Genomic DNA, 269,761 nt, shown 5'->3' with positions numbered 1-269,761 from the left:
CTATATATTTTTTAACAAGAAGTTTGATATGTTTTAGATTTTAAAACAATCAATATTCTGTACTGTTCAAAATTAATTAAAAAAAAGTCATGGGTCATTCTATAAGTAGTGGTAGGCTACATTTGGCATGGCATTTAATAGTGAGAAGAACAGAAAAGCAAATGTTTCCCCTAAAAACACAAATATGATCTTACATAGCAAACTTAAAATTCCAATCAAGCAGACGGCAGGTGGTTAGAATGGGCAGCAACATCTCCTCATCACTGACCCTCAATACTGGAGCCCCACAGGGCTGTGTTCTCAGCCCACTCCTGTATTCCCTGTACACACATGACTGTGTGGCAACACATAGCTCCAATGCCATCATTAAGTTTGCTGATGACATGACGGTGGTAGGTCTGATCACTGACAATGATGAAACAGCCTACAGAGAGGAGGTGCACACTCTGACACACTGGTGTCAGGAGCACAACCGCTCCCTCAACGTCAGTAAGACAAAGGAGCTTGTGGTGGACTTCAGAAGAAAAGACAGAGAACACAGTCGCATCACCATCAATGGAGCACCAGTGGAGAGAGTCAGCAGCTTCAAGTTCCTGGGTGTCCACATCACTGAGGAACTCACATGGTCCGTCCACACTGAGGCCGTTGTGAAGAAGACTCATCAGCGCTTCTTCTTCCTGAGACGGCTGAGGAAGTTTGGAATGAACCGCCACATCCTCACATGGTTCTACACCTGCACTGTGGAGAGCATCCTGACTGGCTGCATCTCCGCCTGGTACGGCAATAGCACAGCCCACAACCGCAAAGCACTGCAAAGGGTGGTGCGAACTGCCAGACACATCATCGGAGGTGAGCTTCCCTCCCTCCAGGACATCTATACCAGGCGGTGTGTGAATAAAGCTCGGAGGATCATCAGAGACTCCAGCCACCCGAGCCATGGGCTGTTCTCACTGCTACCATCAGGTAGGCGGTATTGCAGCATCAGGACCCGCACCAGCCGACTCCATGATAGCTTCTTTCCCCAAGCAATCAGACTTTTGAACTCTTGCTCTCCCACGATCAATACATCAGCACTGTACTTTATTACTCTTATATCTCACACCGGACTGTCATAAATTATATTATTATTATATTATATTCTCTCTTAACAACACACTGGCAACTGACTATCAACCGACAGCCTGAATGTCAATACAGTACATTACAACCTACTGTATATTTTATATATACTATATATACTTTTTTATTGTATAATGTGTATTCTATATTGTGTGTATTGTATACTGTACATTGTATGTTATTATTTGTATATTGTGTTATGTGTAATTATGAGTATATTAGATTTTAAATTGTGTTGTGTTAATCTGATGTTTATGTAAATTAGTATATGTCTCATCACTGTCACGACTACTATGTTGCTCGGAACTGCACCCAAGAATTTCACACACTATTGCACTTGTGTATATGGTTGTGTGACAATAAAAGTGATTTGATTTGATTTATATTTGAAATTCAATAGGCTATATTTTCTAGAAGCCAAACTCAGGGTAGTCTCGTTTTGTGTGTGTATATATTAAATTATATTCATATATATATATATATATATATATATATATCAGTATATACACACACATTTAGTATATATACAGGGTTGGGGAGTAACGGAATACATGTAACGGGATTACGTATTTAAAATACAAAATATAAGTAACTGTATTCCATTACAGTTACAATTTAAATAATTGATAATTAGAATACAGTTACATTCAAAATTTGAATGTAACGTTAATCACTGAAGAGATTATTTTGCATTTTATTGTCATTTGTTTCATTTAATATTTAGTCCTTTCAGATGGAAAACATTTATACATATAAATGATGCAATCCAAAGTGCATTTGAACAGCGGTGAAACACTTTCTTATGATGTGTTACATTCATATGAGTAGACAGAGAAGTAAGTTTGAAGTTAGAAGCAGAAGAAATAGAAATAAACCTTGTGTAAATTGTCAGCTTTACGCTAAGCTAAAATGCTATTTCTAGCCATTTTACATGCACACGTTACCAGGCACGATCATATTTTTTTAATCAAGAAAATTCACGTTAGATCCTTTTCTGCATATCGCGACGCCATTTTGCAGCCCTCTTTAGCCAGTCGCGGTACGTTCGGCATAATGCGGCAGCCCATTTCAGCTTATCGCCGCCTGTTCGGCCCCGTTTCGTAGCGGCCCACCGGGAAAAGTCCCAGTTCTCCCTATGGCCAGTCCGCCCCTGATACAATGTATGTAAATGGGTGCAACCAGGCTGCTGGCTGTCTGAAGGTCCAAAAGGCATGTTTAGGCAACATAAAAGTAATCCACACTCCAGTTGATCAATTAATGTCTTCTGAAGCAAATCGATAAGTTTGTGTAAAAAATAAATTGATCATTTAAACTTTATTAACTTTAAAAAAAAAAATCGCTTCCTGCCAGCAGTCGACGACGCATCAGTGACGTAAGCACGAATTCACGCGAGAAGTCGGAAGCGTGCGCTCTGTATACAACAGAGGAATGAACGTCACACGAGAGTTAGTTAATTTCAAACAGCAATACAGTGCTGGTCGGAAGCAACAATTTAAAGTTAAAAACGTTTTAATTATGGTACAGAAGATATTAATTGATCGACTGGAGTCATGTGGAATACTTTTATGCTGCCTAAACTTGCCTTTTGGACCGTCAAACAGCCAGCAGCCTGATGGCACCCATTTACATGCATTGTATGGACAAACTGAGATGAAATCTGCTTATAAAAATCTTCACTTCGGTTCTGCTGTAGAAGGAAAGTCATACACATCTGGGATGGCTTAAAGGTAAGTAAACAATGACTGAATTTTCATTTTGGGGTGAACTATCCTTTTTAAATACATGATTGACATACACATACACAACACTGGGGAATTATACATTAGTCCAGCACCAATAAATGTAAAAATGGGAACATAAAACATACGTTAATGGCCAAAAAACAAACTAGACAAAAATAATCACATTAAGGACGCATACATAAATATGCATAATAAATACATAGTTTTGTGATACCATATCAATAAAATAAAATAAAATAAAAATACATTAACAAATTAAAAATTACTTTTGGAGTCCCTTTACTCTTCCCTTACTCCCCTTACACACTTTCGATTGGCATTCGTCCAAAATTTCCCAGATCACCGGAACTACTGAGCTCTATCTAATGTTCCACTCGTACCCCTTTAAGCGACGGACCGGGACCCCGAAACATGCCATAAGCAAGTGAAGAAAGAACGGTGAGGGCAAACGTACTAAAACTTATTGTACGAAAAGTATGCGTACATAACTCAGAAACGCAAGTTAAAATAAACTATTAAAAACAGAATCCATGTTGTTTGGAATTACTGCAATTAATATGAAAGTGCATGTTAATGTGTGTTGACATTCAAACATCCGTCACAAAAACACGGAAGTGAAAGATCTCTAGAACTAAACTTTCCTCAAAGTCGCAAGCACATTTTGAATAGAAGATAGGCATACGTTTAAATAGTCTATTGACTTAGTTGAGATGAAAGTAAGGATTTTTTCCTGATGAATTGTCTCCCTTTCCACCTCTGTTGGCCACCACCACTACAGTTCAGTGAACGAAACTTCCTCCTGCCCGTGTGGAATTCAGCTACTGTGTGCGCATAATACTTGTTGCACTGTTTCTACCTCAAGTGGTTAGACTGGTTGTGCAGCAGTATGGCAGAATCATGTGTTTCTTTGCTCAGGACCAGTTCATCTGTTCAATCTGCCTGGATCTTTTGAAGGATCCAGTGACTGTATGAGCTGTATTACAGACTGCTGGGATCAGGATGACCAGAAGAGAGTCTCAGACCTTCACTACAAGACCTGCTTTAGGTAAATCACCATGCTGGCTGTAGTAGTGGAGAAACTGAAGAAGAAGAAACTTCAAGCTGCTCATCCTACTCAATGTAAAGGTGAAACTGCAGATGTGAAGTGTGACGTCTGTACTGGGAGAAAATGTAAAGCTATCAGTTCTTGTCTGGTGTGTCTGAACTCTTACTGTCAAAATCACCTTGAACAACATGAGAATTTCTTCAAAAGTAAGAGACACAATCTGATGGATGCCATTAGACGACTGCAGGAGATGATCTGCCCTCAACATGATAAACTGCTGGAGGTTTACTGTCGTACTGATCAGCAGTGTATTTGTTATCCATCCATGCATGATCGATGAACATAAAAACCATGAGACTGTATCAGCTGCAGAAGAAAGAACTGAGAAATAGGTACGAACTGAAATTAGGACTCCAATGCACATATTAATGTAAATAAATATGAACAAACATTTATGTAAAAATATTTTAAAGTTATGGATCCATGGACACATGTACTGACCAGTAAACTCAATGATCAGACACAGTTGGAGGAGAGACAGAAAAGAAACTGGCAGTGAATCCAGCAGAGAGAGAAGGAGCTTCAGGATCTGAGAGAGGCTGTGGATTTTCACAAGGTGAGTTGAGCAGAAGAACAACTGCTGGCTGCTGGAAGAGCTGTTTCACACTCAGGACTCTCCTCCATAGTGAGGAGCCCAGTGCTGGAGCACTTTCCAGTCCCACTGAACCCCACTGTGGGTAACAGGCGTGTGAGGTACCAGTAAGAGCTGATGGTCCTCTCTCTGTGTGTCCTAACAGCGCTCTGCACAGTCAGCAGTGGAGGACAGTGAGAGGATCTTTACTGAACTGATACGCTCCATTGAGAGAAGCCGCTCTGAGGTGACACAGCTGATCAGAGATCAGGAAAAGGCTGCAGTGAGTCGAGCTGAAGGACTCTTGGGGCAACTGGAGCAGGAGATTGCTGATCTGCAATTACCCAACTTCATTGTCGGTTCCCTCACTTTTGATTATGTAGGAAAATCTGTCACTCTTTTGAAAGAGAAAGTTGAGGAATTGTGCAGAGAGAAGATGGAAAAGTTATTTGTCAGAGGTAAAGCACCAGATACATAGATCCTAATTCATTTACTCTTAAAAAAAACAATAAGCATGACCAAAAATACTGGCACCCATGCATTTTTCAAAGACATTTCCTCCATTACATTTCCTCCAGAACATGATGAAATTAAAACACGATCTATGTATGTATTACTTTCGTTTGATTTGCAGTGGACCAAAACACAAAAGCTGAAAACATATTGAGTCTTAGTTTATTAAAAACAAAAATACTAAAATGGTATGAACAATATTATATGTGGTAGACATTATAAACCTAATTAAGTGCTTCCTAGCCATTAATAAGATTCCTAAGCCCCACTATGTTTGATGTTTGTCCAGTCTAGGCCATTTTAGTATTTAATTTTTATTTTTGTACAAAAAGCCAAGATACCAAAAGGTGTTTCCCCATGTTCTGGGAAAAAAAAAGAAAAAAGGCAAGGGTGCCAATAAGTGGCGGGTGAATGCTCAGTTTTATAAAATGTTATATACAGAAGGGCTGCAACTAACGATTATTTTGATAATCGACTAATCTAACGATTATTAGAACGATTATTCGACTATTTGGGCGATTATTGCAACGATTAATCATTAACTCTTAACCGACTATTCAGCTTGTGCCCCGACTTAAAAGGTTGTATTAAACGTGCTTGCTAACAATAAAGAGGACAAAATCATTTTTGAAAAATACCTCTAAATGACATTCACTGAATTAAAGGGAAAAAATACGTTTTATTATGTTTAATTCAGTAAAAATTTCACTACACAAAAATCCTATTTTTATCAATTGTATTTGTCTTTTTTTCCATTTAAAATAGTCTAAAAATCCTTAAAACAAGATCCATTTACTTGAGAAGTAACATATAAGATATTTAGACTTGCTTTAAGAGAATATAACAATATAAGTGTATTTTGTATATAAGTGTACTTTTTCACTTGATTATACTTCTGCGAGTGCAGTAAAGACAAAATATACTTATATTCAAGATCTATTATCTAAAAGCAAGTCTAAACATCTTATATGCTGCTTCTCAGGTGAATGCATCTTTTTTAAAGGATTTTTAGATATTTTAAAATATTTGTATTTTAATATTATATTCAACAACATTCTCAGATAAAAAATAAAATAAAAAAATAATTCTGCAGTATAGCTGCTAAAGTAAATGTACATTGTTTTAAAGGAGTTTTAGATATTTATATGGGAAAACTAAGCCAAATCAAAAACAAATAAAAAAATTATTTATTTGCAGTGTATAATGGGTCTATGTATAATAGACTACCCTCTCTCACCTTTTTGTTCACTTCATCTTCAACTCACAAAAAAACAAACTCTCTTATTAATAAAGCTGCGTTTTGCCAATTTTCTTCACGATAAGAAATGCACAGTGACATATATTATGATTCAATAAGTTGCCATAGCGTTATAATCTAGCTGCATTAAGCGCGCGCACTCGAGGAATGAGCGTCCCCGCAACAGAGTGTACCTCAGCCGGGTGCAGTTTCAATCTCTCCCCCTTAGATCGGGACACTTCGTGCAACTCATAGAAGAGGCGCTGACCGCACAGAGAAATGCCAGTTTCCTTATTATTTGAACTTTAATAAAGCTATAACGCATTAAATAGAACTACATTAAAGATGTAACGCCGGGGTGTTTCCTTTAAAGACGCTCGACACGCAAGTTTTGCTTAAGCTGAGCGTGAGCTCCGGCTCTGCTTATTCCACAACAAGAGTGCTTCTGTATTTACTTATTTTGTATTTTTGCATTATAATTCCCTCATTCTTTGCGATCTACATCATCTGAAGCTGTTTGGAAAGTTTAGAGTGCGTCTGGACTGTGAGAAGTGTTTTCTTCCTCTCCTCAGTCAGGCGCGAGCTGCAGTGCTGCTCTTGTGTGCAATCATTAGAGTTTCATATGATCTTATGTTACGTTAAGATCAAACGACTATTCGACAACGAAAAGTTTTGTCGAGAACGTCGACTAATCGTTTCAGCCCTAATATACAGTATATACACCGATCAGCAACAATATTAAAACCACCTGCCTAATATTGTGTAGGTCCCCCTCATGCCGCCAAAACAGCACAAACCCACATCTCATAATAGCATTCAGCAGTCTCAACAGTCTCTTGAGTGTATAAAGAATGGTGCGAAAAACAAAAAACAAACAATGTGCAGCAGTTCTGTGGACGAAAATGCCTTGTTGATGAGAGAGGTCAATGGAGAATGGCCAGATGGGTTTGAGCTGATGTGAGTTACTACACAAACAGTCACACACTCACAAACACACGTTTTTCTGTCATGGTTAAACATTTTTAGATTTTACATTGCATTATGTTTAGTAAGGTGTTTTCCTCATAGGGACCATTGAAAAGTTCCCACAAGGTAATTTGAGGTTTTACTATATTTACAATGTAGAAAACCATAACCATCACACACAAATGTCTTCACAAATAGATATAGAACTTCATGATTTGTTTTAATATTTTATTTGTTCCAATTCTTATTAAACCATAACCAAATAAGATCCAGCTGCTGTTATATGTTTGTCTCAGATTTCTTATTAAAGAAATACTCCGATCAAGATCAGTCGACAGTATTTGTGACATTATGTTGATTACCACAAAAATTAATTTTGTCTCGTCCCTCCTTTTCTTTAAAAAAACAAAACAAAACAGAAATCTGTGTTCTAGTGAGGCACTTGAATGGGGGCCAATCCATAAACATTAAAAAATACTCACTGTTTCAAAGGTATAGCCACAAGACATAAAGGATATGTGTGTAAACATGATTTTAGTGTGATACAATCGCTTATTAACCTTTCTGTGTGAAGTTATAGCCAGTTTTACAACTTCATTACCATGACGATGTAATGTCAACAAACCCTAAACAACATTACAGCTCAAATAATACACAAGATTTAACAAAAGAATTAATGTAAGTGATTTTATAAAATTAAAAGCTTCAAATTTCTGTTTAAACCCTCCAAAAATTGGCCACATTCACTTTTATCATGCCCATTCACTTCCATTTTAAGGGCCTCACTGTAACCTTGATTATTTTCTTTTTTATTTCTTTTTTTTTTTAAGAAAAGGAGGTACGAGTTGAAATGAATTTGTGTGGTAATCAACATTATGCCTCAAATGCTGTCGATTGAGCTTAACTTGTATTGAACCCAGAACGTTCCTTTAAGATGCGATTGATGCGTTTTGTCTCCATCAGATTTCTGCCGTTTCACTCTGGATTCAAACACGGCAAATGGCAACTTGTGTCTGTCAGAGGAGAACAGAGTGGTTACTTACACTGACACAGTCCAAGCCTATCCTGATCATCCAGATAGATTTGATTAATATGCTCAGGTGCTGTGTAGAGAGAGTGTGAGTGGACGCTGTTACTGGGAGGTTGAGTGGCGTGAGAGTGATGGAATGGAAATTTCAGTGTCGTATAAGAGCATCAGCAGAAAAGGAAATGGTGATGAGTGTGTGTTTGGATATAATGATCAGTCCTGGAGTTTGTCCTGGCATGATTTGAGTTACTTATTCTGGCACAATCGCTTGGAGACTATAATCTCTGTAGACTCTACATCGTTTAGAATAGGAGTCTTTGTGGATCACTGTGCAGGAATTCTGCCCTTCTGCAGCGTCTCTGACACAGTGACTCTCATCAACAGAGTCCACACAACATTCACTCAGCCTCTCTATCCTGGGTTTGGACTAGTTGAAGACTCAACAATGAAACTGTGTAATCTAACACTATAGATGAAACTGAGATTGTATAAATCATTTTGTCATGTCACAGGTTTGAGCCACATGAAAAATTGTTACAGTAATATGATAGGAGTGACTTGTTTTCTAATCAATAAATCTACTGTACAGCTCAGTGCCTGTGAAGGTGAAGGTGTCCTGTGGTCTCTGGCACCAAGACATTAGCAGCAGATTCTTCAAGTGCTGTAAATTCCGAGGTGGAGCCGCTGTGGATCGGACTTGTTTGTCCAGCACATCCCAGAGATGCTCAATCGGATTGAAATCTGGGAAATTTGGAGGCCAGTGCAACACCTTGAACACTTCATCATGTCCCTCAAACCATTCCCGAACAATGTGTGCAGTTTGGCAGGGCGAATTATCCTGCTGTAAGAGGCCACTGCCATCAGGGAATACCATTGCCATGAAGGGGTGTACCTGGTCTGCAACGATGTTTAGATAGATGGCACATGTCAAATTGACATCAACATGAACGGTTGGACTCAGGGTTTCCCAGCAGAACATTGCCCAGAGCATCACACTCCCTCCACCGGCTTGTCGTCTTCCCACAGTGCACAGTTTCCACAGAAAGGTCAAAGTGAACACCCTAGCAACTGCCTTCTGTCCAGAAGTTCAGAGAAGAAAGACAAACGTGAGCACCAGGAAAGCTCTGCCCCATCGCCTGATGTCATCATTGAAGAGACTCGGCAGGAGAGCAGTGAAATGGCAGTGCCCCACATTGCTACCGCATTACCTGCCAGCTCTGAAATGACACTATCCTGCAGCCCAAGGAAGTGCCCTCTCCTCACATGAAGAATCAAATCTTGGACATCACTTTGGACAGGACAAGTGATGGCATTCCATCAGATCCTGGGCAGGTGGCACCAGACACAAGTGAACGGTCCTCTCCTGACATGAAAAATCAGATCCTGGACATCACTTTGAACAGAACAAGTGATGCCATTTCATCAGATCCTGAGCAGGTGCCACCAGACACAAGCGAGCAGTCATCCGTGTGGGGAGGCAGGCTCAGAAGTTCTTTGAGATCTGTAATGGCCAGCCCCATAACTGGTTCATCATCGCCTGTGGGGCTGGTCTTCGGGCCCTAGAGCGGATGAAGCTGTTAAGGTGGCACAAATATGTTGAAACAACAACAAAATTTGGTGCAAGAAAAGAAAAGCTGTATCCGTGTTGTCTGGGTTCTTAAGTCCCAGATGCAGCAGGGCAAAAAAAGAAAAAAGAAAGAAACTTGTGTCCAAAACTATTTATATTTTGTGTGCACATTTTTTTTTTTTTGGGCTGTATCCTTGTATCTCAGATGCAGCAGTGCAAAAACCAAAATTGCAAATAAAAATTAGTTTTGTGTATTTTTTATTTTTTATAAAATATGTGGTCACACATTAAATTAAATTGTTATAACATATTTAATATTTACTAAAAATTCACTTCGTAATATATTTGAAAACATAAAGTGACAGCTGTCAATAAACTTTAGGACTGAGTGATACAAGGGCGTCAACACTTAAGGTAAGAAGGCACGGTGATTGGCCAAAGCCAATAGTCTCATTTCAGAATGTTAATAATACTGGTAAGACTTTACAAAAAGAGTATATTTGTTAATATTAGTAAATGCATTAGGTATCATGAATTAACTAATGAACAATGTCAACTCTCCTACATCCAGAAGGTGTTCCTGCATATTTTCAGCAAAATATAAGCTATATTGTATTATAACTCAATAATAATACTAATAATAATATTAAATATTACATTACAAAAATATATATTTAAGTTGACTGGGTTATAAAAGATTATGATGATGAATATTGGGGTCAGACCCTATCACAAAGTGGACAAAAACAGGTTCACAGTGGACAGGTACAAGGTGAATACGAAACCAGTGTTTTTTCTCTCTTTCTTTGTTTCACTGTTTTATTTAGTTAATTGTTTATTTTGGATGAAGTGAAAAAGGTCTGAGTTGGTTCATTTTAAGGCGACTGAAGTGTGAACCCTTAAAGAGTCTTTTTATTGGCAGTAGAGCATGGACAAAACAATCTAATCTAATAAAGTGCAAGCCATGCCACTTTGTTTGATAGTCTACAATGTAATTTCACTTTGCTACTAGTTTTCTTGTTTATTATACTGCACTTCAAATCGCAATATGTTTCAAAATAATCGGTATATGTGTTTTTTTGTACAAGTCATGCAGCCCCAGTAACTGAATATCAGCATGGCTGTGATTACCAGCCTCATGCCTACTGCCCCATCACAGCCATGCTGATACTTAGTACAGCACTCTTGCGATATTGCTAAATTGTTTCTGTTCATTTATTTGATATAGTGCCTTGAAAAAGTACTCAGCCCCAGGTGCATTTTTCGCTATTTTTTGATCAGATTCCAAATTTAGAATATATTAAAATATGACTTGTTTCCCCCAGCTGGTAAACAGTTTTGGATATCATGACAAATGTCCAAAACCTCTTAAAAAATAAAATAACCTAGAAATAAATTAGAGGATAAAAATGTATTCATACCCTTTGTAATTACTAGGTTAACCTTGTTCTGGTGCAAGATATGGTCTTATAAACATTCAGTTTGATTCTCTAGTCTCCACTAGTGTTGGAAATGACTGGATCAGCTGCTTTCAATTATAAATCTGTGGAAGAAATATGGAATTACAGTTCCCTCCCTGTTATATCTACAATATTCTCAGCGAGTCCACTGTGGCTGTTTCTCAGTGTGCGTTCTTATGTTCTCGTGGACTCGTTCTACGTCATCATCCACTGCCGAAGTTCAATTCCATTCCTCAAGAACGCAAGTACCAAGAACACAGGAAATAACCTGGATGTGTCCTTGAAATCGAGGATGCATCGGATGGTGACTTGTGGGCAAGAAGTCGCTACAACAGTGGCATACGAAGGACATTTGTTGTTTTGTGTTTTCCTCAAGAGTTTCCCGCTGCAAGCTCATGAAAGTCTGACGGCTCATGAGAGTCGTTATACTCCGTGAACATTTGTTGTTTTTTTTTGGGTATAATTTTAATACAGTAATAAACATGGAGAAAACTGGTGTTTACAGACTTTATTCTTTTAACTTGTCACTAGTCCTGCAAAACCTCACTGGTGTGATACTGCCAGAAGATCTCTCACTGGATTCAAATGTGCTGTGACGGTTAATTGCACAACAGAAGATTGCAACACATCTCAAAGCTCGCAATAGATGCGATCTACATCCTACTGTCCTTCCGAGTTTGTTCTTCCAAGGTAGCTTGGCAAGACTGGTCTTCATAAGAACACAAGTCCGTTCTCTGCATTTTTAGAATTGAGAAACACCCAATGTGTGCAGTTATTGGTTATCCTAATAATCAAGCGAAACTAAAGTTGTATCTAAAACAGCAATGATATCCAAAGCAAACCGCTCCAGTCCTAGAAGCTGCTTCTTCCATCAGCTGCCTACAGAAGGATTGACTTAGGAACTTCTGTTTGAAAAAGCTTGGAATAATTTGTTTGAGTGCTCTTTTCAATTACTGACAAGAAGTCAACAGGGTGAATTACTTATATTATCCACCGTTATGGTCCGCCTACGATAGACGTCCAGAAACAGCGCAATGAGTTACTTATAAACGGTGTGTGTACATGTGCTGATAGTTCATTAGAAATTTTAATGGGTTCATTTCTAGATTATATATGTAAACGAACAATTATAAAGCTAGACTGAGCTTACTACACATTCATCTTCCGCAGAATAATTGTATTTTATCCGGAAAACGGCAACATAACAGTCTCATCGCCTGAGTCCTGTAATACACGAGCATCCTGCTGTCTGGACCTCTCCTGTATCTGCAGTAAGTACATAATCTCGGTACAACAAACTCTTCAGGTTCTGACTACACTCAATATATGTTTTAAAATAAACATAATTATCTACAGTTCTCAAAACATGTCCAACTTTACAGCTGTGAAGGTGCTAATAGGCTACATAGCTTTTCAGGTTAGTTTGCTCAGGTTCTTCCATTAGTGGATAAAGACTCAAAAGCCATTCACACCAAACGTGTTATTGTGTCCATCCATACTGTTTTTCAGTTGCTTTTCTACATAAACATGCCAACTGGATAACGTCTTTAATCGTTGCACCATGTATTGCTGTGTTTTCAGCATCTCGTGCAGGAGTGCCACAATTTTAATGTTCTTTTAAAGTTCAAAAGAAAATCAACTGTTAAAAATGAGTCATGAGACACCTGTGTTCTGTTCTACTCTATTTGTTGCACTGTGTTCATCTGAACAACCTCTAAGTCTTTTGAAAATGGTTACATGAATGCTACACATACTGAAGAAAATGTAAAAATACTTCTCTCAGTGTCATCAGAATTGAATGGTTTGGTGTTGTCATAGTTAATACATTCATGTTAGGTTTTTAGGCCCATTTTAGCTAACTAATTGTTGCATTTTAATGCATGACAATGAACGAACACCATTTAGCCAGGTAGCTGCCTGACATCCATTTCTTACCAGTGATCTGACTGCGTTTCTCCTCTTTTTCTTTTCCCCACTGCATATTTGTTGGTGCGCTTCATGATGAGTTTTACATCCAGCTTTTAATATATTTAAAAATAAAAATAAAAAAAGACCTTGCTTTGCGGGGGCCCCTCATGTCTTGGGGGCCCTAAGCAGCTGCTTATACCACTTATAGCTAGAAACGATACTACACATAGGCACTTTGCAACTTTTTTATTTTACTAACATGTTGTTAACACTGACATGTCATAATCAAGCACATGCAGAGGGGGTGGCTCTAGAGACTCCAGCCTCTGCCCTTTTGCTGAGGTGCCCCTTAAATATCACACAAAATGAAAGCTTGCACACCCAAATTAAATACATTTTTTAAGCATAATAATAGTGTTTAGTTATAATAGGCAATAATTGAAGTGACTGCCCCTCAAAATGTCTGTGCACTTCCCTGGTCGTAATTGTAATTCAATTGTGTTTACTTAACCTAGGATGTGGCATTTATATCATTTTCTCACTGGTAAAATTGTATAACACAACATAAGCTTAAATAAATGAGGTATATTTGATAAATGAGCTTAGAGTCAATAGTTGTTTAAATTGTACATTTAATACATTTATAAACAGTCTTGTCTCAGACTTTGCCATTTCTGGTCTCGGTCTCGACTTGGCCCTCTCCGGGCTTGGTCTTGACTCGAACTCGACCTACTCTGGTCTCGGACTGGAATTGGACTTGGATGAGCTGGACTCGACTACAACTCTGGAAAAACATACACTGAGAAAATGATAGCTTCACGTGGTCTAAATTAAATGGGTTGATTCAAGTAACAAATATTATTTAACATAACTGAATTAACCTGACTACATTAGGTTACACTAATAAAACAAATTTTAAGGGTTAGATCAAGTAAAAATAGCTTCTTAAAGTGATCATTACAGGTTAAGCCCTTTTTTTTCAGTGTACATACTTCACCTTTAAGAACAACTTGTCACTTTGTTTATTTAAATAAATAAAAACATAATTAAAATACTTTATATATGCAAATATTTTATTTCATATGACCAAAGTGAAAATTAATCTGCCTTTATGCACTGAAAAAAGTGTTAACCTGGGATTGTTACCTCAAGGAACTATTTCTGCTTGATCTAACCTATAAAAATTACTTTTGTTGGTGTAACCTAAATCTTATGTCATTTTACAGAGATATCAACCAGATTTGCCAAAGTTTTTATTCAGGTTGTTTTGTACATTCACTTATCTATCTTGTAATAAACATCACTGTAAAATGTGTGTTCTTAGAACTACAGCTTCATACTTTTATCTGATAATGTTTGTGAGTTTTCTATTTAATAAAACTAGTTGCTTTGCTATAAGCAGAAACATTACTGCCCAACACTGTTTGTCATACAAATGTATGAAACAATAACATGTAAATAAATGAAGAAATGGTGATAACTTGTGATGTTGAGCCTTCTGCACAGTTGTCGCTGTTGCCCAGAACATGTACCCCGTATCTATCTGTGCATCTCTTTCCTCCCTATCACACTTGATATAAGAAACACAACATAATGCAACACATTTGTTTTAAAACATTTTATTTTACAGTGCCTGTTACACATATCAGGGCCTTCATGTCACTATAATTTGATTACATGGTGATTACTTAGAGATAACATTAACAATATGTATAATTACAAGCAGACGTGTCACGAAATAATTAAGTACATGTATGTACACTGAAAAAACAAAGTGGTAAACTTGGCTTTAATTGTTAATTGAACCTTTAAAATGACTTTTGTTACAACCAAGGTTGATTCAGTGATAATAAATAATATGTCTGACTTGAATAAAACCAGTTTATTTAGATTTTGCCAAACGAATCACATTTTTAAACATTTTCTGTATAGGTATAAATCAGTACTAATGTACATAAATGTACACTCTGTAACGTAAAAATTATTATTATGTAAAGTAATGTATTTGCATAATGTATTTGTTTAATCTTTATGGTTTAAACCATACATTTTGTAATACATTTGCCTTTAGTGTCAAAGAAAAAGTCACATTATCTCTTCTATAACAAAATGCTTTGTCAGGTAAATTACAAAGATTAATCTGACTTAACATGACAATATAGTTTGCACCAACTAAATGAATTTTTATGGATATCTAGAAATAGATAATTGAAGTAGCATTTGCAGGTTATCACAGTGGTAATCACAGCAGTGCTGATGTAGGGCCATATAGCACAATTGCGAGTGTGACACTGCATATATGCAACAGTTCAATAAACGTAAATTTTATGAGGCAAAACTAAGCACGGTCACAAAAACACATTTGTGCAAAACACCTTCTTACGCGACAGATCAGAATCTGCCTTTGCTAGTTCACACCTGCTGTCACACCTGCTTAAACTGCTGTCCCGTGACATGAAGGGACCCCACAAAGCAAGGTCTTTTTTATTTTTGAATATACTAAAAGCTGGATGTAAAACTCATCATGAAGCGCACCTACAAATATGCAGTGGGAAAAAGAAAGAGAAGGAGAAATGCAGTCAGATCACTGGTAAGATATTGATGTCAGGCAGCTACCTGGCTAGATGGTGTTCGTTCATTGTTATGCATTAAAATGCAACAATTAGTTCGCTAAAATGGCCTAAATGTATATATACATATATACATATATATATATACAGTGGTATGAAAAAGTGTTTGCCCCCTTCCTGATTTCTTATTTTTTTGCATGTTTGTCACACTTAAATGTTTCAGATCATCAAACAAGTTTAAATATTAGTCAAAGATAACACAAGTAAACACAAAATGCAGTTTTTAAATGAAGGTTGTTATTATTAAGGGAAAACAAAATCCAAACCTACATGGCCCTGTGTGAAAAAGTGTTTGCCCCACCTGTTAAAACATAACTTAATTGTGGTTTATCACACCTGAGTTCAATTTCTCTAGCCACACCCAGGCCTGATTACTGCCACACCTGTTCTCAATCAAGAAATCACTTAAATAGGACCTGCCTGACAAAGTGAAGTAGACCAAAAGATCTTCAAAAACTAGACATCATGCCGAGATCCAAAGAAATTCAGGAACAAATGAGAAAGAAAGTGATTGAGATCTATCAGTCTGGAAAAGGTTATAAAGCCATTTCTAAAGCTTTGGGACTCCAGAGAACCACAGTGAGAGCCATTATCCACAAATGGCAAAAACATGCAACAGTGGTGAACCTTCCCAGGAGTGGCCGGCTGACCAAAATTACCCCAAGAGCGCAGCAACGACTCATCCAAGAGGTCACAAAAGACCCCACAACAACATCCAAAGAACTGCAGGCCTCACTTGCCTCAGTTAAGGTCAGTGTTCATGACTCCACCATAAGAAAGAGACTGGGCAAAAATGACCTGCATGGCAGAGTTCCAAGATGAAAACCACTGCTGAGCAAAAAGAACATTAAGGCTCATCTCATTTTTGCCAGGAAACATCTTTATGATCCCCAAGACTTTTGGGAAAATACTCTGTGGACTGACGAGACAAAAAATGAACTTTTTGGAAGGTGTGTGTCCCATTACATCTGGTGTAAAAGTAACACCGCATTTCAGAAAAAGAACATCATACCAACAGTAAAATATGGTGGTGGTAGTGTGATGGTCTGGGGCTGTTTTGCTGCTTCAGGACCTGGAAGACTTGCTGTGATAAATGGAACCATGAATTCTGCTGTCTACCAAAAATCCTGAAGAAGAATGTCCGGCCATCTGTTCGTGACCTCAAGCTGAAGCGAACTTGGGTTCTGCAGCAGGACAATGATCCAAAACACACCAGCAAGTCCACCTCTGAATGGCTGAAGAAAAACAAAATGAAGACTTTGGAGTGGCCTAGTCAAAGTCCTGACCTGAATCCTATTGAGATGCTGTGGCATGACCTTAAAAAGGCAGTTCATGCTCGAAAACCCTCCAATGTGGCTGAATTACAACAATTCTGCAAAGATGAGTGGGCCAAAATTCCTCCACAGCGCTGTAAAAGACTCATTGCAAGTTATCGCAAATGCTTGATTGCAGTTGTTGCTGCTAAGGGTGGCCCAACCAGTTATTAGGTTTAGGGGGCAATCACTTTTTCACACAGGGCCATATAGGTTTGGATTTTGTTTTCCCTTAATAATAACAACCTTCATTTAAAAACTGCATTTTGTGTTTACTTGTGTTATCTTTGACTAATATTTAAACTTGTTTGATGATCTGAAACATTTAAGTGTGACAAACATGCAAAAAAATAAGAAATCAGGAAGGGGGCAAACACTTTTTCATACCACTGTATATGTATTTTGTGTAGTCAATATATTCAAATTTTTGGTTAATATATTCAAATACAAACTACCAGCATCTGTATACTATTATATTCCATTCAAGACAAGTAAATATTTCTGCTATAAAAATACAGTATTACTGTGCTATAACTAAAATGGGCCTAAAAACCTAACAGAAATGCATGAAATATGACAACACCAAACCATTCAATTCTGATGACACTGAGAGAAGTATTTTTACATTTTCTTCAGTATGTATAATCAGTATAGCTGATTTTCAAAGACTCAGTGTGACGAGACAGGAGAGGAATGAGGATCTAAATGCAGCCTTTTTTAATAAAACAAAAGTAAACCAGGTAACTCAGAACATAATGAAACAAAACACAGAACAAAGCACAGCATGATACAGATGAAGACTGACAAAAAAACCAGGGGAAAACAAGGGCTTAAATACACAAGGGAACACCTGAGGAAACAATCGGGAAAACCAATCATGAAAAGAAACTACAAAAGGTACTACAACACTAACAGGAAACAGGAACAGGGAACTAAACCAGAATTTCAACATAAGTCAATACAAGCAACAAGGAATTTGTGACAGAGCCCCCCTTTTAAGGAGCGGATTCCAGTCGCTCCAAAAAAAGCAAAACTAAAACAAACTGTTCATTGGGGGGGGGGCACAAGGGGCAAGGGGAGCAGAGGAACAAGGCAAAGTCAGGGAGGTTTGAAACCAAGGTGGAGCCTGAGGGATGAGAGCCAGAGCGATGCTGCAGGCTCGGAGGACCAAGTAGACCAGAGCAGATCAGGCGGACAGCCAGGAGACCAGGGAGACCAGAGCAGATCAGCAGACGGCCAGGAGACCAGAGCAGACCAAGCGGGCGGCCAGGAGACCAGAGCAGACCAGGCGGGCGGCCAGGAGACCAAGGAGATGACCTCAAGGTGGGGACTGCATCAGGAGTCCTGGGAGGCGGCCGCAGGGCCTGTACAGGAGGCCAGGGAGGTCTCTGGGGGAGCAGGTGGAGCCGCAGGAAAAATAGTCTCGGGGGAAGGGCGGTGCCGTGGAAGGCTCTGGGGGTGGAGCTGTGGAAGGCTCGAGACAAAGAGCCCTGGATGATTCGTGGGCATGGGCGGAGACACGGGAACGACCTCCATGGTAGTGGGCATGGGCGGAGATTCAGAAACGACCTCCATGGTCGTGGGCATGGGCGGAGACTCGGAAACGACCTCCGTGGTCGTGGGCATGGGAGGAGACTTGGGACCGTAAACTTTTCTTCTCTTCCTCCTCCTCTGGATGGCCAAAGTTAGCAACGCTGGCTCTGGGAAGGACGAGGCTGGCAACTCGTTGGCTGAGGCAGGCTTCGAGACAGGGGCTGTGGGAGGCTTCGAGACAGGGGGAACCGCTGTTGGGCCTCATGTATTCAGATAGAAGACAAAGGCAGGCCTAACACAAGTCATAAAACCTAACTCAGCCCCCACACACCATGTCGTAAATCTTACTGATAAAAATTGCGCCAAAATCAAACAAAGGGAGTCCAAAACAGACTACAAATCCATGAAGCCTTGCTCACTAAAGGATCGAACTCTCAACTCCTATTGGATGAGGCACACAACAGAATGTCCCTCAAACATGACATCATCAGGAGTTGAAATACCTCTGAAATGTTTCGTGAGTTGCTTCCAGCGACTTTGTTCACCAAATAGACGTAGGTTTTTTTTTGCTGCTCTCCGGTGCAACCTCGTGGCACAAGGAAGTAATGTCCGACTTGAAACTGTAGCCATACAATCTCCATCTAACTGGACGAGTTGAGATTACTCTGTGTTCAACCAAACACTCTAACGGATCCGAAGGAGACCGCCGAGCAATTCGCATCTTCATCCGTTTGCCTACAGAAGAGATTAAAGATTTCTCTTCCATCTTCAGTCAAGTCAACATTTCTGAGTTCTCCGCCAGCCCGCCGAGAATCAACAGCCGTACCGCCCGCTGACAATCAACAGCCGTACCGCCCGCCGACAGAGCGAGGAAATGGCCTCCCGTCATCACCCGAGCCTCAAGGAACCGGGTCAAAGTTAAAGGACGGAGGAAAACACATTCTACCTGTGTCCTCATGCGATTCAAGTAAGAGGATACGTCTGGGCAGAGATAGAATATTATAGCGTGTTATTCTTGTGTTTCAAGATTTTTGCTTGTACAGTTTACGGACCGCCATGTCCGCTCATTATTAATACTCAGGGTATTAATTATCACAAATTTATTTTGCTGTATTGTGGTCCAACCAAATTGGATTGTGCAATTTCACCATCGTGGGTGAGACAGAAACTGAGTTCATCCATTAAAGAGTCAAATAACGCAGGACTTTTACGAGCCCCGCTCGTAAAACCGCGTCTCTGAGTGATGAACACAGCTGCTTTCTCTCCCACTATCGCGAAATCAGCTTTAGGGCTGTCACTTAATCTTCTCTCTCTCTCTCTCTCTCTCTCTTACTAATCAAACACACACACACTGTCACACACACACACCTCATGTGTTATAGGATTATTTTGATTTCCATATCTAATCATATCACTGTTTAGTTTGTAGTTGTAAGTCGGAAGTTTATTGACTGCATTGTATTAATTATTAATTGATATTACTGCATAAATAAACTTTGTTTATATTACAAAGAGAAGTGTTTTGGTTTGTTTTGCATACGCCTGTGTCATGCTGACGGGATGTCAGTGCTCGGATTCAAACCTTCATTCATTGTTTTTTTTCCCCGAAAATCGATATTCTTCGGATGTCGATTTTCCTAAGAAAACAGTCTAATATTGAGACTGTTTTACTATTTGGTTATTTGTCCCTGATTCCAGGGTGGTGCCCCATCAATGTTAATCCTTATTAATATTCTATTGATTTTTGATAATTGATAATTATCTTTGATGATTGAAGTTGAATGATCAATAAGCTAGTGTTAATTTTAATTAATGTTTCATCGATGTTAACAATTAACGATTATCTTTGATAATTGTTGATTTAAAGGATTTTAAAAAGCTAACATTGATTCTCGTCAATGTTCTATTGATTTTAATAATTAATAATTATCTTTAATAATTATTAATTATTGCTAATAACCAAACTTGCTCCTAAACGTAGTGCACTACATTTACTGGAGCCCCATATGAGGTTTTAATTAGTTAGATTCAATTAATTAATTTAAATATTAATTAATAACTACAAAAATAATTATTAATTATTTCTGATAGTAACACTGATCTAAACAACCAGTAAAGCCCTACACCGCTAAGTTCCAGAGCCTTCTCCACATAATCGCAGAGCGTCCAGTGAGGATCAGCCGGAGGCATGAGTTCCCTCAGTGCACTATTCAGACCAGCCCGGAAGAAAACCACCAGAGAGCGGTCTGGATAGTGCACTTCATTTGCCAGCTCTAAAAACTCAGGGACGCGATCCTCAACTGGACTGTCCCCTTGATTAAGGAGTAGAATCCTGACGGCCGCTAGATCCATTTCTTGGTCAGTCTTTCTGTGACGAGACAGGAGAGGAATGCAGCCTTTTTTAATAAAACAAAAGTAAACCAGGTAACTCAGAACATAATGAAACAAAACACAGGGAACAAAGCACAGAATGATACAGATGAAGACTGACAAAAAAATAAATAAAAACAGGGGAAAACAAGGGCTAAAATACACAAGGGAACAAGGAACACCTGGGGAAACAATCAGGGGAAAACCAATCGTGAAAAGAAACTACAAAAGGACTACAAATCTAACAGGAAACAGGAACAGGGAACTAAAACCAGAATTTCAACATAAAAGTCAATATAAACAACAAGGAATATGTGACACTTAGAGGTTGTTCAGATGAACACAGTGCAACAAATAGAGTAGAACAGAGCACAGGTGTCTCATGACTCGTTTTTAACAGTTGATGTTCTTTTGAACTTGACAAAATAACTTAAAAATTGTGGCGCTCCTCCACGAGACGCTGAAAACACAGCAATACATGGAGCAACGATTAAAGACATTGTCCAACTGGCACGTTTACATAGAAAAGCAGCTGAAAAACAGTATGGATGGACACAATAACACGTTTGGTGAATGGCCCTTATTATCATGACACAGCACCAATGGACGTTTCTCAAAGTTACAATTATATCAATAATTTTTATATAATTAATGATTTTTACCTCTACTAAATATCTTTTCTATTTCATCTTTGCAAAAATACTCTCAGACAAGACACAGATTTTTCAAATTCTAAATCAAGTCTGTCCTTTTCTCCCTCTGTTAGCCACTCCTACCTTTATTTCAGTAAAAGTGAAACTTATCCCTACTTCCTGCTCAGTGCTCATTCTGGGCGTGGGACTCAGCTGCTTTGTGTCTCGCCTTCTTCGTGTTTTACTGTTTTTATCTTCTGGGGTCAGACTTTTGGTGTGCTGCTGTTCGTGTGTGCAGTAATATGGCAGAATCCAATGTTTCTTTGTGTCAGAATCAGTTCAGCTGTTCAATCTGTCTAGATCTACTGAAGGATCCAGTGACCATTCCCTGTGGACACAGTTACTGTATGAGCTGTATTACAGACTGCTGGGATCAGGATGATCAGAAGAGAGTCTACAGTTGCCCTCAGTGCAGACAGACCTTCACTCCAAGACCTGTTTTAGGTAAAAACACCATGCTGGCTGAAGTGGTGGAGAAACTGAAGAAGACAAAACTTCAAGTTGCTCGTCCTGATCAGTGTAATGGTGAACCTGCAGATGTGGAGTGTGACGTCTGTACTGAGATGAAACAGAAAGCTGTCAAGTCCTGTCTGGTGTGTCTGAACTCTTACTGTCAAAATCACCTTGAACAACATGAGAATCTCTTCAAAGGTAAGAGACACAATCTGATGGATGCCACTGGACAACTGCAGGAGATGATCTGCCCTCAACATAATAAACTGCTGGAAATTTTCTGTCGTACTGATCAACAATGTATATGTTATCCGTGCATGATGGATGAACATAAAAACCATGAGACTGTATTAGCTGTAGAAGAGAGGACTGAGAAACAAGTATGAACTGATGTGATATTAATATTATAATAATATTAATGTCAATTACAATATTATACAATGTGAATATATTTTGTTTTTAAAAACAATCATGTTATCTTATGATTGCAAATGCATTGAAAATATATTATCTTAAAAGGGTTTTCTTGTGCATGATGTGGCATGTTTGATGTATGCCTGTTTTTGTATATGAACTTCTTGACACCTTGACTAACTTTTCAAGCCAAACTCCGATGTGGTATTTTTGAGTCTACAAATTTGCTAATCCTTTTGGCCCCTAAAAGGTGAATAAGAAGTTCTTAAATTGGCATATCAGATTAGGGGAATCAAACATTTTATGAAATTATGAATGCTGAGAATATAGAACAAATGTGAAAGTTATGAATCCACTGATACACACAAAGTAAAATGCACCTAAACGTTCTCAACAGACACAGTTGGAGGAGACACAGAAACACTTCCAGCTGAGAATCCAGCAGAGAGAGGAGGAGCTTCAGGAGCTGAGAGAGACTGTGGAGTCTCACAAGGTGAGTTTTGAGCAGAAGAACAACTGCTGGCAGCTGGAAGAGCTGTTTCACACTCAGTTAGGACACTCCTCCAATCAGTCAGTGAGGAGCGCAGTGCTGGAGCACTTTCCAGTCCCACTGAACCCCACTGTGGGTAACAGGCTGTGTGAGGTACAAATAAAAGCTGATTCTAATGGTCCTCCCTCTGTGTGTCCTAACAGCGCTCTGCACAGTCAGCAGTGGAGGAGAGTGAGAGAATCTTTACTGAGCTGATCCGCTCCATTGAGAGAAGCCGCTCTGAGGTGACACAGCTGATCAGAGATCAGGAAAAGGCTGCAGTGAGTCGAGCTGAAGGACTCTTGGAGCAACTGGAGCAGGAGATTGCTGATCTGAGGAGGAGAGACGCTGAGCTGGAGCAGCTTTCACACACAGAGGATCACATCCATTTCCTCCAGGTAACAGAGATCTGACTAACAGGATAGTAGCCTTTTCTGTGACCTTGTTCTTTCAGTTTAACCAATTTTTGTGTCTCTTTTAGGAGTCAATATTGTTGATTGTGTTTTCGATTAAACATTTCTCAGTGTGTATTTTATGTTGTTTCACTGTGTAGGGTTTCCAGTCTCTCCGTGTCTTTGGATCTTCGTTCTCATTCCGACTTGCTCTCAATTGTTCCATCTCATTTGATGATGTAGGAAAATGTGTCTCTCATCTGAGAGAGAAACTGGAGCACTTTTGCAAAGCAGAGATACAAAAGTTATCTGAGACAGGTAAAAATCCTTCATGTTTTCTCAGTTACTAATCAAGAATTATCATGTAAAAAATCTAAATATTAAAGAACATAAAATAGATGTTTATAATGTAATTTTAAGTTATTCAAGATGTCTGTTGATTTCAGTATCACACATCAAGATCATTCCCAACATTGAACCTGATATCAGACCAGAGTTCCTACAATGTAAGCAGTGAAACACGCACACATGCATGCACACATTTGCTCAGCTATCTAAATAACTATAATTACATTAAACTAACCCTAACACACACCCTAAACCTAACAGATTTTGTTTTACATCATTAGAATAAAAATAAAAAAAACATTATTTAATATATGCATATGTTTTTGTTTTTTTTAACAAATGAGGACATCCCAAAATTGCCCCAAAGGGAGGTTTTGTCCAATTTAGCTCAATTCTGGGTATAAATGCATCCCCAAACTATAGCTCAGCAAGTACACATATCCTCACTAATACACACTCACAAAAACACACACATAATTTTCTTCACATGCAGTTGTTGAACTACCAGATTTTTTTCCCAGTGGTAATCTCACCATCTGATGACAATAAGTCAGACGCTCACATGAAGTTAAATCTTTTCCAATATCTCTAATACTTTTAATGTTCATTAAAGGTAAAACATCTTTTTTTATGTTTATATGTTTAAAATTACAGTTTTTATCTTGACGCAGATTGTGTGTTTTGTCTTCATTAGATTCTCGTCAGTTGACTTTGGATAAAAACACAGTGAATACAAACCTCCGTCTGTCTGAGGGGAACAAAGTGATCACTTACACTGACCAAGTTCAGCCGTATCCTGATCATCCAGATAGATTTGATTATTATTTTCAGGTGCTGTGTAGAGAAAGTGTGAGTGGACGCTGTTACTGGGAGGTTGAGTGGAGTGGTAGTGAAGGGGTGGATATATCAGTGTCCTATAAAAGCATCAGCAGGAAGGGACAGGGTGATGATTGTGCATTTGGATACAATGATCAGTCCTGGAGTTTGTACTGCACTGAGTCCAGTTGCTCATTTTGGTACAATCACATAGAGACTGAACTCCCTGTAGTCTCCAGCTCCTCTAGAATCGGAGTGTATGTGGATCACAGTGCAGGAACTCTTTCCTTCTACAGTGTGTCTGACACAATGACCCTCATCCACAGAGTCCACACCACATTCACTCAGCCTCTCTATCCTGGGTTTTGGATACAAGACGGATCAGAATTAAAACTGTGTGATCCAACACAATAGAAGATACAGATGTTTTACAAATGTCTGTGTTCCATGATAAACCAGTAACAATGATGGTTATGAAGAGTCTTATTTTTATCAATAAATCAATAATACATCTGAAACATGTCATATATAATATTCTCATTAGATATTAGTAAGAATGAAAGTGGAGAAATCATGATTGACACCAACAACACAAAAAAATTTCATAATGTAAATGTTCCGTATTTACTGAAATGCTAATAAAACAAATAGGAAGCATGAGATGCATTGTGTTGCTTTGTTCATTCATAAAATAATAATATATACTGTATATTTATTAATTTACTTGTATAAATGGTTTCATTGCACATTTGCATGACATACTTAAAACTGAGCAAACATTCGGTAGATTTAGAGGTTGTTAATTCTCTTAAATTAAAAATTGAATTAACAACAGTGATGTTAGTGGTGACATACCTCAGAGAAAGCTTTGCCCATGAATGCATAAGAACTAAAAGGATGTCTTTGTGATGGGGAAAATGCAGGTCTTGATGTGTCTGGGAAACAGCAAGTGCAGAGGATGCAGACAAAGAGTTTGTCATCTCTGTGGACACTATACCAGGACCTAAGACACTTCCTGCAAGGGAACTGAGCAGTCCTCATATCATCATATTTTACTCAGGAATTGGTTAGTAGTACGTGTAAATAAATCTCATTATTGACAGTCATTAAATTAGATTTAATTAGATTTCTCTGTGGTATCTGTGTAAAAGGTAGGTCTGAGAGCATTCAAATTTGACCTAAAATCAAGAGATTAAATTAATGCTGCAGAATCAGATACATACAGAACGTTTATTTGAGGCAGAGATGTTTAACAGTCACTGCATATTAAAGTCCAACAGATGGCAGCAGAGTATAAGACTAATAAAACACTTTAACATGAACGATCTCCAGAACTAAAATGTATAAAAACACATTTAGAATAGAACAGAGTTTATATGTGCTATTGACATAGTTAAAAGTCAACAACAACCTTTTTATTTTATTTTATTTTTTTATTTTTTTATGAATTCTCTTTCTCTCTGTAAACCACTCCTACCCTCAAAACTTCAGCTTCATGTCCCGCTTCATTTGTCCTTACTGTATCTCAAGAAGTTAGACTGTTTGTGCAGCAATATGGCAGAATCATATGTTTCTTTGTCTCAGGACCAGTTCAGCTGAACAATCTGTCTGGACCTTTTGAAAGCTCCAGTGACCATTCCATGTGGACATAGTTACTGGATGAGCCAACGGACTCTCACAGCGAAATCGTCAGGATTCCTACGACTTTTCTAAACTTGGCTAATTCGTATGATATCATGCAACTGCACTCGTTTGAACTCCTACGACTTTAACTACAGCCAATGATGTCGCTGGACATCGTTTCCATCTAATACCCGACAATTACTTGCTTCTCTCACACACAACAGCTTCGTATCATGTTTACACACTCCACTGTAGTTCTGTGTTTGTTTTTATGTTGTTTTTATGTTGTTTTATGAAGCACCATGGTCCTGGAGGAAAGTTTTTTCGTTTCACTGTGTACTGTACTAGCTGTATATGGTTGAAATGACAATAAAAGCCACTTGACTTGACAATTTATCATCACTAGATCTAAACTTTTGTCATTGAAATAACACTTGTCAAATAGCATGATTAAAATATTCTCAGATTATTCTCTTAATGATTGTAGTGTAAGAGAAAAATGAATGTAAATCTGTGTGTCACTGAAACCAAAAACACAATATTCTTGTCACCCAGTATTTTAAATTAAATGAATTTAAAGCACTAGAGGCTTGATGTTGTGTTTTCTTCCATCATGTTTGATACAGAAGACTGAGCATGAGTAAATGTAATGTATTATTTTGGTGCTGCATTTATCGAAAGTGGTATTAATTGAGGGAGAGAGAGAAAGAATCTGTTTAATGGGAATGACAATACTGGGTCATTGGGTAATCTGGTTATCTGCACATGTCTAAAATCTGAAGATGAAAAACTTGACATTTTAGAATTTGCTCTTATTCATATTACACCTGATGCCACATAAAAGAGAGGTTTTATAAACCAATGTGTTATATTTGGCTTTGGTAAGGCATCGAACAGAATGCTGACTGATAGTTTTTTTTTATTATTAGTATTATTCATTTCTGATATTATACAATCAAACATGATGATCATGCAGTGTTCAGCAAAATGATTATTTTCATTTGACATGTTTTTGTTGAAGGAGACAGGAAATGCTGCTCAAAGAACAGCAATAAGAGACAGTAGAACTGAACAGAGGTATCCCCTCACGGAAAAACATGCTCTATAAACGTTGGGGACTCAAAGGAATAGATGCACCATACCATCCAATTAAATTCTGAGTAATCAGCACATCAAATTGGCCTGATTCCTTGACTGTACTAACAGACACTTATTATGGCCAAATGAGGATATTCATAGGCATTAACAGGGAATTAGTCTTCCCATTGCAGCTACCACTCTTCTAGAAAGGTTGTTGAGCGATAATGTTGGGCGATAGGGCCTGGTTCACAATCGGCGTTCCAATTCTTGGGTGTGCTTTGTGCTGGCCAGTCAAGTAAATAATAACTTTAAGGACCTCACTTTGTGCACAGGGGCATTGTCATGCTGTAACAGAAAAGGTATTATATGCCCCATTCTACTGGAAATATTAGTCTAAAAAGGGATTGAAAAGGGATTACATGGCTGTTTGCTTGATTTTCACCTGTTAGTAAATGGTGTAGTTGAAATAGGCAGACCTGGTAATTAGAAGAGGGTGTTTACATATTATAAAAGACCACTGTTGCACATTTGTTGATCTCACATGGTTGAGCTGCAAATCAACCTCTACTTTGTCCCTCTCTCTTTCTCTTTTTTTCACTCTGCACAGTCTGTTGCCACTCCCACCTTCAGTTCGTTGAAAACAAAACCTATCTCTACTTCCTGATTAGTTGGGATGTGAGATTCTACTAGTTGCTGTCAATTTCTTTCTGTTTACTGTTCTGTTTCTACACTTACGTAAGTAAACATCACTGTTGTTGAACTAGTGTATGTGTCAGTGTATGCAGTGAAATGGCAAAAGTCAGTATTTCAGTGGATCAGGACCAGTTCAGCTGTTCAATCTGTCTGGATCTACTGAAGGATCCAGTGGCCATTCCCTGTGGACACAGTTACTGTATGAGTTGCATTACAGCCTACTGGGATCAGGATGATCAGAAGGGAGTCTATAGCTGCCCTCAGTGCAGACAGACCTTCACTCCAAGACCTGTTTTAGGTAAAAACACCATGCTGGCTAAAGTGGTGGGAAAACTTAAGAAGATGGAACTCCAAGCTGCACAACCTACTGAATGTTATGCTGGACCTGAAGATGTGAAGTGTGACATCTGTACTGGGAGAAAATGTAAAGCTGTCAAGTCCTGTTTGGTGTGTCTGAACTCTTACTGTCAAAATCACCTTGAACAACATGAGAATCTCTTCAAAGGTAAGAGACACAGTTTGATGGATGCCACTGGACGACTGCAGGAGATGATCTGCCCTAAACATGATAAACTACTGGAAATTTTCTGTCGTACTGATCAACAATGTATATGCTATCCATGTACAATGGATGAACATAAAAACCATGACACTGTATCAGCTGCAGCAGAAAGGACTGAGAAACAGGTACAAATTGATATTAGGACTCAAATATGCAAATACTGCATATTTGCAGTAATACAAGTAATAATGTAAATCATAATTTTATACATTTGAACAAATATTATCATAAAGGGTTTTTGTTTTATCATCCTGTGCCATGTGTTGTCTTGAAATTCTCTGGAACTATGATGTTTAATTTACGTATAAATAATAGCAGGTGAACATCTGAAAAACAGTGAGACTAAACTGAGAATATACAATTTATCTCCATTCAGGTGCTTTCTCATTGAAACATTAAAACTGACCCCATCAACTTTGTAGTACATGTCATTATGTAGCAATAATCAAATGCATCCTTGTCACTGCACAAACAAGGTAATAAATGTGTGTAACAAACATTCTTAAAATGTAAGATTAAAAATAAAAATTGGGATGAACGTTTTTGGAAATATATTTGAAAGTTGAAAGTTACAGATCCACTTATACATATACTGAGCAGTAAACTTTGTGTTATAACATGATCTATTAAATTACTGTAATTAAACATAATATACATGATGCTGAATCGTCTAGACAAAAAAAAAAAATAAAAAATTAATTACATTTTGTAAATACTTTTAAATGTTGGTGAATCAATGTCCAGCAATACACAAGCACTGAACAGTTAACTTTCCCAACAGAGACAGTTTGAGGGAACTCAGAGAAAAATCAGACTGAGAATCCAGCAGAGAGAGAAGGAGCTTCAGGAGCTGAGAGAGACTGTGGAGTCTCACAAGGTGAGTTTTGAGCAGAAGAACAACTGCTGGCTGCTGGAAGAGCTGTTTCACACTCAGTTAGGATTCTCCTCCAATCAGTCAGTGAGGAGCCCAGTGCTGGAGCACTTTCCAGTCCCACTGAACCCCACTGTGGGTAACAGGCTGTGTGAGGTACCAGTAAGAGCTGATGATCCTCTCTCTGTGTGTCCTAACAGCGCTCTGCACAGTCAGCAGTGGAGGAGAGTGAGAGAATCTTTACTGAGCTGATCCGCTCCATTGAGAGAAGCCGCTCTGAGGTGACACAGCTGATCAGAGATCAGGAAAAGGCTGCAGTGAGTCGAGCTGAAGGACTCTTGGAGCAACTGGAGCAGGAGATTGCTGATCTGAGGAGGAGAAACGCTGAGCTGGAGCAGCTTTCACACACAGAGGATCACATACATTTCCTCCAGGTTTAACCTTTTAGCTCTTAAGGGTGGTGTAGTGTGGTGTAGTGGTTAAGGCTCAGGGCTGGTTGTCTGAACACTCAAGGTTAGAAACACACCAGGAGCAAGGCATGTGCTTTCACTGTTGAGCCTTGAGCAAGATATTTAAGATTTCTATTGTATTTTAAATAATTCTGTTTTTATCTTATGTTTTTGTTGTTGCTTTTGTGTCTGTGAAGACTTTCCAGTATCTCTCTGACCCTCCTGCATCTACAGACTTACCCAGCATCACTGTCAGTTCTGTTGTTTCTTTTGATAACGTAGGAGAATCTGTCTCGCATCTTAGAGACAAACTGGAGCATTTCTGCAAAGAGGAAATAGAAAAGATAACTGATAGAGGTAAAATACTGGTCATTCATTTAATCTCAGAAATAAGTCATGCATCATGTGTAAAATGTATTAATATTGAACAGATGTACATGCAAAGATCTTTTCACTATATTACACTGAAAATGTCTGTTGATTTTTTTAGTAAAATATTTTGAGATAATTCCCACCCCTGAATACAAGACCAGAGAAGAGTTCCTTCAATGTAAGTAACAATGCAAACAATAACATTCACAAACACATCCGTCTGTTTTCTATCATGGAGAAAAAATTTTGTACTTTTTTATTTTAATTAAAAAATTATTTAGTATGTTTATTATGTTTTTTCCCCTCATATGAACTGTTGGTTGCTTCCCACAATGTAGGTGATTTCAGGTTTTACTATCCTATTTGGGACATTTGGCCCACAATGTTGGCGAATCCTGAAGCACATACACAAATACATGTCTTCACATTGAGATATAGAACTTAAGTATTTTATTTATAAAGATTCAGCAGTTATTATAATTTAACGTGTGTTTTAACATGTTTTGCGCTCATGTGTTTTGTCTCAGATTTTTGCAGGTTCACCCTGGATTCAAACACGGCACATAAAAGCCTTTGTCTGTCTCAGGGGAAAAGAGGGGTTACCTACAGTGATGAATACCAACAGTATACTAATCATCGAGACAGATTTAATTATTATGCTCAGGTGCTGTGTAGAGAGAGTGTGAGTGGACGCTGTTACTGGGAGGTTGAGTGGAGTGGAAGTGATGGGATGGAAATTTCAGTGTCATATAAGAGCATCAGCAGAAAAGGAAATGGTGATGAGTGTGGATTTGGATACAATGATCAGTCCTGGAGTTTGTTCTGCCATGATTCCAGTTTCTCATTCTGGCACAATCACATAGAGACTGAACTCCCTGTAGTCTCCAGCTCCTCTAGAATAGGAGTGTATGTGGATCACGGTGCAGGAATTCTGTCCTTCTACAGCATCTCTGACACAATGACCCTCATTCACAGAGTCCACACCATATTCACTCAGCCTCTCTATCCTGGGTTTGAACTAGCTGATGGTTCAGTTAAATTGTGTGGCTTAACTGATTAATGAGTAACGATGATTGTCTTAAAGATTATCTTATTTCTTAATAAAAATATCTAAAACATGTCAGATATAATATTCTCATCATACTAATCTAAAATGGATGTAGTGTAAAAATGAATGAAAAATAAATGTGGAGAAATTTGCATTGACACCTACACGACAAACAATTTCACAATGTAGGCTAAATTTTTTAACAAAAATGTAAATAAAACAAAATGAAAGCATGAGATGCATTGTGTTGTGATGTTCTTCCATCAAACAATAAAATATACTGTATATTTATTAATTCACTTATTGAAATGATTTAGACTCATAACTGAGCAAACATTCAATAGATTTAGGGGCTTTTCCATTCTCTTAAATTAACATCGAATTAATAACAGCGGTGACACACCTTGAAGAGACTTTTAATTTAATAGAAATACAAATTAAAAGCGAGAATCATGTCCATGAAGAACAGAAAAAGATACTATGTATTCTTGGTGTCGGGGAACATGAAGGTTTTGCTGTGTCAGTGAAGAGGATGCAGACAAAGAGGTCCTCATCTCTGTGGACACCAGGCCATGACACCAAACCTGGATCTAAGACACTTGATGCAAGGGGACTGCGTAGTCATCATATCATCATATTTTACTCAAAGGAATTGGTTAGTAAGTATGAATCTCATTAGTCATCCTAATAAAATGAGCTTAAATAAATGTGATATCTGTGTAATTTCCTAGGTTGCATTTCAAATTGACCTGTAATCAAGAGGTTAAATTAATGCTGCAGATACAGTACATACAGAAATATTATATCAGTAACCTGCTTCGATATGAAAGTTTGAAATCTAGTCACTGAATTAAAAAAAGGCATGTAGGAGATTTCACAATCACTGCATATTAAAGCATAATAGAGGGCAGCAGAGTGTTAAATAATACGTATACATGAATGATCTCTAGAACAAAAATGTGCACATTTAGAACAAAACAGGTGAAGTTTATATCTGCTATTGAGCTAAAAGTCTTCAACTTCTTTTCCCCTTTTAAATTCCACTCCCCCTCTCCTTTTGTTAGACACTCCTACCTTTAGTGAAGCTTCCTTCCTTCCAACGTCCCGCTCATTCTGGGTGTGGGATACTGCTGCTTCTTGTCCCGCTTCATTTGTCTTTTACTGTTTCTATCTTTAGTGGTTAGTATTGGTGTGTTGCTGTTCATTTGTGCAGCAGTATGGCAGAATGCAGAGTTTCTTTGTCTCAGGAACAGTTCAGCTGTTCAATCTCTCTGGATCTTCTGAAAAATCCAGTGGCCATTCCCTGTGGATACAGTAACTGTATGAGCTGTATTACAGACTATTGGGATCAGGATGATCAGAAGAGAGTCTACAGTTACCCTCGGTGCAGACAGACCTTCACTCCAAGACCTATTTAAGGTAAAAATGCCATGCTGGCTGAAGTGGTGGAGAAACTCAAGAAGACAAAACTTCAAGCTGCTCGTCCTGATCAATGTAATTGTGAACCTGCAGATGTGGAGTGTGATGTAAGTACTGAGACAAAAAACAAAGATGTCAAGTCCTGTCTGGTGTGTCTGAACTCTTACTGTCAAAATCACCTTGAACAACATGAGAAGCTCTTCAAAGGTAAGAAACACAGTCTGATGGATGCCACTAGACGACTGCAGGAGATGATCTGCCCTCAGCATGATAAACTGCTGGAGGTTTACTGTCGTACTGATCAGCAATATATACACTATATGGCCAAAAGTTTGTGGACACCATATGTGCTTGATGAACATTTGATTTCAAAACCTTCATCTGCATCAGTTTCCCCCTTTGCTGTAATAACAGCTTCCACTCTTTTGGGAAGGTTTCCCACTATACTGTATGTAGTAACATGGTTGCAGGGATTTGCTCTCATTCAGACACAAGGCTATCAGTGAGGTCAGGAACTGATGTTGGTCAATGGGGCCTGACTTACAGTTGCTGTTCCAGTTCACCCCAAAAGGGATCAGTGGGGTTCAGGTCTGGGCTTTGTGCAGGCCAGTCAGTTTCTTCCACACCAGACACAGTAAACCATTTCTTTATGGACCTCACTTTGTTCACAGGGGCATTGTCATGCTAGAACAGAAAAGGGCTATACCCAAACAGCTGCCACAAATTTGGAAGCACACAAAGCTGAAGCCATTACATAAAGAAACATTAAGATTTTTCTTTACTGGATTTAATGGAGTAACCAAATTCGTTAATTAGAAGGGGGTGTCCACAAATTTTGGCCATATAGTGTATCATTATGATGGATGAACATAAAAACCATGAAACTGTATCAGCTGCAGAAGAGAGGACTGAGAAACAGGTATGAGCAGAAATGAGGACCCCAATGCACATATTAATGTAAATCACAATGTCACAAATTAGAAAATGATCAGATTTTAGAAATGTGTGGAACAAACTTAAATTGTTATTAACACAATCAAACTTAAAGCTACACTCTGTAACTTTTGGCCCTCTAGTGGCTGAAGCATAAAACTGCAAGTTACTTGCGGAGGAACACTTTACGTCAGTTGTCATTCGGCACTACTCTTGTGGAAGATGAATCTCATGGTTTGATGACTCTGAGATTACCTTCAGAGTGGAGTCATGATGAGCTATTTTCATGTTGATATGTTATTCGCTTAAACATTTATAACTGGGGGCCTGGGTAGCTCAGCGATTATTGACGCTGACTACCAGCCCTGGAGTCCTGAGTTCGAATCCAGGGCATGCTGAGTGACTCCAGCCAGGTCAACCAAATTGGCCCGGGTTCTAGGGAGGGTAGAGTCACATAGGGTAACCTCCTCGTGGTCGCTATAATGTGTGGTTCTCGGTGGGGCGCATGGTGAGTTGTGTGTGGATGCCACAGAGAATAGCATGAAGCCTCCACACATGCTATGTCTCTGCGGTAAAATGCTCAGCAAGCCAAGTGATGAGATGCGTGGACTGACTGTCTCAGACGCGTAGGCAACTGAGATTCGTCCTCTGTCACCCGGATTGAGGCGAGTCACTATGCCACCACAAGGACTTAGATCGCATTGGGAATAGGGCATTCCAAATTGGGGAGAAAAAAAAAAAAAACATTTATAACCGATATATTACTTACTTTGAGGAAGATAAACAACACTCTAGGGTACAACGGGGCTAAAGGCTCCGTGGGGTAATAGGCTCCATTTATTTTATTTTCTCCCAAAACACTTAATAGCAACAAAAACTACCACAGCACTTTCCTAAACACCTGTTTTTCACTATACACTGGAAAATGTTCCTGTTCCATGAGATCTTTGTGTGTGGTGTCTACAGTATAGGTTGATTTTGAGGCAATTTGATCTAATAATTATTATTTGTTAAAATGTTGCAAAATTATGTAGCTAATGAAAATCCCTGAAATTAATACATTTATTTGAGACAAAATACTTATTTATCATTTTCAGTTTGGTTTAAGGTCATTAAATCAAACAATTTTCAATAACTTTCCAAAAAGTGAAAGGATAGCATTTGGGGTAAAAAAAAAAGCCCCCCTGTTGCAGGGGCAAAAAGCTCCTATAGATTTGTTACGAAGAATGTTCAAAGTGGGCTCACATTGACTCATCCAATCATAATAGAGATTAGTTTGTTTATAGAATACTTGAGATGTAATATAATGCCAAATGTGTTTGAAATTAACAGGAAATGGTTGACTTTTTTGAAGTAGTTACTGTATTTTGAGCAAGCATCATCTTAATTTGTTACTCAAAAAAAGCATCTTTCTGTCTCAATTTTATTTGCATTAGTTGACAAACTGTGCCCTATAACTATTGCCCCGGTATCTACACAATATAATTTTAAACCCCCTATAGGGGCCTTTTGCCCCAAGTGAGGGAGACTTTTACACCAAGTGTGTGAATTTTTCTGCAATAATGACAATGAAAAGTTACAATAATTTGTGCATTTTTGTGACTGAGGTAAAAAAATAAAAAAATAAATAGCCCACGACAACAGCGGCACACATGCTTAGAGACACACAATTTGGAAATCTCGAAACAGCTGCAATGTTATAAAATACTCAGAAGTCATGAATATTAGTAAACATGTAACAGAAATTTCACTGGTGAAAAAAAACGAAACTTATAAACACATTGCGATCAGTAGACATGAGTAATATTCGATTCATAAAAGCATGACAACCAATATAAGCTTCAACAACCCTACCAGAAAGCATTAAAGCAGGTTAACAACTTCGCCAAACAGTTAAAAACAGTTAATTCATTAGGGGAGTGATTTCACTCTGCTGCTGTCTTGACTCTTGAAACCTTAACTCAGACTGAGCAATGAACAGGTCTCGCACTTGATTCACACGCCACAGCCGGACTTTCTTTCTGAGTTTACGGGCATGACGTAAACACGCAAGTACGAATGATATATGCCTGCGATTTCACTCCAAATCCGTCCCGACAGCTTTAAATATTCATTGTAGACTTACCGTAGTGAATTCGGAGTAAGGCAAGGACAGGGTTTTGAACATGGATTTTGTATGTAATCACTCGTGCAGCATTAATATGAATAAACATTAATGAAACTATATTTGAAATAGAGGTCGAACAATATATAGGTTTTATACCTATATATTGGTAGACTCAATATATGAGACTACACTCTGCATGGAGCGGAACACTTCAGATGCGGATTTAAAACATCAACAACGAAAAGGTATGTATACAGTACACAACAGTACACGCTGTCATATCATTATAAAGTAATTTGTTGACTAGATGCTGCATTAGTAGAGAACAGCAGTATGTTTGCCGACAAGGCTGAGAGCAGAGGATGCTAACATTAAAGCTAACCTCAAGCGGTTAGAACAATGTGACAAAAATACACGCAAGTCCTACCCAAATGTTTAAATGTCACGAATGTTACCATCTATTTGCATCTATTTGCATTAGTTTATATCCAGCTGGACATGTTTAAGCATTCGTTAGCCAGCTAAGTTGCATATTTAAAGCTAGTGACATTAGAAAGCAAATTAATATCATCATGCAGCCGAGAGAAACGTATAAACAAATCAGAAACGCATCTGATTTCAGTTCAGTTTTTTTATCCTTACTGAAATACGATGACTTCAGATCGATAACATTCTTGTGCTAAAAAAGGCTAGACACAGTGCAACAAATACAATTTAACAGAAAGCAGATGTCTCAATATGCTTTTAAATTTCTTTTTAATTAGACACATCATCTAAACAAACAGCACTCCTGCACGAGACGCTGAATAAACAAAAACTAAGGGATACAAAGACATTCGTCTAGCATGCGTTTACATAGAAAATCAATGGATTGTTGAAAAAGCGTTCGGTGTGAACAGCGCCTTACAGTTGGTGGAGGTCTTTGGTCGTTGCATCTTGCTCTCTTATAAGCGTTTCTCAGATTAAGCTATGAGTTGTTTAAATGCTTTGTCAAGGAAGATGTTCAACTTGGAAATGTGTGTCTCGAGATTCTCGCGTTCGGTTCCAATCTGTTGTGTTGTGTCTGTTTGAACAGCCCCTGGCCTGGGCTCATAGTCTGAGCCACTTCACCACCGAGTTCAGCCGAATACTACTGCTATCTGTGAATATTGCTACTCTATATACAATTGTACTGAATAAAAAACAATGTGGTATCTCGCTGTTATTATGAAGCTTAAGTCTGGAGTAGTAGGAATCAGTGCAAGTGTAACACCATGTGAACTGTCTATTGAAGCGTTTCCCCCCTCATTTTATTTTTACTTAACATTTGAGAATATGGACCAACTAAAACTTTTTATTTATTTATTTTATGCATATTAGTTGAAAATGAAATGCTCTTTTTTTAACAGCCAGGATAGGAATGTTCTATGCAATAATATAGCAGTGCTGAATGAATCAGCTGACATTTTAAAATTAGAATATTAGTATATAGAATATAACATATATATTAATATTTATTATTATTGGAGGCCTAGGTAGCTCAGTGAGTATTGATGCTGACTACCACCCCTGGAGTCATGAGTTCGAATCCAGGGCGTGCTGAGTGACTCCAGCCAGGTCTCCTACACAACCAAATTGGCCCGGTTGCTAGGGAGGGTAGAGTCACATGGGGTAACCTCTTCGGGGTCACGATTAGGGGTTCTCGCTCTCAGTGGGGCGTGTGGTAAGTTGTGCGTGGATCGCGGAGAGTAGCATGAGCTTCCACATGCTGGGATTCTCCGTGGTGTCATTGTTTTAAAAAATTATTATTATATTATAATTATAATAAATATATTATTACATTTATTTCATTTAAAAAACTACAATACATTTTCATGGCTCAATCAGTACTGTTTATTTTTGTAATACATTTCAGCACTATTTTACTTTGAGTGTTATTTTTTCATTCAGTATCAATTTTAAAAACTATCTGTTGATTAATCGGTTATCGGCAGGTACTGCCCAACTTAGTTATCGGTATCGGTAAAATCCACTATCGGTCGACCTCTAATTTGAAAGTTATGGATCCATGAACACATTTACTAAACAGTAAACTTTTTCTACAGACACAATTGGAGGTGACACAGAAAACAAACCAGCAGAGAATCCAGCAGAGAGAGGAGGAGCTTCAGGAGCTGAGAGAGACTGTGGAGTTTCACAAGGAGAGTTTTGAACAGAAGAACAACTGCTGGCTGCTGGAAGAGCTGTTTCACACTCAGTTAGGACTCTCCTCCAATCAGTCAGTGAGGAGCGCAGTGCTGGAGCACTTTCCAGTCCCACTGAACCCCACTGTGGGTAACAGGCTGTGTGAGGTACCAGTGAGAGCTGATGATCCTCTCTCTGTGTGTCCTAACAGCGCTCTGCACTGTCAGCAGTGGAGGACAGTGAGAGGATCTTTACTGAGCTGATCCGCTCCATTGAGAGAAGCTGCTCTGAGGTGACACAGCTGATCAGAGATCAGGAAAAGGCTGCAGTGAGTCAAGCTGAAGGATTCTTGGAGCAACTGGAGCAGGAGATTGCTGATCTGAGGAGGAGAGACATTGAGCTGGAACAGCTTTCATACACAGAGGATCACATCCATTTCCTCCAGGTAACAGAGATGAAAATTATGACAGTATTTTTAAATTTTTTTAATTTTTTTTAGGAAGGAGTTCTACTTATTCAAATGGCTGTTTGAGCAGTTAATATTCAGATTTTTTTTTTTTTCTGCAGAATACCTCTGTGCTTTCTTTAATTTTGTTTTAATTTTAATTTTTGTCATGCACCTATTTATTTTGAGGGGACACCAAGATCTGCCACCGCAACCCCGGTATAAATCACGGGACACATTATCACCCTTTTAATATAACAATTACATTTACAACTGTTTTTCAATAAATGTGTATCAGTGATGATGCATTTGGATACATTTTATGAGGTGGACTGCGTGTCCATCAGGAGCTGAGAGACGAGCCATAGTTCAGCCTTTATTTAAAAATCTTATCTAGACCCGCTCTGTATAATAATTTTAGATCTATCTCCAAAATGCATTTTATCTCTAAGGTTCTGAAGAAAACTGTTCTTTCCCAGCTCCTCTCCCATCTTGATAAGTACAACTTTTTAGACAAATTCCAATCAGGTTTTAGAACAATGTACAGTAATGAGTCAGCATTGCTGAAAGTCAATAATGACATTTTATTGTCCCTTGACTCTGGGTCATGTGTTATCTTGGTATTTTTGGATCTAAGTGCAGCCTTTGACGCTATTAATCATGATATTCTTTTACAACGCCTTGAGCTTATGGTTGGCATTCAGGGCCTGGCTTTACAGTAGTTTGCATCTTATATAAAGGGCAGGACATTTTCGGTGAAGATTGGGTCATCTTCATTTGCAGCCATATTGTGTGCCGTTCCTTAGGGTTCCATCCTAGGGCCTCTGTTGTTTTCTGTCTATATCCTTCCTCTTAGTTCCATTTTTCAAAAATATAATTTCGTATCACTGTTATGCTGACGACTCCCAACTTTACCTCCCTATCAGTTCAGAGAATACTTGCTAAATTGACAATCTATCAACATGCCTAGCTGAAATCAAGAGTTGGATGTCTAACAACTTCCTACAGTTAAATGAAAAGAAAACTAAGGTAATTTTGCTAGGATCTCATTCCTCTACCAGTACCTTCAGAAATCATTTAGGCATCTTAGGAGACAACTTGAAAAATCATGCAAAGAAATCTTGGTGTCATTTTCTATCCCCTCCTGCAATTTGACAAGCGAATAAATGCTGTTGTTAAGAACAGTTTTTTATACCTCAGATCGGTATCAAAAAGGAAACATTTTCTTTCCCGTAAGGATCTTGAAATTGTGATCCATGCACTCATCTCATCCTATCTGGACTATTTTAACCCCCTGTATGTCGGCCTGTCTCAGTCTACTCTATCGCGTTTGCAGATTGTCCAAAATGCGGCAGCCAGATTGTTAACTGGAACTAAGAAAAGGGATCACATCTCTCCAGTACTTGCTTCATTGCATTGGCTTCCAGTTAAATTTAGAATTGATTTTAAGATTCTGCTTTTTCTCGGGAATTGGGCATTCCAAAAATCAAATAAAAAAATAAAAAATAAGATTCTGCTCTTTGCATACAAGGCCTTGCACAGACTGGCACCTGACTATATCTGTGACCTTCTTCAGCCGTACTCTGCCCCCAGGATGCCTAGATCAAATAATCAACTACTTTTATCTGTCCCTCACTCAAAATGTAAGTCTAAGGGTAATGAAGCCTTTTCTGAAGCTGCCTCTAAGCTATGGAACAATCTAACGTTGCACATCAGGGCCTCACAGTCGATAGTTGTTTTTAAATCTAGCCTAAAGGCCTATTTTTATTAATTAGCATTTGAAATGTTTTAAAGTTTCTTTGATTTTCCAAGTCATCTGATCATGCATTTTTTGATTGTATTAATCTATTTAATAATCTATTATGATTATTTTGTTAAAATGTTCCTTTTTATTTTTTCTCAAGGTTACTATGTTTCTTACAATACAGCACTTTGGCTCAACTCCTGCTGTTTTTAAATGTGCTCTATAAATACATTTTGACTTGACTTGATCTTCAGGCGGTTATACATCACTTTTTTTTTTTTTTTTGTGATCTTGCCACCTCTTGTGCAGGCATTTTGCATACATGACACAAGGGGTGGTGCAAAAGGCGCCAGCACAAATGCAACAATGCCATCAAATGCTTCATCAGAGTGATTGTATTCTGAGTTTAGTGTAAGTGATATCAAAAACCAAAAAAACCCCTTAAAAAATGTAATTTATAAAATGGTTCTCATTTCTCCAAGAGTTAGCTATTTCTCCATAAGATAGTTTAACCATGAATAGAATTAGTTTACTATATTCTATAGTGATCGCCACACAATGCAAATAGAAAATACGGAGCAATCACTGATATATTATTGATCAGTGGGAGCGATTGAGTAGATCAGACTGTGCTTAAGGGAACTGAATAAATAAAAGCTAAATTCCAACTGAATAAATCTGTGTGAGATGGTCAATGACAGTGTGTGCTGTAAGCAGTGACAAAGTCTCGTGAACACAAGCACTGCTGCTTCGATCCGTTTAGCCGCCCGTTGCTTTTCTCCCATGGAAAATATGGAACAGTGATCAGACAGAGTTGGCAAATGTTAACTGTACTGAAGTTGATACAAATAATTCGTTTTTATTACCATAACACCACGCTTTCCCTTGGTGCTCGACCTTCCCCGTGAGCACGATCTCCGAAACAGCCACATGACACAGCGTATAGCGGAATGTGATTCGATTGGATTTGGACTGACAAAATGTAGATATAATAAAGATTTCTGCCACATACATTGTGTAGTACATGCAGTAATCACTTAATTAAGGTACAAATAAATTTGTGGAAGTTTAAATAATCCATTCAAAATCCTCTTGGCTCAAAAATCTAAGGGGGCACATGCTCCGTCAGTTTGAATGGGCATGACGCCTCTGCTCAGACACAAATTTTCACTCATAAATACTCTCACAAAAACACATTTCTTCACACAAATTTTCCCCATGGATAATCTCACCATCTCAGATCAGTAATGCAAACATAAAGTCAAACCTTTTCCAACATCTTTATTATTGCTTATTAAACATTAAATGAATATAGTTCACCCAATAATAAAAATTCTGTCATAATTTACTCACTCTAATATTCATCCTTTCTTTCTTCTGTGGAACACAAAAGGAACAAATGGAAAAATCCATATAATGAATGTGAATGATGACTAAATGCTGTCAAGCTCAAAACATCTTTTAATTGTAAGATCCAAATGCTGTTTTATATTAAGGTTTATGATGCAGATTATTTGTTTTATCTCCATTAGATTTCCATCAGTTCACTCTGGATAGAAACACTTTGAAGAAACATCTCTGTCTGTCTGAGAACAGAGTAATTACTTTGACTGACAGTCCAGCCGTTTCCTGATCATCCTGACCCCCATCCATAGAGTCAACACTACATTCACTTTGCCCCTCTATCCTGGGTTTTGGGTAAATGAAGGATCAGTAGTGAAACTGTGTGATCAAACACAATAGATGTGGTAGAGAATTAGAGATTCTATAAATAATAATAAATATCACATGCCTGTGTTCCATGATAAATCAGTAATACTTAGGCCTGGGTATTGATACAGATTTCCCGATTCGATATCGATTCATTTGGGTATATTTCAGTCATAATGTCTCTCCCAGCTAATGCTGTTAATTATACAGGGGACCTTCTAACTAGGTACATTACGAAAATATTAATTTCACAAATTATATTTTATTCGTTTTTCATCATTTTCACATTTTAGCTTTTTTTTAAATGACCAAATTCATGTATTCAATCAATAAATATTATATTATATTACATATAATATTTTTTTTTACATTTTTGTTGTTTAATTGCATAAATTTTACTATTTACAAGTATGTACGTTCATTTGTTGAACACATGCTTAAAAAAAAAACGTTACTGTCTCTTTAACAATACCAGCATTTCTGTAAAGAGCATCTGTAAATGAGACGAGAGAGGATTCGAATGGCTTTATTTCATCTGTGTTATGCATGATTAAAATTACATGTTTCTTTTTTTTATCAACAACTAACTGTAAAGAAAATAAAGAAAATTTTTTTAAAGAATTATTAGAAAATAAGTATTAAAGAAAATAAAGATTTAAGTTTCGATATCGAGATCATTCAAAAGAAGATTGCGATGCATCAGAAAATCGATATGTTTACCCACCCCTAGTAACACTACAGCTGAGCCTCTGTGATTGAAATAACTCAGGTCAGATATACTTTTCTTATCAGATTAATGCAAATAATGTAGTGTAAATGTAAAGAAAAATCTTCTTTCCTGGGCTTGGACTAGTTGATGTCTTAGCAGTGAAATTGTGTGATCTAACAATATATGAAACTGAGATTGAGTACATTTTTTAACATGTCACAGGTTTGAGCCCCATGATAATTTGCTACAGTGAGATGCCATTGAAATAAAACTTGACAGACAGCATGAATACATATATTCTCAGATTAATCTATTAATGATTGTAGTGTAAGAGTGAGAGAGAGACGAATGTGCATGTGTCTTTGAACCCAAAACACTAATAATATTCATAATGTCACTTAAGTTACAGTTTAAAGAAATTCAACAACAACAAACAAAAATTTACCTCTAGAGAGGCTTTATGTTGTGTTTTCTTCCATCATGTTTAATACAGAAGAATCAGGAACTTTGAAATACATGTGATGTATTACTCTAGTGGCCTATTTATTTAAAGTGGTAATATGTGACAGAGAGAGAGAAATAATCCATTCAATGGAAATGTAACTCTTGAGTCATGGAGTACTCTGGTAATCTGCAATTGTCTAAAATCTGCAAATGATCAGTATGGCACAATCACCTCTTTAAGCACTTTAAACATTTCAGGATTGCTGTTTTATTGAAATTACACCTGATGCCACATAAATTGAGGGGGGGGGGGGGAGTATAAACCAATTTGTTGTATCACTTTTGGTAAAACATCAAATACAATGCTTATTAATTTCTGATATTCAATAAAATTACTAACATGATGATCACGTGGTGGGCAGCAAAATAATTTATTCTCAAACTGATTTCCATATTAAAGGTGATATGCAAAAAGGTGAAAATCAATACAAAATATTACACATTCATTTGATGATGTTTTTGTTGAAGAAACAAGGAGATGCTATTTAAACAGCAGCAAAAGATGAGAGAACTAAACATCCAATATAATTATAAGTTATCAGCACATGCAATCAGCCTGATCCCCTTGAATATATTACAAAATACATTTTTTTGTTCCACTCATATGACATTTTTTACCAGAAGTGACATTATTCAGCTTTCTTCAACAATGTGGTGAAGAAACAGGTAAGAAATGTCATAATTTGTGATGTGTGATGCTTCCGGAAGATGAAATAATTTCACACGACCAGAGAATTTGCAAAAGGAATTATATAAAATTGTATAAAAAAATTTAAAAATGCCTGAACCTTGGACTTAGGATAGACCTCACCAAAATGACTGGTCGGTTGAACTGCGATCACTCATATCTGCCTGCATCACTTTGCCCTAATGATGGACTTCACTCTTATAATGGAATACATAGACTATCAATTAATTGCCAACAAAACCCTTCGTCAGCCAACTAACAAGGACAATTGCATCTATGTGAACTTCTGCAGTTAATCCAGGATGAACTTCAAAGACATTAGTTATTAATCTTACAGTTCATAAAAAATCTTTGTTTAAACACTGACCCTTAACACTTACTTAGTTTAAAAATTTTAAACCATGACTTGCACTGCACATAAATAAGTAATATTGGCATTATATTCATGATGTTAGCCAGAGGGGAACTGGCCCCCACAGTGAGCCTGGTTTCTCCCAAGGTTATTTTTCTCCATTAACCAACAACTTTTGGAGTTTTGTGTTCCTTGCCACAGTCGCCTTCAGCTTGCTCACAATTATTATAATAATACAATTATTATTTAATTATTTATTTTTATACACAATTTACAATTACACAATGATCACTCTAAGACTTTACAGAAATTAGTTTCATTTTCTGTTAATGCATGATTTTCTGTAAAGCTGCTTTGAAACGATGTGTGTTGTGAAAAGTGCTATACAAATAAAAATGACTTAAAATCAATAAATGTATAAGTATGATAAATGAGATATAATCAGGATAATATTGATATAATAAATGAAATATAATCAGAAATACAATGAATACTGAGCAATGATAATAATACTGAGTAAAAACTTAAAGGGATAGTTCACCCAAAAATGAAAATTCGCTCATAATTTACTCACCCTCATGCCTTCCCAGATGTGTATGACTTTCTTTATTCTGCTGAACGCAAATTATGATTTTTAGAAGAATATTTCAGCTCTGTTGGTCCATACAATGCAAGTGAATGGGTGCCAAAAATGTTACGCTCCAAAAAGCACATAAAGGCAGCATAAAAGTAATCCAAAAGATTCCAGTTGTTAATTTTATATCTTCAGAAGTGATATGATAGGTGTGGGTGAGAAACAGATAAATATTTAAGGCAGTTATTGCTAGAAATTCTTCTCCCTGCCCAGTAGGTGGCAGTATGCATGAAGAATGTGAATCACCAAAAACACGAGAAGAAGAATGTGAAAGTGATCTGTTTCTCACCCACACCTATCATATCGCTTCTGAAGACATTAATTTAACCACTGGAGTCTGGCTTGTGTGATTTTTTTTTTTTTTGTAGCTTCAAAATTTTGGCACCCATTCACTTGCATTGTATGGACCAAAAGAGCTGAAAAATTCTTCTAAAAATCTTCATTTGAGTTCAGCAGATGAAAGAAAGTCATATACATCTGGGATGGCATGAGGGTGAGTAAATGATGTGAGAATTTTAATGTTTGGGTGAACTATCCCTTTAATTAGCAAAATAAAGAGTAATGCAAATGTACTGAGTAACATTCTATGTAAAATAAATCTAAATATAGACCTACCCGTATATTGTGTTATCTTTGTATTATCTAATACATGAACAAAGAACAAGAAAAATCAAGTTAAAGTTAAATCAGAGACCTCTGGTAAAATAGATGTCGAAGCAGAAAGCAAGAAGTCTAAAGTCAAATGTTCCCACTCGGTAATATATATAGCTCGGTTTGTGTGCAAGCACTTCCTCTGTCCCCTTCGATGTTTATGTAGCAAGGCATTGTTTATTCACAAGTAGGCCTACAGAATGTCTGCTTTACGGCTAGATAAGAAAGCGAGCAGTGTGAACTTAAAGTGTCAGTCTAATGGCTGATAGGTCATTTGGGCCCGAAACTAATGTGGTCAGGATACGCGAAGAAAACAACTCCGCAGATGCAAGTCGTAAATTAAGAAGGGTGTTGAATCTTTAAATTCCTCTGCGACCATTAACAGGAAGGAAGACTTCATTCTAAAGTTTTATTGAGAGGCCCCCAGTTTAACAACATATGGAACAATTCCTATACACATAGCTGCATACATATGCAATTTGCATACGTACAGAGATGCATTGATAATATAAAACAAAAGGATAAGTATAAGAACATGGATACTTGAAAGGAATACAAGTGATGGTTATATCTAAAACTGTCAGTGGCGGTTCTAGCTTGTATGGAGCCCTGTGCGAAACCCGCTTCAACACACCCCCAAAGTTGTTGACGGGGGTGGCGGGGGGTGGGGGGGTCTGTGTGGATGCCTGGGCAACAGCACATGTCGCCTAAATCTGCTAATGTATACAGTACATGAAATGAATACAAGTGATGATTATTTATACAAAAGAATTGTTACACAATTAGGCTAAGGTAAATAAAAGAAAACACCTTTTCTCGTTCACTAATTTGTATTTATATTTTGAAGTGTATTATAGTCAGGTGGGAATTGTCAAGCTTAAAAATCAATGTATTGTTTGCTGAGCACAGCCTGACATCAGAACCCTTCTAATAATGGAGCCTACACGCTTAGCAATAGACATTCTATGGGCGGTACACTGGCGAGGATACAAGAGGCTGTTCTTTTTTAATGGATGTCTTTGAAGGAGATGCTTCTCCTATGATAAGGCTATGGAGGTTGTTATCTTAGTAATTAAAAGAATCTCTGGTGACAGTAAGCCAACGTTTGTGGATACCATGCAAATTAATGGGGCGAGCCGTAAACTGACACCTACCTGTCGCAAAATTGTCTGTGTCTTCTCTTATAAAACGGCAATTTTATCGTAGTGAACTCCACACATACTTCATTCCAAAAGGATTTTTAGTGTAAAACATGTTGAAGATTAGCGGACAGGTAGTCAGTTCATTAAGGGATTAGCTGTTTCCTCACAAAAGCCGTTTATTCAGCACACTGAAGCATCTCATCCATAGATATCCATTAACAAAAACGGCCTCTTGTCTCCTCGCCAGTGAGTTCCGCGAGTCGAGCACGAGGCGTTAAGGACATACTTATTAATATTATGCCCTAACCCAAACCCCTTATCTAAACTTAACCAATCAGTAGAGTGTGTGGGGGCAGTGGTGGCTCTGGGTTACTGACCAGAAGGTTGGGGGTTCAAGCCCCAACACCGCCAAGATGCCACTGTTGGGCCCTTGAGCAAAGCCCTTGACCCTATCTGCTCCAGGGGTGCTGTATCATGGCTGACCCTGCACTTATGTGAAAACAAATATATTTCACTGTATATATGCAAAAAACTGTATGTATAATGTGTGACCAAAAATAAAGGCTAGGCTAACATGATAGGAAGCTGTTGTGTGTGACAGAAGCAAGTAACTGTCGCCTATTAGATGGAAATGATGTCCAGCGACATCATTGGTTGTACTGAAAGTCATAGGAATTCAAACGAGTGCAGTCGCATGATATCATACGAATTAGCCAAATTTAGAAAAGTCGTACAAATCCTGACGATTTTGCCACGAGAGTGTGTTGCAGTATCTCAAGCTTGTCCCCTTAGAAGGGCTCTGGTTACACTCAACAGAACCGCAGCAGTTTTTATCTCAATCTCATTAGGACTTTTTTTTTTTTTTTTTTTTTTTTTTTTTAATCAGACATGGTCAGGGCTAGCTCAAAAAGTTTAATGGAAAAAAAAAAAATCTTTTATTTTTTTTTTTACAAAAACAATGAGACCACAGACACACATTTTACCTATTTTTGGCTTCATCATGTAAAATTGAGAAAATTGTTATAAATGTCTTATTTGTAGTCATTAAATTGGTATGAGGGACACACAAGCAGTATTTAGATGTTTATTTTATGAACAGCATTTTGTAGAATCATTTTTAAACATCTTCCATTATATCTGTGATGGGGTTAAAAACAAAATGTGTCCAAATCAGAAAAAATAGAAAATAATAAAAGGGCATTAATGCCTGAGGTGGGAAAATATGATTTGTTGGAGGTTTAATGTGTGCCTAATGTTGTGGAGTATTCAAACAATTAATCAAATGTAATTTATATAATAATAATTAAAAGTTAATATATTACTGAATCCCAGGAATGACCCTTAAATATGTAATTGGTATTACAATCAGGGACTAAAAACTAAATGTTTTTCATTTTTGTTCGTTCTGAGCAAAAACTGTATTTTTTTTATTCAGATTCAGAAGTTCCGCAGCCTCCTTTCCAAAAGGTTACCAGTTAGAGCAAAATAAAAGAACAGTTAATAATGTTCTTTTTAAAACGACAGTACTCCGTGCTAAGGGGCGGGTGAAATACCAATTGAAGTGTTGCCAGATCTTGCAACAGAAACAAACAACCTGGTCTAGAAAATCAAGCCCAAAATAAGCCAACTGCCTCACCAAAATAAGCGAAAATTTTTCCCCCCGTGGGTTGGTTTTATCAGCATACAAATCATTACAAGTATACAGTTAATTATCAGTTAAGTATCAAATTATTTACAGATCTGCTTCTCAGTCAAAACCTTAACAGCATCAAATCGGTATTACTGCATAATATCTAACAATAATTCAGTGAAGACTTGAAAACACGTGAGAAATGTACTTTTTCCTCTATATTTTTCCTTGTGTCTGGATTAAATATGCATGTATATGTAGTAAAGTTGTCAAAAAGATCTTCATTCACAGAATGCGACATTCACAATGGGCTATTAGGCAAAGAAATGTGTGATGCAACAGTTTCCTTCAGGATCAAAACACGTTTAATTTTTACGGGCAACATGAAGTGGCGTAGTTCCAAAAATTTACTGTGATAAACCCTTTGGCTTCATGAAAAATTATCTGAATGAAATTCACCGGTTATAACCAGTTAACACCATTTAAAAATAACGTTTTCACCCCAGAACAACTGAAAAACACTTTGTTCCCATTTTCGGTTATGCTCTGAAAAAATGCAGTTCGTTTTCGATTTTTGTTCCTTGAACTGTTTTAAGTTTAATGTTAATGTGAAAGGTTTTTATTGAAAAAAGTTTATTATATGATTTACTGATTTAAGTCAGATCAGTGGTGTCTGATTTGTGATGATATCAACACTTAGAAAATTATCTTTTAAGAGAATTTGTCAATGATGTTGCACTTAACCCCACACAAATAGAACACTACAGACCAGTCTCTCTAATACCATTCATGGCGATAACATTTGAAAGGGCATTTTTCAATCAAATCTCTGCCTATCACAGAACAAGCTGCTGGATGACAGTCAGGCTTCAAAAGTGGACACTCCAACGTGACTGCCCTGCTGTCTGTCACTGAGTCGCTGAGACAGGCGAAAGCTGGATCCAGATCATCCGTCCTGATTCTGCTGGACCTTTTTGCAGCCTTTGACACTGTCAACCATCAGATTCTCCACCCTCTCTTCTCTGGGCATCACAGGAACTGTGCTTGACTGGTTTAATTCCTATATCTCAGGTAGGGCCTTCAAGGTAGCCTGGAGAGGTGAGGTATCCAAGCCACATCAGCCAATTACTGGGGTACCTCAGGGATCAGTGCTTGGGCCAATTCTCTTCTCTATATACACAACATCACTGGGACCCATCATTCAGGCACATTTCTCTTACCACTGCTATGCTGATGACACACAGCTCTACTTGTCTTTCCAGCCCAGCGACACCACAGTGACTGCTCGAATCTCTGCCTATTTGGCAGACATCTCGGCCTGGATGAAGGAACACCACCTGCAACTTAACCCAGCCAAGACCAAACTCCTTGTCTTTCCAGCCAACCCTGCTGTTGAACATAACATCACCGTGCAGCTGGGTGCAACTACAGTAACGCCTTCTAAAACGGTCAGAAATCTAGGGGTAACCATCGATAACAAACTAAATTTCAATCTTAAAGACCACAAGATCATGTAGATTTACACTCTACAATATCAGAAAGATAAGACCCTTCCTCTCTGAACATGCCACACAACTTCTTGTTCAGTCACTTGTCATAACTACACTGGACTACGGTAACGCTCTCATTGCAGGCTTCCCTGCATGCGCAATTAGACCCCTGCAAATGATCCAGAATGCAGCAGCACATCTGGTCTTTAATGAACCAAAAAGAGTGCATGTTACACCACTCCTTGTCTCTCTCCACTGGCTGTCGGTTGATGCACGTATCAAATTCAAGGCTCAGATGCTGGCATACAGAACAGTCACTGGGTCTGCTCCAGCATACCTAAAATCATTAATGCAGAGCTACGTTCCCACCAGAAGCCTGCGGTCGGTTAAGGAACATCACCTTGTTGTACCAACACAAAGAGGCACCAAAACACTTTCCCGGACTTTCGGATTCAATGTATCACGTTGGTGGAATGACCTTCCCAAATCCATCCATGAAGCTGACTCGCTTTTTGTCTTCAGAAAATGGCTAAAAACACATCATTTCCATGAGCACTTAACCAGTCACAAAAAAAAAAAAAATTATAATTCTTGTTGCACTTTAATCTGTCGTAAATACTACTATTCTGATGCTAGTGAAACTTTGTAATACGGCACATTTCGTACCACTGTCTCCTTAAGATGATTCGTTTATAATGTATTCCTCTTTTGTAAGTCGCTTTGGATAAAAGCGTCTGCCACATGAATAAATGTAAATGTAAATGATGTTATCATCACTGTTGTTACAACCCTTGCTTCATTTGTGAAACAATTAAAATAAAGAGCAACAAGTTGTCCTCTATGTTTAAATGTCAAGATATTAAAAAACATTTTATTCTCAGCTTTTATGGGCGAAAACTGAACAGACCTGAATGGAAAGAATTTTAATTTTGTAAATGACCCAAAAAAGGTACATGGGAAAGGTTTCACAGACACTGCATAAGAGTCTGATAGAGGGCAGCAGAGTGTTAATATATTTTCAGGAATGATCTCCAGAACTTAAGTTTACACAAACATTTTTGAAAAGAACAGGTTAGGTTTACATGTGTTAGTGACATAGTTGAGATGACAGTCAACAACTTTTGTTTTCTAATAAATTCTCTCTCTTTCTCCCTCTGTTAGCCACTCCTACCTTCAGTGAAACTTCCTTCCTACTTCGTTCCCGCTCATCCTGGGTATGGGATTCAGCGTTGCGTCCCGCTTTATTTGTGTTTTAGTGTTTATATCTCTAGAGGTTAGACTGTTTGTGCAGTAATATGGCAGAATTTTGTGTTTCTTTGTCTCAGCACCAGTTTAGCTGTTCAATTTGTGTGAAAGATCCTGTGACCTGTGGACACAGTTACTGTATGAGCTGCATTTGTGACTTCTTTGTTTGTGTATTATTGTGTTACTTTTGTAAAGTGTCCTTGAGCTCTGGAAAGGCGCTATATAAATTAAACTTATTATTATTATTATTATTATTATTACATTTACATTTACATTTATTCATTTGGCAGACGCTTTTATCCAAAGCGACTTACAAAAGAGGAAAACACAAGCGAATCATCTTAAGGAGACAGTGGTATGAAAAGTGCCGTATTACAAAGTTTCACTAGCATCAGAATAGTATTCAAAACAGAATAAAGTGCAACAGGAATTTTTTTTAATTTTTTTTTTTTATTAATGACTGGTTAAGTGCTCATGGAAAAGATGTGTTTTTAGTCGTTTTTTGAAGACAGAGAGTGTGCCAGCTTCACGGATGGAGTTGGAGTGATGTTGTGTACATAGAGAAGAGAAGTGGCCCAAGCACTGATCCTTGAGGTACTCCAGTAAGTAGCTGATGTGGCTTGGATACCTCACCTCTCCAGGCTACCTTGAAGGACCTACCTGAGAGATAGGAGTTAAACCAGTCAAGCACAGTTCCTGTGATGCCCAGCGAGGAGAGGGTGGAGAGTAAGATCTGATGGTTGACTGTGTCAAAGGCTGCAAAAAGGTCCAACAGAATCTGGACGGATGATCTGGATTATTATTATTATTGTTATTATTATTAGGATCAGGATGATCAGAAGAAAGTTTACAGTTGTCCTCAGTGCAGACAGACCTTCACCCCAAGACCTGTTTTAGGTAAAATACCATGCTGGCTGAAGTGGTGGAGAAACTGAAGAAGAAAAAATTTCAAGCTGCTCGTCCTGATCAATGTAATGGTTAACCTGCAGATGTGAAGTGTGACGTTTGTACTGAGACAAAAAACAAAGCGGTCAAGTCCTGTCTGGTGTGTCGGAACTCAAAATCACCTTGAACAACATAAGAATCTCTTCAAAAGTAAGAGACACAATCTGATGGATGACACTGGACGACTGCAGATGATCTGCCCTCAACATGATAAACTGCTAGAGGTTTACTGCCATACTGATCAGCAATGTATATGTTATCCGTGCATGATCGATGAACATAAAAACCATGAAACTGTATCAGCTGCAGAAGAGAGGACTGAGAAACACATATGATCTGATATTAGGAATCCAATGCACATATTAATATAAATCACAATGTCATCAATTTGAACATCATCAGATTTTAGAAATGTACTGAACAAAATTATTAAATTGTAATATTAACTGAATCAGACTTAATATGGAGAAACATTTGTGAAAATATATTTGAAAGTTATAGATCCATAAACACATATATTGAAGTCAACTTTCCCAGCAGACACAGCTGGAGGTGACACAGGAGGAAAAAATAAAAAAAATCTTCACATGGCTTTTGCTATTTAATCAATATGAATGCTGTCAAACTCAAAAAAAAATTTATTGTAAGATCCAAATACTTTTTTTTTTAAAACATTTTTATTAAGATTTGAAAGACAGATTTTTTTAAATATGATAATGCATATTATGTGTTTTATCTCCGTTAGATTTCCATCAGTTCACTCTGGATAAAAACACAACAAGTAATTTCCTCCGTCAGAGGAGAACAGAGTGATTACTTACACTGACACCATCCAGCCGTATCCCGATCATCCAGACAGACTGAGTGGAGTGGTAGTCAAGGGGCGGATACATCAGTGTCATATAAGAGCATCAGCAGGAATGGGAATGGTGATAATTGTGCATTTAGAAATAATGATCAGTCCTGGAGTCCAGTAGCTCATTCTTGCACAATAACATAGATAATGTACTCTCTGTAGACTCTACATCCTCTAGAATCGGAGTGTATGTGGATCACAGTGCAGGAACTCTTTCCTTCTACAGTGTGTCTGACACAATGACCCTCATCCACAGAGTCCACACCACATTCACTCAGCCTCTCTATCCTGGGTTTTGGATACATACAGGATCATTAGTGAAACTGTGTGATCTAACACAATAGATGTTAGAGAGATTCTACAAATAATAATCTATATCACATATCTGTATGTTCCATGATGAATCAGTAATACTACAGCTGAGCTTCTGTATTTTAAATAAGACATGCCAGATATTCTTTTCTTATCAGATTAATGTAATAATATAGTGTAAATGTAAAGAATGAATGTGGAAAAATCATCCTTGACACAAATCGCACAAATAATATTGAAAGTGTAAATTTATTTACTGTAATGCAAATAAAAAAAAAATGGAAGTATGATTTGGAGGCATTGTGTTGTTTTTCCATTAAACAGTAATACAGCACCAGTCAAAAACAGCTTGGACACACCAATATATTCTTTATTATTACTATTCCAACATTTTAGAGTAATATCGATGTCATAAAAGCTATTAAATAATTTTATTAATATTACTTCTATATTAATAATTATATTATTAATGTTAATATTTAAATTTCTTTTATTATGTTTTGCTTCTTTTTTTATTATTTTGCTTTGCTTACATAACTGGAACAGAAACCAATTCTGTCAAGTGTGTCCAAACCTTTGAGTGGTAGTAGTTTGCTTATTTACAGTAAATGGTTTCATTGCACATTTGCATAACATCACATTCATAATTTGAGTAAACATTTAGTAGATTTAGGATTAGTTTATGGAAGTGGTGAACAGGTGTGTTTTTCCAAGTGTTATACCACCAGAAGTGATGAAAGACACCAGGGTGTTGTCACAATTGATAGTGAACCAAAAGCAGAGATGAATAGACTAAATATCATAAATAATAACTTTTATGTGTATCTTATGTTTTTGGATTGATTATTAGTCATGATCGTCCTGTAGATCTATTTAATTTTACTCCCAAGAACCGGTTTGTAACTGAAAATAGGAAGTCTCAATAAAATGAGCTATCTCTGTCCATTTTACATGTAATGAGTATAAATCTCATTAGTCACTCTCATTAAATGCACTTTTAATCTGCATTAAAGCTGGGGCTTGGTTCATTTAAATTTAACCTTATCATGAGATTAATACAGTAGGTAAAATAAGAAATCTTATATCAGTGACACGCTTCACTATAATAAGGTGAAATCATGTCAGTGACTATTTCTAACCTCTGTCCTGGTACTGTATGGGAAAAAGAAGTATGTGACCAAGGGGCGAGTATGGAGAGGTTTCACAGACATATACATATTAAAGGAATAATCTGGGTTCAATACAAGTTAAGCTCAATCAGCAGCATTTGTGGCATAATGCTGATTACCACAAAAATTTATTTTGACTTGCCCCTCCTTTCCTTTAAAAAAAGCATAATTCTGGGTTACAGTGAGGCACTTACAATGGAAGTGAATGGGGCCAATCGATAAACGTTAAGATACTCACTGTTTCACAAGTATAGCCACAAGAAATTAAACAATATGTGTATTAACATGATTTCAGTGTGATAAAATTGCTTACTAACCTTTTCTGTGTAAAGTTATATCCGATTTTACAACTTTGTTGCCATGACAATGTAATGTCAACAAACCCTAAAATGATGATTTAAACAACTTAACTCAAATAATACATGAGTTTTAACAGAATAATTAACATTAGTGCTTTTATAAAAGTATAACCTTCACATTTGTGCCTTTAAACCCTCCAAAAATGGGTCCCATTAACTTCCATTGTGCCTCACTGTAACATAGATTTTTGCTTTTTTTTTTTTTTAAAGAGAAGGTGGGGTGAGTGTAAATGATTTTTTGTTGTAACAGAGAATATTTAGCCAGTTCTATTTAAATGAATAGGGGAAATTGCAACACCCAACCAAGAGTCTCTAGCGCCCAACGGTCAACGGATGTAGAAAGGAAGTCTCACCTTACAAGTAAAAGAGCCAATCACCTTTTAGATACAGACATCGCCTGTCAATGAACTCGCTAATGCGCATGCACATTAGCTATACAAGACAGGAACATTGTGTGTTTTAGCGTAATATGAGGTAAAGAAGCACAATTTATGATTCCAATATTATCAAATTTTATTGCTGATTTGAAATATGTCCTTTGATCGTAATCTTGACCAACCATTTTTGAGATTTCGGTGTTCTCCCATTCAAGTAGATAGAAGCTGCACTGGCATGACTGGAAATAGCCTCCCGAGAGCATTCCGAAGATGGCCGACAGTGGACTGACTTGCTAGAAAGACTTTGGTTGCAATCAACATTATGCCACAAATGTTGTCGATTGAGCTTAACTGGTACTGAACCCGGAATATTCCTTTAAATCCAACATTGGGCAGCAGAGTGAACATAATACAGGTGCATCTCAATAAATTAGAATGTCGTGGAAAAGTTCAGTTATTTCAGTAATTCAACTCAAATTGTGAAACTCGTGTATTAAATAAATTCAATGCACACAGACTGAAGTAGTTTAAGTCTTTGGTTCTTTTAATTGTGATGATTTTGGCTCACATTTAACAAAAACCCACCAATTCACTATCTCAAAAAATTAGAATACATCATAAGACCAGTAAAAAAAACATTTTTAGTGAATTGTTGGCCTTCTGGAAAGTATGTTCATTTACTGTATATGTACTCAATACTTGGTAGGGGCTCCTTTTGCTTTAATTACTGCCTCAATTCGGCATGGCAGGAAGGTGATCAGTTTGTGGCACTGCTGAGGTGGTATGGAAGCCCAGGTTTCTTTGACAGTGGCCTTCAGCTCATCTGCATTTTTTAGTCTCTTGTTTCTCATTTTCCTCTTGACAATACCCCATAGATTCTCTATGGGGTTCAGGTCTGGTGAGTTTGCTGGCCAGTCAAGCACACCAACACCATGGTCATTTAACCAACTTTTGGTGCTTTTGGCAGTGTGGGCAGGTGCCAAATCCTGCTGGAAAATGAAATCAGCATCTTTAAAAAGCTGGTCAGCAGAAGGAAGCATGAAGTGCTCCAAAATTTCTTGGTAAACGGGTGCAGTGACTTTGGTTTTCAAAAAACACAATGGACCAACACCAGCAGATGACATTGCACCCCAAATCATCACAGACTGTGGAAACTTAACACTGGACTTCAAGCAACTTGGGCTATGAGCTTCTCCACCCTTCCTCCAGACTCTAGGACCTTGGTTTCCAAATGAAATACAAAACTTGCTCTCATCTGAAAAGAGGACTTTGGAACACTGGGCAACAGTCCAGTTCTTCTTCTCCTTAGCCCAGGTAAGATGCCTCTGACGTTGTCTGTGGTTCAGGAGTGGCTTAACAAGAGGAATACGACAACTGTAGCCAAATTCCTTGACACGTCTGTGTGTGGTGGCTCTTGATGCCTTGACCCCAGCCTCAGTCCATTCCTTGTGAAGTTCACCCAAATTCTTGAATCGATTTTGCTTGACAATCATAAGGCTGCGGTTCTCTCGGTTGGTTGTGCATCTTTTTCTTCCACACTTTTTCCTTCCACTCAACTTTCTGTTAACATGCTTGGATACAGCACTCTGTGGCAATGAATGTTTGTGGCTTACCCTCCTTGTGAAGGGTGTCAATGATTGTTCTCTGGACAACTGTCAGATCAGCAGTCTTCCCCATGATTGTGTAGCCTAGTGAACCAAACTGAGAGAGCATTTTGAAGGCTCAGGAAACCTTTGCAGGTGTTTTGAGTTGATTAGCTGATTGGCATGTCACCATATTCTAATTTTTTGAGATAGTGAATTGGTGGGTTTTTGTTAAATGTGAGCCAAAATCATCACAATTAAAAGAACCAAAGACTTAAACTACTTCAGTCTGTGTGCATTGAATTTATTTAATACACGAGTTTCACAATTTGAGTTGAATTACTGAAATAACTGAACTTTTCCACGACATTCTAATTTATTGAGATGCACCTGTATGTTTACAGTAACAATATGTAGACTTCAAATGTAAACAAACACATTTTTGAATAGAAACAGAATTTGATGTCGAGAACAGAACAGTCCAAATTGTGCATTCACTACAAATTCACACACACCTGCTCAAGGCTATGTATCCCCTTTACAGGATGCCATATTGCCTTTAAGTACAATGGCAATATTTAATAACTCTACACATGTGTAAGTTTAAGTCAGCTAATTTCATCCAATCTCTTTCTCCCACTGTTAGCCACTCCTACCTTCAATGAAAATGAAAATGAAACTTATCCCTACTTCCTGATGTTCTGCGTGTGGGATTTAGCTAGTTGTGCTTCACTTTCTTTGTGTTTTACAGTCCTAAGGGTTGTTGGTGAGCTGCTGTATGTGTGTGCAGTAAAATGGCAGAGGCCAGGATTTTATGGGCTGAGGACCAGTTCAGCTGTCCGATCTGTCTTGACCTTCTGAAAAATCCAGTGGCCATTCCCTGTGGACACAGTTATTGTATGAGCTGCATTACAGTCTACTGGGATCAGGATGATCAGAAGGGAGTCTACAGTTGTCCTCAGTGCAGACAGACCTTCACTCCAAGACCTGTTTTAGGTAAAAACACCATGCTGGCTGAAGTGGTGGAGAAACTCAAGACAGAACTTCAAGCTGCTTGTTCTGCTCAATGTTATTCTGGACCTGAAGATGTGGAGTGTGACGTTTGTACTGGGAGAAAATGTAAAGCTGTTAAGTCCTGTCTGGTGTGTCTGAACTCTTACTGTCAAAATCACCTTGAACAACATGAGAAGCTCTTCAAAAGTAAGAGACACAATTTGATGGATGCAACTAGACAACTTCAGGAGATGATCTGCCCTCAACATAATAAACTGCTGGAGGTTTACTGTCGTACTGATCAGCAGTGTATATGTTATCTGTGCATGATGGATGAACATAAAAACCATGAGACTGTATTAGCTGCAGAAGAGAGGACTGAGAAACAGGTATGAGCAGATGTTAGCATGCTAATACTAATACTTATAGAAAAGCAACTTATGTGATGAGGATGGTGGTTGTTGGTGTAGAAAGACTAATTAAATTGTGCCCAAGACAAAAAATGACCAAACGGCAATTGCGAGTGGGGTGGCCACCCCCTAGCTCCGCCCCTGGTCTGGATCATTTCTAGGCAAGGAATGACAACAATAGATTGGGTGCTGCCTCCTTTATGAGCAGGGGTTCCTAAACTATGTCCCACAGGCTGAATACGGTCCTCCGAAATGTTTTGACCGGCCCGTGGAACCGTGCTTGCCACATGTTTTGACCAGCCTGCACTGCAAACACGAGACTGCTTTGGTGGCTTGTCATGCCTGTAAGACTGACCAAAGCATGAGCCAATAGTATTCGAGTGCAAGCTGTTAAGGAGCATATCAGTGGTTTCACCCGGTTAACGAATACGCCCCTTCACTGATCACGAGTTGGTCGTTACAGTATGAACGGGATAAGACGTCTCATTTATGAAAGAACTGATTGTACTGGTCAATGTTTGAATTGAGGGGGCCATTCATTGGTTTGAGTGGGAGCTGGCGATTACAAATCGCATGTTGAATTATTTTATTTGCAACACTAAAGCATCATAGGCTGATATGTGTCAAGAATAGGCCTATATTATTTTTTTTAAAAACAACAAAAAAAAAAAGCAGCTTGATAAAACAATTGTTACTGTTTACACAGAAGGTCTGTTGGTCCAGGATTGGTTTTAGTTTGACAAAACTAATCAAATCCAATCAGGCTTCATTAGGGTTAAGTGGTAAAATGCTCGTTACCAACTTTCTCTATTTAATTCCGAGTTTGATTCTGAGGATATGATTAGTTCACGTGCGCGTTCACATGAATGAAGCGAACAGCCAATCGCGTGCGAGACAGCGCGAGTCACATCTCGCGAGAGAGTCAGCGAGATGTTCGCTTCCACCATGTAACTGTGCGTTCAGACCAGAGGAAGCGAGAGCGTCAAAATTCGCTCTGGCTGCCCTGCCAACAACGCTATCGAAGATTCGTGGACGCTCTGACGTAGTTGAAATAGGCGGCAACGTTCGATGGAATGCTTGGTTTTGTGAACTATATTTAAAGGGGCCGCAAAACATCCAGACATGTCGACCGGTATCTTTTTGCCGACCTATCACAAGTAGCGTATATCCTCAAGAAATTGATCGATGGCAGAAAGTAATTAAATATAAAAAGACAAACGCTGATGGTATAAATGTGTTACCGATTGATCAGGCAGCACGGTTTTGCATGCTATGGCACCAAAATTAGCATGCAATATATTATATATAATATTATATAATGTCCACGCATTGTTTTTTCTTTTATTTATATCCCTGTAAGCAAACAGGGACAGGTCGTATATTACGGGAAAACCCGCAATGGCAATAATTAGTTTCTCCTCCATTTTGTCTTCGGAACTATTGTTTGGTAGGAACCAAAGTTTACACTGTTGTGTTCTCTAGACTTCGCTAGAGAACTTCTATATTCCAATAGGTTGCCGCTGAACCGCGTCAAAGCTCATTAACATAATGTTGCCCGCACTTGAACTTTCCTCTGACGCCCACAACGCCCAAGATGCACCGGCCACGGACGCGCCGCTTCTCTTTTTTCCACGGTGCGGTTCAGAGCTTCCGTAGCTGAACAACTAAACGAGAGGAGGCGAGTGGTTTCTCATTCAACAAGAAAATTAATTATGAATAAAATGGAGTGATAAACAACTTATTACAATAGCATACAGACTTTATTGAAACTCTTAATTATTTTTTAGGCTAGTATTGTCTATTTATGTATAGCTTGATAAAAGTCATGCTCAGCAGTTCACAGTATGATAGATATGCTTTGTTGTCATATGTATGGAAACGCTTATGATTCTTAAACACTCTGCAGTGCTGAAATCTCTTTGTAGAATTTAGACGCAAATTTTAATAAATGATAATCAGACTTTTTCCGTTCGTGAATAACCCTGCTTTTTCCTAGTTCAAAGCATAAAAGACGGCCATTTGGCGACATCTGAGCAAATCTTTTTGGTGAACAGATTAAAAAGACCCGTCACTGAGATTAATCAAAATCATCACCATACTGGATAGAGTAGGCCTACTTATTACAAGTTCTTTGAGCCACTGATCTAAGACTAAGCAGGCTAAAATGTAACATTTCTGCTATTCTGAGATGCGGGTTGGTGCTTTTTTGGCGGCACGACGGGGACCTACACAATATTAGGCAGGTGGTTTTAATGTTGTGGCTGATTGGTGTATGCTTTTCTATTGTAGGCTAACAATTTCACATGTGTGAAAATCCCAGGATATCAGCAGTTACAAAAATACTCAAACCAGCCCATCCGGCACCAACAATCATGCCACGGTTGAAATCACTGAGATCATATTTTTTCCCCATTCTGATGCTTGATGTGAACATTAACTGAAGCTCCTGACCTGTATCTGCATGATTTTATGCACTGCACTGCTGCCACATGATTGGCTGATTAGATCATCACATGGATGATTGTTGGTGCCAGATGGGCTGGTTTGAGTATTTCTGTAACTGCTGATCTCCTGGGATTTTCACGCACAACAGTCTCTAGAATTTACTCCAAATGATGCAAAAAAAACAACAACAACAACAACAAAAAAACAGTGAGGGGCAGTTCTGCGGACGGAAACGCCTTGTTGATGAGAGAGGTCAACAGAAAATGGCCAGACTGGTTCAAACTGACAAAGTCTATAGTAACTTAGATAACTGCTCTGTACAATTGTGGTGAGAAGATGCCATTCTGAGATGCGGGTTGGCACTGTTTTGGCGGCACGAGGGAGACCTACACAATATTAGGCAGGTGGTTTTAATGTTGTGGCTGATCAGAGTATAATGAATGTTCTGTTGAAATGACTGGATCTTACCCTCTTCTTCATGTCTTGACATTCACACGTCAGTGAACAGAGATATCATGTATACAATGACAAAGAAGGCCTACCTTTAAGCAAATTGCTAAGAAATGTATACATACAATAAAGTTAACAGTATTAAAATCATGTGCTGTAAATGGATTTTAATTGTCAAATTAATCCATGAAATAAAAGAAGAATAATCTCTGTGACATAAATACTGTTGGCTCACTCTGGCCCCCCTTGAAAACATAACAGAGTGGCCTGGCCCTGGCAGCAAAAAGTTAATTGGACTTTAGATAAGCGATAAACAAATAAAAAATGTATTAACCCTTAAAGACCTCGGGTCTTTAGTGACCCAGCACCTCATTCCACCCCATGTACCTCATCCATTTTTTGGTGTTGCACCCATACCACTTCAGTATTCCTTAGGCAAAAAATAAAATAAAATACCCTATTACATACAGTACCTAGGGTCTCTAATGACCCTATACACCATTATAAAAAAAAATACATTTTTATATAATAAATGCAATTTAGGCATTTTTTTGTGTAACACTTTTTATAAGATAAAGATCAGTATCTTATATGCTTACACATCCATATTATACATGCTATTTGTAACTTAAGGTGGCACTATTGTTTCAGTGATTGACTTGATTTACATTTGACATTGCTATTTGATGAAGAAACAACATGGAAGTAAACTATACCAAGTGTAACACATGAATAGTATGATTTGGCTATTGTCATTTGGGTGCCATATTGAAATGATTGTGTAGTTGATTTTAAATTGATTGAGTGGCACAAATGGTACCCCTATACCAGAGACTCATGTATTGAACAGTTACATTTCCCAGCAGATACAGTTAGAGGCGACACAGAAAACAAACCAGCAGAAAATCCAGCAGAGAAAGAAGGAGCTTCAGGAGCTGAGAGAGGCTGTGGAGTTTCACAAGGTGAGTTTTGAGCAGAAGAACAACTGCTGGCTGCTGGAAGAGCTGTTTCACACTCAGTTAGGACTCTCCTCCAATCAGTCAGTGAGGAGCCCAGTGCTGGAGCAATTTCCAGTCCCACTGAACTGTGGGTAACAGGCTGTGTGAGGTACCAGTAAGAGCTGATGATCCTCTCTCTGTGTGTCCTAACAGCGCTCTGCACAGTCAGCAGTGGAGGACAGTGAGAGAATCTTTACTAAGCTGATCCGCTCCATTGAGAGAAGCCGCTCTGAGGTGACACAGCTGATCAGAGATCAGGAAAAGGCTGCAGTGAGCCGAGCTGAAGGACTCTTGGAGCGACTGGAGCAGGAGATTGCTGATCTGAGGAGGAGAGACGCTGAGCTGGAGAAGCTTTCACACACAGAGGATCACATCCATTTCCTCCAGGTAACAGAGATGAAAAACAGGACAATTTCTTTTTGTGTGGTCTTGTCCTTTCAATTTCACTCATTTTATTGTCACTTTTAGGAGTCAGTAATGTTATTTGTGTTTTTGATGAAAAAAAGGAGTATTTATTTTAATGTGTTTCACTGTGTAGGGTTTCCAGTCTCTCCGTGTCTTTGGATCTTTGTTCTCATTCCGGCTTGCTCTCAATTCTTCCATCTTATTTGATGATGTAGGAAAATGTGTCTCTCATCTGAAAGAGAAACTTGAGCATTTTTGCAAAGCAGAGATACAAAAGATATCTGAGAGAGGTAAAAATCCTTCATTTACTTTCAGTTACTAATCAAGCATCACAGTATGTACAAAATCAAAATGTTAAACAATATGAAATAGATGTTTGTGTATATAAAGTGTAATTTTCATTTAAAAATTACATTGAAGATGTCTGTTGGTTTCCATAGTATCACACATCAAGATTATTCCCACCACTGAGCCCGAAATCAGACAGAGATTCCTACAATGTAAGCGGTGAAACACACACACTGACAAAATAAATACACATTTCATCATACACAATTGTAGTGGAACAACCATATTTGTTCTCAGAGCTAATCTCACCATCTGATGACAATAAGTCAGACATTCACATGAAGTCAAAATGTTATGCGTATTAAAGAGTAATATCTTTTTTTTATGTTCATATGTAAAAAATTACAGTTCTTATCTAGATGTAAATTATGTGTTTTGTCTCCATCAGATTCTTGTAAGTTGACTCTGGATAAAAACACAGTGAATAAAAACCTCCGTCTGTCTGAGGGGAACAAAGTGATTACTTACACTGAACGAGTTCAGCCGTATCCTGATCATCCAGACAGATTTGATGGTTGTGTTCAGGTGCTGTGTAGAGAGAGTGTGTGTGGACGCTGTTACTGGGAGGTTGAGTGGAGTGGTTGGGTGGATATATCAGTGTCATACAAGAGCATCAACAGGAAGGGACAGGGTGTTGAGTGCAGATTTGGAAGTAATGATCAGTCATGGAGTTTGTACTGCTCTGAATCCAGATGCTCATTCTGGCACAATAACATAGAGACTGAACTCCCTGTAGTCTCCAGCTCCTCTAGAATAGGAGTGTATGTGGATCACAGTGCAGGAACACTGTTCTTCTACAGCATCTCTGACACAATGACTCTCATCCACAGAGTCCACACCACATTCACTCAGCCTCTCTATCGTGGGTTTTGGGTAGATGAAGGATCAGTAGTGAAACTGTGTGATCTAACACAATAGATGTTAGAGCGATTCTACAAATAATATTTCTCACCCTGGGCCTTCCTGTGTGTTTGCATGTTTTGCGGTTTCCCGTGTTTGCTTAGGTTTCCCCTGGCTGCTCTGGTTTCCCCCAGAGTCCAAAGATATGCAGGTCAAGTGAATTGGAGACTACATTGCCAGTAGGTGTGAGTGAGAGTGTGAATGTGTCTGTCGGTGTGTTAGCCCTGTGATGAACTGGCTTCGACCGGATACAGCTGGGAAAGTCTCCAGCACTCCCTGCAACCCTACATAGGATAAGTGGCTATAGAAAATGGATGGATGTCTGTGTTCCATGATGAATCAGTAATACTACAGCTCAGCTTCTGTGATTGAAATAACACATGTCAGATACAGCATTCAAATCATATTAATGTAATAATGTAGTGAAAAAGTAAAGAAAAATGAATGTAGAAAAATCTTGACTCCAATCGCACAAACAATATTCTTAATGTTACTTTACTATTAATGCAAATGAAACAAATCACAAGCTTGAGTTGGAGGCATTGTATTGTGTTATTTTTTTTCTTTCTGTCAAACAGGAATATACTGTACACAGTACCAATCAAAAACAGTTTAAACAACTATTTAGTTTTTTATTATTACCATTTCCCACATTTTAGAATAATATGAACGTCATAAAAGCTACGAAATAACACAAATGGAAGTGGAATGTAGTGACCAAACTATTAAACAAACAAAAACTATCTAATATTTTAGCTTTTTTCAAAGTAGCCACCCTCTGCCTTGATTTCAGCTCTGCACACTCTGGGCATTCTCTCGAGCAACTTTATGAGGAATCCACCTGGAATGCTTTTTAAATAGTATTAAGGTATTCTCAATATGCTGGGCACTTGTTGGCTGCTTTACTTATACAAACAAACAAAATACAGTGAGAAAAAAATTCAGTCAAGTGTGTCCAAACCTTTTAGTGGTAGTGTATATTTATATGGTTTCATTGCACATTTGCATGACATCACATTCATTACTTCAGCAAACATTAAAGGGTTACTTCACTCAAAAATGAAAATTGTCTCATCATTTACTCACTCTCATGCCATCCCAGATGTGTTTGACTTTCTTTCATCTGCTGAACACAAACAAAGATTTTTAGAAGAATTTCTCAGCTCTGTAGGTCCATACAATGCAAGTGAATGGGTGCCAAAATTTTGAAGCTCCAAAATCCACATAAGGACAACATAAAAGTACTCCAGATGATTCTGCTGGTTAAATCCATATCTTCTGAAGTGATATGATAGGTGTGGGTGAGAAACAGATCAATATTTAAGTCCTTTTTTACTATAAATTCTCCTCTCTGCAACTGCAAGCTTATTTTCTCTCTTCCAAATACAGGTTTTCAATGTTTATTGTGCACTCCTCCCGCTTTTTTTGCATGCTCTGTGACGCTTTCTGCAACTCTTGTCATGTGGAGGGCAATGCGGCGTTTGACGCTGGTGTTGAACGGAGCGTTGATGCCTCGATTCAACTAATGTAAAATGCGCTTTACAACGACGAAAGAACATTATTGAAGCTCAAAATTATTATTATTTGTCTATTATTGTGGTCTTTTCTGATAAAAGCCATGCTCAGCAGTTTAAATAGGCTACTGTAGGAAAATGATACTGTAGATCTGCTTTGTGTTTATAATTCTTATACTAAAGTCAGAAGATTTGTAGCCATGCAAGTTTAAATAAAGGAGAAGGTAAGGACGTTATTGAAACTCACTATTATTAGACTATTATTGTTGTCTTTTTGGATGAAAAATAATACTCAGACTGAAGGAAGACTATAGATCTGCTTTGTTCTTTTAATGCTTAAACACAATAAAGTCTCTTGGTAGATTTCAGCCACGAACGACTCAAAATGATTCACCGACTCACTCATAGCACATAAGACGCTCATTTGTCGCCATCTAGTGACATTTCCAGAAGGGGTCACTGAACTAATCAGTTAATAAAATTGAACAAATTTGTGAAACAGAAGCAAGCCTCACCAAAATACTCTTTATTTTGCAGCTAATTCTGCACAGTTGTAAACTTGAATAAACCTGAATCACTAAAATAGCTGGAATTGGTGCTTTTAGCGTATTCTTAAAAAAAAATATCCCCAGAAAATAATGTTAGTGGACCAGTGATTGTCTTACCCTTTTTGCCCCTCATGAGTTTGCATCTCTGTAATTTGTTGTGGCATTGCAAGAACAAATCTACAAATTAGAAAAGCAAATTTGTTGAATTTTCATTACCCATTTAGCGCTCTTGCCACGTGTTTTTTTTTTTTTTTTTTTTTTTGCATTGCCGAATTTCAAACATTACAAGTAAACACGCTACTAAGACGGACAGAAAACATGGACAAGTTCATGAAAAGGAAAAATATTTACGATGGTTAGCCTATGTGGTATAGTGGTGTGCCGCAGAATTTGTGCCATGGCAGAAATTTTTTGGGGAAACACTGGTTTTAACAACAGTGTTTTTGGATGAATGGAACTCTAGATGTGCTTTTTTTTTTTTTTTTTTTTTTTGCTGGAACACAGCAGAGTGAAGAGTTGGACTCGTTTCCACTGACCAGGTGCAGATCAACAACAAAGCTTTGATTTAGGATTCCAGAGCACAAGAGATGTATACCCTGCCCCGAAAGTGGAAAACTCCACAGTTGTGACGCTGTGCTTATATACTCACGAGTCACGATGACGTCAGCATTGGCGGAGCGCCAAGCTTCACCAGCCAAACAAATTAGCCTGATGGTATAGGGCAGGGGTATGTAATTAAAGTTCCAAGATGTCCGGTCAACACGACAACGTTTTCAACTGAAAACTTTTTATTCGTTTTGGCTGTTCGTTTACACGACAACGGCGTTTTGGGGCCTGAAAATGCAAACTTTTGAAAACGGGTTTCAAAGTGCAAGTTTTTGAAAACGATGCCGTTATCATCTCCGTGTAACCATACAAAAACGCGAATTTGTGAAAACGATGACGTCATGCGCACGCGTATTACGTGTTCAGTCTATAGGCGTGCCCGCGAGTATTTCAAAACAAAACCAAATTTTGCACATTTTATAAATGACTTTAAATTATATGTAAACCTCTTGGAACAAACAAAAAACAAAAAAGCACTGAAAACATGTAATGCTCTGAAAGCATTGAAATTTATGTAATTTTCTTCCTTTATTTTTTCTCTCTCTCTGGCAGCTAATGTTAATTTGATTATGTGGATATGTAATACCTCTTGTTCTTGTGGCATTGAATCAATAAAGCATTAATAAAAAAATAAATAAAAAAAAGTATTTCAAAACAATGCGCGAGACATTCAAAACTACAATGGCGGACTACAGGACGGTGTTTGTGCTGCTCAAGATTTTGAGTTTATTGACACTTCTCCGGCAAAGTAATTGTAGTAATAAAGCAACCTCATCGTCCATCCAGACAAAATTGCTCAATGCTTTCATAATTTTCATTGTATTCACCGCTCTGTGGAAGAATGCTTATGTGCGCATGCGCGTATTGTTTCTTTACAAAGTGACATCGCCAACTACTGGCCTGGCATGCATAATACAGCGTTTTTAGTCATTTTCGCGGATCCGCGTGAACGGGGATCGTTTTGACATCGTTGTCGTCTGTACGCGAAAAACGCAAAGGAAAAACTTTTTCAGTTTTTAGTACATCTTGTCGTGTTAAGTACCCTAGATTTCCTTCAAAGGTCCGGACAATAACTTACATAGTGTTAGTAGTCATGAAATGACTTAGGAATGCTCATTTTTGAAGTAGTAGGCCTAATTGTAAATTTCCAAGTTGGCAGTAACAGTGCTTTGTAAAAGAAGAAAAAAAAAACATCAAAGTCAAAACAGTCTCTTTAAAACTGGGCAAGGATTAGGACAGTGGGTCTCCAGAGACAAAGCCAAAGTAGTTGGGTTTGGGGGATCTTCTACCAAAAGATTAAAATATTTCATTGAGTTCATCAATTGAGAGCACTTTGTTATAAATATTAAAAGATAAAATCAACTGTTCATTTTGAAGCTGAATGACAACAGTCCAGTATTTGTGTTTGAATATTTTTAGATAGTCAAGGGGCATAGGAGGCCTTGTGACTATTAAGGAAATTTATTGTTTGGGGGTTCAGGTGTATCCCCAAAGAGAACATTTTTAAAATGTAAAAGTCTGATTGGTCCATTTTTATATTTCCCTTAAAATTAAAATCTACCAACTAATAAAGATAATTTTAGACGAAAAAAAAAAAACTTTATAGTTTAAAGGCACTCTGGAAGCACATTGTCCTGTCACAAACCTGGTTTAGCTGAACGGTCAGATTAATTCAGACACATGAAGTTGAATTCACTTCACTTCATTCTCGTTTTCTGCAGTGTTTTATGAAAGATGCCAGTATCCATCACTGTATTTCTCTGCTATGGTCTACTGTCATTAAAATAACCGAGTCTGCAACTCTGCGTGCAGGCAGAGATTATTTAGCAAAGATGGGCCACTTCTATTAAAATGAGTGGGAGAAATTGTAATGCTCAACCAAAGAGCCCTGAGCTACCAACTGTCAACGGATGTAGAAAGGATTTAGAAATTCGCCTTGCAGTTAAAAGAGCCAATCACCTTTTAGATACAGACATCACCTGCCAATCAACTCTAGAACGCACATGCGCATTAGCTATACAAGACGGTAACATTTTGTTTTTTTAGCGTAATATGATGTAAAGAATAACAATTTATGATACCAGTATTGTCCGATTTTATTGCTGTTTTGAAATGTTCTTTGATCGTTATCTTGACCAACTGTTTTTGAGATTTTGGTATTTTTCTATTCAAGTAAATAGGAGCTGCACTGGCATGACTGGAAATAGCCTCCAGAGAGCGTTCCAAAGATGGCCGACAGTGGACTGACTTGCTAGAAAGACTTTGGCGCAGCGTGCGAAAGGGTATAAATGAAGCGTGTTCTGTAAAAGAGAAAAGTATTTGAGGATACAGCGCTGAAAGATCAGTGCTATCTGCGCCCGAGCGCACTGTACACAGCTCCGTTGTTTTGTTGCGCTCATCACTTGAAGTATAGAAACGGTGAGATGGGGCAGCAAATGTTTTGCAGTCCGGATGGAACCAAGCCAAGGTCTAGACCTGGACTGCGGTCCGCTATTTGGTGACCGCTGGTATAGGGTTTCAAAGTCAGTGCCCCCTGATGGGTGCTTCCATAGCGTCAGCTTCTGATGCGGCGTCAAAGTTACCTTCTTGAAAGGGAATTATTTCTAACTTCTCTCTCCTGGTCCTCCACTGGAAGAAGAAAGGGGTGAGTAAGGAGTGGTTTCATAGACACTTCATATTAAAGTCCAACAGATCTAACAGAGGCAGCAGATTGAATGTAATGTTTACATTAACAATATACAGTATAGATCTAAAATGTAAACAAACACATATTTGAATAGAAACAACAGAACTGTCCTAATTGTGCATCCCCTATAACTGGTTGCCAGGTGATGATGTGTATCTCCTTTACAGGCTGTCATATTGCCCTTAAAAACAATAGAAATATACTGTATGATAACTACATATTTGAAAGTTTATGTGTGGTTTTTGTGATGAAAGTCAGCTACTTTCTCCTAATGATTTCTCTCTTTTTCTCCCTCTGTTAGCCACTCCTACCTTCAGTTCAGTGAAAATGAAACTTATCCCTACTTCCTGATTATTCTGCATGTGGGATTTAGCTGGTTGTGTCTCACTTTCTTTGTGTTTTACTGTTTCTATGCCTAAGGGCTGTTGTTCAGCTTCTGTATGGCAGAGGCCAGTATTTCATGGGCTCAGGATCAGTTCAGCTGTCCGATCTGTCTGGATCTACTAAAGAAGCCAGTGACCATTCCCTGTGGACACAGTTACTGTATGAGCTGTATTACAGACTTCTGGGATCAGGATGATCAGAAGACAGTCTACAGCTGCCCTCAGTGCAGAAATACATTCACTCCAAGACCTGTTTTAGGTAAAAACACCATGCTGGCTGAAGTGGTTGAAAAACTCAAGAAAACAGAACTACAAGCTGCTCATTCTGCTTACGTCTACGCTGGACCTGGTGATGTGAAGTGTGACATCTGTACTGGGAAAAAATATAAAGCTGTCAAGTCCTGTCTGGTGTGTCTGAATTCTTATTGTCAAAATCACCTTGAACAACATGAACATTTCTTCAAAAGTAAGAGACACAATTTGATGGATGCAACTAGACGACTGCAGGAGATGATCTGTCCTCAACATGACAAACTACTGGAGGTTTACTGTCGTACTGATCAGCAGTGTATATGTTATCTGTGCATGATGGATGAACATAAATACCATGAGACTGTATTAGCTGGCACTGAGAAACAGGTACAAACAGATATACAGCACACTGATACAAATATACATACAAATTAAATTACTTTTTCTATATTCTAGTTTTTAATAATTGCAATTTTAATTGGATTTTCCTATTCTTGTATTCAGATGTTACAGTAACTATTGTTAGCCAGTTCTGATTATGGTTTAAGTTCTTGCTCTAGTCAATGGCTTTAATGTCAGTGTTCCAGTGTTCCAGCACATTCACAACTGTGAATCTTACAGCTTGCTCTTAAATGGACTGTTATGGTGATTTTCACAGAGAATGAAGTGGAACTTTATTCATTAGCAAATAATATACTGTAGAAATCTACTATGTGTGTATTTTAGAGCCGTAGCAGAGGGATTGTGAAAGGAATCAGTACCAGTTTTTCCACTGGTAATTATGGCATTATGGCGGTGTTTATGTGAGCTCAACTTGAATTTGTTTTTAATTCCAAGATGACTTGAAGACTGCATTAAACTTTTAACAGTATATTGACCAATGACAACTTGTAGATCATTTAGGCAAGAAATGTTAACAACAGATTGGGCGCCGCCTCCCTTCTGGCTCAGAGAGAAATTGATAATTGGGCTGTAGGCAAGTGATGGACAAATAAAAAAAATAATTTTAAATCACTTGGTAATCCAAATAAATTTTTTTTAAAAAATCAAATTTTTTTACATTCTACTTTATCAATTGCTCAATAAAATTTATTTACAACTTGTTTATCTATGTTTCATTAATTGATTGGTTTTCGATTATCCAATTGTTAATTCTTTATTTATATTTATCCACTTGTCTAGCCAATTTAATTTATTGTTGAGATGATTTATCAATTTCTCACTTGATTATTGAGTGGCACATGTATTGAACAGTGACATTTCTTAACAGACACAGTTGAAGAAGACACTGAAAACAAACCAGCTGAGAATCCAGCAGAGAGAGGAGGAGCTTCATGAGCTTAGAGAAACTATGGAGTCTCACAAGGTGAGTTTTGAGCAGAAGAACAACTGCTGGCTACTGGAAAAGCTGTTTCACACTCAGTTAGGACACTCCTCCAATCAGCCCAGTGCTGGAGCACTTTCCAGTCCCACTGAACCCCACTGTGGGTAACAGGCTGTGTGAGGTACCAGTAAGAGCTGATGGTCCTCTCTCTGTGTGTCCTAACAGCGCTCTGCACAGTCAGCAGTGGAGGACAGTGAGAGGATCTTTACTCAGCTGATCCGCTCCATTGAGAGAAGCCGGTCTGAGGTGACACAGCTGATCAGAGATCAGGAAAAGTCTGCAGTGAATCGAGCTGAAGGACTCATGGAGCAATTGGAACAGGAGATTGCTGATCTGAGGAGGAGAGACGCTGAGCTGGAGGAACTTTTACATACAGATGATCACATCCTTTTCCTTCAGGTTTAATCTTTTAGCTCTTAGGGATGTTGTGTGCTGGGGTAGTGTAGTGGTTAAGGCTCAGAGCTGGTAGCTGGAATGTTGCAGGTTTGATCCCCACCAGATGCAAACTTTGAGCAATCATCATTGTGCCTTGAGCAAGGCTTGTATGTACAAGATTGTCCCTGTAATATGTTTATGGTACTGTTCTTCTTTCAAATTACGTGAAAGTCCCAGACACTAATTCTATTGAAATTGATTTCAGTACTCTTTGGGTTGTTCATGTTCAGATATTTCTGTTGTATTTTCTATTAAATAATTCTGTCATTAGCTTGTGTTTCTATTGTTTGTTTTTTTTGTTTTTTTTGTCTTTGTAGAGTTCCAAATCTCTCTCTGACCCTCCTGGATCTACAGACTTACCCAGCATAGCTGTCAATTCTCTCTTCTCTTTTGATGATGTTAAAAAATCTGTTTCTAAACTGAAAGAGAAAGTGGAGCATTTCTGCAGAGTGGAGATAGAAAAGATATCTGAAAGAGGTAAAGCACAGGATCATTCATTTACCTTTTAGAAAGTAATCATGCATCTTGTACTGTCATGACCAAAAATATTGGCACTTGCTTTTTTTCCTTCAATATTGAAACAATTCCTCCAGAACGTGTTAAAATGAGAACATATTTTTGTATCTATGTATGTATTTTTGTTGTTGTTTTTTTTAATTGGACCAATACAAAGGCTGATAACATATTGAATTCAAGTTGATTACAATGCTAAAAGGGCCTGAACAATATTATTGGTGCACTATATTTAATATTTAGTAGTACAGCCTTTGCACGTTCTCAACTTTATTCAGTACATCCTATAGCCATTAATGGGATTCCTTAATCTCTTTACTTGAAGTTTGGTCCACTCAAAATCATTTTATAAGCCAAGAATCAGTATTTTTATTTATTTATTTATTTATTTTAAATCAAGGTGGATAAAGATGGCAATATTTTGGTGACAACTGTAGAAAAACAAAATTTCAAAATTAATACGGAAAAAGAGTACAAAGAATATGTTGGTAACACTTTAAAACAAGGTTACATGTGTTAACATTAATTCACAACATTAGTTGACATGAACTAACAATGAACAATACTTTTACAGCATTTTACTAACAACATTTAAAATCAAAAGTTGTATTTGTTAACATTAGTTAATGCACTATGAACTTACATGAACTAACAATGAACAATGGTATTTTTATTAACTAACATTTAGAAAGATGTCATTATAAAGTGCAACCAACATTTTTCACTTACATTTTACACTGAATATGTCTTTTTGTTTCTATAGTGACATATATAGAAATCATTCCCACCCCTGAATACATGACCAGAGAGGAGTTCCTACAATGTAAGTTACTACTTAAACAGTCGCAATCTGACAAACACGTTTGCTTTAATGTCACAGTAAAACATTATGTAATTCCTTTATGGTATGTTTAATAAGCTGTTTTCCTCTTGTGGAAACCTTGGCTGGTCCCCACAATGTAGGTGATTTTAGGTTTTACCATTCTTGTGGGGACATTCGGTCCACAGTGTAGGCAAAACAGACACATGAAAATTTGAAGATTTGCCCCACATTTTATCATGTGATGTCAATAACCAACATGAAGTCAAACCTTTTCCAATAACTTTCATGTTTATTAAACTATTAAAGATCCAGCAGCTGTCATAAATTAATGTCTTAAAATCAGATTTCTGATTTTGATGCTGATGTCTTTTTTCTTCATTAGATTTCTGTAAGTTCACACTGGATTCAAACACAGTTAATGAATGCCTGTGTTTGTCTGAGGGGAACACGGTGGTTAATTCCACTGACACAGCCCAGCCGTATCCTGATCATCCAGATAGATTTGATTATAATGCTCAGGTGCTGTGTAGAGAGAGTGTGAGTGGACGCTGTTACTGGGAGGTTGAGTGGCGTGAGAGTGATGGAATGGAAATTTCAGTGTCATATAAGAGCATCAGCAGAAAAGGAAATGGTGATGAGTGTGTGTTTGGATATAATGATCAGTCCTGGAGTTTGTTCTGCTCATGATTCCAGTTCCTCATTCTGGCACAATCACATAGAGACTGAACTCCCTGTAGTCTCCAGCTCCTTTAGAATAGGAGTGTATGTGGATCACGGTGCAGGAATTCTGTCCATCTACAGCATCTCTGACACAATGACCCTCATCCACAGAGTCCACACCACATTCACTCAGCCTCTTTATCCTGGGTTTGGGTTTTATGATGGGTCAGCTGCTAAACTGTGTGATGTAGCATAATTCGTTGTACAGAAATAAAAATAATAATAATGTCATGTACTGAAATAATCTAAATAACAAGTCAACCAACAGAACCTGTCAAATATCCTAAGAGTAAAATTCTTCTTATCAGATTAGTCTATTAATGGTTGTAGTGAGTGGGTGAAAAATGAATGTGAATATATCATTTAAACCAAGAAGACAAATAACATTGTTAATGTTGCATTAAATAAAATAAATTGGAGCACTATACATTGTGTTGTGTTTTCTATCATTAAGTTTTAAACTCATCATTGTGACTTGTATTCTGTTAAAATCTGTCCGCTTTCCAAATTAGGCAAGAACTTTTGCTTGCAGAATTTGTCTACGGGTGTGCAAGAGTGGGCAGTGCCTACCCAAAAGGGTTGTCTGCCTGGCAAATAGAAAAAGAGTAAAATGTCGTAACCCGTATTACACGACTGGTAATTTTTGAGTGTTGAATAAGAAGAAGGGGTCTTCGGACAGTCTTTGGACCTTTAAAATTCATGTTTTAGGCCTATTTGACACTTGCAAATGTGTATGTAGTTCTCAAAGTTTGATATTTTTGTATTTTGACAATGGAGCATTAAAACTGTTACACTGCAAATGTGTAGCATCAGGTAGGACAAGAGGTGCAGGTCCAGGTGGTCATCATCTCTGTGACACAGATCTAGAGGAAAACTCATGCATGCATGGAACTTACCGGTCTCAGTAAACAAGATGGTTTCTGTGGTGACGAAGCATTATAACCATCATGTTTGACTCACCATGCTACCACCAGGTACTCTCACACTTCCAGACCACCTGCTCCAATAGACTGACAATTGAAATCTGGTCAACAATGTTTCGATGAACCCATTAAAAAGGTTTGATGAGCAGTTTTCTTTCCTGTGTTGACGCATTTCCTATTTCCTTGCTTTGAAACGTGTATGGTGAATAACAATATACAAATAAAATTGACTTGAAATATTACTGAAACATATTATTGTATTGTAAGTAATATTATTGTAATATTGAAACAGTAAGGTGGGGCAGGACTTTGTGGTGGTGGCGTAGTGGACTAAAGCACTGAACTGGTAAGCAAAAGGTTGTTGGTTCAGTTACCACAGCACCATGCTGTCTGAAATGGTGGAGAAACTGAAGTAAGGAAACTTAGCATTTATTTTGCAAAAATTGTTCTTTACAGCAATAAAGAACAGCTACAAACTAATTCATAAAAATGATCAACAAACAGTAAATAACAGCATATTAACCAAAAATTACCTGAAATAAACAAGGGTAACACTTTATAATAATGGTCCGTCATTAATAGGTAACTATGCAGGACTTAATGCAGGATTAATGAGTAGTACTACATTAACACTTTAGTCCTACTATTAACTAATATGGAAACATGATTAACCAATCAGTAAGTAATAGCCAACTGATGACTGAGGTAGTTCACTGTTAGGTAATCAATAATTACTGAATTTGATATTCCTCGTTGAGAACTATCAACTAACTATGGCTAATTTAAAATAACCATTAATTAATTACTAATCAAAACATTAACATGAGCCTAGAATGTGAATGATTATGTTTTTATTGTGAACATGATCATGAAATGCGCCTTCAGAGAAACAAGTGCCACACATGTGTTCTTTGCGGGAATTAATTTATGAACATAACAGCTCTCTGAATCATGGCTACAGTGTCTGGTAGGGTATCATAGTCAGCTTACAGATGTATGTGCCCAACATGTGTATTCCTTGGGATATCTCTTCTGTTCATTACAAATGATTAACTTCCGCAGGTTTGATATTGCTGGAGGTCTTTTTAAAATAATTTATGTAATGAGTCAAGTGTTACCCCATAAACGAATGACTAATTATTTTAAAGTGAGGGTCATGGTAACGCATTATTAATTAATGAATACACACTTGAATATACACAAAAAAATGTTAATGCATTTTTTTATTCAATAATGTAGGTTAATCTTACAAGAAGTGTTTAATTTTATGTGAACCTGCATGCGGTAAACTTTAATATACATTCTGTTCTGTTCATACCGAACATTGGCAAAGGAGGAAACATGTCAAATTATTTTGATAAAAACTGTATGTGTTTACAGAGTGGGCTGTCTAGGGTGGAAGTACACAGGTGGAATCGGACACATGCTGCACGCTGGTTTTCTCTCCGTTTTCTGTTGAAGTCTTGTGGAGATCAACACACTTCTCCTTTAAACACATAATTTTATTCTTTTACTTTTTGTTAAGAGATAAGACTTTTAAAACATGTAGTAACTGTTAGCACCAACAATTAAAAGCATTGCCCTGCTAAAGGTTTGTAGCCCATGCAATTATGTTCAATTATTTCAATGATTCATAACTGAATGCCAGAAATTTTTTTTTTTTTTTTTTTTTTGAATGTCTGTGAATGTTTATTAACTATCTGTTTGATTAAATGAATAAAATGCAGGAACAAACACTTGAGTATTCATTACTAACTGACAAGTAACACCTCAGTTATTACTAATGGTTTATAATGTGTTTTCACTTTAGAATAATGGTCCAGATAACTCCCAAGGAAGGAAACAGTAAGATCTCATTAATTATTAATGCATTACTATTGACATTTATGCATTTGGCAGACACTTTTATCCAAAGTAACTTACAGTGCACTTATTACAGGGACAATCCCCCCAGAGCAACCTGGAGTTAAGTGTCTTGCTCAAGGACACAATGGTGGTGGCTGTGGGGATCGAACCTGCAAACTTCTGATTACCAGTTATATGCTTTAGCCCACTATGCCACCACCACTCACCACTCAACATTACCATGACCCTCACTTATGTGGTAACACTTGACTCATTACTTATGGGTTACCAGAAATGTTGAAAAAAAGACCTTCAGCAATATCAAACATGCAGAAGTTAATAATTTTTGAATGAACAGAAGAGATATCCCAAGGAATACACAGGTTAGGCACATACAACCCTATATTTCTGTAAGGGAAGCTGACTATGATCATAGCCGTAACCACCATAGACATTGAGAAGGGCCTTCATACATTCATAAATTAATTCCCACAAAGAACCCATGTATGATCTTGTTCACAACAAAAACATAATCATTCACATTTTAGACACATGTTAATGTTTTGATTAGTAATTAATTAGTAGTTATTTTAAATTAGCCATAGTTTGTTAATAGTTCTCAATGAGGCAGATCAAATTCAGTACTTATTGATTACCTTACAGTGAACTACCTCAGTCATCAGTTGGCTATTACTTACTGATTGGTTAATCATGTTTCCATATTAGTTAATAGTATTACTAAAATGTTAATGTAGTACTACTTGTTTGTCCTGCATTAATTCCTGCATAATTACCTATTAATGACGGACCATTATTATAAAGTGTTACCTAAACAAGTAATAACCTTATTTATCCCTGGTTGTAGCTAGATGAATGTGTGTGTGTGTGTGTGTGTGTGTGGGCGGGTTTGGGTGGTTTATGAGGACATTTTTTTAGTTTTAGGGATAGAGTTAGGGGATAGAATCTATAGGTATAAAAATCATTATGTCTATGGAGATACCTCATAAGGACAGTTACGCAACTAACATCTTATGGGGGTTTGTGTTCCTTGCCACCATCACCTTTGACTTGCTTACTGGGGTCCTAAAGACAAATAATTTTTAAGGCATGATTTTCAATAACGTTTTTCATTTAAACTGCTCAATGAGGATTTAAGACATTACAGCATAATTTTCTGTCAAGCTGCTTTGAAATGTGTGTGTGTCTTGTGAAAAGCTCTATACACATAAAAATCTCTTGACTTGAGTTGAAAAGGACATTTAATGTATTAGTAAGATAACGCATTTGAATACAGGCAAATCTTGTGTAGTCATTTTAGTGATAGACACCTTTTCTTATATCACCTACTTTTATTAAATATCAAATTGCAACTTCCAGGTGTGCGGATTTCGGATTCACATATTCACACATTTGTTATTTCAAGTAATCACCATCTTCATCTATGAAGATGGTGATTACTTGAAATAAAAGTTTCTGAAAATTCATCTGGAAGGTTAAAGTTATGGATCCACAAACACACGTATAACAGTAAACTTTCCCAGCAGAAAGGTTGGAGGCGACACAGAAAACAAACCAGCTGAGAATCCAGCAGAGAGAGGAGGAGCTTCAGGAGCTGAGAGAGACTGTGGAGTCTCACAAGGTGAGTTTTGAGCAGAAGAACAACTGCTGGCTGCTGGAAGAGCTGTTTTACACTCAGTTAGGACACTCCTCCAATCAGTCAGTGAGGAGCGCAGTGCTGGAGCACTTTCCAGTCCCACTGAACCCCACTGTGGGTAACAGGCTGTGTGAGGTACCAGTAAGAGCTGATGGTCCTCTCTCTGTGTGTCCTAACAGCGCTCTGCACTGTCAGCAGTGGAGGACAGTGAGAGAATCTTTACTGAGCTGATCCGCTTCATTGAGAGAAGCTGCTCTGTGGTGACAGCTGATCAGAGATCAGGAAAAGGCTGCAGTGAGTCGAGCTGAAGGACTCTTGGAGTGACTGGAGCAGGAGATTGCTGATCTAAGGAGGAGAGACAATGAACCGGAGCAGCTTTCACACACAGAGGATCACATCCATTTTCTCCAGATAGAGTAAAAAAAAAAAAAAAAAAAAAAATGTCTTTTGCTGATTTACCAGAAGCTTTTGCTGATTGTTGTGGTTAAAAATGGATTATTCATATTGTATTTTTGGAAAAATACAATATGTCTTCGGTTTCTTTTTCTGTTCTATGTCTTTGTGTGTGTGGAGCTTCAAGTCTCTCTCTATTCCTCCTGGATTTACAGACTTATCCAGATTCACTGTCCCTCTTGTCATCACTTTTGGAGATGTTACAGACCTTGTCTTGCAATTGAGAGAGAATGTGAATGATTTATGCAGACAGGAGATAAAAAGATATCTGGAATTGGTAAAGCAAAGTATTATTAATTTACACTCAGAAATATGTTGTGCATCATGCAAACTGATGCAGACATTTAAAGTGCTTATATAATATATAATCAATATATAATGTAATGTACAGTATATGTAACATATAATGTCCTCTGTACTTGGATATTACACTGAAGATATCTGTTGGTTTCCGTAGCACAATTCCTCAAGCTTGTTTCCACCCCTGAACCCAAGATAAGTGAGGAGTTTCTACAATGTAAGTTATTGTGACAACACAAATACACATACGGGAGATGAAAAGAGAGAAAGGTGACAAGATAAAGCAAGTCAGTTAAGACATGTTTCCAACGTAAATTTCTGTATACATACAGAAAACTATTAAGTTAATCACAGTCTTGTTTGAGTTGAAATTTGATCAAATAATTTGGAAATTATGTGTTGAAGTCATATGCACCTGAACATACTTGGAAACTACTTCATAGCCGTGCAGTCATTGAAGGTAAATCAACACTCTTGGAATGTTTTTCAACCAATCAAAATCAAGAATTCAACAATTTCATGGTGTAAACTGAATTACTGAACAAACCATTTATGAATTTGTGTATTTTACACTTAGTGTAGATATGGCACTTCAAGTTTTGCACCAAAGAAAATCTTGCCATCTGATGTCAATTACAATTAAATCCACATTAATTATCTTGTATAAATGTAATGTTTAATAGCACTTTAATTTTATTATCCAGCTGCTATTTTATTTCTACCTCCATCAGATTCCTGTCAGTTGACACTGGATACAAACATGGATACAAGCATATAAATACATTTGTCTTTCTGGGGGGAACAGAGCGATCACTTAAACTGACACAGTACAGCCGTATCCTGATCATCCAGACCGATTTGATAGTTTGACTCAGGTTCTGTGTAGAGAGAGTGTGTGTGTGGACGCTGTTATTGGGAGGTTTAATGGAGAGGAAGAGGTGTGTGAATATCAGTGTCATATAAAAGCATCAGCATAAAGGTGCGGAGTGATAACTGTGCATTTGGGTATAATTTTCAGTCCTGGAGTTTGTATTGCTTTCCCTTCAGTTATTCCAAATATACATTCTGGCACAATCACATAGAGACTGAACTCCCTGTAGTCCTCTAGAATTGAAGTGTATGTGGATCACAGTGCAGGAATTTTGTCCTTCTACAGCGTCTCTGACACAATGACCCTCATCCATAGAGTCCACACCATATTCACTCAGCCTCTCTGTCCTGGGTTCAGAATTTATGGATCACTGAAACTGTGTAATCTAGCTAGATAGATGATATAGAGATTATAAAAAAATAAAATAAAAACAATATCAAATTGCATGTTGACGCTCTAATAATAATAATGCTCAATAATAATTGTGATGTGAGGATGTGAAATCCCTTATTTTCTGATCAATAAACTACTTATTGAAATAATGCATGCTTTTATTAGAGAATTTATTTATTTATTTATTTAGATATATCTAATAATGTTTTTGTTGTATAAGAGTGGAAGAATAATGAATGTGGAAAAACCTTCATTGACACGAACAAAAATAATATTCACGCTGTCACTTACAATATGCTGTAAATAATCAAAAAAAATGTATTTAAACAGTTGATGATGCGGCCTTTCATTCTATTCAAAGATTACAGTATGTGGCAATTCTGGACTTATGACATGACAGTGGTGATTAAACACTATAACCATCAGCTGTACTTCAGCATTCATGGCTGGCTGTTTTGCCATTGCTGTTAATATATAGAGGCTCTTTGGATGTCATCCTACAAAAATGATCTTGATTGTCCAATTATCTGTCCTTTTACAATTTAGTAATTATTAATCCAATCCCTTTTTAAATAAGCCTTTGGCCACATCTCTGCAGGATTCTTTTAATATATCAAGATAAGAGAGTAGGCCTACATGCAAATGCACCACCGAAAAGCATTTTATCTTCTCCTATAAAATTGTAGAGCACATAAACATGATATGATAGCTATGATATGACAACAATGTACAATTATTATACATGCAGTTAAAATACTGGGGGGGGGGGGGGGATCTCTTAACATACTCAAAATGCTATATCTATTGATAAAGAAAAATAATACAAATATATATTTAAAATAGACATTAAAGGTGCTGTAAGCGATTTTAGCATTCTAAAGCTGTCATGTGACTGAGCCGTTGAATTAACCACGCCCCCTCATTCCAAAACCCCGCCCATTAAAGATAATTTTGAGACCAAAACCGATCAAAAGAGCAGCACTGTTTGTTCCTGTCGCTGTTGAATTCAACAGTGGCACAATAGCACCCTCAGCTGACAAACATTATGAATCACAGCCTCAATGATCGCTTCAAATACAACACTATGAGAACAAGCAAAATAAGTGACAGGTGAAAAGTGTCAATGTCCGCGGTTTGCGGACACATTTTTGTTTGCTGTTTACAAAATCTACAGCTGTCACAGAGACCGGTGAGATATCTCGGGACACTTGTTTCATTAATATCTTTATATTTAGTAGGAAAAATGTTTGCATAGTTTTCCATGAAAAAAAATCCCTTACAGCACCTTTAATGTCATTTATAATATATACCAATTATATATTTTTGATAAAAAAAAAAATAAATAAATAAAAGATGCTTAATCAGAAAGAAAAAAATATCTTTGGCATGCATTTAATTATTTATAAGTTTGAGAGATTGTTATATAATATGAAACATTTCAACTAAAAAGACTTTTGTCAAAGACATTTGTTCTTATGCCTTAAATATTTACATTGCAAAATGAAAAAGCTAGAGGAGCTATTACTTGAAAAGTAAAAAATATATATATATATATATATATATATATATATATATATATATATATATATATATATATATATATACCTTTCAATAACAAGACGAACTCACAGTTTATAAAATAAGAACAATAAAAATCTAATCTTTTCAAAGGGAAGGTGTTCTCGATTTCGGTGACAGTGAAGGGCGTGAATGACGTCACATAACCGGGTGCCGGGTGCCGGGTGGCGATCAACAAGCAGGCACTGTACGCGGCTCTTTCCGGATAGTCACACGGGCCGCGAATCAACAAGCGGTGTGTCCCCACCCCTCCATCCGTGTCTGCATCCGTCTCTGTGTGTGTGTTCTCGCCGGTGCTTTCGTGATTCGGTAACCGGGGGAAGATGGCGGACCCGGCGGAGTGCACCATTAAAGTCATGTGCCGCTTCAGGCCGTTGAACAGCTCGGAGGTGACGAGGGGGGACAAATACGTCGCCAAATTTCAGGGCGAGGACAGCGTCGTGGTCGGGGTGAGTGTCGTTTTGTGTCGTGGACAGTTTTAACGTTTATTTCTCGCGAGCGACTAATGCAAATGACCCACAGACCTGCAGAAGCAGAATTCATCACGACCCGTTAATATGAACATCTGACACCGACACCAGCCACTGCATCCGGTCCACTGACACTCAAAACCGACGGTTTAATTCGGATATTATTGTTTATTCCGTTTATTTCTGTGCCGTTTCCTCAACAGCTTCATGCTAACTGTGTTAGCCAAAGCTGCAGAGTCAACGCGGAAACACTATAAGTTTTACAATTTAAAGAACCCCAAACACTTATTTATTTTCGTATTAAGTCTATAATATGGAGTGGTTGTTGATTTTAGTTTTCTGTTATTATTATTTACACCTTTGAATGTAGAGGTGGGTGAGTTAAGTTGAATGAGCAGGAAACTTCTACTTCAGTTTTTGTAAATACTGTGAGATAATCACAATTTAACATCACCATCAATGACAGCTGTCATCAGACTTACATTTTGCAATTGGATATGAGGCTGCTTATTGAGTGAAATGCAAATAAAGTCTCATTTAGCTTATAATCTCTTTAATTCACTCTCTCTTCCTAAAGATGTCTGGCTTAATATTATTGTGAACTTTGCCTTCCAAAGACCTGGATGTTGCATCCTCTTTTAAAGGATCCACTAGAGATGCCAATGAGCTGAATGTGGTCTGTATGGGATGTGAAAAACATGATATGTGGTGCTGGAACGTAACCACCATAGACATCGAGACATGTCTCTCTCCAGTACTCAGATTTAGTAGTTTTTCAATGAGCGATTCATAAAGGTTTACACTTGGTTGCCCAGTCTTAGTGTGCCAATAGGATCTACCTGTGTAATTATAATTTTTTATAATTATATTTATTTATCACACATTATACATTTGCACATATACAGTGAAATTCTTTTTTTCCACATATCCCAGCTAAGCTGGGGTCAGAGTGCAGGGTCAGCCATGATATAGCACCCCTGGAGCAGATAGGGTCAAGGGCCTTGCTCAAGGGCCCAACAGTGGCATCTTGGCAGTATGGGGGCTTGAACCCCTGACCTTCTGATCAGTAACCCAGAGCCTTAACCACTGAGCCACCACTGCCCAATACACTGTGCATAGTGTCCAGTGTTTGCATTATGAAAATGCACCATAGTTCTTCCATTGTATCCATAGTTTTAACAATAATATTTGTAATAGTTCATGCATGGCTCCTCACTACTATGTTTAGTAACTATGGTTTCTATATAAATAACATTTTTGTATTGGAAAAAACAGCAGTTGAAATACATTTAGAAAGTTTTTCTGCCACAACTACCAATAGGCAATACAGTACAGTTAGTCTTACTGCAGTAAATCCATGATAAAGATTTGTACGCATTGTGATCTGAGAATAGTATCGTTTAGAATGTGGGGGCTGTTTGTTTTCCATCACCGAGACATAAGAGTTTTGAACAGACAATTCTGTAGCGCATTCAAACGGGTTTCGCAATCCCCGCTGCGAATCTCACTGGTTCACAAAAGCATTTAAAATAATCTGTGCAGTTGAGGCCAGTCTGCGAATCACTGCACCTGCTCTGCACTCGTGCTGCTTTATCCATGATTGAGCCATGTTGATAACTGACCCGTGTAGTGCTGTTTCATTCCGCTTTTGAAGGTGTCTGTGAGTCTTTTTTGTATTTTGTCTATGCACTTTTCTTGTCCATCACTGATATCTATATGTCAGTTATTAACAGAATATTTTTTCATGGCGGGATAACTTGTGGCTTGACAAATGGTGTGTAAAAGCAAACACGCCATGTGGCAGAGTCTTTAGAAATAATTTCGGGGACCACCCCCTGTATGTAAACAACAATGGTGTCATAGGGCAGTTTTATTTTCTTGCATTTCCTATTTAATTTCACAAATCTTTTATGATGTTATTGTATACAGTGAGTGAGGAAGCCTATTCTTATTTGGTTTCAGAGTGCTTATTCTTGAAAGACTTTATTAAAGGCTTTTAATAGGATATCTTCGTTTTTTATGTTACTCAGACTAATAGAACTATTGTGTTTGTATAAAGAAAAGGTGAGAAAATAGCCTGGAAATGGAGGCTCCTTCAGGTATATCCACTGTAATTTAAGTGAAAAGACAGTGTGAGTACCAGAGGAAGGTGAGATAATGCTTTGGAAATAGAGAGTGCTCCACTGGTTGCAGTTAAACCATGGCAATGATGGTCATTAAAGTGAACATGATTAGATTGTAAAGATGGGCTCTTGTGTATTTTCACAAACCTGCAAAACCCATCAGTCTTACTTTTGTTTCCCTATGACTAGGCTGTGGCAAAAGTGGTTTTCTTCACAATATAAACCAGTGGCATGGTCATGAAAAACTGTTACTCTTGCTGTCATTCGCTCTAAACTTTGGACACCTTAAGACAAATTTACCCTGTTCTTTGAAAGGACTCACTTCCTTGTGGCCTGCTTTTATTAATGTATATTGATTAACAAGAGTTCCAAGTTTATTGCCCACAATGTTTCTGTGTATTTAGGCATTTATCAAGTTCATTGCTTAAAAGCCTATTAAATGGATGTTCCGGGTTCAATACAAGTTAAGCTCAATCATTTGTGGCATTATGTTGATAACCACAAAAATTAATTTAGACTTGCCCCTCATTTTCTTTAAAACAAGCTAAATTCTAGGTTCCAGTGAGGCACTTAAAACGGAAGTGAATGTGGCCAATCCGTTAATGTTAAAATACTCACTGTTTCAAAAGTATAGCCACAAGACATGAACAATATGCATTTTAACATGATTTTAGCGTGATAAAATCGCTTACCATTTCTGTGTGAAGTTATAGACAATTTTACAACTTCATTGCCATGACGATGTAATGTCAACAAACTCTCTAGAAGGACTGTAAGAACAACAATTTAAACAATTTTACAGCTCAAATAATACAGGAGTTTTAACAGAAGAATTAATGTAAGTGCTTTTATAAAACTGTAAGCTTCACATTTCTGCATTTAAACCCTCCAAACATTGGCCCCATTCACTTCTATTGTAAGTGCCCCACTGTAACTTCCATTTTTCTTTTTTTTTTTTTCTTTTTTTAAAGAAAAGGATGGACGAGTGGAAATAATTTTTTGTGGTAATCAACATAATTCCACAAATGCCGTCGATTGAGCTTAACTTGTACTGAACCCAAAATATTCCTTTAATTTGCTTTTTTAAATAAAAATGCCTTGAAGTGATAATTTAACAAGATTTGATATATACTGTATATATTGTGAGTCATAGTGGCCATTTGTATGGTGGACACTGGTCAGGATGTGGTACTTGGAGCAGTTTGTTCCATTACTGGTATATTGGTACAGAGCCAAACAAGACCTGCTTGTCATGCTTGTCTGTGTTTTACAGAAGTCTCTGAGACAATGTTATGCAATGGGCCTTAAAAGTGTCTCACCTATAGCCCAATCTCCATAGAACAAATATAGTATTTTTTGGAGCCAGAGATTTAGCAGCCTTTCTTGGCAGCTCGTACACGTTGCACTTTAGCAGATGCTGAACCTGCAGTCCTTTGTGTTGTCAGTCCTGATCCTTAACTGTTAGGCTCCCATCACCCCATGTTAGATGGTCTCTGTGTTTTGTTAAAGGGCGTTCACCCTATATGTGGTGTTGAACACCGTTTTTAAAATTCCTTTTGCCCCTGAGTCTTGTAAATAATCCCGCAGTGTGTCTCCCATGGTAACCAGGTGTTGCACCAACCGGATGTGAGCACAGGGACCGCATTAGCTGAGTGTCTTATGAACACTGATTGTGTTACAGCCCAGAACGGAATCTTTCTGATTCATGATTATCAGTTTACACTTCAGGTCAATGCTTGCTGGCATGTGAGCCAGTCTTCTGTGCTCCTCATTTCAATATAAAATATCCTGAATTTTAAAGTTTCTTTGTTTATTGTGCCGGTTGTGTGTTTTTCAGAGTTAAAGCTGATATATGGACAGAACTGTTGTGAGCTTTGCTAAATGAGGCCAAGGTGTTGTTTATGGTTGTTGGCTGTAATGAATACATGAAAATGACATTTTTTGACAAGTGACCAGCAAGGCAAGTCTGTTTCGTTACATTGATGATGTCAATGAGCATCACCATCTGTGTGATCTCATCTTTGTGTGTTATTGCTATTTCTATATTAACACTTACTTTTTTATTTTTTATTTAGCAGACGCTTTTATCCAAAGTGATTTACAAATGAGGATTACAGCAAAATAATTTTATATTATTATTATAAAAACTATTTTAGGATTTTGCATCTCTTTCTCTGATGTTAAACCACATGGCAGAAAGTTTCTAGAGTATGTTTCATGTTTAATTCTTTTCCCTGTGAAATACTTGTGCACCAGTACATCTTGAACATTTATGGGTACAAAGTTCTAGTTTGACTGGCATGTGCCATTTACTTTGTTAGGATTAGCCTACTTGATCACTTTCCTGGTTAAAAGGAGGTTGTATTTGACCACAGTTTTTTGGCTTGTTTCTATGGAAATTCGATCAGAAAAATGTAAGTGCACAGAGAAGCCTGAAATGCATAAATCCAGGTTGAAGACTTGTATTGGGGAAACACCAGGTTATGACACAGAACATGGAGCCAGTAAATGACTGGTTTTAGCATTCTGTAATCATACTATGACCTACCACATTCCAGTTTGAGACCTTTGATGAAGTATTCCTTATGATGGACTCATACTTCTAATGGTACATAGCCCAAATGCTTTGACATTTGTTAATTTCCCCCCCCCCCCTTTCCATAGGGCAAGCCATATGTGTTCGACAGAGTTTTCCAGTCAAACACGTCTCAGGAGCAAGTGTACAATGCCTGTGCTCAAGAAATCGTCAAAGGTAAACCAGAGGTCACTTACTAAACATTTGAGTTACATTAAACAGCAGAATAGGCCTATGCTACATTTAAATATAAATTTTCCTATATGTACAGCAAGGTTTAATCATAACTTTGTTCTTACAGATGTGCTTGGAGGATATAATGGAACCATTTTTGCCTATGGTCAGACGTCCTCGGGCAAAACGCACACAATGGAAGTGAGAGAGAAATCCATGCAATTGTTTTGGAAATATTTCTTTAGAGCTCTGTGTAAAACACCCCTTTTTTCATACTGTCTGTTACGGATGGGCGATATACTGGATAAATTGTTTTACCAGAAGAAAAGTGTCAACCGGTATACATTTTCGAGTGTCATTTCTGTCATGGCGTAGTGAATTCATGGTAGGTTTTTATACTGGCACCTGTTCTGAGAGAGAGAGAGAGAGAGAGAGAGGAAAAGAGTAAATAACCTTGGAAGTTATTAAATATCACCTTTGTCAACAGTGCATTTCTATCCAGTACATCGGAGTAAAGTTTTCCAGTATCCAACTAAAGGCAAAAACAAATACAATATGTAGGGAGTTGCTTCAGAATCTAAGCAAATGCTTAGATGTTCAATATTTTCTTATTTTTTGCTTTTATTGAATAATTATGCTAATTAGATCAAATGTAATTTGTAAAAATTCATTATACATTCGTTTTACATTTTTAGATACATTACTTTGGACATTTTTTTTAAATCAAAAAGGAACTTTCATTATTTTTTTTAATCACTTTCAATTGACCCTTTGCTAAACCCTGCCTTAAAAGTGCTTCTGAACAATCCTGTCTTAGCAACCGTTGCCTTGCCGGCATTACTCTGACGCCTATGGAAGTGATGTGCTTTTGAGTACTTTTAAGGGGGATTTTATCAAAATGATCAAAAAAATGTAAAATACGTTGATGCTTGGTCATTTGTAATAGTGACACAAGTTACCCAGAGAGGAGACCCGCAATGTTTTCCTTTCTTTTTTAAAATAAGCTTTAAATACATCTGGAGAACAGCATGTTATGGATTAAACCATGTCAGCCCTCATTCCCAAATGAACATATTACATCTGCAACGACACCTACATTTGCTACAAGATAAATTAAATCAAATCAAATCAAATCACTTTATTGTCACACAGCCATATACACAAGTGCAATGGTGTGTGAAATTCTTGGGTGCAGTTTCGATCAACATAGCAGTCGTGACAGTGATGAGACATATACCAATTTACAATAACATCAAATTAACACAGCACAATTTAAACATCTGATATACACATAATTACACTCAACAATATACAAATAATAACATACACTGTACAGTGTACAAGTATAAAGCTAATAACTAAACATTAATTCATTCATGCATTGATTCAAGTCATAGTATAAGCGATTGTAAATAAACAGTTCAACAGCATGAAAATGAGTGTGTTATGAGATGTTATAAACAGCTCACTTACGCTAATGTTATTAGATGTGTAATCGCTATTAAGTGAAGTTTTTCTCTTTTCAAGTGGCTAATAATCATTTGCCTTGATTCTGATTCACAGTCTTCTTTTACAAAGAACTTCACATAAATATGCATTACAGTGTCACTCTTCATACCAGCCCACGTAAAAATATTATCCATTTCGTTTATGAGAATATTTTGCCAAAAACCACATCATTAACGGCAATTTCTCATTCATTCCTATGGGGTAGGGAAGGGTCAATTAAATTCTGTATATTGTGATATATCTTTATCGAACACTATTTTCAAGAATATTGTGATATGAAGTTTTGCTTGTATCACCCACCCATACTTTCTGTGGGCCATGCCTGGATTGACAGCAGTTAGTAATTAGATCTCTACCTCTTCCATTTTGTTAATGATGAAAGCATTCAGACTGATTGAATTTTAGGTGTCCAGTGTTTGCCTGATCAAAATTATGGAGATTCAACCATCCACTTTAGACAGTTGGTGTTCTTAAAAATTAAAAGCTTATGTTTTTGCTCTTTTATAATTCTGATATATATAAGTTAGCGAATTGTTGTGACTGTTCTCTAGGGAAATCTTCATGACACCGATGGAATGGGAATCATTCCCAGAATAGTGCAGGACATCTTTAACTACATTTACTCTATGGATGAAAATCTGGAGTTCCACATTAAAGTGAGTAATTTTCCTTCCGTTTCTCCTCATTCATTTAAATATTTACGCATTGTATTATGTTGTATCTGTTCCATTAATGTTTGTTTTTTCTTTTTTTACTTCTTGGCAGGTGTCATATTTCGAGATTTATCTAGATAAGATTCGAGACCTGTTGGATGGTGAGTCTGGTGGCCATTCGGCTTTGAAGTTTTACAGCTGTTGATCTCTCAGATATACACTTAAACAAAAGTTATTCTAAGTTGATATAGAATTTACATTTAAAGCTGAAGTATGTAATTCACCGAACGGAATTGCAAAAAAATAATAAAAAATAATTAAAAACAGCTTTCTGAATATGACCCTTGAATGCTTTTGTTCAAACAGTCAGATAGTCTTGCTGTAGGTCTTAGCTGGTCGCTCAAAACAAACACAGGAATTTTTATAGCACTACAGAGACACATTGTTTACAGTTTTCGAGAAAATTGACTTATGAGGAACACTAAACTAATACTGGGTAAGGTCTTCCTTTGCTCTCAAAACAGCCTGAATTTTTCGTGGCATAGATTCCACAAGATGTTTGAAACATTCCTGTGAGATTCTGGTCCATGTTGACATGATTGCATCATGCAATTTCTGCAGATTTGTCAGCTGCACATTCATACTGCGACTCTCCTGTTCTACCATATCCCAAAGGTGTTCAAATAGATTCAGATCCAGTGACTGGGAAGGCCACTGAAGAACAGTGAACTCATTGGCATGTTCATGAAACGAGTTTGAGACGACTTTTGCATTGTGACATGATGCATTATCATGCTGGAAGTAGCCATTTGAAGTTAAATTGATACATTGTGGCCATGAAGGGATGCACATGGTCAGCAACAATACTCAAATAGGCTGTGGCATTCAAGCAATGATTGATTGGTATTAACAGGTCAAAGTGTGCCAAGAAAACATTTCCCACACCGTTACACCACCACCACCAGCCTCGTCTGTTGCCACAAGGCAGGTTGGGTCCATGGGTTCATGCTTTTGGTGCCAAATTCTGACCCTACCATCTGTGTGCCTCAGCAGAAATTGAGATTCATCAGACCAGGCCACGTTTTTCCCACTCTTCAGCTGTCCAGTTTGGTGAGCATGTGCCAACTGCAACCTCAGCTTTCTGTTCTGACAGAAGTAGAACCCGACATGGTCTTCTGCTGTTGTAGCCCATTCGCCTCAATGTTCAATGTGTTGTGCATTCTGAGATACTATTCTGCTCACCACAATTGTACAGAGGTGTTGTCTGAGTTACCGTAGCCTTTCTGACAGCTCGAACCAGTCTGGCCATTCTCCATTGACCTCTCTCATCAACAAGGCGTTTCCATCTGCAGAACTGCCGCTCACTGGAAAGTTTTTGTTTTTGGCACCATTCGGAGTAAACTCTAGAGATTGTTGTGTGTCAAAACCCAGGAGATCAGAAGTTACAGAAATACTCAAACCAGCTCGCCTGGCACCAACAATCATGCCACAGTTGAGATCAGGGAGATAAAAAATGTTTCCCCATTCCAATGGTTGATGTGTACTTAACTGAAGCTCCTGACCTGTATCTGCATGATTTTATGCATTGCACTGCTGCCACACGATTGGCTGATTAGATAATCGGATGAATATGTAGATGTACAGGTGTTCCTAATAAAGTGCTCAGAGAGTGTAGTTGTCCCTGCATGTTAAGCTGGGATAGGAGAAAGAATTTTAACACTGAAAAAATTACATTCTTCAGTTTTAATAGAGTGATAGAGCTGCTTTTATTGTGGAATAATCTCCCTTCCCATCTCTTGTAGTTTCGAAGACTAATTTATCTGTACATGAAGATAAAAACAGGGTTCCTTATGTCAAGGTGAGATTCTTAAATCTGCTGTCTGCCTAACCATCATGGATAGATTACACTGAGAGTTTTTTATTATATAACTCTATGTGTGTATTTGTTCCTGGTTTTAGGGTTGCACAGAGCGATTTGTTTGCAGTCCAGAGGAAGTTATGGACACCATTGATGAGGGCAAATCCAACAGACATGTAGCAGTGACAAGTACGAATACACAGACACAAACATGTGCACACACCCTTTATACAAACATTAACAAGTTTGAAGTAGTTAATGTATGATTATTAGAATGCAAAGTAAATAGAAAACAAAAGCAAATGCTGATATTCCTTGGAAACCAAAACATCTGCATCATTCACCATTAACCATGTGAGCTGATTGTTTTCAAAACAGACAACATTAGGAGGATTCATAATACATTTGTAGTAAATGTGTTTGTACTGTGTGTGTTTCAGATATGAATGAACACAGCTCCAGGAGTCACAGTATCTTCCTGATCAATGTAAAGCAGGAAAACACACAGACAGAACAGAAGCTCAGTGGGAAGCTCTACCTGGTCGATCTGGCAGGCAGCGAGAAGGTGAGTGTATGTTAGGATGCTTTCACATTAGAGCTTTAGGTTTGTTTGACATCAGAGTTTGGTTCATTTGGTTATTTGAAAGTGGTTGTCTGAACTCTGGTGCACACCAGTGAATCTCACCGGAGTCCACTTGAAAATACTGTATAGTTTGCATCTTTGCATGCTCCTGGTCATGCATATAGTATAATGTATTTCTCATAATTGCTTGTCTCCAAATAAATTGTCATTCGAAGAGCAGTTCACATTCTAAAAAAATCTCTTGCAATGCCTCTGCTGCAGACAAATGCAAGTGCCATTCTGTGCATGTAAACGTCAGACTGGCATCTTGTCTAGAGTTGTTTCTTTTGACCTTATTTACCTATCAATTTACCTTTTTAGCTACAGTGATAAACAGTTGCCACCAGAACTCATGGTTTAACACTGTGTCATAACCAGACATGATGTGACATGCAATCTGTCTGTCCACACTGAGCTCCATGTGACAGGGAATCATAAAGAAAGTCAAAGGGAGTTGGTTTGTGTGTCACCTCTCCTCCTCAGAATCGGTGTGTGTTGACAGCGGACAGGCTACCTGGCACGATGCCACAAAAATGGAAACCAAGTGATCGACAGAGACAAACTCGGATTATCATGGGAAAGACAACTTTTATCGCGTGTCGCATCCTGTCTGGTTAGAACATGGGGTAACTCATGTTGATGACGTTACCAAGTGTGAAATTAACCATAAACTGTTGTGCTCTTTCACAGGTCAGTAAAACTGGAGCTGAAGGTGCAGTACTAGATGAAGCCAAAAACATCAACAAATCTCTATCATCACTGGGCAACGTGATATCTGCCTTAGCCGAGGGCTCGGTGAGTCACACGCACTGTCTTTAGATTAGTTCACTATGCTATTTATATTCTAATGTTTAGCTCCTGGAGCTGTGGGGCTGTTGCGTCGGTAATGTTGTGTAAATGGTGTGTTTTGTGCATGAAAACTTGATTACTTCATATAATACTTTAAAAATACAAGTGAGAATGAAAGTATAAATGAAAAGAAAAGAACAATTCTAATAATACGGACTTGTCAGAGGGAGATGAGGCTAGATACGTACTGTTCCTCACATGATGACTGGCAAATATATAAAAACCCAACGGCTGCACTGTGCTGTTAGTACACAGCAGCCATTGTGTTCTCCTCATAGGCAAGGCCATTTTAAAACTATAAAACTCTGGACCAGCTGAGTGATGGGACTCTTTCTTTTTTACTTTTTCCCCTTTTTCTCCCAATTTGGAATGTCCAATTCCCAATGTACACACTAAGTCCTTGTGATGGCGTAGTGACTCACCTCAGTCCGGGTGGCAGAGGATGGATCCCAGCTGCCTCCGTGTCTGAGACTGTCTACTCGCACATCACGTGGCTTGCCGGGTGCCACAGTGTGTGTGGAGGCTTTGCGGCAACCACGCCCAACTCACCACACGCCCCACCAAAACACCTTATAGCGATCACGAGGAGGTTACCCCATTTGACTTTACCCTCCCTAGCAACTGGGCCAATTTGGTTGCTTAGGAGACCCGGCTGGAGTCACTCAGCATGCCCTGGGATTTGAACCAGCGAACTCCAGGTGTGGTAGCCAGCGTCTTTACCACTGAGCTACCTGGGTCCCCGGGACTCTTTCTTTGCTGACAACAATATAAGTTCTTGTAATATCAAGAGTTAAGGTGTGTTGGGGAAGCTATTTTGAATAACTTGCGAAGCTGCTAATAATTAAGAAAGCTATCCCTTTGATTAAGAAGCTAGTTACATTACAAGCTAACCAAAAAAAAAGCTACTGTATCTAAATTGAAGAGCTGTTCATTTTACCTATGTTACAGTCAAATTACTTAAACTGAAATAAAGTGTTTTTTTTAGCAGAATTTAATTACATCTTTATAACTGATCTTGTTGTTTCTCTCTTAGACATACATTCCATACAGAGACAGTAAGATGACAAGGATCTTGCAGGATTCTCTGGGGGGTAACTGCAGGACTACCATTGTCATCTGCTGTTCTCCCTCCTCATTCAATGAGTCCGAGACCAAATCCACGCTCATGTTCGGACAGCGGTGAGGATGCACATTTGCTCACCCCAGTCTCAGTGTTTTCTCTGCATTCGTAATAAAGATCTCCCTGGTCTCACTTGTTTTTTATACAGTCAGAAACAATAGTCAAGAACAATAACCATATTATAACTCAACATGTGATTATGTTCGTGTGTGTACAGAGCGAAGACCATCAAGAACACAGTGAGTGTGAATGTGGAGCTGACAGCAGAGCAATGGAAGAAGAAATATGAGAGAGAGAAAGAGAGAAACAAGAGTCTCCGAAACACCATCACATGGCTAGAGAATGAACTCAACCGCTGGAGAAATGGTCAGACACACAAAGTTACTGTTTATTAGTTTTACACTAACAATTTTAACATTTTACGTGTGATACAATTTTGTTCTCATTGCATTCTCATTACAAAAAAATATATTTTTTTGCACTTCTTGTTTACCATACAGTGAGCCCAAAGTCTGTCACCAATAGTGAAAATGCTTCTATTCTGCATTTATCTAATTAAAAAATAGATATATTTCATTACAAATTATATTATCAGTATAACAGTTTGATTTAAAAGGACTTTCATAAACTCACTTTTGTTTTAATGACAGCATGCACTCGAACTGACAGACTCCACAAGTTTGCACAAAACCGGATGATCCATGTTATCCAGCATGATTTGTGCATGTTTCAAAGAGCATCTTGTGTGCTTCAATGGAGGCAACAAAATCTGGCCTTTTGGACAAAGGAGTTAACATGGTCAATGTCACAAATAACATTTCTTAAAAAAATTAAACTTAGTTTATTTTCAGGTTTAAATGACTTTTTAGATCCCAGATTTTCAAAGTAGTTTAAGACTTTTGGAGCCAAAGTAAAACAATAAAATACACACGCCTGCATTTACTGAAGGTCCTTTTTGTGTGTGTCCTGCAGGAGAGACAGTACCTGCTGAGGAACAGTATGATAAGGAGAAGGTGAATGCTGAAGTGTTGGCGATGGATAACACAATTAATAACGATAAGTTTGCATCCACACCAAGCATGCCGCCCATGCCAGGGATGCTTGGGGCCAGACTCAGCGATGCAGGAAAAGAGAAATGTGAGGCTGAACTTGCCAAAATGTACAAGCAGCTGGATGACAAGGTACACCCATGCAGCCTTCCTTCATGAAAGTATACCACAGTTCTTGCATAACCACTGTAGTTAACTGGTATTTGGTGCGAGACCATATTTATACTCCGCCATATTGATGGCTCTTCAATACTATGGTATCAGTGTTTGTTTTTTCAAAACCGAAAAGCAATGGTATTTTATGTGACAAATGGAAGTCTAAGCATTTTAAATGTCTATAACTTGAAATAGCTGTAACTAATAATAAAGTACATTTCTATGAATTTGCAACATTTTCACCAAAAATACATTTGCTGCAGTTTGTGTTACTATTGTGAAGGGCAATGTTATACGTATAACACTTGACGTTAATGGCAGTTGCTGTCTGTGTATCATCTCATACTCTAGGATGAAGAGATTAATCAGCAGTCTCAGCTGGTGGAGAAGCTGAAGCAGCAGATGTTGGACCAGGAGGAGGTTAGTGACTGCTTGTGTGCATGTGAATAGAAGATGTGCACTTTTGTGGCCCTGTTTACACCTTATTAACATATGTTTGGGGTACGTTGTAGCTGCTGGCCTCATCACGGCGAGACCATGATAACCTGCAGGTAGAACTGACTCGTCTGCAGATGGAGAATGAGGCATCCAAAGAGGAAGTGAAGGAGGTGCTCCAGGCTCTGGAGGAGCTTGCTGTCAACTACGATCAAAAGAGTCAAGAGGTGGAGGACAAGTCCAAGGAGTTTGAAGCCCTGAGTGAAGAACTTAACCAGAAATCTGTGAGTGCTAGAGGAACAATATTTCAGTCTTTTGCCTACACTTGGCCAAAAACTTGAAATGCTCTGACTATCTGTCTGTCTGTTTCAGAGTATCCTGGCATCTATAGACTCAGAGCTGCAGAAACTGAAGGAAATGGCCAATCATCAGAAGAAAAGGGTGACTGATATGATGTCATCACTGCTCAAGGACCTGACAGAGATTGGTATCGCAGTGGGCAACAATGACATCAAGGTGAATGACATACATAAAGCTTTTCTAAGCACCACTAGCAAATGGAATTGCAACAATAATGACTGATTTCCATCAAATTTCAAACACTTCCCCTGTCTGCCATTTGTTGATAAAGTAGATAGTCGTGCCCCAAACTCAGGCCAATGTTTGAGCCAATGCTTTGTCAGGCTGGTCGGGATGCTCAAACAAACATAGCAATGTTTTAATAGCACCACAGAGACAATGTTTACACTTTTCTGGGTAATAAACCCTACAAATGTCTTACAGTTGTCTTTCCAGGGTGGAAAAGTATTTTAGCATAGATTAGCATAGATTACATCTTTATGGGAGTATTTACACTTGGTCGCTTTTTACTGATTGGATAGCTATTGGATCACGAAAAGACCAAATGTAAATGCCTTCCAAGATGCGTTTAAGACAGATAGCAATCTGAGACATATACAAGATGTGACTCTGTGAAGTGTAAATGGTATGTGCATACCCAAACAGGATCAAGACATGAAATGACTAACTGTAAAATAGGCCCTAAGAGCTTTAATTTTGTAACATTAATTAGTTGAGTTTTGGACCAATATCTACACTTTGGACAGTCTTGTGAGAATTTTGAGAAATGTTTTTTAAAATCTTTCTATCTCTCTTTCCACAGCAGCATGAGGGCAGTGGTCTTATAGATGAAGAGTTCACTGTGGCTAGACTCTATATCAGTAAGATGAAGTCAGAAGTGAAAACAATGGTTAAACGCTGCAAGCAGCTTGAAAACACACAGTCCGAGAGCAACAAGAAGATGGATGAAAATGATAAGGAGCTTGCCGCATGCCAGTTACGCATCTCTCAGGTACTGTGTCCCTGGTAACACACAAAGGCCCCCCATACTGCCTCCGAAAACTCAAACCTTTCTCAATTCAGATAAAAGTCCCACCATTCACTGTAAAGCACTGAACCATAATGATAGGAGTAAAGAAATACATACCCAGTAAGTTTATAGGGATAGTTCACCCAAAATGAAAAATTCTATCGTAATCTACTACTCACTTTCATGTCGCTCAAAAAACACATATATTTTTCCAGTGGAACACAAAAGCAGTTATTTATCAGAATGTCCAAGCTGCCCTTTTCCATATAAAAAAGTGGATAGTAACCAGGGATGTCAAACTCAAAAAAGGACTTGTGCGCTGAAGCCGTTCAATAGCTTTGTGTGAAAAGACCAAACAGATGGAAATTTAAGTCATTATTCACTCTAAATCTTTCCTGGAAATTCTGTTAAATAACTCTAATTTGTGTTTCATGGAAAAATAAAAATAATAAGGATTTTGATGGTGAGCTGATGATGACAGATTTTCATTTTTGAGTCAACTAGGCTATCCCTTTTAAGAACACTTTTACCAATTTCACTGCCTCATACATATTGCATGGGTATAAAATAGCTCCAGGATCACTTTTTAAACTTTAAAACAGTTTTTAGTTCCAAATCCCTTAAAGTCCAGCAGAACAAAATTATTTTAAAATGACTTTGAAGCTAAGGAGTATTATTCCAGTACAATTCAAAATTCTGAAGAGATGAAATGGATGTTTGTTTTGCAGCACGAAGCGAAAATTAAATCTCTGACAGAATATCTGCAGAACGTAGAGCAGAAGAAGAGACAGCTGGAAGAGGACGTGGACTCACTAAATGAGGAGCTGGTCAAAATCAGCGCACAGGGTACACACAATGAATGCATTTACACACTCACTGCTTATTAAAATAGATTTCTGTCTCTCTAATGCTGTGTGTGTGTGTGTGTGTAAACAGAGAAAGTTCATGCAATGGAGAAAGAGAGTGAGATTCAGAGTGCCAATGAGGTCAAGGTAAGAAACATACGCACAAATTTGTGCTTGTTCAGACTGGACAGTTCATGTTAATTAATATATTTGTATGTGTGCGTGTGTGTGTGTGTGTGTAGGATGCGGTTGAGAAGCAGATCCAGAGTCACAGAGAAGCTCATCAGAAACAGATCAGCAGCCTGAGAGATGAGCTGGAAACCAAAGAGAAACTCATCACTGATCTACAGGAGTACGAAACACACACAACACATCTAAGAGAAACTTCAGACTTGCAGTTCTTAATTTATATCAGGGTCAGTTAGGATAAAGTGGGACACTTTGCTGAGGTCCAGACTTAATTCTCTCTCCCTGTCTGTCACTCTAGTCTGAATCAGAAGATCATGTTGGAGCAGGAGCGTTTAAGGGTGGAACATGAGAAACTCAAATCCACTGACCAGGAGAAGAGCCGTAAACTAAACGAGCTCAAGTATGTCTCATTCACAAGCACACTATTCTTCTGTTCACCTCCCCCGTTAATCAGGTCCCATTACAAAACCTCATGTTTGATTTTCCCTGTTGAACATCTAAAAAGCCCAGCTGCACTTTTGCATGAAGCATAAAAGTACACCTGCAGTTTTACACTAACAGACGATGAATAGATTGTGTTAAATTAAAGATATGCATGGATTGCGTTGGTTTGCTTTAGTGAAGAACAGTCTTAACTGTGTGTGCGTGCGTGTAAAAAGTAACTAAAAAAATTAAAGCAATGTCATTAGCCAGGTAATCTTCTATAAAATTATCATATTGTATAGGATTGATTAAACTACTTTGTTCCATGTATTATCATTTTTATGAAATATGTTTAGATATTTATAGATTGTTTGATTACTACTAGTTTTTGCCATGAAAAAGCCTTTGAAGCTGATATGGCAATAAACTCAAATACAAAAAATCAACAGCAAGATATTGTTCTGTATCTTGTGTAATAGGAACAAGACGCTGTTATTTATATCCATGAATTCAGTATAAAGTGTTCTGTATGTTTTAGGATGCATGAGATGTGTACTGTATTTGCTACTTTTGGGAATGTTTGCAAATCTGTGCTGTGGTACAGGTACATCTTAAGTAAATGTAAGGACATGCAAATCATCTTATATTTAGTTCCTGATGTGCTTTTCAATAGTGGTGTCAAATAAAGTTTTAAAATGTGTGTTACAGTATGATGCAGGACCGCAGGGAACAGGCCAGACAGGATTTGAAAGGCTTAGAGGAGACTGTGGTGAGTTCATTTCCTCATCTCAGCACTAGAGGGTCGACTATTGATGAAAGTATTTACTAGGTTATTTAACAGGTACATTACATACTCTCCTCCTTTTTCACCATCTCAGGCCAAGGAGCTGCAGACTCTGCACAACCTTAGAAAGTTGTTTGTTCAGGATCTGGCAACTCGTGTTAAAAAGGTGGGAGGGGATCTGTCTCAAACCTTCATTTAGTTTGTTAACCTCAACTCTGTCATTCCTCTGCACCATTTATCTTTTGGAAGTAAATTTTCTATAACTTACCATTTAGGTCAATGTGCCTAGTCCGCATTAAGAATGTTGTACTACTTTTTAAGAAGTTGACTTGACGTTTGCTTAGAATGGAAGTGTGAAGTTTGTGTGTATGTGTGTAGAGTGCAGAGATGGACTCTGATGAAACAGGTGGCAGTGCTGCTCAAAAGCAGAAGATCTCTTTTCTGGAGAACAATCTAGAACAGCTCACCAAGGTTCATAAACAGGTAAGAGAGAACCAAAAAAGTCCCCTAAACATGATTCACACATTGTGTGCATCAGTTCAAAATTCAAATCATTATTCTCTCTCAATGATTTTTATTTCCTCATTTCCTTCGTGTCTAACTTATTATTTGTCTTGATCACTCACTGGTGTCCTTCTTTCTTTAGCTGGTGCGTGATAACGCTGACCTGCGCTGTGAGCTTCCTAAACTGGAGAAGCGCCTTCGGGCGACAGCGGAGCGTGTGAAGGCTCTGGAGTCGGCACTCAAAGAGGCCAAAGAGAACGCGGCCCGTGACCGCAAACGCTACCAGCTGGAGGTCGACCGCATCAAAGAGGCTGTGAGAGCCAAGAACATGGCCCGTAGAGGACACTCCGCACAGATAGGTGACTACACACTAACATCAGCACTAACAACCTTTATAAAGGCAACAGCACAAAAATTGTCTGATGTGTTCAGGTTTAATTTGGGTTCATGGGTTACTTTTAGCTGCAGTATCTACATTTATCCTGTGCGAGAAAATAAAAAGTTCAGTTGTGAGATGTTCATACTCAAATGAGTAATCTTTTGGAGTCTCTGTAATGGTCTTTTCTTAGTGTCAGAATGAGTTATGCCCTGAAGCTTACCTGACATACAGTGAACCCACATCCTGCTCTTTTTTATTTATTTATTTATTTATTTATTTTGTACCAACCATAATATTCTTATCTTTTTTCTTTTTTCTCTGGCTATAGCTAAACCCATCAGGCCTGGACAGCATTCTGTAGCTTCTCCCACTCATCCTAACGTTCTACGCGGAGGGGGTGGCGTTCTCCTCCAGAACAACCAACCAATGCCCATCAGAGGAGGCGGAGCCAAGTTGGAGAAGAGGTTTGTGCAGTTTCTGAGAAAGAACCTGTAGCTTATGTATGGACGAAGACTAAAACGGCAGCACACCTAATAGCTATCACCTTATGTACTATCTAACCCATTGCTGGTGTACATAAGAAACATACAATCACCAAGCACTTTATTAGGAACAATGTGGTCCTAATAAAGTGCCCGACGTGGTCTTCTGCTGTTGTAGCCCATCCGCCTCAAAGTTTGACGGTTTGTGTATTCTGAGATGCTATTCTGCTTACTACAATTGCTGAGTTACCATAGCATTTCTGACAGCTCAAACCAGTCTGGCCATTCTCCGTTGACCCCTCTCATCAACGAGGCGTTTCCGTCCACAGAACTGCTGCTTACCGGATGTTTTTTGGCAGTTTGGCACCATTCTGAGTAAACTCTAGAGACTGTTGTATGTGAAAATCTCATGAGATCAGCAGTTACAGAAATACTCAAACCAGCCCGTCTGGCACCACCATCATGCCACGGTTGAGATCACATTTTTTCCCCATTCTGATGGTTGATGTGAACATTAACTGAAGCTCCTGACCCATATCTGCATGATTTTATGCATTGCACTGCTGCCACACGACTGGCTGATTAGATAATCGTATGAATAAGTAGGTGTACAGGTGTACCTAGTAAAGTGCTCGAGTGAGTGTAACTACAATTGCCATGGTCCTTTGTTGTGAATATGGTGACATAATAAAACCTTGACTCCTTTTTTAGTGTGATTAGGGCTGGCCAGTAGTGCAGCAGATTGAGACAACATATTTAGGGGCCGTTCACAGCGTATGCAATTTTCTTTCTGTCTGTGCTGCTTTTCAGTTATTTTTTTATTTTTTATGTTTTGTGCAGGAGCGCTTTTTTATAGATGCCTCGTCAGGTAAAAAAAAAAAAAAAAACGCTTTTAAAGATGCATCTCAAGACACCTGCATTCTCTTTTGTTTGCACTGCATCTAGCTTTTTTGCGCAAGAATGTGTTCGGTCTGAACGGCCCCTAAAGACACAACGCTGAGAGAAGGCTTGGAAATAAAAGTGAAAAGAAAGCTGCACCACTTGTTGCACCAAACAAAATCGCAAAAAATAATTTTCTCAAACAGGTTTCCCAAACACACCTTACCTAACTTAGGCAATTGGTAGTGTTGCTATGTTGTTATTCTCAACCAACCAAGCGATGTTGAAGCACCACAGAGTCAGTGTTCAACCTACACCACACTCTTTAGGAGGTCAACCCACAAATGGCTTAATTGTAGTTTCCCTGTACATTAATTCAAGATGGGAGAAAACACTGCACCTTTAAAGAAACAGAAGAAAAGAATAAAGCCCATTGTGGACATCCTCATGGACAGAGAGGGTTTCTGATGTAGAACAAACTGCTTTGGGGTATTGAGCAAATTTTTAATTCACTGCCTTTTTCTTTTGTCTTTTTTTTTTTTTTGTTTTTTTTAGCTGAAGATGACTTTTTATCCCTCATTACCAGTGATGCAGAATGCAAGAAATCTTCATGGAAACCCATCATTCCATTAGCATAAATCCCTCCTGCTGGTGCACATGGGAGGACTTCTGAATTTAAGTATTCATGGCTGTACTGTTCCACTCCCCATCTGTCATGTTTACCTTTTAAAGCAAATTATTTTATGAATATTGCACTCTTACACACAAACACAAACATACATGCACCAATTATAGTTTAAGGAAATCAAGGAAACAAACAACGTGAATAATTGACAGCCCGGAACCCTGTGCAATCATCTCTAATCAATGACAAGGTGTCACTTTTCTGTTCTTCAGTGCATCTGCTCCACATTAAAACAATGCACTTCAGAGCTAATTTCTCTTATCTTGGGAGTAAATGAAAGAGGACAAACTGCATTCTGCACATCTCTAACTTGTAACCTCTCCAAGCTCAGTTAAAACTACTGCCTGATATCCGTGTACCTTGCACCTAGCTTGACTTTATATGGGTCAGTGTCTTGACTGCAACAAGCTTGAATTGAAAAAAAGAAAAAACCTAAACAGGGAACATGACAGTGTTCATGAACTGCATTGCCTCTTATCACTACAGCTCAGATATTTCTATATGAAGCACTTCAAACAGGCTCAAATGTCAGGGATTTAATCCGTAAAGGACTATGAATGAAATTCAGATTTGAAACCTGGTTTTTACTTTGTATAATAACTAATAGATCTCTAAAGGGAAAGGTGAAGAAGATTCTAGATATGAGTAACCAAACCTCACACAGTAGGCTAATGCTATAAGAATTGCTTAAACTGAATGTACGGTTGCAAAGGGTAATGGTTTCTTCACAAACAATCAAAAAATAATTGAAGGATTGAAGGTCTTGTTCTGCTTTTCACAAGCACATACCATTACACATATTCAATTTTTTTATTGAGGATCATCTTTATATATATATATATATATATATGGTCTCCATAGACATGTTTACCGAACTGAAGTCAAAAACATGGTCAGTTGACAATTGCAGAAGTCATCATGTGACATCACTGCCTACCTGCTCGGCCTCTGTTACTGATCAGCCAATCAGTTTAGCAGAATATTTGGTGTAGGCCAGCTTAGGCATCATTCCGTATGACTCCATTTGTCCCAGCATTGCTGGGAAAATCTGTATCTTGAACTTAAGTTTGTGGGTAGGCACTATTTGAGGGCAACAGAACCAGAATTTATCTTTTTAATTTTCTTTTTTGCAAGGGTGAATAACTAATTGGAGTATTAACACTTAATGTTCTTCAAACTAGCCATAATGTTGTTGTTTATTTTTTAGGCATTATTACTCCTGATATTGCTAAAGAAAGTGTATAATTTGTGGAATACAGGACATATCAACCTTCTGCATCATTTTCAAGTGTACTGCTTTCTGGGCATTTTATACCTTTTAAGCAAAGTCACAAGGACCATTAAATATTCTGTGTTATTAGCCCAAGATTTTTCCCTTTTTAGTGCATGTAGGATAATAAATGATGTTCTTGGGGAATAACACACATTCAATGAAAACCTAAAATAAATAGCTATTTTTTTTATTACTGTGTAATAGTAACTCCATGACTGAAGGACAAAGGCACTGGATCATTCCAGGAGAACAGAGGTGTTATTGGAAGATTCTGGTTGAAGGAAATAAGTGAGGGGAATACATTTACTGATGACACTTTGTCTGTATGGACTGCATGAAATGTGTGATTAAATCAATATTCTGAAATGTGATGTCTTCTTTTTTTCTTTTTTTTTTTTTTTAAAGCTGTATTTTGGTACTTTTGATTTCTTATAGACCAAATACAACTGTGTGACTTACAATTTTGTAATGACTTAAATGGACCTTATTCAGAGTAGAGCAGAGTATCTTTAGTTTTTGATGGGAATGAAAAAGAGGATTTTAGGAATACACTTAAAGTCTCTTCAATGGCTGTGCTCCTATTTTAACTGTTTTTGGGCCTTTCACTGATGAAACATTGAAAAAAACAAAACAAAAAAAAAACCCAAAAAAATTTAAGCAAACAAAACTCCAGAAAACTCGAGTTGTGGAATTAGATGTGATCTAGGACCTTTATACAACTGTATACAGTGCATACCATTGAAGAGACTGTTCATTTATCCCTCACAACCACGTTTTCATTCCTGTCAAAAAAATAAAATATGGCGCTACTGTGAACAAGGTCTATTTAGGTCAGTTCCTCACCCAAGCTATCACGTGGTTAAAAAACAAACAACCAAAAAAACAACACTTTTAACAGCCACCGTTTCTATTCCCTTTTGTTGATTGGGAACGTTTTGCTTGTTAACTTTTGTGTTCCATGGACACAGTAAAAGCATTTGGGTTTTGACCGATATGATGGTGAGTAAATGATGACAAATGATTTTTTGCGAATCTGTCCCTTTAAACTGAACATCTGCAGTACCGCTATATGCCCACTGGGGGCGCCTGCAGCTACTGAAGACCGTGAATGTTACCGGACAAGTAGCAAATAATGGCGAAGATCGCGTTTGTAATGTAAGAAGTAATATTATTATATTTCTGTGGAAGAAATACCATCTAACTGCCTTAAAATACTAGAAAACCTATATTCTAAACCTGCGTTGTATCTTTGTTTACCAGTGACCTTGCTGTCTCCCTGACTGCTTCTGTTCTATTTATAATGCTACTTAACAGCAAAGTCGAGCTACATTTCTTTACCTCTAAAAGACAGAAATATTGTGATTAATCCAGAAAGCCAAAGGAATGGATGCGTGCTATCACAGGTCTCCCAGCTCTAAGGTAAAGTATAGTTTCAATGGCTAAAGATCTCTGCAGTCGCATAGTATTAGTGTTGTTGTAGTTCACCACTTTAATACAGTGACAGCAGTGTGACCTGGAGTTATTTATGTAAACTATTTTAAACATCATGTTTTCAAAAGCTTTTGAAATTATTATAAATGTAATTATAATACATTAAATTATTATAAATGTAAAAAATACATTAAGGCACTTACACTGGAAGTGAATGGTGCCAGTCCATAAAGGTTGAAATACACAATTATAACATTTATAAATATTAAAATACACTATAGAAAGTATATCCACAAGACGTAAACATTATGAAGTTACACATAAAGTACGTTGTCATGACTGCAAAATCCTCATCCTGGCCTTGGCTATAACTTTACACAGATAAGCTTAGTAGGCGATTTTTGTTTCTTCACACTTAAATCATGTTAAAGGAATATTTCACCCAAAAATGACAATTCCCTCATTTACTCAACCTCATGCCGTCCAAGATGTTTATGACTTTCCTCTGCTCAACACAAAGATTTTTAGAATAATATTTCAGCTCTGTAGGCCCATTCAATGCATGTGAATGGTGGCCAGAACTTTGAAGCTCCAAAAAGGACATAAAGGCAGCATAAAAACAATCCATAAAACTCAAGTGGTCAAACAGGTTAATCCATGTCTTCTGAAGTGAATTAATGGGTTTTTGACATGGGTGTCACTTTGTTTTTAAAAGTGGAGGGGGGGATGCCATGAAGTGGCAAAACTCATGAATATTAATTAGGTTATGTGCAGATAAAAAGGGTGGGAAAATGCATCGGTGCATTGATCTGTTAAAGAAATTTAGATGCGTCGATTACGAAATTTAAGAATTGATTATCATTATGAATTAATACCCAATGCGAACCTTCTCGCAACAGACACGGAGCGGGACAGGCAAGATTATGGGAAAGAAAGCACACTTTGAAATAAAGAACGTTTATGCAGCCGAGTTCACCTTGCAAACTTATATAAGATTAAATGAATAGATGGATGGATATAGATAGATAGTTTGGCTTTCTGTGTTATTATTCAAAACTGTTTGCATCCATTATGTTCCAAGTAAGTTCATTGTTGTTGCCTTCTTCCCCGATTGCGATATGTTAAAATTGCTTTTGTATCTCCATAAAATCAGAGGTCCTTAGAAGACAAAAAATGTCTGTCAAAACACTGCCATAAAAATATTATATATTTATATTATTTTCAACTTTCACTGACTTAGATTTTTTAACCAACATCAGTCCTGATCATAACATTCATTTCAGGATTTTAACCCTTTAAATGCCACTTTGTTTACATAATGCCACTGTTGTTTTTTACACACACACATTCCTGCAGTGCTCTATAATACAGCAAACAGAAAATAGGAAAAAGGCATGTATTTGCTCCATAGAAAAGAGAGAAAAATGGCGCCATCTGGTGGAAAATATTAAAACTTTACATTTTGAAGCCAGGTCTCCAGAATGAAAGCATAATATCATAGAATTCATGATTTTACGCTTTAATGGCACTGGGATCAAATATTGCAGTTTTAATGGGTTTCAATGGGGACATTTTTGACCTTAAGTTCCTGAGTGTAACTATTTTGTGTACACAGTGTATTATAGATGTAATATAGGAAGTGAGGTTGAAATATCAAAATTCCCCCAAAAATACACACCTTTGGCAAAATTTATGCCGTTGGCATTAACACATCGAAAAGACAAAAATGTCCCGTAGGTCGCACAAGGGTTAAATAAATGTGATTGATGGGCACACATTGGCTGTGAAAGAAAACACTCACTCGTTAATTCATTCTCTTTAGTGAATGCTACAGAATAGGGAGCGATTTCAGACTGTTCTGAAGTCAGCGTGTTTGCTGGAAATAGCCGTTAAAAGTGAAGAGCGCTTATTTTTCACCTTCCAGACTCATGGACTTAAAAAGGGTTGACAGGAAAACAAACTCAGATCAGAGATCAGAGGGTGCTTTATTGCCAAATATGCTTACACACAGGGCCATAGCAAGGAATTCTGGGCCCCCTGACTGTATATTGCTCTGGGCCCCTAATCAATCAAAGAAATACAGTTTCTAATTTGTTTTGAGCCCCCCCTGTACCTTTGGGCTCCTAGAATCGTTACCACTTTTCACCACACTAGCTATGGCCCTGCTTACACATACAAGGAATATATATATATATATATATATATATATAGCCTGAGGGTAAAACTGTTCTTGTGCCTGACGGTTCTGGTGCTCAGAGCTCTGAAGTGTCAGCCAAAAGGCAACAGTTCAAAAAGGTAGTGGGCAGGGTAAGTGGGGTCCAGAGTGATTTTTCCAGCCCTTTTCCTCACTCTGGAAGTGTATAGTTCTTGAAGGCAATCTGTACTGTCCTTTGTAGTCTTCTAATGTCTAATTTCGTAGCTGAACCAAACCAGACAGTTAGTTGCTGTGAAAAAATTCACAAATCAGACTGGTCAATATGAGAGTGGTTTCAGTCTTCTAGATGTTCAACCTTTGGAGCTATTTGGATTAGAAAATGAAGAGTCGTAAAATTTAAACGACCGATTGCGGAGCGGAGGATGATGTCATCCGAATTCACAAATCATAAAGAATAAAATGCAGCATTATTTACATGTCTACCACAGCGCAAAGCAGATTTATAGCCAATTGAAGTCTGAATTTCATATCACAGACTATCTTTACTGTGGTCTTTACATGCTAATAATTGACAGTTTTTCATTCTATGAGCCTGCTGAGCCTGCTCCATGAAAAACCTGGATCGTATCTGCCTGCACATGACATTTCATCTGCAATTACTGGTTTCAGATTTCACAATGCATCGTAATTTTTAGGTAGAGAATCGTAATCAATTCGAATCATTGTCAGAACGAATTATCACACCCCTAATTAGTATCACTTTAGCTAGAAATACTGATTGGTTACAAGGTAAAGTTCTCCCCTTTAGTACAAGGAGTTTCAGGTTCTAATCCACCCACATTTAACTTTTTTATTTAATAAACCAAGATTGCATCTGTACATCAGTGAATGTATGTCATGAGCGCTGAGTCTGACACATCTGTTTGCATTTTGCTTAGACTGGAAAGGAGCACGAACTGCGGTACAGCAGAGCGAGTAGAGCCCACGTCTGTGTGCATGAGACTAGAGAACATCGCCTCCCGCTGTCATTCAATGACACTGATAACAGCCACAACGAGCACTCAATATAACATTAAAAAATAAAAAACTACGGGCAATGGCAAAAAGTGGTAGGGACATGTCCTACCCTAAATGACGCCTACGGTTTTTGGGTGAGAACAGACCAAAATATATGTTCTTTTTCACTGAACATCTTTCCATTGCAGTCTTAAGGCACGATCATGATTTCAAGCTCGATTACACTTCCTAGCACTTAATGCATGCTCAAAGCCTTAGATAGCTCTAGGAATTGTAATCGAGCTTGAAATCATAATTGCCAAGGAGACTGATGATGTCAAGATTTTTGGTAAAAATGGAGTTATATTTTGGTCTGTTCTCTCCCAAAACTGATTGGATTGCTTCAGAAGACATGGATTAAACCACCGGAGTCTTATGGATTACCTTTATGTGGCCTTTACTGCTTTTTGGAGCTTCAAAGCTCTGGTCACCATTCACTTGCATTGAATGGACCTACGGAGCTGAGATATTCTTCTAAAAATCTTTGTGTTCAGCAATAGAAAGAAAATCGTATACATCTAGGATGGCATGAGGGTGAGAAAATGATGAGAGAATTTTCATTTTTGGTTGAAATATCCCTTTAATGTTAAATGTTTACATCTTGTGGCTATACATTTGAAACCGTGTATGTTATTGTTTATAGACTGGCCCTATTCACTTCCATTATAAGTGCCTTACTTTAACCACTGTTGAAAATACATTTCATGTATTCATGTTATAGGAAGGGTATGTGGGGGAAAAACTCGTATCACAGCTTAATCACAGCTTACTTAATAATTAAAAGGATTTTTGTGATAAATGTGCATAGAATTTCTAACTAATCTGAAATGCATATATCATCATCGTCATCATCATCAATGTGTGTATTGATATTGATCTGTTGCAGTCTCTGCTATGATCTCCCAGATAACTCCTTCTCTATACCTGAGTGGAGTGGAGGCCCTGAACCAATCAGCGTTGGCCCGCAGAGGCATCACTTTGATTGTGAATGCTTGTTCTGAGTATCCCTGCCCAGAGTACCATGGGGTGGAATGCATCTCCGTCCCTGTAGAGGACCGACCTCATGCCCCTCTGGACCTGCACTTTGATAGCGTCGCTGAGAGGATCCACCAGAACCACACTGGAAGCTCACTGGTGTACTGCTCGGCAGGTAGAAGCAGGTCACCATCTCTGATCATGGCATACCTCATGAGGTTTGAGGGAGTCTCGCTGCTTCAGGCTCATCAGCGGGTTCTCTGTGCACGGCCCTTCATCCGCCCGAACGCAGGCTTCTGGAGGCAGTTGCTTCAGTACGAGAGGAAACTGACCAACACCAATAGCATCAGGATGGTGGCCACCTCACAAGGGGTCCTACCAGAGGCCACCCAGGTCACACAGAACTCTTCATTCTGCCTAAATGTATAAGTGAAGACTCACTTTGAACAGATATTGGCTGCAAAAACTAAGGCTGCTGCCTTACTGCCCATTCAGCGCATTCGAACAGTTCTTTCACACTTTCAGAAATCAGAATTTATGCATTTTTTTTAAACGTTTGTATTAATATATATTTGTCAAAGAATAATCTTTAATATTCCCACCCCGGCCCACACTTGGCCACAGCACTGTTTTTTAATTATTTATTGTAAATTATAACATTATGCTTTGTGGGGCCTGACTACCACACCTGGAGTCGCAAGTTCGAATCCAGGGCATGCTGAGTGACTCCAGTCAGGCTTCCTAAGCAACCAATTGGCCAAGTTGCTAGGGTGGGTAGAGTCATGTTGGGTTAACCTCCTCATGGTTGCTATAATGTGGTTCTCTTTCTCGGTGGGCCGCGTGGTGAGTTGTGCGTGGTTGCCGCGGAGAATAGCGTGAAGCCTACACATGCACTAGGTCTCCGCGGTAACGCGCTCAAAAAGCCACGTGATAAAATGCGCGGATTGATGGTCTCAGACGTGGAGGCAACTGAGATTCGTCCTCTGCCACCTGGATTGAGTCACTATGCCACCACGAAGACCTAGAGGGAATTGGGCATGCCAAATTGAGGAGAAAAGGGGAGAAAATAAAAAAACAAAAACAAAACAAAAACATTATGCTTTGTGTTACAGTACTGTGGAAAAGTCTTATGCATATAAGATGTTTCACAAAAACATTTGTCTTAAGATGGATATTTATATCTTCAGCTTTAGTGTGTCAATAGGAAATATTGATACAGATGTCATGGCCCCCACAGTGCCCCCCACTGAACATCGAGTCAGTCTGGGATTACATAAAGAGACAGAAGCAATTGAGACAGCCTAAATAGATAGAAGAACTGTGGTGAATTCTCCAAGAAGCTTGAAACATCCTATCTGCCAACAACCAAGAAAAACTGTGTCCAGGTGTACCTAGTAGAATTGGTGCTGTTTTAAAGGCAAAGGTGGTCACACCAAATATTGATTTAGCTTTTTTATGTTTACTGGACTTTGTATGACGTTAATTAATAAATTAAAACTATTTATAGCATTATTTTTTGAGGACATCCTCACTATGCAATATTTTGCACAAGTGCCTAAAACTTTTGCACAGTACTGTATATTACCCTGGAACTGAATAAATAATGAAAAAGCTAGTTACCACAGCTACGATGGGGTTCCTATTGAATCCTCGTTTTATGCTGAAAATAGCACGTTATGATTCCAGCTCTGAATATCCTCCAGTCATGATCACACACAGGCGATGTCCAGGAAGATTCATCCACCAGAAGAGCAGTGCTGAAACACGACTGACGTAAAGTGTTCTTCTGCACAAGGACTAAAAACAGTTCAAGAAACAAAAAACTGAAAACGTACAAAGTGCGTTCCGCAAACCGGAACAAAGTGATTTTCAGTTGTTCTGGCATTATTTTTAAATGCTGGTAACCAGTTATAACCGGTTAATTTTGTTCTGATCATTTTTTAATGAAACTAAAGGCCAAAGGTTTATCACAGTACATTTTTAGAACAACACCAGTTCATGTTGCCCGAAAAAATGAAACTTGTTTTGATCCTGAAGGAAACTGCTGCATCACAGATTTCTATACCTAATTGCCCGTTTTTGATGTTGCATTCTCTAAATGAAGACCTTTTTAACAACTATGTATAATATATACAGTACATGCACATCTAATCCAGGTACAATGAAAATATTATTAGCGGTTAAAAGTACATTTCTCAGGTGTTTCCAAGTCTTCACTGAATTCACTGAATTATTGTTAGATATGATTCATTAATACAGATTTGATGATGCCGGGTTTTGACTCAGAAGCAGATCTGTAAATAAAATTATACTTAACTGTTAATTAACTGCTTGTTATGATTTCTATGCCGATAAATTCACCACACAGGAAAAAATTGCTTATTTTCGCTTATTTTGGTGAGGCAATTGGCTTATTTTGGGCTTGTTTTTCCCAGAGTGCAGAGTAGTCATTTTAAAAATAACTTTTTTAACCTTTCTTTTATTTTGTTCTAACCGGTAAACTTTTGGAAAGGAGGCTGTGGAACTTCTGAACCAGAACGAAAAAAAAAACCTTTTGCTTAGAACGAACCGAAATTAAAGACAACTCGCCCCTACTGGAGAAACATACATGCATTTTGTGTTGCGAGCTGACAGTGAGTTGATGCTTTACAGGTGCTCATAAGACACCATGGACCACGACACAGAGCGTAAGTACTGTTGGTGAAAGAAAAGGTCTTATGCAAAATAGGTTACTTTGATTACAAATGAATTGCAGAACAGTTGTCCTGTCTAAGCAAATCAAAATAGTAATCACAAAAGTGAAAAATTTTGTCATTATTTACTCCCCTCCAAACCAGTAGGCCTATGCTGTTAATTTGTCATGGAACACAAAAGGAAAATTTTTGAAGAATCTATACACATCTCTTTTCCATACAATGACAACCCATAATGACCACCTCTGTAAACATCATGAAAGTAGTACAAATAACTTGTGCGCTATATCCCAAGTCTTCTTAAGCCATATAATAGACCTTTTCAACAGGTATGTTCAGCGAAATTTGTCATCTTAAAACCAAAATTGGTCACTTTTGTGATTCGTGCAGATCCAAGTTTTTGTTTGTTCGTGTGATTGATTACAGCAGCGGCCAATCGCATGCTTTGAATCCGCAGTCCTACAGAGGCAGATTGCTTGATTGATTACAGCTACGGCCAATCGCGTGCTTGGCTACAGCAGCGCATGTACAATGATTCTGCTTCTGGGGCTCTGAAGAAGCACCACTCCTGAAACTTCTTATTTGTAAACAAATTGAATGACCTGGGACATGTACTAACCAACTGAATAAGAAGGCATGTTGTTCTTTCACTTCGGCATCTGCATGTAAGTCTATATTGTTCATCAAGGAGTGAAAGGGATGAAAGAGCTATTAATGTGTAAAGCGACTGATGTTTATACACATTAAGGGGCTTTCACGTGACTTGCGTCAGCGCCTCCAACGAACAACATGGTCCAAATTTTAATGTTGACATTTTTAAGACAATCATGTTAATGTTACCGCTACTGCTCAAATCTCTTGTTGTGATCAGTAAATTGACACATCAGAACCAATGCCGTTTGCCGTCACTGGCACCTATGAGATTCAAGAGCTTCTAATTTTCAGTACATAATTACTATTTTAAGTCCATTCCTTACAGAAAGCTTTTGCACGGCTTCAGAAGACTCGAAATATAGCACAAAAGTCATATGGACCGCTTCTACTGTTTTTTGTTCTATTGGGGCTTACACATGGTCACTATGAGCTGTTAAGTACAAAACGTGTGTGAAGATTCTTCAAACATTCTCATTTTGTGTTCCACTGGGAATATACACATGGTTTGGAACAACATGAGGGTAAAAAAATAATGACAGAATTTTGGTGAACTTTTTCTTGTAATGTGATATGTTGGGTACCAGACTAACTAAACAAATCATTTAAAAGTAAGCTGGGAAAACGTTTGAGACAGTATAAGCTAAATATCTAAAATGTGTTCATTTTCTATGTAGTTTAAGAGAATGTTGTCCCTTCTTTGACCAAGTTGATATAGGTATCATTCAGTGAAGAGCACTGCAGTCTGGCTGGAAGCTTGTGGCAAGTAATTTTGGTGAACTCCATCCTGAGCCCATGCTTCAGACAGAGGCTCATGAAGAATCCCCATGTCTTTGAGTTTGCATCAATTCATCCTCTGTGAAGTCCGAGTGTATTTGGGAAAATACACAGTCGGCTGCGGGTATCACTCAGCCCGGATCATACCTGCCGATACGGAGTCTGCCGCAGGTGCGGATAGGCCGCAGAGCTCGGGCCGATTACTACATGCTGCCTGGGATTATCCTTCAATAACATATTAACAATAATTCAGTATCTGTGTTGTCATCTCAACATTTTTGATAACTCTGACACTGTGTGAAAGTAATTAATATGTTTGCTAAATAACCTTGTAAAAAAAACGTCATGTTGATATCTTACCATACCACAAATGGCCTTTAGTTTGAAATGTAGCCTACCTCAGGTGGGAATTGGAAAGGGAAATAGGTGTAATCGCTTCTGTTTTACACCTTATGAAAACACAAAGTTTTTACCAGTAAGAACACAATTGTAGAGCTCTCTAATTGGAATTCTTACTAGTAAAAAAAAAATAAAAATCAACTGTAGATCTCTTTAATTTACTAGTAAAAATGCAAATAGAGAGTTTAAATGAGCTAGTAAGCTACTTCCCTGACGAAAAATGCGTGTAGAATAAGAAATATAGGCTACAATACTAGCTAAACTGTCCTAATAAAACCACAAAGAATCACTAAACGAGTCGCCACACACTAAAGCCATCCCACCAGCACGGTTGAGTACGGTTAGCTAACCGTGCTGGGAATTCCGGGCGGAGAATGGTTTATAATCGTGCCATGCCCAACCGTGCTGAAGTGGAAATGCGACTGTAACCGTTCCGTACTGTGCTCTGAACCATTCGGCCCGTTGTTGGAAAAGCGGCTAAAGATATATTTGTTTTATCCCTCTAAAACTCTTGAATGCTAGTCGTTTTCTGAGGGAATCATTACTTAAAATCTGTAATGTTTTTGTTTTTTGATAAAATGTTGTGCCATTAACTAGTCCTGCTCAACCCGCTCAGAGCGGGATTCGAACCAGGGTCTCCGGCATGTGAGGTGGGCACACTAAGAGGAGGATAAAGGCTACTAGCATTTGTCAGCAGTGCGCCTCTTGAGGCCAGGGGAGTGAGGTTTACACACTGCACAGCTTCCTACCAGCTGGCTCCCATTACACCATACCCTATACATTTATAGGGTACTATAACTTTGCTCTGTAATTTTTCACTCCACCATGAGTTTCAGGGATTGGTTGAGGCTGTATGTTTGAAACCATGAGCAGTCTCCAGACACTGATTACACTTTTGAAATTAATCAACGGTTAAATGGACTATAAACTCAACCAATCCATATTTTCCTAATTCCCTGAGAGCAGAGGAACTTTATCTATGAAGGAAGAAAAGGGCTTTTTTTTTTTTTAAAGCAAGGCTCATTGGGCTAAATCGTGTCATTTCTGTGCCACTAAATGGAATTGCAAAAATAGCTTAAAAACAGCCCCAGAATACCCCATCTTACATTGGTCAAACATCAACCTACTTGGCTTTCTTGTGGTTATTTCTGCATATTAATCAGGAGAAAGTATTTAACCATTGAAAAAATTAATCTTTCAGGTTTTTCAATTAGCTTGCAAGCAAAGCAAGTGTTCTCTGAACAGAAAACTGGGTAATGGAGAGCTGTATTTTTTTTTAACTAGTAAATTGACAGTACACAGAGAAATCACTCAGAGATTTGTGCTGGTCAAACACTTAATGCCCTGGGTTTATTAAGAAAATTTTCATATGTTTTTTTTAATTAATTCTTCCAGGTGGGACTAAAAAAACAAAAAACACCTCAAGGATAGATGATGCCATTGGAACGGGCATTCAGACTGTGGTACATACAAACAACTACAAATAGCCTTGTGAGGTACTGTCCTCTTCACAGAAGAGAGCTCATGCTGGCCCCACAGGAAGGGCGCCACCACATCTTACAGCAAACAAAATGTTTCTTTTTTGTTCGTTTTCCTTATTTTCATAAAGTGGAATGATGATAATGAAAGAAACATACTGAGATGTCACTGTAGTCCTCTTCCTTACAAACTTCTGTTACACACAAACTCGCACCTTAGCACAGGGGATGTACAATCAGTCATCAAAAACGGGTAATGAAAATAAACTCATTTTCCAAGTTTAACAAACTCCAAAGGAATCCAAAAGGAAAACCCTCAAATCACAAACAGGCTTTCAGATTCTGATTTTTAAAAAAAGACTGAAATTATATAAAAGCAGCATTGATTAACAAAAAAAAAAAAAAAAAAAAAAAAATAGTGCTTGAGTGAAGTGGGAGCAGCCACATGAGAAAGACATTGAGAGAGAGAGAAACCCCTGCTGCTTTTTTCCAACAAGAGATTTTCACATAAAACGGTTTCAGCTACACACGCAGACATGCACATACACACTGCACAGAAACCCAGGAGGTTACAGTGTATAAAAATAAAAAAAATAAAATAAAAAATGTAAACACCTCACAATAAATAGATAAAACAGCAGGTTTCGCACCATGCATGTGACACATACACACATTCAGCTACACAGTCTGACAGTCACACAAACACCACCTAACATTCACAATCTCTGACACGCACGCACAAACTGCACATGAAAAATCACTTTTTTTTTTTTCAGATTTTTCCCCGCCCAAGTGCAAAACATCACAAATGAACAATTTCTGTATTCAAGTAATGTTATATACAAGGGGTGTATTACAAATATTTATGTACACTGAATAATTTCCATATTTCATAATTTACAGATGTTGATATCTTATTAACAGTAACAAATATTTTGGAAACAAATAAAAAACAAAAAAAAAAAATATGAGCATTGCAATTAAGTCCCAATGGCTGCCATGGAAACAGCGTCACTATGATGCATAGCACCTAAAGGAGACGCCTCGGTTGAGGGGTGGGATGAGAAAGGTCGAGCGGCGGGGCTACGTAACCTCCATGGCGACTGTTTTGTCTGTTAGACTGTTTAATGGAGGTTTCTCTTGATCATGATTTTCCCTGAAAGACAAACTGGATTAATGAACATTTCTAAAATCAGGTGACCTCAAATTCAATCTGTTACATTTAACTAGTAAATTACACAAATCATCTGCACAAAAACAGCTAATTAAACAATCCCACTACAACACTTATTTTGAGAGGTAAATCAACAACAGCATGCCACAGATGATGTCGAAAGAGGCTAAAAGTCAACATGAAACAACGTTTGCAACCATTTTATTCCTATAATGGAAAATCTTCTATTGAAACGGGATATTAAATGGGGGGAATAGGGCAGGACTTGGATTGTGAAAAGTAACCGGTGGTTGGAGGTTGTGCTGGGCAATATGGCTACAAAAATTATATATCAATATTTATCTGCCTTTTGATAACATTTTATATATTTCTTAAATTATGTAATTTCAACCAAACAGCCATTGTAGCCTAAATTGAACATTAACGCATTAAAAACCTAGTTAAAAATGAAGGCAAGTTTACAGTTTTCCATCTATATCAACACAAGGAAGAACGCTTTTTAATCATTTTCATATATATGCACCAATACAATAAAAATTTTTTTAAAAAAAACATTTACCTACATACATTTTAACTACATTTAATGAAAAGGGTGTGCAAAAACAACTTTTCTATGATCCAGCTGAATAATCCTGAATTATTATGGGATCCAGTAAAGTTTATTATACAATACTGAATTAAATGTATTACTACTTCTACTACTACTACTATTTTTATGAGGATTACATTTGTTCTACAACAGTAATATACTGCATCGTATATCGTTGTATTTACTTTACCTGTAGCTTTTCTTTTAGCCAAACACTGAAGGTGAAATTTGCATTTGACAGTTTACAATGTTCCTCATTACAAATCTGGTGATCCATCTTTTCTGTGATACTGGTGTCTCGTTTTTATATTTGCATCAAACTTGTAGCAGTTACAAATGTTTGGAATTGCACAAATGTGTGAACCTGCAGCACTTCGCTTTAACGATGCATGCAAACTGCTCTGAGACCTGAAAACAGAGTATGAGCCCAGTGCGAGCACAGTACAGCATGCCACCCATTAGGCACTTTCCCACTGGCGGTCCTAAAGCAGTTTTAGGTACTTTTCCCCAGGACTAGTATTTTTCATTGCTTTCACACCTGAAGAACTATAGTTCCTCAAAGCCATTTTAGAGGACATCTTTAGCTCCTACTTTTGGGGTGTATAGAAACTGTGGCAGACTATGTGGTGCTGCAGCCTGTGATCGGTCAAAAACCTATGATGCACAAAGCATTGAGAAAAGAGGAGAGTCCGTGGCCGCCTTTAGTAATCAAACTAACTGCAAGTCTGCTACTCAGAGGATTGCGCTAATTTTACAACTGCCTTAAAAATAAAAGTATCTAAAGAGAATCACACGTTTCGTGTGTGTGACTTTATCAGGAGACATGCTTCAAGTTTACATCGCATCTGTACAGTTTGACTATAGAGAAAAAGTGAATTCTGGATTACAACATGGAATTTTTCCAGGAATGATGGACATAAATAATCAAGATGTTTTTCGAGAGTAGGTAATTGAACTCTATTATACACTAAACCGTTATTAAATCTAGTTTACATGAGGGAAGTATTGTGTGCCTGTTACTGAGTGGTTAACTTACATCAAGATGTCTTTAAGTCAATGAGTGACTATTTCAGTACAGTAATTTATGCAGAGTCATAAAAGCCTCTATTGTAAAAGATTGTGTTGATAAATAGGTTTATAGTGCATTTTCAACATGTTGTCCTCGGAGTTCAGCATGTGCTGTGTGGCTAAAGAGTGCTTTCGCTGCCTCATCTCTCCTCACCACACACACGCCTCACGCGTCCAGTTTACACTGTAATCTGAAGACACAGGCTGCGTCCGAAAACAGGAAAATACTGCCTTTGCAGGCTATATGAGGATGGATGAAGGTAGGATGAAATAAGATGCTGTTTAAACTGTTCAGAGAGTTCCATTCATCCAAAAACTGTTGTTTAAACCATTAACTCATTATGAAGCTGCACACGTTTTCCGATGCAGCCAACGTTCAGATAAAACAGCCCTAACAAAAGTGTAGCTCCAATCCTGGCATCCTCCGTTGGTGTCGTTCATTTTGTTATTTTTACTGCTACTGAATCACGCATGCAAATAACGTCACAAGAAAAATGGTCGATACTACATGAAATCACTACGGGGGTTACTTTGGCGAGTACGAATGCAAGAGGTGTAAGGTCTCCTCGGGTGTGCCGTTCCTCGCAAGAGTTCTCATCTAGAAAGTTACTCAAGGCAAAAGTACCAGGACTGTAGGTGGGAAAAGGTCTATTCATTCTGAAGCGCACACAGACTATGTATTAAATGAAAATCACAGCGGGACAGTATTGCTATTTTGCTTATTTGTGCAGCTTGACAGGATCGTGAAATAAATAAATGATGCGCTGTTTAGGCGACGCAAGTGGGAAAATAAAAAGGCAATTAAAATCATTGCAATGTTCATGATATTGCATAATTTCATATCACTAGCGAAATTGCGATAATATTATGAATATTCAAACATGATTTCATGTTGACTACTATTTAACCTGGAATATTCTTTTAACACCACACAAATATTCCATCTGACCTGGGCCCCATGTCGAGGGTAGTTGACCCTGTGGTGACCTTCTGGATGGGTCTGTTGGCATTGGCAGCAAGTTTTAGGGCAGAGGCGGGAACAGTGAGCTGACGCTGCAGCTGTCGTACACTCAAGGTGCCTGCTGGTGAAGGCACGCTCACTCTCACAGCCCCGCCCATCAGCGCTTGAGCAGGGGCGGGGCTGGCCATGCCGACGTGATGATTGGCCGAGGAGGTTCCGTTGTTAGTGGTGGCAGTAGGGGAGGGAGATGAGGTGGAGGTAGGGGTGGCAGACGAATGGATGGACACTGTAGAGCTTGTGTGATGTAAGCCCTTATAGACACCTGCAGAGACAAACAGCATGGATGTTCATGAGAACAATAGGAAATAATATGCATGATCACTTGTGTGCCGACTATTGATTGCAGGACCAACCTGAAGCCGAGACAACTCCGTTGACACCAACTCCCTCCTCTTTACTCTTGAGTGCAATCAGTTGGTCAGGGGTCACTAGTGCAGAGGCAGCAAACTGTGCACTAACAGCATCTATCGTCTTCGACACCAAACTCTGAAGAAAAAAAAAACCTTAAGTAAATCGTTACAATCCGACTACACATTCGAGAACTGTTGACAGAACTGGAAGTTATGAAAATCATTGTTCTAGTATTTTCAAAACTGTAACATGATCTGTTACTTTATAGCTTGATGCTGCTGAGCAGAGTATCCCATTGAAAGGACACAGGTTATATTTCTACATAGAAAACTCACCTGTGGGTTGTTTGTGAGTGCTGTGCTGCCAGTCTGCTGCTGTAGTTGGACCTGTTCAAACTGTTGTTTTTGCATCAGTGCGAGCTGCTCCTGGTGTTGCTGGTACTGTTCAGCGTTGAAAGCTGCAGGAGCAAATAGGGAAAAGGTCAGCATCAACAATAATAGCTCTGTACTAAACACTTATTTTTAGACCCCTTTCTTTCTAATCGATCTTTAGTGTCAGAAGTATTCATTAATTGATTTTTGACTTGAATACATGACATGAATGGTGCTTGCCAGCGCAAAACTCACAGTGGAGGGAGGTTGCTAAGGCACTGCCATGCAGTTGCTAAGCTGTTAGTGGTTTTTAGCACATTGCTATGCAGTTGCTTCCTGGTCCAAAAAAAAAAAGGCCCACCCCCAAAGTCTCAAATGATGTTCTGGTTCCTAGATGGCTTGGGTCCTCCAATGCAAATTTATTTTATTTTTTTAGCCCGTTTTATCTTCCGCAAGCACAAAATCCAATGACTCAGTAAAGTAATGGCAAATCTCGCCTTAGGCCATATGATTTGATGTATCATTAGCTATGTTTACATGTACTAATTTTCGTCAATCTGAATCCGATTGCAGATTCCAAATGTACTGTTTATATGTCCCCCTAAATTTTGCAATCCGATACAAATATTCATTTACATGTGCATTACATGTATTCTGAACAAAATTTATGCATGCGAAGAGCGTCAGTCATTGCGTTCTGAAGAAACAGAGAAAGGCTGAGACAGTGAGAATGGCACCAAAGTCCGTAATTGGGTTTTTTGCTTTAAGATATCTAAAAACTATGCCAGAAAAACCTCTTATATAACTCATTCTACTTGGCAAACGAAGAATTAGAATCAGCGTCTAATACCCTGTCTGACTTTACCATGTATTTGCCTCTTGCCCATTCCTCCAATCTAACTACAGGCATCTCTGGATGAGAGTACAAAGTCACGTGTGTGAGAGTTGTCCTTAAGAAGAGTTTACAGATGTGGAATGGAAGCAAAATAATAGGGACTTTAAGCAACATCTGTGGACGAGATGCAACACAAAAATCACTAAGCAATATGGCAGAATGGAGCATTTAATCATTCAAGGAAAAAAAGGTAGGCTATTTAAAATGGCAAGAGAAGGGATGCTTGCAGTGTTAAATAACTGTCAGAAGAAGAGTTTACTCTTGTACCATATAGAAAGCCTACGTCTAAATACTAGATATTATTATTAATAGTCAACTGATATGAGGTTTTTTTTTATTCAAAGCCTATAACCGTGTGTAATTTAACAAGTTTTGAGGAGGATGTTTAGGCTACTTACTGTGTTTCACATCGTATACTGCGTTCACATTCATTTGCATCATATCATGTAAAACAATCTAACATTTACTTTCCTAATCTGTCACATACAAATCAACTGTCACTATGGCAAAGAAATGCTTTAGAAATTATGGTTTCGGCGTCAAGAATTGAGTGAAGTCACGTACACGCAATGGAACACAGAACGCCGTAACCGCACCTGCTGCTTAAAGTCCCTATCAAGAATGACACAACATTCTTTTTTGCTTTGTGATGTCATGAAAGAAAATGTGTGCCCTGCAGAATATTCAGAGTGAGCCCGCATACCCTTAATAATGCGTTGTCATTGCTTTGTAGGTTCATGCGAAGAGTATCATGTATAAACATACATACGCACCACATCTCTGCGCATGAGCGCAAGGTATTTTACTTTACGATTGAGAAAGTAGTCCGATTCAAACGTTTACATGGCTAATATTTTTATTTTAATCTGATTATTTCAGGTCTACACCACCCCCTTCGATCAGATGGAAATTTTATTCAGATCCAGCTCAATCAGATCATTGTGTTTACATGAAAGCTTTTCAATCTGACTGAGCTATCACTCGGATTCTAAACAGATTATTTGGTTGCATGTAAATGTGGTCAGTGATGTCCATGGAATAAACATGCAAGGTGAGCTACATACTTAAAACTTCAAATAGTTAAAACGGTAAAAGTAAAATACTTTAAGCTGTCTGAATGAAACAGATGGAAATGAGCAGCTATTCACAGTAGCAATATGGCATGAGCGGACTCACCTGGTGCAGGTGGAGGTGCAGGTGGTCGGTTAGAGGCAGAGCCTCCACGCGTTCGAAGCGTGCTGATTGGGCGGATGAGGAAGCCACGGCGTGGTCTCCGTGTAGACCAGTGCTCGGGATTGTCGGGGTCGTCTGGTGGTGCCGTCCGAGGCTTGAAATGCCTCCAGCGACAGGCTTTGATGTTGAGCAAGAGTTGTGTGAGGTCAAGTGGAGATGAGGGAGCAGAGGTATCTGTGCTGGTGTGTGAGGTATCTGTGCTGGGCTGCTGGCTGTAAGATAGTGAAGGGAACTCGGTAGAATCCGGGTCCAGCCCGTGATACACAGAATCCCAATCAGAGTGGGCTCGGTCCAATAAAACCCTATTCACAGACATGAGAAGGGGAAATATAATCAATGCAGCTGAGAACGTGCGAGTTAGCTTTTAACACTTATTAAATAGTGTTAATATACTCTATATCAGTGGTTCTTAACCTTTTTTTGGATGAATTCCACCCCCCACCCCCCCCCACCCCCAATTCATTCCCTGACCCATGACTAACACACAGAAAACATCTCAAACCAGTTCTTTAAGTTTCATTTTATTTTTTCGTTCAAGTAAACTCAACCTGTTGTGTTTGTGACCAAATAAAGAGTATTCTTATTATGGGAATTGACAACTGTATTTTTCTAGGGCTGGGAAATTTAACGTGTTAATTTCCACAATAATATTTTTTTTTTAACACGTAAATTTTTTTAAAAACGCAATTAATGCAATATTCATTTTTTTTTACTTCCTGAAACGTCACACGATAGGAGTTGTTCCTGGCAGGCTACTCAGCTTTACAGGCTCCAATAAGGGTGGGTTAGGGCATCTGCTGCCTGCCATGAAAAATTTTTTTTATATCAGAATGTATAAATGTCTAATAATGCAATGGCAATGTACACTTAAGTTTCTCTTGCCAATAAAGTTTGATATGAATTTAATCTGCTCCTTTGATCCTATTATTAAGAAAAATTCCACTGGAAAACACAAGATTGCTTAAATTTTAATTACAACATTTCCACTGAATTTATGGCACATATATATATATATATACATACACACACACATACACACACATACATACATACACACACGTATCAGAGATTAATACCTGTAAAAATGTGTCTATCCGCAAAAAGAAAAGTACATATTAAACATACATAATTTATAATTAAATGACTAACCAATTTCTTGCAAGTTCTCTGAGACAAAGAATAAAGTAAATATACTTGATTTTTTTAATGTTGTAATGTATCATGTACCACAATTTAAATCACGATTAATCAGAAAATGGTGCGATTAATTAGTTTTTAATTGACTCACAGCACTAATTTTTTCCTAAACTGTATTAGGCTCAAGGTCATATGCTTTTAAATAAAGAGCTCGGAGCAACAGTATAAAGTGCTCGAAAACATGCTTCACCACTATACACAACAGTCAGCGTTAACGACCTCAATAAGTTGCATGCCTCAATTTTCTGGAGCCTTGACCATCATCCACTTGACAGTTTAAGAACAGTGATATTTAAAGGTCCGACAAACTGAACATCAGCCACTCAGGGCAGATTCACTGGCTTTTAACATCATGGCAATTCACACGGTTCTATTACCTGAGGATATTTTTCCTGGGCATCACAGTCTGGAAAAAAGACGGACATGCGGGAATAAAATCATGGAGAAGCTTTGATACTTATATTATCCCACATCCCTATATGAAATGTTTGTTTCAAGGTTTTAGGGTCACAGATTCACTACAGTTCTGTATTTGCCGTTTAGGAAAAAATACAACTGCCAATTCCAATAATAAGAATCCTCTTTATTTGGTCACAAATAAGTAACAGGCTGCATTTACTTGAACCAACAACAACAACAACAAAAAAAACTATTCTTCCAATTACCAGGGGTCATTGCCGTATCAGCGTGTGACAGACATTTTGGTTAAAATCAAGGTTTTGTCATAAAAATAAATGGACATTTACAACAATAGTACCAGAACGTACGTGACACACGATGACAACCTCCGCCAATTACTAATTCAACATTTTAACTGGAAAAATACCATATTATTACGCTACAGCTACACGCATCAGTGTTTACTTAAAAACGGAAGAGAGATGCATGTTATTTCGGCCCCATATGCGCTTTTATGTTAGGGCTTTTCCACCGAAATGGCAATGGTTCTTGTGCCGAGTCTGTACTCTGCTGGTTCACAGCCAGGGCAACCTGGAGCCTATTGTAATCCGGCCGCACTTTTTCATTGACTTTGGAACCGAACGGTCCGCCCCCGTTGAGAACCCCTAATCTAAATGAACTGAATTTATAATAAACCTTATGAAACAGCTTTGGTAATTATTTATGAGAACACACAAAACAATATAATACTTACCTACTTAATACGTACAAGTTACCAATACCAAACTTTAAGTGTGGTGTTGTAATGAAATAAAACCATGAATGGGCAATTAAGTACTGGTTCTAAAAGGGTGAGGGTCTTAACTCACCTGCCCCCTCTGCCTAATCGCCGCCGTGCCAACCCCAGGCATCGCCGTGGCACAGTGAGCGTGGTGAGAGAATAGCGATACCTCACATCTCCTATCCCGCCCTCAGCTGGGTCTGACCAGGGCCAATTCCCTGCGGGTCCTGAACGCACCTGTGAAGGAAAGAGACAGTGATTTTCTACTCGCATACTAGATTCAGAAATACATTGGATGAGACAGCATCATCTCTGCTCTATTTAAAGGGATAGTTCACCCAAAAATGAAAATTCTCTCATCATTTACTCACCCTCATGATAGCCCAGGTGTGTAAGATATTCTTCATCAGACATTTGAAGAAAAGCAGAAAAATATCTTAACTCAGTAGGTCTTTAAAATGCAATTAGATGATGATCAGACTTTTAAAGCTCCAAAAATCACAGATTGTCAGCATAAACATCATCCATATGACATCAACGTTTAAAGTAATGTCTTCTATGATCGCTTTTGTTGTGAAAAAGATCAATATTTAAGTATGTTTTAACTACATCACTTCCGGTAAGCTTCATGAGAGGGTGGAGATCACACGGTTTCTGGTGTGACGTATTCACGTTGGCATGTTTCAGTCTCACGTTCATCTCTCGGTTGAGACATCCAGGATAAGCACACAAACGCGCCATTGTGAGTAAATAAACTGAAAAATACAGATCTAAACCAAAACCAATGAAGCTTCTGTATAGCGTTCCTCTTACTCCGTTGTAAACAGCACTGCTCTTCCGGCTGTGACCATGTGGGTCAGTTATACCATGCCAATGCGATTATGTCACACGTGCATACTGTTACTGACCGGAAGAGAGTTAAAGTACTTAAATATTGATCTTGTTCGCACCAAAAGTGATTGTATCGCTTAAGACATTAATTTAACCGCTGGAGTCATATGGATGACGTTTATGCTGACTGTCTGTGATTGCATTTTAAGGACCTACTGAGTAAAGATATTTTTCTTCAAATGTGTTCAGCAGAAAAAAAAAAAAAAAAAAAAAAGGGTGATAACACACCTGGGATATCGTGAGGGTGAGTAAATCGAGAGAATTTTCATTTTTGGGTGAACTAACCCTTTAATATGAATGAGGATGGTGCAGAACTTACAGCATGATACTGACAGCCTGTTCTCCTCCGGAAACCAAACACACCGTCTGGATCGTTCTCCTCCTCAACCTCTGAAGAACCCGAGAACATCTGTGTGTGAGAGAAAGAAAGACGTACAACATTAAGCAATCCATGTGAATCCTTATTTTCTGCTTGGTGATTAAGTAGAAAATAAACTGCATTCAAAACCCATTTTTCTTCCATGATGTGATGCATTTCGAAGTGGAACAAGAAAGACAGGATTTATTGTACACAGAAGTGATTGGATCATGAAAAGCTAATTTTAACATACATTTTAATAAAAGATTACAAAAAGATTTTTCTTTGGAATAACTGGGTCAATTGAAATTTCATGTTGACATACTGTGTGTGTACCTGAGAGGGTTCGTCATCTGAGCTAGGAAAGTCATACTGATTGAGGTCTTTAGTGTTAAAGACTGTTAGGCCTGAGTGGGTGGAGCCTGCCAAAGGCAACGGCTTTGCCTTCTTCTCATACTTCCTCTTCTGCCGCATGACCTCTGGTTTATCCACCTCCAAACAGACAAATTGAAAACGCATGAAAAAATTAAAAATGCAGAGAAATATTAGGACAGCTAAGACGGGAGCGGCTGGTGCCAAACATACAGAGCGTGCGAGTACCTTGCTCTTGTAGTCCCGGTCGTGCTCTGCGTGTCTGTACTGGGTGCTGTTGGTGATTGGGATCAGGGGAATAACGGGTTTCTCCAAAGCTCTCTGAGCCAGAACCTCTGCCATCACCTCCCCACCAAAATCAGCCATGCTGTTCCTAAAACACACAAAACATGATCTCAGACTCCTGTGTGAACCAACCTAATACAGAATAAATCAGGTTACCACACCTTATGACCAATACACTTCCAAGAGTTCGTGATTAGTTAATAATGATTTTTAAAAACTCATTTTATAGATTGTACAGCAATTTATACTGTAACAGAAACTGATGCAATGCCTTTAAGATGAACATAACATGAAAGATTGCAATAATATTTTCTTTAAAAGATACACGCAGTAACTTTTTGTTCGTGTCATCTTGGACTTACAGTGACACCTATTGCCGTGGTTGTAGCATCATTCAAAATCAATAGTTTCAGTTACTGATGCCATTGTAGAAATTCACTATTCACAATCAGCCATGATTAATCCAAGAATGAAAGTATCCAATAACAAGACTTGAGATTAAGCTAGTAGTAGTGTTGTCAAAAGTACCGGTACTTCGGTACCAAGTCGATACTAAAAAAAAAATAAAAAGATGTTTCTGCAGTACCGACTCAATCCGGTACCAGCGCGCAGCATTACTGACACACGACAGCTGTAAACTGCTCAAGGGCTTATTTTGAACGTGTGCTCTGTTACTCCTTGCACAATGAAATGGACAAATTAAAATTGTGACATGTCCTAGTGTGATTTATTAAACCACTAAATGCTGCAATCTTATTGTGGAAGAGTGGCGTACTTTAAATCCGACCGCTCATCGACTAGGAACTCAGACATTGAGAATGATTTGCATTGTATCAGATGACAGAAGAGCACATATCCACTGTGAACCACGCAGCACATGTAAAATATATATTAACAATTAAAATCACAGCTCGGCTTTATATTGCATAAATTAAAAAACAGTTTACCAAAGTGCTTCACAGTAATAAAATGTAAAACATAACATTTAGAAACTATACAAATTTTACAAAATAAACAAACACACAAAACACCAGTAGCCTAAAATACAAACACTCCAAAACTGTGTCCTACATTTTATTTGTCATATTCAAAGGCCAGTTTAAACAGATGAGATTTCAGACATGACTTAAGTCTTCAATGGTCACACTGCGCCATGACCCGTACCGTTCATCCGGAAAAGCAGCATCCGGCAAAAGACACACGTCATAAAAGTACGATTCAAAATAAAATCTAGATGCCTGAAATTGAACAAAAATATTACAATTGAAAAAAAGTTGCGTGTTGAAAAGTTCTATTTTCACTTGTTAAAAGTTAAGAATTTATTGATTAGACACCATTTTGAAGATGAAATTAAAGCTTTAAAAAAATGTTCTGAAAAGTTCTGGAAAATAATAATAAACTATCATTATTAAAATAATTAAAAATAACTAAATTGGTGTGTTCAATAGCACATTATAATATTAATATTTTTGCCGTGGTATCGAAATTGGTATTGAGAACCGTCAAATGTCACTGGTATCGGTACAGACTACTGAAATTAGGACACTAGCGAGTGGTATTCAGATTGTCATGTGATTCTAAAATGGCAGCACCCATCCCCAATGTAGAATAAAACAGCTTTTATAAGGTAACTGATATGACTAGATTTCTCATCTCATGTGAGTGTTCATGATTTTATCCATTTCAAAATTACAATTTCTTTGAGTAAAACTTTTTAAAAAAGGAGAAAAAAATTACAGAGTGCACCTTTACGTTTTTATTAGGGCTGTCAATTTAACGCATTAATTTAGTGCAATTAATTCCATAAAAAAATAACGTGTTAAAAACAAATTAGCGTAATTAATCATGTCCCTGGAAAATAAGGAACCTTCTACCATCAGAACAGCTCAAGCTTGAAGTACCACCTGTTTTCTCCAGGGGGCAGCAAGCAAAACTCCATCTGTATAGGCAACATGCATCTTTTACGGAGAACAACCACACTTACAGCAGACAGCACAAGATGAGTCTCGTTCTTGCATTCAAACACAGCTTGGAGCGCACATGCGAACGCAGGGATCTCAAGATCTGTTTTAAGTTTCAAACTACGTTAAAATTGACACAGCGACCTAAAACGGTACGTTTATGACACGACGCAACCAAAGTGAAACGCTCTAAAAGCGCCCATCTGACGCAGGTGTACATTGGCAAGCCCTTATAATAAATCTCAGACAGATTGACGAGTTCAATTGCAAAATGGATTGCTGCGAACTGTAGGCCAATGATTGGCCTGTTTAATATGGAAATAAACAATATATTGGATTCCAACGGCAATTTTTTTTAAATTGTATTATCAATGCTTTCCTTGTCTGCCACAATAAATGTAATGCATTTTAATTATCGGAATTATAATTTTTTATAAATATAAATTTTATTTAGAATTATTTAAAAACCATTTATAATTAATCATTGTAAATTGAATTATGGCTATTTGAGGGGATTTCTCAGCAAATATTTATGTTTGTTTAATTTCAATTAATTCATCTGCATATAATTAATTCAATTAAAAACAGGGCTGCTTCGATCGATCGGCATCGGCCAATATTCACATCCTGACTCGATCAGTGATCGGTATTTTGGCTGATCGCATGAACCAATTGCTCATGGTCGCAAAAGACGTGCGGCTCCTTTAAGACTTCAGCTGCACTCATGGCATCACGGAATAAGGGGAATACTGACTTAGTGTTGCAAGACAAAAAACTTGATTCAGTAGTTAAGAACAATGCAGTGGGAGAGGTATGGCGAATATGAAAAGCGTGTGTACTGTACTGTTAATATGGCATTTCACACGCGACAAGGCAAAGGGAAAACAGCGCGAGCTGTGAAATGGTCCTCATTATCGTTCGTGGAGGCAGCTTCTCCGACGGACATAAGCACCTCAGTAATAACGCAAGTTACATTGTAATATAGTGTAAAACAAATTTAAAACATTTCATTCAAACATCTTTATTAAATATCTCCATATTAAAGGGCATTAACAATAGCAGCACTGGTAAAGTCCAGAAACGTGCTCTTTCTCCACTTCCTTTCATCGTTTGCCCTCATGAGAGAGCGCATGTTCAAGCAGCAACAAGTAAAAACTATTAATTCAATCATCCAACTAAATAAAAAGGCAGGAAAGGCATTTATAAATATAATAATTCTTTATACAATATTAAGATAATGTATTAAATATAATGCAAAAATAAAATAGAAATGACAATGAATAAATAACCATAAATGTCAACTTAAGTTTAATTGCACCTATGGGTTAATAATTTTGACACAAAGCTTCATTTTTTTGTAGGGCTGTCTATCTTAATATAGAGAATATTTTGTTAGCCTATACATGCTTATTATATTTTATTTAAGTTTTTTTAATAAGCCTTTTAAACTTTTGTTTGTCAGCAAAAACTAGGCAAAGTGATATTACTGGGAAGAGGAAAATTCAATTAATAGTGACAGTGTGCAGAAAGCTGACAGAGATCCTGATAAAAAGTGAAATTATCAGGACTGGTAGCAGCCGGTAATGTGACAAGAACATCGGTATCGGCTGTAAAACTCCTGATTGGAGCATCCCTAATTAAATTTTTTTATCTATTGACAGCATTAGTTTTTAATAAATCTTATGACTTTTACAGGACTGGAAATCACAATTATAAATACCACTTGAAATCAAAATTGGAGCTTTAAAGCTTTTAGGCCATGTCTTTAAGCTTTGTAACAATCTATTTTAGCAGATATTCAAAAATTTACAGTCAGTGAAAACTGACCAAACATATTGATGACTCATCCTGTACTACACAGATATTTGCCCAATCATATGCGCTCTAAAATGCACTCTAATACCACCTGTACCCAACTAGCATCAAGGTTTATGGCTGGAACATAAAATTAAGACTATTGGCTATTCAAGAAAAAGGGGGATGAGTCCTTCAATATATTAGGAAATACCTCTGTACAAGTCAAGCCATTTCAAGGGTCTTTAAGATTGACATTTACAGGTTTTCCATAACTTTGGGAACATTAGAATACACAAGTGTGTGTACCTCTTCTCTACTATCTCAAGCGTGAGGTGCAGCAGCTCTCTTTTGCTCTTCTCTCGCCTCTTGATCATCTCCAGGATTGTAACGGCTCGGCTCAGCTCCCTCCGCAGCTTCAGCATCTTCTCGTAAGAAGCTTCATCATTCTTACGATTCTGCAGGTGAGAGGAAGAGAACTTGTCTATAAGCATTCTCTTCTGTTACTCCACAAGCAGAGCAAATACATAGATGCGCGGCACTTCCTGTTGAGCATTGCCTTCTTACCTTCCTGGTCTGCATCTTCTCTGTCCTGCGTCTGAAGGCCACGTAGGGGTCACTGGTGCTGGATCCATCACGCTTCTCCTGTTTGACCACCGGGATGAAAGAGCCACTCTGACAGGCTTTCCTCTTCCTGCTCCAGTACTCAAAGACCTCCTTTATCAACTCATCATCCTCCTTCAACAAGAGCTTGGCCTCCTGCAGAGACACCGGCTGACAGACAAAAAGCGAGAAATTGGGAATGTTAGCCATAGCTGGGAAGACAAAACTGCAACATACAACCTTCAGTTTCTTATAAAGCATCTCAAAGATGAAAGGCTTTTCAACACTTAATTAGCAGTTGTCAAATTAAATGTTAATACATATTTCAAACAATACTTCTCATTTCACCAAAACATGTTTAAAGAGAAAATGATACATTAAGGCCGGCAGTGGATTTCATACCTAACACGATGGAGCTAACAACAAGCTTTCAACGTTGGCAGCAAATGGGGAAAGTATCAAAATGGCAGAATATCGGCTGATTAATTGGCCTCACCCATAGAATCGGACAACTAACAAATCAACCTTCTCCATGTCCTAACAAAACAAAAAAAAACAAAAAACATTGGAACAGTTTGAAAATGGTTATTTTATTTTAAAAGTTAATTCTAGGACTGTTTTGACAATCAATTCACGTAATATTCCATCTTGCCTAACCTCTACTTCAAACAATGTGAAAAATGATGTCTATACACTGATCAGCCGCAACATTAAAACCACAGACAGGTGAAGTGAATAACATTTATTACATCGTTACAATGGCACCCATCAAGGGGTGGGATATATTAGGCAACAAGTGAACAGACAGTTCCTGAATTTCATGTGTTGGAAGCAGGAAAAATGGGCAAGCGTAAGGATCTGAGTGACTTTGACAAGGGCCAAATTGTGATGGCTAGACGACTGGGTCCAAGTACGGGGCTGCGTAGCTGCAGACCGGTCAAAGTGCCCGTGCTGACCCGTCCACCGCCGAAAGCACCTACAAATGGGCACGTGAGCATCAGAACTGGACAATGGACCAATGGAAGAAGGTGGCCTGGTCTAATGAATCACATTTTCTTTTAGATCATGTGGATGGCTGGGTGCATGTGCATTGTTTACTTGGGGAAGAGATGGCAGCAGGATGCATCATGGGAAGAAGGCCGGCCAGCGGAGGCAGTGTGATGCTCTGGGCAATGTTCTGCTGGGAAACCTTGGGTCCTGGCATTCATGCGCATGTTACTTTGACACATACCACCTACTTAAAGATTGTTGCAGAACACAAACACCCCTTCATGGCAATGGTATTACCTGATGGCAGTGGCCTCTTTCAGCAGGATAATGCACCCTGCCACACTGCAAAAATTGTTCAGGAATTGTCTGAGGAACATGACAGAGTTCAAGGTGTTGACTTGGCCTCCAAATTCCCCAGATCTCAATCCGATTGAGCATCTATGGGATATGCTGGACCAACAAGTCCGATCCATGGAGGCCCCACCTCGCAACTTACAGGACTTAAAGGATCTGCTGCTAACGTCTTGGTGCCAGATACCACAGGACACCTTCAGAGGTCTTGTGGAGTCCATGCCTCGACAGGTCAGAGCTGTTTTGACGGCACGAGGGGACCTACACAATATTAGGCAGGTGGTTTTAATGTTGTGGCTGATCGGTGTACATAATAATGCTAGCCTCGTAAGACTACATTGTGTCAACTGAGAAACCAAAATTAGAATCTTTACCTTAAATATGACCAAAATTCTAATTACATTCAAATTCTAAAGTCACCAGCTTTGTTAATTGACTTTGTTCCTTTAGCCCACAAGAGGGCACAACAAATGCATATAGGCCAAACAGCACCGTGTTATATTATTGCAAAGAACGTTCCTGGCTGTTAAAGTGCATTCCATTAAAGTGCATTAAATAAAAAAATAAATAAAGATTTAACCAGTTCATATTCCAAAATGTAAAAAAAAAAAAAAAAAAAAAAAGCTACAATAGACAGTTCTATGTTAAAATGGTGTTGCACTGGTGCCGCAGTATACTACTCCAGACTCAAGCTTCAAAATACCAGCAACACCACAGCGTTTTTCATTCATTACAGTTTTATGTGCGGTAGTAATATTCCCAGACTGTAGTGGTACTCGGCTGAACTCGGTGGTGAAGCGGCTCAGACTATAAGCTCTGGGGCTGTTCAAACAGATGGTACAGAACAGAGGATCGAGAGACATTTCCAAATTAAACTTTCTTTCCTGACAAAGTGTTTTAAAACTCATTGCTTAATCTGAGATATGCTGATAAAAGCAAGAAGCAATGGCCAAAGACCTCCATCTAAGGTGTTCACACAGACCGCTTTTGTAACCATTCACACAGTTTTCCAATTGTCTGTCTACGTAAACATGCGCTTGATGGCAGTCTTGACCGGTTTTCCTGCATTTTGTAGGCATTTAGCCAGCTTTGTTTTGCGCAACAATGCGATCAGTCTGTGCCACACATCCGCAATTCAAAAGCACAGTTTTAGCATTTGAATGTGCATTTTTATTTTAAATTTGACAGATATTCTAATTTAACTTGTCAGCCTTACATGATGGAGCTAACAAGCCATCAATGCTGCCAGCAAATAGGGGATAGCATCAAAATGGCAATTTCAGCATTAACTGGCCTCACCTATAATCAGTCTACCACAAAACAACCTTCTCCATATCCTTAGAGAAAAATGTTACAAAAGGCTTGGAAATAATTCTTTGATTTAAGTCACTTCTAGGGCTGCAACTGTTTTGATAATTAATATTATATTCCAGCTTGCCCAACACTGTCCTTCAAACAATGTGCAAATTTAAGTTCATATATTATCATGCTTGATATAGCCTACATTTTGCACAAAAATGGTTACAAAAAGTTAAGGTAACAAATAGTAGACAGCATTAAAGATGTAGAGATCAATATCATTGACAATTTGGAAACAACAGAATATTCCTTGAACAATACAAGGTTGTATATAAAATATTCCCTCAATGAAAACTGCTGCCTCAGTTACCAAAGTTGAAAAGGGTAAATTCAACAAACACCAGTGTTAGACAAAGTAACTCCTTTAAACAACTGATAAAACCCATTAAGGAACAAGAGTAAGAGCAATAACACAATCCTGCTTTCCTAGAGTCCTGCTAAATTAACATATCATGAGCTGCACCAAAAAGGCACTGACAGTCACCATTTATAAAAAAAAAAAAAATAATAAAAAAAAATATCTGCTCAATTTCAACTAGGGCTGCACGACATTAAATGGGACATATTATGCCCCTTTTTACACTATGTAATAAGTCTCAGGTGCAGAATGTGTCTGTCAAGTTTCAGCTCAAAATACCTCACAGATTGTTTATTCTACCATGCCTTTATACCCCCGTTTTGTAGCCCTGTTCCAAACGGCTGTTTTAGTGTCTGTAGCTTTAAATGCAAAGGAGCTGGAAGTGGGCTGTGCCTTTCCTGCTGATGCCATGGATACCCCGGTGACAAAAATGCAGGAGAAATTAAACCGTTAAATTATAAATAACAAGGAGAACACACTAAGTCAATCATCTTAGTGTATTGTGCATAACAAAGGTCGAGTTATGATATATGAAAAACAGCTATAGTTGTCGAAAATACCATTATCGTTTCATAATCGTTTTTGAAATAATGACCGGTTTTATTATACTGAAAATCTTCATTGCATGACCGTGGAGGACGCCAATCAGTTTATATCATAACCGAAACAGAGCTACAGCTTCATTGTTATGGAATAATGTAGTTAGGGACTAGCCACAATGTTTTCACAACAAGAGTCTTTCGCACAAATGTGCAAACAAGCAAATTCAGAAAGCCAAATTGCAAACATCAAAAATGTATAAGTGAGAAACTTAAGACTTGCAAATCTGAAATTGGGTCACGGAGAGTTTGTCGATCCATCCTTGATTCTTAGCTTTGAAGCAAATCTAGCCTTGTGTTGACCAATGTTGATGAAGCAGTCCAAGTTAGCACAATCTAAGCTACTCTAGCGAGGAGATAAATATGGCAGACTGTGCAATGCTCGCTCAGGTTTTAATGAGGGCAGATCTAAGCTACTCGGCCGGATCTCTTCGCCAGTCGTGGGCGGTACCTTTCCCCTTTTGATGTCATAAGGGGCTGCAATCCTGAACAGCTCGTTCAGAGACACTGTTTTTTATTGATGGGGAAAAGAAACGAGGGGATGGTCTTTTACCATATTTTGTGGTTGTCTACACACTGGGGATACAATTATGTTCAAAAAAATGTAAGTGGATTTTGCATATGTCCCCTTTAAAATGATTCTATTATTGCAAGCCCTTGCGATATACAAATCAAGCTATTTCTAGAAATTCGATATATCGTGCAGCCCTAATGTCAAACTAGTCTATCTAGTCTCAGACCAGTGAATTGTGCCATCTGCAAAGTAGCACACTACTGCTGTAGTAACCATGAGCACCATGACGCCTTTACTGTTCTGCGAAACCTCCTGGGTGAAGGAACTTCACACCAGTGACCCTCATGACCTTCTGACACTACCTCCCCCGCCCCCACACCCACATTCAGCATTATCATGCCTCGAAAGCCAAACACACATTTTGTGATGCCCATTCTAGAATATCAACAATCCTGACTATTCCCCAGCTCTTTCCCACCTCTAGTACCTGCTGTCCACTGCCTTTCTCCAATCGGTCAATCATCTCCTCAAACTGCAGGGCCCCCACGTCCATCTTTTTCTTCAGCTTATTTACAAATGTCTCATCATCAGAGTCCAGATCAAAATCTGGCTGTTCTGTGTCCAGACTGAGTGCTAGAGAGAGATTGGAGAAACAGAGTGAGAAGAGTCACTCAACTGCAAGGATTTGCCACAATTGTAAAAGAGATATTAGGCACATTCTGACAATTCAAAATTGCCATGTTGTTTAGCCAAATGTTGGGCAAACAAACTATATTACATAGCTAAAATTGATTATTTTATCTGATTATTAATATTTGTATTAATACATTTATTAAAATAGTGGTTTCTCACCATATATCTGTTGCTGCAGTTTAATAAAAGCTATAAGCCCATAAGATGTCTGTTAAAAGGTTAAGAGACCTGGGTCTCTCAAAACAACTGAGTAGTACTTTTTGACATGCACATACTAGGGCTGTCAAATTAAAATTTGAAATTCAAATATTCTTCGGAAAAAAAAAAATGCACATTCAAATGCTGAAACTTGAATAAAAAGCTGAATTATGGATGTGCACTCATGATGACTTCAGACCAATTGGATTCTTGTGCTAAAAAAGGCTAGACACAGCGCAACAAATACAGTTTGTTTAACAGAAAGCAGGTGTCTTAAGATGGCTTTTAAAGTTCTTTTTAATTAGCATCTATCCTGCATGGAACGCTGAATAAACAAACGGATGGTTGCAAGAGCATTGGTGTGAACAGCCCCTTACAGTTGGTGGAGGTACTTGGCCATAGCATCTTGCTCTCTTATAAGTGTTTCTCAGATTAAGCAATGAGTTGTTTAAATGCTTTGTCAGGAAAGGAGTTCAACTTGGAAATGTCTCAAGATCCTCGCATTCAGTTCCATTATGTTGTGTTCCGTCTGTTTGAACAGCCCCTGGCCTGAGCTCATAGTCTGAGCTGCTTCACCACCGAGTTCAGCCGAATACCACTGCTATCTGAGAATATTGCTACCCTACATAGAACTGTACTGAATAAAAAACAATGTGGTATGTCGCTGTTATTATGACGCTTGAGTCTAGGGTAGTATACTGCGGCATCGGTGCAAGCGTAACACCATGTGGACTACCTATTGAAGCATTTATCCCACTCAATTTACTTTTGACAACATTTGAAAATATAGACAAACTATTATTTGAATGTTATTCAAATTTTAAAACAATTTAAGGAAAAAATTCTGCCCAATTGACAGCCCTAGCAAATACATACGAGGCTTAAGCCTTTAAACTGAATGAGAAGTTTGGTCTTCAATGAATGCAGATTGACTCACGTTGTATGTGAATAAGCTGTTTGGGCATTTTAAAGTCCCCTGGGTAGAGGGACTCATAGTAGGCAATGTTGCTCTCAGCCTCTGGGACGGGAATCACCATGTTATCCCTCTTCTCCCCGTACACCTGCTGAGCAGAGATCGCCCGCTGGAGATGGTGTTCCTACAAACAAAGAGAAAGATTAACCCAACAGACATAGAAGTGTATGCAGATTAGGGATGTGTGAGACTAAACGATACTTATGCTGCAAGTTGACACTAGAATTACTAGTCAAAAATGTTCCCCATTAAACTGTTAAACATTTTTTACACATTTACGTTTGGATTTATTTTTTTATTTTACTTTTTACAAAAGGATGCACTTAAAATTACTGTCATGTTACATTACTTAATACACTGCCTGGAGAAAAAAAGGGTCACTATTTGTATTTAAAAAAAATCAGAGCCTATGATCATTATTGCAGTGATTAATACGTTTCAGCTGGCAACAATCCTTTTAACCCTAAATGATGCAGTGTGTAGCTTATTTTTTAAACAACCATGTCGGAAGACGGCACCCATAGTTGTGGAAAAGTAGTAACTGTTTCAGAAGAGGCAAATAACTGGCCTGCATCAAGCAAAGAAAACTACTAAGGAGATTGCTGAAATCACTGGAATTGGGATAAGAACTATCCAACGCATTATTAAAACCTGGAAGGATAGTGGTGAACCGCCAGCTTTGCGGAAGAAATGCGGTCAAAAAAAAATCTTGAATGATCGTGATCTGAGATCACTAAAACTCGAAGTCACATCGTAAAAAAATAAAAAGTAAAACTCATGGCTATGTTTAATAGTGAAAGTAAGAGCATTTTCAAATGCACAATGTGACGAGAACTTACAGGATTGGGACTAAACAGCTGTGTGGCCACAAGAAAGCCTCACTAACAAGTGGCTAAGTCGGAAAAAACGACTTCAATTTGCTTGGGGGTATAAAGATTGGACCTTGAAGCAATGGAAAAAGGTCATGTAGTCTGATGAATCCAGATTTACCCTATTCCTAAGTGATGGGCGCATCAGGGTAAGAAGGGAAGCGCATGAAGCGATGCACCCTTCATGCATAGTGCTCAGCGTACAAGCCTCTGGAGGCAGTTATGATCTGGGATTGCTTCAATTGGTCAGGTCTAGGCTCAGCAACATTATGTGGCAATAAAATGAAGTCAGCTGACTACCTGAATGTACTGAATGACAGGTTATCCCATCAATGGATGTTTTCTTCCCTGATGTCACGGGCATATTCCAGGACGACAATGCCAAGATTCATCGGGCTCAAATTGTGAAAGTGGTTCAGGGGAGCATGAGGAATCATTTTCACACATGAATTGGCCTCCACAGTGTCCTGACCTTAACCCCATTGAAAGTCTTTGGGATGTGCTGGAGAAGACTTTACGGAGTGGTTCGACTCTCCCGTCATCGATACAAGAACTCGGTTAAAAATATATGCAGCTCTGGATGGAAATAAATGTTGTGACATTGCATAAAGTTGTTGAAACAACACCACAACAAATGCGTACCATAATCAAAGCTAAAAAGGCAGTCCAACAAAATATTAGTTTACTTTTTTATAACTTTTTTTTTTTTTTTTTGGTCTGGCAGTGTAATACAATTATTAATAAGAGGATATCTGGAGCAGATGTATACAAAGTTGAATGTGCATGCTTCTTCCCGCTCTCACTCACGGCACACGCAAGAAAATGTCCTCTCGCAAGATGAGCAAAGTAGCTATGGAAATCACTTCAATGGTGGTGCGGGAAGCGGATTTCTGCTTAGAAAAAGCAGCTTAGAAAATGAATGATGAAAACCCTGCTGATCAAGAAGGCTATTTTCAACGATGTGCCGACTGCTTAACTGTTTAAACTGTCTTTTATTCTATGTGCATGTCATGTTTAGAACAAAACATTAGGTTTATTGTACATCTCACAGGCCTGTTTTTTTCCATACTAGCATTTTTTTTTAACATCGTAACTGTTATTGGTTAACGTTCTTTATCGAACAGCTGCCATATTAAATCATAGGCTAATGAACGTTGTAAAATATGAGCAACTTTTCAGCGCATTTTCTCTTAGATTTGGTGACCATATTGCACTGTGGGATACAGTACAGTACGCGGTGTGCTCTATTGTATACTGCAGATTTTGGCAAATGCAGCATGCCTATGTTTATTTAAAGAGGCCCTATTAGGAGCCTAGGTAGCTCAGCGAGTACTGACGCCGACTACCACCACCCGGAGCCGCGAGTTCAAATCCAGGGCATGCCGAGTGACTCCAGCCAGGTCACCTAAGCAACCAAATTGGCGCGGTTGCTAGGCAGGGTAGTCTCACATGGGGTAACCTCCTCGTGGTCCTCGCTCTCAAAGGGGCACGTGGGGAGTTGTGCATGGATGCCACGGAGAATAGCACAAAGCCTCCTGAAACTCTTATGGTAAGGGGCGTTACTCTTCCGACACGTGCTGGTTGACCAATCACAACAGACTGGGCCAGCTGACCAATCAGAGCAGACTGGGCTTTTCAGAAAGGGGAGTTTTAAAGAGACAGGAGCTACAGAGCATTTCAGACAGAGGGTGAAAAGAGGTGCTGCAGCAATGTACAGTATGAGAAAAATAATGTGTTTTTTGAACATAAGCATGTAAACCTAGTCTAGTTGACCCCCAAAATAAAATGATGAACCTGTAAATGAGCATAATATGGGCTCTTTAACGCATACTGAAAATTTGCATACTGTTGATAGGATGCTGTAAAAAAAAAAAAATAGCATGAATGACAAGGCTTGACAATGAGGACAACCCAAAGGCCCAGGGTCACTGTGAGAGAGATTTGGCCAGTTGCTAAAACGGTTACTTGCCCGATTGGGCCAGTGCTGCACTTATAATGTTAGCGAACACAAAAATTACATGGACCTAACCCTTCAAAGCACACATATTATACATTTGACACGGAGGCACAGTCGTGTGGGCACACAAGAGCATGCACACACACCGGGCATACACTACTAGAAATGTCCTCGCTCTGTTCCAAGTGTTTTTGCAGCATCTATTACTAAAGTATTGAAAATTGTAAAAAAATAAGTGTACATGTTGGTGATAATTATTCATCCTCACATAAGAACAAAAGAAATCAATAGTTTCTTTATACAGGACTGTAAATCCATGTCTCTCCATTCATCTCTCAGTGTAGCGTAGACACTGTTTAGTGTGCATGCGCACTCGTAAAAGGACAGAGCACTAGTATTGTTTCCACAGTAAAACAATAAATTAAAAAAAAAAAGCTATTCTCTAATTTTTGTGCCTTTAGATATGAAGCACTGGATGAAAAAAAAAATTGTTAAATTCATACATTTGGCTGGAGATCTGAGCTGCTCATTATCCAATAAGTATACAGTTGAAGACAGAAGTTCACATACACTTAGGCTGAAGTCATTAAAACTAATTTTAACTACTTTGTGCATGACAAGCAATTTTTCCAAAAACTGTTACAGATTGTTTCACTTTTAATTGACTATCACAATTCCAGTGGGTCAGAAGTTCACATACACTAAGTTGTAAAGCAACTTGGAAAATCCCAGAAAATGATGTCAAGCTTTTAGGCAATTAGCTTCTGATAGGCTAACTGGAGTCAATTGGAGGTATACCCGTGAATGTATTTTAAGGCCTACCTTCAAACCAAGCTTGACATCATGGGAAAATAAAAATAAAAATCAGCCAAGACCTCATGATAAAAAATTGTGGACCTCCACATGTCTGGTTCATCCTTGAGCAATTTCCAAACGCCTGAAGGTACCACGTTCATATGTACAAACAATAGAACGCAAGTATAAACACCATGGGACCATACAGCAATCATACCACTCGGGAAGGAGACGCATTGTCTCCTAGAGATGAATGTAGTTTGGTGCAAAAAGTGCAAATCAATCCCAGAACAACAGCAAAGGACCTTGTGAAGATAGTGGGGGACACAGGTAGACAAGTATCTATATCCACAGTAAAACGAGTCCTATATTGACATAACCCGAAAGGTTGCTCAGCAAGGAAGCCACTACTCCAAAACCACCATAAAGCCAGACTACAGTTTGCAAGTGCACATGGGGACAAAGATCTTACATTTGGAGAAATGTCCTCTGGTCTGAATAAACAAAAAATTAACTGTTTGGCCATAATGACTATTGTTATGTTCGGAAGAAAAAGGGTGAGGCTTGCAAGCTGAAGAACACCATCCCAACCGTGAAGCATGGGGGTGGCAGCATCATGTTGTGGGGGTGCTTTGCTGCAGGAGGGACTGGTGCACTTCACAAAATAGATGGCATCATGAGGAAGGAAAATTATGTGGATATATTGAAGCAACATCTCAAGACATCAGCCAGGAACTTAAATCTCAGTGGCAAATGGGTCTTTCAAATGGACAATGACCCCAAGCATACCTCCAAAGTTGTGGCAAAATGGCTTAAGGACAAAATCAAGGTATTGGAGTGGCCATCACAAAGCCCTGACCTCAATCCGATAGAAAATTTGTGGGCAGAACTGAAAAGGCATTTGCGAGCAAGTTGGCCTACAAGTCATGTCATTTTTATTTGTATAGCGCCTTTCACATCACACACACCTTTTCAAAGCAGCTTTACAGAAAATCATGCATTAACAGAAAATGAAAATGTAATATCTATAATGTCTTAGTCATCATTGTGTAGTTTGATAAAATAAGATTGTGAATTGTGTTTAAAAAGAAGTAATTTAATAATAATTGTATTTAGAACTCCAGTGAGCAAGCCGAAGATGACTGTGGCAAGGAACACAAAACTCCATAAGATGGTTAATAGAGAAAAATAACCTTGGGAGAAACAAGGCTCACTGTGGGGGCCAGTTCCCCTCTGGCAAACATCATGAATATAATGCCAATATTATGTATAGTGCAAGTCATGGTTTAAAATTATTAAATTGTTAAGGGTCAGTGTTTAAACAAACCTGACTCCGTTACACCAGTTCTGTCTGGAAGAATGGGCCAAAATTTCAGCAACTTACTGAGAGAAGCTTGTGGAAGGCTACCCAAAATTTTATCCCAAGTTAAACAATTTAAAAGGCAATGCTACCAAATACTAACACTTAACACTAAACTTCTGGCCCACTGGGAATGTGCTGAAATAAAAAATTATTTCTACTATTATTTCACATTCTTAAAATAGGTGATCCTAACTGACCTAAGACAAGGAATGTTTTCTATGATTAAATGTCAGGAATTGTGAAAAAATGAGTTTAAATGTATTTGGCTAAGGTGTGTGTAAACCTCTGACTTCAACTGTACATTTAACTAGGTCATATTTCAAAATGTAGGCCTAAACATTAATTAGACATTCTAATGGCATCTGATATGAAAAGCAAAATCACAATGGCTATTATCAAAGCTGTTCAGCTTGAAGACATCTGAAACAGTCTACTACTTCATATCATCCTCATAACACATCTGTTACCTGTCTAATTTATGTACTGTACAGGCATTTTCTTTCTGTGCTTTGTTTCTCATTCAGTGTTGGTCTTGTTTGGGTTGTCTAATTTTACGTTTATATCCACATTATTAATTCATAAATCAGGCCTAATGTTTACCTAATATAAAATTACACATCACAACTGATTTAGTAGCAAGTCTCCAAACCCAGGAATCCACAAACTGAATTACATTTAGCCAATAATCAAATCTTTAATTGACTAAATCTTTGATCCTGGTTGTGAAAACACTACACACAGCCCAAAAGTTGACAACATGATTAAACGGGTGACCGAAAACCCATTCTCTGCTCCACTGAACTCTTCGCTGAAAAACATGCAAATAGCAGGGTGACTGAGGTTATATCATGCATTTATGAATTCATATCTGTAAAGCGCTTTTATGGGGTTACATAAGGCATAAACCTGTAATGTACAGCTATCTTACAAATTATAAATGTGATACAATTTGGGGGGAAATAGTCTTAAAAACTAAATGTATAAATCAAAAAAAATTTAGCTTCGGACATTTTTTTTTAAAGCCACGCATGATGGTAAAAACAGCTATTTTGTATTTTTGTGTTGGGGCCAGTGAAAATTTTGGCAAAGCAAGTAAAAACCATACTGGGCCAGTAGAACAAATCCTTGGCATTTAGCTGTGAATGGTATGACACAGTATGCCATCCCAAACCAAACACTGCGTTATATATCCTTAGGTGATGTCAGTGTAAACAGCTAATCAAATATAGATGTATTACCAGCAGGGCTCAACGCTAAAGATTTTTTTCTACTGGACTGGTCGGGCCAGTGCTTCAGATTTTTACTGGCCCTGGCAAAATTTTCACTGGCCCCAACATAAAAATGACAAATTGCTGTTTTTACCATCATGGCTTTAAAAATGTGTCCAAAGATAATTATTTTTTTTACATATATTATGTTTTTAAGACAAAGTCCCACCAAACTGAATCACATTTATAATTTGCAAGATATGATTTATGCCTTATGTAATCCCATATAAGCGCTTTACAGATATAAATTAATAAATACATCATAATAACCTCAGCCATCCTGCCATTTACACATGAGTTTTGAAGTGAAGAGTTCTGTTGTGCAGATGATGGGTTTTCGGTCACCCATTTAGTCATGCTGTCATGAAACTTTTGGCCATGTGTAGCGTATTCACACACAGGATCAAAGATTTAATCACCGAGTTAAAGATGTGATTATTGGCTGAATGAAATAAACATATGAATCCCTAAGAAGAGACTTGCTACCAAATCGGTTGTGACGTGTAATATACATTAGGGAGATATTAGGCCTAATTTGTGAATTAAGAATGTGTATATAACATGAAATCAGACAACCTACAGACCAACACAGAATGATGCACAAAGCACAAAAATACCTGTATGGTCCAGAAATTAGAAATATAACAGGTGTTTCATGAGGATGATATGAAGCAGACTGTTTTGAATATTCATCTTCACCCTGCAGCTAAACAGCTCTGATAATAGCCATAGAGATTTTGCTTCTTTTCATATCAAACACCATTATCGTCTCGAATTAATGTTTACGTTTTGAAACATTAATTAAATGTATACTTACATTTTGGATATTGAGCAGCTTGTGATTTACAGACATGTGTATAACTGGAGTTTAACAAAGTTTATTACGTTTCATTTGGCGCTTCATCTCTAAAGGCAAATTAATGAGAAAATGTGTTTGTTTTTTTTACAGTGGGAATACAACTAGTGCTCTGTCCCTTTACGAGAGCACATGCATGTTACAGTCTACGCTGCATGGAGAGAGATGATAATGAGACATATGAACGGAGAGACATGGATTTTCAGTCCTATAGAATGAAACTGTTGATTTTTTGTGTTCCAATGTGTGGATTACTGCTTTTCACCAATGAAAAATGTGGGAATTCACACTGTGAACGCGGGGACACTTAATGTTGCGCAAGACGTGCAATCCCGCTACGAAATTCATGAAGTAATAGCTGCTGCTAAGACATTTGGAAAAGAGCGAGGACAGTGCTAGGAGAGTGCGTTCGGTGTCTGCATGCGACTGTGCCTTGGCGCGTCCAGTATATTATGTGCTCGCGCATCTTTGCGAGCTAAATAGAAATCGCACTCGCTCCTCAGTTAGGATACTTGGTTCGCTCAGTGTAATTGTTGTGCTCTCACTTGTTGTTTTCTTGCACTAATGTTACAAATTCAGCAATGGCTCAATCGGACAAGTGGCAGTTCTAGCAACTGGCCCGAATCGCTCACACTGGTCCCGGGCCATCCTTATTGTCGAGCCCTGACTAGTATACAGCACTCGCATTGAACGATGTCTGCAAACGGTGCCCATTTTGTAAATGTTTTTTTGACCATTGCTGTTGTAATTGTCTGCATAAAGAAAAGGTTCCCAGACAGGAGACTTAAATGACGCATCAGGGATGCGTTCTCTCTCCACTGCTCTTCTTTTTGTTCACGAAAGACTGCACTGCAAAAGACCCCACTGTCAAGCTCCTAAAGTTTGCAGACGACACCACAGTCATCGGCCTCATCCGGGACGGTGACGAGACTGCATACAGATGGGAAATTGATCAGCTGGCTGTCTGGTGCGGTCACAAGAAATTTGAACTGAACATGCTCAGTGGACTTCAGGAGAAATCCCCCCACATCTATAACTGTCTGGTTTGGTTCAGCCACCAAATCAGACAGAAGGAAACTACAATGGACAGTCAGGACTGCTGAGAAGATTATTGGTGCCCCCACCTTCCAAGACCTGTACATCTCCAGAGTGAGGAAACATGCAGGTGGAATCACTCTGGACCCTACAAACCCAACCCACTCATCTTTGAACTGTTGCCCTCTGGCCGGCGCTACAGAGCACCAGGACATCGAGGCACAAGAACAGTTTTCACCCTCAAGCTATTTTCCTCATGAACAATTAAACTGCCTCAGGACTCTCCCATAGTGCAATAATGTAAATATATATCTCATGTATATGTAAATTCACATTTAATTCAATAACTGTACATACCCCTACCTTACACAATTACCACTTGCATCATATACATATAATAGAATGGCATATGTACATCTATTTATACTCTTACCTTGTTTTATATTCTGTCTCACACTGTAATGTTCTGTGTGCACTTGTTTCTCCCATCACCAAATTTTTTTTATTTGTGTACGTGAGAACACTTGCCAATAAAGCTCATTCTGATTCTGACACATTGGAGAATTAATCTCCATTGCCTGGCAAATTTTTGTTTTTACTCGCCAGAGTTTTGACAATATGTAAGAGTAATGCAACTGAAAACTAAAAAAAATTAAATTAAGTAAACCGAGATGGGGGTGTCATCATATATAATATATACTGAATATAATAGGGCTGCAACGGTATGCTGTGTTGGCCAGACAGCCCACAGAAGGGCTGTTCCATATTGTAGAGCGCATCCAAACGGTCAATGGGAGATGTGATTGTAAACATGGAGACAGTGCGCAACAGCGAATGTGAAAGCCACCGGGGTAGTGCACATTCACGTTGATGGAATAACTGTCCTGTTGCTGCGAAAGGCTGATCGAATGCCGTGGCGAGACTAACTTGTACAGGCTGTTTATGCTTTGCTCCCATAAGCTCTCATTATCTCTTCTATTATTCTGACATTTCACATTCTTAACATTCACAATTAAAGTGAATGGCCAGGGGAAGGCATGGTACAAGTGTGTGTGTGCACATGATCAGGATGGTACCATCGCAGTCTCATTTTGTGCCAGGAAAAACCCTGTGATTGCGCTAAAAATGCAAACCGCACGCAACTCAGCATGTGAAAGAAATGCTGAGAAGCACAAAGTGACTACATGTGTAGATGGAGTAAAAAGGCTTGACTGCTTCATTTTTGTGTATTGTCATTTTCAGCATTGCTGAAAACACGGAAGGAAAGCGCAGAATCCACTCACAAAAGGAATTAACTATAAATCGCGGAATGTCACTAAATTTGTCATACTAGGGATAAAATGCATGTATAAATGCACAATTAATCAAATTAAAATCGTAATATGTCCTAGTGTGATGCTTAAACCATAAATGGCTGAGATCCAATTAAATATACGTTTGCTTCAACAGTAAATGAATGTGAGAAGCAGCTGCTTTTTCACTAACCGTATCATTAATATCATGTGCGCCCTGTGTGTATAAATGATAGAGATCACTAACTCTGACGTGCAACACATGCATACTTTACATTTATATAATTAAATCATTGCCTTTAGCCATTTAATAAGTATATTAGCCCATACAGCAAACGGCTTTTCCGGAGGTGAGAAGTGAAGTCTTTGAAAACATCAGTTTTTGCAGTAAAGCAGCAAAATAAAAGTCCCATTTAACTAGGTGACTGAAATTGAAAACATGTGACAGAATTATAATACTTCTGCGTAGTAAAATGTAACATTCAATGTAGTAGTAATAACGATAATATCAATAATAAATGACATTATATTTAAGCAATATCTCAAGCAGGAGTTTCATCACTGCTTTCATTAATACCGTGATACTCTTCAGAAGTGTTTCTCAATCCTTTCCTGAAGTGCCACGAACACTTGACATTGTGGATATTTCCATTATTTGACACCCATTTCAGATCAGAGTCCTCTACTAATTAGGCAAGCATTAGAATCAGATATTAAAGGAGACATCCAAAATGTGAAGTGTTAGGCTACGTCTACATTAATCCGGATACATTTGAAAACGGCGTTTTCGTTTCAAAACGCTCTCCGTCCACACTAGCATTTAATCGTTTTCCAAAAGTTGCTCGTCCACACTGAAACGTCTGAAAACGCTTGAGTAAAACGTAAGACGCTTCGACATGCGTCATTTCCGTCAGGCGTTTATGTACTTTCCGCCTCTTTGAAACGTCGTGGCAATGTCGAGGAAAAAAAAGTTTTTTTTTTAAATGGAAGGACGAGGTGGAGTTGTTGCTGCGGGTAACGCTAGACTATGAAGTTGCAAAAGCGAGTGAAAAAAACAAATACGGCGAAATATTGGACCGCTTCAAAGAGCACTATCCTTCTGATGATGCGGCTTACCCCCACAGTAAGGACGATCTCACAAAACGTATTACATATAAAACGTATTAACTTATTATACATGACTGTATCGCATGACTAAAAATGCGTCATTTTCGGAAGCCTCCGTTTTCACAGTCCACACTATAACGTGAAAACGTCGTTTTCAGATTTATCCACTTTGGAGTGCGTTTTCAAAAAGCTTTTTGCAGACAAAAACGCCGTCCCAGTGTGGACGGAAGGCCAAACGGAGAGAAAAAGATGCATTTTCAAACGAAAATGTATTAGTGTGGACAAGGCCTTAGAGTACTCCAGAAAAGGATTGAGAAACAAGGGTTTTGGATTGTGCTTTGATAAGTATGGAAGCTCTTAATTTGATAAAAATAATGCAATGGTAAGTTGAAAAGTAATTCTGTTCTCATTTGATTTAAATTCGGAATTAATTTGATTAGACCATTTTTTTAATGATAAAATGTAATTAAACAGAAATCAAAGAAAATAAAACGTAAAACACAGAATTTGGGGGAAAATAAAAAAGGAAACTGGAAAACATTCAAACGGATTTCATAAGGCCCTAGATAGTTCACCCCAAATCAATTCTTAATTACTCACCCTTATGCCATCCCAGATGTATGACTTTCTTCAGCAGAACACAAATGAAGATTTTTTTGAAAAATATCTCAGCTCTGTAGGTCCATACAATGCAAGTGAATGGTGATCAGACCTTTGTAGCTCCAAAAATCAGAAAGAAAACAAAAGTAATCCATATGACTCCATTATTTAAATCCATATCTTCAGAAGCAATATAATAGGTGTGGATGAGAAACAGAACAATATTTAAGTCCTTTTTTACTCTAAATCTCCATTTTAACTTTCAGATGTGAAAGTGAAACTAAACAGCCACCACATGTGACTTTCAGATGTAAAAGTGAAAGTGGAGATTTAGAATAAACGACTTACATTTTGCTCCGTTTCTCACCTACACCCATTATATCGCTTCAAGACATTGATTTAACCGCTGGAGTCTTATGGATTGCATTGAATGGACCTACAGAGCTGAGATTTTTTTTTTATCTTCATTTGCGTTCTGCAGATGAAAGTCAAATACACATCTGGGATGGCGTGAGGGTGAGTAATTGAACATTTTGATTTTAGGGTGAACTATCCCTTTAAATTTACCTCAAAATATAACTGCAACAATAACATGACTACCATTTTGACAATAATCAACATTTTAGTCTACAGTTTCATCTTTCAAATCTACATGTAGCCAGCAAACATTCCTACCATGTAAGCAAAACCCTGACACAGCAGAGCTGGATCTCTGTTAGATGCAAAAAAAAAAAAAAAAAAAACATTAGCGTGCCAGCACAAACAACCACAAAAGTTCTCAATAACAACAACAGAGACCACAGACAACTGACATCTCACTGAACCCTTTTTTGTACATTACACACACACACACACCAGGGAGTGCTGGCTCTCTCCACATAATGACACACACACAAAGCATATGGACTAGTGTCAAGCTAATATTTGGTCATTTTGAAATGATCAGCACTGGTTAATAACATTGTCAGTTGCAAAATATCATCAACAAATAACATTTTGTTTGCATTTTTCACTTTTTTTTTTTTTTTTTTTTGGAGTATCAATAAATGTGTCAATAGGTGTAGATTTAAGCAATTTAGTCACATTTGCTATTATAAACTCCATTATTTTATCAGCCGGCAGCCACCCTGTCCTCTAGATGTCAGAATCAGCCATTGAAAAACTCATATTGGTCAACCACTATTAAAGTTTAATAGGTCTGATCTAAATGCTTCAACATTAGGAGCTTGCCTAGAGAAATGAGTTTAATGCAAGATCTGAATAATGCATGTTTCCTCATGATGCTGAGGATGGGGTTGATGTACAGATGGAGTAGAGTAGATGAGAGCTTCATTTGCCGGTGCAGCTAAAAAAAAAAAAACAAGGCCGCATGTGCACCGCTGCTCCAGTCAAACAGGCCACTGCATACATTAAACAGACCTCTGGCAATTGAATTCACACTGTATACATCTTTATTAACGATGTAAGCAGCTAAAAAGAAATCGGCTAATTGGTTATTGGACATGACAACTACTCCGACCTAGAGCTGATGTTCATGCAAGAAAAATTATTTGCATGGACACTGTATTGCTCAGGCATTAGAGAACGCTGCACTAGAATGGTGTGTTGGAGGCCCTTGATGGTTTTGCTGGGTGTTAATTAGTGACTGGTTGGTGTGTGTGAGCTCATAGACTGGCGCCCTCTTTTAGTCAGTGTGTGGTACTGCACCTGCGCCGAGCCACAATATCAACAAAATGGCGTTTTTGCCCGTGGTCACGTGACCCCTTTGTATTCAATAAACCATCTATTGACAAAACTACTGCATAAGAACCAACCTGAGATTACATTTGCAAAGTAAACACTCTAAAGTTTGGGCACAAGACACTAAACCTCGACTGTCCCGGGCTGTAACGGCACATTTGACGCTTTTCCTTTCAAGAAATGGCGGCCATTTTGTGTTCACTGGCGCAGAGAACCAAGGGACGCGCCTCTCACAACAAAACCAAAATAATTATCAATATACATGGTTCTGATTAATAAAACATACCGATTCCTCCTCTTTCTCCATCCCCGTGGGCATCTGTGGCACTGCCCGGTTAATAGAGGCATATTCGTGCAGGTCGGGCAGGTCCTCGCAGCGGAAGACGGGTAGAGGCTTGGAAGAGTCCAGCGCCCGCGCCCGAAACGACAGTTTACTCATTTTATTCTTTATAATTCGAGATGCAACATAAATCTAGCCGATCCCCTAATGTTCCCTACCGGTCCGATTAAAGTTCTCATGGATGATGCCTGTTCGTTTTCCAGCAGTGCACGGGTCGGTCGGTGGTGGTAGCGGGGCGAGCGGAGTCGCGAGGCCGGGTGGCGGTCGCTCTCTCTCGGTATATGCTTCCAGCGCGCTCCGGTCCCTGATTCCAGGCTCAGTGCGCCATGGCCAACATGGCGGACATTAAAAACACTCTTTAACACTCCGCTCGTGTTCGGCGGCCCAACCCCCCCCCGATCCCAGATCAGCCATTCCCACATTGGCTTACAACGCATGCGCTAGTAACGCGCGGTGAGAGAGGGGGAAGGATGTGAAAACTACGCCCATCCAGCGCGCCTCTCTTCAAAAACTCCACAATAATAATAATAATAAAATTATATTCTATAGTATTAAGATTTTCCCAGCTTCCGCACAGAAATAGCTAAAACATTTCACAATTCGTTTTTTCACACCGTTTTCCAAATTTGCCAATTTTTGCAAATGTAATCCTAAAAAGGGCAAGCATATAATGGGTACCTCTAAATTACCTCTAATTAATTGCTATTTTCCAACACATTTAGACACAATGCATTTCCATGTTTGTTTGTTTTTTTTCCCCCCTAAAATATAAATTTTAAATTTTATAGCTTGTAGAAAACACAGAAAAAAAAGAAAAAAAAACCAGGAGCATTTTTCTCAGGTCAGCTGCCTTTTTACCATTTAGATAAAGATTGTGAGTTGATGCCAGACCTTATATACAGAGCTGCATGTCCTCAGTATTTGCAGTGACCCCCTTTTCAATATTTTTCACAAAAAAAAAAATCTGACCGACTCACTCATTGCTCTTCTCCCCAGCCTCTTAAATGTCTGTATCCCCCAGGACACGAAAAACCTTTTTAGGGTTAAGAAAGCATGGGCCATCTCTGTAATATTTGCATATTAATCCTTCAACTCTCAAAAATCACTAGTAAATAGTTAATAAAATAATTTTGAAGGATTGCTTTCAAAGATATTTTTGCATTAAATACAACTAAAGTCAAAATTTAACAGATATATTTTGTAAATGCATGCTACTAGTCTTATTGTGAATGATTCATCCATTCATATTTGCCATTTCATAAATTTTTTTGACCTCATAATCCATCAAAATGTCATAACGTTCTCTTCCAGTGATATAACATACTTCTCTCTGTGGACATATGCAATCACAGTATGTAATTTCTGTGACACTAGGGCCACCAAACGGAACTGCAAAAATAAAATGTTTCCAAAACAGCTTTCCGAATACATCCCGCTGGTCAAACAAAGAGATAGTCCGCCCCAGCTCAAGCCATTAATTGAGTAACATTGTTGGGGTGGGTCTAAGTGGGTCACTCAAAACAAAGAGACATTTTCATAGTGCCACAGAGACACAGTGCTTAGAGTTTTTGAGAAAATGTACCTATTAATGGCTTACTTATAGTTGTCTTTGCATATTAAGCTTGGATAGGAAAAAGTATTTTGGTATATTTGAAGTTACATACTTCAGCTGCCAAGTTTTTAGTCAGTTTTAACACCACCCCTTCAAGAGCCTGTCATGTAAACAAACCTGCCAACAAAGTATTTAATGCAGAGATGAAGAGGTGTATTTTCGGCTGTTTCCCTCCTAAAACCCTGCTCCCTACCCGAAACTACCTTGGTTATGGACCCGCTGGCTTGAATTTACATTTCAAAAGGAGGAGGAATAATAACAGCGGATATGCAGTTGTGTACGAGACATACCACGCAGGAATGCTTCCAGTGTTGACCACTTCTGAGTGGAATGAGAGTCGGATTTACGAAAACTGTGTAAGACGTAGCGCATGGTCATGAAAATAGACCATACTTTGTTTTAAACGTAGCGCATGGTCATGAAAATAGACCATGCTTTGTTTTAAAGTTGTACGACAGTGGAAGAAAAGGACTAAATGGGAAATAAAAATAAAAGATTGCAGACCAAAATATTGAAGCAGTTGCCATGAACTGCGAGTCATTCAGTTTAAAGGTGAAACTACTCTCTCAACCTGTTCTTGCTAGACCTGTTTTTTGGGGGGGGGGGGGTTGTCCCCTTTTCTCCCCAATTTTGGAATGCCCAATTCCCACTACTTACTAGGTCCTCATGGTGACGCAGTTACTCAACCTCAATCCAGGTGGCAGAGGACAAGTCTCAGTTGCCTCCACTTCTGAGACCATCAATCCGTGCATCTGAGAATCCCAGCATGTGGAGGCACATGCTACTCTCCGCGATCCACGCAGAACTTACCACGTGCCCCATTGAGAGAGAGAACCACTTAAGACCAAGAGGAGGTTACCCCATGTGACTCTACCCTCCCTATCAACCGGGCCAATTTGGTTGCTTGGGGGACCTGGCTGGAGTCACTCAGCACACCCTGGATTTGAACTCACGACTCCAGGGGTGGTAGTCAGCGTCAATACTCACTGAGCTACCCAGGCCCCCTTGCTAGAACTGTTGGTTTATTGGTGGTACAACTATATTTGGCCTTAAAAAAAAAAAAAAAAGGGAAAAACATTTAGCAGAAGAGACCCCATAGCATACTCAGCATAATTACTTGACTATTCTATTTGTTATCCATCTGAAATACAGACATGTGACTCCCCATTTATTTTTAAATGCAAGTCAAGAGAAGATGCTATCCTGACCAGGAGGCGATTTCTTCCTAGCTTGATCAGATTTCTTCAGTTTCATTCTAGTGATGTTGCAGCACAAACTCGAATGCTATTCCTATGGGAAGCAAAGAGACAACTGCCTCACAGTGGAATCGAGACACCCACAAGATCATGTTTCACTGCAAAAACATTCACCATTCCTGCTAAAGCAGCTGTTTGTTCACAGTCCTTAATATATGAATGCACTAACATTATTATAAGACCATCCAGATGTACCAGTTCAGTTGTGTAATTATTATAAGACAGTGTCATGTATCAAGAATATATGACGTAACCACATCTGCTTATATAGGTATTATCTTATTCATAATCAATTCATTTTGAGTTGAAATTTAGCAGAAACGTCCATGTCTACGATTAAGTACCCAAAGTAAAAGACCATTCATTGTTTTGCTTATTGCAGATATCATCTACCAACCAAGCATGTGTGGTCTGTGTGCAATATCAGACATCTTACCTCCACTGCCGGATATATCCAGAGCCCAGTGGGCACCCCCTTGACTCTCCAAAGGGGTTATAATCCATCCGGCATTATCCAAACATTCCAGAAGCATTCTCTCTCCCTTGTCACACACAAACAACATTGACCATGACCATTAACTCTTGATCTCAAGTATCAAGGGTGAAGATGCCGCCATGTCTCCGGGCACAAACTCTCCACCCATACTGTGACAACAGCCAAATTATGACATAATACACACACCTTTCTAGTATCCACAACGAGGTATAGACAGTAGTCTGTTGTTCTGCCATGGCTTTGTCACACTGATTTAAAGGGGGTGATCGCCAATAGCGCCATCATGTTTAACCACTGAACAATAATGCATTTTGGTTGCTAGAAGCGCGGGAATAAAGTGTTGGCGCAACCCATTTGGCTGTTCACAATTATGTAATTAGAATCTGGATTCTACGAAAACGAACAACGCGCGTTTTACACTGCGCGCGACACGAACATCGCGAGAGAATATAAAAGTCGATCTTTGGCGGCTCCTTTTATGTCAATAAGTTAATGAATAACATTTAATTAACGACATAACCCGAAGCGTGGCATTTTTTTTCCTTTTCTTTTCTTTTTGTGAAGCGAATGACACGTAGTCTCGCGCTCACATGAGCTTAGTTAATGCGGCCATCCGCAGTCAAACCCTTCTGCAGATATTTAACCTGCGCGCGAAAGTGCACCCTCAGCTTTGTCTTATCATAAAAATTCGACATTTTCTCCAAGTGTTCATGTCCCAAGACAGACCTTTTTTTAAAGCTATTTTCTGAGGTCATTTCCAGGCTGATGTGACAATGATGTTGGGAATATGCTGACGCTCGCCTTCCAAGTTCCCTGTTGGACTCTCTCATTCAGTAACCCATTTTTTTTGCTATCAAATGACATTAATCGATCAAATTCACATTAAACGGGAGGCAGACAGATAGTCGAGACTTACCAGGTATCTCCACGGGGCTGTCCTGATTTTGCCACATTTCAATGTTTTGCCCGTAAACAGACGGCGTAACTGTGTAACGCATCACGGTGGTGTTTGGCAAACAAACGGCACAGTCGTCAGGCATGTTGTGCGTCTCTCTCTCTCCTTTCCGATTCACACGGCGATTAGAGATGTCTTTCGCTAAACGAAGACAACGCAACCCTGTTAAGAGATCCAGCAGAGAAACGGAGTTTTTTGCAGCAGATTAAAGCTCTAATCAGACCCCGGGGAGAGTCCGTCACTGCTACAGGGGTTAATAACTTTGCAATGGCAGCGAGACGCCGCCTCATTGGTCAGTGAGTGGCACCAATCACCTGTGGGAAGCTTCAGAAATAAGATCTAAATGGCTGCATGAAGAGATTCTGGTCTGGCAAAACTAATGACTGTAAAATACACACTAACACCCACACAAGGAGACACAGTAAAGAATACATTTAGAAAACACAACACTGATGTTTTATTCGGTTTTTAAAAAAGTATAGGGAAAAAAAAAAAAAAAAAACAGTTTTGATGGATTGTATGTCATCCATGATGTAATGGTGTTTCAATGAGAGCACAGGAAATGAGAGGGGTTTAATATTTACATATAGAAGCATTCAAAATAGAAAAATATAACAAAACAGTGGAAAACTAGCTCATAAACTCAGTGACTAAACTGAGTTCTAAACTGTTTGGTTGTGACTCAGAACAGGAGGGAAAAACAATACTAGTACAAATAATAAAATGCTTCCTATATCTTTTTTGTTAACATCAAAGGTTGTGCATCCAAGCAAACCATATGGTATTTGGTGCAAAAATGCCCCCCAGCATTTCCTACAGAATTCTGTTTTTGCAGCAGGGGAGCCCCCTTCCAACCATATAGCCTATATATAATAATAATAATAATAAAAAGTGATGTTTTAATAAAAAAAAACAAAAAAACAAAGCCATATAAAACTGTATATATTTCAGTTTATATATATTTTTTCATTTATTCCAAATAGCTTCATTACTGTCACAAATGTTTTAATTTAACTTTTTATAACTAGGCCTACACTTTGTCATATGAACAACCTGTGTAAGTTTCACAAATCTTAAAAAAAGAAAGAGAGAGAAACAAGATTTTTTTTTGTTTATGTCGTCTTGGTCTTACTCTGACCCCCAGCATAACTCAAAATCAACAATTTTCAGTTACAGATACCAGTGTAGCTATTCACTATTCACTGTAAGCCATAATTCATTTAATCCTTGAGTGATAGTGTCCAATAACAGGGTGGTTACAGGCTGGTCATGTGACATGTCAGTACTGTGATCTTAACATGGCGGCCTCCCTGAGTGGACCCTCTCCATGCTGAATAAAACAGCTTTTATAAGGTTACTGATATGACTGTCTTCATCTTAAAGGGTTAGTTCACCCAAAACTGAAAATTCTCTCATTATTCACCCTCACGCCATCCCAGATGTGTATGACGTTCTTTCTACTTCTGAACACATTTGAAGAAAAATAGAAAAATATCGTATATCAGTAGCTAATGCAAGTTGAAGTTTCGCTTTAGAAGACATGAATTTAACCAATGGAGTCAGATGACGTTTATGCTGACTGTGAGTTTTTTGAATGCTGGAGATCCATCAATTACCCTCATATTTGGGGTTCACCACTGTTGTCACAGCACTCTTGTAGATGGGATTCTCCCCCTGGAGACCACAACAACAGAATAGCAGTCAACAACTAAAATGGAATCATTTGTACTATTAAAATAAAATAATAATGAAAAGATGCATACCGTGTCCCATCTGGCATTCATCTTTTCTTTCTCAAATTTGGCGAACTCTCTCCGGTCGTGAATAATCATGAGCAGCTTCCAGATAAGCAGCAGAGCTAAACCGATCAGAACAATTCCTGCGACCACACCCGCTACAATTGGGATGATATTAGGGCTAGAAGGGCACTCTGTGAACACAGGCGCAAAGCAAATAACTTAGCTAGATATCAGTAACTTTTATTTAAGATATAATAAAATCAATCTGATTCAGAGCCAGCAAGAGTTGGCATCTTGTTGCACACTTGAGCAATTTCAGCTGAAAATCCTGCATCTTATTCACATGCCACCCACAAACATTCCAGAAGTATTCTCTCTCCAGTCACTCCACCATTTTACTCAAAATATTTATATATTTATTGTGATAAAAAGAGATCAACTGGTAGGCCTGCTGTACATGAGAGCTGAGCAAAATTCATCCCTCATTTACCATGAGTCTCTGCTACATGGACCTCAACATTGGTGCCGTCATTGGTAGCATAGGTGAAGAAGAACCAGCAGTCGTTAGCGTCCCGCTCTTTGCAGTTCTTAATGTCGGGCTGGTTGTTTGGCTGAGGAAGTTCTTCCTTCTTCTTCACCTTCTTCAGAGTAAAGTAGCTGCAGTCATCATCACATGTATCTTTCTTGTTACCTGTATGAAATACTTTGCACTCAACACAGTCCCTGTGAATGTAAACACAAGCAAATGCATTTAGTGCTGCTAGCAGAGATTTGGTCAATTCATTAGACCAACACATTATTTTAAAGCTGAAGTTTTTAAATGTTAAATACTTTCTCCTTTGCCAGCTTAATTTGCAGAGACAACAATTTGTAAGCCACCCATAGGATGATTGATTTTCTTGATAACTGTAAACATTGTCTCTGGTGTGCTATAAAAATACTGCTCGAGCGGCATGACGCAGCAACATTGACTATCTGTTCGACTAATGTAAGATGGGGAGTATTCAGGAAAGCAGTTTAAAAACAATGTTCATTTTAGCAAATCCATTTGATGACCCTAGTGTCGCAGAAAGACTATAAATTCTCCTCCCTGGCCAGTAGGTGGCGAAATGCATGAAGAATGCAAATTGCCAAGAACAAAAGAATGCAGAAGTGAAAGTGGACATTTATAGTAAAACAAGACTTGAATATGAATCTGTTTCTCACCCACACCTATCATATGGATTTAACCACTGGATTCTTAAATGTTGAATGAATAAATGTTATGCTGCCTTTATGTGCTTTTTGGAGCTTCAAAGTTCTGGTCACTCGCATTTAATGGACCAACAGAGCTGAGATATTTTTCTACAAATCTTAATTTGTGTTCAGCAGAAGAAGAAAAGTCATACGCATCTTGGATGGAATGAGGGTGAGTAAATGATGAGAGAATTTTAATTTTGGGGTGAACTATCCTTTTAACATGCACACTTCCATTGATTCACATTCATAGAATATTCAGCATTCAAAATTTAACCAACATTTTCAGTTTCCTAACGTCATCATTTTCCAAAGTACAGAGTAATGGAGAGCGCTTTCGGAAGTCTCCATTTTCAGTGGAAAAAAATGCTGTTCTAGAGTGGACGAGATGCTTAAAGTAGCTAAATTAAATGTGTTAGTGTGGACATGGCCTGAATTTTGATTGATATTGTCTTTGTCTATTTAATCATCTATAGCCAGTAAAAGCAAAGTTAGGGCTGCCAACTTTCTACCAATCAAATACGGGACATTCCAACCCTAAACACGTAAAGAAGAAATTCCAGCGGGCTCCTGCGCAAGACTCTGAGTCTGCGCAATGGTTAAAGGGGTATATGCTTGTTTAAAGAACACATTTGTTTTTTTAAAAGCAAGGATGGATGCAAAAACATGTTCGTGTAAAAAGTCCCTAAAACTATTAAAATGAAAGCCACTACAACGGCCAGGAAAAACTGGTTTCTATCAATTTTCAATCTTCACTTTTAATAAACACTTTTTGCTAAAAGAATGAAGCTGCAATCAAAGGATAAAGACAATATTTTTTCTCTCAAGCATTTTCTACCCCAAAATGAAGCTTAAGCCTTTTCCATTTTTAAAGCTCAAAGAACCGGCTTTTGGTTTAAAATTGGGGTCATCAGTTTGTAGACAGTATATGATTTATGTGTTAAAAAATAGTACATATCACTAAAAAGAATTCATTGGCCTTCCAGGGCCACTGTCTTAGTACAAGTCCTGTTTTAAGCAACTATGCATTAAAGTGGATTTTTTTTATGGGAGAGAAAATGCTTAACATGAAATAGTGTATTTCTCCTTGGATTACAGTGTCGTTGTTTTGGCAGGAACTAGTGTTTATCACAAGGGAAATGTAAGAAAATCACATTAAGTGTTTTAACTAAACCTGTACTGTACTTTTCTACTAAAAGTTGCAGTTTTTCTCACCTTCATTCTCTCTGTAGTCTCAGAAAACAAGCACTGGCAAATGTAATGTAATATCATGAATAGGTGCATACTGGTGTTTTATAATCAAAATGGAGAGAAACAATTATCATGCTCTCGAATGATATATATTTGACAAAACTCTCCTGTTACTGACAGCAAACGTGCTCTGATTGTCATTGATCTTTCCCCTGGCCGCTCCTGTCATGTGTGGCGTCTGTGTAACGTTTATCTGTCGATATCTCACACAGCTCTGCGTTTCAGGTCAATTTCTCTAAGTTTTGAAGCATTCTCAGCAGTTTGGGTCTGGAATGCTAAAATATGGGACAAATGGCATCCCGTGTGGAATTCATATGGAACGCAATTTTTGTTTCCTTAAATATGGGACATATCCGTATTATATGAGATGATTCCGTATTATACGGGAAAGCATCAGAACCAAAGCCTATAACCTAAGCTTATCTTAAACTTTAACACAATATGTGTTTTGCTAGTAACTCACTTGTGTTCAGTGCAAACTCCAGGGCAGGTTGGGCAGCTTTCACAGGTCGTGCCCTGGAACTTTGTGTCAGTACATTTACACTCGCCACACTCACAGGTTCCATGACCATTACAGATTTGTTTGTTACTGGCCAGACAGGTTGAGGTGTCCAGAGAGCAGTCACATGCATTGCCTGTGTAGTTAGCATCACAGATACACTTTTTGCACTCACATTGACCGTGACCTGTGGGAAAGGATGCTGCTGTCATAAAACCATCATAATAGACCTTTTTCACAGCAAGGCAAGGCAAGTTTATTTATATACCACATTTCATAAACAATGGCAATTCAAAGTGCTTTACATGTAAATTTGAAAGAAAATACAAGATACAAGAAAAAATTAAAACCAATTAAGATTAAAAAAAATAAGAATAGTAACACACATTGAAAAAAGTTATATAAAAATGAAATAAAAAGAATAAACTAGCATAAAAATGAGGAGAACAGGTATTAAGAGCACAACTTCAGCGAATTGAAAAATCAGAGAACATGAAATTATCCAAATCATTATTGAATTCCTTTAATTTTAGTCTCAAAGGCAGATCTCAGTGTACCCATGATCAACCAATGCCTGCACTGTGTATATAAAACAAGAAAATAAAAGAAAAATGATTTATCTAATCTGAACTAAAAGAATCTGCTATCTATCTTTTCCTAAACTCGGGGTGCCCCTGTCTGAGTGGAGACACAAAGAGAGACAAGGTTTTCCCATTCAAAGTCTGCACACTATTATTTGCGCCATCCTTCTGCGGATGTCTCTGATATCATAAGGACATCCTCACATTCTAATCAAGATACCACTACATCCGGGTGTGATGTCTAGCCACTGATAGATTCTTAATAAAGACTAAGTGAGGACTAAAACATAAGCGTGGACTGTCAGGCCCACTCTCGGTACAGAGTGCGGGGTGTCTTAGGCCTCTTTTATTCAGGTACTAACAACAGCGCCTCTCTCAATCTCTCCAGCAGACAGTCCCTAACAAAATAATAAAATCTACCTACCTTATATTTGGTTGATCAAGTTTACACCGATAAAATTGCCCGCATTCTTCCACCATAAGCTGTAGAGGGCGACAGCTGGGTCCTCAATATGGATATTGAAGAATTAAAAATCAAGAGTCAGGTTTTGCAATAATCAAATGAGAGAGAGTTTACTGATTGTTCTCTATAGGTTCAATAGGCATCACAAGTCGATGAGATACAAAATAATTACAATAAAAGAAAGAGGGGGGCCTGTGTAGCTCAGTGAGTAAAGATGCTGACTACCACCCCATGAATTTGCGGGTTCGAATCCCAGGATGTGTTGAGTGACTCCAGCCAGGTCTCCTAAGCAACCAAATTGGCCCGGTTGCTAGGGAGGGTAGAGTCGCATGGGGTAACCTCCTCATGGTCGCTATAATGTGGTTTGCGCTCGGTGGGGCACGTGGTGAGTTGTGCATGGATGCCGTGGTGGATGGCGTTTAAATTCAACAAGGATATCTGAAATGTATTTAGGTCCTAGGCTATTGAGTGATTTATAAATGAGTAATAGTAATTTAAAATCAATTCTAAATGTAACTGGAAGCCAGTGTAAAGACATGAGGACTGGAGTAATATGCTCAGATTTTTTGGGTCGGGTGAGAATCCTGGCAGCGGCATTCTGGATGAGCTGCAGGTGTCTAATGGTCTTTTTGGGAAGGCTGGTTAGGAATCCATTGCAGTAGTCTACCCTACTGGAGATGAATGCATGACTTTCTTTAAGTCTTGACTGGATACAAAACATCTAATTCTGGCTATAATTATAGTAGGCTGATTTAGTTATTGCTTTGATGTGACTACTGAAACAAAGGTCAGACTCCAAAATGACACCAACATTTAATACTTGATTTTTTTGTTTTTAGGCCCTTGGAGTCAAGGTATGTATTCACCTTTGGAATTTCGCCTTTTTTGCCAAATACAATGACCTCTGTCTTGTCATTGTTTAACTGAAGAAACATCCAACTGTTAATTTCTTCAATGCACTGGCACAGAGAGTCTATGGAGCTGTAGTCATTTGGCGATAGGGCTAGATAGATCTGGGTATCGTCTGCATAGCTATGGTATACAATTTGTTTCTTTTCATAATTTGGCCTAGTGGGAGCATAAACAGGTTGAACAGGAGTGGTGCAAGAATTGAGACTTGTGGGACTCTGCACATCATGGATGTCCACTCAGATTCATAGCTGCCTATGTAGACATAGTAACCCCTACCTTCTAGATGTGACCTGAACAAACCGAGGACCGTCCCAGAGAGCCCTACCCAGTTTTCCAATCTGTCATGTTGTGGTCAACAGTGTCAAAAGCAGCACTGAGATCTAATAATACCACCACTGATATTTTGCCTGAATCAGTATTTAGCCGAATATCATTTAGGATCTTTATGAGTGGTCGGAAATGAGACTGTAAATTGTGCAAGTAGCCATTTGAGATTAAGAATTTGTTCAGCTGATTGAAAACAACCTTTACAATGATTTTGACTATGAAAGGAAGATTTGAAGCTGGTCTGTAGTTGTTCAATATTGAGTTATCTAGATTGTTCTTTTTAAAGGGCTTGACAACTGCAGTTTTCAGGGATATCGGAAATGTGCCTGAAAGCAGTGACACATTTATTATTTCTAACAGATCTTTTTCCAGACAGTTAAACACATTTTTTAAAAATGTTGTGGGGAGTATGTCAAGACAGCAGGTTGAAGTTTTAAGATGCTGTACTATTTCTTCCAGGTTTTTGCCATTAATTTCCTCAAAATACAAGGATATCTGAAAATCGGACATAGTGATTAATTTCTGAAGTTTCTGTGGTGGGTGCTGTCTGACCTCAGTGCAACATGAGGACGAGCCGATCGCCATTCTAATATCATTGATCTTCTTCATGAAAAAAGATGCAAACTCGTTGCATTTTCTGTCAGAGAGCATTTCATAGGCAACCTGTGTTGGGGGGTTTGTTAGTCTCTCTACAGTAGCAAAAAGAGTGCGAGTGTTGTTTATATTGCTGTTAATATGTTTGAGAAGAAGGTCTGTCTAGTTGTGCCTAATTCCAAATTGAAAGCATGAAGGCTGTCTTTATAGATATTATTATGGACTTCAAGTTGTGTTTTCCGCCACATTCGTTCTGCTTTCCTGCATTTTCTTTTCATATTTGTCCACTGCTGTTGTGTTTCTCCAAGGTGCTTTACGCTTGCCAGTGATCGTCCGGACCTTCACAGGAGCAATGCCATCAATAGCATTTTTAACTTTTGAGTTAAAGTTATCGAGGAGAACATCAACATAGCGGATATACTCTGTTTCAGAGATATAACCTTGATAAATTGCACACTAGTGTTCTCATTTATGTACCTCTTTTTGACAGAGACAGATCTAACTTCAGTAGCAGGAGAAATCAATATTTCAAAGTAAATACAGCAGTGCCATCTTTGATTTTTGACAGGAACGACAACAAGGATGTGAGGGATAGACTTCAGTCTCTCCAATGGATTGTACAGTTATGCAAAATGTTTTTGGATTGTTCTGTTTCCAAAACGGAAAACATCTTTCTAAAAATTTAAGTAGACAAAAACCTCTAGACAACTTGAGTTGTAAAAATTAGATGTAATCTAGAAGCTTTGTGATACTTTTATACTGTTCAGTGCATGTCATTGAAGAGACAGTAAGTCTATCACTCACAGCCTAGTTTTCATTCCCATCAAAAATCAAAGACGGTGCTACTGTGAATAGGGTCCATTCACAAGAAATTGGAGTAGCTTTTTAGTTCATTACAGTATTTAGAGTATTATCTTATTTACTTTCTTAATACACGTTCCTGTTCTTATTTTGCATGACTCATTGATGTTATTCCATGTTATTTCGTGTTATTCCAAAAAATAAAAATGTTTGTTCAAAATGTAACTTGCTCACCCTCTGAAATGGCCTACATTTTTTTCTCATTGAATATCAGGTTTCACCCAGAAATACCTGTTAAAAGACCAGCATATGTTGCATTTTGGATGTTGATCTCCTGCATTGGATGCTGGTGTTTCTACCTGGATTCTTAACTAGCTTAACAAACCAGTCAGCTAGTCAACTAGCTTCATCAGAAAGACCATGCCAATTGAACAGCACTGCATGTCGCTACAAAGTAGCAAGCTGTCTAATATTACGTAATCATAATGTTACAAAGTTTAATATTACAGGAGTAAAATGAGATGCGAATGCAATTTCATGTTGACTTTAACAGTGTTCTCTGTTTTTAATTGAGGAGGAATGTTTGAAAATGTTAGCATAAAACGGACAGATTTTATTCAATACCTCACATTTTGTTTCAATCAAAAACCTTCGCTCAGTCTAACCGTTTCTTCTACATCATCACAAGTAAAAGACAGAACCGTATGTTCTCAATGAGTCGTACCTCCACAGAGCTTGTTGTTGGAGCGGTCGCAGCTGAAGTTGTCACACTCACAGAACTTGCCACTGTATCTCTCCTCTGGTTTGTCTCTTTTCTTACACTCACATGTTCCACAGACACACTCTCCATTATTACTGCAAATATCCGTCCTGTTTTCCATGCGGCAGTTTGCATCCAGATCATCGGTCAGGATCTCATCTTTGCTGCACTCGCAAAATCTGCCCAGTCTGCCTTCATTACACCTGATATGAGAGAGACAAAGAGAAAGAGAAAAAGAAACAGATTGGTTATCATGCTAAGTTACTTGCATTTGCATGTGTCAGACAGTGAAAGGTTCACATTTTCTCCTTCACTGTGATAAGTCTAGAGATTTAGAGAAACCTCATCCCACATTTTACAGCTTATTATATATAATTATTTTTAAGTTGCACATCCACGGAAACCAATCACTGCTTTGATCAATATAAAAAAGCGTTATCTGTGGAGTTCTGTAATAGTATTACTTATGTTCATTAATGTTTAATTTAATTTAACAATTTTATTGGTTAACATTTTTATTACCATTACTGGTTTTTATCATTATTACTATTATCCTTATTTGACTCTTTTTTCTTTATTTTCTTGTCACTGTGTTTGTTGTGTGTATTGATGCTTGAGCAATATTGTATGCAAAAATAACCATGGCAATAAAGTACTTTGAAAATTGAAAATGACATGCTCACCTGCATACTCCACATTCCAGGGCTCCATGACCATTGGAACATGCTGGAATGTTTGGGATTCTATCTTTGTAACACTCACATTCGCAGATGAAGTTGAGTACAATCTCAACCTCCTCACTGATTCCTTGCGGTTTGATCTTTACCGTCTCTGACTTCCCATTAGACGGACAGCCTTTAGCTGTGATTTCTACATCAAACTTCACCTGTGAAGCACAACAAATTGTTTCGCATTCCAGGTTGCATATCAGTTATCGGAATGAAAACACATTGCAAGAGATGTGAAGAATGCTAAATTTATTCAGAGACAAGCAGTCATGAAAAATGCATTATACTATAATAAATGTGACTGTCATCAATAGCATTTCAATTCCGTACAGTGCAAACCGTACCACCTCTTCAAGTAGACTTGGGTTGATTTTCTATTTCTTTCACTCTTTCCTCTAGCAATTTCAATGGTTCTCTCTTGCTTGTTGGAGGTGTATGCATCTGGAGACAGGCTTTTAAACAAGTTTGTTTGAGCATCCCAACCACCCCAAAACAGCAACACTGCCTCAACCAATGGTGTAATATGGAACATTAATGACAAAAGACTAAATAAATGCACTGCATTTTTGGGGGATGCAGTATATTTAAGCTTTGAATATTTCAATTGAAAACATTTTGCACTATATTTCATCATTAAAAATGTAATAATAAATATTCACCTTCCAAAGTTTAGTTAAAAAAAAGTTTTTAGTTTTTTTTTAATTTAAGGTTTATTTGGCGAGGACCTTTCCTTATAGATACAGTCGGCAACACGTCATACTCTGGCATGCTTAGCATGGGGGAAATTGATTTCCCATTACCATAGATACTCATTCATTACAACGAGAAAAGCATGGAGAAATAGCCGATAGATTTGGCTATTTTAACAATGAAAAACAATTAATGAGTAACTATGGTAACAGGGCTTTGCTTTCCACCATAACTGTATCTTTTTCTCTTGATCTTCATCAACACCTGTTTGTACCACTTAGTGGTGAAACCTAGTAACAGCAGGTGAAGATTGTACATCGACACTTTACTGCTTTTCCGTCAATGCCAGGATGTACAAGTCAAGTCAAGTCATTTTTATTTGTATAGCGCCTTTCACAACACACATAGTTTCAAAGCAGCTTTACAGAAGATCAGGCATTAACAGAAAATGAAACTGTAATATCTATAATGTCTTAGAGTCATCATTATGTAGTTTGATAAAATACAATTGTGTACTGTTTAAAAATAAGTAATTAAACAATAATTGTATTTATAACCCCAGTGAGCAAGCCAAAGGCGACTGTGGCAAGGAACACAAAACTCCATAAGATGTTGGTTAATGGAGAAAAATAACCTTGGGGGAAACCAGGCTCACTGTGGGGGCCAGTTCCCCTCTGGCTAACATCATGAATACAATGCCAATATTACTTATGTATAGTGCAAGTCATGGTTTAAAATTATTAAACTAAGTAAGTGTTAAGGGTCAGTGTTTAAAACAAAGATTTTGAATGACTAATGTCTTTGAAGTTAATCCTGGATTAACTGCAGAAGTTCACATAGATGCAATTGTCCTTGTTAGTTGGCTGATGAAGGGTTTTGTTGGCAATTAAATGATAGACTGTGCATTCCATTATAAGAGTGTAGTCCATCATTAGACCGAGGTGATGCAGACAGAGATCAGTTAGGTGCATCGCAGTTCAACCTGGCTGGTAATTTTGGTGAGGTCTATCCTAAATTCAAGGTTCAGTCAATGGCAAATGAAGTATGCCATTCAAATACAAGGTTGAATTTCCAACCAAATTTGAACCGCTGAAATGAAGCAATTCGCAAAGCATAATATGATGGACCGAATATTACCTGTCGAATAATAAATATGAAATAATAAAATTAATAACTGAATATTTTAGAACCGAACTTTGGAAGGTGACTATTTATTGCATTTTTAACTTTAAAATTTTGTGCAAAATGTTTTCAATTCAAATGTGCATAGCTTAAATATGAACAATATGAAATTGCATCCACCAAAAATGCAAGCACTGTTAATTGTTTCAAATATATTGGAAATTTGTCATTAATATACTTCCATAGTGTGAGAGCACAAATGACGCTTCTCCTTTAAACAGAAGTTTGATGAACTTTATCTTGTAGCTCAGCTGCAGTTATTAAAATGGAGTCACTCTAAATGCATAGACGTGTTCAGATCTCTCTTGAAGTTACAGTTGATACTTTTATTCTCTCACCTCATCCCCAATGGAAATGTTGGAGCATTTTCGCCCATTTTCTCCTTTTTCGCTCACCCCATTCTTGCAGTGAGAGGTGTAGGAGATAGACACACCTTCAGGTAGCTTGCTGTTTTCCAGAATGACCTCAGAGGACAGTGACTGATGGACCCAAATAAAACATGAGAATATTAGTGATGGGACAAATTTCAAATATTCACATCATGCCTTTATAATTCTATAATTCATTTTCATGACTTCGCTTACAGAACTCTTGAGCCGATTGAGCAAGTATAAGCCTCTCACACATTTCTGATTAGCCATATGTAAGGAAAAATTGACTCCGGACCGTTAAATTGTTTAAAAAAATAATGCACACCCAAGGTGGTAATGCACCTCAGGTGTGCATTATTTTTAAACACACCTTAAGACATCGTTCAGGATTTTATCTCAAGACATTTTCTGGTTTTCGTCCCTAAAACGCTCTTATGCGAGGAACTACTTTTTTCCGCCACAGATTCAGCGTCTTACTTTAATACAGTCCGAGCCTTCGTTGCTAATTCGGAAACGTCACATTAGAACTAGCAACGGAGGATGCGCTGCTTTACTCAAAGACTTACTGGAGTAACAAGGTAGTGCGTTTGTGCATGTGAGGTTGTATTTGAGGGATCTAAAGAGAGAAACTCAGAAAATGAGAGAGATCACTTCTGGGATTACCTTTTTTGTTGCAGCTCTGGTCAGAAGTAACATCGCTTCAAAATCGGCAAGATGTGTGTCGCCATATTCCCGTTGTAAACCTTAACAACTTTTTTTTCATCCCCACAACGATGCAGTTGTGCGCTGACATGGCGACTCTGTTTTTCTCTCACGAGTATGTTTGGGCCTTAAGTATGTGCATTATGGGTATTATGTGTGTCCATGAGTGTGTGTGTGTGTGAGAGGGGGAGCGTGAGGAGTTTTCCAAGAGATATTTCAGATAATATAGAAACTGTTGTATTGATCAAGAGTAGCTTGCTTTGATACAGCTCAAGCCTTCGTTGCTAATTCGAAAACGTCACGTTAGAACTGCATAGGAGTAATAAGGTTATATGTGTGTGTGTGAGTGGGTATGGCAAGCCAAAAGGATCACAATACGCTATAGACTAAAACGGCGTTTTGGTTGCACAAATACGCGCGTTATTTGCGGCGTTTTCCTAATAGTATAATGAGTCCCGCACGCTGATTTCCACAGCCAATAAGTTTGAACTGTTCTCACCCAATCAACAATGAACTAAGTCAGACCAGACAAGTTACTTCACAGAGGCACATTTGTTTGGCAGCGACGAACTTGTCTGGTCTGACTCAGTTCATTGTTGATTGGGTGAGAACAGTTAAAACTTACTGGCTGTGGAGATCAGTGGACGGGACTATACTATAAGAAAAAAGTAGCAAATAACGTGCGTATTTGTGCAACCAAAACACCTTTTTAGTTTATAGCGTATTGTGAGCCTTTTGGCTTGCCATACGGGGGAGATGAGGGAGCGCGAGGGCTCTTTTTAACCGAAATTGAAATAAATGTAGGATATTTTAGACATTGTTTTTTACGTTCTTAACCGATTGACTTTAACCAATGTCTTTGTTTTAATTGGTTATTTTGTTGTGGTAGCCTGTCGTGCATTTCCTTGAAAAATAATTGCACACCTTAGAACGTCTGTGAACCAATCAGAATCAAGCATTCAACAGACATGTGGTATAATTTTCAACAATTCAGCAGTCCGTTGTCAATTATTCCTTACTTATATAACAGTACAATGATGGCCTCTTGTGAATAAATGGTAAAGAATCTGATACAATAAAGCATTCAGCTGTGGAAGGTCTAACTGTTTTTCATTTTATGTTCCTATTTTTTAGATCTTGAATATTCCTCATTACAGAATTAAAGCACAAATGAAGCTCATCGCTGTATAATTCAGATGCATAGACAAAATTATACATGTTTCAGTCGACAGACACTGACATTGTGCTGACTGTATGAAGAGTTTTGAAAATGTGTTATCTGTGTTGAAAAATGTGTTAAAACAGAACTAAAGCTGACCACAACCAAACCATGACTTCACATAGAAACACTTAGAGATGCAAAACTGTAACTTACGTTATAAGCATCAATGATGATCTTTATAACATTGGCAGAGTTTGTAGACAGTGTCCCCACTAATGATTTAGGGATAAGAGCAGACAGTTCCTATTGTGCACACACACACATGCTGAGTCAACACAGACTACAAACCTGATGCTTATATTGTGACACAATGAACATGATGTTGCTGCAATGCGGAGAGAACATAATACTCGCAGACACGCACCTCGTAAACACCCCGGAAAGGCTCTGTCACAGCAAAGATGGTCTGAATGTTGTTATCGCTGAGGGTGTCTGCCAGTTGAGAGATTGTGGGGTAGTCCTACACAAACATAGCAGAAATGAGAGACACACCGAGACATCCATCGGTCTGTCCATCCATCCATTTTTCACATTATTATTACTTTACATGCAGGTTTTATGACCTAAATTATATATTTATGACATACATAGACATTTAAAAGACAGACAGACAGACAGACCAGAGTGATGGATGGATGGCTACTGTAGAACAGGATACTGTAGAACAGACAGACAGACAGATAGATAGATAGATCAATCTGGGTCTTGAACACACACTTACAAAATAGTGGCTCATGGTGTACGTATTATTCACCAGATGGCATTTCCCATCATTAGGACGAACGATGCCACCCAGTTTTCCATCTCCAGCAAAGTGGAATCCTGCATCGGTGGAAAACACAAGGAGACGAGTCACATTCCTCCAGCCAATCTCTTCCTAAGATACAATCAAAACACAGGAGACAGAACACAGCTTCAAATGGTCAGGTTTTGTCCAGACTTGTTTAATAGGTAATGCTGCTCCCTAGGAACTTTTTCCTGTGTAAGATAGTGAGAGTGTTTCTGGTTTTATGAGGGCTCAAGGAAATCGATGAAGAGCGAAAAGACAGTAAGGTTACCCTGCTGAAAGGACCAGCTCAGTCCAGCATGAATTTCAATGCTGGTTCAGGCTGGTTTATGCTGGTTAGTGCTGCTTTGGTGCTGGTCTAGCTGGTGAACCAGAATTGTCTTTCTGGTGAAGCTGGTTGACTAGATTCCATGCCTGGAACCAGCATCCAAAACTCATTATGCTGGTGTCCACCAGTGCTGGTCTTTTCAACAGGGTGCTGTTTGAAAATTAAATCAGTTTGAGAAACTAAAAGGGAATAATCCTCAGTAAATTTTCTTTTAAGAGTTTAACTTTCTTCCATATTTCACTCAGCATGTATAGCACTGCATGTGCAGGCTTGTACTGGAGACTTTGTCCAAAGTGCTCTGGCATTTACGGAATGCTCAGCTTGTACGACTCACCTTGCAGACGGCAGCTTGCATGATTGCATCAAATCCTGCCTCCGGAGAGTCCAGGTTTCCAGAGGTCTTCTGCTGGCTGACCTTTTGGGTGAACTCTTCACCGTTTTTGGTCAGGCTCAAGACATTTTTGTAGCTGAAAGGTGCCGTGCAGTCACCTGGATAACATGGGTTCTGCAGATACTTTGGAGTCATCAGAATGAATGGCATAACAAGTTTCTCCAGGAATGAGCCAAACCCTGGAAGCAAGAGTTTGGAGACTCTGAGCATTTAACTGCTTTAAAGACCCCATGAAATCAAAATTAGAGTTTTGTGACTTTTAGTGTGTTAGCTTTGAAGTCATCTTATACGCTTGTTTTTTCCTAAACATTTATTTTTTTATTTTCTCCCCTTTTTTCTCCCCAATTTGGAATGCCCAATTCCCAATGCGCTCTAAGTCCTCGTAGTGGAGGAAGACGAATCTCAGTTGCCTCCGCATCTGAGACAGTCAATCTTATCACGTGGCTTGTTGAGCATGTTACCACGGAGACCTGGCGTGCGTGGAAGCTCATGCTATTCTCCCCAGCATCCACGCACAACCTACCATGCAGCCCACTGAGAGCAAGAACCATATTATAGCGACCACGAGGAGGTTAACCCACGTGACTCTACCCACCCTAACAACCGGGCCAATTGGTTGCTTAGGAAGCCTGACTGGAGTCACTCAGCACGCCCTGGATTCGAACTTGCAACTCCAGGTGTGGTAGTCAGCATCTTTACTTGCTGAGCTTCCCAGGCTCCCCTGTTTATTCCTAAACATTTACAAAATTATCTTTTAGTAGATTTAAAATAAACAGTCTTTCTCTTCTGCAAAAACAAACTATAAACTTATTGATGAATCAGCCTGCACTACACAGATTTTTGTCCAATCAAATGCTCTCTAGAAAGAGAATGCCCTTCTCCCTATACCATCTGCCACTCACTATATGGCAAATCATGTTTTATGTAAGTGATGTAAAATAAAGCCAATTGGCTATTTAAATAAATGGGGATGAGCTGCTCAATTTGTCCCACCTTCAAAACGTCCTTTTGCAATAGGAAATAAGTCAACACAGAAAAGAAAATTGCACTCATCAAGCACATTCACAAGGTCTTTAAGAGTGTATGCACTCACAGTTGTAAAAGTGTATGTTTGTGTGTGTGTGTACTTCTAACCGATCCGTAGGTCTGATGTGATGTTATGCATCTCTTTGGCAAGATCGGATCCGAGATTTTTGACATTCTCAAGATTACTTAACATCGAATCGCTGAGGTCCATCAGAAAGTAGAGATCGATGGGATAATCCTCAGCCCTCTTAAAAGTAAGAGTGAACTTCTGCGTTTCACCTGGAGGGAGACAAACAAAAAGAGAGAAATCTTTAGAGAGAGAAAGTTTATTAAGTTAATGAGCATTTTCTCAGCTAATCAGACTGACCCCTCAAACTAAGTGTGGTCCACCAACTACACCAGCACCAAAAAAAGCATGAAAAAGCATGGACCATCATAGAAAGTTATGCTGGCCAAAGTTGGTATTTTTAGCAGGGAGATGGGATCTAGTACCTGATCGGAGGTTTAGGGTGAGTTTCTGTGGCTGAATCTGGGTGATCTCATCAGGCCTCAGTTTCTTTGTTTGGTTAATTTTACGGTTGGTGACGGGTTTATTCTTGTCAGTGGTGATCGTTCCTCGAGGGTTTTCAATGCCGAGTGGAGTACAGCCAGCATTTACTAGAGACTCCTTTTCATCACATCGTGAATGTTTGAAGTCCTGTCAAGATGCAAGCAGAGACTTGCTATTAGACATGTTTCCACTAAGCTTGTGAACATCCTGTAGAAACTACTTAAAGTGAGAGTACTTACGGGATCTTTGCACCACACACACTGCGGCCCGATCTGAATGCATTCTCCACATGTTTTGGCATTTGTAGAAACGCATACATTGCTGTCTGAATACAAAACACATACCCGACGCATTTAGAGGTCCCAATTTAACATTTATTTATTACATTTACAATACAGAGCACAAAAGTGACGCCCACTTTTTCAGCTGTCTTGGTTTCAGAAGCATTTTTCTTTGCAAATTGAACAAAAAACTACAATTCCATGAAGCATTGTGAATTACGTAATTGAATTAAAGGAATTCTCTCATCATTTACTCACCCTCATGCCATCCCAGAAGTGTATGACTTTCTTTCTTCTGCAGAACAAAAAGATTTTTAGAAGAATATTTCAGCTCTGTAGGTTCATACAATGCAAGTGAATGGTGGCCAGAACTTTCATCTCCAAAAATCACATAAAGTCAAAATAAAAGTAATCCATATGACTCCAGTGGTTAAATCCATGTCTTCAAAAGCGATATGATAGGTGTGGGTGAGAAACAGATACATATTTAAGTCCTTTTGTACTATAATCTCCACTTTCACTATCACTTCCACATTCTTCTTCTTTTGGTTTTTGGTAATTCACATTCTTTGTGCATATCACCACCTACTGGTCTGGGCTGGTCAAAGGTGGAGATTTATAGTTAAAAGGACTTAAATATTTATCTGTTTCTCACTCACACCTATCATATCGCTTCTGAAGATATAGATTTAACCACTGGAGTCTAAGTAATTATGGATTACTTATATGCTGGCTTTATGTGAATTTTGGGGCTTCAAAGTTCTGACCACCATTCACTTACATTGTAAAGACCTACAGAGCTGACATATTCTTCTAAAAATCTTTGTGTTCTGCTGAAGTAAGAAAGTCATACACCTCTGGGATGGCATGAGGGTGAGTAAATGATGAGAACATTTTAATTTTTGGTTGAACTATCTCTTTCAAAACAATGGGACTTGCCTTTCAAGGCAAGTCAGTCCAATTGGCGGCCATCTTTAGAATGCTCCCGGGCAGCTATTTTCCATGGATACAAGCGGCATGAAAGTACAGCTCCTATCTACATGAATGAGGAAAGACTGAAATCTACAAAACGGTTGGTCATTGTTACGATCAAGAAACATATTTCAAATCAGCAGTATTATCTGACATCAGCGGTCTCATAAATTGTTTCTTTATCTCAGATCACACTAAATGATCTGTAGTTCATAATTTGTGGTTAACTTAGCACCGTTGCGCATTAAATCAAATGTGAATGGCTCGTCCAATCCGAATTAAGAATCCAATCCCTTTTAGAGGCCTCATAATTTTCCAGTAACTCAATCATTCTGAAAAGAGAAACTATTCACCAGCTCTTAGTTTGGTTACAAAATAGAAAAACAAAATTACAAAAATGATTTGTCTTATTATGTAAGTCTTTATGAAGCCAGGCCCTGAATGGAACAGGTTTGTTTTAGTTTATTTAACTCAAAAACTCATAAACCTAAACATCAAAAGAATGTCCCCTAAGGGACTAAAAATAGTAGAGCAACGTTTAAGGTGTAGCAGTGTTGTTGGATAAATGATATCTTGCGTTACCTGTTTTTGCACTGGTGTAAGAGGCAAATCCAAGTACAGCTGATATCAACAGCACCTTCATGTTCATCTAAGTACAGAAGAACACTATAAATTACACAGCAGCATATAAAGTAAGGCAGAGAGAGAAAATCACTTAAAAGGGTTGTTAAAAACGGAAAATTCTGTGCTTTTTTTTTTTTTTTTTTTTGTCCGTTTGAGCTTGACAGCCTCAGTTCTTGTTCATTTTCATTGTATGGGAATGAGCAGTGTTAACATTCTGCATAACATCTTATGATATATGTTACACAAAATCGTCATTTGACACATCCTATGGTGAATCAGTGTAAAATATCAAAGGACACATACTTCCGTGTCAGCTTTCTTTATTTTCTCAATTTGTCCTCAAATAATCTTGAATAATTTTAATGATTAAGGACATCAACAACATATCAGAAATAGCACCCAAAAGTAGGTCTGTATTAATAAAGGACAGCCATGCAGGAGTGTTTCTGACTTTACAACAGGACAATGAGAAAGACAGTTAATCATTGACTTTGACTAGACTAATTTAAGTATACAGGAAGGAAAGGCACTTCCTGTCCAGGTGACAAGCTGTTACTCTTCTTTTCATTTGTACATTTAGAATCATATACAAAATAAATAAATAAATAAATAAAACTATATCAGATTTCAGAAGAAAACAAATTATGTATAGTTTAGGATTTAACATAGGTAAATACTTCAGACGAATGAACTAATATTACCACAGCAATTGTTATACATAATCTCAGACCACTAAGATTTAATGCCATCTTTAATAAAATAAAAGTAAACATCTGCTTAGTTACTTACCTTATCACATACTCCAAAGGCTTTTTCACGATTTGTATGTTTATGAGGCATACGTTTATACAATTAACTTTTCTTAAGTATTTTATTTTTTTCAAACAGCATACAAAACAAAATCAAAATAGTTGCATTGAGCTAGAGATCTGAGCATGTCTTGAACAGTATTTGTGACTGCTGTATGTGCGTGCTACAGTGCAGCAGCAGTCTCACACCTCTCAAACACACTGTCTCAGACAACAAACTACAAGATAAAGGACTAAGGGTAGGGCGGAACATTTCATGAGGCTCCTCCTCGAAAAGAGACTTATTTCAAAGCGTCACTGTGCATTCTTAGGAAACTGTGCCATTTCAGGTATGTGTGCCCCCATGATATAATACTGATAACAGGAGACAGAGTTAACAGGATCTTAGTGACAGTATTTTATTGATTTAGCTCTGATTAGCGTGTAACAGGGCTGCCAACTCTCACATTAATTTTTAACTTTAAAGCTTGTTTTCTGCCTGAATATCAATACAGCCCACTGGCAAGTTCTCATTCATCACCATTGCATTTTAAAACAGATTTTGAAAGCACTTTATAATAAGGTTACACAGTAACGCTTTAAAATAAGGTTACATTTGTAAACATTAGTTAACAGCATTAATTAACATGAACTAACAGTAAGCAATACTTTTACAGCATTTATTAATCTTAGTTAAAGTTAAGGCCCCATTTCCAGCAGCCATCCCTCCAACACCTTATCCTTGAGTAATCATGCTAAATTGCTAATTTGGTTCTAGAAAATCACTTGCCATTATATCAAACACAGTTGAAAGCTATTTGGTTCGTTAAACGAAGCTTAACATTGTCTTTGTGTTTGTTTTTGAGTTGCCACCGTATGCAATAGACTGGCATGTCTTAAGGTCAATATTAGGTCAAAAATGACAAAAAAAAGAAACAGCTTTCTCTAGAAACTCGTCATTCAATCATTGTTTTGAGGAATGAAGGATATACAATACTTGAAATTGCCAAAAAAACTGAAGATTTCATACAAAGATGTACACTACAGTCTTCAAAGACAAAGGACAACTGGCTCTAACAAGGACAGAAAGAGATGTGGAAGGCCAGATGTACAACTAAACAAGAGGATAAGTACATCAGAGTCTCTAGTTTGAGAAATAGATGCCTCACGTGTCCTCAGCTGACAGCTTCATTGAATTCTACCTGCTCAACACCAGTTTCATGTACAACAATAAAGAGAAGACTCATGGGTGCAGACCTTATGGGAAGAATTGCAAAGAAAAAGCCACTTCTGAAACAGAAAAACAAAAAGAAAAGGTTAAAGTGGGCAAAGAAACAGACATTGGACAACAGATAACTGGAAAAGAGTGTTATGGATCTTAACCCCATTGAGCTTTTGTGGGATCAGCTAGACTGTAAGGTGCGTGAGAAGTGCCCGACAAGACAGCCACATCTATGGCAAGTGCTACAGGAAGTGTGGGGTGAAATGTCACCTGAGTATCTGGACAAACTGACAGCTAGAATGCCAAGATTCTGCAAAGCTGTCATTGCTGCACATGGAGGATTTTTTGATGAGAACTCTTTAAGTAGTTCTGAAATTGTTTTTCAAATTGTAATAGTAATTTTTCACATTATTAATGTTCTGACTATACATTGTGATCAGCTGAATGCCACTTTGGTGAATGAAAGTACCAATTTATTTCCATAAGAGAAAAATCTGTAGATTATTCCAAACTTTTGGCCGCCAGTGTATATGCAAGGTGTGACCAAAATGGAGTGATACTATCAGAATTTACTCAGGTAGCCTATCTATTCATAGAGGGACGATAAATAAATGAATTCCAAACTTTGTGACAGTGTTGAAATAACAGTGCTTTATGGGTTAGGAATGATGAATAACTATTGGTAATTTGCTATTAACATATTTTTAGGATTGGGGGTAATAGTTTAAAGAATTTGCCATTGGGAAAACCCATATTTGTTGATCATTAATCAAAATATTGGAGGGGACATTTGATTTCTTGAAAGTTATCTTTGTGAATGAAATGATGATTCCTCATTCAAAACCCAGTAACACAGATAATTAGCCTGTAAAAATGTCTGCGCATAGACGGGAACTATTTGACTCATCATGTGACTTTTAACCCCAAAGAATACATTTGATTTAAGAGTTCTTTGTTCTGTGACAGATCCAATACTTGATGAAACCTCCATAGGAATCCATAATGCTCAAATAAGTGTTTTTTGTGTATGAAATCACATTGATGTCTTTAAAATAACTGACAGTTGTATAGTTTCCTTCTAAACCCAAGTACTCAGCTGTTTAAACATGAAATCTCTAAATTCAAATATTAAATAAATTGACAAAATATTTCCTTTTTTAAACATACTGACCCACAAACGCACACAGTTAGCAACACAATGCAGTGTTTTCACTTCTTTATTTTAATAAATAACTCCGATTGTGACATGGGCATGATGCACAAATGAAAAAAGGCACTTTAAAAAAAATCAAAGTCTGTGTAATGTGATTAAGCTTTTCAAAGTAATTAAAAAAGTAAAAAACAAGTAATCCTTCTAATAACACTGATCTTTACCAACAATAATCTGAAAAGTTAGTCACATTCCTGTCTCTTTCTGGACAATGATGTTAAAAAGGAAAAGACAAAAACAAATGAGAAGCAAGTCCAGTTACAGAGAGTAACAGACACAACATTCTTGCACAGTAGACGGTAAATATTTGGCATCAGTGATAAAGAGAAATAAGGGACCTGAGTTTTCATCCTTAAAACGAATATAAAAAGTTCTTTTTCATGACTGTACACTTACAGTATGTTTTTAATAATGAAAAAGCAACAGTTGATTGTTCCATTCACAACACTAAAATTGTCCCTCTAATGTATTTCAAAATCTTTCCAATGGTCACACGAGACAAACTCAGATTTTGCAAAGGCAAAGACATTTAAATCAAATATTTGACTGAAAACACTACACCAAATGCTCTGATTGGTTGGCAACAAAAAAAGCTTGTGACAAAGACTTTTTTGCATGATGTAATTAACAATAAAAAAAAAACTTATCGATGTGCATGATAACACACTCACACTATAGATAGGTCACAAAACCATCTGACTTGGAGACCTAAGAAAGGCAATGCGTTGCACGTCTGCACAATGAACCACAGATTCACAAAGATCTAAACATTATAGACAGGACTCTAATCACCCAGAGTTATGCAGACAGCACAGAGCAACATCTGTGTCTACATGAAGAGCACCTTGAATTCAAACAGCAGTGGTCAGCTACAGCTACGTACTATACCAGTGACAGTACACTCCATCCACAGGTTTAAAAGCTTCCTGTACCATCAAGGAGACACAAAATTGACTGAGTAATTACTGTCATATATGTCATGTTTATAACAGACTGAAACTGGTATGTACAATAACTCCAGATTATAACATGAGATTGTGTCTGTCCTTTGTGGATAACATTCTTATTCCCTAGATGACCACATATTACACACCATGATCACTTTAAACAGAAAAACAAGGCACAACAGACCAATGGCTAAAACCAAAATAATTGAACTGAACATTGAAATCACTGTCTAAAATTGCATTAAAAAAGTAAACACTCAAGTTTATACATACTGTACAGTTCCAAAATGATGCATAGAAACACAGGTTAATAGATTATACTGAACAGTGGCAATTGCACAGCCAAAAAGTGATAAAAAAAAGAAAAAAGAAAAAAGTAAAGAACAAAGGGAACTTCAAACTATTCTTTTCCTCTTTAATTGTTTTGCATACAGTGTTGCTTGAAGATGGACAGATTCGTCCATTACTTGCCCTCATATCTGGGGTTCACCACCGTGGTCACAGCGCTCTTGTAAATAGGATTCTCACCCTGGAGATCAACATATAAAAGAACATAATTAGAACAAACTTCAAATATAACTATAGAATCATCAGGTTAGGACACTGCACAGCAAATATGGTAGACTTTGGTTACAAGCATGTGTATAAATAAACCAGCAACAAATAATGCACAACAGGTCAAACTTTCTTGCAGTTATCATGAAGGTGTGAATATGTGATTAAAATTCTTGTTAAGTTCCTTTAGTATTAGAACCCACAAATGTGTTGACAAATCTGGTTCCACTCTGAGATAGTTCTCCAAAAACTGAAAATTCTCTTATTATCCTCATGTTGTTCCACACCTGCATGACTTTCATTTCTCCATAGAACACAAAAGGAAACATTTAACAGAATGCTGACAATTGAGTTTTGAAAGCTACAGTGGAGGGCAAGATTTTCAGCAAATAATGACTTGAATTTTGGTCTGTTTCTCACACAAAGCTATGTATTCAGTAGACATGGGATATAAAGCACAATCCAAATTGACGACTTTTTTTGGTTTTGTTGTGGAGCTTTTTTTGTCTTTTTGGTGCACGACTGTCTGTAGTCACTGTCTGCTTTCATTACATGGAAAAGGGCAGCGTCAACATTCTACTAAATTGTGTCCCACGGAAGGAAGAAAAGTCATACGGGTTTGTAACGACCTGAAAGGGATAGTTCACTCAAAAATGAAAATTCTCTCATCATTTACTCACACTTATGTCATCCCCGATGTGTATGATTTCCTTTCTTTAGCAGAACACAAACAAAGATTTTTTTTGTGAAGAATATCTCAGCTCTGTAGGTCCATCCAATGCAAGTGAATGGTGATCAGACCTTTGTAGCTCCAAAAATCACAAAGGAAATATAAAAGTAATCTATATGACTCAGTGTTTAAATACATATCTTCAGAAGTAATATAATAGGTGTGGGTGAGAAACAGATCAATATTTAATTCCTTTTTTTACTCTAAATCTTCCCTTGAACTTTCACTTTCAGATAGTGAAACTAAACAGGCACCACATGTGACTTTCAGATATAAAAGTGATAGTGGAGATTGAGTAAAAAAAGACAATGATTTAACCACTGGAGTCTTATGGATTACTTCTTTGTTTCTTATGTGATTTTTTTGGAGCTACAAGGGTCTGATCACCATTCACTTGCATTGTAAGGACCTACAGAGCTGAAATATTCTTCTAAAAATCTTCGTTTGTGTTCTGCTGAAGAAAGAAAGTCATACACATCCGGGATGGTGTAAGGGTGAGTAAATGATGAGAGAATTTAAATTTCTGGGTGAACTATCCCTTGAAGGTGGGTAAATTATGACAGTTTTCTTTTTTGGGGTATACGGTTCCTTTAAACATTTACTTAACATTGTGGAAAAAGGCACATCCTATAATTAGTGAAGTTTGAGTAAATGATAATTCACAAGCTATCCATTTTATACACAAGTCTGAAGTGTTGTTAAAGTGACAGAGATGAAAAGAGAGACATAAGAAACAGAAAGCACATGCATTCAGTAAAGAAAAGTACAGACTCTTGCTCAAAGCGTGACACCTTTATTTCCATAACTTGGATTCTGGAAATTATTAATGGGGCTCTTGTATATGGGGTTCTCTTGCTAGATAGAAAAAGAAGAACAAAGAAAATTTTACAAGCGAGAGAGAGAGAGAGAGAGAGATAGAAAATACAGAAAGAGGGAGAAATTGAGGCAGAATGGAAAATAATAAAATTGAAGTGCAGTAAAGCAATGATGAAACAGAAGTAGTTCAGAGAGTTAAACAAGTGTAATTCTTTGGCTGGGTCAGTATAAAATCTGACTTCTTGGAACTGTCTTGCCTGCAGCATGATTACACAAGAACTTTGTAAAACCATAAAATTGAAACATACTCTATTCCTCTTGCATTCAAAAAGAGCAATACAACCACACACCAGCAGAGAGCAGTAGTGACTTCCCCCTGATGCAATAAAGGCCACACCCCACAAAATGAGGTCAGATATCCTAATACAAATGGCTGCTCTTTAATTCTCATGGTTAAGTAGAGATTAAACTACCTTGACATGAATATACAGTACATTCCTGGAGTCATTCCAGTACACTGAATTAAAGGAATAGGTCACCCAAAAATGAAAATTCTCTCATCATTTTCTCATCCTCATGCCGTCCCAGATGTGTATGACTTTCTTTCTTCAGCCGAACACAAAGATTTTTAGAAGAATATTTCAGCTCTGTGGGTCCGTACAATGCAAATGAATAGGTACCAAAACTCTGAAGCTCCAAAAATCACATAAAGACAGCATAAAAGTAATCTATAAGACTCCAGTGGTTAAATCCATGTCTTTTGAAGCTATATGATAGGTGTGTGTGAGAAACAGATCAATATTTAAGTCCTTTTTTAGAATATATTCTCCTCCCGGCCCAGTAGGTGGCGATATGCACTATGAATGCAAATCGCCAAAAACACAAGAATGTGAAAGTGAAGATTTACAGTAAAAAAGGACTTAAATAATGATCTGTTTCTCACCCACACCTGTCAGATTCTGAAGATATGGATTTAACCACTGAAGTTGTATGGATTACTTTTATTCTGCCTTTATGTGCTTTTGGAGCTGCAAAACTTTGGTATCCATTTACTTGCATTGTATGGACCTACAGAGCTTAAATTTTCTTCTAAAATTTTTCGTCAATGTTTAGTAGAAGAAAAAGTCATACACATCTGGCATGGCATGATCGTGAGAAAATGTTCATTTTTGGGTAAACGATTCCTTTAAAGAGGCACTGAAGGCATTACTGAAAAAATAGTTAAAGGCAAAATAAAACTTATTTCGCAACCCATTCTACTTCTGTAATGTGGAAACAAGAAAAACAATTGAGGTTCGTGATTGAGGCCACGTCCACACTAGTAGTGTTTTCAACCTAAAATGTTTTTGTGTGGACATTGCCTAAATCATTAAAAGTGGGCATTTCATTCAAGAATACAGCCAGACCTGAATGCGAGTTTGCAGTCGATTGTGGACTACTCCCCTCTTAAAAACACACAACAGGCGACAGGCAACAGGTAAGTTTTGATTAATTTCCTTTCAAACTTCATTTAAATTCAGTTCAGTTCAATCAATGAATCAATTAATTAAATTAATTGATTCAAAACTCTGATTCAACAATTTGTTTACATCATCATCGCTTTATGCCGTTTGAGGAAGTGCATAAATATTGAGATATCGAATATTGCTAAAAAATATTGCGATCATGAGAGGGGGCCACCCATATGTAGAATAAATAAAATAGCCTTTTCTCTGCCCCTTATATGACGATGATCAAGTTGATATGATTTGATTGGAAATAACTTTTCATATGCAAACAGATGCATACCGTGTCCCACTTGGCATTCATCTTCTCCTTCTCAAATTTGGCGAACTCTCTGCGGTCATGAATAATCATGAGCAGCTTCCAGATGAGCAGAAGAGCTAAACCGATCAGAACAATTCCTGCGACCACACCCGCTACAATTGGGATGATGTCAGGGCCCGAAGGGCACTCTGTGAACACAGGCACAAAGCGTTGTTGGACAAAAAGTGTTTTCATCAAACTAATTAATGAAACTAGTAAGCATAATCCATTCCCTCACATACCAAGATCCTCTGCCACATGAACCTCAACAGTGCTGTCATTTTTGGTAGCATAGGTGAAGAAGAACCAGCAGTCGTTAGCGTCCCGCTCTTTGCAGTGGTTGATGTAGGGCTGGTCGTTTGGCTGAGGAAGTTCTTCCTTCTTCTTCACCTTCTTCAGAGTAAAATAGCTGCAGTCATCATCACATGTATCTTTCTTTTCACCCGTGTTAAATGCTCGACACTGAACACACTCCCTGCAAGGGAAATCACATGTGATTGTAGGCCAATTAATATGCTTGGATATATTTGGGCTCTGCTCCCTTACCATCAAATGTGTACATAGGCAAGCTACCTTTTGAGGCAGCATCATAACAGAAATGGAACTTTACAAGTGACTGATTTGAAACACTCTTCATGGGCAGTAACACACCTCTTAAAATGAGTCATGTGCCACCTTGACATCCACATAAATAGTGTCGCAATCAAGAAATGAAAAAGTTTCTAGATATACAACATGATCGGTCTCTCTTACATCTTGTTTTTGTACCTACGTTGTCCACATGACATGTCATGCTAATTGTCCAGTAATTGACTTCAAGTCAACAGCAAACAGAGTCAAAGTCATTACGTGCTTGCAGTCTGATGTTAGCATATTGCTAAGCTAACAATGTGATATTCCAATAAATACTACAAATATATATATATATATATATATATATATATATATAGGGTAAAATAGTCAGTTTCTAATTATATGGAGCTATTTTCCATCATTACTATTATCAATACTGAATAAAATATATTTATAATGGATATTTTCATCGTGTTTGTCATCTTGGATGAAAATTTGAGCTTGTCTCATGAATTCTGGGATATAAAAGGCAGCTTATTTTGCTGCCTACTGTTAGGATCAGCTTTCACATCGATAATGTGCCAATAATTCCTTAAAATGCAGTCTAGGCAGGCAGCTTACTAGGCTTTGGAACAGAGCCTAGGTTAGTTTATTAGTTCGATACATTGATTTAGAGCACCACTGATAAGAGAATTGTCCCATTTCACAAGCCAATAGTTCAACCCACTAGGCATCTTAGCAATATAAGCTTGTTAGCCTCAGTAGTGCATATGTTCTGCTAGTAACTCACTTGTGCTCAGTGCAAACTCCAGGGCATGTTGGGCAGATTTCACAGGTCGGGCCCTGGAACTTTGAGTCAGTACATTTACACATGCCACACTCACAGGTGCCTCGGCCGTTACAGATTTGTTTGTTACTGGCCAAACAGGTTGAGGTGTCCAGAGAGCAGTCACATGCACTGCCTGTGTAGTTAGCATCACAGATACACTTTCTGCACTCACATCGACCGTGCCCTGACAAGAAAGAAACAGATACAAAAGAACTTCAAGTTAACTTCCTCTTACAAGTATATGCCAATGCCTTAAATATCTGGCAAATCTGATTTTCAGAAATTCGTTTGCAGAGCACAGGATTTTGTAGTAGGATTTTTGCCATTGAGACATTAAGGTTTTCCACCACTGTGATACAAAATTTGCAGATCGTACAAAATATTTTTGTCGTAAGGAAAAGTCTTCAGGTTTTGACCACTTAGTTTGATGACCGTTTGCCTTTGTGATCAATCTTAGCTACTGCCGGTTCTTGCAGTAACTGCTCCTATAATGATCAAATGAAGGAACCAACAGGAGCACAGCGACTGATGATGTAATCAACACCCCAGCTACTATAAACAAAAAAGTCAGGGAGGCAAACTCATGAGAGGTGAAATGGTGAGAAAGTAATGTATATTTTCAGTTGATTTGTTGTATGTAAAGATTTTTGTTGCATTTAAAGATTTTTTGTTAAGTGTTAGTTTTTTGTTAAGCTTAAAGAAACCCTTTCAAGTGATTTTAATAAGGAAAATGTATAAAATATTACCAAATTTAGGCAAGTTAGCTTCAGAAAAGGTGATTTTAGCTGAAAGATGAGTAGTTTGTATACTTTAAGTACTACACTACCCAGAAATCTGAACAGACATACACCAATCAGAGAAGTTGTTGTTACCGTGACATCCTCTTTTGCTTGGCAATGACCAGTTTTAGGTGTAATCTGATTACAAAATAATTAGTTACAGTAATCTAATTATTTATAGTCAAAAGTGGTGTAAAGTTTTACATTTTAAATTCTTGTAATCCGATTACAGTTACCGACTTTCAATTACAGTATTTACTTTTAAGTAGTTTGCTTGAGTTACACATTTCTAAAAAATGTTTACAGAATATATGTAAAACATGAATTTTGTGCATATGTCCTTCTGTTTCTTTCTGTGAAAGCTGAAGGGTGTGCACCCCTTAATGAGTCATTGTAAGGGAGAAAAGCATGGTGCTGAGCATATTACTTGCAAGAAACAATAAAAAAAGAAGAAATACAGACATTGAAGACAAACAAAAAGTTCTATGAGAAGTGTTTTAGAAAGTAACTTAAATTAAGAAGTTAGTAATGTCATTACTTTGATGAAGTAATCAATAAAGTAATCTGATTACAATTTTAGAGAATTCATTAGTAATTTGTAGGGTATTACTTTAAGTAACTTAACCAACACTGTCCATGACTTACTAAAGATTGTTTTCCCCCAGGTACAGTGCATCCGGAAAGTATTCACAGCGCTTCACTTTTTCCACATTTTATTATGTTACAGCCTTATTCCAAAATGGATTAAATTCATTATTTTCCTCAATTCTACAAACAATACCCCATAATGACAACGTGAAAGAAGTTTGTTTGAAATCTTTGCAAATTTATTAAAAATAAAAAATGAAAAAAAAATCACATGTACATAAGTATTCACAGCCTTTGCTCAATACTTTGTTGAAGCACCTTTGGCACAATTACAGCTTCAAGTCTTTCGGAGTATGATGCTACAAGCTTGGCACACCTATTTTTGGGCAGTTTCTCCCATTCTTCTTTGCAGGACCTCTCAAGCTCCATCAGGTTGGATGGGGAGCATTGGTGCACAGCCATTTTCATATCTCTCCAGAGATGTTCAATTGGGTTCAAGTCTGGGCTCTGGCTGGGCCACTCAAGGACATTCACAGAGTTGTCCTGGAGCCACTCCTTTGTTATCTTGGCTGTGTGCTTAGGGTCGTTGTCCTGTTGGAAGATGAACCTTCGCCCCAGTCTGAGGTCCAGAGTGCTCTGGAGCAGGTTTTCATCAAGGATGTCTCTGTACATTGCTGCATTCATTTGTCCCTCTATCCTGACTAGTCTCCCAGTTCCTGCCGCTGAAAAACATCCCCACAGCATGATGCTGCCACCACCATGCTTCACTGTAGGGATGGTATTGGCCAGGTGATGAGCGGTGCCTGGTTTCCTCCAGACATGACGCTTGCCATTCAGGCCAAAGAGTTCAATCTTTGTTTCTCGTGGTCTGAGAGTCCTTCAGGTGCTTTTGGGCAAACTCCAGGCAGGCTGTCATGTGCCTTTTACTGAAGAGTGGCTTCCGTCTGGCCACTCTACCATACAGGTCTGATTGGTGGAGTGCTGCAGAGATGGTTGTTCTTCTGGAAGGTTCTCCTCTCTCCACAGAGAAATGCTGGAGCTCTGTCAGAGTGACCATTGGGTTCTTGCTCACCTCCCTGACTAAGGCCCTTCTCCCCTGATCGCTCAGTTTGGCCAGGCGGCCAGCTCTAGGAAGAGTCCTGGTGGTTCCAAACTTCTTCCATTTACGGATGGAGGAGGCCACTGTGCTCATTGGGACCTTCAATGCTGCAGAAACTTTTCTGTATCCTTCCCCAGATCTGTGACTTGATACAATCCTGTCTCGGAGGTTTACAGACAATTCTTTGGACTTCATGGCTTGGTTTGTGCTCTGACCTGCACTGTTAACTGTGTGACCTTATATAGACAGGTGTGTGCCTTTCCAAATCATGTCCAATCAACTGAATTTACCACAGGTGGACTCCAATCAAGTTGTAGAAACATCTCAAGGATGATCAGTAAACAGGATGCACCTGAGCTCAATTTTGAGTGTCATGGCAAAGGCTGTGAATACTTATGTACATGTAATTTTTTTCGTTTTTTTATTTTTAATAAATTTGCAAATATTTCAAACAAACTTCTTTCATGTTGTCATTATACAGTTTGTATAATTTTGAGGAAAATAATGAATTTAATCCATTTTGGAATCAGGCTGTAACATAACAAAATGTGGAAAAAGTGAAGCGCTGTGAATACTTTCCGGATGCACTGTACAAAGTTGTAAAAAAGAGTGCAACACAACTTCAATTTTGCATGTCAATTAAGATATCAGAATGTGACAACTTTAGCTAAGATGAATATCAGTAAGACAATAACGACTGATGTTGCACAGTTTAGCCAAGATCTCATTGGGGCCATAATTGTAAAACCCAACAAGTAACAATCGTACAGGACAGCGAAGATTGTGCAGTAAACAGGCTGAAGACAAATATGTAGTCGTACCTCCACAGAGCTTGTTGTTGGAGCGGTCACAGTTGAAGTTGTCACACTCGCAGAACTTGCCGCTGTACCTCTCCTCTGGGTTGTCTCTTTTCTTACATTCACATGTTCCACAAACGCAGTCTCCATTATTACTGCAAATATCTGTTCCGTTATCCATGCGGCAGTTTGCATCCAGATCCTCCGTCCTCACCTCGTCTTTGCTACATTCACAAACCCCGCCAATACGTCCCTCATTGCATCTGAAAACAAGCAGAGGTCGATAAGTTTAGATTGGTCTGAGATATATGGAATCTTCAGAAGCATGTATGGGAGATGCTATAAGTTTGAGAAAACGTTACCTGCATGCCCCACACTCCAATGTTCCATTGCCGAAGTGACATGCTGGACTGTTTGGGATTCCTTCTTTGTGACACTCACATTCGCAGATGAAGTTAAGGACGATCTCCACCTCCTCGGTGAAGCCCAGTGGTTTAATCTTTATAGTCTCTGATATACCATTAGATGGGCAACCCTTAGCAGTGATTGCTACCTCAAACGCCACCTATAAAACAAAGATAAAAAACTTTAAGTGAGCAAACAGAAGTCTTCGTTTTGCAAACAGTTTGAAATCGATGACGAGACATATGATAGACAATGATGTTTGACATCATTGACGTCAAAACTGGCGTGACACATCTTGACACACCAGTTTGAAATTTAACACAAGTGTAAATGAGATTTGGGAGCTACGGTGGAGCTTAAGTGAATAACAACTTAGTTCACCCAAAAATAAAAATTCTCTCATCATTTAGTCACCCTCATGCCATCTTCGTGTGTATGAATTGCTTTCTTCTGCTGAACACAAACAAAGATTTTTATAAGACTATCTCAGCTCCGTAGGTCCATTCAAAGCAAATGAATGGTGGCCTGGCCTTTGAATTTTAATTTTTGGGTGAACTAACCCATTAGATTTCGTTCTGTTCCTCACATTAGGCTATAGTATGGCTTAAGAAGACGACATATAGTGCACGAGTTGTATAGATTACTTTTATGATACTTATATAGTGCGTGTTTTTCATTATTGGAGCTTGAAAAAGAACACTTTTTTTTGCTCCCAATTTGGAATGCTAAATTCCCAGTGTGCTTTTAAATCCTTGTGGTTGCATAGTGATACGCCTCAGTCTGGGTGGCGGAGGACGAATCCCAGTTGCCTCCGTGTCGGAGACCGTCAACCTGCGCATCTTATCACGTGGCTTGTTGAGCGCATTGCCATGGAGACACAGCACGTGTGGAGGCTTCACGCCATCCACCGCGGCAACCACGCTCAACTCACCACATGCCCCACGAGAACGAACCACATTATAGCGACCACGAGGATGTTACCCCATGTGACTCTACCCTCCCTAGCAACCGGGCCGATTTGGTTGCTTAGGAGACCTGGATGGAGTCACTCAGCACGCCCTGGGATTCGAACTAACGAGCTAGCGAACTCCAGGGGTGATAGCCAGCGTCTTTACAACTGAGCTAGCCAGGCTCAAAAGAAGAACTCTTAACCCTAAAATATCTTTTGTGTTCCACAGAAGAAAGTCATAAGTCATTAAGTATTATTTTAAGTGCCTTGGTCAAGAATCAAACCAGCAACCTTCCAGTTACCAACCTTTATCATGCCACACCACTCTAAAAGGTAGATCATTCCATTTAGCAAATTTTACCCAATGGAAAAGTAAATGTGCTCAGCTGAATACACTGAAATTAAACTGTCAAAAACACATCTGCACAAAAGATAGTCAAGATTTAAAAAGGCAGAAATTATCCTCACCTCATCCCCAATTAAGATGTTGGAGCACTTCCTCCCATTTTCTCCTTTTTCGCTCACCCCATTCTTGCAGTGTGAGATGTAGGAGATGGACACACCCTCAGGCAACCTACTATTTTCCAGAATGACCTCAGAGGACAGAGACTGCGAGAAAGATGTAGGAAAAGTTATAAAATAAAATATATACAGGGTTGCACTGTTAAAAACACTGAGGAGAAAAGAATAATGTATTTCATGCAAGTCAAGTGTGCTATGTTTTTCAAAATTTCCCCCCATCTCTTGAGATCTACTTACATTATATGCATCAATAATGAGTTTTATCACATTGCTAGAATTTGAGGATAGTGTTCCCACAGCAGACTTTGGAATGAGGTTTTTCAGTTCCTGCAGATGAAACAAAAGTGTCCAGATTTTTTTCATGTGATATTTCATTTTCAAAAACATAACACCGTATTCAAACCAGGCATGATGTGGTGAGTTTACAGCACAGCAAAACTGCTGTGTGATGTGGCACACAGTGTTGGGTAGTAATGGATTACATGTAATATGGATTACATAATCAGAATGACAAAAATCTAAATACAAGTACTTGAACTGCACAGCAAAACGTAATCAGATTACATAACCTAAAAATTGTAATCTAAAATATTGCATTACAGATTACAATTTTAGTTGTGTAATTTTTAATTAGTACCAGATTACATTACAGAGTTAATCTACCTAATGTAGAGCTGCATTTTGGACCAATGAGATTTCACGGTGGGCGGGGCTACCTGGCATGACGCCACAGAAATACAAACCAAGCGAACAACAAAATGTCCTATCGCTCACTGCTTTATCGCATCGCGTATGGTTACGACATGGCTTTACAGAATCTGACTCGCTTCTTGATACAGATGCAAAAGCTAGTTTGTGTTTTATTACCTGGTAAACAGGTTGGAACTCTTCAGTTACAGCAAAAATGGTCTGAATGTTGTTTTCACTTAGTTTCTGAACCAGATGAGCGATGGATGGGTAGTCCTTGAAAGGAGGGAAAGAAATGATACGTTACATAGATTCATGGAGGGTAATCCAGAAGTCTTATTCAGCAATGACTCACAGTGTTACACACTTACATAGTAGTGGCTCATGGTGTACATGTTATTCTCCAGATGGCATTTCCCATCATTAGGAAGTACGATGCCGCCCAGTTTTCCATCTCCAGCGAAGTGGAATCCAGCATCCGTGGAAAATACAAGCAGGCGGGTTACATTCCTCCAGCCGATCTGATTCTGATATATGATCAAAAAGGAAACATATACTTTACTGACTCAGTCAAAACTTGCCAAGTCAGCAGGGTTAGAACAAGCCCACTTCACTTCAGCTTGACAGAAGCTGTTCCTTGGACACATACCAGATATGTATTATGACTCATATTCTGTGACTAAATGACAGTGTTGTGGAGTAACAAACTAAAATTAGCAACACTATATATTTGAAGGGATAGTTCACCCAAAAATAAAGAAATGCTGTCATGCCATGCTAGATGTGTATGACTTTCTTTCTTCAGCAGAACACAAATTAAGATATTTAGAAAAATATCTCAGCTCTGTAGGTCCATACAATGTAAGTGAATGGTGATCAGACCTTTGTAGCTCCAAAAATCACATAAAGGAAAGATGGAAGTAATCCATAAGACTCCAGTGTTTAAATCCATATCTTCAAAATGAAAGTGAAAGTTAAAGTGGAGATTTAGAGTAAAAAAAAGGACTTAAATATTGTTCTGTTTCTCAACCACACCTTTTATATAGCTTCTAAAGATATGGATTTAAACACTGGAGTTATATTCCTTCCTTTATGTGATTTTTGGAGCTAAAAAGGTTTGGTCACCATTCACTTTGTGTTTTTTGCATTGTATGGACCTATAGAGCTGAGATATTGTTTTTAAATACCTTAATTTGTGTTCTACTGAAGAAAGAAAGTCATACAAATCTGGGATGGGATGAGGGTGAGTAAATGATGAGAGAATTTTCATTTGTGAACGATCTGTACACAATGCTATCGTATGGCTTCAGAGGACTCGAAGTAAAGCACACTGGTGATATGGATGAATTTTATGGTGCTTTTATGTGCTTTTGTAGCTTTACAGTCAATCACAATCCTTTTACGATTTGAGTTTAAATGATGGCAGAATTTTGATTTATAGATAAACTATTCCTTTAACATTCCTCTTGCAATGCAGTATCATTTTATATACCTTTTTTCTAGTTTCAAAAATTTAAGAACCACGGGGTTAAAGGCTGTTAGAAATATGGTTAAATGTAGTTATCTATGTTTTGTAAGTAGCTAATTACTTAAAAAAAAAAAAAAAGTACCCTCACTGTAGTCAAACTAATTTAAATAAGGAGAGCTTGGCAAACTACAGTTTCAAAGTAGCTTCCCCAACACTGCTGATTGAACTGTAGGCATGTGGTGACAATATCGGAGGCAAACAATTAGCATGTTAACATGCACGTTCTTACAAAAATTACTGCTTTCCTTTAATGTGTACAGCCATAAACAGATTAAGAATAAAACCGTTTGACATGGGTTGATTTTTGCCAACTACTCAGATTTCGTGTTGCATGTTAACACCTTAATCACCGTTCTTACCAGCTCATCCAACGTGCTTACGTGTTGTGCTCATGCCTCTTCACAGTTTGACGTCAAAAACAGAGAATGAGATTATTTCAAATTTCATGTAAACCCAGATTTCTGGCTTTGTTTGATTTTTTTAAATAGGCTGATTTTGGGAGTAATCAGCGTATTGGTGTGCAGGTAAATGGGCTTATTGAGGCAATTGTGCATTGAAGCCTGAAAAAACTAACCTCACAGACAGCCACTTGCATGATGGCGTCAAAACCTCCCTCTGGAGAGTCCAGGTTTCCTGAGATCTGCTGCATGCTAACAAGGTTATTAAAATTGGATCCCTCAGAGGTCAGACTGAGCACGTTTTTATAGCTGAATGGGCTGGTGCAGTTCTGGTCTGATGTGCAGGGGTTTAGAAGCTTGGCAGGTGTAGTGCTGATGTATGGCATAACTGTTTTCTCCACAAAGGAGCCAAAGCCTAGAAACAAATATTAAATGAAAAAATGCAATCAGTGCAATCAATTTATCATGTGGCTTGTTGAGTGCGTTACCACGTAGACGCAGTGCGTGTGGAGGCCCATGCTATTCTCCGCAGCATCCACGCACAACTCACTGAGAGCGAGAACCACACATTATAGCGACCACGAGAAGGTTACCTCATGTGACTCTACCCTCCCTAGCAACCAGGCCAATTTGGTTGCTTAGCAGACCTGGCTGGAGTCACTCAGCACGCCCTGGATTCGAACTCGTGACTCCAGGGGTGGTAGTCAGCAGCAATACTTGCTGAGCTACCCAGGCCCCCACAATTCCACTGTTCTTAAACTACCACTGCTGGTTAGGTGCTTAAAGGTTCCTTACCAATCCTGAAGTCAGACGTGATCGCTTGCATTTCCTTCATCAGGTCAGTCCCAAGGTTTTTAACGTTCTCTAAATCATCTTTCATAGAGTAGCTGAGGTCCATCAGGTAGTAGAGATCTATGGGATAATCTTCAGCCCTCTTAAACTTCAAATTAAACTTCTGAGCTTCCCCTGAATTGGAATGAGAAAACAGTTTGGGATTAGACTGCATTTAGAACCAGTATACATTTATCTGTCTGAGTCCTTTTGTTCTCTGGAGCTCTACAGGTGAGTGAACCAAAGTTCTCAAGCGAGGCTTCATATGCCATCAGTATTCATTAGATGATGACAACACACAAAACATAAGTAAAGGATAATGTAAACTGCCCAACAAAGGCAAAACACAGTACCTACTCCAAAACTGAAACTAAGAAAAATGACTTCAAAGCAATTTGTAGATTTTGTAGTTGCTGCAATATGCAATTTTTACACTCTTGTTTTCTTTTGACAGGATCTTAGTTGAGCCCAATCCATCTGCCACAGGACATATCATAGTCTAAGACAGAGGTTTTCAAACATTTTGACGCCAAGGACCCCTAAATATATGACAGCCTTGCGAGGGACCCCTCTTTCTAAAATATAAAGGCAGCTTTATATTTGACTGTATAAAGATCAAATGTTTCTGTGTGAGAAAAAAAAAGTGTGATATCATAAAGATAACATGTTAGCTAAATACAATAACTGGTTTTTATATTGTCGTACTAAAGCCAAAAGAAATTAAGTAATCTGTAAAATATTATCTCCAAAAATATTTAAACTAAATAATAAAAAAAAACAATTTCTAATGACCTTATTTTCACTATTAATGTTATATATTAACCTGAAGAGAAACATTTTCAATTACATTTACATATAGTCAACTAAAGGTTCAAGAGGTCAAACAGGTTTATCACAAACCTATATTCATATTTTTATTTATTTATGTTTTTGTTTTTGTTTTTTTTATTATTATTTAATACTGTTTTAAACTATGGCTATCAACAGAATAAGATAATATATAATCTCATTATTTCCAACTATTCTTTAGAAAGCAAAATGAAACTGTAACAATATCAAATTCTGTAATGTCAAACACAGTTTTTCTACATTTTTACACTTTTATATTTTGACTTTTTACGCAGACCCCCTAGAACACCTTATGGCCCCCTTGGGGTCCCCGGACCCCAGTTTGAAAACCCCTGATCTAAGACACCTGAATTCAGTCACTCATAACTCAATGTTGACAAAATGTGCAGTTACTGTTTTACTACTAAAGTCATTGTAGGGAAGTACTGTCATTATTGCAACAAGGTGACTCTTCATTATCCCCCTTATTCCACAATAACTTATTTATTAAATACGAAATAATTAAATAAATAATAGATATGAAATATTGATTAGTTATTTTATAATGTGAGAACAGTGGTTCAATAAACATGAAACTAGAACAGCTACTGTATGTAGGAAATCAGTTGCCTGAGACAACGTTCAATTATACAGCTTAATGGTCTTCATACAAAATCACATAACCACAGAATGCAGAGTTTGACCAATAAAAATCAAGTATTTCAGAGAGATGGAAATTAAGTATTGTTAAGAGTTGATCTGGGGGAAGACAGTACCTGATCGCAGGTCTAAGGTGAGTTTCTGTGGCTGAATCTGGGTGATCTGGTCTGCCTTCAGTTTTTCACCTTCTATTTTGCGGTTTGTTACAGGCCGATCCTTGTTGATGGTAACATTTCCGCGGGGATTTTCTATGCTGGTCAGAGAACAGCCCTTCTTGATCAGAGACTCGAACTCATCACAACGAGTTGACTTCTGCTCGCCCTGTTTCAGAAAGTTCTGCAAATAGGCAAGGCAATTTATATATAAAGCACCATGAAAAACAACAGACCACTGACCAATGTGCTGTACAATAATAAAATAAGAAACATTTATTAAAAAAATATGGAGGAGAGGGTGAAGGAAATAGAAAAAAAAAAGGTGACAAGGGAGAAAGAAGGTTGGAGAGACACTGAAATAAATAATTGGTAAAAACCTACAAAAACTTCTAGAATATTATAACAAATATATGGTGACATGAAACACTAGTGGTACATAACTCTTCAAGAGATAAAGATCTGACAAAGTGATTTCTGAAGAATTGTGTTCTTTTTGGAAACAATATCCATGAACATGTCAATGTCAAATTTGCTATAATAATCTGCAGCAGGGATATTCATTTCTAAGAGGTTCAAGTTCCAAGAGGTCCAGTCTCTAAATTTCCTTCCCAGAAAATGTCTGAAGAATCATAACCATATACTGTATATATATAGCCATATAACAGGTTGACTATAAAAAGTCTATGAAATAAAATAAGCAGTGTGCCCTTCAGGTATATTCATCCCTGCTTCAAATTTATTATTTTCTTTTTTTAAAGTGTTATATATTTGCAGAACAGAACTGCAAAAATAATGACTGTTTTCAAACATATTTCCGAAACACTCTCCCTGCCTGCCATTGGTTGGACAAACCCATAGTCCCACCCCAAACTCATGTAATTGGTTGAGCCAATGTTGCTGTGTTAAGTCTGGTCAGGATACTCAAACAAACAGAGCAATGTTTTAAAAGCACCACAGTGTTTAGAGGTAGACCGCTAAATTGGTTTACCAATTAATCAGTGGCGATAGTCATTATCTGCAAAAATGTATGCCGATATTTTTTTATTATTATTCCTCTGTGGCTGGCACTGAAGGATTCTTAAAACATCTTGATTCTACAGTTTAAGCAGAATCAAAACTTTTTTTGTGGTAATCAATATTATGCCACAAATTATGTTGATTGAGCTTGTATTGAACCCGAAATATTCCTTTAAATATAGAGCATAGTAATGAGCCAAGTATCCATCATTGCAAAATAAGAGTCCCTGGTGTATTTGAGGATTATTTATAGTTAAAAGTCCTGTACTATGCACCAAATCTTCATTTTATCTGGTTATTGTTGGGATTTTGGTTGATTTATAAACTGCATCTGGGATTTTATTCATTTTCGACTCTTGTAGCCATGTCTGTACCTGTCCCAGTATAGAAAGATTATTATAATTTTTTTTTTTTTATATCAGTCTTTCCAACACCTTTGTTATCGGTATTGGCAAAATCCACTACTGACTCAACTCTAACAGAATTTACACTTTTCGGGAAAATCAACAATTCATTGAAACAGATTTGAACTTTCATGAGTATGAAATCATCAAATGACAGTCTTAAGGAAACTTAAGTTTAGTGATAGCACACTACCTGGTTTCTTTAATGTGGTCTGTGTACGAGAAATGATTGGTCCTTCCTGTCCTGCATTAATCTGAGCCACATGGCAGGAACAGATATGATCACACAGGACACTGACTCATTAAAACATGGGAAATATTCCCTCATGTTCTACTGGAATGACTCAAATGACTTGGGGTAATAATCAGCTAAGGCAGAATAAAGGCGGGCTGGGAGGTGATGTCACTTAAGAAATGACAGAACACTGGTTCCTAAGGATGGGCCGTTCTCTCCAAATTTTTTTTTTTTTGATTTTCACCACAGAATTGTTAGTAGAAAAATCAGTATTATTATTGTTTTGAGAATTTCACCTTTTTTTATTTTGTTTTGTACTTCGAATTTCAATTTCGGTTCAGTTTTAGTTGTTCATGAGTAGATTTTATTTTGTTTGTACCGTTGAAAAAATGCCTATGGCGACACACAACAACGCTATCAAAAAATTCAACAAGTGAATCATGATGTCAATCAGATGGCCACTTCTTGTCTTATTAAGAATACATCGATAGTCAGGCTTGGGAAGTTAATTCAATATAAAAGCTAGTTAATTTCTCTGTAATTCTCTGAGTTTTCATTGGATCAATGTTCATTAGTACACATTCATAGATTTTGCCCCCCCCAAAAAAGAAAGAAACACAAGAAGAAAAATTTAGAAGATTGTGGAAGCTGCTCTTTTTCCAAACAATGAAAGTGAATGGTGACTGAGACTGTCAGCGCCTAACATTCTGCCTAACATCCTTTTTTTATGTTCCTCTGAAGCAAAAACTAAAGTGCGTTTGGAACAACATAAGGATGAGTAAATGATGACAACATTTTTGGGTGAACTATTCCTTTAACGAAAATATTTTCTCACTGCTAGTTTTTGTTAACCATAACAACCTTAGGAATCACAGGATGTCCTCTGCAATTGTTACAGACTTGTATAAACAAATAAGCAGGCCATGGAAAATGGTTTCCCCCTCTACAAAATGTTTCCCTAAATGCACATAGTTGCAAAAGCAACCATTTCCTTCTTTAATGGTTTTGTCTGCACTTACCACATCTGTACACCAGCCACACTTCTCTCCGGCCTGAATACATTCTCCACAGGACTGGGCAGAGGCTTTGGTGCATTCATTTCCATCTGCCCACATAACAAAAACATCCATCATCATCATTCTAAATGTCCTCCCACCATTAATGCAGGAAATCCAACACAAAGTGCATTTAATAACTAACACTGTGGGCAGCCATGTGCAATACAATTCTCTCTCTTGGGACTCTCATTCTAAAACAGTCACGTCTCCAGAACACAGAAATGTTCTACAGCAGCCATATGCAGATGGTCATGTGAACGGTGTTAATGATGGCATCCTTAAAGCTTTCCCTTAAGACATAATGCAATCCGTGTGTTCAGTGTGCCCAGAATAGACTGTGTAGGACTGTAGCAGATTGCTAGATAAAGACGTTCAGACCATTCTGCTTTCTTACAACCATTCGGCACAGCTGTGAAATGTCTGGGCAATCAGCCCATGAAAGATTTTCTTGGATCATGCAGTGCAGTATCTTACTGGTGTTTTTGGAATGAGAATAATTGTAAATGTCTAACAGATGATCCGGAAAGTAAACCGATATATCGGTTTTACCGATTAATCGGTGCCGTTAGTTGCTTCTTTTTTTTTTTTACGTAATCGTTATCGGCAAAAAACTATGCTGACAGTTTTATTTATTTTTTTCTCTGTGTTCCTGTGGCCAGTGCTGAAAGCCTCTACAGTTAGAACAGCGCCCCCTAGAGGTGAAATAAAAATAATTACTGACACAGCATAATGGGGATTTGCTGAATCAAAATCTTTCACCACTGACAACATTAAACAATTGTTATCCTCACTTCATTGCATATTTATTTATTTTGTTTAAATAATCAAGTGTTCTAAATTAAAAGTGAGAGCTAAGAAAAAGGTGCCTATATGGAAAAGTGCTCCGTCAGCACAAACATAGTGTCTCAAGCTTCATACGTAGTGAATAATAATAAACCTTATTCTTTAAAACCTCATATATACATATACTGTGTATGTGTGTGTGTGTATATGTATATGTATATATATATATAAATAAATGAAATCAAGCAAAGAAGAAATATTTATGTTTCTGCATTATTTCAAGATCACTTCGTACATCCTTCGCCCACTCCAACTGGCCCACTCCAAGCTGCCCCTCTAGCAAAGCATTTTGTATTCCTCACAAACATCTTGTGTTGGCTTGATTATTTGCAATAGGTTGTACTTGTTTGTATTTTTACAGGAAGAACTTCTAGCAGATAACATTCCAAACTGCATGCTTGTCAACAGTCACAACAGTCTCATATTGAATGCTAAATCACTTTTCTAAGTCGCTCTGGATAATAAAAGCATCTGCCAAATGCTTTAAGTGTAAATGTCAACCCAAATTGCTGTGCTGATTATAACTGTTTAATTAGACATTTTGTTTCCAATTAGAAAAATGCAATTTAGGAGCATTTTCACTAGTGGTCTCTGACCCCACTCTATATGACTGATGCTTTTAAAAGCTTTAGTTCTTACCTAGTTGTGCTCTGCTGAGTGAGAAGAGTCCAAGCAGAACTAAGATTAGGAGCACCCTCAGGTCCATCTGAAAACAGCACACAACAGGAGTCAAAAATCATGTGGACAATTACACATCCGAGACAAAATCACTAGAATATTACCTTTTTCTTACTAGCATTCTATATATTTTTTGTATTTTATTTTGAGTAATAGTTAAAAAAGTAATGTAAAAAAAAAAAATAAATAAAAATAAAAGTAAAATAGTAAAAAAATCAGGTGCATTTGCACTAGAAAAAAAAAAAAAAGGTGGGCAAAAAAAGGTATAATCACGGTAAGTACAGTATAAATACCATGATATATGAATGTGGTAGTCTCAGAGTACCATGGTGGTATCTATAAAAGTATCATGGCTTTACAACTGTGTACACACCCATTCAAAAAACTACTGCAGTAGTGTTTTCAAATAAATGCATGAAATTTTACACAGAAAGATATACCGTATTCAGAAGTATAAGAAGTGTTTTATAATAGACTTATTGAAAGGAGAAACATGGTAACGCTTAGAGGAAAGGGGTGTTTGTGTACTGTATGTGTGTTTTTGTGACTTATCAATGTGCAAGCAGATCAAAAGGTCACTTCCTGTTTCACATGACACAAATGTATGGTTGCAGTAAAGAATGTCAACGCACACACACAGAAAGTTTGCACAGTAATGCAGAGACAAATAGAGAGCAAATAAGACAGGAAGGTAGATTATTATTCTTAATTTAGGAGACACATTATTATCTAAAGGGGCGGAACTTATGAAACTGGTCATGTCTAGGTCATATTTCTCCTTAAAATCAAAAGAAAGAAATGGAAATTGTATTTTGCTTAAAATGAAGCCTATTTTAGCATTAATAGTAGTTTTTGCTTTGATATTGTTATATTTTTATTTGCGAATTAAGTGCCTCTCCCCTACTTCACATAACCATAATACTAAAGGTACTGTCGCAATGCAAACAAATCATAATGGTCCTAAAAATAGGTTTCATTTTCTTTATTAATGATGATGATGATGGTGGTATGTTTTTGTGAGATTCACCTAGGTTAAGTTACAATTCATTTAAACACCACAGGGACAATCCACATTGTCTAGAATCAGATACGGTGAACTCAGAAATTACAGATTAAAAGGATAGTTCACACAATAGAAAAATTCAGTCATCATTCACCCACCCACATGTGTAAAACCCTTAAGACTTACTTCTGTGAAACATTTTTGGATGAACTATCCCTCTGGTCTGAGAGCTTTTGAAGGCCCAAATCCCCCAATCACACACACATTCAACTTTTTGTTACTACAGCCAGCAATGAGAAATATACTGGCCAACATTCCAGTTTGTATGAGCACGACAAGAACGCACAGATGCTTACAGAGAGACAGAGAGACAGAGAGAGAGAGAGAGAGAGAGAGAGAGATTTACCACCATATTTGGTAAGACGATGGATTTGCCCTTCCCATGAAACGTGTCACTGCTGGAACACAAAGAGGAGGAGGATCTATTGCTTCAGTAATCTATCAAGTGTTTGGTGTCCAGTGCCAAAGAGTGCTGATTTGTCCTTTTTAGGCATGACAGTGAGCACAAACATGTACAAACACAATGTTGTTACATAGTTTCCTAAAAAAAAATACTTTAGACGCAGGTGAGATCGTTTTCATAAACCCAGCATGAGAAATACACAAAAACAGCAGGGGCAAATATAGCAAAACTTCAGTGGAAACTATTGATCAACCGATATGGGTTTTTTTAATGGCTGAAGCCGATATCCAGAGAGCAGGGTGGCCGATAGGCCGACAAAATGCTGATATATTACACAATTTAATATAGTTAATAACAAACATAAAATTGCTAAAAAAAAAAAATAAATAAAAAAAAAAAGAATAAATCTTATTTAGCACTATATTTACTCAATTTCACACAAAACTTATATTAATAAGTTATATTAATAAACTTTTATTATATTTAATTATATTTGAAAAAGAATGTATTTTAAATGGTAGATAGTAGTTTCTTCTGATTTCTGTTTAGTCATATCATTTTAGTAATTTATTTATGCATGAAGAAGTTGTTAATATATTAGAAAGAAGGAAATGACAGTACACACAGTAGTCCAGCAACAATGGATGGCATTTGTGCATTACCAATTGTATTTTCTCATAAAGAACCCCATGAAACCAATTGTACATACAGTACAAAATAAATATGGCATTTACTCATGGTGTACGTGAAGCGCTTTAACTTTGAATTTGCACTCATGTGCTTGTGTGGATCCATCAAGAGCAGCAGCAATCAACAGAGTTTAAACGCTTCAGAGGAAGATATTAGATGAGCGCTGGACGGGAAGAAGGTTCGTGAATTACATCTGTTTAAACGAGATATCTGCATATTTGCAGACAGTATATGATAGAAGTTGTATTGATATTTGCCTTTTTATCATTACACAAGTCAGTTAAGAGATACAGGGAACTGTTGAGGAGAGAGAAGGAGAAGGAAACAGGCGAGCACTTTAACGCGTCGAGGCTCTGGTATGCAGACCGTTTAAATGAGACTGTGTTGCACACCGGTCTATTATTGTAGTAACACAATGGCACGCAACAACAAAAATTGTGACTGGTCGTTTTCATGTCGCAGACACTCCTTCACAGCAAGCAGGCAATTCTCCGCGCCCTCACCACGTTAAGAAACCAATCTGCCAAACAGGAAAATTTATCAGCCGATGACGATAATTAAAAAATTCAGAATATCGGCCAATTTATCGGCCTTAGCGATATACTGGTTGACCACTAGCAGAAACTGCAAGTGAATTCCTGTGACAGGATATATATATATATATATACACATACACACTATTTCTATTGGAAAGAGAATCTTTGTTTAGACCATAAGCATTTCTACTGTTACGGTAGGACTAGAGTGTGTGACATCTGCAGTAGACTCAACAGTTACTTTATCTGCGCATGCAAGCATGCATGCACCCAAACACACCCACACACACACACACACAAGACCTCTGAACACTTGAAGTGAAGAGTTTTTCTTTCTGTACACTGGTGGAGTACATTTAGACCTTCCACCAAATCCAAAGATACAAGTGTGTGTGAGTGAGAGACACACACAAACACACAACATTAGGGACACTGAGTAATTTGCCTTGCCCTACATGTCTCTCTCTATATGTATGTATATCCTATTAAAATTAATGACATATTTGGATGTTCTTCAACTTCTGGCACTTTTAACGCTGTGGACTTCCAGAACACAAAGTCTCAAGAAATTTGTCATGCTGTCGCTATTTTTTTTTTATCATGGAAATTCTCACCACAGTGTAATTTCTACCACATCTCAGTTCTGTATCGTGTTAAATAGAATTCAATGATGGTCATGCAAATGACATATTTTTTTTTCCTCTGAATTTGGAATGCCCAATTCCCAATGTGCTTTTTAAGTCCTCGTGGTTGCGTAGTGATTTGCCTAAATCCGGGTGGCGAAGGATGAATCCCAGTTGCCTCCGCATCTGAGACCGTCAACCCACGCATCTTATCACGTGGCTTGTTGAGCGCGTTGCCACGGAGACTTAGCACGTGTGGAGGCTTCACACCATCCACTGCAGCAACCACGCTCAACTCACCACGCGCCCCACCAAGAGGTTACCCCATGTGACTCTACCCTCCCTAGCAACTGGGCCAATTTGGTTGCTTAGGAGACCTGGCTGGAGTCACTCAGCACACCCTGGGATTCGAACTAGCGAACTCCAGGGGTGGTAGCCAGCGTATTTTACCACTGAGCTACCCAGGCCCCCGCAAATGACATTTTTTATGTTTTTGAAATAAAATGGCCAACTCCTTTGTCTTACTAAGGCAAATTTCATAGCTAACATTTTATGTATCCTATATACATACAATTACATTTTCAAACTTATTTGGCAATATTACAGCTTGGTTGGAAATGACGCCATACAAATACCCCGCTCACAAGTGACATTTACCTTAGTTTCTTTGTTTTCTTCAAACATCAACGGTCTCATATTTCAGCATGCTCTTCACTGACACTTTTGTTGACTTGGTTGACAAGTACAATAACTTATCAAAAACGTTATTATTATTATTTATAATTTTATAAAACAATTTTTTGTTGTGGTGGAAATGATAGCACAATCGCGGGTCTTAATTTAAAAATGACAAATCATCATCAGACAAAAAATATTGAAATGGTTATTACTCTGTTTAGAATATTATAATTTTAAACCTATAATAATTTGTATTTTATAATTTTATAGACTATTTACCATAGTTTAATATTAGTGTAACAAGGGTAAAAGGAAAAGGAGAAGGCGAGAACCGGCTTGACAATATAAATAATCTTTTAATAAAACAAAAAGACACAAACATAAACACATGCAGGGCAGCTGCCCGTAACTCTCTCTCGAATTCTCTCTGGTTGCCTTTATCCCTCTAGAGGGCTTGATTAGCCCTCCTCCCTGCCACAATTAAATTTCTGGTCTGAAACAAGGCTCAAACAGCATAATTTATACATATAATGCATTTGAAAGTACAGTTTTTACACTTTTAAAAGTAATAGTTTTAAACCAGACCATCATGTAACGGAACGAAAAACGTTGAAATCTGTTAGTTTTAATAAAAATCAACTCCTGGGACATGAAAGTTTCATCTTTAATAACTTTTAACGTTTAATGTTACAGTCATAGTTTATTCATTTTTATTAAATTTGCTGATTGTTAATTTCTAATCTTACACTGCACTTTTAAATTTTACAGCTTTATATTTTATTTGATGAATTAAAAAATTTAAAAAGCCACAGGTGTGGGAAATTAACCTTTAATTGCCATTTAAACCTGTGTGTGTCACCTTGTGTGTCTGTAACAAGGCCAAACATTCAAGGGTATGTAAACTTTTGATCAAGGCCATTTGGGTGATTTCTGTTATCATTATGATTTAAAAAAGAGCCAAACAACTATGTGATAATAAATGGCTTCATATGATCACTATCCTTAAATAAAAAACATTTTTTTTTTTTTTTGCATGATCAGTGACATTTTCAAAATCAATGCCAACATTTCTGCCAGGGTATGCAAACTTTTGAGCACAACATATATATATATATATATATAGATAGATAGATAGATAGATAGATAGATAGCTAGATAGCTAGATAGCTAGATAGATAGCTAGATAGATAGCTAGATAGATAGATAGATAGCTAGATAGATAGCTAGATAGATAGCTAGATAGATAGCTAGATAGATAGCTAGATAGATAGCTAGATAGATAGCTAGATAGATAGATAGTCTTTTGTGTATTCTATATATACTTTTTTCTTTTCAATATTTAGCTATTTTTTATTCAATTTTAATTATTTTTTAAAAGTCTTGTTGCTGTTTTTGTATTGTTTTTGTATTGTTGTGTACTGGAAGCTCCTGTCACCAAGACAAATTACTTGTATGTGTAAGCATACTTGGCAGTAAAGCTCATTCTGATTCTGATACGGCTGTATCTCTCTCACTGCTACAGAGACAGATTACGTGAGTGTGTGACAGCTGCTTTCTACAGCATAGCGTTTCATTCTAAACTGGACTTTGTGTAACACAATCTTCAGACAGAGAGAGTGTGTGTGTGTGGGAGAGAGACAGGGCTTTTCACTTCAGCCTTGTCTGGCTTTCCTAAGGCTGTGTTGTGTGTAAAGGCCTTGGAAATGCAGCCCTGAGGTCTGGGTGTGTCAGAGCACTCTTTCAAATCAAGCTGCCTGGAGGTCTTTGTTTAATGTTTCTAAGCCACACCCACACTGTGCAGAAAAAAAACAGTCAGAGCTCTTCAAGTTCTCTGCCCTTGGGCGGCACATTCTCTTGATCTGCTGATCTGTTGATCAGCTAAAATTACAAATTCACATCAGTCTGCATTATTTCAACATCATTTTTTAAAATAGTGTTTTAGAGCAGAATGCCTGATGAAGAAATATACTACCTATGATCATGAGGGGAACAAAAATCCACCAATCAGAGAATCGTGGCAAACCGCAGCAAAAGAACCCAGCAGCAACCGCCCACTTCCATGATGCAACTGAGTCGGTCTTCCTACACTCTCAAACTACTTATATTTTGCAATATATATATTAAATATATTGATTCCATAATTATAATAAAAAAACTGTAAAGCTGAAGTGTGTAATTTCTACGTCACCTGCGCCACCGAACGGAATTGCAAAAATAAACGTTTGTCTTCAAACAGCTTTCTGAATATGCCCCCCGTCTACTGTTGATTGAATAAACAGATAGTCCCGCCCCCAACTCTTGCCAATGGTTGAGTCAATGTTATTGTGTTTGTTTGGATGGACCATTCGAACCAAAAAGGAATATTTATAGCACCACAAAGACACAGTGTTGACAGTTTTCAGAAAATGACCCTACAAATGGCCTCCTTACAGTTGTCTCTGCATTTTAAGCTGGGATAAGAGAAAGTATTATAAAGGCCTCGATATACTTCCTAGAAATCGAAGAACAAACAGGTGAACATCATTTAGAACAAAATCTGGCCAAAAAGAAGGCGTTTTTGCGTTCGTTTCGGTGATTCATAACAGCTCGTTGAGACGAACTTTTAGGAAAAGTTATAATCGACAGCAAAACACCTTCTTACTGCTACTGGTCCACGTCATTGGTCGGTGTGACCTGAAGCTCCACCTACCTTGATGCCGACAGCAAGTTCTGTTTATGTTGTTTAGTGAGTCAAAATGAGTCAACATGATCACATCAGCGTGTAGAGTTATTAGCGACCTGGTGCAACTTACCTTAACCTGTACAATCGTTCGCTTAGAGACATTTTCCAAGACCATGTCATGCGATTTATTTTTGTTTAATTAGTCTACTAAAGGAATCAAATCTTCTCAAATACTCTCAAGTGCCCATTCACTCATGTGCCATCTGCAGCGCAAGCCATTCACACATCTGTCTAAAGTAAGATATGCCCATGATTATTCTTTTGCCTTTTTCTGAACATGATCACTTTAATACACTTATCTTTGCAATTGTATCAGTGTCATTATAAATCACTATAACAGTGTATCCAGCACATATAATGGCCATATATAGCGTGTTAGTGCATTAGTGTCATGAATTCAGACTACAAACAAAACAAATTAAAAATGTTGTACTACATACACTATCGGTCAAAATTTTGAAACACTTACTCATTCTTTATTTTAATTTGTTTTTTTTTTGTTGTTTTTTTTCACATTTTAGAATAATAGTAAAGTCATCACAACTATGGAATAATAGAAATGGAACTATGGGAATTATGTTGTGACTAAACAAAATCCAAAATAAATCAAAACTGTGTTATATTTTAGCATCTTCATAGTAGTCACACTTTGCCTAGAATTTGCAGAAATGTACTCTTGACATTTTCTCAACCAACTTCTTGAGGTATCACCCTGGGATGCTTTTTAAACAGTATTTAAACATCTATATGCTGGGCACTTATTGGCTGCTTTTCTTTATTATTTGGTCCAAGTCATCCATTTAAAAAAAAAAAAATTTTTTTTAATACATTTTAGTTTTATAATGAAATAAATTAATATAGTGGCACAATTATATTTTTGTCTACAAAACTCATTTCAAATATTTAAGCATATACCTTCAGATCAAAAGATTTTTAAGATCATGAGAAACATTTCAGTCAAGGGTTTCAAAACTTTTGACCGGTAGTGTATATATTACTTTAATTCATCATTGAATGATTAAAATGCCTTCTTTCACTAACTTCATGTGAAATCTACTCACAGAATGAGACAAAGTCATTGATGACACATTATTAAGGTTTTACATGTAGCGTCCTCATATTTAAACGTTCTTCTAAATGCCTCCCACAGCAGTGTGGCGGGTGTCTGAATGTTCAGAAACAGTACACCGTTGCTTGGCTGTTTAGAACTTCTTTTTACCCCTGAATGAAGAACGAAAAGGAATTTCTACGGAAGTACATTGAGGCCTTAGCACAGAAAAAGTTACACACTTCAGCTATAAATCAATAGTTTTAAATTTGTCATAGTTTAAATTCAATTTTGTCATTCGTAATGCTTCATAGGACTGTAGTTCATTCCCTCATTAAAGACGCTTTGTCTTATTTTTTAATACTTTTTTGCTTCAAATCAAAGTTTGTAAAGATGTGATTCACCTTGGAACTGGTTGGTTTGGTTCACGGATTTGAATTCTTATGAAGCACTTTCATAATTGTGAGAAGAAAAAAAAAATGAATGGGAAAAATACTGAATATTAGATGAGCACTTTTGCGCTCCATTGTTCTAAAATGTAGAAGATAGCAATAAAGAAACGAGTAGGTATGTCCAAACTTTTGACTGGTACTGTATGTAAAAACACAAACAAGCATGACAAAGTTGTACATGTTACCTCTCTCAACCTAATCTTGAACTATGTCCCATGGCTTTAGGGCAGACAGAGGACATAAGGGCTTTTAAACATTGCTGTTCTCTGTTATCCACTACCTGCTGATTTCAGTCACTGTCATTAGACAAACACACACAGAGAGGACATTAACCACTCCACAGCAGGGCGGACAATTCCTTTGTATTTTCAAATACTCTCTCCAGTCCTGTTCCAATGTGAAGATGCACCATTTGTAGGTTGAGCTCCCTAAATAGGTGTAAACTTTGTGGCAATTTCCAAACAGTCCTCTGTTTGTCAACTGTACACCAATGTAGTCATTTTTGAGCACCAAACTTTCAATGCCTAGCAGCCCTGCCCCGATCCTTTCTCATTGTGAATGTGTCATAACAAGAGGGGACGGCAGGATGTGAATCAGAGGGCCAGTCTGGAGAACAAAATCCATATCAGAATCAAACACATTTTGACTCTCTCTCTGTCCACACAACCCCAGATGCAGCCCAGATGCACCTTTATGACCCCAGCTGACCTTTGTATTTGTCAAATCCACATACCTCCCATAACAGCTGACCCAGAACACTCCCATTAACAGGTTATATGAGAACATTCTTTGCAGTCTTTTGGAGACAGATGGCTAGAACAACATTGGAATTATAATTTATAATGATCATAATAAAGGAACACATCATTTTCAGTCAGTGCTTCATTAATCACATCACAATAAAACAAATAACTGATACCATTTTAACTAATCTATTTCAGTCTGCACCGCTGATCACATGCTGTTCTTTGGAATCTGAGACATTGAAACACAGGCCTAATGTGTTCAGAACTCCTGTCTCATCAAGCTCATGGATGAAAGTGCTTATTACAGACTTGAAGGTTCACTTTAATACTAGACCATAAAAAATACACAAACGTGCTCTCACATGCACATCAGCATGCACAAACACATGGGAAAGGAGCCACTAAGTGCTATTTCCAATCATCTTTCTGCTATTGTGACAGAAAGTACAGACCCATTTGTTTTAAGAAAGAAATTTTAAGTAATTCAAAAAAGAATCTTTGTCTCAATTTAGAGCTGACACTTCTTGCTGATTGTAAATGTGTCTAAAAGCATTGTAAGGAGCTGAATGCCGTCGCTGCATCAGAAAACAAAATATCAAACCAAGTGGTATTTTTTTAAAGGAATATTCGAGGGTTCAGTACAAGATTCCATTTATGTAGTCAACAGCATAAAATCCATTTCTGAAGGTTACTGTTGCAATGATACTGTATCACTGCAAAATTGAGAGATTTAGTAAAGGAATATTGCAGGTTTAATACAAGTTAAGCTCAATCAATTTGTGGCATAATGTTGATTACAGCAAAAAATCATTTTGATTTGTCCCTCCTTAAATAGCAAAAATCGGTGTTACAATGAGGTACTTAAAATCGAAGTGAAAGAGGCCAATCCGTTAACGTATAGCCACAAGACATAAACATTGCGTGTGTTAACATCATTTTAGTGTTAAAAATCGCTTACTAACCTTCACTCTGTAAAGTTATATTCAATTTTACAACATTGTTGCCATGACGACATTACCCCTAACCCTAAATTGACCATAAAAACAAACTTTTAACAACATTAAAGCTGAAATAAAACACAAGTTTTAACAGAAGAATTAATGTAAGTAATTTTATAAAATTATAAGCTTGACATTTCAGCCTTTAAACCCTCCAAAAACTGGCCCCATGGACTTCCAATGTAAATGCCTAACTGCAACCTTATCGACTGTCCCCAGCGTTGTGTATATGCTCTGGTACATTGGAGGAATCCCAGAGTTTTACATAAGAGGGAAACCCCACTATTGTAGCGCAATTCCGCTGCAGGACACGATGGAAAGAAACACAGCAACAACTTCGGGATATCTGGAAATAAAGCGAAGCAATAGAGAATGAAATAGCAAAGTCTTTCTCGGATGCCATGTTTGTTATTTACACAAGCTCCGTGTGGAAATTACGTTGCTGTGGAGAAAGCTGCATTTTTTCTACTCCAATAACCGAACTAGTAAAGGAAATTTGGGCTGTTTCTATGAAGCAGCTTAATCAGTGTTGTAAAAAAGTTGTTCTACACACAAAAGCGTTTTATGGGCGAAACCCTGAAAACTGTTTGTGTTTTAAAAAATGTACAAGTTGTAACTGTACACTCGTCATAGCGATATCTTATATTCTGTTCTCTCTTTTAAAGAAAGACAAAAGATTTCCTTGAAGATTTCTCTTGGCCATTTTTTAAAGTGTGCGAAACTTTTGAAAACTTGCATTACCTTCAGTGGCGTAAGTTTCATGTGAACACTAGGAAGGACAAGTCAACCAGTTGCTAAACTATGACATACTTGTTTGCCAGTGTTTTCCAAAAACCGGCATCTTTTCGCAGTGGAGAAAGAGCTTGCGCGGTCATGGCTGCCAGATTGCGTGACTAATACCGGGTTCACACATCCTCCGGGAACGGGACGTGAGAGGCGCGTTTTCGTTTCGGCCATATTGACAGATTATACCGTTCCCACTGCAACTGTGAGTGAGGCGTCCCAGACGTGGCAGTGAGCGGATAGTTTCGCTGTTGATCCTATTTTTGCCGCGCAACTCACGCTGAGCTCAGCGGCTCTGTGTGCAGTTCAACACTAAAATAATCAGTAGATTATAGAAAAGACACAAAAGCAAATCAAAATTATTCAAACCAAACCTATAGTACACTACAATTTATATGTCTGCATGCAAGTAAACTCAATAAAATAACTTGATAAAGGAAAGAATTAATAAACTGCCGGACCTTTTGCCATTCTTTGTATATAGGTGTACAGTTTAGACACAACATTAACCAATCACAACCAAGTGTGCTGATAAAGATGAAGTGCACGTGACTGCCCACTGTTGTCCTTGAAGCAGCAATAACCTCAGCTTATTATGACTTTATTAAAGAAAGAATTTGCCATAGGACCCCATAAATAACTTTAATTTCTGCACAGAGGCACTGCTATTTCTTGTAGAATAGACGCGGCCAATGTGAACGTCCAACGCAACCGCCCTGCTCACGCACCGCTCACGCCTCACTCACGCCAGGCTCACGGAGGATGTGTGAACCCGGCGTCAAGCATCACCCTGTACAAGTGTCAAGATCTGATTGGGGGATTTCACCTATAGAGATCTGGCAACCCCACACGTCAAAATCTAATTATAAAATATATAAGGATAATCACCCTTATTTAAAGTCTGTTATTTATCAAACTTAGAAAACTAAATAATTTACATGCATGATTAAATCTAAGTAATATATGACACAATTGATCTAAAGGGGATGGTGAGGGGGGATGGTGGTTTTACAAGGGGGATGCTTTTTGGCATTTCTTGCAACAAGGGGGATGCCATCCCCTCGCATCCCCCCTCAACTCGAGCCCTGGGTATATCACCGTAAACATCTCTCATTCAGGGGTTACAAATGTTAGTGTTATTTTCTGGTTTGATTCGGTCACAATATTACTAAACATCTGTGATTTTTTTCACAGAACGTTTGAAAAACGTTCTAAACAGCACTGTGGCAGCAGTGGAGTCATTCAGGTTCCTGGGCACTACCATCTCACAGGACCTGAAGTGGGAGACCCACACTGACTCCATTGTGAAAAAGGCCCAGCAGAGGTTGTACTTCCTTTGCCAGCTGAGGAAATTCAACCTGTCTCAGGCGCTGCTGATACAGTTCTACTCAGCAGTCATTGAGTCTGTTCTCTGCACTTCAATATCTGTTTGGTTTGGTTCAGCTACGAAATCGGATATCAGAAGACTACGAAGGACAATTCAGACTGCTGAGAGGATTAGTAGTTGCCCCCTGCCCTCCCTTCAAGAACTATACACTTCCAGAGTGAGGAAAAAGGCTGGAAAAATCACTCTGGACCCCACTCACCCTGCCCACTACCTTTTTGAACTGTTTTTAATTATTTTTTTTAAAGTCTTGTTGCTGTTTTGTATTGTTGTGTACTGGAAGCTCCTGTCACCAAGACAAATTCCTTGTATGTGTAAGCATACTTGGCAGTAAAGCTCATTCTGATTCTGATGATCCCACTTATATGAAAGTAAGATCTGCTTTTAGCTCATACAGAAAGCACAGAATGCAACCATGGCAAACAAACCTATGCAAATTATTAATTATTACTATTGCGTTTTATTTATGTTGTCTCTTTTGTAGCATAGTTAATGTAGTTAAATTTAAAAATATCCAGCATTTTCTATATCAACTTGCTGTGTAAATATGACTATTTTTACATTGTAATCTGGTGGCATGAATAAATTCTGTGCTTCAAAATCTTATGTGTTGTTTAATGACTAACGTTTGTATACTGTATAGCCTACACATTAAATATATACTGTATATTAGTGACATTATAGCGCTTTCTATACAATATGTTACAATCTTCACACATCTTTCACGGCGTGGTATTACAAATGTAAGTGTTTAATCAGTGCTCTCCCACTTCATCACTGGGTGACTTTCTGATTTTGGCTCTGGTATGTAAACAGCAGTATCACTTTATTAAGCATTATAAATAGAAACAAAAGTTTTGCTGACTTTTGTTGCATCCCACAGCGCAGCACAAAGAAGGTATGTGGAGTTTTGGTCATATACTGTACGGTATATGGCAGCGAGGTCATATAATGATATCACATGAAACAGGTCAATAGAACTGACCTCTTGGCTCAATTCAAAGGCTGTATATTTCAAAGCTGGATGTTTTTATTGTTGCTGGAAAATGAGCAGATGTTATATTTGAATATTTTGAATTTAATATTTTTTGTTATTTATGATGTATTGATTATTAAAACTACAAGCCATCATGCATAACATCATATCCTCATTTGTAGAGAAGTGCTAAATAATTTTGTGTGCTCAAAGACATGTATGAACACCCTTTCATACGGCGAGGGAATGCTGTATTGTGCAGTGTACACATTTCACAATAACAGTTCCGCGCTGATGCTTGATACATATAAACGTTCACACCAATCCGATCACTTTATGTAGCATTCATGTAAACAGTATGTTCAGAATCAACAATCGGAATGATTTCATTCTGATTAAAACAAAAAGTGTCCATGTAAACGCAGCTATTGGTTTAATGACTCAAAACACATAAAAGACGTTAATTTGTTGCCACCTACTGGTCTAAAAGTATGATATACAAAAATGGTTACTGAATAAGTGAACAAATCTGAACTACTCTTTATTTTACCCAGGTTCATCTACTGAAATTAAAATCTCTTTTTGGAGTGATTTTCTTTTTTGAACGAATTCAAAGGACTCGAGTCACAGGTAAATGACATACAGAGAAACGCCATCTAAAGTTTATTCGAGCCCTTCTAAATAACGACCAAGCTGAATGTTACATTTATTGTAATAATAGGTTTTTGTGGTGTTTGATATAACTTAAATCTATAGAAGTTGTGAAATTATTTATTTTCTATAATAAACACAATTGTTAATAAATGGAATCTATATCTATATCTAATATATATATATATATATATATATATATATATATATATATATATATATATATATATATATATATATATACATACATACACACACACAGTACTGTGCAAAATCTTAGGCACATAAGATGTTTCACAAACGCATTTGTCTTAAGATGATTATTTATATCTTCAGCTTTAGTGTGTCAATAGGAAATATAAATGTTAGATTCCCAAACATTACTTTTGCAAATAGAAATGTTTAGAATAGAAGAACAGGGAGCCCTGCAACAGATGTCACAAGGCCCCCCACTGAACATTGCATCAGTCTGAGATTACATAAAGAGACAGAAGCAGTTGAGACAGCCGAAATAGATAGAAGAACTGTGGCAAATTCTCCAAGAAGCTTGAAACATCCTATCTGCCAACAACCAAGAAAAACTGTGTCCAGATGTACCTAGGAGAACTGGTGCTGTTTTAAAGGCAAAGGCGGTCACACCGAAAATTTATTTAGCTTTTTTATGTTTACTGGACTTTTTATGACATTAAGTGATAAATGAAAACTATTTATGTCATTATTTTTGAAGACATCCTCACTATGCAACATTTTTCACAAGTGCCTAAAACCTTTGCACAGTACTGTATGTATATACAGTTGCAATCAAAATTATTCAACCCCCCTGACCAGCAATACATTCTGGTGATGTGAATTAAAACGCATCAACTAAAACCTCAGTAAACAGTCAAAGTAAGTTTTTAATACACATTTGAGTGATTTTGAGAACAAAGTGTTCAGTTTACCCAAATTTTAAAATAAAAAATAACTAATTCTCTCCACAAATGTCATCAAATATATTCAGCCCCCAAAGTCAATCATTTGTGGAGCATCCTTTATCCTTAATAACAGCAAATAAATGTTTCAGATAAGTGTTCTCAGGCTTCGGACACCTCTCTATTAGAATTTTTACAAATTTCTCATGAGCAAAAGCTTCCAGCTCATTGATATTCTTTGGTTTCTGTGCTGCCACTGCTTCCTTGAAATCCCAACAAAGGTTTGCAATGGGATTTTAGTGATGGACTGAAAGGGCCATTTAAGGACATTCCACAACCGATCCCTGAACCAGATTTTGGACAACTTGGATGTATCCTTGGTGTTATTGTCTTGCTGGAAATTCCAGTAATCACCGAGCTTCAATTTACACACTGAAGACATCACCTTTTTCATGCCAAAATGGCCTGATAACTGACAGAATCCACGGTGTCAGTCACATAGTCAGGATAGGCGTTTCCTGCAGCCGCAAAACACCCCTGTAACAGGACTGACCCACCTCCATGCTTGACTGTGGGGATGGTGTCGTTCTTGTCATCACCTTGTCATCTTACTCCAGACATACTGCTGACCCATGGGTCTAAAACTCATTTTCAGTTTAGTGTCATACATCTATAAAGCCTTCTTCCAGGACTCCACAGGTCTTTCCTTTTACTTCTTGAATATTCAAGTCAACATTTCCCTTGGTGAAGTTTTGTTTTCTTCCACACCCCAAGAAGGTTGCTGTTGTACCATATTTAAAAAATGTATGAATGGTGCTGCCAACTTTGTCTATTGGAAATTGAAGTTCCTTGGAAATGTACTTTTAGCCATGACCTTTCTTGTGTAATGAAATAATCGCTTCTATTAGCTTTTGAGACAGCTTATTTTTAATTGCATTTTTTGCATAGAAATACATTTTTGCTTACAACACTAAACTTAAATTTTAAAACTTAAATAAGTGCCATTGCAGATTGATGACTTAATTTTGGTTTAAAACAATTACTTGTGTAGCCTTACATATTTAAGTAACAGCTACATGCAATAGGGGCTGAAAAATTATGATATGGCTGTATTTTAAAAAAAATCCTGCTATTTAGAAATATTAGGTTACATATTCACACTATGAATTTGAATGTGTCACTCAACTGATATAGATGTAAAAAAATTCTGGGTCATCAGAAAAGCTTACCTTTGTAAATCCTTACTGTCTTGGAATGTTTCTTTAAACGGTTATTTAAAAAAAAAAAAATATATATATATATATATATATATATATATATATATATATATATATATATATAGAAGTGTGTTTATTATAGAAAATGGCAATATTCTGAATGAATCTTAGCTGGCTATCTTGAATGATGAAAACAGTTAAAAAAAATTGCTAAAGAGTGAAATACATTACATGTGCACATCTACTACCTCAGCCCTCCCTAAGATTAAAATCCTAGCTAACTTTTTAGTACAAACTGAACTAGTCCGAAGGCGGTGATGCTTCTCCCAGGCTGATGCGCTGTGGGGGGCCGTTCAGCCCGAACACGTTCTAGCGCTTTAAAGCAACGTAAGAAACAGAACGCACGTGTCTCTAGACGCGTTTTAAACAGTTGATGTTCCCTTTAACTTGACACAGCGTCTAAAAACGCGGCGCAACGGTAAAGACGTCCGTCCAGCGCGTGCTGACATAGAAAGCAATTGAAAAACAGCGCCTGTTGTGTTCATTTTAACACGTGGTTAAACGTATCACAAACAGCGACAGACGGACGTTTATTTTTGACTCCCAGGGACAGGCATATTTACACAAACAAATACCAAATAAAGCTTTGTTCAGGCCACTTCACCCCCACGTCTCCCCTCGGACACTGTCTGGCCTTGGGTAGAGGACTAACAGCAGATGTTCGGGACACATAAGAAGCAACAGAAAGATTCAAGATAACAGTCAGTGATTACGGACGGCTTGGGGAAAACATGGCATGGCTGTTCGCACATGATCTGAGCTGTCAATCACGTCTGGGGAAGATCCACGTCTCTCCTTTGAAGAGCGATGGAAGGGACATCCCCACCCAAAGTTCCCATCCAAAGATCACTTTCCAGATTAAACCCTAACTGATTACTTTTTGTCTACTGATTCTGGGATTAAGTAGAAGACAATGGGAGATTAACCCATTCAACAAGGTTCTATAATATTGAGACTAAAGACTATAAGCCTACCTTAACATGTGTCCCCCGGCGATTCATCTAACGATCTTTTAAAACCACATTTGCAACGCGAATAAACCTCCGACAGCGTTTGGTCCAGAAGTCCAGCTGATCCCCTGTGTCCGGAGTCTTTGTGTCCCGCCTTCTTAACAACGCCGCCGGCTACTTTGAATCAACACCTGGTTGCAATGTACACGCAGCTCCGTGTCTACATCAGACAGATAGTTGGTTATAAATGGAGATGAATGGCGAGATGAAATAACGGGCAAAGAGTCCAGCTCGCCGCTCACGATGTATCTTCGGTCCGGATGTGAAGTGTGTGCGCGGTGGACCGTGGGTGTGCTGGGTTTGCAGTGCCAGCCTCTCCCTTCCTCCGCCCACAGGCTGTAATGTTTAGACCCCATCCAAACTACAATTGCGTGAGGCGACTAAAAATGGCTGTTCACACCGAACGCGTCATACGTTAATAATGGCTCAACGAATGGCAAAGAACGCAGATATAGGTAGGTCTATTGTATATTGAACAAGAAGAACATATTATGTAAACATTTGTCCCTTTTTTAAATACTGGTTTGATAAATACATAATAATTGTTGAGCAATTATTCAATTTAAATGCCTTTCTCTTCACTTCTGATGAGTGTTATTGAGGTGCACAGCGGTGGCCTCCTCTTTGGCGCAACCCCAGAAAGTGGCCACCTAGACGACCGCCTAGTTCGCCTATGCCTAGAAATGGCCCTACGCAGAAGTAAACCTCGATAGCGGTGTATGGGAGTAAATGGTCCAGGTTAGTATAACACAAGGTACAAAGTTTGCTAGATTTACGCCGCTAAATAAGGTGGAAACGCGTCATCACAGGTCTGTGAAAAGGGTCCATAATTAAGTCCTATTTTACTATAAATTCTCCTCCCTGCCCAGTAGATGGCGATATGCGCGAAGAATGCAAATCGCCAAAAACAAAAGAAGAAGAATGTGAAAGTAAGAGCAGACATTTATATATAAAAAAGGAGTTAAATATTGATCTGTCTCTCACCCACATCTATCATATCACTTGTGAAGACATGCACTGGAGTCTTATGGGTTACTTTTATGCTGCCTTTATGTGCTTTTGGAGCTTCAACGTTTTGGCCACCCGACCAACAGAACTGAGATATTCTTCTAAAAATCTTAGTTTGTGTTCAGCAGAAGAAAGTCATACACATCTGGGATGGCATGAGGGTGAGTAAATGAGAGGCTGAAAAACAGCAAGACGTGGCGCAGTGGTCAAAAACAAAAAAACACAAGATACATCAAGCACAGAAAGATACAGCTGCAAAGGAAAATAAAGGATGTATCATAGTGGATAGTTACAAACATAAGTAACACACTAATGTTTATTTATTTCTGCTTATTGTAGAAATAGGCGCTCCTTTGTTTACTCTTATGAACTAATCCAGCTCAACTCTGTATAACTTCTGATCCAGGAACAGCCAGCAAGAGTGAGTCTGGACAGTTTCCGGTGTGTCCCATATAAGATTACTCATCCTGACTCAGACGTTACTATCAGAATAGAGACAAGAGATCTACAAATTAGAAATAGGAAATCACAGAAGTCACCTTTAGGAGGAAGGATACGGCAAAGTTCTGGGAGGCCAATATTCGAGAGGACTTTCTAGGATATGAGCAACTGGTAAAGTGGAATTCTCACTCATATCAGCAGACCCAGATGCATCAAGCTGATTAGAACAAAATATAAACAGAGACATAACACAATCATCAAGATATTAGATAGCAAACAGTACAATGCACAAGCACGTGACAGGGTTAAACCCTGAAATACCCTTGAAACTGACATGAAAAATGTTACTTCTGTGGGAAAACACCACCTGCTTATGCAGGCAGAAGGATGAAGGTGTGAAATATGTAAATTAAAGCATTTCCTGTTTAGCGCACAGAAAAACTCACCCCACTGTGCTTTGTCACTTTTTTTGTATGTGTGGAATTGAAGTGCATGTAATGCAAAACATGCAGGTGAATATAAACAGTTTCACATTCAGGGCATTCCTGAGAGAGAGAGAGAGAGAGAGAGAGAGAGAGAGAGAGAGAGAGGGGAAATGATGCCTAATTCTATGGATAGACATGACAGTGTGCTTATTTCACTGTTATTGGAAAGAAATATGTCAACCATATGAGTCAGTGCTTAGAGACGGACTGTGATGAAGCTTAACTGGAATGAGATCAGTTCCCATTGCTCACCCAAAACAATCTTCACCACACATACTCAGTGTTAAAGGCTATAGTTATAGTTCACCTACAATGAAAATTCCCTCATCATTTACTCACCCTCATGTTATTCTAAAACCGTATTCATTTCTTTCTACCATGGAACAAAAAAGATGATCTTGAGTGCTTGCCTCACCAACATCCAGTTTCATTTACATCTCTCTCTTTTTTTTCATAGAAGGACATTGAATGGTGACTGAGGCTAACATTTTGCCTAACATCTTCTTTTGTGTTCCACAGAATAAAAATAAAGTCATACGTAGGCCCAGATGGAATCTCCGTGCGCAGAACTTCACAGAATTGCAACAACTGCTGTTCACAAAAGTTCTACGCATTCCCATGCAGAGGGAGACTATTTAGCCAGAGACAGAGCACTTGTATTAAAATGAATGAAAAACTGTATCACCCTTAAGATACAGACATCCCCTCTCAGTCAACTTGAATACGTGCATGTCAAAGTTTCTTTCAAGGCAAGTCAATCCACTCTGCACTGTAAAAAAGAATTGAGCTTAAAAATTCAACGCATTGTGATGCATTAAAATGTTTGAGTTCTCTCAACGACTCTTAGTAATTGTCATCAGTAACATTGCTATGTTTAGTCAATGTGAATCTGATTGCTCGCTAAATGCAAAAATACATGTTGAGAGAACTACAAATGTCGTGTTCAGCCAACTACCAATTTACAACATGAACATTTTCATTTTGTCACCATTTCAATTAACTTTACATGAAGTTAACCACAATCTTTGCCTCTGAAGAAAGAGTTACAGCATGTCTTGCAAGGCAAGGCAGTATGTACAATTGTTTGACATAGACACACAATGGACCTCAGTCTTTTTCACACAAACATTAATAACGGTGAAATCAACAAACCTCATTAAGTTAAAAGATGAGCTCCTAACATCACCACACAACAACTGACTAGCAGTGGCAACAGAAACCAGCGAAAAATAAGCCTATAGCACTAACCACATAATTTATTCATGTTGCAATGTATGCTGGGAACTTGCAAATCCACAACATTGTTCAATATAAAATTGTTCCTTCAGACAACTCTGTTAGTTGTTGGTCAAGATTACAATCAAAGAACATATTCCAATTTAGCAGTGAAATCTGACAACAATGGTATCATAAACTGTGCTTGATTAGCTCAGATCACACTTAAAAAAAAAATATATATATATATATATATATATATATATATATATATATATATATCCATAGGTAACAGCCGAACGGTAGCGTTAAAAAGATGGCTGCCGAGTGGAATGAATTGCCTTGAAAGAGACTTTTGGCATTCCCAACACCTTGCATGTTTGTTAATGAAATATTTTGCCTAAATTAATGATTCATTCAGCTACCACTTAAAGTACTCTCACCTTCTTTTAACACAGCGATGTAACAAATGCAGAAAAGGTCCACAGATTCTGTCTGGGCCTACTTAAAACAACATGATTAAATGATAACAGAATTATTATTATTATTATTATTATTATATTTAGATTCAGGTTTCCACACTTTTTAAACTCTCATTTCTGTATGCTTTAGCTTGTTGGAACTTTGAGTAGAGTATACAAAAACACAGCATATAGAGAACATTTTCTAAATAAATTACCTTATCATATGTGAGAGCTCAGCTCAAATGTGAGGTTTATCAAAGCCAGCATCTTTAGGGAAGTGGCACAGCGGTCACACATTCTCAATATTAAACTAATGTTTAAATAAACACATACACACAAAACACAAACTCAGTGGTTTGTAGGAAGAAGTGTTGAAACAGTGGTTTGGATGTGAAACCACACCATGTTACCCTCAAATGTGTCACCTTGACGACACAAACAACATTACCATTTGTTTTCCAAAACAATTATGTCTGCTGCCGCTCAGAGCTGTGACAATATGAAGAGATGGATAACTGAACAATTTATTGTAGGTTTATAGTCATCGAGTTCTTTGTAAAAAGCTGCATGTGGGCTGCTTAAAGGGATAATTCATCCAAAACTGAAAACTCTCTCATAATTTACTCACTCTCATGCTATCCCAGATGTGTTTGACTTTCTTTCTCCTGCAGAACACATATGAAGATTTCTAGATGAATGTCTCAGCTCTGTAGGTCCATTCAGTGTAAGTGAATGGTGGTCAGAACTTTACCAAAAAGCCAGCCTAAAAGTAATCCATATGACTCCATCCATATATACAGAAGAGATATGATAGGTATGGGTGAGAAACAGAGCAATAGTTAAGTCCTTTTGCACTATAAATTCTCCTCCCTGCCCAGTAGGTGGCGATATGCACGAAGAATGCGAATCACCAAAAAAAAGAAGAACTCTTAGGAGAGAAGAGTGCTTAGGAGAAAGTGGAGATTTTTAATAAGAAACTGACTTAAATATTGATCTGATTCTCACCCACATCTATCATTTCGCTTCTGAAGATATGGACCACTGGAGTTGTATGGATTACTTTTATGCTGCCTTTATGTGCTTTTGGAGCTTCAAAGTTCTGCCATCATTCACTTGCATTGGTTGAACCTGCAAAAATGTCTACAAATCTTTGTTTGTGTTCAGCAGAAGAGACAAAGTCATACACACCTAATATGGCATGAGGGTGAGTAAACGAGAGCATTTGCATTTTTGGGTGAATTTTGTCCTTTTACTCAAGTTTTGTCAGCTGAAGGGGTATTGAAGTTTCAGAAATTGAGATTTCTGTCGCAATCTAGCGGCGAAGAAGAATAAGTGCCCCGCTGAACTTGTAGAGCGTCGCCATCTAGTGGTAGTTGCGTTGCTTGAACTATATATATATATATATATATATATATATATATATATATATATATATATATATATATATATATATATATATATATTTTTTTTTTTTTTTTTTTTTTTTTTTTTTTTACTGGGAAATAATGGTAAAATGTTCACTAGTTTTTTTCCTCAGGAATTGTAAGTCTTTTTTTGGGGGGGGATTTTTCCCCTTTTTCCCCTTTTTCTCCCAATTTGGAATGCCCAATTCCCAATGCGCTCTAAGTCCTGGTGGTCGCATAGTGATTTTGCCTCAGTCCGGGTGGCGGAGGACGAATCCCAGTTGCCTCAGCGTCTGAGACAGTCAACCCGCGCATCTTATCACGTGGCTTGTTGAGCACGTTGCGGCTTCACGCCATCCACCGCGGCATCCGCGCTCAATTCACCATGCGCCCCACCGAGAACAAACCACATTATGGCGACCACGAGGAGGTTACCCCATGTGACTCTACCCTCCCTAGCAACCGGGCCACTTTGGTTGCTTAGGAGACCTGGCAGGAATTTTAAGTCTTAAGTGTCTCTACAGATTTGGACTTTGTTTGAAAAGTTAACCTACCCTGAGAGTTATTCACTGAAGTTAAAAAGTGAGACACTAGTACCGGCTACTAAACCATTAAATGTTTAGTAAAACTAGAAAATGAATTATGCAACACTCAATAGACTGTTTATACCACACACACACACACACACACACACACACACACACACACATACACAAACACACAGACACACACAGAGAGAGAGAGAGAGAGAGATAAGGTTTCACTACACAAAGACAAGTATTTTAAACAAAATGTATCATTATGAAAGCTTTATTACTGCAACTTCGCTCTTTGGAGTATTCATTATATCGTTGAGAAAGTCTTCGGATTGGTCAAATATGTTAGCGTATTGTTGATGCGGACAACTTTAAGTCTTTACGTTTTTTTTTTTGTTTTTTTTTGTGAAAGTCTGTGATGGAACGTCAGATTTAAGACCAGTTCACACTGGCCCCAACAAACTCAAACAAACACCAACATTCTAAATTGGCTGTTGGATTTAGAATGTTATTTTATGATATATTATCACCCGCCTGGAAAGTCAGGATCCTGGAAGTCGGATCAGTTAGAAAAGAAATAACAACTCAAGTCAGAACAGTATGAAGGTCTGTGCCAGGTTTGGTCAATATGATCACACAGGATATCGTCATGTAGCTTCCGAAAGTTAATGTATCCTGATATCAACCCTATGCTGCCGAATTACTAACAAGCACCATCCCCCAATTTTTGCATCAGTTCAACCATAATAACCTTTTCCTGTGGAGCTACTGATAGCATGTTGCGCAGGCAGTCTCCGAAACTCAGATTCTGGAGCCATGGGGGCCAAGAAGTTTTCGCGTTCACATAAACAATGGAGATTGTGATTTGGAGGTCACATTTTCAAACCAAACTGCCCATAAAACACCAACAGTGAACACACTGACCCAACAAGCGTGTTTGTTGGAGTTTGTTGTGAAAGTGTGAATAGGTAAGGACATACATCACAGAAATAGTAACATTTAAGAAAAATACCATTTCATTTTAAATAGCACTAAAATGAGCTGTTACACCAACAGTTATTTTTCTTATGATTTAAAGTAGTTACCACTTTATTACTAACTAAATTCTTCATTAAATATAATTCTTAGTGCAAAATTACACAAGTTGGTTTATGTATGAAAGTTTTCTGCCAACTCCTCTCTGCTGTTGATGGAATCTGCATTTCTGCTGTATGTGAAATAGACCCAGATCCCTTTTCCAGCTAATGTGTTGTCTTCTGTTTCCTTGGTACGGTTGCAAATGCTCAAAAGCACAGACTGTGAATGCAGTTAATTTCTTTGGGGAGATGGTCCTACATTAGCACTCCTAAATGTTTCATTTGTTATGGTCCTAGTTCCCCATTCTCAGCAGCTCCTAATCAGGAGGGGTCCTACTGCCTCCTGCCAGTCTAGAAGAAACTATTTTCACAGAAGATCCACTGTCACATTGATGTCACTTGATAAGAACACAATACCATGGCAACACAAAAATTAAAGTTCCACGAGCAGCTACGAAGAGTGTTAAAAATGTCAAATAAGAAAGAATTAAGTTTTTCCCACCCACACTATTGCACATGACAAAGGACAACATTTCTTGAATGGTTCTTATATATATATATGCGTGTGTGTGTGTGTGTGTGTGTGTGTGTGTGTGTGTGATGAGGAGGAGGGCGTGGCCGGGCCATGAGGGTGCACGGCCGGTACTGAGTCACCTAATCAGCCGGGAGGGGGACAAGACGAGCCGGGGGCACCAGTTCGAGAGCAAGAGAGAGACCAACGCAGCCACTATGTGTGTGTGCATTATGTGTTTCATGTTATGTTTCAGTTCTTTTATGTCAAAGTTATGTTGACTGTTCTGCTGGTTCCCACCTCCTTGCCCATCCTTTACCTGTTACTATATATATATATATATATATATATATATATATATATATATATATATATATATACAGTACTGTGCAAAAGTTTTAGGCACTTGTGAAAACTGTTGCATAGTGAGGATGTCTTCAAAAATAATGCCATATATAGTTTTCATATATCAATTAATGTCATACAAGGTGCAGTAAACATAAAACAAGCTAAATCAATATTTGGTGTGACCACCTTTGCCTTTAAAACAGCACCAATTCTCCTAGGTACACCTGGACACAGTTTTTCTTGGTTGTTGGCAGATAGGATGTTCCAAGCATCTTGGAGAATTCGCCACAGTTCTTTTATCCATTTAGGCTGTCTCCATTTCTTCCATCTCTTCATGTAATCCCAGACTGACTCGATGTTCAGTGGGGGGCTCTGTTGGGGTCATGCCATCTGTTGCAGGGTTCCCTGTTCTTCTTTTCTGTTCTGTCATATTTGCAAAAGTAATGTTTGGGAGTCTAAAATGTATATTTCCTATTGACACTATAGCTGAAGATATAAATAACCATCTTAAGACAGATGTTTTTGTGAAACATCTTATGTGCCTAAGACTTTTGCACAGTAATGTATATATGAATTTAACTGCATTAGGTAACAAAATATGGGTTATCTGCAAAAAATTATCTTAAGCATTTTCTAACTTTACTTTTCTTAGTGATTTTTTTGTTGTTGTTGCCATTACAGTACATTAACTATGAACATGTTTCACTAATGTTTGACAACTAGAAATTGTCCAAATACATTTTATCTCAATTTTTAACAGTATATATATATATATATATATATATATATATATATATATACATATTGTTTTATAATTGAAAACCTAACAAACTTATTTTTGTGAAATATTTTGCTTTAAAAATGTGTGTGTGCTACCTTTATTTAAATAAATGCCTATTTGTTTGAATAATTTTGTTATCTAATGCAATAAAATTTATAAATTTAGTCTTAAAGGAATGTTCAATACAAGTTAAGCTCAATCGACAGCATTTGTGGCATAATATTGATTACAACAAAAATTAATTTTGACTTGCCCCTCCTTTTCTTTAAAAAAAAAAAAGGCAAAAATTTGGGTTACAGTGAGGCACTTACAATTGAAGTTTGAACGTTTAAATATTCACCGTTTCAAAAGCTTCACATTTCTGCTTTTAAACCCTCTAATTGTAGGTGCCACTATAACTCCATTTTTGCTTTTTTTTTTTTCAAGAAAAGAAGTGATGAGTCGAAATAAATATTTGTGGTAATCAACATTATGCCACAAATGCTGTCAATTGAGCTTAACTTGAATTGAACCCAGAATATTCCTTTAACTGTTCAAATAATTTTTTGGTTCACTATATATTGGAAACTATTAATTTCCTCTAATGGTGTGTTTCACTTTTTTGTGGGCTGTGTTGGCAGAACAAGTGACGATGGAGGACACACAGGCTGCGTCTCATTTGCAAGGCTGCGTCCTCCGGAGGTCGCATTTGTCGGCCGCATACGTCATCGAGGCTGTCTCGTTTCATAAAAGCGAGTAGGACACTTCGAATACAGCCTTCAAATGCGACCTTCTTTCACGGGAATTCAGAGGATGCATGAGGTGTATCCTTTGTGGGCACTCACAACCCACAATTCTTTGCTTCAACGGAAATGTCTAAAAAAAATAACAACGCCAATTTGCCCATAAATATGATGTTGAAACGCAAGTAATGTTAATTCCCAAGTTGAAGTACCTCAGTAGATGGGTGCAGAGTATATAATATGTATAATTATATTAATATATAATTAAAATAAAGTATTAGACTAAAAGTACACCTGTAAAATCTATTTTCTTTTCTCTTTACATCTTTATAACTCTCCTAAAATTTACCTCATACATTCCCTTCTAAAGGGACTTTGTTACCGTCTCACTCAAAATGCTTGCGCTTGTTAAAGAGTAAAAAGGCAAAAATTTGGGTTACAGTGAGGCACTTACAATTGAAGTTTGAACGTTTAAATATTCACCGTTTCAAAAGCTTCACATTTCTGCTTTTAAACCCTCTAATTGTAGGTGCTGTCATAGTAACCATGTTACGATCCGTTTCCGTTTGTCTTACGAAGGCCGTCTCGTTTAAACGAGAATTGTTTAAAGGAGGACACTCAGTATACTGCAGCCTTCAAAGGACGCGTCCTACCTAGCACGCAGCCTTCGAAACGAGACACAGCCTCAATGTTTTTACATGTAAATATTGACCTCTGAATTATAATGGGTTTGTGGACAGGCAGCGTCCGGTGGGAGAACAGTTTGTGCTCAAGAGCAAATGACTGTCTGTGTAGAGCGGGTCGTGGTGGAGAGGTGCAGGGTCAACCCATGTGTGAAATGGCAATGGAAACACATTTAAAAGGCACCACTGGAATGAAGTGTGAGTTACCAACAAAACAAACACACATTTTCAAGCACACACAAGAGCACAATAACACTGAAAACCCAGTTGTGTACAGCTCTGACTTACGAAAAAAAATGTCCAACTGTGTGAGAGGATACATATTTTTGTCTTGGTCTCATCACCAGCAACAAGTGTACAAACAAACAAACAAACGAGTAGACAATCATCATCTGGCTGTACAATCTATACATAGCGCCATCTAGAGGCCAGTCCCTCTTCCTGCACATCCTGAGAACAACGCGACTCAGTCTCAGCCTTGTGTAGAGCGTTCTAAAAACGTTCCTTCAACATGTCCAGCAATTTCTCGTGTGTTCGTTCAGCATTCCTCATGCCTCTGAGTAAGATTTCTGTGCGTTGAATTTTTCTTTCTTTAGTTTGACTCCGTCCACCAGCTCAAAGTTGTAGTTCTCCAGTGCGGAGAGGTTTCTGTTTGCAGTGTGAGTGCATGCGCAGTATAACAGCACCCCACACACAGCACCCAGCAGAACCCCCACTGCGCTCATCACGATGATGGTGATCAGGATGGGATCTAAGCTCTTTAGCATGGAGCCATGACCAAAACTCCACAGGGTGTCATCAGTCCCCTCACAAGTCACTAAAGAGAGAGAGAGAAAGTAAGTATATTTTAATAAGCTTATGTATATGAAGATGTATATGACTTACTTTCTTCTGCAGAACACAAACTTAAGATTTTGAGAAGTATATCTCAGCTCTGTAGGTCCATACAAAACAAATGAATGGTAACCAAATATTTGAAGCTCCAAAAAGCACATAAATGCAGCATTAAACTGCACCCAAGACTTTCACCCACTGTTGCACTTGTGTATAAGGTTGAGTGACAATAAAGGGATTTGATTTGATTTGATAAAAGTAATCCATAAGACTCCAGTGGTTTAATCCATGTCTTCTGAAGTGATTCAATCGATTTTGGGTGAGCACAAACCAAAATATAACTCCTTTTTCACTGTAAATGTTGACATCAGCAGTTTCCTTGGTGATCATTATTTCAAGCTCGATTACACTTCCTAGCACCATCTAGCACTCTGTGCATGTGTCAAGCACTAGTAAGTGTAATCAAGCTTGAAATCATGACCGTGTCGAGAGACTGCAATGGCAAGATGTACAGTGAAAAAAAAAGAGAGTTATATTTTGGTCTATTTTCACCCATAATAGATTGTATCGCTTCAGAAGACATGGATTAAACCACTGCAGTCATATGGATTTCTTTTATGCTGCCTATATGTGCTTTTTGGAGCTTCAAAGTTTAGGTCACCATTCACTTGCATTAAATGGACCTACAGAGCTGAGATATTCTTCTAAAAATCTTTGTTTGTGTTCTGCTGAAGAAAGAAAGTCATACACATCTGGGATGGCATGAGGGTGAGTAAATGATGAGAGAATTTTCATTTTTGGCTGAACCATTCCTTTAATGATTTTATATCACAATATTGCAAGCCAACAAGATGTATTCCACTGTCTTACAGAGTCTAAACACAAGTGAGTGAAATGTGAGTCTTACTGTTCTCATCAACTTCATTCTCATCAACCTCTGTATCCTCTGGGTCTGAAAACACACACACACACACAATCAGGGATCAACTCCGCTGTACAGACTGCAACAGTTGGGTTTCAGAAGCAAAAATCACATTCAGAATCTCCATAAATAAACAAAGATTTTTTGCGATAGACCCCCCCTTCTGCTGCTGATCAAACAAAGAGATAGTCCCGCCCCAACTCACGCCATTGGTTGGGTAACGTTGTTGGGGCGGGTCTAAGGGGGTTGCTGAAAACAAACAGAGACATTTTTAAAGTGCCACAGTAAGACAGTGCTAACAGTTTTGATGAATGGCTTACTTATAGTTGTCTCTGCATAATAAGCAGGGATACGAGAAAGTATTTGAACACAGAAAGTTACATACTTCAGCTTTAAGGTTTAGTGATCGTTTATGGTTCTGTAGTCTTAGTCTCAGATGAAAAACAGACCGTCCAATGCATATTTTATACAAAAATGGCAAATGGGTGTAGGATTCATTATAAGAAGTTTGTAAGAAGGTGTCAAGCTGTTTAAGGAAAGGATAAGAACATTTTTAAGAATACAAAATGTTCAGAATTGTTTTTCTTTTTTTTGTAAGTTAGAAAATAAGAAGAAAATAGTATTTAGGAAGAATTTTATTATTAGGAATGTTTCATGCATCAGGCCCCAGGTTTTTATTAGTCAGCCGGGAAACTTGTGTTAACAAGGTATCGTGTTTCAACAATAAGTGCTTTTGAGGAGGACTTAATTGGAAAACACTTAATTGGAATTAAACTATACTGTACATCTGTGAGCAGAATTGTTTATTCCATTATATTTGTGAAATAGTGAAGGTTAGCTAGGTAACACTGGCTAATGCCTAACTAGTGTAGAATAAGAAAGTACAATTTATTGTACCCTTGTGTTTTTTCCAGTTTCTCTTTTTGCTTTAAATCAAATGTTGTAATGTTGTGATTCATCTGTGTGATTTCAGGCTTGAAACTTGAAAATGAATGGGGAAAATACTTCAAGAAACAAAGCCACTGAAAAAGCGGGCTGTCACTGTTGCAGTCAATAGAGCGCAACAGTCTGGTTCCGGAAGTAAATATTATTATTATTATAATGATAATTTTGCAACATACAAATGGAGAATAAAAAGTAGACAAGCACAGAAGAGACACTTCTTGTTCAAACACTATTTCTGAGGCTGAACTGAATTATGATTACACACATGACAATTCACCTAATTTTGTTGCATGACATTTGCTATGTATTTATGGTAACGTTTACAGGAATTAAGCAATGTCAAAATAAAGTAAACCAGTAGAGTTGCGTTCACAATAAATGTAAAATGCAAACTGCATTTTGCAAACTCAGAGCACTTCCTGAGATGGTCCGAGATCATTTTCAGCATTCTCATTGGTGACTCTATTCTTGCAAACTGTTTTCAGATGACTGAAACAGAGAAGACAAAGTGAAAACTCTATGCATGCCCGTTTTCCGTGAGAAGCGCTCACGCTGAACCTCTGAACACACAGCAAAACAGACACGAGCATCAACGGCTTTTCAAATACTTTTTTTGCTTCAAACCCAAGACTGTGATTCATATCGGAGTTGGTTGGTTTGGTTCACGGCTTAGAACTCTTTAATGACGGATTTTATAAAATGCATATAAATGAAATGCTTAGCACATTATTAGATAATTAGAAGTTGGGATATTTGAGCGATTACCACTGTGTAACATCACCATTTCTTCCAATAACACTCATTAAGGATTTGGGCACTGAAGACACAAGTTTGTTTAGTTTAGCTTGTGGGATTCATCCATTATGCAGGTCAAGAGATTGGAAGGTGTCAGAAATGAAAGAGGCGGGGCTTAACATACCCATGCATTCATCTGGATCCACTTCGTCCAGTATTTTTATATCATCCAGTGAGATATAACCAGATTCTGTAGGATCCATTTGAGCCTCGATAATCACCTAACACACACACATTCAGAGAAAGAGAGTTATGTCATGTTCATATTGATCACAATGTTCCGATCATGAACAGCATATTAAAGTGAGGTCATCATTAGTACCTGATAAGATGTGTCGGCACTGGGAATCAGAACTCTTGCTTCCCTCCATCTGCTTTTAATCTGCCCATTTACAAAGCGTATCAGACGCTCAGTGTCTTCTCTCACCCCCTCTTCCTCTCCTCGCTCTATCCTCTGTTTGATATTAAGTGTTCCTGTGTGTTTCTCAGTGAAGTGGTACCAGAAAGACATGCACATGTCTGAATCTGGTGCTGTGATGGACAAACTGGCCAGTCTTGCTACATTTCCTTTCCTTGCCAAACTTTCTTCTGTTATCGTTTCAATCTTCATCTGTGTGTTGGTGTTGGAAGCAGCGTAAATAAAGTTGTGAGGCATGCCTGAAACAGAAAAGGTGCATTGAGGAACTTATAATCAACATATATGTAATTTTTCAAGCTTTGCTTGGGTTGTTGAATGGACAAGTGTATGATCAGGCCAGCTCACACCTGTGTGGTCCAGGTTAGGTAGTTTGTGATCAGCATGTTTGCTATTATTTTTTATGTGCCATTCAGCTCCTTCTCCACCGTCTTGACTCCACCCACAGTAGAAGGGATTATCAGCCCAGCCAAAGTCACAAGCAAACCAGACGTATGCTAAAGAGAAGGGGGAAAAACAAACAGTGAGCCAAGTTTACAGTCCTAAATAGCGAATTCACATAAACCCACTTTAAGGTGCTCAAGTTAGCTATAGTATGTATAGAGTATGGTGCTAGACACATTCTATGCTTCCCTGGCTTTAACTTGTGGTAGTTAAAGCTTTGGGGTGGTAAGCAAAAGGTGTAGATGATATATGAACTGGAGAGTTGCTGTTCCCCTTTTACTATTGTGGCCTTAAACAAGGCATTTAAAGGGATCGTTCACCCCAAAATGAAAATTCACTATTAGTCATTATTTACTTACCCTTATGTTTTTCCAAAACCTTGCTTTTTAAAATGGTGACTGATGCTGTCCTTCTGCCTAACATCTCCTTTTGTGTTCCATGAAAGAAAGAAAGTCATACATGTTTGGAGCAACATGAGGGTGAGTAAATGATGATAGATTTTTCATTATTGAGTGAACTATCCCACTTTCTCTCAGGTTAGGAATCAAATCTGTTTTGAACAGTTAAGCGTTCTCCATGTAGAGCCTTGTTATGCATGTTTCCCTGTTATGTTGCATGTATCCATGTTACTGGTATGTTGCAAGCTGCACAGTGTCATGATGTAGCTGTCACGAAGGGGACAGTCAGAAAAAGTAACGGACTGTCTGCCATTAGTGTGTTTGAAACCTTGCACATAGCTTTGAGATTTGGTAACAAGTTCAACAGCTGAAGAGTCTACATTGTAATTGAGATGAACAACACTTGGTGGCAGTAGAGACTTTCTTTTATACTTCTATTTCTTGTGTATGTGGGGAAAACCTCCAAAGAAACAAGACCATAAGCGGGCCAATGAGAATGGTGTGTGTGTGAAGTAGTTTCTCACCAGGTACTGACTCCATATCCAGTTAAAGAGTTTTGGAAAGGGCACTATATACGTATTTTGTCTAATTACAAGTTCTGCCTGTTTGTGTCTAAATTAGGATGAGCAGATTTTTTTTTTTTTTTTACGTGTCAAACTGGAACACGGGGTTCGAGACAGACAGACAGACAGACAGACAAACAGATAGATAGATAGATTGATAGATAGATAGTAGGGGTGTAAATAGCAAGTTTAATCACGATATGATCCTGTATCGATTCTCTTAGCCAGCGATCCGATGTTTGTCGATACCTCAAAGTCTGCTGTGATGCGATTTTGCTTTGATTCGATTCAGGAGCCTGCGATCGATATGATATTATGTGCCTATTTTACACAATCAATTACATTTATTATCTCACATATGCAACCAAAATATAATATGAATATTTTATTAAGCTCTCTGAAAAGTGAAAATCCAGCATCCACATTGGGATATCCACAACAATATAAGATAGCCTACTTCAGTTGTTGAAAAAAAAAAAAATAATACAGAAAAATAAATACATAAAAAATAAAGTCAAATACTCTACATGTGATAATAAATCGTTTGATGACAGCTCATTGCCTTGTGGACTACTGTGACAATTTGTCATCTCTACAGCAGTCAAGCAAGTCTTTTCATCCAGAATACTTAAATACCCACAACCTTGTTTCCGACAGGAGAGTATGTGCTCTCCGTGTTTTTTTTTTGGCTACAACTTCCAAAAAATTCTGTCACAGTTTACTATGATAAATGTTAGTAAGGGTTTTGATATGAAGATGTGAAAAGTATGAAGGTAAAATAGTGTAAAATAGTGTCTGCCTGCGCATAGTGAGATTTGTGAAAGCATAAATCAACAGAACGTTTTGTAAAGGTGTAAAATCAAGTTGCAAGCGTAAGAAAAAACGATTAGCAATATTTAATGCTTTAAGTGTAATTCATGTGTTGTGAATCTGTAATTTCATATGAACACCAAGTAAATGTGGTCCGTATTATTCTGACTTCCTTTTTTCGTGCTTACACTTTTGGCACTCTTTTTGCACCTAAACATGGCCAAAAACATTGCAAACCTACAATCAGCGATATGCAAGCAAAGAAATGGTGTCATGAACAGCAAAACAGACTGATCACATTGAATCAGTCTGTATGTGTAAAATAAACTACTGCAAACGTGTAAATGACTTGTGTTTGTGGCACACATATTTTCCAGAAATAATCCGATATACACTGTTCCGTCTTCCCTTTTGTTGCGCTCACACATTTGGCACAAGTTTCTCACTGAAAAGAGTTTAGCAAGCAGGAGGGAGAAGGCGGGTCTACCTGCTTCTAGTAACCAATCAAATTAGATTTTTCTTGACCAGTTTACTCTTACACCCTTTCTTTGCTTGCATATCGCTGATTGTAGGTTTGCAATGTGAAAAAACTGTGCCAAAAGTGTAAGCGCGAAAAAAAGGAAGTCAGAATACAGACCACATTTACTTCGTGTTAATATGAAATTGCAAATTCACAACACATGAATTACACTTAAAGCATTAAAGTATTGCTAATATTTTTTTCTTACACTTGCAACTTGATTTACACCTTTACAAAACCCTCTGTGCACATGCAATTTATTTTTATGCTTGCAATTTAATTTACGCTTTCACAAATCTTACACTGCGCATGCAAACTTTTCTATGACGCTTATAACTTCATTTATGCTTTTACAAATTTTACACTGTGCTTGCAAATCATTTAGGCACTATTTTACCTTCATAGAAAAGTCTTGTAATTGATGTGGGTGCAGGGCAGGTGTTTTCTCTTTCCCTCATCAGTGCTGTTCAGAATATCGCGGTTGTTTAGCCGTTTGACAATGTTAAATTGCTCCAAAGTGCTTTAAAATAAAAAATGAAGAATTCAAATGCGCAAGGATATAGAGGAAAGCCACCCCCCCACCCCCACCCCCATCCAGTCACCAGAGCTCGCAGCCCTGTTGACAGACAGGCGTGCACGGATAGAGTAGAGCACAACTTCAGGTTTCAATCACTCCGCACACATCCGTGTCCCACATGAGAAGCATATTTAGCACTAATAAAGCGAGATGAATATAATAAGCAGGGTTGCCAAGTCCAGCAAACATTTCCAGTACAAAGTCCGCTTAAAACTAGCCCAAAAGATACTAAAAATAGCCCAAAATATTAAGTGTCCAATAACTGTGGAAAACTACCACCCAGGACCTTAAAATGCATGTTTTAGTATCCCTCTTAATACGTTTTTTTGAACTGTTTGCAATGGCATACTACTCTATGCTGTTTTTGCAGTATGTATAGCCTCCTGTGCACAGTATGTGAATTTTCTGCATGCATGGAGTATCTGGATGACCTACTACACAACCGTTCAAATGTTTGGAATTGCAGTACTTTCTCCCATATTTGACCTATTATTGTTGTTTATAACTGCTGTTCTTCAACAGACCTACATGCCCTGCGAGTCACCTCAGGCTTATCTCGACTCGAGCCATCTTCACGAAAGTTCGGCACAGACGCTGCATTTACAGCCGTAAATGCCATAAAAACAGACCGAATTACAGACTTTTTTAACAGTATAGACTAGAGGCGGCATACATTTATTCACACAAGAATTACAATTGCAGGAAACAGTGTATCATGTGCTTGAATGTTAAGTTTGATACAAAGTGATGCCAACTGTATTGATTCTAGTGCACATCTGAGCAGACATCACTGATTGTAATGAAAGATGACACTTTGACGCTGCATGCAGTTGCCAGGTATTCAATAGGGTACAACGGGGCTAAAGGCTCCATGGGGTAAAAGGCTCCTTTGATTTTATTTTCTCCCAAAACACTAAATAGCATCAAAAACTACCACAGTACTTTCCTAAACAATTGTTTGTCACTATACACTGGAATTTTCCTGTTACATATGATCTTTGCACGTGGTGCCTAAAAGTTTATTTTGAGGCAATTTGGTCAAATTTGTATTTTTTTTTTTTTTTTAAATGTTGCAAATTTATGAAGCTAATGAAATTAACACATTTATTTTGAGACAACATTTTCAGTTTTGTTTAAGGTCATTAACATTTTTCTATAACTGTCCAATAATTGAAAGGATAGTATTTGGGGTAAAAAGCCCCCCTGTTGCACATTGTTTTTCTTAAGTGGGATGAATAGATTTGTTATGAAAAATGTTCAAAGTGGGCTCACATTGACTCATCCAATCATAATAGAGATTAGTTTGTTTATATAACACTTGATATGTAATAAAATGCCAAATATGTTTGAAATTAACAGGAAATGGTTGACTTTTTTCTGAAGTAGTCATAATTTGTTACTCAAAAAAAATCATCTTGCTGTCTCAAAACTATTAGCATTAGTTGATAAACTGTGCCCTATAACTATTGCCCCGGTATCTACACAATATCACTTTAAACCCCCTAGGGACCCTTTACCCCAAGTGAGAGAGCCTTTTACCCCAAGTGTGGGGTCATCATTTCTTTTACCTTGATACATTTGTGACCAGATAAAAAAGCAAAAGTTTCTTAAGGGGTGCCTTTAGCTCTGTTGTGCCATAACGTAATCGTTTAAATCAACAAGACTTTGTATTTCATTTTATAGTATGTTCCATCTAACTTGTACATTTTATAAGTAGCCCAAAAAACCGCAACCCGCGACTCAAAATTTTTACCCACAACTGCATTTTCAGAATAGCCCAATTGGACGGGAAAACTGCAAACTTGGCAACACTATCATAAGGTTGCTGCATAGCCTGATGGAAATGCATACGGATGTGGCTGGCATGAGAATGTCAAAATAAAGGTGCATCTAAAAAAAATATCCATCGACATTTACACGTTGAATCGATGACATTGTCTCGTTGGTGACTTGATCGATGCATAGAACCAGATCGATGGATCGTTACACCCTAGATAGATCGATAGACAGCTAATTAGAAGAAAGAAAGAAAAGAAAAGAAAAGAAAGAAAGAAAGATAGAAAGGGCCTATATAACAGGAATATCTGGTTGCTGTAGTCCACGTGCATTTGTTTGTTTGTGTAATCTGATATGTCATAGTATGCATCTTTGTATGTGCGTGTAACCTATGGGTTGTAGCATGTCACTGTTTTGCTGTGTGTATGTAACCTGCTGGGTCATAGTTGGTCACTGTTTAACTGTGTGGGTGTTTGTGTTTTGTAACCTTTTGGGTCGCCGTCTGCAACTGCTTTGCTGCGTGAATGTTTGAGTGTAGATCAGGTTTTTCTATCTTTGTAAGGACCAAAGGTCCCCAAGTGAAAGTAAAATCTAAAAGCGCCTACATGGTGGAGACATCCAAATGGTCCCCAGGACGAAAATAGCTTAATAAATATACTAAATAATTATGTCTTAGTTAAAATCTAAAAATGGCAGAATATTTCCTTAAGGGGTAGATTTAGCGGTAGTGTTATGGTATAGATAGAATTTAGGTGTATAGATAGGGATAAGGTAATGTGAATCATTTTTTCTATGTTAAAAATATGTTCTCCTATCCCAGCTTAATATGCAGAGACTAAAAGAAATTATAAGTTATCATTTGTAAGTTGATTGCCTAAAAAAAGAGTAAACAATGTGGCTCAAAACATGTGGATCAAACATTTCACTATTTGTTTGAGCATCCCGACCAGCCCAACACAAGCACCATTGGCTAAACCTAAGGTGTGAGTTTGGGGCGGGGCTAACAGTTAGGCTGACCAATGGTAGCCAGCGGGAGTATTTGGGAAACCTTTCTAAACAGTCATTATGTAACCCTAGTTGCACGGAAATTGCACTCTTCGTTTTTAAAATAAAAACAATGGAAATCAACGGAAAGTCTCCGACATGATGTGAAAAAATGTGAATGAGTGTGTGTAACCTGTTGGTTCGTAGTCTGTATCTGGACCACTATGGCAGTTGCCATCACCATCACAACTCTCTGTTGTCATTGGAATGATGGTAGTTGTTGGAATATTCCCTGAAATATTAGTGATGGCAGCTGCTGTAGTTTCCATGGTGGTGGTGAAGGGAAGAGGTGTTGTGGGTTCTGAAGAGAGAGAAAAATGAGAAATGTATAAGAAAAAGAAAATCAGAGAATTAAGGAAAGAGATTAAGTAACCAAAGAGGCAATGATAGTTTCTACACAATTTTGATAATCATATGTAGTTGGATTATGCAGCCTGAGGACTGAGTTCTTCTAAGCTCTTTGATTGGGCGGTTTGGCTGTCACTCACCATAGAGATCGCACCCCAGAACCTCCAGCCTTAGCCCCATGCCATCAGTGGTGCCACGCTCAGGATAGAGACGAAGGAAACGCATCACCACTGGTTGAAACGTACGCATTTCTGGTGTGTCATGGTTCTGATTACCCCAAAACACCTACAGACAAGGAAAAGTAGAGATTGTTAGATTTTTTTTTTGTATTTTTGCAGTTAAATGACTTTAACAAATTAAAGAGAAACAGCAAGTTTTGTTTGGTTTTAATTCTTTTTTATTTTAAATGTGAAATATATAATTTTATTGCCTCTTGTGACACCAAATGGTATTGCAATTTCTACACAGGTTTCCCAAACACTCCCCCATCTTCCATTGGATGAACAAACAGGTAGTCCCGCCCCAAACTCTCGCCATTGGTTGAGTCAGTGTTGTTGTGTTGGGATGCTCAAACAAACAGAGGCAGGTTTTGATGGCACAACAGAGCCACAGTGTTTACACTTTTTTGGGAAATCAACCTACGAATGGCTTACATTTACATTTAGTAAAAATACTTTTAACATTGAAAATCTTACACACTTCCCCTTTAAGAATATTATTGTTCACGTGTAATCTCTCTCACATTCTCACCTTTACTTTGTTGCTATTCTCCTCCTGGATATAGGTCCAGTCTGTTCCATTTGTGCTGTATGTAACTCTAAAGCGTCTGATGAAAATATTTGCATCTCTGTATTTCCCTCCCTGCAGGATGAGGCCCGTTACCATGCGCTGGGCTCCCAGATCTAATTCCAGTGACTGGTTCTTCCCCAGATTCTGCGGGTGAGCAACCACCCAACCCGTCCGCCCGGTCAGCAGCCGGGCCTGTTCAGGGAGCCAGCCCCTCTCTGCCGACGGCCACACTGAGATTTGAGAGTCAGAGATCTGACCCGATACCATTCCCAACATACTGGAGCATGGAGCATCTGAGAGAGAGGAAGGGAGATTATAAGAGATCCTCATGAAAGGAACAATAATATTGTGAACCACAGGAAACAGACAGGCCATTTCCTGTCTGACTTTGCTTGTCAGAATAGTGAGGATTTATTAAAATAAACACACACAGGTCAGACCTCTTCATGTCTGTATTAGGTGTCAGTCAATAATATACTCTGTAAGGGGGAGTCATCGTGTAATGGTCACACATTGAGTAAGAGGCCAGGCCAGAGTTACACTTACACACACAGAGTGAGTAAATCGGTAAGAATTAATGAGATATTTCAAACAAAAATACAAATTTTCTCGACACAAACACAACATTATACAGTATATGATACTATTAAATACACGCAAGAGGCAATTCAATCTGTGTGCATTTTCTTCTCCTCCATCCTTTATGGGGCTGAGTGTGCTGTGCATCAGTTTGTAATTTGTAAGATATTCCTGCATACATTGTGAATGCACCAGGTTCGAACGTGCGGACATGTAAACAAGGTTTAAAAGCTAGGACGGAGTGTGAGGCTTTCAGTAAATAATGCCTTAAAGGAACAGTTCACCCAAAATTTTAAATTCTCTGATCATTTACTCATCCTCATGCTATCAAAGATGCAAATTACTTTCTTTCTTCTGCAGAACACAAACAAAGATTTTTAGAAGAATATCTCAGCACTTTAGTTCCATATAATGCAAGTTAATGGTGACCAAAATTTCAAAGCTCCAAAAAGCACATAAAGGTGGTATAAAAATAATCCATTAGACTCCAGTGGTTTAATCCATGACTTCTGAAGATATCCAATCAGTTTTGGGTGAAAACAGACCAAAATGTAACTCCTTTTTCACTAAAAATCTTGACATCAGCAGTCTCCTTAGCGATCATGATTTTAAGCTCAATTAGAATTCCTAGCACCATCTAGCGCTCTGCACATGCGTCAACCACTAGGAAATGGAACTTAAAATTATTATCATGACAATGCCAAGATGTACAGTGAAAAAGGGGGTTATATTTTGGTCTGTTCTCAGCCAAAATCAATTAGGTTGCTTCGGTAGACATAGATTAACCACTGGAGTCTTATGGATTACTTTTATGCTGCCTTTATGTGCTTTTTGGAGCTTCAAAGTTTTGGTCACCATTCACTTGCATTGTATGGATCTACAGAGCTGAGAAATTCTCCTAAAAACCTTGTTTGTGTTTTGGAGAAGAAATAAAGTCATACACATCTGGGATGGCATGAGTGTGAGTTAATGAAGAGAGAATTTCCATTTTTGGGTGAACTATCCCTTTAAATTTAATATCTGTTCCACACACAAAACTCTTGTATGGCTTTAGTAGTTATATGGACTACTTTTTGTCTTTTTTGGAGCTTGACACCTGCAGTTACAATCCACTTTTACTGTTTGGAAAAGAGCAGCCTGGATGTTCTGCTTATAAATCTTTTTTTGTGTCCCACAGGTAAAGATTATCCATTTTTACTGATCTATTTCACAGAATGTGAATTACACAGAATAGTGAAATACAATCTGATGATTAAACACCATAAACCCCAGCAAACACCAGCTGGGATTTCAGTGTGACATAATTGCTGAATCTCCTTTGGGAGGGAGGGATACCTGATATTTTACAGCCATACACCTCAAAACGCATGCAGATGCCCTGTTCCCAGGTCAAAGGTCGTATACGTAGGTAACGGGTAAGGGTGGGTTTGGGCAGTCTGGCGTGTACCTCATCTGTGGGATTTTGATTTCCACGGAACACCTGAAAAAACAGAGATGACACATGTATCACTGTTCTCTCCTTGTCCACACTATCTAATATAAATTTTCAATGTATTACATTTTAAAGTGCATTTACAATGTGATTAATTTCACAGAATGTTTCCAAGGCATCAAATAACAGAAAAAGGTGCCAGTAATACTATGTAAAAAATGACCACAAAAATATATATATATATATATATGTAATAAGTAATAATAAAACAATATTTCAAATAAAATAAAATCTCACCATCTGTTTGTTTTTGTCTTTCAGGGTGATCCAGTCTTCTCCATTCGAGCTCACGCTGATCTTGTATGTTTTAACATAGTACGCTTTTTTTGTTTCCTTTGATATGGCACCTTGTGTTCCTATGGCTGTCACATACCGCAGAAAACCCAAATCCACCTGAGAGAAACAGATATTGAGAAAAATCATGAGACAGTGCTATAATTTTCTGTTGAGTGTGTATGTACTGTAAGTGTGTGTGTTTGCTGATGTGTTGTTTTGCAGTTGAACAGAACTGTGGTATGTTCATAACAGCACACTACCATACTATTCTTTTAGTGTTTGATTTTCTTAATATGCATAAAATATCTGGATGACCTAATACATTTGCCAAAATGTGCAGTATAAAACTGGAGGACACTGCAATGCAATGTGCTCAAATTGACCTTAATTTACCAGTGTGATAAATGAACAGGAAGCAAAGCCAACTGTGATTTTTAACATCTCCTTCTTAACTCATTACTTGATTGGAATACCAAAAGTTCACACAAAATTAGATTTAAAATGTGAAATAACTGTTTACTTCTGAGATAACGTCTTTACACTACTCATGGAATTGAATGTGTAATGTAGCAAGGTTGTATGACAACAATGTAGCATTCTACAGTTTAACATGTTTAGCGTTGAATACTGCATTCTGTTTCACATACTATTTTTAAATAATAGGCACCACTATACAATATATATACATAGTCACTCTTAGACCTTAGGTGTGATCTGAATATGGGTGAAATCTGTTGTCTGGACAGGGTAAATAAAGAATGCCTATGTCTAATCACCAAACAACCAATCTGACACATCTTTCTAAACTCTTTTCCAGTGTGTGTGGGCCTCTGCATGGTCCTAATTGGCATGATTCTCAACAACTTGCCTATTAAATCAAACACATACACAGATATACTGTATATGATGGAACACAGACAGCTCTGTGGGTGGAGAATTGTAGGAACATCTATCACTGACTGATACTGTGTTCCAACTCTGAAGAAAGTGTACTTCCTTTCGTCCTTAAGAACTGTAAGAAGACTGCTCTAAGAGACTAGAGCTGACCTTAAATCAGAAATAACGATCGTAAAAACCTTAAAATACCCGACTGCCTGCTTACAGATCCTGAAATTGCAACACAAACTGTGGATCAGGATGACAAATCATGTTGTAAATTAGAGCTTGCCAGCATTAAATCAAGAATGTCACTTATTGTCTCTCTCTCTCCCTCTCAAGTGTGTGTGTGACTCTTGAAATAAATTAAACTCAACTGACGCAACAGAAGTGTGCATAAATAGCCTATTGAGAGAGTTTGGCTCAATACAAGCATTCCTGGCACAACAGTTTGCATCTCTCTCCCATTGGTTTCCACCCAAGTCTCACTGAGCAGATTGCACTGAAAATGCATGACTGCCATCCTCCCTCTCTCTCACTCTCTATCTCTCTCTCTCTGCTCGAACACTGAACAGGAAGGTATTGTAGGGGTAATTGCTTTTCAATATTGTGCCCTATCAGAAACAGTTGAGCTGCCAACTGGAGCCAGCCACTGTTAACGAGCTCAACAAGTGTTAACGACCCTTAACGAGGAAACAATGGCATGACAGAAAGAGACCCCCTCAAATGCCAGGATCACACTGGACTAGAGACAAATATGGGCAGTCTATTTAGAAAAGAGGATATAGGTGTTTATGTGAGAGTGAGAAGGAAATAGGGTAAGCAGGAAAGGGAAGAGGAATAAGAAAAAATGAAGACAGTACTCAGCTAATCCTCATGTTGCTTTGCCTTTTTAAGCGTTGGTTCACCCAAAAATTTACTCACCCTTATGTTATTCCAAACCTGTGTGACTCACCTTTCACTTTCACTGCATTTCCACACAGTGAAAGTGAATGGTAACAGGGTTTCAGTGGAACGTTTGGGGGTGAGTAAATTATGACAGAATTTTCCTTTCTAGGTGAGATATCCCTTTAAGATTGTTCCCAGACTGGAGCCAAGAAAAGACAAAACTGCCCCCGGACACGGATCACTTGTCTGAAGACAAGACTGTGAAGGTTTTGGACAGGGAGGACAGATGGGTTTGAGGGAGAACAGAAAGAGGCCATGGAAGTGAAACTGAAACAGCCATCTCTGAACAAGGCTGTGACATTGCATGTCAGATACAGACCTTTTATCTTTAACCATGACAGTTTTGACCCAATTCAAATTCCACTGTATTTTTTTGTGGAAGGGAGTAGAATGTCAGGTTGCTCTTTTCCTTACAATGAAAGTGGGTGGGGCCAGTGGCTGTCAAGCCCCAAAATGGAAACAAAAAGAAGTCCATAATGCTTGTGCATTATATTCCAAGCCAACTAAAGTCGTATGCTGTGTTCGACAAAAAAATGTAAATTATACATGTTCCAAGCGACATGAGGATGACTAAATGATGACTTTTTTTAAGTCAACCTTTTCCCTTTTTGAGTGAACTGTCACTTTACAGGAATGTTCCGGGTTCAATTGAAGTCAAGGTCAATTGACCGCATTTGTAGCGTAGTTGATTACCACAGAAACTATTTTCGACTTGTCCCTTGTTTTTTTTAAAAAAGAAGCAAAATCATGGTTACAGTAAGACACTTACAATGGAAGTTGAATGATTTTAGTGTGATAACATCACTTACTAATCTTATTTGTGTAAAGATATAGCCAATATTGCAACTTTGTTGTCATGACGACTGAACACCAGGTAAACCCAGTAATCCCAGCAATTGATTTGATCAAATTAAAATAATCTAGAACAGAGATCTGATCACACTAAAATCATGTTAACACATATAATGTTCATGTGCTGTGGCTATATTTTTGAAACACTGTGTATTTTAATGTTTATGGACTGGCCTCATTCACTTCCATTGGAAGTGCCTTACTGTAACCACAATTTTTAATTTATTTATTTTTAAAATAAACAAGGGACCAATCAAAATAATTCTCTGTAGTAATTATCATTATGCCACAAAGGCTGTTGATTGAGCAACTTGTGTTGAACCTGGAACATTCCTTTAAATGCATTTTTTTAAATGACTGAAATGACTTCAATCCAGATGCACTAGAATAAATTATTCAAGACAGTCTGTGTAAATACTATGCTATGCATTATATCTGACATACAAATGTAAAATCAAATGTTTTCTTATTTTTGGACTTTATAGGGAATCATTTACAGTCTTAAACATAAATGTCTCTTAAACCTAGGAGGTAAATAACTCCATATTCACAATGGCCAAAAACATTTAAATACTAGTTAACTTCTCATGAACTTACTCCTGCTTGTAAAAAAGAAATCTGTTCTGTACAAATTTCTGCTTGAACATCTCTCTCTCTCTCTCTCTCTCTCTGTGTCAGAATGAAATGTGTTTTCCAGATGTGTGTCTGTTTTCCTGGTAACGTCAGAAATGTTGGCCTGCTGTCAGGGTAAACGCCGTCTATGGTTGCTCCATAAATGTCCTCACTGAGAGAGGAAACCCTTCCTGCGTTTACTGTTGTGAGAATGTCAATCAAATCCATTCTACAAACAAAGACTCACGCAAGCCCCTTGTGAATATGTGTCTGTGAGTTTTCTCATTAGAGCTGTCTGAAGTTACCTACTTAAGGCTAAATGTAAGAATGCACTCACAACTATCCAGCACTGTATTCTTAATTATTGAGGCCATTTCCATGTCTGTATGTTCATGTATGACTTTGTCTTTCCGCATGTAAAGATCATATATTTTCCTGTAAAATGAAACGGACTTGGTCTATAAACACATGTGTACCTGTATCCACTCTCTGGTGGAGTCCTCCGATGGCGTCCAGCCGTTTTCAGGGTAATGCAGTCTGGAGCGCAGCGGAGACCAGCTGGGATTATACTGGGATGATGCAGTGATTCTATCATCTGTGATATCACCACTTTTCATCCCTAAAGGAGACATACACTCACCTACACAAACACACACACACACACACACACACAGAGATAATGTTTTAATAATATGTCAGCATCTTTGAAATAATAAATGGCACACAACACAGCCATGATCAAATTTGTATTTGTAGTTTACCATTTAGAGGTAAACATGTGAGTGTGAGTTAGATCTGCTCTCTTTTCTCAACAGGAAGTTAACATTTGTCTTTCATGTTTGGCTCCAAACGCAGAGACCCTTAAGGTTACCAACCTGCCCTGTATGGCACTGGGATAAGGATGAATTATAAGCAATAAACCTCACTGCACTTTATTACACACCTGAACTCACACACATACAGTTTCATGACGTGAGGCTGAGTTGGGTTCAGGTCTTAAAGGATCTTGGTTGCTCTCTCAGTGCCATCAAGCACATTATTGCTACATTATTGCTAACAGTGTGTGACTCTCTGAAAACCTGATAGATGTGTTTAATAAAAGCCTCAGACACACTGAGCAGAGACAGCAGAAATAGTTTTCCTCATCTTTGATTATCCCATGTTATATTTATTACACATTTTGCTGCAAAAAAAGCCAATTATTTAAATTTTCCATAAAATGAAATTCTAATTTTCCTTTTTTTCTTTTTAAATGAAAGAGTTTGATGTTCTACGTAGACATTAACTTTCGGAAGTCAATGCTATTCCACCTAGACCATAAACTGAAACTAAGCTGTGGAAATGTTCAATTAACATATAATCGCCCACAATTACACATTAACAACTGTCTGAAAACAGTAATCCTGCAATCTGTAAATGTTAGCCAATCATTACAGTGGTCATTTACATTTAGGAGTCTTAAAGAACAGTAGCAAAGCAGGCTATTTAATTCTAAAGCCATCTTTACACTACAAAGGTGGCACAGAAGCTGCATCTGAAGTGGCATTTAAGTGTATTTACATAGACTGCACAATTGCATACATAATTGTGGTGGTGGGGGCGTGGTCGAGCATTCGTCCGGAGAGAAAGAAAGCAGTAAGGGTGCACATACCTAACTGCTATAATGCCTAACACCTGTTTCTGACTGCAGTAAGCACTGGAGAGAGTGATAAAAAGGGACCACGCCAGAGACGAGGGAGAGAGAGCTACCTGTCTGACAGAGACTGTCTTGAGTTTAAGCTAAAGAGTTTACGCTGAAAAGCCCTTTAAGTTTGGCTATTAAAGTTATACCTTTGAGTTGAAGTCCAAGTTTCCTGTGTCCTCCTTTCCATCCCTTCCTTGAACATTTACAATAATGTTATGTGCTTAATATTTTAAATATAGAATTATGAATATCGAAATAGGAAATGAATATAAAATATGACATTTTTAAATATGAAACTAAATGATCATAAACAACAAAGTTTAAGGCTGCTCTGATGCAGCATTTCATTTGTACAGAACCAAAGCAGCATCAGAACTGCCTTTGATACTAGGGGCTAAGGTTTAATTTAGTCTGGCTTTTATGTGGCACTGCGTCTTTACACAGAATTTTGAGCTTGGCTGTGTAAAGACACCTTAAGACCCCGGCATACCCATGGAGATGTTCTTCTTCATTCTTTGCTCATAGCCAAAAAGAAGTTTAAAACAGCTGAGCAACGACATACTGTTTGCGAATATTCAGACACCGACAATGCCGCTGGAGGAGGCGTTTAGAGGTACATTTAAATATGAGGATGCTCGGTCATGTGACGTCATGTGAGGATCGGACGTGTGAACGGCGAGCTCTGCGCACTTTGATAGTTTTAATACCTTTTATGACATAAACCGGTGAGATTCGATACACTCCATAACTGTTATAGGAGGACAATATGTCAAACAATTAAAAATTATCGGGCTCTTTCTGAGTCTGCTCGACATAACATGCCATAAGCTGGAAATCGAGCGAGCTCACAGGGTTCCGGCTAGGCGATCCGCTGAGGGAGACAGGCCCCAATCAATTGTGGCCAAATTTCTGAGATCATCCGATAAAGATCTTGTGTTACATGAGGCGAGGAGTAAAGGAAGGCTTTCTTGGAAGAACCACAGCATTTTCTTGTTCCCAGACTTTGCGAACTCGACGAGAGAGAAACGTAAATGATTCAAGGAATGCAAGAAACTTTTACATCAACGGAAGATCGCTTTTGCACTGATATTCCGGCCAAATTGAGAATAGATGCTAAGGATGGCCATAAAACATACACATGCCCGCATCAAGCAATGTCCTTCATAAAGTCAGTGGAGTAAGTCACTTTGTGGTACTCACATTGCAGCCGAATGGACCAGCTCGCTGAACATTTGCTTGACTGTTTGAAGATTCTGCACGCTCCTTTTGTGCTGGTTCTGCCTAGCGGCTGGAGTTTATTTTGTAGAGCAACATACCTTCAGGACAGTTTTGTGGATGAATCTACACGCTCTTTGTGCTTAGTCCGCCTATCGGCTGGAGTTTATTTCGTAGAGTAACACAACTTTAGGACAGTTTGATGGATGAAGCTACATGCTCTTTGTGTTTATTCTGCCTATTGGCTGGAGTTTGTTTTATAGATGATCTTTTGCTGTGTAATTCTGTCTCACAAAATTTGTATAGAAGCACCATGGTAAAGTTGTCACAGGGGCTCTCGTAGGCATACATGGACTGTTTGAGTTTGGAGGGACGGACGCCAGTTGGCACCGTCGTGCACGGGGTTAATGCACACGTTTTTCTTTTTTCTGTTTTTTGGTTCTGGGGAATATTCAGGGTTTGACTGTTGCACTAATTTTGGAATGTGGTCTTTATAATCCTGTTTTTGACACACAATCTATTTTTTCTTACACGTCAAAATGTCAAATGTTAATATGAGTGGATTGTCTCTCTCCATGTGGAATGTGAATAGGTTGGGGCACCCCATAAAAAGAAGGTAGGTTATTTCTCTTCTTAAGCGTAAGAAATATGATATAGTGTTTCTTCAAGAAACGCACCTTTCCCCACAGGAAGCTGAAAAATTTGGAAAGATATGGGGTGGGCATTTTTTTATAGTGCTGGCTCGAGTAAGAGCAGGAGAGTCATTACAATGATAAGTAAACATCTACAAATCAAATGTCTCAAACAGAGTAAAGATAAATTAGGAAGAGTAATTATTGTTTTAGCTGAAATTCAGGGACAAATCTTATTTTGGCGAATATTTATGCACATAACGTTGATGATCAGGGCTTTTTTATAGATCTTGAAGGGATGTTGCAAAGAGTTACTTTACAGACACCCGGTTGCGATGGTACAAATGGATTAATTTCAGATTATTTTACTCTGGATAGGGGCACCCAGCAGGGTTGCCCACTTTCCCCATTATTGTTCTGTCTTGCCCAGCCGTGATAAGAAATTAGGACGATTTTCCAGGGGTGATGGCGGGAGGTATGGCGCATAAGCTTTTGCTTTACGCAGATGATATTTTATTATTCGTCTCTGACCCTACTAGATCTATGACTTGCCTCCACAGAATTATTAATTCCTTTTATAAATTCTCAGGATACAAAGTTAATTGGTCTAAATCCGAAGCATTGGTTCTGACAGCGTACTGCCCTGTAACGACTTTTCAGCCGGGTGCCTTCCAGTGGCCCCAGCAGGGCATTAAGTATTTGGGTATTTTATTCCCAGCAAATTTGTGTGATTTAGTCAAAATTTGAGTTAATTTTGACCCTTTAATAAAAAGGTTTTCGAGTGATGTGGGCAGGTGGGCTTCATTACATTTATCTATGATTGGGAAGGTTAATGTTATTAAAATGAATGTATTCCAAAATTCATCTATCTGCTACAATCTCTCCCTATAGATGTCCCCCTTTCTTATGGTAAACATCCCAGATTACATTTCAGTAAATTGCATCAGCCGACTGACAAAGGTGGGCTAGGCCTACCAAGATTTTGTTTTATTATTATGCATTCAGTCTCAGACATTTGGCTCATTGGTCGCTTCCACCTGAGAGAGCCCCTCCCTGGTTTTGTATTGAACAGGAAGTTCTTGTCCCTATTTCGCCATTGCAAAGCCTTTCTATCAAACTAATCAGAGAAGTTAAGTTACACACCATTATCCCGCATTTACACTCGGTATGGACAAAAGTGTCCAGAGTGTTTAATTCGGACGTTTATTTAAATGTTGCCTCGAGCATATGGCTGAACCCAGAATTATGTATTAATAAGTACCCTTTCTGCTGGTCAGAGTGGATTGTGAGGGAGGTTAATACGCTCGGTGACCTATATGAGAGTGGAGTGTTGAGATCCTTTGAAAATATGGTTCAACATTTTGGGATTCCCAGGTCTCAATTCTTCAGGTATTTACAGCTGCGCCTCCTGCTCTGTACTATTTTTGGGAGTAGCATACACCCCCCTAAAGCTGCAGATACTCTGGGAGTGGTGATTACTGCTTTTGGAAAAGGTCATGAGGCATCAGTATATTACTCCGTGCTAATTCAGAGTCTGGGGGATGGAGCTTCAACTTCTCTCAAGAGATTATGGGAGAAAGATTTAAACTTGGTATTGGAGGAGGGAGTGTGGGCTAGGATTCTAAAAAACATAAAGTCTACATCTAGAGATGCAAGGGTGCGTCTTATGCAATTTAAGATATTACATTGATTCTATTGGACCCCCTCTAGATTGTATAGGCTTGGTCTGAAAGACACACCCACCTGCTGGTGATGCCATTCAGAAGATGGAGACACAACCCATGTTTTTTGGTGGTGTGTTAAGATCCAAGAATTTTGGTTAAAGGTTCAGAGTTTTATGTGTGACGTATTCGGCACTCAAATTTAATTTAGCCTCAGACTCTGTATTTTAGGCGATGGGGCGGTCATTAATATAGGGGATAAACATGAACTTAGATTTATTTGATGGGAAATGGGGCAGCTATTTGGCTGTCTTGGAGGGCTCTCGGGGAGGGGCAGTGGAGAAAGAAGTATAGTTTTAAATGTGTGTGATTATTATTATTATTTTGTGTGTGTGTGTGTGTGTGTGTGTGTGTGTATACTCATTTGTGACCACAGGGATGTTTGTTGAAGGTCAGGGTGGGGTTGGAATTGGGAGGGGTAATAATGGGGGTTAAATGTTGATTATGTGCATATATGTTTAGCTTTTCTTTGTAAATTGTATGAATAAATAAAAACTGTTAATCAGAAGAAAAAAATATGAGGATGCTCAAGTCCACATGTGACTAACTAATGTGACATTAAAATGTGTTATCAATGACTTCATGCCTCATTTTATGAGTAGAATTCACATGATATCAGTTAAAAAAGCTGTTTTAACCACTCGATGATGACTTAAAGTAATATATATGCAGAAGATAGTGTTTTAATATGCTAACACTATACGCAGCCATAATGCGCTGGTTACCCTCTGTTATTGTATTTTATGATGACGCTAATACAACTGCAAAGATGGGTGTATAAAAGAGTGTTAATGGGTAGAATACAGACAATAGAATGATGATCGGCATTATCTTACTTTGGGCAGATGAGTGAATGGCTTTTGGGTGCAGACAGCACATGCATGGAGCAGCATATCAAACAACAGTGAATAGGCAATTAAGAGTATTTGAGTAGATTTGATTCCTTCTGTAGACTATTTAAACAAAAAACAAAAAAAATCGCATGACACGTTCTTGGAAAATGTCTCTACGCGAACGATTGTACAGATGTAGGTACGTTTGCACTGTCTCGGAAATAACTCTGCATGCCGGTGTGTTCATGACATGTTGACTGATCTTAACTGACTGAATGGGTATTAGCTGTCGGCCTCAAAGTAGGTGGAGCTCCAGATCACACCTACCTATGACGTGGACCAATGGCAGCAAGAAGGTGTTTAGCAGCAGGTACAAATTTTTTCTGTAAGTTTGCACCGGCGAGCTGTTACGAAACAACGAAATTAACTCAACAACACCTTTATTTTGGGCAGATTTTGTTCTAAATGAAGTCACACCTATTCGTTTGTTGATTTAATATGAAGGAAGCTTTTAAGTGTCCGAAAGATCATGGAAAAAATATAAAGGTATATTGCATTTTTAGTGCAAAAAAAAAAAAAAACTTGACTAAAATGATTCGTACACTTAAAGATTTTTTTTTTAATCATAAATAGACACACAAACACTGCAGGATATTAATTGCTGTATATAATCCCTAAAAATGGCTGGTGAAAGAGCATTTGGTTGAAATGACACTAACCCTGGTGCTGCTGGGGTGGCCCTGAGCTTGTTCGGATGCTGTAATTGGCTGAAAAGCCCTCCTTGGTAATGGCATTGTCTGTGTGGATGCTGAGAGAGAGAATGCCAGTGTACGAGATCACACTGCCTGGCTGTCTGGAACCACAGTACCGACCAATATGAGGCCCAACTGTGAAAGAGAATCAATTCACAGTTCATTCAAAATACTCTACAGATTTGTACAACTCTACCTGTAATCATTCATCATGCTAAAAAGCCTGTCATCCAACTCCAAGACTATACAGACTGAAGGACATACACTTCATGTTGCTCTCAGCATGAAGTCTTACCAAAAGCACAGTTTTTACTTAATTTCCTCTTTTTTTCTGTCTCTACCTGTTGGATATCCATCCCATATCTCCAGATAGTCAAATCTGCATACGGCCCCAACAGGTGCGGTTGTATCTGGTTCCATATCGAAGCTCTGGAAGTCTAAAAGGATCTCTGCCATCTTAGGTGCAAAGATGATGAAGGTGCACTCCAGGTTGTTTGGGTACTTGTCAGGGAAACCAGGAGTTTGGATCACCCCATGTGGCGCAGTGAAGTTTCTGGAACATTCAGTACCTGCTCAGAATGTAAAATTACAGTATTAATGTTTTAAAATCACTTACCAGTAGGTATTTGTAACAATAATGTTTTTAGTGAGTGAATAAATAATATAGTAGCAGTTGAAATATCATTTACTTATAAATATTTCACTTAAAAGAGCCCCTCTTTGTCTTAGTTGAATGTTTGTGTATTATAATGTTTTAAAGTCTTTGTGCGTGTGATGTGTGTTTATTGGTATGTTTGTGTGTTTATAGGTACCTGTGCGGTGTATTTCGTAGCGGATGCTGAATCCAGCTCCTGCGCTTTCATAGTCTGTGGTGAATTTGATGAGTAAAGAGTTTCCACTAGAGATGATCGGAGATGGGGCAATTTTGCCGCAGAACCTCCCGGGAGAGAAAGCATTCTCATCGGCACCATCAAACACCTGAACAAAGTCATACCTACACACACACACACACACACACACACACACACACACACATGTTGGTGCGGCTATCCTTATGAGGACTCTCCATAGACATAATGATTTTTATACTGTACGAACTATAGATTCTATCCCTTTACCCTCACAAAAACATTCTGCATTTTTATATTTTAAATAAAACATTATTTAGTATGTTTTTTAAGCGATTTGAATTATGGGGACACTAGAAATGTCCTCATAACCACATTCATTGCATAATACCCTTGTAATTACCAGTTTGTAACCTAAACAAATGTCCTCGTAAACCATCCAAACCCACCCATACACACACGCACACACAAACAGACAGATGATTTAAATTAAGTTTGTTTATGCATTCTATTCAAATACTATGAAATACAGTAATACGCTATGCTAATAATATCTGTGTTCTGTTTTTATAGGCAATTTAACATATATAATAAAACATATATACACATACTCTGTATACATACATACATATGTATGCATGTGTCTAATTGCTATATATAATATATAACATATGTATTTATGTGCCTTATCTATATAATAATATATAATATAATTATTATAATTTAAAAATATAATATATAGATATATAGAGAGATATATTTTCATAACATTTTTATATAATAATAATAAAATAATGCATTAAAACACCAGCAGGTTTCATGTGCTACAGTACATCATGTTATGTTATCATGTCACCATGAGTTTTTATTTTGTGTAACCATGAATAGGTAGGTAAAATAATGTATTATAACTGTGGTTACAAATATTAATAAAAGAAATATAAAGGATTACAATGTGTAGAATACAGGTGCATCTCAATAAATTAGAATGTCGTGGAAAAGTTCATTTATTTCAGTAATTCAACTCAAATTGTGAAACTCGTGTATTAAATAAATTCAGTGCACACAGACTGAAGTAGTTTAAGTCTTTGGTTCTTTTAATTGTGATGATTTTGGCTCACATTTAACAAAAACCCACCAATTCACTATCTCAAAAAATTAGAATACATCATAAGACCAATAAAAAAAACATTTTTAGTGAATTGTTGGCCTTCTGGAAAGTATGTTCATTTACTGTATATGTACTCAATACTTGGTAGGGGCTCCTTTTGCTTTAATTACTGCCTCAATTCGGCGTGGCATGGAGGTGATCAGTTTGTGGCACTGCTGAGGTGGTATGGAAGCCCAGGTTTCTTTGACAGTGGCCTTCAGCTCATCTGCATTTATTGGTCTCTTGTTTCTCATTTTCCTCTTGACAATACCCCATAGATTCTCTATGGGGTTCAGGTCTGGTGAGTTTGCTGGCCAGTCAAGCACACCAACACCATGGTCATTTAACCAACTTTTGGTGCTTTTGGCAGTGTGGGCAGGTGCCAAATCCTGCTGGAAAATGAAATCAGCATCTTTAAAAAGCTGGTCAGCAGAAGGAAGCATGAAGTGCTCCAAAATTTCTTGGTAAACGGGTGCAGTGACTTTGGTTTTCAAAAAACACAATGGACCAACACCAGCAGATGACATTGCACCCCAAATCATCACAGACTGTGGAAACTTAACACTGGACTTCAAGCAACTTTGGCTATGAGCTTCTCCACCCTTCCTCCAGACTCTAGGACCTTGGTTTCCAAATGAAATACAAAACTTGCTCTCATCTGAAAAGAGGACTTTGGAACACTGGGCAACAGTCCAGTTCTTCTTCTCCTTAGCCCAGGTAAGACGCCTCTGACATTGTCTGTGGTTCAGGAGTGGCTTGACAAGAGGAATACGACAACTGTAGCCAAATTCCTTGAAATGTCTGTGTGTGGTGGCTCTTGATGCCTTGACCCCAGCCTCAGTCCATTCCTTGTGAAGTTCACCCAAATTCTTGAATCGATTTTGCTTGACAATCATAAGGCTGCGGTTCTCTCGGTTGGTTGTACATCTTTTTCTTCCACACTTTTTCCTTCCACTCAACTTTCTGTTAACATGCTTGGATACAGCACTCTGTGAACAGCCAGCTTCTTTGGCAATGAATGTTTGTGGCTTACCCTCCTTGTGAAGGGTGTCAATGATTGTCTTCTGGACAACTGTCAGATCAGCAGTCTTCCCCATGATTGTGTAGCCTAGTGAACCAAACTGAGAGACCATTTTGAAGGCTCAGGAAACCTTTGCAGGTGTTTTGAGTTGATTAGCTGATTGGCATGTCACCATATTCTAATTTGTTGAGATAGTGAATTGTTGGGTTTTTGTTAAATGTGAGCCAAAATCATCACAATCAAAAGAACCAAAGACTTAAACTACTTCAGTCTGTGTGCACTGAATTTATTTAATACACGAGTTTCACAATTTGAGTTGAATTACTGAAATAAATGAACTTTTCCACGACATTCTAATTTATTGAGATGCACCTGTATATGGCATTACCAATACCTTTATAATGCACTTAAAACACCATGATAATTTATTATATATACAAACATTATATAAAGTGCTGCCGAAAACTCTGATCCCCCTCCTCTTATTCACCCTATGGTCACTTTTAGATTACCCATTTGGATTCATTTTGATGACTTGTTCACCATCAGATCTTTCAAAACCACCCAAAACATAAGGCATTTCCTGTTGACCTGACACTGGTTTTACACACAGCTCCCCCGCAGAGTACATGCTCACGCTCTCTTGCTCTTCTGTAACCCAAGACACTGACGGTCAGTGTGACCTCTGACCTCTCACCACAACGTGAACCTCTGCATGAGCTGAAGCATGCTTCCTGCCTTTCTGATAGATCGTCCCTGTCCTCTGGACTCACACTAGACTCTGATGATCGGTATTTTAATTAACTGATCACAAAAATAATCCAGGAACTCTTGCAATAGGAAAATTATAGTTTTTTTTTTTTTTTTTTAAGTTTTTTAAAAGTTTTTTTACAGAAATTGTGTAGGATGACTTGTAGAATTATGGATAAATTAAAGATTTGCAGATTTTACTCTTTTGACTTAAATAACTGGTAAATACAGAATCACTGAGGTTTGGGGTTGATGACAGGTGAGGTTCATTATTCTGAATTCATACTTTTATAATGCTATTTGTAATCTTCCATAGTTTCAAACACAAAATTAGGGCCACCATGACGAATCAGTCTACTCTGTAAATTTATCATGCACACACACAATCACACTCTTTGAATTTAAGTTTCTGATGTTTTTATATCAGTTTAATATGTTCAATTTCTTTTATCTTTATCTTTATTTAGACTAATCCAGCAGTAAATGTATGTTATTAACAAGGAGAGGTTTTTAAAGAAGCCAAATTGTTTTTTTTTTTAAATCTCTTCTGCACATATTTCTCGTCTGCTGTGCATTACTGTATTCTCATGGTACCAAACAATCAACAAACAAACAAACAAATACATGAACAAACAAACAAGCAAACAGTCTGTACGTTCCCTTTCGTAGGAACTCCAGCTGCGTAATCGCATTGGGACACGCCCTGAGTGTCACGTGGTCTGAAGCCCTTGTTCAATCACGGCAATTTATTGGCTGGTGGCGCTTAAGCGACACCCCTAGGGAGCTACGTCATGGCTCTTTGGCGCCATCGAGTCAGATTTTCTGTTCTTCAGTGCCAGATTTTGTCTAAACCCGCATTTGTTGCAGCGACTCATGTCGAAGCAAGGATTATTAATCCCCCCTTTGAGTGGGGAACACGTAAGCACGTCGTTTATACAGCGTAAATTTCAGAGCAATTTTAATGTGATTTTTCCCTAACATTACAATGGTCCAACGGGGACAGCTGCATTTTTCGAGGCTTGCAGTTTCTCACCACGAGGCGTTATCCCCACTTGTTCCAGTTCCAAGGGCTCCAGATTTGTAGCTCCGTGTGTGGGAGCCGTTTGGGATTTCAGCTTTGTGTCTGAGAAGTTTGGAGTGGAAATGGACATCGGATTCTTGCTCGTGCGAGTCTCGTCGGACATGCTCTGATGCCTGGCTCGGCGGCCATTTTCAGACGAACAAAGTGTGCGAAAGAGTTACCATGCGCATCTTGAGCCGCTGTCATTAAAAAACATTGTATGAGAGAATTCGTCATTGGAAGGTAAGGAACAAATTGGCCCCTTTGTCCCTATTGTCTTTTTCTGTGTTGTTCTGGGTGAATAAGGCAATGGAGGAGTGGCCTTGGCCTTTCTCTCTCTCCCCTCCCCGTTCGAAGCGAACTGCTCGTGGCGGAGGCGATCATGCATGGGCCAGTTAGCCTGACTGCAGAATGAGGGGGCTGGAATAAGAGAATATTCCCCAACGGAGTGATGGCAAACCAACACGCGGAGTGCTTCGTGGGTGCCATTATTCTTTTGGGATTCTGTCAGGAGATGCAAGGTATTTTAACTTGTCTCTTTTATCTCGAAGATCGTTTATCGTGTTTCTTCCCCCGCGGCTCACACTGGGGAATGAGTTGGTCAAGGCAATGCTTTTGTTCGCGAGGGTGTTTCACGCTCTCCAGGTACTACACGTTGTTCCCCCATTATATGCTGGGATCGGTTTAGTGTCTAACCCGTTTTTCATTACACCAATTTAGCTCAGTTTCCCCCATAATTTACACTGGTGAATGAGCATTGAATATTTTCAGTTGTTCCTAGTATGGCCTCTGCCTCCATGACCAAGGGTCTTGGGGCATGTGTAATATAACTCAATGTACGATAAAAATAGGTCTACACACGATCCTGAAAGGCTTGCTGTGTAACGAAGGATGAGTCCCCACAGTGAACGAAATTGGATCGCATAAACGTATCCGTTTCTCTACTGTTTGTCCTTCAGTCAGTATCAGAATGAGTTCGCTGTTGTACGTGCCTCGAACATTCGACAACCAGAATATGGTTCAGCTTTCCCCCGCAGCTTGAACCCCCGGAGCGAACATAAAAAAAATGCTTCCCAAATTCAGCCTCTATCTCCATGACCAAGGGTCTCGAAATATGCATAACAGATTTCAATGTTCATCAAGCACAAGTACACCAAACACACAGTGAACATAAGCACCACATGTTGAATGCACATAACACATAAGAATGCTGAGGCTGTTGTGGCAAACCAGTTTTCTCATATAAATATTCCCCCCAACGTTCATACACTTTTCCCCGTTCAAATACCAGGGAAAAGGTTTATTCTGTCAGCGTCCCTGCTGTAGATACATTTCAGGGCGCTCACTGGGTACTGGGTACTTCGAACGATAAAGCATGGCTATGTAATTCAATTCAGGCAGGCTCCGCCGGTGTTCAATGGGGTTGTTCTGACAGACGTTTCTGTTCGGGAAGCCCCGTTTTTGATTTGGGAAATTCTCTCTTAGAAAAAGGGGCAATAGAAGAGATTACCCCTTCTCAGAGAGAGAATGCAGCTTTTAAAGCCGATATTTTCTGGTCCCGAATAAAGACGCTGGCCTGCATCCCATTCTGGATTTTGAGATGTTTGAATTTCGCTCTAATGAAATGTCAATTCAGAATGCTGATGCAGAAACAAATAATTTCACAAGTGCAGCCGGGGGGCTGGTTTGTGACAATAGTTTTGAAGGATGTTTATTTCCATATTCAGACTGCGCCAAAGCACAGGCGCTTTCTCAGATTTGCTTTTAGGGGCAAGCATATCAATTTTGCTTCATTCCGTTCGGACTTGCACTGGCACCACAAACTTTCACAAAATGCATGGATGCAGCTTTGACACCCTTGAGGCTTTAAGGCATTCGCATTTTGAATTATCTTGACGATTGGTTGGTGTTTCCCCACCCTGAGACTTTGGCTGCCCAACATCGAGATGTCATTCTCAGCCATTTGATCTAGGGCTGTGTGTAACCTAGACAAGAGTGTCCTGTTGCCAGGGTAACAGACTCTGTTTCTAGGGGTGGAGATGGATTCGTGAGCGATGCAGGCACGTCTGTCTCCAGTTTGCATTCTGTCATTTCACCAGTGTCTAGCGATGTTCAGAGTGGGACACATTCTGCCTGCAAGAACATTTCACAGGCTTTTGGGGCTCATTATCGCGGCTTCCGCTGTCATTCTCCCGGGCATGTTGCGTGCGAGACCTTTTCAGTGCTGAATGAACTCCACAAAGGGACTTCAACCACTGATGCAATTCTCCTTTGATAGACGCCCCAGTGTGTGGAGTTTTGCTCTCAGATCAAGAACGTATTGAATTTTGTTTTTGCTCTGTGATGGTCCCTCCTCCTAATTTTCTTTCATGACATCTAACACGTCACGTGCTTACGCCCATATAACAATTAAAACGGGGAAAATCCTGAGGAGGCTTGCGGGACGTCTCGTACTGCAAATAACAGGGGTTCGAGCCACTTATCCCAATTCCGAGCATCTCCATGCACAAACTTTAGAATCATATTTTTTAAGGTCTGATTAAATCGTTGGACCAAGCCGTCCATTTGTGGGTGGCAAACACTAGTCCAAATCGATTTAATACCCAATAATTCGTACACCTCGCGCAGTGTACATGACATAAAAATAGTGCCCTGATCAGTGAGGATTTCTTTCGAAATCCCCACTCGGTAGATAATTTTGAAACAGTGCCTCCGCAACACTGAGATGTTGTGCAGTGGCACTGCTTCCGGATATCGCATTGCATAATCCACCAGGACTAAAGTAAAGCGATGCCTGCGTGCTGTCCGTTCTAATGATATAATGAAGATGGACTTTTTCAGCACCAAGTAGTCCAGGAGGTTGGCGACCGGAAGCTGTTGCGCAGCAGCGGCAGAAGGTGCACGCCCACTGTTCCGCCGGCCACTTCAGAGCTTTGGTGGTGTGCTCGAAGAGCTCAAGGTATGCCTCCGAATCATCTTAGTGAGCAACACATGGGGATGTGCTGCTGCCGGGGAAGCAGCGGCCGCCCCCTCCAGAGGTACTAAGCTCCGCAGCAGCCGCAGGTCCTACTGTGTCAAAAGGTTCAATAAATGAGGAAGCGGGAGATGGTGATTCCAACTCAGGTATGTCACTCTTTATTCTCATCAATAAAAACACGTTCGCATACAGCAGTGAAGCTTCAAAACGGCAATGGCCAACACATAAATAGCTTCAGGTGTCTCCCCCAGTCACATGCACACAAGCAGTCTTTGTGGCGTCTGTTTCTCTCTCTCGAGCACTCTATGGACTGGGCACCTTTTATCTCCCCCATCTCTCATTGTGAACATAGAAAGAGCATTTACCAGCAATTAATCTCAGGTGAAACCCTTACCACTTCCTCTCTCCCCAGACGACCAAGGCCTTGCCTCCACACTCGCTTTTCAGCGGACTCAAACATCACATTCTCTGTAGGCATATGTGTGTGTCTCTCTCACCCTGTCTCTGGCATGGTCCATCGTTTTATCGCTCTCCCCAGTGCTTACTGCAATCAGAAACAGCTGTTAGACATTATAGCGCTCAGGTGTGTACCGATACCGCTTTCTCTCTCACTGGATGAACCATGACCATGCCCCCTCCGTCACAGCATCATTTAAAAGGGTTGGTAATTTGCATGCCCTGTCGATCAATCCCTTATGTATGGATTTTGTGCCAGGGTGTTCAAGAGTGGTGTTAAGGCCTCGTTTGGGCTATTTTCCCAAGGTCGTTTCTACATCATTTCGCTCGCAGACTATTAATTTTCAGGCTTTCTATCCTCCCCCATTTGAGTCGGAGGAGCATTAAAGATTGCATATGCTTTGCCCAGTTCAGGCGCTGCTAGTTTATGTTAACCGTACTAGCCAGTGGTGTAAGTCAGAGCAGTTGTTTGTGTGCTTTGGTGGCTGCAACAGGGGTGTTTCGGTGACCGAGCAAAGACTATCTCATTGGCTTGATGCAATTTCAAGTGCTTATGAAGCACGTGGTTTTCCTTAGCCTTCGGGTATTCGAGCCCATTCTACGTAGAGCATGGCATCCTAATTAGCTTTGGCTAGAGGTGCGTTCTTAGAGGACATTTGTAGAACGGCAGGGTCATATCTGCATACATTTGTTAGATTTTATAATCTGGAATCTGGTTTGACTCCTGCTTCCCAGGTTCTCTCCATTGGAACAGGAGTACACTCAGAATTTTCTCTGTTTTATTCAGATGCTTTAGCTCGCTTGTGCACCGCTATATGCTTGCCACACGGGCGTAGACAGTTTGCAGCTACTGTTTGCATGGCGTGAATGTATATCGTTCCCAATGCGATTACACAGCTCGAGTTCCCATGAAAGGGAACGCTGGTTCCCTGTGTGTGAATGAGACGCTGCGTAAACTGGCCATACTTTCTAGCAGGTGCATAAGCTTGTGTGTTCCTGCAGAAAATCTGACTTGATGGTGCCAAAGCAAGCACTTTTAAGGAGCCCGTGATGTAGCTCCCAAGGGGCGTCGCTTAAGCACCACCAGCCAGTAAACTGGCGTCATTGTACAAGGGCTTCAGACCACGTGACTCTCAGGGCGTATCCCAATGCAATTATGCAGCATCTCGTTCCCACTCAGGGAACCAGGATTACGTTTCACATTTCACGTAACCGAGACATTTATGCATGTTTTTGATTAAGACAATCAGAGAGAGTTTAGAGGGGGTTTTATCTGATAAGAGGACGTGTTTATGACAGATCTACTCAATTTCTACAAAAGCAGAAATTCACATTGTCTGTGGTTTCGCATCAAAAATATCCTGCTATTGAGAAACACACACAGAGAATGAGGATGTGAAAGCTGATGATATAGTGAATTATTGAGAGACAACAAACCAACAATAAAACTGTGTTTGCAGCTGATGCAGTCACCACATAAATGAGAGTGTATGAGCAAAAAAAAGTTATGTGTGTGTGTGTCCAATAAAGATTGAATATAAAAAGATGAGAGACAGAGACAGTTAATAATAAGGATTATAAAACGCATATGTCTGGTCCTGGATGTTGATTGGTCAATAGCCGTGCTTTATTAATGATAAAATACAGTGTGAATCGAGTGAAATTTTGTGTTATGTTTCAGAAGACGAAAGAAAAACAGCAGATTTGCTTGGTGAAATTTCCACAAACTAACACTTTTTGGTTTTCTTAAATTTGTGTAAATGTACTTGGGGTTCAAAGTATTTTGGGGTTCAAAGAGTTTTTTCGCCATCTACCTGGAAAGAAGGAAAGTGGGCTCATAGGCGGGGCACACTGTAACAGCTGAGGGGCAAATTGTAAAATGACAAAACTGCAGCTTAAAATCCCTCTCTAACAATTGTATCCGATCTAATTAAAATAAATATAAGAGAAACTAAACTATTATGTCAAAAAAAGACATTTATTTACTATGTCATATATAATATAGCAATAATTTTGAAACTTGACAGTGAATACTACACAACAAAGCTACAAGGTTGGCTGAAATAATGCATGGATTGATGACAAGAATTGGGATTTAAACCTGGCTCGTCACTTCTGTTGGCTAGCTAAGAATTAAAAGACTATGCAAGATGCTATCTAACAGATTGGAGATTAAAATGATACTGCCTCGTTTAAAATTAACACTAAAAACAGAGATGAAAATGAACTTTTGGCAATATTTTTCAATGTTTTTTTAATTTTGCTGCATTTTTTCTCTACACAGTGTTGATATGGCAACAAGTAAACAAATGACGTTTTGTCTTACCAGTGTGTGTGGAAACATTTAAACCATGCCTAGCGATAGTTTGTGCCCCGCTCTCCCCTACACTATACACATGTAGTGAATGAATTTTCAAAGTGTAATACTGTCCCAAATGGAACACTAAAGTATTTTTTTTTTTTTTACTACACGGAAGCACTTCCTGTTTTTCAGCTGACAGAAGTGACATTTCAAATACACACAGTGTGTTGCTGCTAGCTTTAGCATCTTAGCCTCAGTTCAGTTCAACACTTACATCTCAAATAATGTAAATATTCACACAGTGTAGGGTGATGGTAAAGCATTCAACTCACTTTTGTAAAATACTGTCTTCGCAACTGTTTCGCTACTTGCCACAGTCACCATTAATTACAATTGTTTTGTCAGGCCAGCATTGCCCTTCTTCTATATACGGCAAGCCACAACCGTTGAGTGCATGGGTCCAACATTCCACTTTTTCGGTTAAAGAAGTACATCATCCAGGTGCTCGAAGTAGTACACTTCTTTTTAATGCATTTTTAGTGTAAACATACTTGCACTACTTACACTACTTGATGTTCAATGATTTTTCTTAAAAAAATAAAAAACAAATAATAATATATGAACATTTGGGTCCTTAATATTTTTATTATGTGGTAACCATTTTATAAAAGCAAAACGGCACTTTAGGATGTGCCATATTGGGAATACAGGGCTAAAGGGGTTGCAGGCACTCAGCTTTGCATCACGCCTAACAATGCACTTCAGCAGTGACTATATTCACAATAAAGCACCCCCCTCATACCTTATTGCTTAAATAAATCATAACTTAAAAAACAGGGGCTTTCCCAAACAGGCTGATAATCTACTACTGTGCTAATGTTGAGACTAGGCTTTCACCTTTTATGAATAAAATGAGAGTGGTGATTGCCCATGCAAAACACGGGTTTGCCTTTGTGCTTGTCCTTCAGACAAGTTAATTGATCATTTACTTGTACAAGTAAAAATTAACTTGTCCTGAGAGAAAAAAAAGTATTTTTTTTTTTTTTTTTTTTAAATTGTGGTGTAAATAAAATTTATTCAGAAGCAATATTCACATCAATATTCTTATTCAGTCACTCGTTTCCCAGCAAGATGTGATGCAGTCATGTAGTGGACAAGCGTTAATGTAGAATCTTGCAGGATGAGGGTTTTTAGTACGTTGCTAGGGTGTTCTGGATCGGTGGTTGCCAAGAGGTTGTTTACTGGCCCGCGTCAAGTCAAAAGAGCCCACCCCGAGTCCTAATAATATCCTGCTATTGAGAAACACACACACAGAATGAGGATGTGAAAGCAGATGATATAGTGAATTATTGAGAGACAACAAACCAACAATAAAACCGTGTTTGCAGCTGATGCAGTCACCACATAAATGAGAGTGTATGAGCAAAAAAAATTGATGTGTGTGTGGGTGTGTGTGTCCAATAAAGATGGAATATAAAAAGATGAGAGACAGAGACAGTTAATAATAAGGATTATAAAACGCATATGTCTGGTCCTGGATGTTGATTGGTCAATAGCCGTGCTTTATTAATGATAAAATACAGTGTGAATCGAGTGAAATTTTGTGTTATGTTTCAGAAGACGAAAGAAAAACAGCAGATTTGCTTGGTGAAATTTCCACAAACTAACACTTTTTGGTTTTCTTAAATTTGTGTAAATGTACTTGGGGTTCAAAGTATTTTGGGGTTCAAAGAGTTTTTTCGCCATCTACCTGGAAAGGAGGAAAGTGGGCTCATAGGCGGGGCACACTGTAACAGCTGAGGGGCACATTGTAAAATGACGAAACTGCAGCTTAAAATCCCTCTCTAACAATTGTATCCGATCTAATTAAAATAAATATAAGAGAAACTAAACTATTATGTCAAAAAAAAGACATTTATGTACTATGTCATATATAATATAGCAATAATTTTGAAACTTGACTGTGAATACTACACAACAAAGCTACAACGTTGGTGGAAATAATGCATGGATTGATGACAAGAATTGGGATTTAAACCTGGCTCGTCACTTCTGTTGGCTAGCTAAGAATTAAAAGACTATGCAAGATGCTATCTAACAGATTGGAGATTAAAATGATACTGCCTCGTTTAAAATTAACACTAAAAACAGAGATGAAATGTAACTTTTTTTTTTTTGCTGCTGTAAAATTAACTTTTGGCAATATTGCCAAAAAAAGTTTTTTTTTAATTTTGCCGCATTTTTTCTCTACACAGTGTTGATATGGCAACAAGTAAACAAATGGCTCGGGGTCCCTTGTTCAAAGCAAGCTCACGTTTTATCTTTCGTAAATCTGATCACTTCGAAAAGTAAAAGCACATCTCTCCTCAACAAGTCTCATGATTTGAGGTATCATTTATGTCTGTGTGCGATGAGTTATGCACCAAAGTTTAATGCTCACAGTTAGGGGTTTGTTCAGTTATGAGCAATAGTAATGCTGTTGCTTGCCTGAGCAAGCACCACTAAAATGTTTGTGTGAAAGAACGTGTTTGGGAGGACTGTTAAGAAGGAAGAGAGAGAGAAAGAGTGTGTCATTAATGATTAATATGTGCGGCAAAACTAAAGCATTCCCACACAACAAAGCCATTAATGCTGAACACAATTTGTGAGCCGTACAAGTGTGTGTAGAGGGGGTTATGAAGAATCAGTCCACATGAAATTTGCAGGAAATTACTTGTGTTTTCTCTCCTGGAACATGCGTCATAAAATGACAAGCAAATCGGTTAGAAAACCAAACTATAAACTGCATCTCTCTCTACATGTTAAAGGAATAAATGACCCAAAAAATGACAATTCTGTCATCATTTATTCACCCTTATTTTGTTCCAAACCTATAGGGCACAAAAGGAGATATTAGGCAGAATGTTAGCCCCTTAGTTACTTTTTATTGCCTGGACAAAAATATGCAATGAAAGTGAATGGTGACAGAGGCTAACATTCTGCCTAAAATCTTCATTTTGTGTTCTACAGTAGATAAAAATTAATACAGGTTTGAAACAACACGAGAGCTGAAAGTTAAAAGATGACAGAATTTTCATTTTTGGATGACCTGTCCCTTTAAGTGAAGGGTGTAAATTTGTGTTTGTGTGTGTGTGTTGTGTTTGCCACAGGAACATGTGTGACTGATTTCACACTAATAACATTACTGTCTGGGGCCAGAGGCATGTGCCGACAGGACCCCTCTCTCTGACGACCCCTTTAGATAAGACAAATATGCCCTACACACACACACACACACACACACACACACACACACACACACACAGACCCTCTGAAACAAATCACACCAGCTGAGTTAAATAAACTGAAACTAACATTCAACAATCCAACAGCCACAATCCTACATCAGACAAAACAAAGTGTAACACAAGGACTCCATATTCCTCCTCATCCAGTACCAAAACATCTGATCTCTAAGCCTAGATGTGCTACTTTGCATCTGGTTCATAATCTAATTTATTATTGTACAGCTTTTGTGTCCAGATATAAATGGTCGGGCTTAATCAATGAGAGCTAAAGAGCATCAACGTATCACAGTTTAAATGCTACATTCACACCATGTCGGAATTACCATAACTACAAAATGACAACTCCAAGCTGTTCACCTCCTGGGACTCAAAAATTATTTGTTTCTATGGCAACGCTCGTAACACCAAAATTGATTCATGTGCAGCTTTGTTGTTGATGACAGCAAAATAATCACTACATTAATTCACCTCTATATTTTCTTGCTAAATATTTGCGAAAAAGGAAGAGCTCCAGATAACACCAGCTATGATAAAATGGCATATCAAACACAAATATGTGCCGTTTTTCATGTGTAAATGTTTTGCAACAAATCAAAATAAAGCTTATTTACTTTCTTCATGCACATTTATGGACTTATAGTGCACAACTAATTGGTGCATGCTATTCCAAATTAAACTTGTTCCGCCTCTGAAGCAACTTTCCTTTCGGCTAACATCACAAATCCCTCTTACTTTTTTAACCCTTTCAATCCAGCCACCTGGCTCCATTCTGTTATGGAACGCCCACTTTTAACGATCCCATCAGATCCAATTTAAAGTCCTGCCCTACATTTTTCTTAAAGGTTCACTCAGTAATTTTTTCCCTCATTTAAAAAGTTTTACTTCAAAAGAAATTAATAGTAATTTTGAAACATATATATAAAATCATGACCACTCATGTGAGATGAAGAGTTCAGTCATATCAGTAACCTTATAAAAGCTCTTTTATTCTACATGCAGCAGGGGCACCTCATGGGGGCAGCCATGTTAGCATCACATGACCAGCTGAATACTACTCACTTAATCTCAGTAACTGCCCTGTTATTGGACACTTTCATTCATGGATTAAATTAATCCTGGTTTACAGTGCATAGTGAATTTCTACAATGGCACTGGTAACTGAAAACTACTGTGTTTGAATGATGCAGCATCCAGGCTGATAGGTGAGAGTGTAAACCAATGTAAGCCACTTTTTGCTCGTGTCATCTTGGATTTACAGTGACACCTAGTGGTGTGGATGCAGCATCATTCAAAGTCAATAGTTTTCAGTTACAGATGCCATTGTAGAAATTCACTATTCACAGTCAGGCATAATTCACTTAATCCAAGAGTGAAAGTGTCCAGTAACAAAATGGTTACTGAGATTAAGCGAGTAGTATTCAGTTAATCATGTGATTCTAAAATGGCAGCCCCCATGAGGGCGCCCCTGCCCCATGTAGAATAAAAAGCTTTTATAAAGTTACTGACACTGACGTGCAGAGAACAGGGGCTACAGGGGCACAAGCCCCTGCCCATTTCGTTCACAAATCAGCCCCTGTCCCTGCTCTCTCATCTCATGTGAGTGGTCATCATTTTATACATATGTTTCAAAATTACAATTCATTTCTTTAGGAGTAAAACTTTTTTAATGGGGAAACAATTACTGAGTGCACCTTTAAGAAGATTCTGTTTTGCTCAGAAATTAGTCCGATGTAAAATGGATTGCGAAGAGCGTTTCATGTTAACTGTTATAATCATTGCTATTTTTCTTTTCACATGACATCAAGTCAAATGACTGAAGTCAAAGCTTTCATAAAATTCAGAGTTTCCAACTTGACAAAGACATGAACATTTTTTACAAGTAGGAAACTCATAAATACAGTTATTCCGACATGACGTGAATGCAGCGCAAGTGTCAGCATCTCGGAGAGGCATCTATAGGCAACTGCTTTGAAAGTCTACTCTGTTACATATGTTACAATAAAAGCCTGTTAGATCATCCAGTGTGTTTGTTCTCTGCAGGGCAGCGCAGGAAGGAATGTATATTGTATTTGTGGTTATTTTCAGGACTTTTCCACGGGGTTGGTTTGATAATGTTCACCACAAACTCAGCAGTTTTGCCAAAGATAAAAAACTGAAGTCAGTCCAAAAACAACGCAAAGGCATCTGGTCCATGTTAGAGTGAAGTTCTGATTAACCTGTCTGTTCCGAGACTCAAGGAAGTTCATCCAAAACACTCCCAACATTCCACAGCACGCATTAACATTTATGCTCTTATGCTAGCTGCGGGCTTTAGCAGGCATTAGTTGCATATGTTGTGAACATTTAAGCTCAGTTAATGGACAAATAAAGTTGTGGAACTCCCCTGAATTCCGTGAGAACAAAATAATACTACTGCCGAGTTATAGTTTAATGCCAAGCTTAGGGAAAGTATGAATAGTCTTTTTATTGATCTGTCTGAACATATTGAAGTTGGAGATATATGTCCATCTCTACTGTATATCTCTCTTGCTTGCAGGTTTTTCTATTTCTTGTAAGTGAGACAGACAATCATGGAAGTTTTTAAATGTATCTGATAAAGGCTTGATAAACATCTGGAATCTTAGCCAGTACACATGAAATCCAAGTCAAACACATTAAGAGTGATTATTTCTGAGCTGAGACATGGTTTGCAGTTACCACTTGATGACCTCCAGAGGACCGAGTTTATGTTCCAACCAAATCTTGTGATTGCCTGCTTCATCATAGAATAAGATTTCAAATGATTGTCTTTGTTCCGTTTTAATTCTTGCAGCTTTTAGGCCTTGAGTTTGAGTTTGCTGAAGAGCAGTGACATCTTGTCAACAAGACTATGTTTAAAATGGAATGCTAGTGTACTGCTTACTACATACTGTGTAGTATTTACTGTATGCCTACTATTTTCTGAAACTTTATCCATTTTAAAATTTCAAACAATAGTATGATATCACAAGACCTCCTTAAGTTACATTTAATTCAGTGGCGTTCAGTTATTATTTTGACAGAATAATCAAATAATGCGTAAAAAAGCATACTAAATATCATATCATTGGTTCATACTTCACATTGGATATGAAAGATCAAGGTGAATGCACTGTGGAATTCAATACAATTTCATGCAATGTGGAATAAAGTACAATTTCACGCAGTGTGCTATGGTTGTAAATATGTACAGTAAATGTAGCAAATAATTCGGGTACAGTTTTCCATGCATAAAGTGTACATTATGTATACTGCATACTTCACAAATAGCTTGAGTAGTATGGTAGTATGCCATTCAGAAAATACCCTAACTCTCTCCAACTCTACATCTATATCTATATCTATCTCTCTCACACACAAATACACACAAACTGATCAAGATGGACTGATGGACCACAGATGGAGCCCAGGGGCCCAAAGCAGGCCACTCAGCAGCAGAGACTTTTCATTGGTCCCTTGGCACTGAAATCCAACCCAAATTGTAAAGCAGGCCTGCGTAACTGACAGCTGCTGATTTATGCCCTATTTACAAGATGTTTAATGACAGAGTCATCAAACCACTCTCATTTATGAGATTTAGTTCACTCAGAGCCCTATGTTGATGCTGTTAACTAAACAACTGCAATGAGCCACGAGGCATTAACAAGCTGACTCCAACCTCAGTATCATTTAATGTCATTGTCTTTCAGCCTCCTCATTAAGAAAACAATCAGCTTAATTACTCATGAGATGCTGAGGCCTCATCAATCTTCTGAAAATGAAACCATTACCAGAGAATTTTCAGAACGCATGTGCCTTTTTCTGTTTTGACTCCTCACATTCTTCTCATTCTCAAAGATTTTCTTTTGGGGAATAAACATCGCGTTTTCTTTACTTTTTGGGAAAAAAAGCCCCATTCCTCTTAGTGTTAAATGTAGATCCATTGTCATCAGTCCCAGATTTTTGTGCTTAAACAGAGATCATCTACCTAATTCTGCTTTAGAAAAAAAATTATATTTTATTTACAACCAATAGGTGGCACACATCAAGATTGAAGTGCTAAAATGATTTGATTTGCTTTTACAGGTAGAATTCCTATATCTGTGATTCATGATGCCCCAGTTTTCTCTAGAACATGAAGGCCGATTGTACTTACTTGCACTCCCGGCTCTCCAGATCGAAGTGTGGGTTAAAGTTGATGAGGATCTTCTGTTGGGGCTCCGGCGCCTGGATCAGCCAGGTACATTGCTGGTTCACAGGGTATCCAGACGGGTAACCAGGCGAGGTCACGTATCCGGCTCTGTTGATCGTGATTATAGAACCGCATGGACTTTCTAAAATCCAGAGAGGCACATCTATTGTTTAAAAAACTAACGGATAACTGTGTGTCATTTAACATTACATGTATCTCATTTTAGAAATTTGTGACAAACCCGGTAACCCAACACCCATATTACACTTTGTGTGAATGCCCTTTAATACATGCTGTTCGACAGATCATTGATCAGATAATATGATCAATTCAGGGCTAGAATATCGGTCAATGTCTCTGAGCTGACAAAACAGCGCATTTCAATTACTGTAGGGTGAATTCAGGTAAATTAGGCCATAGTGATCTCAATGTCAAAAACTGGTCCAATTTACCTGAATTCACCCTACATGGATCTTATGTGGTGTGGTGAGTAGATATGCCACTGTGTCTGGGTGTTTGAGTCTGATAACACACACCCAACACCCTCCCTCTATCACACGCACACTGAGACTGACAGAATCTCTCTCAGTGCACAGTGCACACTGACACAATATCGACCAATCTACTTGTCTTACAAAAATAATGAGTGAATTAATATATATATATATATATATATACTACTTTTGAACGGTAGTGTATATATATATATATATATATATATATATATATATATATATATATATATATATATATATATATATATATATACACACTACCGTTCAAAAGTTTGGGGTCCCTTGCCTGAAATGTTTCTCATGATCTTAAAAACCTTTTGATCTGAAGGCGTATGCTTAAATGTTTGAAATTAGTTTTGTAGAAAAAAAATATAATTGTGCCAACATATTAATTTATTTAATTTCAAAACTAAAATTTTATTAATACAAAAATGTTTTTGAAATGGATGATTTGGACCGAATAATTAAGAAAAGCAGCCACTAAGTGTCCAGCATATAGATGGGAACTCCTTCAATACTGTTTAAAAAGCATCCCACGGTGATACCTCAAGAAGTTGGTTGAGAAAATGTCAAGAGTACATGTCTGCAAATTCTAGGCAAAGTGTGGCCACTTTGAAGATGCTACAATATAACATAGTTTTTTAGTTACAACATAATTCCCATATTTCCATTTCTATTATTCCATAGTTGTGATGACTTTACTATTATTCTAAAATGTGAAAAAAATAAAATAAAAAAATAAAGAATGAGTAAGTGACCCTAAACCTTTGAAAGGTAGTGTGTATATATATATATATATATATATATATATATATATATATATATATATATATATATATATATATATATATATATATATCCAGTACTTAAAATAGAATTTGTTCTGAAATCACTATATATATATATATCCAGTACTTAAAATAGAATTTGTTCTGAAATCACTATATATATATATATCCAGTACTTAAAATAGAATTTGTTCTGAAATCACTATATATATATATATCCAGTACTTAAAATAGAATTTGTTCTGAAATCACTGTAAAGGTAATTTAAAATGTGCTATAAATTATTAAAGGCGGTAACCTGAAATTGATTTAACACTTACATTTTTTGTTGTTGTTGTAACCTAATATACAGTCTTCAGGTTGATTCAGTGTTGTTAAATATGTTTTAATATTTTGTATTACTTGAATAAAACCAGTTAATTTAGATATTACCACATGACCCATTTTCAGGTTGACATTTTCATAAAAACAAAAATACTTAATAATAAGGCCTACTTAAAAAAGATCTAAGCTAAAACAACAAGTTATTTAGGGGTTCCTGTAGCACAACTGGTAGAGAGCATGGTGCTTGCCCCATGGGTTGATTCCCAGGGAACAGTTAAACTGATAATAATGTATTCTTTGAATGCACTGTAAGTCGCTATGGATAAAAGCATCTGCCAAATGCGTAAATGTGAATAAAATATATTACTGAAACAGCCTGAACATTAGGTTAGACACCAAAGAAAGGGATTTCTAATGGTCAGATCAGTTATGCATAGCATCAACTGCACATTTTCACTTTTTACATTGTAAATAAAAAAACAGCCATACATTCTGTAGCTTTGTGCGTAATTATATGCCCCCCTCTTAATTACTGTTTCTTTCTGTTTTCCTCTCTGAAACAGCAGCCCTACAGGTGACCAGCCTCTGCAATAACGGACCAAAGCAATAACCTCTCTGAGCCCCTCTTCTGTTCGCTGCGCAACGGTGTAAGGAACTGAAAAATACACCCATAACCAACTCACCCGTTAGTGCGCGAACCACGGACAGTCCCGTTAAAGTCACCAGCAGTAAAGACCAATACATCCTCAGACAATTTAGTCTGTTCAGTTACCTCCTCAGATCTTTGTGAGTTTTTATTTATTTATTTTGAATCCACACGGTTGTTTGGAGTCTGGAGAAAGCGCGTCAGCCGGAGCGCATCCTGTCACTCAGACCCAGCGAACTGCCGTCTCCTCTTCCATATGGTGGTGTTGAACAAAACTCTTCATCCTCAGCCCGGAAAATGAGGTTTCTCAAACAGCCACTGCTGTAGTTGCTATAATGTCATAATCCAAAATCTTGAGGGACTTGACAGCGCGTCCTCGTTGGCAGCGGGGCTTGTGAGCGCTTCTGCAAGCACTCGGGTCACTCCCTTTAAATTATGGATTTCCGTCCTCTCTGTCGCGCGTGGACGGGCACTTGTAGAAATTTTAGTAGCTTTTCATTGGCGTGAAGGTTTCAGCATCTGATCTGAAGACTGTGGGTCTCAAAGCTGTGGGCGCACACACACAGGCACTGGTTGCGCTTTCCTCCCGTTCCTCCTCCTTGAGAGTGAATGGGCAGAACTGGAAACGAGCAAACCCTCCAGCCCCTTCCAGGCAGCGCTTTCTCTCTGCCAGCCAGACACGGAGACTGTGGGCCAAACTAAAGAGGCTTTGCGCTTCTCTGCGTGGGAGTGCAATGCTGAAACAAGATGTTCTTCAAAGTACCCAGTTAGTGCAGGAGGAGAGTAAAAATAATGAGGTCTTTGCGCAGTTTACCATCACAAAAACTTGCTTTAGTTGTTAAACATTGACGTGAATAATTTGCTGCTGTGTTGGTTTTGTAAGCTCAAAGGAATGTTCCGGGTACAACAAGTTAAGCCTTTGTGGCATGATGTTGATTACCATTAAAACATTTTACAAAAAGCAAAAATCGCTGTTAAAATAAGGTGCTTACATGGAAGTCAATTGGGCCAGTGCATAAACATTAAAATACACTGTTTCTAAAGTATAGCCACAAGACGTAAACATTACACACATTAACATTATTTTAGTGTGATAGAATCGCTTACTAACCTTATCAGTGTAAAGTTATATCCAATATTACAACTTTGTTAAAATGGCAACACTGGTAAACCTTGTAGCTAATCTGTAAACAACCTAATGCATTTAAATCCTTAATGGGCCCTTTCACTTCCATTGTCTCGAGATTTTTGCATTTTTTTAATTGTTTTTTGGGTCATTAACATTTAGCCACAAATGTTGTCATGACGTTAACATGATTTTATTGTGTTAAAATCCCTTACTAAACTTATCAGTGTAAAGTTATATCCAATATTACAACTTTGTTACAATGACCTTGTAATCTGTTAAACAACATAATGCCAGTAAATCCCTGATTTTATCACACTACAATTACATTAACACTTAAAATGCATACATTTTGTGGCTATAATTTTGAAACAATGTGTATTTTATTGTTTATGCGCTGGCCCCATTCATTTCCATTGTAAGCTTTATACCACGATTTTCTTTTTTTTAAATAAATAAATAAACGAGTCAAAATTGTTTTGTGGGTAATCAACATTAAGCCACAAATGATGTTATTATGTTAACATGATTTTAGTGGTGGTGGTGTAATGGGCTAAAGCACATAAGTGGTAATCATAAGGTTGCTGGTTCAATCCCCACAGCCACTTGCCCATTGTGTCCTTGAGCAAGACACTTAACTCCAGGTTGCTCCAGGGGATTGTCCCTGTAATAAGTGCACTGTAAGTCACTTTGGATAAAAGTGTCTGCCAAATGCATTAATGTAAATCTTATTATGTTAAAATCGCTTACTAGCCTTATCAGTGTAAAGTTATAATAAAAGAAGGAATGAGTCAGAATTATTTTTGTGGTAATCAACATTATGCCACAAATGCTGTCAGTTGAGCTTAACTTGCTTTGCACATCCCTTTAATATGAGGGGCTCACATTGTGCATGTATTAATGTAGATCTTTGCACATTGCAAGATGGATTCGAAGTGCGCCAACTCCATGAATGTGTTTCTCTGGCTCGTGACACAGTGACATAAAAAATGTGTAGCACGTAGTCTCTTTCAGCGCTCAGAGGCGCACCAGAGCAGCCAGCGCTGCAATCTGATCATCCACTGGGAGAGAGAAAGCGAGAGAAAGAGGGAGGGAAGAGAGGGGCAAAATATTTTTCAGCGCATTCTGCTCACAGAGGTACCATAGTAAGGATGTTTTACAGGGTAATATCTCTAGTGTGAAGGGTGAAGAACATGAAGTGAGCTGACAGTGGTTTTAAGGAGTTCAGCCATTGGCACTGACCATCATCTCATCTGTAATCCTTTGCGATTTAAAGGAATAGTTCACATGTGAATGTTGTGGCTTCAAGACTCATAATCTTTATATCATTCCAAACCCATATGACATTTATTATTTACAAAATGCACCATTAAAATAGTCCATATGACTTGTGTGCTACTTTATAAGTTTTCTGAATCTATACAGCAGATTTGTGTTAGGACCAGATCAAAACTGAATCATTATTCACAAAAAATTCACTCTCCTTTACCATAGCTCTCACTTTGCTTTGCGCATGAAGATGGGCCACACTGTTGGTTGTTGCATGTCTCTGACTCGCTAAGTTCTACAAAACATTTCTTTATGTGCTCTAAAAAAAAAAAAAAAAAAAGTCGAAGGGTTTTGAATGCAGTGTGGGTGAGTAAATGATGACAGAATTAACATTCACTCATTATCCTGCAGCAGGCACTGATTGTTCTAAGCCCTAAGGCGATAATTAATCAGATAGTTCTCATAATATAACTAAGCAGTCAAT

The 269,761-nt window shown here is 38.1% G+C and overlaps 9 protein-coding genes and 2 pseudogenes across 22 annotated transcripts; 7 read left to right on the top strand and 4 right to left on the bottom strand.

Annotated features, from left to right (window-relative positions):
* The first annotated feature begins 3,916 nt into the window (after window positions 1-3,916).
* LOC127441210 (E3 ubiquitin/ISG15 ligase TRIM25-like) lies at window positions 3,917-8,752 on the top strand (annotated as a pseudogene).
* Window positions 8,753-21,867: 13,115 nt separating this feature from the next.
* On the top strand, window positions 21,868-26,849 carry LOC127440288 (E3 ubiquitin/ISG15 ligase TRIM25-like). 3 transcript variants are annotated; one of them, XM_051696777.1, is made up of 6 exons: window positions 21,868-22,586; window positions 23,018-23,113; window positions 23,314-23,547; window positions 23,703-23,859; window positions 23,988-24,047; window positions 26,290-26,849. In XM_051696777.1, coding segments are annotated over exons 1-6 (1,140 nt in total). In that variant the 5' UTR covers window positions 21,868-21,995; the 3' UTR covers window positions 26,292-26,849. The 3 variants fall into 3 exon arrangements, with proteins under 3 accessions (XP_051552737.1, XP_051552736.1, XP_051552738.1); XM_051696776.1 differs by lacking the exon at window positions 26,290-26,849 and adding an exon at window positions 24,584-25,383; XM_051696778.1 differs by lacking the exon at window positions 26,290-26,849 and adding an exon at window positions 24,584-25,383 and having other exon boundaries at window positions 22,259-22,404.
* Window positions 26,850-28,054: 1,205 nt separating this feature from the next.
* LOC127440287 (tripartite motif-containing protein 16-like) lies at window positions 28,055-31,639 on the top strand. Its single transcript, XM_051696774.1, has 6 exons — window positions 28,055-28,788; window positions 29,445-29,540; window positions 29,735-29,968; window positions 30,181-30,340; window positions 30,474-30,533; window positions 30,883-31,639. The coding sequence occupies exons 1-6, from the start codon at window positions 28,198-28,200 to the stop codon at window positions 31,413-31,415; spliced, it is 1,674 nt and encodes a 557-aa protein (XP_051552734.1). The 5' UTR covers window positions 28,055-28,197; the 3' UTR covers window positions 31,416-31,639.
* Window positions 31,640-57,270: 25,631 nt separating this feature from the next.
* On the top strand, window positions 57,271-64,585 carry LOC127440290 (E3 ubiquitin/ISG15 ligase TRIM25-like). Of its 2 annotated transcripts, none has more exons than XM_051696780.1 (6): window positions 57,271-57,952; window positions 61,735-61,830; window positions 62,020-62,253; window positions 62,405-62,561; window positions 62,712-62,771; window positions 63,008-64,585. In XM_051696780.1, exons 1-6 carry the CDS (start codon window positions 57,365-57,367, stop codon window positions 63,535-63,537), a joined length of 1,665 nt encoding a protein of 554 aa, XP_051552740.1. In that variant the 5' UTR covers window positions 57,271-57,364; the 3' UTR covers window positions 63,538-64,585. The 2 variants fall into 2 exon arrangements, with proteins under 2 accessions (XP_051552740.1, XP_051552739.1); XM_051696779.1 differs by having other exon boundaries at window positions 61,732-61,830.
* Window positions 64,586-67,613: 3,028 nt separating this feature from the next.
* Window positions 67,614-73,808, top strand: LOC127440291 (E3 ubiquitin/ISG15 ligase TRIM25-like; annotated as a pseudogene).
* Window positions 73,809-81,538: 7,730 nt separating this feature from the next.
* Window positions 81,539-101,711, top strand: LOC127441062 (kinesin-1 heavy chain-like). 2 transcript variants are annotated; one of them, XM_051698226.1, is made up of 26 exons: window positions 81,539-81,849; window positions 86,658-86,745; window positions 86,870-86,943; window positions 88,803-88,907; window positions 89,017-89,065; window positions 90,707-90,762; window positions 90,864-90,951; window positions 91,203-91,327; window positions 92,075-92,179; window positions 93,267-93,412; window positions 93,571-93,719; window positions 94,326-94,534; window positions 94,910-94,978; window positions 95,071-95,277; window positions 95,366-95,509; window positions 96,159-96,344; window positions 97,091-97,208; window positions 97,299-97,354; window positions 97,450-97,559; window positions 97,695-97,796; window positions 98,528-98,588; window positions 98,698-98,769; window positions 98,982-99,086; window positions 99,250-99,466; window positions 99,815-99,950; window positions 101,403-101,711. In XM_051698226.1, the coding sequence occupies exons 1-26, from the start codon at window positions 81,724-81,726 to the stop codon at window positions 101,404-101,406; spliced, it is 2,907 nt and encodes a 968-aa protein (XP_051554186.1). In that variant the 5' UTR covers window positions 81,539-81,723; the 3' UTR covers window positions 101,407-101,711. The 2 variants fall into 2 exon arrangements, with proteins under 2 accessions (XP_051554186.1, XP_051554184.1); XM_051698224.1 differs by having other exon boundaries at window positions 96,156-96,344.
* Window positions 101,712-103,776: 2,065 nt separating this feature from the next.
* On the top strand, window positions 103,777-110,745 carry LOC127440997 (dual specificity protein phosphatase 14). 2 transcript variants are annotated; one of them, XM_051698106.1, is made up of 3 exons: window positions 103,777-103,960; window positions 104,066-104,224; window positions 108,334-110,745. In XM_051698106.1, the coding sequence occupies exon 3, from the start codon at window positions 108,342-108,344 to the stop codon at window positions 108,849-108,851; it is 510 nt and encodes a 169-aa protein (XP_051554066.1). In that variant the 5' UTR covers window positions 103,777-103,960; window positions 104,066-104,224; window positions 108,334-108,341; the 3' UTR covers window positions 108,852-110,745. The 2 variants fall into 2 exon arrangements, with proteins under 2 accessions (XP_051554066.1, XP_051554065.1); XM_051698105.1 differs by having other exon boundaries at window positions 103,777-104,224.
* Window positions 110,746-114,260: 3,515 nt separating this feature from the next.
* On the bottom strand, window positions 114,261-153,589 carry LOC127441049 (enhancer of polycomb homolog 1-like). Of its 6 annotated transcripts, XM_051698201.1 has the most exons (15): window positions 153,301-153,589; window positions 152,325-152,430; window positions 135,763-135,922; window positions 134,413-134,567; window positions 129,728-129,934; window positions 129,470-129,618; window positions 125,349-125,493; window positions 125,085-125,240; window positions 124,710-124,799; window positions 123,588-123,736; window positions 121,066-121,424; window positions 118,959-119,080; window positions 118,626-118,758; window positions 118,201-118,534; window positions 114,261-115,576 (listed from the first exon to the last, which is right to left on the bottom strand). In XM_051698201.1, exons 3-15 carry the CDS (start codon window positions 135,860-135,862, stop codon window positions 115,504-115,506), a joined length of 2,172 nt encoding a protein of 723 aa, XP_051554161.1. In that variant the 5' UTR covers window positions 135,863-135,922; window positions 152,325-152,430; window positions 153,301-153,589; the 3' UTR covers window positions 114,261-115,503. The 6 variants fall into 6 exon arrangements, with proteins under 6 accessions (XP_051554161.1, XP_051554160.1, XP_051554158.1 ...); XM_051698200.1 differs by lacking the exon at window positions 152,325-152,430; XM_051698198.1 differs by lacking the exons at window positions 152,325-152,430; window positions 153,301-153,589 and adding an exon at window positions 148,967-149,428.
* Window positions 153,590-154,436: 847 nt separating this feature from the next.
* Window positions 154,437-173,390, bottom strand: itgb1b.1 (integrin, beta 1b.1). Its single transcript, XM_051698221.1, has 16 exons — window positions 173,146-173,390; window positions 172,315-172,381; window positions 170,719-170,804; window positions 170,422-170,626; window positions 170,038-170,208; window positions 168,847-169,082; window positions 168,119-168,274; window positions 167,762-167,857; window positions 167,551-167,640; window positions 165,441-165,581; window positions 163,186-163,388; window positions 162,467-162,705; window positions 158,029-158,251; window positions 155,569-155,801; window positions 155,103-155,269; window positions 154,437-155,013 (listed from the first exon to the last, which is right to left on the bottom strand). Exons 1-16 carry the CDS (start codon window positions 173,194-173,196, stop codon window positions 154,948-154,950), a joined length of 2,430 nt encoding a protein of 809 aa, XP_051554181.1. The 5' UTR covers window positions 173,197-173,390; the 3' UTR covers window positions 154,437-154,947.
* Window positions 173,391-175,565: 2,175 nt separating this feature from the next.
* LOC127440990 (integrin beta-1-like) lies at window positions 175,566-213,540 on the bottom strand. 2 transcript variants are annotated; one of them, XM_051698090.1, is made up of 16 exons: window positions 213,209-213,540; window positions 196,255-196,321; window positions 194,734-194,819; window positions 192,020-192,239; window positions 190,380-190,550; window positions 189,761-189,999; window positions 188,030-188,185; window positions 187,839-187,934; window positions 187,209-187,298; window positions 186,918-187,058; window positions 185,458-185,660; window positions 185,120-185,358; window positions 181,794-182,016; window positions 180,673-180,905; window positions 180,413-180,579; window positions 175,566-177,052 (listed from the first exon to the last, which is right to left on the bottom strand). In XM_051698090.1, the coding sequence occupies exons 1-16, from the start codon at window positions 213,233-213,235 to the stop codon at window positions 176,987-176,989; spliced, it is 2,424 nt and encodes an 807-aa protein (XP_051554050.1). In that variant the 5' UTR covers window positions 213,236-213,540; the 3' UTR covers window positions 175,566-176,986. The 2 variants fall into 2 exon arrangements, with proteins under 2 accessions (XP_051554050.1, XP_051554051.1); XM_051698091.1 differs by lacking the exon at window positions 213,209-213,540 and adding an exon at window positions 197,483-197,571.
* A 5,514-nt stretch (window positions 213,541-219,054) lies between these two features.
* On the bottom strand, window positions 219,055-267,887 carry LOC127440614 (neuropilin-1a-like). 3 transcript variants are annotated; one of them, XM_051697296.1, is made up of 17 exons: window positions 266,920-267,887; window positions 264,574-264,751; window positions 247,382-247,563; window positions 246,911-247,138; window positions 246,537-246,704; window positions 240,209-240,372; window positions 236,406-236,561; window positions 236,012-236,156; window positions 234,059-234,390; window positions 233,449-233,593; window positions 233,094-233,261; window positions 227,179-227,325; window positions 226,736-227,070; window positions 226,538-226,634; window positions 224,879-224,922; window positions 224,659-224,703; window positions 223,587-223,734 (listed from the first exon to the last, which is right to left on the bottom strand). In XM_051697296.1, exons 1-17 carry the CDS (start codon window positions 266,978-266,980, stop codon window positions 223,732-223,734), a joined length of 2,598 nt encoding a protein of 865 aa, XP_051553256.1. In that variant the 5' UTR covers window positions 266,981-267,887; the 3' UTR covers window positions 223,587-223,731. The 3 variants fall into 3 exon arrangements, with proteins under 3 accessions (XP_051553255.1, XP_051553258.1, XP_051553256.1); XM_051697295.1 differs by lacking the exon at window positions 224,879-224,922 and having other exon boundaries at window positions 219,055-223,734; window positions 266,920-267,877; XM_051697298.1 differs by lacking the exons at window positions 224,879-224,922; window positions 266,920-267,887 and adding an exon at window positions 258,228-258,425 and having other exon boundaries at window positions 219,055-223,734; window positions 264,574-264,720.
* Between the last annotated feature and the right edge of the window lie 1,874 nt (window positions 267,888-269,761).

This window comes from Myxocyprinus asiaticus, chromosome 5 (genome assembly GCF_019703515.2).
Source record: "Myxocyprinus asiaticus isolate MX2 ecotype Aquarium Trade chromosome 5, UBuf_Myxa_2, whole genome shotgun sequence".
Classification (NCBI taxonomy): Eukaryota; Metazoa; Chordata; class Actinopteri; order Cypriniformes; family Catostomidae; genus Myxocyprinus; species Myxocyprinus asiaticus.
This window is presented reverse-complemented; position numbering and strand designations above follow the sequence as displayed.

Excerpts from the sequence above, each read along its gene's own strand:
- LOC127440288 (XM_051696776.1), top strand. The coding sequence starts at position 21,996 with ATGGCAGAATCCAATGTTTCTTTGTGTCAGAATCAGTTCAGCTGTTCA. Across the intron at positions 22,587-23,017 it reads AAGAGAGGACTGAGAAACAA|ACACAGTTGGAGGAGACACA; the intron begins GTATGAACTGAT and ends CGTTCTCAACAG. Across the intron at positions 23,114-23,313 it reads AGACTGTGGAGTCTCACAAG|CGCTCTGCACAGTCAGCAGT; the intron begins GTGAGTTTTGAG and ends GTGTCCTAACAG.
- LOC127440287 (XM_051696774.1), top strand. The coding sequence starts at position 28,198 with ATGGCAAAAGTCAGTATTTCAGTGGATCAGGACCAGTTCAGCTGTTCA. Across the intron at positions 28,789-29,444 it reads CAGAAAGGACTGAGAAACAG|AGACAGTTTGAGGGAACTCA; the intron begins GTACAAATTGAT and ends CTTTCCCAACAG. Across the intron at positions 30,534-30,882 it reads CAGAGAAGAGTTCCTTCAAT|ATTTTTGCAGGTTCACCCTG; the intron begins GTAAGTAACAAT and ends GTTTTGTCTCAG.
- LOC127440290 (XM_051696779.1), top strand. The coding sequence starts at position 57,365 with ATGGCAGAGGCCAGGATTTTATGGGCTGAGGACCAGTTCAGCTGTCCG. Across the intron at positions 62,254-62,404 it reads ATCACATCCATTTCCTCCAG|GGTTTCCAGTCTCTCCGTGT; the intron begins GTAACAGAGATG and ends TTCACTGTGTAG. Across the intron at positions 62,562-62,711 it reads ACAAAAGATATCTGAGAGAG|TATCACACATCAAGATTATT; the intron begins GTAAAAATCCTT and ends TGGTTTCCATAG.
- LOC127441062 (XM_051698224.1), top strand. The coding sequence starts at position 81,724 with ATGGCGGACCCGGCGGAGTGCACCATTAAAGTCATGTGCCGCTTCAGG. Across the intron at positions 97,560-97,694 it reads CTCATCACTGATCTACAGGA|TCTGAATCAGAAGATCATGT; the intron begins GTACGAAACACA and ends CTGTCACTCTAG. Across the intron at positions 99,467-99,814 it reads AGGACACTCCGCACAGATAG|CTAAACCCATCAGGCCTGGA; the intron begins GTGACTACACAC and ends CTCTGGCTATAG.
- LOC127440997 (XM_051698106.1), top strand. The coding sequence starts at position 108,342 with ATGATCTCCCAGATAACTCCTTCTCTATACCTGAGTGGAGTGGAGGCC.
- LOC127441049 (XM_051698198.1), bottom strand. The coding sequence starts at position 149,119 with ATGAGTAAACTGTCGTTTCGGGCGCGGGCGCTGGACTCTTCCAAGCCT. Across the intron at positions 134,568-135,762 it reads ACAGCTTATTCACATACAAC|CACTCAGTCTGGACACAGAA; the intron begins GTGAGTCAATCT and ends ATCTCTCTCTAG. Across the intron at positions 124,800-125,084 it reads CAGATGACGAACCCTCTCAG|ATGTTCTCGGGTTCTTCAGA; the intron begins GTACACACACAG and ends TCTCACACACAG.
- itgb1b.1 (XM_051698221.1), bottom strand. The coding sequence starts at position 173,196 with ATGCCTCATAAACATACAAATCGTGAAAAAGCCTTTGGAGTATGTGAT. Across the intron at positions 170,209-170,421 it reads CACCCTAAACCTCCGATCAG|GTGAAACGCAGAAGTTCACT; the intron begins GTACTAGATCCC and ends GTCTCCCTCCAG. Across the intron at positions 155,014-155,102 it reads TGAATGCCAGATGGGACACG|GGGGAGAATCCCATCTACAA; the intron begins GTATGCATCTTT and ends TGTGGTCTCCAG.
- LOC127440990 (XM_051698090.1), bottom strand. The coding sequence starts at position 213,235 with ATGAATCGCCGGGGGACACATGTTAAG. Across the intron at positions 192,240-194,733 it reads GTGGCTGGTGTACAGATGTG|AACTTTCTGAAACAGGGCGA; the intron begins GTAAGTGCAGAC and ends GCCTATTTGCAG. Across the intron at positions 187,059-187,208 it reads TCATTATTGATGCATATAAT|TCTCTGTCCTCTGAGGTCAT; the intron begins GTAAGTAGATCT and ends TCTTTCTCGCAG.
- LOC127440614 (XM_051697295.1), bottom strand. The coding sequence starts at position 266,980 with ATGTATTGGTCTTTACTGCTGGTGACTTTAACGGGACTGTCCGTGGTT. Across the intron at positions 227,326-233,093 it reads TACAGACTACGAACCAACAG|CATACGTCTGGTTTGCTTGT; the intron begins GTTACACACACT and ends CCTTCTCTTTAG. Across the intron at positions 223,735-224,658 it reads GAATGAAGTTGATGAGAACA|TGACTTGTGAGGGGACTGAT; the intron begins GTAAGACTCACA and ends CTCTCTCTTTAG.